At 42.4% G+C, this 286,143-nt stretch overlaps 3 protein-coding genes across 20 annotated transcripts; 2 read left to right on the top strand and 1 right to left on the bottom strand.

Annotated features, from left to right (window-relative positions):
* The first annotated feature begins 3,407 nt into the window (after positions 1–3,407).
* Positions 3,408–110,171, top strand: stk17a (serine/threonine kinase 17a). Of its 2 annotated transcripts, none has more exons than XM_041184985.1 (7): positions 3,408–3,689; positions 39,751–39,963; positions 73,780–73,924; positions 94,724–94,850; positions 98,979–99,027; positions 99,116–99,295; positions 107,956–110,171. In XM_041184985.1, the coding sequence occupies exons 1-7, from the start codon at positions 3,589–3,591 to the stop codon at positions 108,251–108,253; spliced, it is 1,113 nt and encodes a 370-aa protein (XP_041040919.1). In that variant the 5' UTR covers positions 3,408–3,588; the 3' UTR covers positions 108,254–110,171. The 2 variants fall into 2 exon arrangements, with proteins under 2 accessions (XP_041040919.1, XP_041040920.1); XM_041184986.1 differs by lacking the exon at positions 3,408–3,689 and adding an exon at positions 25,720–25,741.
* Positions 110,172–119,991: 9,820 nt separating this feature from the next.
* LOC121275890 (cytochrome c oxidase assembly factor 1 homolog) lies at positions 119,992–194,803 on the bottom strand. 13 transcript variants are annotated; one of them, XM_041183697.1, is made up of 8 exons: positions 194,679–194,802; positions 182,716–182,807; positions 169,918–170,068; positions 131,952–132,038; positions 124,815–124,927; positions 123,293–123,444; positions 122,887–122,963; positions 119,992–120,165 (listed from the first exon to the last, which is right to left on the bottom strand). In XM_041183697.1, the coding sequence occupies exons 5-8, from the start codon at positions 124,906–124,908 to the stop codon at positions 120,075–120,077; spliced, it is 414 nt and encodes a 137-aa protein (XP_041039631.1). In that variant the 5' UTR covers positions 124,909–124,927; positions 131,952–132,038; positions 169,918–170,068; positions 182,716–182,807; positions 194,679–194,802; the 3' UTR covers positions 119,992–120,074. The 13 variants fall into 13 exon arrangements, with proteins under 13 accessions (XP_041039631.1, XP_041039622.1, XP_041039624.1 ...); XM_041183688.1 differs by lacking the exons at positions 169,918–170,068; positions 194,679–194,802 and adding exons at positions 183,055–183,170; positions 193,470–193,592; XM_041183690.1 differs by lacking the exons at positions 169,918–170,068; positions 194,679–194,802 and adding exons at positions 182,988–183,170; positions 193,470–193,592.
* On the top strand, positions 193,674–240,462 carry blvra (biliverdin reductase A). 5 transcript variants are annotated; one of them, XM_041183685.1, is made up of 7 exons: positions 193,674–193,808; positions 207,600–207,727; positions 220,069–220,188; positions 222,331–222,428; positions 227,731–227,838; positions 235,536–235,707; positions 240,152–240,462. In XM_041183685.1, the coding sequence occupies exons 2-7, from the start codon at positions 207,609–207,611 to the stop codon at positions 240,411–240,413; spliced, it is 879 nt and encodes a 292-aa protein (XP_041039619.1). In that variant the 5' UTR covers positions 193,674–193,808; positions 207,600–207,608; the 3' UTR covers positions 240,414–240,462. The 5 variants fall into 5 exon arrangements, with proteins under 5 accessions (XP_041039619.1, XP_041039617.1, XP_041039618.1 ...); XM_041183683.1 differs by lacking the exon at positions 193,674–193,808 and adding an exon at positions 194,886–195,010; XM_041183684.1 differs by lacking the exon at positions 193,674–193,808 and adding an exon at positions 194,902–195,010 and having other exon boundaries at positions 207,605–207,727.
* Positions 240,463–286,143: the final 45,681 nt, after the last annotated feature.

Genomic DNA, 286,143 nt, shown 5'->3' on the forward strand with positions numbered 1-286,143 from the left:
CCTTCAAGGAACTCCATCATAGTGCTGTAGTGTTAGGGTAAGGCAGGAGACTCCCCCTTTCTCCAGCACTAACTGCCGTATGGTAAGTTCAAATGTCCAGTGCAAATGTTAGTTAATGTGTGAAAGGATGGCTGGGTGAGTGGGTAAATGAGTGAATGGGTAGGGAAGTAGGGTGTGCAGGTGGATGAGATAGGGTGGGTGAGGTAAGTGGGTAAGGTGGCAAGTAGGTAGGGTGGCAAATGGGTGAAGTGGTAGGTAGGTAGGGTGGCATGTGGGTGATGTGGGTAAGATGGGTAGGTCGGTGAATGGCTAGGTAGGTTGGGGGGTAGTTGGGTCAGGAGGGGTAGTCAGGTTAAGGGTTAGTCAGGTCGGGTCAGGAATGTAGTCAGAGTGTTGAGGGGGGGTCAAGGGGAGTCAGGAAGGTCATTGCGAGTGACTGGGGGTCAGTTCTGTAGTTATCCAGGAGTTAGATTAGGTTTTTCAGTCTAACATTTCACAGAATCATAGAATCTCACAGTACAGCAGAGGCCCTTTGGCCCATCGAGTCTGCACTGACATGTGAGAAACACCTGACCTACCTACCTAATCCCATTTACCAGCACTTGGCCCATAGCCTTGAATGTTATGACATGCCAAGTGTTCATCCAGGTACTTTTTAAAGGATGTGAGGCAACTCGCCTCCACCACCCTCCCAGGCAGCACATTCCAGACCATCACCACCCTCTGGGTAAAAAAGTTTTTCCTCACATCCCCCTAAACCTCCTGCCCCTCGTCTTGAACTTATGTCCCCTCATGACTGACCCTTCAAATAAGGGAAACAGCTGCTCCCTATCCATCCTGTCCATGCCCCTCATAATCTTGTACATCTCAATCAGGTTGCCCCTCAGTCTTCTCTGCTCCAACAAAAACAACCCAAGTCTATCCAACCTCTCTTCATAACTTAAATGTTTCATCCCAGGCAACATCCTGGTGAATCTCCTCTGCACCCCCTCCAGTGCAACCATATCCTTCCTATAATGTGGCAACCAGAATTGCACACAGTACGCCAGCTGTGTATAGGTTCTATACAACTCCAACATGACCTCCCTACTTTTGCAATCAAATTGACTGGGTAACTATTCAGTAAAGTACCATGGAACTATCCGAAGACTCCAGTTCTAGCTCAGGGAAGGAGAATTTTGCAGAGGGTCCTGAGAGGGCAGGGGAATTTCCTGTTGGAAGTTCAGACTTCCCAATTCACAAGGAGGTCAGGACACTGGGACTTCCACGGGGTCCTGACGTGCATCTTGGGTAATACTTTTGAACTACAACAATCCAGAAGATGTCTAACATTAGGTGGGATTTTACGATTGGACAGCAATTGCTGAAGAATCCTGAGCATGTTCACAATTACACTAATAACCAATTTAAGATCATCAGTCAGGCTTGCAATGTGGCTCACTTATGCTTGCTAGAAACTACTTATATTCATACACAGGGACCTGTCCTCTAAAGGCAAAAGAAACATGTCCAGGCATTGCAATTTTTTGAATTAAACAAAAACATGAGAGGACAATAGTTCAATGGGGCATTCTCCATGGCAAGGTCTCAGCCAATCAGAGTCAACTTGCCAACCAATCAGTACCCTTTTCTCATGCAGTATAAATTGTTGCTCCCTTTGAAATTTGACATTCTTGTGTTTGCCCTGATGAAAAGCTTTGACAGCACGAACTTAAATTTTGCTAACAAGAATATTTTGTGTTACTTCATCAAATGCCTTTTGAAAGTTTATAGGTACAACATCAGAAACAATTTGGAATAAAATCTCTGTCTTTAAGTTGTTACCTTGGGAGTTTCGTCTCCAACAATGCCACATTAGATGATGAAATCGCACATCACCTGGCAGAAGCAAGCTCAATATTTGGTAGGCCTACCCATAGGCTTTGGAGAGACCATGATGTTTGTCTCAGATCAAAATCTACCACGCAGTGGTTCTCACGTCACTTCTTTATGGCTGTGAGGAATGTACAACCTATTGGCATCACATAAAACAACTAGATGAATTCCACCTTCACTGCTTAAGATCTATGTGCAACATCAAGTGGCAGGAGAAAATCCCTAACACCAAAGTTCTTGCAAAATGCCACATACCTGGTATTGAGAGCATGCTCATCAGAGCTCAATTTCACTGGGTTGGCATGGAGCATTCCCACAAATCAAACAAGGTATTCTATAACCAGCTGAGCATGGGAACCCACACTGTAAGATGTCCCAACCTCAGATACAAAGACATTCTGCAAGCCAATTTCAGAGCCTTAGAGTTGGAGCACACTGCATGAGGAAACACATCCAAATGGAGACATCTATCATCAAGCAATCTCAGCATCCAAGGAGAATAGAATTAGGTTCTTACAGGACAAGCAAGCACTGTGCAAAGCCACTGCCTTCGCCCACCCCTCCAACAGTGGCTGCAAATGTAGCATTTGCAACTGGATCTGCAAGTCAAGATTGGGGTAACATCACATATGAGAGGACCCCAACCTAAACAGTGAGCAATTGGTCTCCTTGCTGAACACACATGAAGCTTCAGGAGAGTCCATTATACACAAGTTCAACTGCACTATTCTCCTCAGCCCTCTCTCCATTTCTTTATCAAAGAACTCAAAAACGTTAGTTAAACACAATTTGCCTTTAACAGATTAATGCTGGCTTTCATTTATTAGGCCATAGTTTTCCAACTACAAACTAATACTGCTCTGGATGAATGCCTCTGTAAGTTTTCCCACCGCTGAGGTTAGGCTGGCGATTCTGTGATTGCTATATTTATGCCTCTGTGCACTGAGCCCCAGGTTCACTGCGCCACTGTGGATCTTTCATGTCGGGGACTGACGTCGGACATCCAGACCAACAGTCATCATCGACAACTGCTACACACTCGTGGGCAAAAAGCCTGGAATCGAGAGAGATGCAACTGTTGAAGGGGGCAGTGTGAGAGCCACAGCCAGGGGGAGGCTGTCAGGTACTGCGAGGGGCACAGAGGCGTGGCTGTTGTACGTGGTAACAGAGTGACGGACAAACACCATCACCTTCCTTTTTCCAGAGAAATGAACCCTAGTCTATTCAGTCTATCCTGATAAGTCTAAACTCTCTGTTCCAGTGTTATCCTTGTAAATATGTTTTGCACCTTGTCCAGCACTGTACTTCGACATATTTTTCATGTATTCACGTCTAGGCAGGACACTGCAATTTTTTAATTAATGTAAAATAAAAATAAGAACTATATCCAAGGAGTTGGTGAAACTTATAAAGGGACAGGTAATCCGAGTGAAATGACCATCTGTGATGCCCTTGTGTTGTCTTTTTTAATGATATTCTGCCATTGCCTTTTTAAATGGACTTCCCTTCCCCCAGCTGTCAATCAGCTGGCTGTCTCCATGGTGACGATGTGGTGGGGCTGGTGTTGTGAATGAGCCAAGCGGAGTTTGATAGTGAGAGCCGCCAGTGCAGGAACTCAGCCCGTACTTCAGCACCGTGTCCGCCGCTCCGAAGCGCTTCCTTCTACCGGACCGGTCCGGAGCAGAGAGGCGAACTCCGGTCCCTGCATCCACCATGAGCCAGCCACGGAGCGGACTGTTGTCCGACATCCAGACCAGAGTCTGCACCGACAGCTTCAGCAACTGCTACACATTGGTGGGCAAAGAGCTCGGCAGGTAATACAGAGAGAGACTAACAGATACTAGGAGGGAGTCATAGAGACACGGGAGGGAGAGAGACGAGAGAAAGACTGACAGGCAGGAGAGGGAGAGACAGGATCGAGCCTTCCATAGAAATGGACTGAGCTATATAAACGCATGTTGATGGCAATAGTGCGAGAAACAGGCAGGGACAAGCGTGAGATGAAGACACCCACACACAGTATGACTAACTGACACACACGAAGTAATTGCGGGTGACCCCCATATCGTGAGACAGTTTCCCCCAACCACAGAACTGAGAGAGATTCTCAGAATTGTGAAGTAAGGAAGAGATTCTGTTGTATTTTTGAAGGGGACAGTCGTTAAGAATGACCTGCACAGATGAGGGCAGAGACGCTAAGTGACTGAAGGAGACTAAAAGGCTGACCTGTGATACGGCAACCCGAACAGTGACTGAGGGAGACAACTAGTCAATGGGGGAGACTGTGACTGAGGCAGATATTCCTGAGAGGCTTGTTCTGCATGTTCTGAGTAATCTGTTGCTATTTTGAGAGTATCATTGTTCACTGTTTTATTCCACAAGAGGAAATAAAAGTTATGGGCTGCTGTTTATTTGTAAATTATTGACAAATCATGATTTTGGAGTTCAGATGAAATGTGATTGCTGCGATACTTTATAGATAAAGTTTTTTTTATATATGTGTGTGTGTGTGTTCAGGGCATTGGCACTTTGTATATCTTCTGTGATTATCATCTAAAAAGTTAAATATACCCCTGGTAAAGTATTTTGTGTACTGTTTTTACCACTTGGCTTTTCATATAAATGAAATGTGGTAATTTATTAAAGGCTTTAATGAAAGTTTGTACATTTCATGAGGTGCTGGTAATATTTTACACACACCTTATAAAACTTTCACTGGTGAAAATGCAACAGATTGTGAGTTACAGTAAATTCTGTGATGTAGTACTTCTTTACCAACTTCTACTGTATTTAAGACTTGGTGGGTGTGAAGTAATTCTAGTTGTACACAATTAATTTATAAGTAACTATTGGATGCCCTGGCTCCTCTATTGCATAATGCAAGCTTAAAAAAACTAAAGTAAGGAGTTCGTTACTTCCATCTATATTTAAATGCAGTCTTTGTTAAATAAAAATGGGAAGCCTGTAAATTGTCTGAAATTGACACATTCTGCTATGAAAAGTTGGAGTTTCTGACATGAACATTTTTGTAGTTTCCAAGTCTGTCTACTTTTAGTCGGTGAAGTAACTATTTTATATAAACTAAATTCACATGGAACAAGAGAAAATAACCAAAAAATCCAAAATATAATATCTTAATCTAATTACAACCATTAATTATTTCTGAAACTGGCCCAATATTTATTTTTTGAAAAAGTGAAGTAGTTTTGCAATATATTTAATATGACTATTATGAAATTAAATGTTCCTTCCATTCAAAGATTAGGGAAACTATCATTTTAATTTGGGGGAAAAAATCACCTTGCTCCTGGGCTGTATCCCCTTACAAGTAAATTTCCAGTTTTTAGTATATTTACTGCATGTTAGTGTGCTGCAGCATTACTTAGCAAGTCCACTTGAGGCAGCAAAATTACTGTCTGATACAAACAGCCCATTAACCATGAAATAAGTGTGCATTGCCACAGTACTTTATGTGCACTGCAGAGTGGCTGTTAACAAGATTTAAAAGTTGTCAAGGAGCCATACAAGGTCCTTCACATTTAACCTTCAGTATAGGCAAACATATTGTTTGGTTTGATTTCATCAAGTAATGGCTCTTCAAAATCAAGTTGAAAGTTCATCAAATAATGTTTGTTCAAGAATTGATGTTTAACCAGCGAAGCCTAGTGTTAATGTGCAACTCCACTGGCAACTTCTCAAAACTATAGAGGCGACATGTCATTTTCTGCTATGGGTATTTCATCCCGATGATTCTTACAATCTTACAAGTTTAATCATTTTCTCCTGTGGTCAGTTAGTAATGTGTTTGCTGGTTCCCTGCTCTAGGCAAAGTTCTGTGAGGGGGATGGGAGCAGATTCTCTCTAGTTGTGTGGAAATTTTGTTTCAGCCGTAGCTGAGCATTTGATAAATCATCTTTCTACTCCTACCTCTTATTTCTGGGAGGCTTACGTATGGAGATTTCCCGAGAGCTCTGCATGTTAGTCAGGTGGCTACTTATTTCTGTGTGCTTCATTCATGTGGTCTGTGTACCAGAAATAAGTTGGTCTGTTGAGTCTGTGGCGGCTGCTAGCTTTGCCAGACTTCTGTTTCTCATCCAGGTGCAGGCCAAGTCCTCATGCTGGCCACGAACTTACTTAAGCACAGACCTGTGTACTGCTGCAAGGTCTTTGAATCCCTCACACATGGTTCACTGGAGATCTTTTGTCGCGTGCTGTAGGTTTTTGGATTCAGAGTGGGAGCATTCCTGGGAGATGCTCCAACTGTTCTCACTGCCTGCATGCCTAAGGTCTTCCCTGCCAATCCCCTGGTGCATTCCACTAAATGCCAGTCTATACATAAGAAAGCCTGTGCTATCTGTCATGGTCCAGTTAGGTATTAAGTGTAGTAAACTCCTGTTACATCATTCTCTGAAGGAGGAAAGTGATTTTGATGTTGCTAAAGTACCCCCCATTTCATGGCTGGTCAAGTGAGATATGAATCATGGAAAAGCTCAACACAAGTGATGCTTGTTCTGCCCTTCTTTAACCTTTGCCCCTTTTGCATCTGTATGCCCCCTGTGCTGTTCCCTCCTCTTCAAATGTCAGCTTGACTTAGTTGTTAACAATATTACCCAGAAGGCCATTGATTCAAGCAATTAAGCAGATAAACTGTATTTCCCACGGTTGTATTTGAAGAAGAGCTGGGAGTTCTTATGGTATTCTGCTGAACATTTTTCCATCAACCATTCAAAGACGGATTAAATTAAGCATTCATCTCATTGCTGTTTGAGAGACTTTGCTGGGTACAATTTGGTTGCAGTGCTTACCCATGTAACTGACTGCATTTCACTGTCATGAGTATTTGGAACCCTCTTCCTTAAAAGACAGTGGAAGCAGAGTCTTTGAATATTTTTAAAGCAGTAGTAGGTAGATTCTTGATAAGCAAGGGGGTGAATGGTTATCGGGAGTAGGTAGGAATGTGGAGCTGAGGTTACAATCAGATCAACCACGATCTTCTTGAATGGTGGAGCAGACTCGAGAGGCCAAATGGCCTCTCCTACTCCAAATTTGTATGTTCGCATGTTCATTTCAAAAACATAAAGTGGTTGTCACAAATGTCCCAAGAATTATCAATGCAAGTCTTTTCTTTAAACTTGTGAAATCCCAAAGTGTGTGCCTCTGGACAAAGTGCTTGCTAAGGAGTTATGCTGCTGGATGATTGTGGTGAAACTTTTGCTAGTCCTGAGGTTCTAGCACATGTGTAACAAGAAGAAAACATGTGTGGATGTATATTTGGACATCCTGTGGCTTCTCAGATAATACACCCTGCATTTTGCAGTCCAGTACAATTTCTATTTCACATCGACTGAAATGTAATTGCATAGGCACAGAATGCAATTTTAATTGTCAAGCAGGAATACATAAACTTTTTTCCAATGTACGTGTCACCTACAATGTGCACTAGCTCCCAGCTATTTTCTTCCATTATTGCTTCTTCAAGGAGGTGACCTACCGAGTTCCTCTGCCTGGCTGCATTTCTTGCCTTTTGTAACATGCTGCTTTTTCTCTCTGTCCGAAAGGTTAAAAGAGCATGGCTTGGAGCAAAATTTTTGTATTGCAGATTTTAAATTGCATCATCATTTCAAGCTTTATGAATAGCTTACCTGATCATAAAAATGATCGTAAAACAGCATGTTTAATCAAAATTGATCCTGAAACCTGTTGTAATTATAACAGAAAGGGAAGATAATAAAGATGTGCTTTTTTACAGTTTTTGAGAGCTGACTTTATCCATTGTAATTATCAACTGTATATGTTTTAATTATAGTCGATCTTTTATTTTTTATTCTGTGCATCTTTGAAGGTGAATTTTCTTTGGCCTGTTGTACTTGTGCATCTTTATTACCTGCTCTTTGTGTTACAATTACAGCAGGTTTCTGGATCAATTTTGATTAAACATGCTAAGGTACTGCAGCGAACTTGATTGACATTTGTAACTCAGTTTAGGATCAGTACTCCATATGTATGTTTATTGTACACGAATTATCTTTCATTTAGTCGAGGTGAAAGCAAAATATTGGTTTTAATTTCATTATGTTCCAAACTTTAAAAAGAAATCTCACTGCACATTATGGAATGTTCAAAACCCCAGTTAGCTACCTTCTCGACCCAACTTCACAGTAATCATTTAAAACAAAATATGAAAACACTTTTCATAAACCTACTAAATGTAAACATAAGATAAAAAGCAGGAAGCAAGCAGGCAATTGTCAGTGTTAGAGTCCGCAGTGCAAAGTACTATTAAAAAAAATAGACCAGCATGAATCAGCAAAAAGACAAATGAATCGTAAATTCTCAACCCTGCTCGTGGTACAAAGAAATCAAGATACATTCAAAGTGTCTCAGCCAAGCCTCCAAAATAATCAGCAGCAGTCATGCAATTTGTTGTAAATCACAGGAAGAGTGACAGCGTCACAAAAGCATGAGGTTTCTGAGATTGCCAGCCAATGCAGCTTTCCTTTTTTCCCAGTCACCCTGATGCATGATGATGGTGATTTGCTGCTTTGTTTTCTCCTCCTACCTGACGACTTTTCTTTTGAAGCTGGCATTCTGCTTGGGTAAAACTTGTAAAATAAGGCCAGTTTCATCTGCATTTAAAGATGCCTTTGTCCTGAGATTGGGTCCTTCTATCTTGGACTCTAGGCCAGGGACTTGGCTCTGAGACTGTAGACATACCCTTGTACACACTTAATACTTGTTTATTAGTACTATATCTAAACATGTTACCGAGTAGGTATGTAGCTCTTAGGCATAATTCCAACCTCTCTCTTAAGAGTCTAACACATGACTGGCTAGTGTCAGTGGTACATTATCATTTACCTCATACATTAGCTTATCCCATCTGTTAACCCTTTATACTACACCACCCCCCAAGTATGCTATCTTACTTTTTAACACAACATGAACTATGTCTTTAACTATTTACATTACATTCCTGTAACTCCCTTTTTACAGCTACAGACTCCACTCAACTCCAACTCCTACTCTTCCCCTCCCCAAGTCACAACTCCGGGGGCTTCAATCTCCCACAGTATTCTCAGCCCTTAGGGAAGAAGGCTTGGAGACATGAGAGCTTTCTTCTGCATCTGGTAGAACATCATCATCTACAGAACAGGGCAACACTTCATCAGAATTGCTGGCAGCATAGCTGGGAAGCTGAGTGTAGGATTCAGCAATGCTGAACTGCAAGGACAATAAAGACTTTTCAACAAAAGACTGATCCAAAGGAGAAAACTGAAGAAAACTGACCTTTGGACCCTCTGGGACTACAAGCGAAGAACTCAGGACATTTTGAGGAACATGTTGCTCCCTTGAAGGACTGTGGGAAGAAGCTTCAGAAGAGGAACGATCTTCAACCATTGGGAAGACTCTCATAGCTGCTTCACCCACTGCTATATCAATGACTGAAAAGGCATTGATCTAAAATTTCAATGAACTTGGACAACTTCCTGTAAGACTATCAAGAAAAGAAGAAGAGATGATTTTCAAGTGATTTTGCGGGAAGACCATTTATTTTCAGTGGGCAGTGGTAAGAGACCCGCACTTTTCTCTGTGTGAGGTAGCTCCACTATGGGCAATGGTGCAACTATGGAGACAAGACAGCCTCATCTTCTGTAATTAGATGGATTTCCTCTAGACAATTAACTCTGAGACAAGATTGATGTAGAGGATTCTGCAGTTCCAGAAGTGCTAAAGATCCTGCCGCAGCTTCTGTGCTGACCTCCAGCTCTGAAGGGAAGAAAATCAGCTGGGAATGAAGTATGGTGCCAATTGACATTCACCTGGGAAGGTACCAGCTCCTCAGCAGTGTGATCCTCTATGGACTCTAACTGGATTCAGGTAAAGCATCCTCTGTGGAAGACTCTTCATGGACAAGAGGAGATAAAGTAGGCAATACAACAATAGATTCAGTGAAACTAAGATCTGAATGCTGCTAAGCTACTAAAAGCACAGCTGATTCTTCTAAGAAGAAAACAGAGATTTCATAAGGTACAGCCATCAACGGGAAAGATGAATCATTCTCTAGGATCTCAACCTCCAAGGGTCACTCAGTACTGCAAGGGACTCTTCCTCATCAAGAGCCAGTTCAGGTCCAACAAAGAACTTGCATTTCTATAGCACCTTTCATGATCTTGATATGTTCCATAGTCTGTAGAGTACTTGTTGAATATAATCACTGTCATAATGCAGGGAATTGAGCAATAAGTTGACAATTAATTTAGGAACTTTGTCTCTGATAATGATGCTGGTGTTAAAGGACACTGGTATAAATTAGCTTTAAAATGTATATTATTCCTTAGAGTTGATTAATTCCACCTGAGCAATTCCAGTACATTGAAGCATAGCCTAAAGTAAAAAAAAAACCTAGATCACACAAAATTTCAGTATATTCAATTTATAAATATTCCTGAATCATATCCTCTCCTAACAAAATGATCCTTCCCTCATGTGACTTAAACGGGCCTCTAAAATATTCCCCATTGTATGTTTATAATCAAATAAGGACATAATTGGTCTTAATTTGAAGTTTCTTAATTTGAATTCTGTTAATTCAATGATGCAAAAACATCTCCTTTTGAACAACAGTTGCTTAATTTGAACTTCATAATTCAAAATATTTGTCCAATTTGAATTTAAATTCTCACCATAAATGGATCCTGACCTAGTCAAATCTACTGCTCAAATTCAGATTCAGCTTGGTCTAAGCAGCCCAGAGCAATTAATCTTTCTGACATATCTGATCTTTACTTGTTGGAAAGGCAAATTGATTTACCAAAGAAATTAGAATTGATCCTGTTCCTGCATCATGGATCAAAATATTCAAAAGCCATTGTGTAATCAAGTCCTAGACCACAAAATGTGTAGCTAACTGGGCATAATAAAAATTATTATATTTTGTTTCATTATTAGCCTGAAGATTGTAGTGTAAAGGGTTACAGATGGGACATGCTAATGTATGATGTAGTACCATTAACACTAGCAGCTGTGCGTTAGACTCTTGGGGGGTTGGAATCATGCCTAAGAGCTGCATGATTCTAAACTTGATTGTTTAATCATTCACCACAGCTTCCTTACCTCTGTGTTTTAGGACTGTATCTCATAAATGTTTCTTCTTCGCGAACGTTGTAGTAGGAGAGACAAAAGTACTGTCACGTAATTTATTTTTGGTGGGTCTTCTTATTTGAAAGTACTACCTGAATTTTTGATATGCTGCTGGTAACTTTTATATTTATAAATTAACACCAGAAAGTACTTGGGTGAAGGAATGGAGAGCCATATATCCAGGTGTTCCAACAGCTAAGTTAGGTGGCACAATAAGTACTATAGATAGGAGCGGGAACTTGCAAAGGAACATTGATAGGCTAAGCGAATGGGTGAAACTGTGATGGATGAAGTTCAATTTGGGGAAGTGTAAGGTTACTTTGGATCGAAGAAAGGCACAACTGAATATCTTCTAAATGGAAGGAAGATTTAAGGGCCCATCTATGGAAATCACCAAAAGGTAGTGGGCAGGTGGTAATAGCTTTTATTTCAAGGTGAAAGTTGTATAAAACTCTGGATAGAACTTGTCTGGAGAACTGTGTTCAGTTCTAGGCACTGCATTTCAGAAAAGCTATATTGGCCTTAGGGTTTGGGGTGCGGTATTGGGGAAGACCATGCAGATTCACCAAAATGATACCATGGCGAAAAGGGTTAAATTAAGAGGACAGGTTGCATAGGCTTGTATTCCTTTTGAATATAGAAGATTAAGGAGTGATATCGTTGTGTTTATGATGATAAAATGATTTGATAAGACTGGTAGAAAGTATTTATTACTGGTAGAGTCCAAAATAAGGGAACATAACCTTAAAATTAAAGCTTCACACAGTCAGATTTGATGTCAGGAAGCACGTCTTCACACAAACAGTAGTGAAATCTGGAACTCTTTCCCTCAAAAAATGAGTTCAGGATAACTGAAAAACTTTCAAAACTGAGTTTGGTAGATTTTGATTTGATAAGGGATATGGAGTAAAGGCAGATTTAAGGAGTTGAGGTACAAATCAGCCATCTGTAGGGACTGCTCAGGGATCAAGAGCGAACTCTAATTGTGGAAGATGAAGCTACAATAGACAGATTATTTGTAAACGCTAAAACAATATATTTAATGGTAGAAGTGAGAACATAAGTTTCAAAGATCATAAACAGGAGCAGGAGTAGGCCATTCAAGCCCTCAAGCCTGCTCTGCCAGGGTGACCAACTGCCCCAGATTTTTCAGACCGTCACGTAATTTGTCCTTTCCACTAGTGACCCTGGCCAGGCCTTCCTGGGATATGTTTTATAGGATTTGCCCCCATGCCAAATTGTCCTTTTTGCCAGGAGTTGGTCAGCCTGGCTCCGCCATTCAATCAGATCAGTGCTGATCTGATTGTGGCCTTAACTCTGCTTTCCTGCCTGCCTCCCATAACCCTCAACTCCTCTTGTCAATCAAAAATCTAACGCAGGCTTGAATATTTTAAATGACCCAGCCTCCACAGCTCTCTGGGGAAGAGAATTCCTAAGTCAACAACCTTCTGAGAGAAATGAATTCCTCCTCATCTCCATCTAAACAGGGAGACCCCCTTTTTTTAAACTATGTCCCCTAGTTATATACTCTTCCACAAGGGCAAATCCTCTCAGATTCCACCCTGTCAAATCCCCTCAGAATCTTGTATGTTTCTCACTCTTCTAAACTCCAATGACTATAAGCCTAATCTGTTCAACCCTTCCTCATAAGACAGTCCTTTCAACCCAGCCAAGTGAACCTTCCCTGCACTGCTTCCAACGGAATTCTATCCTTTAAGTAAGGAGATCACAACTGTACAAAATACTCCAGGTGCAGTCTTAGCAATGCCCGGACAGTTGTACCAAGACTTCCTTATTTTTATACTCTATTCCTCTTGCAATTGAAGCCAACCTTTTATTTGCCTTCTCAATCACGTGCTGTACCTGCATGCTAACTTTTGTGATTCATGTACCAGGGCACCCAAATCCCTGTGTACCACAGATTTCTCTCTCTATTTTGCCAAAATGGGCAAGCTCACATTTTCCCACATTATTCTCCATCTGTGAAATGTTTGCCCATTCACTTATCCTATCTATGTCCTTTGCGGACTCTTTGTGTCCTCTTCACAACTTGCTTTCCTACCTATCTTTGTGCCATCAGCAAATTTAGCCCCTTCATCCAAGTCATTGATATAGATTGTAAATAGTTGAAGCCCAGCACTGATCCCTGTGGCACTCCACTATTTACAGTTTACCAACCCAAAAATACCCCTTTATCCAAAATCTCTGGTTCCTGTTAGCTAACCAACCCACTATCCATGCTAATATGTTACCCACCAATACCTTGAGCTCTTGTTTTTTTAATGAGGCACCTTTTGAATGCTTTTTGGAAATCCATATACATCACATCTGGTTCCCAATTATTTGCCCTGCTTGTTACTTCCTCAAAGAGCTGTAATAAATCAGTCAAACACAATTCCTTTCAATAAACCATGCTGACTCTGTCCAATTGTATTATAAATTTTGAAATTTCCTGTTATTACCTCCTTAATAATGGATTCAAACATTTTCCCTATGACAGGTGTTAGATTTACGGGCCTCTAGCTTCCTGCTTTCTGTCTCCTTCCTTTCTTGAATAGAGGTGTTACATTTGTGTTTTTCAATTGGCTGGGACTTTTCCAGAATCCAGGGAATTTTGGAAGATCAGAACCAATACATCCACTTTCTCTGCAGCCAAATCTTTTAAGATCCTAGGATGCAGGCCACCAGGTCCAGGGAACTTGTCAGCCTTTAGTCCCAATAGTTTTCCCAGTACCTGTTTTCCCTAGTGTTCATTTTAAGTTCTTCCCTCCCTTTCCCCTCTTTTCAACTATTCTTGGGATGTTTTTTGTGCCTTCTACAGATAAGACAGATGCAAAATACATGTTCAAGCTGCAATCGTTTCCTTGTTTCTTATAATTAATTCCCCAGTATCATCCTTTTTTGTGCGACAGGGCATTTTCTTTTTCTCCAAGATAACTGTAAGAAATGTTTAAACCAGATTACTCTTGGCCAATTAGTCTAATGTCAATTGTGAGTAAAATCTTGGAGGTTATATTTTGGGATTGTACCAGTGATTATTCAGGAACATAAACATTGCTAAGACATAAACAAAAACAGAATTACCTGGAAAAACTCAGCAGGTCTGGCAACATCGGCGGAGAAGAAAAGAGTTGACATTTCGAGTCCTCATGACCCTTTAACAGAACTGATTGTTCTGAACTGAACTGAAGAAGGGTTGCATGTGAGGGTGGGGAACCAATTTTGTACTGCTATGTTTAATTTTTAATATTTTATAAATAGTGAAGCATGAATGGGTTCACTGCTGAGATGGACCAGGCAAATGCAGGAACAGTCTATCCTTCCAATATGATTTTTCAGTTAATTGGTTTAGTGAGCAGTGGTTTAGGCATGCATAGCATTGGACTGAAAAACATAATGTGAATGGTTTTCACCATTAACAAAATCAGTGGGCAGCAGAACTGAATTTGATTGTTTGTAGATGAGACAAACTTCAGATTATAATTGTAGAGCTCTCCAGGTACATAGGATTACACAGAACATATGGCACAAAAATAGGCTATTTGGTCCAACCAGTACATATATTCTAATATATTCTAGTTCAGGGCCACAAGAAATTAGTGAGAGTGATAACTCGCGAGGTTGAAGCAGGCAAGTGTGCAGCTACATAGGCATTCCACTGCAGCAGTATTATGTGCTAATTAAAAATCACGTGCATTACTCCACATGATTGAATCTGATTGAAAAGAGTACACAACACACTTTACAAAATTGCCTTTGTTTGGGTTGTGGGATGCTGGTAATACTAAATTTTATGCCCCTTCATGGAGGTCCTGTGAAGATCCTGATAGGCTTTCTCCTTGTGTCACTGCAGTTCTTGTAGTGGTCATATTCATTTTTTTTTTATTCATTTATGGGATGTAGGCATCACTGGCTGGGCCAGCATTTATGGCCCATCCCTAATTGCCCTTGTTCAGAGGGTATTTGAGGGTCAACCACATTGCTGTGGGTCTGGAGTCACATGTAGGGCCAGACCAGGTAAGGACAATAGATTTTGTTCCCCAAAGAACATTAATGAACCAGATGGGTTTTTACAACAATAGACAATGATTTTGTGGTCATCATCAGACTTTTGATACTGGATTTTTTCATTGAATTCAAATTTCACCATATGCCATGGTGCGAATTGAACCTGGGTCCCCAGAGCATTACCCTGGGTCTCTGAATTACTAGTCCAGTGACGACAACACTATGCCACCACCTCCTCCCAAAACTGATGCAGAGGTATGTGGCCAGGTTGGGGTAGGATGCAACTTTGAACTGGTATTTTTCTATTCATTCACTAGGATGTGGGTGTCTTTTATTGGCCGTCCTTAATTCTCCTTGGGAAGGTGGTGTTGAGCCATATTCTTGAATACAACTGAGTGGCTTAGTAAAATAAAAGCAAAATACTGTGGATGCTGGAAATCTGAAATAAAAGCAGAAAATACTAGAAAAACTAAGCAGGTCTGGCAGCATCCATGTCGAGAGAAACAGCTAGCAATTCGAGTCCAATATGCCTCTTCTTTGGAACCTTGTGAGTGGCTTACTGGATAGACCATTTCGGAGGGCAGAGTTTTATCTGGTCCCCTTCTTCGATTCAGTTTTGCTTGTGCTCATTTCTGCTGTACCAGGTTGAATGCTGCCTTGATGTTAAGGGCGTTTCTCCTCTAGTATTCCACATTGTGAGGAGATGATGGTTTAATGATAATGTTATCAGACCAATGATCCAGAGGCCATGGGTCAAATCCCACTGTGGCAGCTGGTAGAATTTAAATTCAACTCATAAATCTGGATGGTCTCAGTGATGGTGATGATTAAGCTATCATCAGTTGTTGCAAAAATTCATCTGATTCATCAGTTCCCTTTGGGGAAGGAAATCTCCTGTCCTTACCTGCCCTGGCCTGCCCTGGCCTACACATAACTCCAGACACATAGCAAAGTGGTTGATTCTTAATGGTTCTCTGAAATAGTCTAGCAAGCCACTCAGTTCAAGGGAAATTAGGGATGGGCAACAAATAGTGTGTCTTTGCCAGCAATGTCCACGTCCTATGAAAGAATAAAAATAAACTTGTGCCCATGTCAAGGCTTGGAGCTAAGTGGTTCTACCAGAATCTGAACTGAGCATTAGTGAGCACCTTAATGGCAAGTAGCAATCATTTGATAACACTACTGATGGCTCATTCCAGTATTAGGTGAATGCTACAATAAACTTTATTGTATGGAATTTTTTGCTTTTGACCTTCACACAATATTCTTAGCCGTAGAGAATTGGCAAGTAATCTAATCCCAGGTTTCTTCTTATTTTTCCCTATCTAACCATCTGCACAAGAGTAGCTGGAAGTAATTCATTCCAGTTTTCCACTTTGCAGGAAGCACTTGGCCTCTACTTTAAGCTTCGCCAGGATGATATGACTGGCTGTTGGGACCTACATGGTTCAGTGGGGCGTAGACCCAGCCTAGGTTGGCCCCTTGAATTGGGAAAGGGAGCACAGGCATTAAGATGAACAGAAGCAATAAAAATCCAGCAGACCTCTGTAAAGTGCAACTATACATATACTTACAAGTGTGCAACAGCAATTTACAATTGTACACTCGTGCTGCCAGAGTGAACTCAGAAGTTTTTAAATTTACATGTCCTACCACTGTGTCTAGGTGCTCCTCTGACATCCACAGCATGGGTGGAGGCAGTCTGCTGACCACTGTGCCCCATTGCCTTTGATGACCTTGGCCACCAAATCTGGAGCCTCGAGGCCTGGAGGGCCCCGGCTTTCTTTGGATCTCCTGCTTGGGGAAGGCACACCCTCTGTGGCCCCAGAGGCTGGAGCTGATGGAATCACAGACAGGGAAGACTCAGGACACCCTTGGAGAGTGTCCAAGGTGTCTGCCTGATACATCTCCTCCCTTTGGGTGCCTGAAAGCCCCTCTCTGACTCCTTGAGGGCAAGGACCTCCAGGAGGGAGGTCAAGGTGGTCCGCGCACCCCCCCCTCATGTAGTCACTGCAAAAACTCACCATGGCTACAGCAATGGAGTGCAGGTCTATGCGCATCTCCAACATCCCCAGCAGAAACTAGGTTTTCTGCTGGACCAGGTTCTCCATGGCGTCTGCCATCCTCCCCATGGAGATCTTGATGTGTGCACATGTTGGAGCCACTACATCAGAGAGCAGGCAAATGGACTCCTCTGCCTGAAGTGCCACTCTGTTGAGTCCTGAAACAACTTTGCCTCTTGCTGCATCTCCAGCATCTTGCCCGGGACCCCTGCCCCCCCCCAGAGGCTCATCGTCAGACTTGGACTTAGCATAGGCCTCTTCCCTAGCCGTCCTCCAAGCACCGGTACCTTGGCTGCCCCTGCCTCCTGTTGTAGTCATGTGTCTGTGAGGTGACCACCAGAGTGTAAGCCTGAGCTTAAACTAAATCCAACGTGTGATGTGAGTAGCTGTCCTTTAAAACATGGTGCCCGAATATAACAGCAGGGCACGTGACTTCCTACCTATTCTGCCCTGCAATTCCCCAGGAAACCCCCGGCTGTATAATTAATCAGCACAGCATCATGCGATTCAGCGGGTTTTCCTGCTAGGTTCTGCAGCAGGAGTCCCTCTGACTTCCCGGCCCCTTCATGGGACCGAGGTCCAGAGCGATAAATTCCAGCCTATGTTCTATGGTTCTCAAAGTTAATATGGCTCCAGGTTGACTTCCCGCTATTGTTAATTCTTCATTTGTGGCAAGTTCTTAAAGAGGATCTTTGTTACACACTGCTGGGATATGCATAAGGACATATGTATGACCAATAGATAAAAACAAAAAAACTGCGGATGCTGGAAATCCAAAACAAAAACAGAATTACCTGGAAAAACTCAGCAGGTCTGGCAGCATCGGTGGAGAAGAAGAGTTGACGTTTCGAGTCCTCATGACCCTTCAACAGAAGGGTCATGAGGACTCGAAACGTCAACTCTTTTCTTCTCCGCCGATGCTGCCAGACCTGCTGAGTTTTTCCAGGTAATTCTGTTTTTGTTTTGTATAACCAATAGGATGATTGGTTTGCTGATAAAGACATTGTTTGCATATGATCTAAACTGGTGATTTCCAGGAGCTAGGAATAAAGCTGAAAAAGTAAACATTACTAAATTCTGACATTTCATAACAGTATAATATACTATTGAACATATGTGTGCAGACCTCTTTGGTCTGTTTTTCAACTTTGAATGTAATGAATAAACCCTTAAAACATTGAATAATGAAAGCCATCATGGTCTCATTTAGTATTAATTGACCTGGTTTTGGATGAAAGACCTTCGGCAGCTTATTGTGTTGCATCAGGACACAGCCACAGGGAACCATTGGACTCTCTTGCCTTGTCAGCATTTATCAGATCAGCCTTTCAATGTCCTTAAAACTCATATTTTACCTCAAACGCTACATTGCTTAATTATAAAGTGTAATATTTCCAGATCACTGCCTGTGACTTACTGGAAGCTACCAATAAAAGAGAAGATAGAATGGAGTTTCTAGATCACAGATCAGCAATTCATGACCCATGGCCATGCATTTAACTGTAGTGCATTTGCAAGAGTTCACAAGCCATCAGCTATTTTTTTTCCATTATCTTCCCTATTCTAATTACAGCCAGTGTTGTAGCAAATTGAGTGCACAGACAAAGAAATCAATCAATAACTAAAAATATAAATTTAAGTGCAGATTGGTCATTTGAATTTTATGGCATATGGACTTTTTTAAAAATATGTTTTTTCTAGCATTGGAATAATCATTTTGGCCTCGCCAATCTCCCATGGTTCTCCACTTGAGGAGTCACCATGAGGTCTTTAGGATGAAATAAGTGAGGGATAATTGAACAAAGTGTGCAAATGTAATTCTGTCCCCATTTTAAAATTGTAGTTTGTCCTTGTTTCTTCTGTAAGACTTTTGGTTTTATTTCATTTGATTTATATTATTGTTAGTAAAAATTATGCTAATTGAGGAAGCAGAGTTGGTGGGAACCTAAACAAAAACAAAAATAAAAATACCTGGAAAAACTCAGCAGGTCTGATAGCATCTGCGGAGAGAAATACAGTTAATGTTTTGAGTCCGTTTGACTATTCAACAAGAGTCATACCGACTTGAAATGTTAACTGTGTTCCTCTCTGCAGATGCTGTCAGACCTGCTGAGATTTTCCAGGTATTTTTATTTTTGTTTTTGTTTTGGATTTCCAGCATCCTCAGTTTTTTGCTTTTATCTTGGTGGGAACCTAGACATTTATCTGTAATGTGAGTTAAGGAGCATGGGGATGCAATGCTGAGGCACTCGTTTCCCCTTGCAATCCACTGCATCTCCTCCTCCTGCCAACCCCTCGCCCTCATCTGCTGTTTCCACCAACCCCCCCCCCCCCTCAGCATAAATAAACTGACAATACTCTTTTGCACTAGACATTCAATTTCTAAACTGCCAACAGACTTTTCAGTTGGTGCTGGTGTATGTTCCAAGAGCCATTGCAATCCAAAAACAGCATAGTTATTGACTCATTTTGTTTGAGTCCTGTTGTCTTAGTGGAATTAAGTTGCCAGGTGTGTCCTAGTTTGGAGTAATCCCCTGCAATGCTAGATAGAAATTTGTCAGGCCCATGTCAGTCTATAGCTAGTTTACAACTTTAACACATGTCAAATTAGCATGCAGGGAGCCGTAGTGGTTTGCAAGTATGCTGCCATATACTTTGACTTGTAATTTTAAAATGCACTTGTTAAGCATCAGTCATAGAACTTGTTAATCAAATGAAGCACATGAACAGCACTGTCTTCTCTGGCCACTGCCAGCAAAATAACTGGTCAAAGATAGAATAAACTGAACAGTGTAATTGTCGCAAGTCATTTTGTAGCAACGGAGCGACGGCGATTGAGGTACGTCTTGATAGAAGTTTACAAAATTATGAGTGGCATGGACAGAGTAGATAGTCAGAAGCTTTTTCCCAGGATGGAAGAGTCAATTACTAGGGGACATAGATTTAAGGTGAGAGGAGAAAACTATAAAGGTGATGTGCGGGGCAAGTTTTTTATGCAGAGGGTAGTGAGTGTCTGGAATTCGCTGCCAGAGGAGGTGGTGGAAGCAGGTACGATGGTGGTGTTTAAGAGGCAGCTTGATAAATACATGAATAGGATGGGAATAGAGGGCTACGGACCCCAGAAGTGCAAAATGTTTTAGTTGATGGGCAATATGACCATCGCAGGCTTGGAGGGCCGAAGGGCCTGTTCCTGTGCTGTACTTCTCTTTGTTCTTTGTTCTTCTTTTTTCTTTGTACTTCCAGTGGAGGCTGGTGTGTCTGTATGCAAGATATGGAGGAGGACCAGCTGTACGGAGTTATTCAAAACTCTCAACTGTGATTGAAGTCTTCTCCATCCTTTGTTGGAGGAAGGACTGTATATGTTACCAGTATTATAACATTACTTGATGTTCCATTTGGCGATAGCCTGGCCAAAGCTTGGCCACAAATTGCCCATCAACTAAAACTAGTGGCAAGTGCCACTACCAGCACCAGTTCATGTTTGCCTCTTCTGTCAGATCCCAGCACTGCAAGGGGACTAAAAACAGAAAACGCTGGAAAAATTCAGCAGGTCTGGCAGCATCCGTGGAGAGAGAAACAGAGTTAAAGTTTCGAGTTGGTATGACTCTTCCTCAGAGCTAAAGAGAAGTAGAAATAGGACAAAATTTATATTGTTTAAGGGGGTGGGGGTGGGCGGTTGAGTAGGTGGAGCTGGATAGAAGGCCAGTATAATTGGGGGCTAAGGAGAGATTGACAAAGATGTCATGAACAAAAAGACAAAGGGAGTGTTAATGATAGTGGTAAGGGCTAAAGAAGGCACTGATCATGGGCATAAAGGTAAGAAAGCAGAATGTGTTAATAGCAGAACAAGGGTCAGCCCTCTGTGAGAGAACAACATGGATCAAGTAACAGGTGGTCCTTTTGGGAGTTGTGTGGGGGGAGGGGCAGTGGTTGGGGAAAAAAGTGATTTAAAAAGGGGGGATAAAGAGGATAAAGCAATGAATAAATGAATAAAAATAAAAATAAATAAATACATTAAAAAATAAAAAATAAATTTTAAAAAGGAATTAAAAAAAGGGTCAGAATAGGGGAGAGGGAGTTCATGGTCTTAAGTTGTTGAACTTAATGTTAAGTCTGGAAAGCTGTAAAGTGACTAATCGTAAGATGAGGTGTTGTTCCTCTAGCTTGCGTTTGACTTCACTGGAACATTGCAGCAGGCCAAGGATGGCTACGCAGGCATGACAGTGGGATGGTGTGTTGAAATAGCAAGCGACAGGGAGGTCTGGGTCATGCTTGCGGACAGACCGAAGGTGTTCCGCAAAGCGATCATCCAGTCTGCGTTTGGTCTCCCCAATGTAGAGGAGACCGCATTGGGAGCAGCGAATGCCGTAGACCAAATTGAAGGAGATGCAAGTGAAGTGCTGCTTCACCTGAAAGGAGTGTTTGGGCCCTTGGATGGTGAGGAGGAAGGAGGTAAAGAGACAGGTGTTGCACCTTCTGTGATTGCATGGAAAGGTGTGGTGGGGAGGGGATGAGGTGTTGGGGGTGATGGAGAAGTGGACCAGGGTGCCCTGGAAGAAACAGTCCCTATGGAATGCTGACAGGGGTGGGGTGAGGGGAATACGTTTGGTGGTGGCATCATGCTGGAGTTGGCAGAAATGGCGAAGGATGATCCTTTGAATGCGGAGGCTGGTGGGGTGAAAAGTGAGGACTAGGGGGACTCTATCAAGTTCTAGGAGGGAGGGGAAGGTGTGAGGGTCATGGTCCACGGGGAGGTAGGAGGAAGTGTCTGAGAGTTGGTGCTCGGCCTCTGCAAGGTAGAGGTCAGTATGCCAGACAACAACAGCACCACCCTTGTCGACAGGTTTGATAACAAAGTCAGGATTGGACATAAGAGAACAAAGTGCAGCAAGTTCAGAAGGAGACAGGCTAGACTGGGTAAGAGGAGTAGAGAAATTGAGATGGCCAATGTCACGTTGACAGTTCTCATTGAAAAGACCAAGAACAGGTAAGAGGCCAGAGGGAAGGGTCCAGGTGAAGGGAGGTGGGTGAAAGGATCCATTGAATGGGAGGAGGACTCCTGCCCAAAGGAGCACGGAAACGAATGAGGTGGAAGAAGTCAGCATTGTGCTGAGCTGGAATTCATTGAGATGAGGACGTAAAGGTATGAAACTAAGTCTTTTGCTGAGTACAGAATGTGCAGCATCAGAGAGGGGAAGGGCAGGGAATACACGGCAAGGGCCGTGTGTTAGAAAATGGGATGGGGTCAGAGGGACGGGAAGGGGTGGAGGTACCCGATGGGCATTGGTATCAATAAGTTGTTGGAGCTTGCGTTCCTTAGCACCTGAAAGGAAGAGAAAAAGTTTCTTGTTAAGGCATTGGATGAGACGAAGAATAAAATGAAACTGGGGACAAGGACAGCTTTGAGATAGGGTGAGTTGGTGCTGCTGGAGGGAGAAGTCGAATGTGTTCATATGATGGTGCATGGCACTGAGTGTGGATCTCAGGATGTGGTGAGAACAGCAGTCTGAGGAATGTTGTATGTCCTGGAGATACCTGTAATCCTGGGTGTATTCGAAACATAAGGGATGGAACTTCAGTTGGAATCCATGTGGGGTAAGTCGGAGATGGTGACAGTCATTGAGGAAGTAAATATGGCTGTGAAAGTGAGTTTTGGTAAACGCCTTGCCAAATACCGGGAGGAAATTGGAAAGCAATGAAGGTGAACAGGGTGAAAGAGACAAACGGAAATCCCATGGAGAGAAGAGCAGTACTTCTTCAAGGTAAGCATTCCTGGAAGAGAAGTGGCAGTGAATTAAACACTAAGATAAAAGCAAAATACTGCAGATGCTGGAAATCTGAAACAAAAACAGAAAACACTGGAAAGACTCAGCAGGTCTGACAGCATCTGTGAAGATAGAAACAGAGTTACCGTTTCAAGTCCGTATGACCCTTCTTCAGAGCTGAAGAGAAGTAGAAATAGAACTACTTTGTTCACATTACCAATCTGCTGTTGGAATGATACCTGCAGTCTTCAGCATTAGCAACGTATCATAAACACAGTAGATAAATAACCATAAATAAGGAGTGATTTAAAGACTGTAATGTCAGATGCAGGCCATGCTCTGTGTATAATGTCACCTGAAGACTTTCAGATTAGTTTTCTTTCTTTTGTAGCTATCTCTGGCTATCAATTCTTGTGGACCATGTTTTCTAGCTGCCTTGTCAGTCTGGTTTCCTTAAAAAAGATGTAATTGGCATTTTCTCAAATTTTTCAGTAATGGGAGGATGGTAGTGAGGATATTTCACATTCATTTAATCTCTTGAAAGTTTTGGATAAATACTTCCTGATCAAGAATGGTCTATCAAAATTCCATAATATCCATTTTCACAGCTGATCCCATACTCTTGCCCAACCCTAGCATCACCATTCCCTATAGTGTGTCTTATTCTGTAATTATCCCTATAATCTTCAAGTCTGTTTCTAGCCAGATATTTATCCAGTTGTTTTTTTATAGAATCTGTTAACATACATAGCGGCAAACTTGCTCATAGCCTGCTCCTATTTTTTATTTCTTTGAGAGCCATGGGAGCAAAAGCTTCCACTTTGGAAAAAAAGGCTTGTTTATTTTAAATCTGAATCCTCTAGTGCTGCACGCAGTCCAAATCAAATAACCTGCCCACATCTACATCCTACCTGCCTCTCAGCATTTCAAAAGCTTGGATCGTGTTCCCAAATTTTTTTTCTAACTTAGAGTCCTAGGTTCTAGAATCATCTTTGTTACACTCCTCCTGAATCTTTTCCAATACATTACAATTGTTTTAAAGGAGGATGCTTAAAATGCAGACAAGATAAATTTTGCAATACTCTTTACCTTCCTGCAAAGCCTGGTATGTAAATATTGTATAATGGAAAACTTTACAGTGCAAGCTGCCTGTGAATAATCACTTAAGCCCTGGCTGTGGGCAAGGTCCCAGCAACAGTGCAAAGTCTGGTAAAATAGATCATTACCCACTGTATACAGACTAACTAGTCTATGTAAGGTTAGAATAACTTGTTTTGATTTTGAGCTACATCCAAGTATTTGTTTGCATAGTAATGCCATTTTTTAGTTATCATGCACACACTTCATATTTCCTCTTCCAATGAACAATATCTTACATTCACCTATTTTTAAAATCCACCTGTTCAATTATTTCAGATTTTTCTGATTGCTTTCAATCTGTTATATATTTGTCACTTGTCATACATTTTGTAATTTCTGCAAAGTTTATATGAAAAGTACCATTTTTAATATTACTGGTTAATAGTGTGAGCTACAGACCAATATCTCTGAAATTCCAGAAACATTTTTAATTTACCACTGTCTTCTGCTCCCTGTTGCAAGGCAATTTTGAATCCAGTTAGCTAAATTGAGATCAAATCCTTGAAATGTGAATTTCTTTAAGACCCACTTGTGATATCTCATTACCTGCCTTCTGAGAATCCAAGCAGTTTCTACTCTGAGGTTATCTACCAAATACTCTTCTAGTTGCCTCTTCAAAAAATAATTTCAGTAGATTAGTGAGGCATGATTGATTATTTTCTCAATCCTTATTAATTACTTCTTGTCACATTATACATTCTCTTAAGTGAGCGGTTTAATGGATACAACACAGTGGCAACCAAGCGTGGAACTTTACTCTCTTATGTGATGAGAGATTGAACAAGACCATCCTTATAGGTGTATTTGTTTTTGTAATTTATTTTAGGTCATCAATTAGCTTGGCCATGAAGTTTGTGAAACGAACTCAGCATCCTGTGCTCATCCTCATTTTCAAGTGAAGGAAGACTATCAAATGTAGTGATCTTGGTTGTTAAGTGCAGCTCTTAGGCAAGAAAACTAAAAATGCAGCAGTAAGTTGTTAATCTCTCTATCAAAGGAGGAGGATTAAGGTGGATTTATAATGAGGTAGCGCCAGTGGTCCTATGCGGCAGCCACAATCTAGGACTCATTAAGAATAGTAGCCTGAAAGATCCACAGAAAATGGGTCCACCTGGAGGTTTAACATTTGCCTTGCAGGTTGTGGCGCAAGACACACGCTTTGGAATCTCATCGGCAGCTATGCGCTGACTTATAAAGTGTTTATAACCCTAGCCGATAGTACAAGGATTAGGCGACACAGATTTAATATTTTGGTAAGAGATGTGGGGGGAGTGTGAGGGAGAACTTTGATTTTTTACACAGCGAGTGGTAATGACCTGAATTCACTGCCCATGAGGGCGCTGGAAGCGGAAACAATCAATAACTTCAAAGGGAAATTGGATGGACACTTGAAGAAAATAATTTTGCAGGGATATGGGGATCAAACGGGAGGACTGCGACTGACTGGATTGCTTTGCGGGAAGCCAGCATGGACTCGATGGGCTGAATGGCTTCCTCCTCTGCCATTAATGACTCTAACTATTTGGCACTGCAATATATAATGTGCCTTTAGTGGTTGAATGAATGAATGAATGAATTAAAGCTTGAAAATGTGTATTTTTTATGTGAACCTTCTCTTGCATATTGGAAATTTTGTAGTCTCCATTTTGATGACAGATTGATTCGTATGCAAATCAACAGAACCATCTGGCCTTAGCCAGCAGTCTTTGCAGACTTCTGAATGAGAGAATCAGTCTAGTCACGTCAAAGGTAGGAATCCCTTCCTTTCAGGAGTGTTCAATTCCCGTGATGTGCATGTTATATTGGTTGTGACTTTCTGCTTCCTGCTGCATGTTGGCATTCACTCAGCTTTTTCATGGAATGAAATCGCTTGTAAATCTAGACCACTTCACAGGACCATTTATGTTTTTCTTGAAACGCTGATTGTTTACATTCCTGCTTAATATCCCGTGTGGAAGAACTCCAGTGTGGAGGGAGAATGTTAATGCCGCCTTTTTATATTGTGGGACTTCTGCGAACAGCGATCCCATCTGATACAATGTGGCTATGTCAAGTGAGGTAGTATCGCTGTGACCAGATGAGCCAAAAGCAACTGCTGCAAGGTTCCTTTGGAGGTAGTTGTGGCAAATTAGAAAGCAGTGCTGACTGAATGCTCAGTTTCCTACTTACTTCTATATGACCCCCAGTCATCAAGCCAGCTATGTGGCAGACAATCTTTAAAAAGCAGTTGTGCTTTTTACATAGCTGCACATTTAGCTTGTTACAGTTAATTGTTGGTAATCAAGACAGAGTCCGCAGCAGAGAGCCCAGCACATTACAGCACTTCATCCTTGTGTTTGGCTCATTGCTCTTGCCATTTTTTTCCTTATCCCTATTGGTCCAAGCTCCAGTATAAACTATAGAGTCCTTCTTGGGGGAGGAGTAAAGCAAAAGGGGGCTTGGTGGAAAAATTGGATGAAGCATTTGAGCAGGAACTAAAGGAAGTATTCATATTTCTCCCTATGTAGTCTTGTTATTACTCTTTATGCATTTTAATCACATGTTTGACAGTTAAAGGTCTTAATCTATATAAAAACAAAAAAACTGCAGATGCTGGAAATCCAAAACAAAAACAGAATTACCTGGAAAAACTCAGCAGGTCTGGCAGCATCGGCGGAGAAGAAAAGAGTTGACGTTTCGAGTTCTATCGAAGGGTCATGAGGACTCGAAACGTCAACTCTTTTCTTCTCCGCCGATAGGTCTTAATCTGTCCATTGACAGGTTTCATTAGTCACAGGACATGCAACTCCTCTTGTAATCTTTTCCTCAATTTTATTTTGTACTTGGTTCTTTTGTTGCAAAGATTATGATCATGATTTTTCTGGGGCTTTCTTTTTCACTGGTACTGAATTGTCTTTGCAGAATTAACACATATTTTGCATTTGTTTGTGATTTGTGGTTAGAGTTTGCATTTGTTGCAGATGGAATCTGCTTTTCTTCCTACTGTTGGAGAGTTGGTATATGCTTTAACACATTTGAGTTGTTGTATTACAGTCCTGTATAATTAAGTTGATGTTGTATTGACACTATTTTAGTTCAGAATTTAGAACAAGTAGCCAGCATTTTACAGCAAAATTTGATACCTTTATTCTAATAGCAGATTCAACAGTCCTACTGTTGAAGTGAAGGGAAGTGAAGGCTTGTTCGCTCTACCTATTTTTAACTACAGCTTTTAATTCGATGTGAAAACAAATTAAGTACATACAACTATGTATGCTGTTTATTGTCATATGGGACAAAGTAACCTGTTCAAAGAAACCTGAATATTTCCAAAGGGAATTTTTATACTTCCCCTTTTTAGACATAAATGATAAATAAACTTTGTTTTTTGTCACTGCATGTTTTTCAAACTCTCTTGTGACCATGTGTATATGTTCAGATAATGGTTCACTGTATTTGGAAGGGGAGAGGGAGAAAGAGGAGTGCAGTGTGAGAATGACTTCATCTGTTAGCAATGTGGTCACACAAAAGAATTGATTTAGTTTTATTTAGGAGGGCATTTGTTAAAATTTAGATTGAGGGCAGCGGCACGTTACCACATCCAGCTGGTGGTCTCAAGTTCAAGTCAGGGCAGGAAATAATTTGCCTTCGCACCAGGAAACTCTATGAGCATTTGGATTGTATTCTGTCTCTTCTAAATGAAATGTAACCAATTCTGTCGACTGACATTTGATGCTGTTAAGCAAACCTCTGCTGTCGATTTTGCTGTGGAATAAATGGCTTGACAACAGGGTTCAATTGAATACAATCCATCTCAGCAGATTGTGTAATGCCCGGTACTGTTATTAAGCTTATGTAGTAAAGCAAAAGAGACTCAGCGGAAAAAGTGGAAGAAGCGTTTGCCCTCTACGGAAGTCCACCTATTGTTGCCTTGTTGTAAAATGTAATTAGCAGCCAACCTTTTCCCCCTGTGTGGCAGTTCCGTTGTTTTTGGGTGTAACATTGGAACATAGAACTGAGGAGCAGAGGTACGCCATTCAACTCTTCGAGCCTGTTCCACCATTCAGTAAGATCATGGCCAATCTGGTTGTGATCTTAACTCCGCTTTGCTCTCTGCCCCCCATAACTCTAGACTCCCTTGTCTATCAAAAATCTGTCCAACTCTACCTCGGATAAATTCAATTTTCAGTCTTCGCTGTTTCCTGGGGAAGAGAATTCCACATACTAATCACCCTTTGAGAGAATTTCTCCCCATCTCCATTTTAAACGGTAAACCTCCTATTCTTAAACTGTTCCCCAGTTCTAGTCTCCCTCACAAATGGAAACATTCTCCCATTATCCACCCTACCAAACCCTCTCAGGATCTTATATGTTTCAATAAGATCATCTCTCATTCTTCTAAATTCCAATAGGTACAGGCTCCACCTGTACAACCTTTCTTCATAAGATAAGCCCCTCATCCTAGGAATGAATCAAGTGAACCTTCTCTGACTGCTTCTAATGCAATTATATCTGTTTTCAAAAAAGGAGACCAAAATTGTACACAGTACTCCAGATGTGATCTCACTAAAGCCCTGTACATCTGTAGCAAAACATCTTTACTTTTATATTCCATTCCCCTTTTTAGTGAACACCGACATTCCGTTTGCCTTCCTAATCACTTGCTGTGCCTGCATGCTAACCTTTGTGATTCATGTACCAGAACACCCAGATCCCTCTGCAATCTGTCTGCAATGTGTCTCCATTTAAACAATATGCTGCTTTTCTATTCTTCCTGCCAAAGTCGACAAGTTGACATTTTCCCACATTATAGTCCATCTGCCAAATATTTTCCCACTCACTTAACCTGTCTGTTTCCCTTTGCAGGCTCTCTGTTTCTGTGACATAGAACACCTCTTGGCTTCTGTGTTCCCCTCCAATTTGGGTTGTTCCTAGCAGTTGTTTCTCAGTTCCACTATATGCTGGCAGCATGGCATTGCTCGCTTTCAGAGCACCTTTTTTTGGGTACCCATTTTCTTTAAAATTTTCAGGAAAGGTCTTCTGGGATCATCTAAATGGAATGATGTCACTCGGTGCTCCGGTATCAAGCCTCAGCTTCAGATTTATGGTTCTGAGCTTATTTCTCACCTTCTTCCTGATCTGAATAGCAATGTGAATTTCTTTTCTCTGGGAACTGTCGCATTCAGACATTTCAAGCAATTGTGTGGTTCCTATGTCAATTGTATCCTCAAACTCATTGTCATGTTCCAGTGTATGGGCGTTTTGGTTTCTTTTCCTTCACATTCGCCCCTTGGTAATTCCTTTACCCTCCTTTTTCTTTGCTCTGAACATCTTTTCCCAATGATTGGGCTTTCCACAAGTTCTGCAGTTTGATCCATATGCAGGAAATTTCCTTCTGTCTGTTAAATCATCCACAGCTCTTACATATCTTTCTCTGTCTCGTGTGCATTCTTTTGTTGCCATTTCACTGCATCAACCCTGCTGCCTTTCCCCTGCTTTAACTGAAGGCTAGCCTTTTGGGTGGTCAGTATCTTCATCTATCTTCATCTGTCTACTTCTGGCTTTATGTCCTCTGGTGTCTCCAGCCTGCGATGTTGTGAACTTGTTCTGTCCAATCAGAGATTTTTCGATTTCAGAGTGTGCAGAGTCCCAAATGAGCTGATCTACCAGCCCTTCATCCAATTTTCTTCACTCTTGCTGGCTTATTCTCAATCCTATTAAGAAATTGTCAACAGACTAACTTGGTTCCTGCCTCAGGCTTTGAAATTCACATTGGTGGATCTGATGGTTTGACTTTGGCTGGAGATGTGTGCTGAATTTTTCAAAAATTTTGGCTGGGTTGTTCCCCTCATCCTCACTCTTCTCCCAGCTATTAAACAAATCTAAACTTTTCCCTTCTGCCAACAAATGGATGTAGTTGATCCTCTCCTCTTCAGTAGTGCCTTTTAGAAAACTACTGAATGTCAATCTATGCACTTGTTTAAACTTCTCAAATGCCTCCACAACATTATCAACCTCCCAACTCATCCTGAGCTGGCAGTGTGTGTTCATTGCTACGGCAGTGGTGATTGCATCTTTGTGCAATTCACTCAGATTTGTTTCTCTCAGATATTAATTCTAGTTGATTGTTCTCAATCTAATTCAGCAGTAATCCATTTAAAATGTTTGGGTTTTACTCACAGACACCTGCTGCCACCATGTTCAAAGGAGCATTTTGAAACACTCTCAACGTTTTTAACTGAAGTGATCCTGGGCTTTTGGCAGCACTGGGAAATGACCCTGGAGCCCAGCAAAACCCGGACAAAGGCCTTGGAGTTTGATAGTATTGCAGTGGGGCTACAGCAGTTTAACATGGGGAGATCCTTTAATCTGGAATTACTGGGAAGGTGGAATCAACAATTTAGCAAAATGTGGAAGATGAACCATGTATTTGTGATGTGTGGCTCCCTGGTGAATTCCTATTGTCAATCAGTGGAGAGGTGAGCAGCAAGGAATAGGTCTGTTGGTACTGGCTGGGGAACGATGTGGAATCGCCTGTCTGCCAGCACTGGTAACTTTTTTCAAGGATCTCTGTAATCTCCCTGCTATAAGAAAATGTAAATATCTTGATTGCTAACTTTAAGTAACCGGCATGATAATAGAGCTTTCAAAATAAAATTCATTTGTACTTAGTGTTACATTGTTATATTCTTCCAACATGATTTAGGAACCACATGCCCATAAACATACATGCAGTTTGCCTCATGATTTTGTCAAAGGAAATTGGGCAATGCTGAAGGCTAAACCAACTGCCCCTCACTCAGGCTTGTATCTTAGTTTCATATTAGCATCAGTTTGTTTAGTTCATTATAATTGCTCCATTTGAGGTCTGAAAATTATTGAAGGCTGGTACGACTATTGGTTTAGTTCTAACTAGCACCTTCATTTTAAAAACACCATTAACCTTTGCAGTTATGGTTGCCAGCGCTCTTGGATTGAGCAGGCACCTCCTTGTAGCCCTGGAGAACTTTGCCCTTTAAATCGGCGGGTGTGAGACTCAGTATTTCCTGCAGAGCTAGGACTCGCAGCAACATGACAAGCGGGAGAGCCACCGAGAGAGGGGCAGCCAATGAAAGCAGGAATGAAACCTGTGGAATTTACTCTGGGCATCTCATGAAACATTGTTATCACATGGAAACAAGGGAATGGAGAGTGAGGATTCTCCCTGAATAAAACAAGAGGGGGCAAGGGGGAATGATTTTTTGTGTGCTTTAAGTTATGAAACCACAGGACACATCACCAGGAGTGCCTATAAGGCAGCTACCTGAATGTCAATTAAAAATAAATGGGATAAGCAATTTTTTAAAATTAATTTTATGAGATGTGGGCATCGCTGGCTGGGCCAGCATTTATTGCCCATCCCTAATGGCCCTTGAGAAGGTGGTGATGATCTGCCTTCTTGAACAGCTACAGTCACTGTAGGTACACCCACAGTGCTGTTAGGGAGGGAATTCCAGGATTTTGACCCAGCGACTGTAAAGGAACAGCGATATATTTCCAAATCAGGACGGTGAGTGATTTGGAAGGGAACTTCCAGGTGGTGGTGTTCCCATTTACCTGCTGCCCTTGTCCTTCTAGATGTTAGTGGTCGTGGGTTTTGAAGGTGCTGTCTAAGGAACCTTGGTGAGTTCCTGCATTACATCTTGTAGATGGTACACACTGCTGCTACTGTGCGTCCGTGGTGGAGGGAATGAATGTTCGTAGATATGGTATCAATCAAGCTGCTTTGTCCTGGATGGTGTCAAGCTTCTTGAATGTTTTTGGAGCTGCACTCATCCAGGCAAGCAGAGAGTATTCCATCACGCTCTTGACTTGTGCTTTGTAGTTGATGGACAGGCTTTGGGAAGTCAGGAGGTGAGTTACTCATTGCAGGATTCCTAGCCTCTGACCTGCTCTTGTAGCCACGGTATTTATATGGCTAGTTCAGCTCAGTTTCTGGTGAATGGTAATCCCCCAGGATGCTGATAGTGGGGGCCCATATTTTGCCTTTATCTTTATGTTGTGTTAATAGTGGTGGGATTCAGTGATGGTAATGCCATTAAATCTGAAGGGGCAATGGTTAGATTCTTTCTTGTTGGAGATGGTCATTGCCTGGCACTTGTGTAGTACAAATGTTACTTGCCACTTGTCAGCCCAAGCCTGGACATTGTCTAAGTCTTGTTGCATTTGGACATGGACTGCTTCAGTTTCTGAGCAGTCGCGAATAATGCTGGATATTGTGCAATCATCAGTGAACACCCCCACTTCTGACCTGAGGATGGAAGGAAGGTTATTAATGAAGCAGCTGAAGATTTTTGGGCCTAGGACACTACCCTGAGGAACTCCTGCAGTGATGTCCTGGAACTGAGATGATTGACCTCCAACAACCACAACCAACGTCCTTTGTGTTAGGTAAGACTCCAATCAGTGGAGAGTTTTCCCCCTGATTCCCATTGACTCCAGTTTTGCTAGGGCTCCTTAATGCCACACTCTGTCAAATGCTGTCTTTGTGTCAAGGGCAGTAATTCTCACCTCACCACGGGAGTTCAGCTCTTTTGTTCATGTATGAACCAATGCTGCAATGAGGTCAGGAGCTGAGTGGCCCTGGCGGAACCCAAACTGAGCGTCAGTGAGCAGGTTGTTGCTAAGCAAGTGCCATTTGATAGCACTGTTGATGACCCTTTCCATTGCCTTACTAATGATTTTGGGCAGACTGATAGGGCAAATCCAACCTGGCTAATTATTGCCCTGCTTTTTGTGTACAGGGTACTGGGCAATTTTCCACATAGCTGGGTAGATGCCAGTGTTGTAACTGTACTAGAATAGCTTGCCTAGGGCTGCGGCAAGTTCTGGAGCACAAGTCTTCAGTATTATTGACGGAATATTGTCAGGGCCCATAGCCTCTGCAGTTTTTTGATATCGGGTGGAGTGAATTGAATTGGCTGAAGACTGGCATCTATGATGCTGGGGACCTTCGGAAGAGGCCATGGTGGATCATCTACTTGGCACTTCTGGCTGAAGAATGTTGCGAATGCTTCAGCCTTATCTTTTGCACTGATTTTGTTGGGCTCCTCTATTATGGAGGATAGGGATACTTATGGAGCCTCCTCCTCCAGTGAGTTGTCTAATTGTCCATTACCATTCATGACTGGATCTAATCCATTGGTTGGAATCGCTTAGCTCTGTCTATCACTTGCTGCTTATTCTGTTTGGCAAGCAAGTAGTCCTCCATTATAACTTCACCAGGTTGACACCTCATTTTTAGATATGCCTGGTGCTGCTCCTGTGATGCTGTCCTGCAGTCTTCATTGAACCAGAGTTGGTCCCTTGGCTTGGTGGCAATGGTAGAGTGGGGGATATGCCAGGCCATGAGGTTACAGATTGTGTTTGAGTACAATTCTGCTGCTGCTGATGGCCCACAGTACCTCATGTTTGCCCAGTCTTGAGTTGCTAGATTTGTTCACAATCTATTTCCGTTTAGCACGGTGGTAGTGCCACACAACATGATGGAGGGCATCCTCAATATGAAGATGGGACTTTGCCTCCACAAGGACTGTGCGGTGGTCTCTCCTACCAATATTGTCATGGACAGATGCAATGTGCGGCAGGCAGGTTGGTGAGGATGAGATCAAGTATGTTGTTCCCTCACCCCCTGCCGCAGACCCAGTCTAGCAGCTGTGTTCTATGGGACCCAGTCAACTGGGTCTGTAGTGGTGCTACATTGAAGTCTCCAGCCTAGAGTATATTCTGCGCCCTTGCCACCCTCAGTGCTTCCTCCAAATGTGTTCAACATAGAGGAATACTGATTCATCAGCTGAGGAGGGGACAGTACATGGTAATCAGCAGGAGGTTTCCTTGCCCATGTTTGACCTAATAACATAAGACTTCATGGGGTCCAGAATCAATGTTGAAGACTTCCACGGCAACTTCCTCCCAATTGTATATCACTGTGCCACCTCCTCTGCTGGGTCTGTCCTTCCGGTGGGGCAAGACATACCTAGGGATGGTGATGGTGGTGTCTGGGACATTATCTGTAAGGTATGATTCCATGAATATGACTATGTCAGGCTGTTGCTTGACTGGTCAGCTCTCCAAACTTTGACACAAGTCCCCAGATATTAGTAAGGAGGACTTTGCAGGGTCATTTCTGGTGCCTAGGTCAATGCCATGTGGTCCATCCGGTTTCATTACTTTTCGACTTTTTAGCAGTTTGATTCAACTGAGTGGCTTGTTAGGCCATTTCACATTGCTATGCACCTAGAGTCACATGTAGGCAGACCTGTAAGGATGGCAGATTATCTTTCTGAAAGAGCATTAGTGAACCAGATGGCCCTATTCTGTACTACAATTTGTATCATTGCATGAAAACTCTCCGTTTGTGAGTCCAAGAGAGCAGTTTAGAAATGTAGATGTTGAGCTGAATTTAGGACAATGCGCCTTGTGAGAAATGTGCCAAACAGCAACCCTTTTGTCCTGTGTACAATCTCTAGGTTTGGTCCAGGTCAGCCAAGGCCAGTCAGGTTTGATGTGAAGCCCAAGCATAGGTTGGGTGTGAGTGAGGTTTCCCAGGTCTGTGGTGGCAACTTCACAAACAGCCGGGACCCAAACCAAGTCCACAGAGACGGGGAGTGAGGTGAAGTCTGTTAAAAGTGACATCAGCTGTGGAACCTGATCACATCTCGTACAATGTAAGTCAACAGAAGACAGATTTGGAAGTTTGAGCATATGCAGTATGTGTAGTTTCCCAGCAATAATGCAATAACATAATACAAAGAGCAAAAATATTTCTCTAGTCTCAACGCTGCACAGTTGTTTTTCAAAATTATCTGAAGAAAAGCTAGTGGATGGATTTAAAAACCTTTATTTAATTTGCATAGTTTTACTTTTAAAGCATAAGCTGTTTGTGTGAATGTTGCGCATGTGCTACTGAAAAATGGACACCAAGTAGAATGGACTATACTGACAGATATTTCTTGTTGCAGATGTTATGTGGCTATGCATAGCAGTATTTCAGTTTATATTTTTGAAGTTAATATAAATTGGGCAATGAATTTGAGTAAATTTTCTGAAAATGTTTAATTTGCTGGCGAAATGCATAGGATGTTGGAAGTAAACCCCTATCCCCATCATGAAAGTTCCAAGGAATGCAAAAATTACTGAGTGGAATATAAAAATAACATTTTATTAAAGTAGCCCTGTGTTTAGTCTTCGAGTGAAGCAGGGTTACAGATCAGTGGAAAATTAAACTGGAGTGTGCCTATAAAGTCATTCATTCTATCCCTATTTTTACTTTCCTGTTTTGACTTTTAGTACCACCATTGGCTGGATAATTTAGTTACATTGTGATGTTATCAGAGGCAGTTTCCATTATAAATATGAACATAGAAATTTAATGAGAAAAGTTAGCAGAAAGCACATTCATATCTAATACATAATAGTCTTGTATATCAAAATAAAATGGTATTTTTCCAGAAGCCATTTAAAAACAACTTGTATTTAAATAGCATCGTAAACATAAAATATACCAAGGTGCTACATAGAAGCATTATAAAACAAAATATAACAGCAAGCCACATAAGGAGATATTAGGTTGGATTTCCGAAAGCAGGGTCAAAGAGATAAGTTTTAAGGAGTGTCTTAAAAGAGGAGAGTGAGGCGGAGAGGTACAAGGAAGGAATTCCAGAGCCTAGAGCCTAGGCAGCTGAAGGCATAGACACCACTGATGGAGCAATTAAAATTAAGGATGTTCAGGAAGCCAGAATTAGAGGAGAGCAGTCATTTCAGGGGGTTGTGGAACTGCAGGAAATAATTTTAAAATCAAGACATTGCTTGACCAGAAGTCAACGTAGGTCAGCAAGCACATATGAACATACGAACTAGGACCAGGATTAGGCCAGACACAGCTCTTCAAGTCTGCTCCGTTATTCATTGAGATCATGGCTGATCTGACTGTAACCTCCTGCTTACTCCCGATAACCTTTTACCCTCTTGTCAATCAAGAATCAGAGGAGATTTACAGCGGCTCAGAGGAGGTTTATTAGGTTGATACCTGGAATGAGTGGGTTCTTTTATGAGGAAATGTTGGACAGACTAAGCTTATTTCCACAGGAGTTTAGAAGAGTGAGGGGTGATTTGATTGAAGTATACAAGATCCTGAATGGCCTTGACATGGTGGATGTTGAAAGGATGTTTCCTCTTGTGAGTGAGTCCAGAACTAGGAGGCACTGTTTTAAAATTAGGGCTTGCCTTTTTTGGATAGAGATGAGGAGAAATTTTTTTTCTGAGGATTGTGTAACTTTGGAATTCTCTGCCTCAGAAGGCAGTGGAGGCTGAGTCATTGAATATTTTTAAGGCAGAGGTAGATAGATTCTTGTTAGGCAAGGGAATCAAAGATTGTTGGAAGTAGATGGGAATGTGGAAATCGAAACACAAAAAGATCAGCCATGATCTTATCGAATGGTGGAGCAGTCTCGAGGGGCCGAATGGTCTACTGTTCCTATTTCTTATGTTCTTATGTTCTCATGTTCTAACCTATCTAGCTCTGCCTTAAAAATATTCAAAGACACTGCTTCTATTGCCTTTTGAGAAAGAGAGTTCCAAAGGAGTGATGGGGAAGAGGACTTGCTGCAAGTTAAGATATAGGTTGCAGAGTTTTGGATGGCCTCAAGTTTACAGAGGGTAGAATGTGGGAGATCAGCCAGGAGTGCTGCAGGAGTGGAATAGTTGAGTCTAGAGGTAACAAAGACACAATCATCAGCAGATGAGCTGAGATGGGTATTGTTCTGGAGGTGCAAATATGCCAGGGAGAGGGATGAAATCAGTAGCTAGGGAACAGAGTTTGGAATGGGGACCAAAAATGAGTCAATTAAAACAATTCCACATTTGCAAAACACTTTGGAATGTACAAACTAATTGCCCCCAAAGCCACCCCTCCCAATGTTGTCAGCTTGTTGTCTTTCCTCCTCCCATACCTGAGCAGACCCCAAGTAGCCGTGAGTGAACCAAATCTCCCATTCCAAAGCCAGTCTGCCAAACCTCCGGTTCCCTTTGAACTGTGCGGACAAATCTCAGGAAAACATTCCAGCCAATTAATCTGAAGCTCCAGTAACCCGTCCATTTTCCTTGTCTTCCACCAAAGGCTAGCATTGGAGAAGAGGAACTTCAGTCACTAGAGAAGCTGGCATTGTTCTCCTTGTAGAAGTAGTTTAGGGGAGATTTGATAGAGGTATCCAAAATAATGAAGAGTTTTGATGAAGTAAATAAAGATAAATTATTTCCAGTGGCAGAAGAGTCAGTAAGCATGGAACACAATTTAAGGTCACTGCAAAAGAATCAAAGGTGCAGAGGAAACATTTTATACAATGAGCTGTCATGGTTTGGAATGCATGGCTTGAAAGGATGGTGGAAGCACATTTAGTAATTTTTAAAAGGGAGTTGGAAAAATACTAGAAGGGGAAAATGTAGCAGTGTAACGTGGAAAGAGTGGGGGAGCGGGGCTAATTAGATAGCTTTTTCAAGGAGCCAGCAAAGGCACAATGGGTTGAATGGCCCTTTTTGTGATTGGAATTCTAAGATTACAGTGCTACTAAGCTTTATGATCCAACTCTTCCATGTACCTCTAAGGAAAAAAGATACAGGATAAAAAGCCACCTGTCTATCAACATAAACTCACTCAGCAGCCTTTGAATATTCACAAAAAATGTGTATTTTTGGAAATCATTCTTCAAAAATTTAATGAAATAGCAAAATACCATGGACAAAAACAGAATTTGACTAATTCAGCCAATCTCCATTGGTGACCATGATAAAATGTGGAACTTCACATGGCATAATACCCCTATGTAAGGTAAACATATTCACAACTCACTGTAAGCAATGTTACAGAGACCTGTGCATGCACATCTGATGCATGTTATATTAAATATACTTAGCATTTTCAATGAAAATGTTCACCTTCAAAGGATCATTTGAGCCAGTCTGGGCTGAAAGAATTATTCAGTCCCTAGGTTTCTGTCAGCACATGGTGTCTGCCAACAATAATATCACAGTTGTGAAAAGACCATTGTTGCACTTTTTTAAGTTCTCTGGTCTCAAGGCCATTTGGTTACAGTCCTTGTGATTGACAGTGGAAAATGACATTGCACTTGGACTGGTATCTAAAAACAAGCCTAGTCCGCATTGTCGATGCTGTTCTCAGCCTGGTAGTCCATTTCCTTACAATAATGTGCCAAGGTAGGAAATTACCTCATAATTGAGAAGCAAAACACCATCCTGGCGTGACATAAGTCCTAATGATTGAGTCCCTTACTCCACCTCTCATGAGACTACATTAGGAAAGTACAGAAATGTAATAAACACATGGGAAATGAAAATTTGGAAAATGCATTCACGTATCAAACTTCTTTTTTCCTTTCCACTGCTTGTGATAGAAACCAAGCGATTTCCCCCATAAGTGAGACAAAAAATATTCATCTAACTACGTATTCAAATGTGGTCAGAAATTATTTCGCAAAAATGGAGTCTCAGTGGCAGAAAATCACAGCTAAATTGTTTGCAGCTGTATTTAGCTATGCCAGAATAAATCTTGGCCCATCCTCGAAGACCAAGAAAGTTCAGCCTTTTGAATTGCCCTTGTTCAATTAAACTGTGGACCATAGCAGAAGTTTACTTTTAAATTTGCTAGTTGCACCCCCACAGATAGTTAGGGATGTGGAACAAAATTGTGATGTTTAGCTGCTCACTTAGTCACGGCCTTAAGGCTATTGCTCAAGTACTTCCTGTGGGGAAGTGGTCGAAACAGGAAAATCCAAACGCTTGTGGCTTTTTGTAAATTGTCAATCTGAGCAATTGCAACTGCATGTAAATTTTGCGTTCCAAATCAGAAAAGTGCATCATAAAATAGTGTTCTCGACACTGATTAATGAATGTGCTTGTTTTTAACTACTTCTTGAATTGACAATTTTTAGAAGGATGGTATTGTAACAAGCTGATCAATGGCTTCAGTGTTAACCTGAAATACCTCCTAGATTCGTATTTTTGGTGCCCCATTTGCTACCTGGCGATGCTATTGTTTATTAAATTATGGATTTCCCAGGTCATATTCTATGCTGGCTTTGCAGTTTTTTGATACGGGGGATATATACATTGACATTTTCGCACATATTTTAAACTAGACCTAAGGTACCATAATACAGAATGGTGTTTATTAAATTTAAGTTGAATCTAAATTGTAGAATTCTCTTCTCTTTAACTGTAGTTTTTCACAATTCTAAATCTATACCTTCTTAATTTTATGTATAGTTTGCTTAAATTTATTTTAGGGTAGAAAACGTTTATCGTCCACATTACATTACCAGATCATTGTTGTGTTTATACACCTTCTGTGCTGGCCACTGAGAAAGGTACATTTTTTTATCGTTAATTTTATGCTCTGCTATAACTTGCAAAGCTATGGCTGTTAAATATTAAGCAGGCCTTACTTTGATGTTTTGAACCCATGAACTCTGGAAATTAAATAAAGGGCAACAAAAGAGCCCCACTAGCTGGTTACGTGCCCATCTTTTTCTGATGGCTGGTTTGGAACCCAGGTTTTAAGTGATCTAAAGTATTATTTCTGCAACTTTGCTAACCACTGATATTTCCAATTGCTGCTTTGGATTAGAATTAAGTGATCATTAACTATTTAAAGTCTCTACTCATGTGGTGAAGTTTTGCATTATGATTGTCTATTAAAATATGAAACATCTCTCTTGTTTGCACAGAGGTAAATTTGCAGTCGTTAAAAAATGTACCGAGAAGGCTACAAGGAAGGAATATGCTGCCAAATTTATGAGGAAAAGAAGGAAGGGTCAAGACTGCAGAATGGAGATTATTCATGAGATTGCAGTCCTAGAATTGGCTAAATCCAATCCTTGGGTCATTAACCTGTATGAGGTATATGAGACGGCATCAGAAATGATTTTAGTTTTGGAATAGTAAGTCCCATCTTTTCTCCTGACTTTTGTTTTAATTATAGCATGTTAAGCATTTGAAATTGGTTACTGTATTTACTGATTTTTAGCTGTCTCAATCTGAATTGTGTAATTGTGAGTTGGTTTTAGGTTAACACTGCTGTTTCGTAAAATTGAAAAATTCTTATTTCATCATTCCTCGAGTATTATACTTGCATCTGTTGTAACTTTTGGGACTTTCCCAGTGTAAAATGTTGTCCAGTTATACACATGGTCTAAATAAAAATCATCTTAATGAATAATTTGAATATGACATTTCCACCCCTTGCGGGAGAAATCTCTAAATCATCTTGATTATGTTATAAGTTGTTAACAGTCCCACATTCTACATCTGAATATTCTCTTTGAAAGAGACTGTCAAAAATGCCTCATCTTATTTCACTTGAAGGGCAGGTTTTGAACTGCTGCAGTATTGGCTTTGTTTCACTGTTATAGTTGTGGTCTAACCAAATGCAACTCCAGATATATCCTCCAAATGAAAGGTGTGGCTGTGGGTACTCACATGGGCCCCAGTTATGGCCTGTCTCTTTATGGGGTATGTGGAACATTCCTTGTTCTAGTCCTACTCAGGCCCCCTCCCACAACTCTTTCCTCGGTACATTGATGACTGTTTTGGTGCTGCTTCGTGCTCTTATCTGGACCTGGAAAAATGTGTCAATTTTGCTTCCAATTTCCACCCCTCCATCACCTTCACATTGTCCATCTCTGACACTTCCCTTCCCTTCCTTGACCTCTCTGTCTCCATTTCTGGTGATAGACTGTCCACCAATATTCATTACAAGCCTACCGACTCCCAGAGCTACATCAACTACAGCTCCTCACAACCCGCTTCCTATAAGGACTCCATCCCATTCTCTCAGTTCCTTCACCTCCTCGCATCTGTTCCAAAATGACATGTCTGACATGTCTTCCTTCATCCTTAACCGAGGTTTCCCATTCACTGTGGCTGACAGGGGCCTCAACCATGTCCGACCCATCTCCCGCACCACTGCCCTCACACCTTCCTCTCACTCACAGAACTATGATAGGATCCCCCTTGTCCTCAATTATCACCTCACCAACCTCCGCATTCAAATGATCATCCACCGCCATTTCTGCCAACTCCAGCATGATGCCACCACCAAGCACATCTTCCCCTCAACCACCCCCCACCCCCAGTTGGTATTCCATAGGGACCATTCCCTTCGGGACACCTTCTGCACTTCACTTGCACCTCCTTCAATTTGGTCTGCTGCATTCACTACTCCCAATGCAGTTCCCTCTACATTGGAGAGACCAAACGCAGTTTGGATGACGGCTTTGCGGAACACCTTCGATCTGTCCACAAGCATGACCTAGACCTTCCTGTCACTTGCTGTTTCAACACACCATCCTGGTCTCATGCCCACATGTCCATCCTTGGCCTGCTGCACTGTTCCAGTGAAGTTCAATGCAAACTGGAGGAACAGCACCTCATCTTCCGTTTAGGCAATTTACAGCCTTCCGGACTTAACATTGAGTTCAGCAACTTCAGACCATGATCTCTAGCCTCTATCCTCACCCCTTTTTTACCCTCTTCTTTCAATATTAATTTTTTTTTTTATTTTTATTTTCTATCCTCTTATTTTTATTTTCATTTTTATTCATTTATTCATTGTTTTATCCCCACCTTTTATCCTATTTTTGAACTTTTTTCCCCACTGCTGTCCCCTTCCCCACCCCACCCTCACAAGGGTCATCTTGCTCATGTTGTTCTTTTCAGAGTGCTTGCCCTTGTCCTGCTATTATCACATTCTGCTTTCTTACCTGAATGCCACTATCAGCACCTCCTTTAGCCCTTACCAGTACCATTAACACCCACTTTGTCCATTTGTTCATGATATCTTTGTCAATCTCTCCTTTGACCCCACCTGGCCTTCTATTGAGCTTCACCTGCTCCACCCCCCCTTAAACTGTATAATTTTCATCACATTTCTACTTCTCTGGAGAAGAGTCATGCAGACTTGAAAGGTTAACTCTGTTTTTCTCTCCATATATGTTGTTAGACCTGCTGAATTTTTCCAGCATTTTCTGTCACTGTTTCAGATTTCCAGCATCTGCAGTATTTTGCTTTTATCTAGATTTCTTAAACCCAGTTAAAACCAGCTAATTGTTTAAAAAGTTTTGGAATTAATTAATTTTGTACAATTTGTAAACATTAAAAAGTGTTGTGAGAGATAAGAATAAGTTGTTTTAACGGTCGTCTGTATAAAACATTATTTTAAGACATTGAGGGCTGCCGAATTTAACAGATTGGAAGGGCCAGTGTTAGGGAGTTGCGGAGATCAGAATGGCCTGTGGTGGGGGAAAGATTGACAGGAATGTGTTGGGGAGTGGAGTGTAGAGAAGTAAGAAATTGAGAAGGGCCAGTGTGGTGGAGATCAGAAGCACTGGTGCTGAGGGGGTGGGGTGGATTGGGGGGGAGCATGCAGAGTGAAAAGGGCCAGTCTCAGGTTTGGGGGAGAGAAGACAGGATGGTTGGAAGAGCTGGTAATGGGGGAAGCTTGGGAAGGCCCGTGTTTGGAGGAATGGGGTGTGGGATGAGATTTGAATGGCTATTGTCAGGATGTGGGAAGATTGGAAAGGAAAGTGGTGTGTTGGGGGACTGGTGCTGGAGGGTGAAATTAGAACGGCCTGTATCAGGTTGGGGGAGAGATGGCAAGGGCTGGTGCCGGTGGTTGGGGATGGGGTAAGAGATCAAAAGGACCAGTGTTGGGCGGAGGAGGGTGGCAGGTGGCACAGTGTCTAATCCGAATGGGTGGGTGAAGCAGGTAAAATGGACCCAGAAGTTAATTGGGAAGGGAATACCTCTTGGATCCAGCAACCCTCACCTCCAATTAGCTGACTGGCTCCCCAAGGCCTAGGAGACTCAACTAGTCAGGTTAAATTTAAAATAGTGTTAATCCTGAGGTATGTAACCTCATTACAATATTTAAATGACCAACACCCCACCTGCAAGCAATTTGATTGCTTGCCTGCATTAAAAATGGAACTGAGCAATTTGGTGGAGGGTTTCGAATTTTTTACATGCCACCTAGCCCAAACCCACCTCTCTTTGGAGGTTACAACTTCCCCCGCCCCAATGAATAGCAGAGGACAAGTAAAGAGTGAAACTCTTTTGGTTTCCCTCACTCTGAATAGTGTATCCCATATCGTACTGACAGAAATGTTTGAGCTCTTGCCAAGCTTCCCCCAGTTGCTTTATGATAGTGTGAATCTTGTCTAGGCTCTGGAACCTATCTGTACAAAACAGGGTCTATGAAAATAGACTGCTTTGGCAATTCAGTATGTGCACCATAACAGAACTAGGTTCTAGGAACTACTGAATTAAAAATTGTCTCCATTCCAGCAAAAATACTGACAGAGAACCTCTCCTCCTAGCAATCATGCAAACACATTTGTCTGGCTGTTTCTCACACTGGTATGATATGGTTATCAGCTCAGTATAGTTGCAGGCTACTACACCGAAGCTATGCCCTTTAGCAAAGTAGAGTGTACTCACTGGTGGTGACTGTGGAAGTGAGTATGTTCCTTTGACAGCCTGTTCTCTCCTTTCTTCTCATCCTCTACCATTGATTGACCTGAAGTGGAGAAAAACTGGGAGTGGAAAGAAAAAGTGGGACCAATCTGTGTGTACTAATTGACCATAATGTTTGATGTTTTCTGGAGATTGCACAAACAGCAGGTAAATTGCACTGGTGTTTTGCTGTAAGAAAAAGAGCATACATTCACAACCTGAGATCCTCAAACCTTAAAGAACCTGAGAGCGCTTTCTGGTTGTGAGAGGGTTGGGGAAGAAGGTCATCATGTTTCTGTATTTTTGCACATTTGCCAGCAAATATTTGTGAGCTGCAGACAGAAAAAATGTTTCTGCAATCGCACGGTTTATCTGTAGGTGACAGTGTTTTGGAAGTTTGAACAGCAATTCCTCGTAGCCTGTTCTGGAAAAGCACTTGGAAACCACAAGGTTAAATAATCATAGGCAATTCACCAAAATTGAAAACCAGGTTATCTAAATAGATTTGAATCCAATCTTTAACATTCTCCCTATCTATTCTTTTTGTACATCTTAAAACAACAATTTCAACCCAGGTCATCTCCTGGTGGAGCATTCTGCATTACAGAAAGGATTTTTTTTCACTTATCGAATGGTTTCTTATGTCTGTAAGACATCATTGACAGAGCATGGAGCAGATTATATACTTTTCTGGCCAGGGAAAGTTAAAGATGAACAATGGCCCTCGGGTGTTGGATTTATGATTAAGAACTTAATTGCTAGAAGCCTTCAGAACCTCCCCATTGGTTTTTCTGATTGGCTCAAATCCCTACAACTACAAATTCCACAATCATTATCAGAATATATGCTTCTACCATACAAGCTAATATATTAACCAAAGAAGGCTTATGCTTTCTGCACAATTTTTTGCTGAAGGTTGACTCCAAGGATAGGCGCATACATATTTTGGGGTTTCAGTGCAAGAGTTGGGCATGACCAAGAACTCTTGGGTAGACATGGAATTGGCAACTGTAATGGAAATGGAGTACATCAGGATCATGGAGCCTTGTGAACTAGCTGTATACCTCGTGGCGTATAGAAAGCGAAGACGACGGAGAAGACAGCAACTGAGGTGCCTAGCTATGTAGAGGGAGGGGTGGCTGGGGCTCCCACAAAAGCTGCTGAGAAGCCACAGCAAACCGATGCTGGTCAGCACCTAATGACACCCAGGGTCTATAGACCACCTTTCATTCCTGCAGATGACCGAGAACCAGTGTCACCAGAGTCTGCACATGTCTAGGGAACTGGTCAGTCATATCTGCCAGCTGCTGCAGGATTTGGCTCCATGGGGACTTGGAGGGCATCCACTACCAGTGGCCATGAAAGTGACAGCAGCACTCAATTTCTATGCCAGCGGCTCCTTTTTAGGGTTCCACAAGTGACCTCTGAGGGGTATTACAGGCGTCCACCCACCAATGCATCCATGAGGTCATAGATGCCATCTTTGCAAGGGCACATAACTTTGTGCATCTCGCCCAGGGCCAAGAGAGCCAGGAAGCAAGAGTGATTGGATTTGTCCAGTTCACGGGTTTCACACAGGTGCAGGTTGCCATCGACTACACTCATGTGGTGCTCAGATCTCCATCACAACAAGCGGTGAACTATGTCAACCTCAAGGGATTCCATTCGCTGAATGTGCAGCTGATGTGTGACCACCACAAATACGTCCTGCAGGTCTGCGCATGGTTTCCAGGGAGTGTGCACGACTTCGCCATTCTCAGTCAGATCCCTGATGTCTTTCAGGGTCCACAGAAGCTGCAGGGTTGGTTCCTTGGGGACAAGTGCTACCCGCAGACGCCATGGCTGATGACACCCGTGTGGCGGTCTCAGACTGCAGCAGAGTGACATTATAATGAGGCTCATGCAGCAGCTCGCAACTTGGTGGAGAAAACCATCGGGATACTGAAAGTGAGGTTCCAGTGCCTGGACTGGTCTGGTGGAGCCCTTCAATACAGTCCACAGAGGGCGTCATGCATCATCGTCACCTGCTGCATCCTTTACAACCTGGCACTGCAATGGGGAGAGGAGCTGTCTGAGGAGGAGATGGAGGAGCTGCACATCTCTTCCGATGAGGAGAACGTCGACGGGGATGAGGGTGATGAGGTCCTCGAAGGCGATGATGATGGTGATAAGGCCCTCGCACTAGCCAGACGAGGCAGGTGCACACAGGAAGCCTTCATTGCTGCTAGATTTGAGGAGAATGATGATGACATGCAGTGAGGTGACATCATAAAATCCTCATATTGCATCTGTGAATGTTTGACTCCAGTCTGGCTTTTGGCAGTGCGCATACCCTCTGTGGTAAGGCTCCTGTCACGAGGACACAGTGGAGATCCTAATAGTCGTTCGATTGCAGGTGGATGATGACAACATGCAGTGAGGATACTATATAGATCTTCACATAGCCTCTGAGAATGTCTCACTCCTGTCTGACCAAGGGCAGCTCGCTTATGCTCTTTGATCAGGATCTCATCACAGAGATGCAGCCATAAAACTTTAAAAGCATCTGATCCTTTGTCCACCTTCAATATCTGACCCTTTCAGGAGCACAGCTTCACTGGTCATAGATATTGAAAAGATGTGGGCCAGCCCCACATTAAAGGTGCTGAGAGCACACACAGAGAATGAGGGAACTCTGTGACACCTGCCCATAACATTCTGGCAGCAATGACCAGCACCGTGGAGGTGCAGGAATCAGCAATGTGTCCAGGGAGCGTGAGGCCAGACTATCACTTTGATCTGAAAGCTGCACAGAGCACAGGGAAGAGGCCCTGGACTGAGACACCTGCCTTTATCTTGTGCAGAAAGGTTTCACATCTGAGTGACAAGAACACTGCTCATCAGAACAAAGAGCAAAAAGCAGGGAGTCATTCTTGGGAGTTTACTGACAATAGTGAACATTATGTACAAGTGATTAACACCCTTACCCAGGCTGTGCAATTACATCTTCTTAATCTTCCTAACGCTGCTGCTACATCTTGGTGCTCCCCGGACATCCACAGCAGAGGTGGAGGCAGTCTGCTGACTGCAGTGCCCTGTCGGTGATGACCTTGACAGGTGTCCTCTGAGGGGCTGAGACCTGGTGTCCTGCTTTTGGGGTCCTGCTGTGTGGCAGTGGCACCCTCCTCAAGCTGTCGAGCTGGAGCTGCTGGGGTCAAAGGAAGACAGGATTCACATGGGCCAGACAATCCGGGAGTCACTTCGATGAGTGGCTCCGGGGGGTGCACCTGCTGATCTTCCTCCCTATGGGTGCCCAAGGGCCCCTGGCTGATTCCTTGAGGAGAAGGGGTAGCTGGAGTGAGATCAAGCTGCCCAGCAGCCCTCTTGTGTACACACCATTGGAGGCCAACTAAGGGGTCAGCGATGGAGTTCAGCCCATGCAACAGTGCAGGACCAATATCCTGGACCAAGGTCTCCATGGCGATACCATTCTACCAGTGTTGACCTCAGTGCGTTGGCATGCCAGCGTTTTCACCTCAGCCTGAAGGCGGACAGACCCCTCCATTGTGCCTTGCAATCTGAGGAGTGTAGTGGACTTCCCTTCCTGATGTTCCTGAGCTTGCCTTTGCAGCTCTAGCAACTGTGACATGACTGAGTCCAGAAGCTTGTTATCTGACTTGAACTCAGCAAATTTCTGGCCTCCAGCAGTCCTCCGAGTGCCGGACACCTGGGAAATCCCTGTCTCCACCTGCTGTGGATCAGACAGTGCAATGTGCTCACCAGATTGTGATCCTGAGGCTACTCTAAAGCTAGGTCCCACCGAGGTGTGTGTCTCTGTGCTGTTGGAGGGTGTGGGTGAGTGCTGTGATGGCTTGATTGGTGGCCTTAGGTTGTGGACTGTGTTGGCTGGTTCCCAGATGTGCCTACGAAAGCAAGGAGAGATAATTAGTGCTTGGTAGGGGACTGCGGAACAGGGAAAGTGACTCACAGCATGGTTGTCTGATGGATGTTGCCCTACTGGATCCTCATTTGGTAGAGCAGCACCGGCCTTACCATCAGCACAGGAATGGCCCAGATCTTCACCAGACAGCTGGATGACTCTGCTTTTCAAGATCCGTGAGGACCTGGATTTCTGGCATTCCTCCACCAGTAAGTGACCTCTCCCTCTTGTTGTGTGCCAGCTTGTCCTGCATAAATAGAGATGGAGAGTGTGTAAGCTTGACACCTGCCAGGCCAGATGATCAGTATGCCTAACGTGTGGGTGGTGAGTGGTTCCATGGACAGGATGAGGACAATGATGGCGAGTGTGAGAGAGTGAATGGTGATGTCCCTTGAACTGGCAGTGAGTGAGGGCCCTGTAGCTGTGTGATGGGTTTGTGGGTGTGAGAGTTGGGAGTGATGAGAAGATTGACTTACCCTGACAGAACGGAGGAGATCATTCATCCTCTTGTGGCACTGGGTGGCCATCCTCTTTTGAAGGGCCTTGGCACTGACCACTGCTGCCACCACCTCCCAAACTGGATTAGTGAGGTTGCTGCCCACTAGAGAGGGGGTAGAGGATATCTCGGCGGGCCTCCACTGCATTCAAAAGGTTCTCAAGGGGCACGTCATTGAACCTGGGGCCTGCAGTCTTTTTGCTTTTGGGGGCCATGTCTTATTTGCAGCAGTTGTGAGCTGGAAGCACTGAGAGGTGTGCTCACAGCTGCACTACAAATATGGCGCCTGGCGTGATAAAGCAGCGAGTTGATGGCGTGGTGGGCAAATAAGAGCCCACATGCCATGGAAACAGCGTGTTTCCCGGGAATGCATAATTAATGAGGCCGACAGGTAAAACATCGTTTTAACCACCCACTTAGTGCAAATCTGAGACCATTTCGCCCAATGTGCTTGAATTCATATTTAAGCCCACATCTTTCTGATTGAGATAGTAGAGTGCTACCAAGATGAGATTGGGAACAGTACAAGTTTGGCACGTTGTTTGATGGAAGACCACTTGAGACACTTTCCTATCTTAATGGCAACATATAAATGCAACTCTGCCTGACAATAAAGTATGCAAGTTTAGATTGGAAATTATTTTGTTCCCTATCTGTCACCTTTAAACTAGAATGTGAGCTAAGTCAAAAACACACCAACATATTAAATAGGATGGTAATAGAGAAAAGTTGAAACACAGTCTGTGCAGAATACGCTGCATTCAATTTTGGGCAAATTGTTGTTCATTAATATTTATATCTTTCTTTCCTGAAGACTCTCCATCTGTTTGTTTATCTGAAATATTAAAAAACACAATTTATGTTTATAATAAATGAAATTTTTCAATTGTTTTCTTTCAAAGCCTCAATCATCTTGCAATTTGGTCTGATGCAACAGTAGCAAAAATCATGGGTATTTTCCAAGCAAAGTTTACAAAAGTAGATACTTTGATGCTAACAATTGTCTCTGATATTTCACCGCTGAAATAAAAGATGTTAGAACCTTACTTGCAAATACTCAGTATTATGCATTTTTAACAGTCTTGTGGATTTCCGTCTTTACTACCTAAATGTTGAGCATTGCTGATTCACAATTTAAGTGCTGTGAAATCTCCAAAGTTGTATCTACGAGGCACTCTGTGCAGGTAACATGATGAGCACACATTAGCAATAGCTACGCATTATAGGAACGATATAAAAGAAATGGAAAATGTTCAGTGTGGATTCACTCAAGTTATTGCCAGAAATGGAGAGACTTGAGTAATATGTTTTTTTTCTACTAGCATTGAGAAGGCTAACTGGAAACTTGACTCATGCCTTCAAGATAATGAAAGGTTATGAATGGTAATTAATGATTTATTTTTACTGGCTGGTGACACAGTAATGTAAGGGCACAAGTTTAAGAGCATCAACAATAACTAATGGGGACGTTAGAGGAAAATCTTTATGTCAAAGGTGGGTAAAATGTGGAATTCTCTTCCACAAACTGTTGTTTCAGTTAATATTCATAAATACTATTAAAATAGAATTAAAAGTTAGAGGAGGGCTACTAAAGTGTGGGAGTGAGCCGGTGAGTGGGATGAAATGAGAGACTTGGAGAAATACACTGATACCAACTTGGTGGGCTGAATGGCCTATTTTTGTTCTGTGACATTCTGTAATTCCATCATTAAGTCTTCCAGCACAATAGCTTCATAGCTGAATACTGGCAGGCAGTTGATATGTATTATCATCCATCCTTTGATACAATAAGCAAATAGGAAGTGAAATGTTATATTGACCTTTGTTGCAAGGGCATTGGAGTACAAGAATAAGGAAGTCTTGCTACAATTTCATAGGACTTTGGTGAGACCACACCTGGAATACTGTGTGCATTTTTGGTCTCAATATTTAAGGAAGTACAATCAAGGTTCCTTAAAATGGTTCTTGAGATAAGAAGATTGTCCTATCATGTGAGGCTGAATAAGTTGGGCCTACATTCTCTGGAGTTCTGTAGAGTGAGAAGTGATCTCATTGAAACGTACAAAATTTTGAAGGGAATTGACAGGGTAGACACATAGGTTGTTTCCCCTAGCTGAGGAATCTAGAACACCAGGGCATCACCTCAAGATAAGGAATTGATCATTTAGACTGAGATGAGGAGAAATTTCTTTGCTCAAAGAATTGTGAATGTTTGGAATTCTCTACCCCAGAGGATTGTGGATATCCATCGTTGAATACAAGACTGAGATAGAAACATTTTTGGTCTCAGGGTATTGAGGGATATGGGGAATGGAAAGTAAAGTGGAGTTGGGAGGCAGAAGATTGTGTTGAATACTGGAGCAAGCTCGATGGGCCATATGGTCTACTCATTTTCCTATTTACATTCTTATGATCTGTTGGCGATGGATTTGTCAAAACCTTTTCTGTTTTGATGCAATTTCCCTAAAATTTGGTTGTCATGCCAGACAATCCAGCTAATCCGCTGCCCTTTTTACACCAAGTCAATGGAAATTAAACTGAGCAGGGTGCAAAACAGGTGATTGGCTTAACCGGGGTCGGTTTGGTTAAAGTTACCCCTTGAGTAGATCTTTTTCACACCCATGTAATCTTTTCAACATTCAGTGACAACCGAGTATCTCCAGATGAAATGGTCCCAAAATACAACTTTGAGAGCAGGTATACAGTTTGTCCCAATAAGAATTATAGCGTGATAGAACGTTATATTCTTTCAGATCCAATAAGTAATGTTTTCAGCATTAAAAGTCTTTTTATTTGATTTTCTTGCCAACACAAAAGAAAAATCCGAACAGGTTAACAGTTATCTTATATGTCTAGGGAGCTTAGCGTAACTAAAATACCATATGTACACCGTGTAAGAGTTGATCTCTCAAAAATTGAACCATGATTTTCGGCTTAAAAAAATCATTTTCCACACGCTTGAAGTAAAAGTTGACCTTAGTCTTTCAAGGATCAAAAGCCAAAAATTTCAGAACTAAAGTATAATCTCTACAATCGCATTAAAAACCTCCATTCATTATTCATTAAAAGAAGTTGCCTCACTGTATTTCCTTACTTTCCTACTTGTCAAACAAGACAGGAAGAATGAAGATTAATTTAGATTTTTTGGAGGGAAAAAATGATGGATCAAAGAAGAGGAATTAACAGTGCCCATGGAAACAAGATGCGGGGCCAACTTCCAGAATGAACATTAAATAAATGAATCCCTGGGCCTTGTGTCCTCAATCATCTACTTCAGCCTTGCTGGAGAGAGGAGGGAAGGCTCTGGCCTTGCCATTCGGGCCCTTGCAAATGCTGACTCAATGCAACCCCTCTGTACCAAGGCCTAATTTAAGGGCTGGGGGCCATCAGAATGACATTTTCTAATGGCGCAGCCCTTTCTTTCCCTTCCCTTCACTCCCTCAGCCCCTAAGCAGCAATGAAGTTGCAGGCCCAGCTGACACTGCCAATTCCTCTCCCAGAGTATGGGTGGTAGGGGGTAGGCGGAATCAGGGGAGGCACGGTTCAGTGCAGACCCAGAAGGTTGCCACCACCATACCTCATTTTCCACCCACCCCCCACCCCACCCATTCCACTCTACAATGGATATAACCGCACCCCACCCCCCCAAAAAAAATACCCTGTGCCTGGTCTGGGGCTAGGATTAGGTTCAGGCACCGCAGGACCTTTCCAACCTTGCAGCAAATGAAGGCCGGGCCAGGGCTGGGGGGTGGCTCTTTAATAAAAACAGAGAGAGAGAATGAGAGAGAAATGACTGATGTATGTGTTGTTTCCCAACTACCTTGTGGATTCTTTTGTTGTTAGGTGTGCTGGGAAAGTGTATTTCAGTTGAAAGTAAGCCCCTCAAACATTACCTGTGTAAAAGTTGACCCCTTATTGTTTTGCCTGAAATATTGGTCTCAAAACTTTGCCTCTTACATGGGTATATACAGTATTTGTCCCATTGGAATGGTAAAGTGCATAAGCCAAAAGTACGTGTACAGTCTACTCACAATTTGAAGACATTTTTTCAAACTGACCAAGTTGAGTTATTTGACCACTTGAATTCGGCAATGTATGCAACAGCAAAGTAGGAAATGAGGAAAAAGGGGAATTACAGAGATTACTTGAACACAGCAATGTTGTGCCCAGCTAACAAAAATAATACAATTTTGGAGAAGCTTAAGGGTGTGAGGGGAATTCGTAATAATACTCAAGCAAACACTTCCTGATGTACTGAACAAAATTTAATTGCACGAGCAAGTCTCGAGTTTTCTCCAAGTGTTTTCAACATAACTGTGAGGCATCTATTTGAAAATATGTTTTAGTCATAATATGGTCGCATAAGTTGTTTTCTGCTGTGTTGTTTGTGCTTACTGATGTGTATTGTAGGAATTCCTTTCACAGTTTATTACCCCATCTCCATGGAAATTAAATTGATCAATGCTCAAAGCGTTCATTGTTTGAGCACTGTGGCCAGGGCTCGATTTCTTTGCTTTCTCACATATGTTGGAGCAGCAGTTGTACAGCCGATTTGCTTTGAGAGGACGGTGGGCAAGAAAGGGGTTAATTTCATTCTTCATTTACATGGAGGCGCAGCTAACCAGTTTGTTTGCATAAGCCTCTGTTCACATCCTTTTACGATTGAGGAAGCCTTGTCAGAATTTTTCCGGCAGAGAAACAAAAGGCACAAATCATGTCTTTTCATTAACAGGCTTTTTAGTCAGACTCAAGTGTAATAAATGTAAAGTGTAGAATTCAGTTAATCTTATATTTTTCGACATTTGCTATAAATAAGGCATCTTTTGTGTTTTCAGCACCCTGCATAGAATTATAGTGGAAACCATGGAAAATCTCTCTTCCATTTTAAGCCATTGAGTGTACTTGACTAGTATTGGATTTTATAGAGAAATTAGACAGCACAGTCATGTATTTTAATGGTTGTTTGGAGATCAAAAGTAGCATTACATCTGGCACATAAACTTGGCCTCATTGCTTACTGGTTTCCTGCTGTGAATTCATTTATGTCACTGTGCTTTCAGCTGCACGTGACAGTCCACGTTCATGGTCTAAAGCTGCTTTGACTAAAAAGAGCCCTCAGTTACCAGGGGTTCACTGTTTAGTTAGGACAGGATGCTATTCATAACAAAACTTTCACTTGAGTGCAAATTGTTTTCCTAAGGGGAAGTTAGATTTTATTTTTCCAGAATGGGTTTGTGAGGGCTATTTTTTTATAGGATTAGAATTCAGTTCTTACTTCATGCCAAAATGAGCAAACCTTTTTGTTCTGTATGCATGATCAATGATTCTGGATTACCCAATTTGTGATTGAAGGGCCACTTTTTAAAGTGCAGGCAATAAAGCCCTTGGAATTAATCTTAATCGTTTTGTGTATTCTCTTTTGATATTGAAACATGTTTCATGTTGAAGAATGTTTTTGTAAATTTGATCAAGGCAAACACAAACCCAACTGCAGATAAGTAATGGGGCCTTCCTGGGGTTTAAATTGCAAATTTATGGATAAAATTTATTTTTTAACTCTACACTGACAGCATTATGGGGAGCTAAAGTGAGTCATGGGTTGAAACAGTTTCTTGTTCTAGTGTGCATGGAGCTTTCCTCAATTGGGCTGACATGCAGTAATCAATATTAAACCACTCAGATTGCTTTATTTTCTAATGTTATGATCCGTTACATTTCTGGTTTAATTTGGGGTGAGTGCAGGTTGTTATCCACCACCTTATAAAACAGATAACTTTCACTAACAATTCAATCCTAATTTTCGTCAGTGGCTGAGCAATCATGCATGACGTCAACAGTCTATTCACATAATTTGCTTCAATTGTGTGGTTAACAGGAATATAGTTGATCAGAAAGGATAGAATCCAATGTGTTTGAGAGCAATTATGGCAGAAGTTCAAATGAAACAAATGTGTGGGAATGGTGCTGTTTGAGATTTTCTTTTGTCTTTTTGTTTTAGAATTTGAATCCACTGTGTGTACCTCTGACTTCAACCTCTCTGCCTGGATTTCCTTGAGAAATTGTAATGTGGGAATCGAGACCATGACTTGTGTTACGCATAGCCTTAATTAGTAACCTGCCCATGATGTTTTACCCTCTTTTCAATTTTCTGACCATTCTTCATACAGGTTTAAGATTTTGCAAAGACTTTTGTTAAAATCCTCTTGACTGCCAATGGTCAGTAAGTGTGACTCTTGATAATTTTGCTTTTAAGAAAATTAAAGTTTATCAGGGAGAACACAAGCTAATGTTCTTGGAAATCATTTGTTGATCAGGTGCTTCCTACTATTCTATCAGCTGGAATGGCCCTGGACAGCATGTTAGCATTCTACTGAGTATGGCATCAAGGATCCCAAAAAAAATCAAACTCAATGGGAGCCAAAGGGAAAATTGTCCAGTGGCTGGAGAGATGGTTGTGTTTGTTGGAGATTCATAATTATAGGCCCAGGGCATCACTGCAGACGTTTTCCATGAAAATTAGGCAAGGGCATTAAAGGTTATAGAACCAGGGCACGTAGATGGTGTTAGGATTCAGATCAGCCATGATCTGACTGAATAATGGAATAGGCTTGAGATGCATGGTGAACTCCTGTTCTTATGTTCTTAAGGGTCATCAATCCAAACATATTCAGCATTCAGTGACACTCCCACCATCGTAATACCAGATATAGGGCTGACATTGATGTTGCACAGTGATCAGTTTTATTCAAAACTCCTCCAGTAATGAAGCAGGCAATGTCAACCTATAGAAATACCTTGATAACATCCACGTTTGGGCTCACAAGTGACAGGTAACATCAGCACCCTATAATGATCAGCTTGATAAGAGCAAACCCAGCCATCCCACCTGAACTTCCAATTGCACCACCATTGCTGGGTCTTCTGCCATTCGTGGGTCATCATTGACCAGAAGTTGACCTGGATTGACCATAACAGCACTGTGGCTTCAAGATCAATGCAGAAACGGTGCATTCACATACTCACTCCTCAAAAGCCCTCCATAAACTACAGCACTGCAGTCAGGAGTGATGGTGAATTACTCACCGCTCATCTGGCATACAACCATACAAAAGCTTGACTCCATCCAGGACAGACCAATTTGATTGGCCTCTGCCACTGTGGCTATGGTATGTATCATCTCCAAGGTGCACTACAGCAATTCACCAAGTTTATGCTGAGAGCAGTTCTCTTCTCTATCACCAAGAAGAAAATCCCTGTAAATTTCTAAAAATAAAAGCAGCAATTTTGTTGGAATGCCATCAGCTCCAATATTCCCTCCAGGTTCTACAAAATTCAGAGATTAAAAACAAAAAAACTGCAGATGCTGGAAATCCAAAACAAAAACAGAATTACCTGGAAAAACTCAGCAGGTCTGGCAGCATCGGCGGAGAAGAAAAGAGTTGACGTTTCGAGTCCTCATGACCCTCGAAGGGTCATGAGGACTCGAAACGTCAACTCTTTTCTTCTCCGCCGATGCTGCCAGACCTGCTGAGTTTTTCCAGTTAATTCTGTTTTTGTTCTACAAAATTCCACTTTGGCCAAATATTGTTGTTCTTTCATTGTTTGTATCACAATCCTGGAATTTCCTATTTATCATCAGTACAAGGACAGCAGCAGTTCAAGGAGATGGCCCACTACCTCAATGAAACTAAAGATGGACAATGAATGCGTTCTTCTCAGCATAGCTCATGTCAGAACATTATCTTTTAAGAAGCTGGCTTGATATAATGTTGAAAGAAATTGTTCTATACAAACTAGTCTAATCTTCATTTGGTAGTACAGATCTTGAATATTTCTGAAAAGAGAGACATGTTGTTGAAGTTTTTCATCTTACACTCATCAGGACAAATACAAGAATGCCAAATTTCAAACTATACCAACAATTTATATTGCAGGAGAAAAGAGCATTGCTTGGTTGGCAAGTTGACTCTGATCGGCCAAGGTATTGCCATGGAGAAGGTAATGGGCTACTGTAGGCTCTCCAAGTTCCTGGGTAATTCAAAAATAGTACAAGACTTGAATGTATTCCTTTTGTTTGCAGAGAATGGGCCCTTGCATATAAATGTCATTTCTACCAAGTGTAAATGAGCCATATTATGAGCTTGACTGATTAACTTAAATTGGTTGTTAGTGTAGCTATTAGCACACTCAGGATTGTTCAGCAAGTGCTGCCCAATTGCAGAATCACATCTAACAGTAGACATTTTGGGTTTTGCAAGCATGGGCTGGTTAAGTTTGGTCTGTACTCTGCTTATTATGAACAATCAGAAGAACATGATGTTTTATTTGATCAGCCAATCATTGGGCCATATGGCCTACATATCTGACATCACATCGGCACTGAAAGGCATACACGACATTGCTCGACATTGGTAGGAAGAAGGTCTTTTTCGACTGAACCTAACATCCTGTTCGTGAAATTATCACCCACAAAGCCACTGCATAGTAGCAGCATGAAACAGCTTGCTTAATCTATTATTCAGATTTTTTAGATACTTTGCCTTTCCATGGTAATAGAGGTAGACCAGGCACTTCTCACATCTGAAGGTGGTGGCCTTTGGCCTGTTAGTGAGTTTGTGTGATAGACAGGACAGGCATTGTCCCACAGGATAGCTTTGTGCTCCATTTTTGCAGCAAGCTTGCAAGGTGAGAAAATAATTAGAGCCCTATTTAAAAAATTGCTGATAAAGCCAATCTTATGGCATGTGGAGTTGTACAAATCCCAACATGTATATTGACTCAGCAAAGGAAACTGCACAGACTAAAATTCCATGTCCCATCGGCTTCAGTTCAGTTCAGAGCAAATTTAGCATCAATGTTCTATTCCAAGCGCTAACCCCTACCCCTCTCCTTCCCCAGCTACTCCTAGTTCTCTTAGTGACATGGCACATGCATGCTCCTTCCTCCTTTTTAGAAAAGGAGGTTCCTGGCAACTTCAGAGTTTTAGTTGTGCAGAAAGTATGGGGATAATTGTAACCAAACATGCTAGACACGTTCGTATTGGATGCCTGTTTTACCCTTTGTTGACTTCTATGCGGAGGAATGTCAGACAGGGTGTAAAAATGGATGGCCAATTCAAACCACAGGGCAGGCAAGGTTCCCACCCCTCTGTGTTTTTGTTCTAGAACAGGTTAGTTGGATTTTCAATTTTTCAAGGTGTGTTTGAATATGGCACACTCTGAACTCATCCAACTGCTATCCCACAAAGATAAAACATCCTTTGTATTCATTACTGAACATTCTGGTGGCAGATATGCTTGTGGTTTTATAGACTTCCTATACTTGCTGCAATGGATCTACCTACCGAAATTCAAAACTAGGCACATGCTTGAAATTGTTAAAGCATTTTCATATGAATAACTAAATGTGTTGTAATTTAATCCTAGTGTTGCACTAGAACTAAAATTGCAACACAGTGGAAGAGTTTTAACCCCCAAGGGTGGATGGGAAGGTAAAAATTTAAAGCTTTCCAAACCTGACCCCAACCCGCCCACTTGCAGTTTTAGTGGAAGTTGGTTGAGCGGTCGCTTTGACCTCAAGGTAGTTTTGGTCTCTGAAAATCTTTTAAAAGGCTCTGTGCCTCCATCCTAACAGCATTTTTGTTTTTTAACATGGAGGGTGGGATTCTTAGGCCTCAGCAAGTTAAAAAAGAAGAGGCAGGTGGATCCTTGAGGTCGAAGTACTTTTACTATACTGCCGGGACCAGGAGGAGCAGAAGTGTTTTCCTCCAGTCCCAACTAATTTACCTCCATGCGATCATATCCCAGCAATTGACTGACCCACACCTTACCCCCACGTGATTTCTCATTCCTCTCTGCTGCGATGTCAGACATACCCTGCTTCCTGGCTGCTCTCCCACCTGACAGACAGTCAGCCTGTCAACCTAGTTGGTTGTTGGGCAGGAAACTTCTCAAGTAATTTTCAGAGATCTTGCAGTTAATTTCTGCAGGTGACCCAGGAAACCCTTACTTCTGAGTTTCTCATCCGAAAATCTCCCCCCACTCCCACTTTCTTCCTGGCTTCGAGTAAATATCAGGACCAGTGACTTTGCTGTCTCCTTTCTTTCCATTCTCCTTCCTTCCTCCCATTCCCTGGGTGCTAAACACAATCTGCTTCTCCATGTATGTCAAAGCAGTTGAGAGGCCAACTCCACCTGTATCTTAAAGAAGCCCTGGAAATCCTGGGGCATCTAAAATGGGCAGAGGCTCGGTGTCATTTCATACTCCCCTGACGTATGCATCCAGGGAATGGGTGTTCCTGGAGGCACATTGGAAAATTGTCTCAGATTGGATTAACAAAGGACAGTAATACTGATCCCCAACATAAAGTAAGATGAGGTAAGAGGAAAGATTAGAGGAGCTTAGGTTTTAAAGTCTGCAAAGAAGACAGTTGGCAGGAAGGCTCTTTGACATGTATAAACTGTTTTAAAAGGTTCAGATAACATGAACTCAGATTATTATTTCAAACTATACCAGGAAATAGAAGAGACAGAAAAATTTAGAGAGAGCTTTTATAAATATATCGATCAGAAAAATGCCGTAACTTATTCATAATACTTTGGGGAAAGTTCCCCAAGTGAAACAATGAAAGTAATGCTAGCAATTATAACAAGTTGTGTTGTTGTCTGTACGTCTGAGTGCCACACAATGAATCAGGCATGATAATGGAGGTGGGAACATTGGACATGTTCAAAATACAATTCAAAGCTATGACAGGAGAGTTAAAGTAATAGGTGAACCTCGAAAGAGCAAAATGACCTTTCTCAGTCCTTATTTAATTGTTATAATGTCTAGGAGAGGTTTTTTTGGTTATTTTTCCTGTTGGAATTAAATTACAGGAAACTTGTTTCTTAATTAACTTCATCAATTTATTCTGCAACAAAACTCCTCACCTGGAAGCTTTGACTCCTTGCTGGATACAATTCTATGGACACCCTTCGAAGCTCTGCATAAATAACCATTATTCACATGTGACCCTCAATGGCGGATGGTGATTCACTTAGTTAGGATGTTCCCACTGTTGATTAGCCTGGGGTCCAGCCTCGTGCTAATCCAATATCTACACGTACATACTTTCAACAGAGTCAAGATTGAAAACCATGGACTTTTCTTGCGAGCAGCCCCTTTGTTTCCTCCCCTGCTCATATGTGGCACTTCAGTTGCTACCTTGCCTAAGATGAAACTCAGCAGTAGCCAGAGGTCATACCTGGAACTTTCCTGGTCAGTAAGACTCAGCTACTCAGTGTTGCATAGAGCTAAGCCTTTTTGGGAGCAAAAGAATAACCTAACTTAAAGAGTTCAGATCATCAGTTTATAAAAAAAAACATAGCTTTTACAAAGAATATATCTAAGCGGTGCTAAATTGCATACAGCTCTGTTTATCATGTGGTTAAGTATCTTGTGTGTTTCCAATGTGAACAATTGTGAGGTTTGTGCAATATTTTACAGTGGGTTTGAAAAAATACAGAAAATTTAAATTCTGAAGGAAATAGTTATCATTGCAAATTAGTTTTAGCATTTCATTGTAACTTACTGTGAGTTGACAGTTTGCTGTCAATATACATTGCATAGTTCATGGGTTGCACGCATTGCTTAGAGGGCATAGTAAAGTGGGGAGGAAAGATACTAGCAGAAAGTGTGAGAGAGTTGACCTTTGTAGCTGCTTTTTGAAACCTGTCATGTGTCCTGTTTGTACCCTACATTGCATGACAAGGGGAGACGGTGGCATTGTGGTAATGTCACTGGACTAGTAATCCAGAGACCCATGACTAATGCTGTGATGACATGGGTTCAAATTCCATCACAGGATTTGAATTCAATTAATTAATAATAAATCTGGAATTGAAAGCTAGTCTATGTCCTTTAGAAAAGGAAATCTGCCATCCTTACACCTACATGTGACTCCAGATTCCAGACCCACAGCAATGTGGTTAACTCTTAACTGCCCTCTGAAATGGCCTAGCAAGCCACTCAGCTCAAGGGCAATTTGGGATGGGCAACAAATACTGGCTTTGCCCACAACCCATGAAAGAACAACTTAAAAATAAAATAACCTTTGTGAAAGTTTATTGTGTGTTCTGTTACAGTTGATGTACTGATGGTGACTGATTGACAGTTTGTTCAATGTTAAGAGAAACATAGCACAGAGAATTATGAAAAGAGCAGACAGTATATTTTTAAAGCTTCAAGAAATAACTGGCTTAAAAAATTCATGTAAGGGAGAAAAGTTTAAAAGACAACTAATATCGGATGTGCATGTGCATACATCATGTAATAGGTGGATCCTTAGTCATCAAAAAATACAGATTTCAATAGGAAACCTGTTCTTAAACAATCAGGTCTGAGGTGTAAAGTAACACATGAAGATGTTCAGAAGGTCTGATACATAAAATAATGCATTGAGATGTTCAGATGATGTGATAAACATTCAATTCACAGAGCCAGGCTTATTCTGTCTTTGGAGCCTTACAAAGCAATGGATAGCAGAATTGTGGAGACTTTACCATGTAACCTGTCCTACAGTGATTCTAGTTTTATCTCATTTAAGGTTAAAGGACGGTATAGTCATGTAATCATGCACCTTTCACATCGTCAGGATGTCCCAAAGCACTAAATCAATTTATTACTTTTAAATTGTAGTCACTGTTGATATGTAGACAAAGACAGTAGGTACCTACAATCAGCAGTGATATAACTGTCTAATTTATCTATTTCAGTAGTGTCACTTAGGGATAGATATTGACAGGGGCACTGAAAAATCTTCCCCGCTCCTCAAAGTGCCATGGATCCCTTTAATGTTCACCTGAAAAAAGCAGACCTCAGTTTAATGTTTCACCCAAAAGGTGGGCTGCATGGCATTAGTTTTTCATTGCTGTAGTATTTTGGACAAAAAATTGCAATGCAGTAAATTTTGAAGTGACCAATGTAATGAGAATATGGAATCTTCTATGATGTCATACTTTGAAGAGGTACAGTTTACACAGGGGATTTTTTGGGTATTATTAACATGCTTTAAAAAATTACAATGCATCACAATCTACAGTTCACAAATAAATCACATGGCTAATACAAAGCTATTACTAAAGAGGAATCCGGTGCAAGCCATTTAACAGTTAAGTAACAGATTATTCAGCCAAGATAATATGCTGTGTAATTCATGCACCCTAGTTTGTGAGAGTGTTTGTTTGTTGTGCAGCATTTGTAGGTTTTGAAACACACTAGAGATTAATTCAATATTCCTTTTGTCATCTTGCTTATGGTGAGACATTAAGCTGGATCACTATTTGCCTGCCCAGATGGACAAAAGACCACGTGACAATATTTGAAAAAGAGTAGGGTCTTTTCCTTGTGTAGCGAGGTAGCTGGTGGCAATGGTGGGGGAGAGCACTGAGCAGGGAAACTGATCAACCCCTGTGGGCCTCTCTCTGCATGAAGCAGTGTCTTTGGCAAGCTGAGGGGTGGAGTCAGATGCCATGAGGTGGGGGAGAAAGCAGCAAGGACAAGTCCAGCACTTGAATTGCATTGTGGTGGGAGACGAGGCCAGGAATAGGGCAGCTTGAAGCCCCTGATGGTGGCTAGAGCCAGGTAAGGGGATTGGAGACCTCGTCAGACTGACTGGCAGCACCTCCAAGTTTAAGAAGTCTCGTAGAGAGAGAGAGAGAGCAGGGCAGCAGCAAGGATCTGGAGCATTAGCCATGAATTTTCACCGTAAATAGCTTGTTCCTTTTAAATTGTGCTTTCCCTTGAGAGTTTACATTGCTTTAGTGTTGGTGGAATAAATGAACCTTGCTTTTTTAACCTTTATGCAGTCTGTGTGCTTAAATCCCACGTTACAATTTGGTGTCAGAAATGGGATTCCTCAACACAGATGTCAAATCATGATGGACAAAATGGAAAGGCAACTGGCCGAGATGGAGCAGAAGATGAAAAAAATGACACTGCCCCTAGCAGCAAGGGAGGTGGAAGTAGCTGCAGCTCTGGCAGAGGCGCAGGCTTCACAGAATTAAGTTGAAAGTTGAAGTAGTGATAAGAAAGCAGCTTCCAGTTTTCCTGCTTTAAAGTAGCAAGGGAAGGACAGAATATCCCATCTCAGATAGCCTTCCTGCTGACTGGTAGGAAGCTGGACGGATTTGGGGGACTGATCGGAGACGTCCAACAGCATAGCAGCCAAGGAGTGGATCGAGGATTGGGGTGTGAATGCTGCCATTTACTTGAAGCATGAGCATGGCATCAGCTGTAATTCTCTCTCAGCTGGCACCCTCACCCTCCTGGTTCAGGGCCTCAGCGTTTCCTTTGCCGGACCTGTATATTCTCTGTTGAGAGACAAGGAATGGCAGTGTGCTAGACTGGATCACTGTGCCTGATATCTGTGGTGTATTTGGTTGTTGAGAGCAGTCTGGTTGGAAGTGCCCAACCCCTGTGACAATCCTGGCACCTCTTTGGAGTATCCCTTGGGCGTGCTCAGTCACAAGGCTTACTATAGAGATAGGACAGCCAGCTTTGGATTTGTGGCCATAGTCATGGCATCCAGGGGCCTCACTGAGAGGGAGCAGGTAGTGTTCGTGATGAAGCATCTGGTGCAGGAAAGCTCACTGGGAAATACTGGGGAGAGGTGCAGATGTTTTTAGAAGTCCACAGTGGACCTTCGAGGTCCTGTCATGGGTGTTTGGAGGCAGTACGAGCCTGCCGCAGCTGCAACAGAGGTTTCATAAGTACAAGCAAGTTGAAGGAGAGTACCTGGTCTCCATACCCCTGGAGCTGGTGAAGTTTTTCAACTGCATCATCCTCCTGGATCCCTCCTTCAAATCAAACAGGGACATGCAGCTGAAAAATCACCTAGCTAAAGTGGTGAGGGATGAAGGATACCAGTAGGAGTTGAGGAGACTTAACAGTGACAAACCCCAACTGTCCTCCTTTGATGCATGCGATTACATCACCCGGGTCATTGGGAAAGACTGGACTCCAAAGACAAGGGGAGAGGCCACCATCAGGGGTGTTGGCATGGACAGGGGTGTAGCCCTCAGGTTGAAGAGGCAGGTGGAACCAATTGTCGCACAGCAAGCACAAATCCAATCCTTGCGGTCCTAGCTCTACATAAGCCTTGGGTTACAAAGAGGTGCCGGAATTCTCACAGGCTGGGTGCTTCCAATGTGACTGCCCACAACAACCACATTTTCTTTTATAATCATTCATGGGATGTGGGCATCCCTGGCTATTGTTATTGCCCATCCCCTAATTGCCTCTTGTTCAGAGGGCATTTTAAGAGTCAAGAGTCATGTAAAAGTCAACCACAGTCCTGTGGGTCTGGAATCACATGTAGGCCAGATCAGGTAAGGACAGCAGAATTACTTCCCTAAAGGGCATTAGTGAGCAGATGGGTTTTACAATCATGGTCGTCATCAGACTTTTAATTCCAGATTTTTATTGAATTCAAATTTCACCATCTGCCGAGGTGGGATTCGAACCCCGGTCCCCAGAGCATTACCCTGGGTCTCTGAATTACTAGTCCAGTGATTATGCCACTGCTCCCCTGTATACCACAGGTGTCAGGCATGATGACCCTGTCCAGCGCACTCCATTCCTTGTCCCTCAACAGAGAAGATACAGATCCAGCAAAGGAAATGGAAATGCTGAGGCCCTCAGTCAGAAGACTGAACATGGAAGGCAACCCATTTTGCCAGCTTAGATGCCATGCTCATGCCTCAAACAAACAGCAGCATTCACACCCCAATCTTCTGCGGGATCCGGGCAGGGAGTCATCAAAGTATCACTGATGTGCTTATGAGGGAGATCCAAACCCAATCCAGAAAGGTGGAGCCATGTACACTTTCGCCTTCGCCTTCACCATCCATTTCAAAAGAGAACCTCAGGCAGCATCAACCAGTCAATGAAGATGTCAGTAGATTTCATTTCTACTGGAAGACTTACTGTCCACCGGCCCAATGCTGTCTAAGGAACAAGTTCAAGTGGGCACATAAACTACTGAGGTGCTGGGAGAGAAGCAGGTTGGAGGGTGGAGTTCTCTATTGGCTGCTTCATGACAGCGGGAGAGAGATGAAGCAACGCATCCTGCGTCAAGTGTTGATCGCAATTCATGATCAGGTGGGACAGCGAGTGTCCTGCACTAACAAGACTAGCCAGTGTAACTAGCCAGGGATGGCTGCCGATAATGCCAACTACTGCTGGAACTGCGAGAGGTGTACTGTGGCCAAAGCAGGGAAGCGGCTCGTCACCAGTGGTCACCCATTACGCTGAACCTTTCACTGGAGGACAACCTCGTAAGATCATTCTCAGGGGAATTACTTGATGTCAAAAGTATGGTGGATGATGTGGGGGAAAGCAGCCCACTTAACAGCACAGTGGAACCTGAAGCAGCAGTCAGTTGTGGCCCGAGTGAAGAGGAGTCAGATAGTGATGGTAAATCTGGAATGTGTGTGTCAAGGATCCAGGAGGTTCATCCAGTGGGAGGAGGCCAACTCCAGTGCCGGAAGGAGATGCCTGACAGGAAGGCTGCAAATAGAGAAACTAGTGTTGCTGATAATGCGGACCGATTATAGACCCCTGCATGGCTGAGCCATCACAAAGGCTGGATCCCATTGCAAGTACCAGTTTGGAGGATGGTTTGGGAAGTTTATCTCAAGCAAATGCTGGATATCAGCCCAGCCCATACCATTTGGCCAGATTTGGGATGCACAAAGGGAAGGCTACCACCAATGTGGACTCAAATATGCTAGCTATCTTATCTCAATCAACCCTGCTGATCGAGATTGCTCAGTAAACAGTCAATGTGTGATGTGTCGAGTTGCTGGGATGGCAACTCTCAAGCAGGGAAGTGCATAGGCACCTCCGGCAGCAGGTGATGACAATGGGGGAGAGCACCAAGCAGGGGAGCTGGTCAACAGCTGTGGGGCGTCTCCCTGTGGGGAGCAAATTCTTTGGCAAGCTGAGGGGTGCAGCCAGATACCATGAGGTTGGTGGGTAGGTGGGAAGCAGCAAGGACAAGTCCAGGACTTGACGTGTTGCAATGTGGTGGGAGATGAGGACAGGAATAGGGCAGCTTGAAACCACTGGTGGCTAGATTCAGGAAGGGGAATTGGAGACCTAGTCAGACTGACTGGCAGCACACCAAGTCTGAGAAGCCTCATGGAAAGAGAGAGAGCAGGCAGCAGCGAGAATCTGGAGCATTGGCTGTGAATATTCATTATAAATAGCTTGTTCCTTTAAGTTAAGCTCTCTCTTGAGTGTTTATACAGCTTTGCTGGTGGAATAATGGAACCTTGTATTTTTTAACCTTCTTGCATTTAATGTGTGCTTAAATTCCACTTTACACTTAAGTCTGAGTCAAAATCCCTTCCTCAACAAAAGCCACCAAAGCAGATTTAACATCGTTTATCTCATTTGCAGTTTGTAAGACCTGAGAAATTGAATTTGTCTACATTCTAAATATGCCACAGGCTGTGAAGCACTTTTAGACGTACTGAAGATGTGTGAGGTGGTGTATAAATATGCTTGAAAGGTTATGGAACACAACTTGTTCAGTCATCCACCATCAGATCTGGCCGGGTCACAAAGCACGATTGGGCCCTGCCCTCATCTGCTAAAACTGCTCACTATTCCAGGAACATCCTGGAAAGCAAAGATAAGCCCCAGCTTCTTTTCTGTATTGCAAACTGGCATCCCCCGACTCCTCCAACCTTATCTCCAACAATAAGTGGGAGGAACTCATGGACTTTTTTGTGGCCAAGATTAGACCATCTGATCAGCTGCCTTCACATTGCCCTCCCTTCGACTACCCTACTGGACCAAACTTCCTCTAAAGCTTCCCTCACCCTAGTCCCGAACATGCATCTCTCTCTCCTATCTTCCCTCATACCCTCTCTGATTATATCTTGTTCATAAGACCTAGCACCTACTATTTCAACCCTATTCCCACTAAACTGCTGACCACCAAAACTTCCCTCCTGGTCCCCACATTATTAACGGTTCCCTTTCAAGTGTTGATCCCGTACCCTTTAAATCTGCTGTCATTACCTCTCTCCTCAAAAGACATACCCATGACCACACCCCCATTCATGCAACCCACCACCCCACATTCAATATTCCTTAACTCTCCGAAGTCCGGGAACTTATTGCCTCTCAAATCCATCCCCACCTTTTCCAGAAGTCCATGTTTGATTTTGCTCCAGTTAGGTTTCCACCACTGCCTTAGAACTGAAAGGGCTCTTATTAAAGTCAAAAATTATATCCTGTATAATTGTGCCAAAAGTAAATTATCCCTTTTTGTCCTCTGCGACTGTCTGCAGCCTTTAATTCAATTGATACCTTTGATACCTCTAGACTTGACCATTCCAGTGCACTCCTGGCTGGTCTCCTGCACGCGCCTGGATTTTTCATATGGCGGGCTGGACAGGACCGGGTGGGGGCGGCGCTGAGCCGATCGTCGCCTGCAATTGGCTGCGTGCCGCCATTTTACATGGGAGGGTCAATTAAGGCCTGCCCAGTGTAATGCACAACCGGTAGCACTCAGCGCTACCTGTGCAAGCAGGGGGTGGAAGGAGAGTCAGGTCTTGTGCTTTTTTGAGCATGCGCACAGAGGAGCACAACAATCTCCCTGAGGCATGGAGCTGCCTCGGGAGATTGAATGGATATGAAAAAAATTAAATAACCGATTTAAAATTTATTCAACCATGTCCCCTCATGTAGCTGTGTCACGTGAGTTGGGACACATTTGTAAAGGTGAGAAAGTTTATTTATTTTATAAAAGCTTCAGGAAACCTCATCCCGCCCATGGATGAGGTTTCCTGAAAAACACGAAGACTGCTTGGGCTTTTCACCTGTCTGCCAACCTTAAGGTTGGATGAGCAGTGTTCTTATGTACTTTAATTAATCCCTTAATGGCCTTAGTAGGCCCTTAACATTTCGGCGGGTGTGCAGCCAACTCCAGCGCATGCCCGCTGAACGGAATATCGTGATGGTGCACGATGACATCAGGATGCACGCCCAACGTCATCGTGCGTCATTGTACACGTCGATGTGTCGGGCCTGCACCCGCGCGCCAACCGGAAGATTTTGCTCATGAAGTCATCCAAAACTCCATTGCTCTTGTCCTAATTAGCACAAAGTGCCATTTACATATCACACACAAGGCCCTGTCCTTTGCAGAGAGAAGGAGCATGTTATGTGTTACACCTTTTTCAAGTAAACAAAAGCTTAGGGGACAGCCATTCCCTGGTTCATTTCCCATGGCAATCCCTTGACCAGTCAGGGTTCACCTGCCTGGTTTGAATTTTAACTAAAGCTTGGCAATTAACTGTTCCTGGTGCATTCTCCATGGCAATGCCTATACCAATCAGAGTCCACTTGCCAACCAATCAACACACTCTTCTCATGAAGTATAAATTGTTGTTCCCTTTACCATTGGCATTCTTGCAAACTGTCATGATGAGTGCAAGACGGAAAGCTTCGACAGCATGTCTCTTATTTCAGCAATACTCAAGTTCTGTACTACCAAACAACTATCTCCTTATGTGTGTTGTATTTTGTTTCATAATGTGGCTGTGAAGCACTTTGGGCCAGTTTATTACGAAAAAGGTACTATATAAATATAATAAAAGCAAAATACTGCAGATGCTGGAGACCTGAAAAAAAAACAAAGCTGGAAAAACTCAGCAGGTCTGGCAGCATCTGTGGAGAGAGAAACAGAGTTAACATTTCAAGTCCAATATGTTCTTTGGAACAACATATATATAAATATGAGTTGTGTTGCTTCTGCTTTAAATGTAATGGATCTTTGTAAATTGCAAGTATGATTTCTGTTTTACATCACAGTGGCAATCTTGTCCTGTGCATCACCTTGGACCATTCAGCACATCAACAGAACAAAGATACGATTAAGTCATCTTATAGCTCTTTTTTAAGTTTTTCAAACTCATTTTTGAATATCAATGTAAGACAGAAAATTATTACTACATACTCTGCAGCATTGGCTTGTTAAAGCATCCCCTGCTGCAGCATAGTTTCAAAAACCAGTGGTTCCATAATGATTAAAAATCATTTACTGTAACTGTGCCTTGTCCCATTGAGATAACAATGTCATGACTTTTACCCTTTCTTTACTTGGGAGCACTACCAGAAAAGAGAGACTACAGTTCTTCAACCTCTTTCACTTATCACACATGTATATTTAAATCTGAGATACCCCAGCTAAGTGGTCAGTTCACTGTACAATTTTGGATCCACCATAGCAATCTCTATTAACACTTTTTGAGGGTTGCAATATTTGTTGTCGTAAGATATTAAAATGCTCAGTGGTTTAGCAAACTTGGGCTTTAACTGTAGAACCACAAAATGGAGTCTTGCAGTGGTGTAGTGCTGCCGGAGTGCACTGGAGCACCGTTCCAGCACCACCTGAGCATCACTGGATGGTAAATTCTCTTTCACTGATTGGCCATCCACTCTGCTGTTCCATATCCAGTTGTGATGGTGGTGGTGGTTGGGCTGGTGTGGCCGGAGGTCTGGCTGGCTCTGTCTGAGTGGTGGTGAGAGCTGGTGCTGTGGGGTCTGGAGATGGAAGAGCGGGTCTGGGAGGGCGGGCTGGACCCCGGGTTGTACCACTTGTTGCTGCTCAATCACCTGGAGCTGGGGCAGGCCTGTGGCAGCTGCCTGAGGCCTGAGCTGTGTGGCCTGAGCCAGCCCCAAAGACTGGTGCTCAAGTCAAACTGCCTGGCTGGCCTCCCCGCCGAGCTGGGCCACCTGCAGGCCCTGCAGACCCTTGATATGTCCGGGAATGAGCTTGGCTCCCTGTCTGACAGCCTGGGCCTCCTGGAGCAGCTCAGCAGCCTGAATGTGAACCGCCTGAGCCAGCCCCCCACCATACAGTCCCCCTCCGGCCTCAGCTACTGCTTCTGCCTCAGCAACCTCCAATGTGTCTTGTGAACCAGTTGCAAACCCTGCCTGGGAACATCTTCCAGCCTGACCTCTCCCTCCTGAATTCCATCACCGCCTCCAATAACCTGATCAAGGAGCGACCGCCTAGATTCAGTCACCTAACAACCCTGAGGGTGGGCGTCAGCTCACTATAATCAGTCTTTAATCACCTTTCTATAGTGATCGAGATTATTCCTTTATAATTATGTATAATGTTAATTATCTTTGCATTGTATGGCAGCCAAAACTGTGATCTATCCTCTCAATGTGGCCCACAGTGCTTTCTTAAAGTTTAATAACTTTAATAACTTTTATGTAGTTTCATACATAATTGTACATAATCACATATAATATTTAATAACCTTTCTACAATATAACAACTAAAACCTATTCATCTCAATGTGGCCTCACATTGATAGAGTTCTTTACTCTTTCATGGGTTGTGGGCTTTGTTGGCAAGGCCAGCATTTATCCCACAAAAGAGTTATATTGGACTTGAAACATTAACACTGTTTCTCTCTCCACAGGTGCTGCCACGCCTGCTGAGTTTTTCCAGCACTTTGTTTTTATTCCAGCATTTATTGCCCTAATTGCCCTGCAAGCCAACCTCTTAGCATCTGAGTGTTAGGGTTAGGGTGAATGTTCACTTGCCTATTTCAAAGTGTAGATGCTGGTAGGATGTTTCTTTCATGGAGCAATGTAGAATTAGGGGGCACAGTTTAAAGATGGGGCTTTCCCATTTGAGATGGAGAGAGGAGGAATTTCTTCTGAGGGTCGTTGGAATTTAGAATTCTCTTTCACAGAGAGCAGTGGAGGCTGGGTCATTGAGTATGTTCAAGGCTGAGTTTGACAGATTTTTGATCGACAAGGGAGTCGAGGGTTATGCAGGGTTGAGGGGACAAGAAGGCATGAGTTAAGGCCACAATCAGATCAGCTTCTTGAATGGCAGAGCAGGCTTGATGGGCCGAATGGCCTACTCCTACTTCTTATGATCTTATACACCCACTTGATTTTTCTTTCCACTGATGTCAATGGAACCCACTCTATTAATTGTCCGACTGGATTTTAATCCTCCAATATTGAAGTTACTTGTTTCTGGGAGTAACACGTGCAGGGGGATTTGTCTCATTGACAGTAACAATCAGAACGGGAGGGAAATCCTCTTGCAACCGTGTGGGGCTTTGTGACTTGTGACACAGAGGCGGCCACCACAGGGACAATGTTGAGTGATTTCTACCTGCATTATTTTGTGGGGCACAAGGGCAAGTTTGGCCATGAGTTCCTGGAGTTTGAGTTCAGGCCAGAAAGTAAGAGTTGACAAGAATGTCCGGGGCTTGCAGTGTGGCTGTGAATCCAGAGCCCAGGGAGATTAAGAGGTGGTGGATCAAAGGCCACAGACACTGTCCAGAGCCTCAAGCTGCTGCTACTGAATGTCCTTAAGTCAATGTGCAGCAGCAGCAACAGCAGCAACCGTCCTGTGCAGCTCCTTGACTATAAGACTAAAAGAAAAACACAGACCTTACAATACCCTGCACATAGCTTTCTCATAAACAGATATTCCAGGGTCTTTGAAGCTCAAGGTTCCCAGGATCTAAAGCAGCATCAATACCCCCAACACCCTGCTGTGTTTGCCTACTGAACATTAATTCCTTGGCTGTGATGGCCTGAGAATATGAAACGCTGTATAGTGTTTGTATTCCCTGCTGGCAGCTTTACATGGAATTTATAGCATAGAAACAGGCCATTGGCCCACCTCATCTATGTTGGTGTTAATGTTCCAGATGAGACTCCCCCCACTTTTTTTGATCACACTGTCAGGGTAACCTTCAGCTTCTTTCATCCTTGGCACAATTCTAATAAATGTTTCTGCACCCTTTCTAAAACTTTCACATCCTTCCCATTGAGGCTGAACCAGTATTGAATAAAGGTTCATAACTTACTTGCTTCTGTGCCCCTTTATAAAACCTAGGATTTAGTATAATTTATGAACTGCTTTCTCAACCTGCCTTGCCACCTTCAATGATCTATGCACATATACACCCAGGTCTCTCTGCTCCTGCATTTCCTTTAGAACTATACCCTTTATTTTATGTAATCTCTCCTCATTCTCCTCACCAAAATGTACCATTTCCCACAGTTCTACATTAAATTTCATCTGCCTTGTGTCTGCCCATTCCACCAGCCTGCCTATATCCTCTTGAAGTCCATCATTATCCTCCTCATAGTTCACAATACTTCCAAATCTTGCATCATCTTCAAATTTTGAAATTGTGCCCTGTACACCCAGGTCAAGGTGACTAATATAAATCAAGAAAAGCAGTGGTCCCTCTATATACCATCCCCCAGTCAGAAGTAAGCAAAGTTTCCTGTAATTCATGTTTTTAATAGACTTGAATTAAATAATTAAACTGCTGCATAATGAAATTCTAGCTATGCTAAAGACTAATGATTCAAAATACTACATGGTTGGAAATAAAATGTCTACCAGCACTAATATTTTTCACTTAAAAAGCAAAGTTTTACTTATGGTTGGGGACTCAAATGATTAATACGTAGGAAAACAACATAATAATAGATTTAGAAATGATATGGCCAACACATTTTCTTAGAGTTCCTGCATCTCAGTTTGGCACTACACCTCTGGAGCCTTGCTATATAGTTCTCTCCTGTTCTTCTGAATTTGTGATCTCTACTCAGCAACATCTTACAAGGGGTAGGTAGAAACTGTTGTGGTGGGGTTGGGGGTGGGCAGTGTAAGAGGGTAGAAATCTCTTAACTGGTTACTATTGTGTGTCACCCTGCAGCTGCATAAAGGGTAGCAGGGATTAGAAGCAGTAAAGTCTGCTGAAGAGCAAAGAAGTTGCAGAAAGAGCTTAGACAATGGTCACAAGTGAGTAGAACTAGGCCAGGTGAAACTCAGTAGAGGTAAGTAAAAGATCTTATGCACTGGAAAGAAAAAGGGGGCATACTTGTTGGGAGTCCTATGTGCAGTTTTAGGTTCTGCATTATAGGAAAGGTGTTACGGCAACAAGGATTACAGCCCAGATTCAGTAGGATGTTGCTGATGAGGAAATATAAATATGAAGGGAGAGAGACGTGGAAAATTGGGGACTTTTTTGTTGGAACTGAGGGAATTGTGAGATGATTTGATAAAGTGTTTAAAATTACGATGGGGCAGAACAGAATGGATAGAAATACACTGTTTCCAGTGGATGAGGGGTTTAGCGCAAGTAAACATAAATAGAAGACTAAATGTAAGAGATTTAGAACTGAGAAGAGGTGTGTTTTTTTAACATAGAAAGCTGTGAGGCTGTTGAATGCACTACCAGAATTAGTGACTGAAATGGAGAGCACCTCCACATTTAACAATAAGTTAGGTTATTGAAGGGAATAAAAGGATATGAAAAGAGAGCAGGAACATTAGATTAAGACTGCTGCTCATATGACAGAAAACACCAGCAGAGACTGGCTGGACTGAGTGTCCCGTTTTCCTATTGTAATCTCCATGTAGCATTGGGAATAATTTGAATTTTGCATTTATCTTAATTGTGAATATGTATTTGAATATAATTTTGAATTTGAATAGTCAGCACTGTTGCATTCCTCTTAACTTCTGGCAGAATTTCCAGCAAGACTTAATTCTTAAATAAGCCAGTTTGTGTTTTCTTTCTTTAAGGTAATAGGCACATGATTGGGCCTCTGAAAAGTTAATTGCTAACCCACAAATAAAACTGTTGTGTGCAGCTATTCTAAAAATGTAAATAGGATGTTAGTCCAGTTTTTGTTTAAATTATGGATTCAGTCATTTGCAATATAAATGATAACCTCACTGACAGCCACATCAAACTGCAGAAATTAAAATCACTATTTGAATTTAACATCTATGCAGTGCATTTAAACTTGTAGGGTAAAACGTCCTTTCCCCATTCCCCCAGTTTTCCCTTTGACAGAATCACTGATGTAGTCAGTAGCCTAAATCTTTTTATTTATGTCATTGCTTATTGTTAATGCCAATGTATCACGGTAGACAAAATACTAAAGGAGAAATCAATTTTCATTTCCTGTTCAATTCCACAAAGCAACCTTTATTCCTCCCTCATTGTGGATAATGGAAAGGTTCTGTTAGCTTCTTTGCCTCTATTTGTCAGTTGAAGTATTTTAAGTTCAGTGTATATTTTTTTCATTGGAAGCACATTGTATGATGGAGCCAAGTATTTGCTGAAAATCTTCAGTAGCCTAGTGCCACATTGCACTGGGCATAATGCAGAGATGTAATTTAAAGAAACACCGTCACCATAAAAAAGGGATTTGAAAACCTTTTTGCATTGTGCAAGAAGAGCAATGTGTAATTTTTTGCTGAGATATCCCACTCAAATGATGCAATTATCTATTTTTAGTACAGCTCATGGCATTGTATTGCTTTCAAATGATAAAAGTGCAACTAACTTGAAACTTTTTCCAGCAGACAATGCAAATTACTGTATTTTGTTTCTAGACTTGGCTTAATATTTCTTTAAGGGTATATAAGTGGTAAGTTTCCACAATAGTCCTATCCTTGTGTTTCTGCAGATTATATATGTGCACCATAGAAAACTTTAATGTGTCTTTTTAGGTGGGAATAGAGAAGTGTCCATGGTGTGCCTAATCATTACATGATCATTTTCCTTAACGTAAAGAAAAATGGCAATTTGTGGAAAAATATTCCAAGATCATGGTGAGGCTTCATGCTGGAGTAGATCTTTCATGGTTCAGCAAAAAAAGTGTGGAGCAACTTTTGGACCCGTTCAGTGTTTTTGGTTTATTTCAGCAGTTCATTATTAATATAAACAAACCGTGTTACTTTTAATTTCCACGCTTCCTTCCACAGTGCTGCTGGTGGTGAGATTTTCAACCAATGTGTAGCCGAGAGGGAAGAGGCCTTCAAAGAAAAAGATGTCAAACGGCTTATGAAACAGATATTGGAGGGTGTGGCTTTCTTGCACAGAAACAACATCGTCCACCTTGATTTAAAAGTAAGTGTCATGTGTTCTTGTTTTAAAGTTGTATATGTTATAGAGTTGATTTTCCAGGTAACTTTCCTTGGTGGAAACAATGAACTTTATTTACAAGACAGCAGCAGCAGCTACAGGCATGCATCAAACTCCATAACTAAAGAAGAACCCTCTCCTAGAGGTTCCCCGTGCTGCTAACTCATTGGTTTGCACAGATCATGTGATCTTCAACACAGGATTATTCTTAAAGTTACATCTTACATTTATCAGGACTATGATTACTACAGTATAATACCCTTTAAATTTTAACACTTATTACATAAGGATGTTACCTGGCAGCCGAAAATGGTGCAGTATATTCACATTAAAAGTCAATGGTCATTTTTGTGAATGAGCAATTTTCCTCTTTAGTGGGATTTTGGTAGCCTTGGAGTGTGAAGCTCAATGTGTACATATTAGACCCAGTAAGTTTAGATCTGAACTTTGTGGATTTGCTGGAATAATCAGGGTAGCCCTTTGGAGAGGCAAGATAGCCCTTTGGATCTGATCCAGGGCCACCTTTGAGGGAGGGAGTGGGGGGGGGGGTGTTGGTGGTGGGGGAATTGTTGAAAGCAGGCATAACTGTGTATAAAAAGTGCATAAACACATTACTGTCAAGCTCATTAGAACTGTCAAAACTTTCAGAAGCACCTGTCAAAGGGAGCTGTCAGAGAGAGCTGTCAAGGCATTTAAAAATACTGTCATTTTAATTTTTGAAAAAAAAAATTCTGGAATGTTTTTCAAAAAATGATTGCTATTTTACTTTGTTGCATAAGCTTGAGCACTTTCATTATTGGATTACTGCTGTGTGTCTGAATTCACAACCATCTATTATCACAGTAGGGTGCTTGCTAATTACAGTTTGATTGACATCTACAGGTGGTTGTGGACTCTTTGTGCAACTATGAATTCCCATGCTTGTAGTTATAAGCATTTGTGTACTTGAATAGAATGTTTGTTATAAGGCTGTATTAAGTTGAAGGGATGTAAATGTCATAAATGGGTTTTTATGAATGAGTATTTTTTTCAATATAGTGATGTCTGCAATAGACACTTAGGACTTTATTTTATAGAACTTTATTTTATCTCATCTCTGCATGGGTTCTGGGGTTTGCCTATGGTGGATACTAGATGAGTTGCTATGGTAGGTGTAAGGGAAAGGGAAAAGGATAAGGGGCATGGGTTGGCATGAGTTAGCACTGAGTTAGTACAAGGGCTATAAAGGGCCACAGGGGGTGGTTAGAGAGGCATAGGTTGGCATGGAGGGTATGAGAGACCATGGGGACATTGGTTGATATGGGGGCATGAGGGGTCATAGGGGTCGTTTGAAGAGACATCCTTTGGTGTGGGTAGGCACGGTTGGGACATGGTGTGTGTGAGGTTGAGGAGCAAGATCTGGAGGGATATTTCATGTTTTATTGTTTAAATTAAACTTTGACCACAGTTCTGGATCTCCGAGACAGGCCTTCTGCCTGGCCCGCCTCTGCAGCTGGCAGCCTCCTCAGTTACTCCAGGGGCCATGTCCCCACCGCTGCCACCGCCCCTGCCTTCCCCCCCATGAGTACCTGACTCGGGAGCAAAAACCTGGGCCCTAGAATCCACAATGCAGGATGAAACTTGTTAACACTTAGGTGAAGATTAATCATGAACACTCTACATAGATTTGTAAGGACTGGGCTATGCTTGACAAATTCCGTAGAATTGAAAAAATTGAGAAAATTGTCTAGATAAATGGAATACAGTGTTTATAGACATGGACTTTCAGGAGACACTGGATAACTTGCTATCTAAGAAGCTTGTTATGAAAATTGAGGCATACATAAGGTATCACAGGAATTTGGGTAGATGGTTGGTTAGATGGCAGGAAGCAAGGAGTAGGGGGTGAATTTTCAGGTGGGCAAAATATGAGCATTAGTGTACTCTGAAGATTTGCACTATGACTCTTTTGTTTTCCATTTATATCAATGATTTGGACATCACAAGAGGAATAATTTTGAAGTTTGTTGATACAAAATGTTGGGCATGGCAAGCTGAGAAGGATTGCAAGTGAACACAGACAGGTTAATAGATTATAAGCATACAAAATAGGAGCAGAAGTAGGCCATTCAGCCCCTTGAGCCTGCTCCACCATTCAATAAGATTATGGCTGATCCGTTTGTGTTTCAAATTCCACACCTACTCCTGATAACTTCTGATTCCCTTGCCTAACAAGAATCTGTCTACCTCTGCCTTAAAAGTATTCAATGACCCCACTTCCACCATCTTCTGAGGCAGAGTGTTCCAAAGTTGCACAACACTCTGAGAGAGAAAAATTCTCCTCATCTCTGTCCTAAAAGGGCAACCTCTAATTTTAAAACAGTGCCTCCTAGTTCTGGACTCACCCACAAGAGGAAACATCCTTTCCACATCCACCTTGTCAAGGCCGTTCAGGATCTTGTATACTTCAATCAAGTCATCCCTCACTCTTCTAAACTCCAGTGGAAACAAGCTTAGCCTGTCCAACCTATCTTCATAAGACAACCTGCTCATTCCACACATCAACCTAGTAAACCTCCTCTGAACCACCTCAAGCATTTACATCCTTCTTTAAATAAGGAGACCGAAACTGCACACAGTATTTGAGATGTGGTCTCACCAATGCCCTGTATAACTGGCGCATAACACCCTTACATTTGTGTTCAATTCCTCTCGTAATAAAGGATAGCATTCCATTAACCTTCTTCATTATGTGCTGTACTGTATACTAACCTTTTGTGACTCATGCACTAGAACACCTAGATCTCTCTGCACCTTGGAATTCTGCAGTCATTCTCTGTGGGTAGCAGATAACAAAAATGCAAAGCAGTAAATTTTGGAGTAAAGAACAGTGAAAGGAAATGTACTCTAAATATCCTATTCTGAACAATGGGGGAATGGATATCTTTAAGGGGCACACAGGTAGAAGAGACCATAAAATGACACTGGGCATTCCATGTTTTATACATTTTAATAGCAAGGAAGTGATGTTGAATTTACAGCAGATATAGGTGAATTCTTCCCATTGGTATTATTACATGCAATTTTGAACCCTCCATTATAGTAGGGTTGTTGAATTCACAGAAAAGGTAAAGCAAAGATTCAGCCGCATGAACTTAGGACTGATGACTTCAAAAAGTTAGGGCTTCTATTGGTAGAACATAGAAGGTTAAGGAGATGCTAATAGTTTTTCAAAATTAAATCGTTTGTGAGGATAAACAATGTAATGATTTTGGCAAGCAATTAGGAGAAGCAGGCATGGTTACAAAGGTGGATGAAAGCAATCTTTGTACTGGATACAATGTAGGGTTGGATGATCAGCTTGGGGTCACATAGGATGCTGAAGTTGCAAATGGTGTGATTCAACCTTAGATAGGTAGGACATGGGAATGGAATCGTTGGTGAGGATATGGGGTTTGTTACAGGGTCGAAGACAATGATTACAATCTTTCCAATGTTTAACTGGAGGTCTTCGTGGATGATCCGTGGCTGGATATCAAATAAACAGTCTGGCAGCACAGAGAGGGTGGAAGGAGAGCTGGATGTCATCAGTGCACATATGTATGAGAATGGTCCCAGGTATGAGTTACGTAGACAGGTTGGAGAAGTTGGGACTGTCTTCCTTGGAGGAGAAGGTTGAGAGGAGATTTGATAGAGGTTTTCAAAATCATGACAGGACTGGTTAGAGTAGATGGGGAAAAACTGTTCTGACTGGTGGAAGGATCGAGAACGAGAGGGCACAGATTTAAAGTAATTGACAAGAGCAATGGAAATATGAGAAATTTTTTCATGCGGTGAGTGGTTAAGCTGTGGAATGTGCTACCTGAAAGTGCGGTGGAGGCAGATTCAATTGAGGCATTCAAAAACAAATTGAATTATTATCTGAAAAGGAAGAATGTGCAGGGCTACAAATAGAAGGCAGTGGAGTGGCACTAGATAACTTGTTCCTACTGAGATAGGGTGCAGGCTTGATGGGCTAAATGGCCTCCTCCTGTGCTGTAATAATTCTGTGAAGCTGACCCCATGCCTTTGGATAATGCTGCCAGGGGGCAAATGAAGGCCCTGCACACTCACCATTTCCTTTTTGAATGACTCCCACTGCTCCGATGTAGATTTTCCTACAAGTAGCTGCTCCCAGTCCACTTTGGCCAGAACCTGTCTTATCATATTGAAATCGGCCTTCCCCCATTCCAAACCTTTATTTCCGGTCCATCTTTGTCCTTTTCCATAATGACCTTAAATCTTACTGATTTACAGTCACTGTCACCAAGATGCTCCCCCATTGAAACTTCTACCACTTGCCCAGCTTTGTTCGCTAAAACTAGCTCCAGCACCAACCCGTCTCTTGTAGGACTTTCTACGTGTTGGCTTAAAAGGCACTCCTGGATACATTTTAAGAATTCCGTCCCCTCTAAGCTTTTCACACTTTGTCTATCCCAGTTAATATTGGGGAAGTTGAAATCCCCTGCTATTATTATTCATCATGTTCACAAGCCTCTGAGATTTACTTACATATCCACCCTTCTATCTCTCCCTGACTGTTGGGGGTCCATAGTACATGCCAAGCAATGTGATTGCCCCCTTTTTGTTTTTAAGTTCTACCCATATGGCCTCATTTGAGGAACCTTCTGAGATATCATCCCTCCCTATTGCAATAATTGACTCCTTGATCAATATTGCGACATCACCTACTCTTTTAAGCCAACCCCCCACCTGTCCCCGCCTGCCATCTCGTCTGAAGATTCTATACCCCAGAATACTGTGCTGCCAGTCCTGCTCCTCCCTCAAACATGTCTCCATGATAGCACTGATATCATATTCCCATGTGTTAATCAACACTCTCAACTCATCTGTCTTACTTGCAAGAATCCTTGCATTAAAATACATGCCATCCAGCCTTGCCATGCTCTCTTGCGCCTTAACTTGACTATCAATGCTCTGCCTTCCAGGCTGACTTGGTTTTTTCTTCTATACTTTTCTGTACATCACCCCCTGCTATACCTCCACTCTGTATCCTATCCTCCTGCCAAATTAGTCTAAACCACCACCAACAGCACCAGCAAACCCGCCCGCAATAATGTTGGTCCTATTCCTGTTCAGGTGCAACCTGTCGGACTTGCACTGGTCCCAACTTCCCCAGAAACAGACCCAGTGATCCAGGAATCTAAAGCCCTTCCTCTCGCACCAACTCTTCAGCCACGCATTCATCTGTTCTACGTGCCTATTCCTGTACTCTCTAGCACATGGCACTGGGAGTAATCCAGAGATTGCAACATTTTGAAGTTGCAGGGAAACAATTCATCAACAATGAGCTAGTCTTTTTCAGTAACTAAAGTCAAAATCCTTCAGATTTTTCTCAAACCCACATAATCCAGAGTATGTGGAGAGCCTCTTGAAGCAGCCGCAAATGTCATAGCTGGAGAACTGCAAAACTGGACCTCATACACCCTTTAACCTTGAGCTTGCCCTGAACAATCTATCACATCACCTTGACCCTCCAATTTGACTTCCAACCTTCCTATTCCCATACCTCTAAAATAATTAAGTCCTTGCTGTCATTTTAGACAGTAATAAGACAGTCCACAGGTGATAACTTAATTAACCGCACCTCCACCAAGAACGCACCTAATCTGTCGAGAAGTCTCCCCCTTATAAGGAGGAAATATTAAATTTGTGCAAGACCGTTAATGTTAGTCGTGGCTCAGTGGTAGCACTCTCACCTTTGAATCAGAAGGTTATGTGTTCTATTCCAGAGGCATGAGCACAAATTCCAGGCTGGCGCTTCATTGCAATACTGAGAGGGTGCTGCATTGTTGGATGTACCACCTTTCAGTTGTGATGTTAAATCAAGGCTCACATGCTCTCAGGTGCTTATGGCTGATCCCATGGCACTGCCTGAAGAAGAGGAGTTCTCCCTGGTGTCCAACCCAATATTTATCCTTAATGAACATCGCTAAAATATTCCGATAATTAAACTCATTGCTGTTTGTGGGAGCATGACGTGCACAGATTGGCTGCTGTGTTTCCTACATTACAATAGGGACCACACTTCGAAAAGTACTCAATGGGCTGTTTGTGAGGTTGTGAAAGGCACTATAATAAATACAAGTTCTTTCTTAGTTATGCCACAGTCAAAGTACTTTGTATAGAGACTGTGTGTATCCCATAATTTTGTTATTCATTTATGAGATGTGGGAATTGCTGGTAGGCCAGCAGTTATTGCCCATCCCTAATTGCCCTTAAGAAGGTGGTGGTGAGCTGCCTACTTGAACAGGTACAATCCATGTAGTGTAGGTACACCCACAGTGCTGTTAGAGAGGGAGTTCCAGGATTTCGATCAAGCGACAGTGAAGGAATGATGAAGAATTTCCAAGTCAGGATGGTGAATGACTTGGAGGGGAACTTCTAGGTGGTGGTGTTCCCATCTATCTGCTGCCCTTGTCCTTCTAGATAATATTGGTCATGGGTTTGGAAGGTGCTATGTAAGGAGCCTTGGTGAGTTCCTGCAGTGCATCTTGTAGATGGTACACACTGCTGCCACTGTTCGTTGGTGGTGGAGGGAGTGAATGTTTGTGGATGGGGTGCCGATCAAGTGGGCTGCTTTGTCCTGGATGGTGTCAAGCTTCTTGAGTTTTGTTGGAGCTGCACTCATCTTAGCAAGTGGAGATTATTCCATCACACTCCTGACTTGTACCTTGTAGATGGATGGGTTTTGGGGAGTCAGGAGTTGAGTTACTCACCGCACAATTCCTAACTGCTGACCTGTAGCCACAGTATTTATATGGCTAGTCCAGTTCAGTTTCTGGACATTGGTAACCCCTAGAATGTTGATACGGGGGATTTGGTGATGATAATGCCATTGAATGTCAAGGAGTGATGGTTACATTCTCTCTTGTTGGAGATCGTCATTTCCTGGCGCTTGTGTGGCGCAAATGTCAGCCCAAGCCTGGGTATTGTCCAGATCTTGCTGCATTTGGACATGGACTGCATCAGTATCTCAGGAGTTGTGAATGGTGCTGAACATTGTGCAATCATCAGCAACCATCTGCATTTTTGACCTTATAATGGAAGGAAGGTCCTTGATGAAGCAGCTGAAGATAGTTGGGCCTAATACACTACCCTGAGGAACACCTGCAGTGATGTCCTGGAACTGAGATGACTAACCTCCAACAATCACAACCATCTTCCTTTGTACTAGTATGACTGCAACCACTGGAGAGTTTTCCCTCTGATTCCCATAGACTTCAGTTTTGCTAGGGCTCCTTGATACCACACTCGATCAAATGCAGCCTTGATGTCAAGGGCAGTCACTCTCACCTCACCTCAGGAATTCAGCTCTTTTGTCCATGTTTGAATGAAGGCTGTAATGAGGTCAGAGCTGATTGGCCCTGTTGGAACCCAAACTGAGCGTCATTAAGCAGGTTATTGCTAAGCAAGTGCTGTTTGATAGCACTCTTGATGACCCTTTCCATCACTTTACTGATGATCGAGAGTAGACTGTTGGGCAGTAACTGGCCGGGTTGGATTTGTCCTGCTTCTTGTGTACAGGACATATTTAGATATGCAAGGAAATAATATCATAACATCATAGGAAATAACATACAAAAACAAAAACAGAATTACCTGGAAAAACTCAGCAGGTCTGGCAGCATCGGCGGAGAAGAAAAGAGTTGATGTTTCGAGTCCTCATGACCCTTCGACAGAACTTGTCCAGCCTAGTCCAGCCTCACCTACCCAACTCCTCCACTCTCTTCTTGAATCCTAATCCTTCATCTGGCACAAAAAATTAATTTTCCATCATCTAAGGGTAAATCTTCTGAGTTGAAAACTATTTCTACAAAATGGAGAAATTAACTTTCATATTTATCCTTGTATTTATGTTGCATTCTGCAGAGTAAAACCAATTGTTAACTTGAAGCATTTAATTTCAATATTGCTGATTATAAAGTTCTTAATAGAAGCATAAGATAGAAAATGATACAAACATACAAAATAGGAGGAGAAGTAGGCCATTCGGTCCCTCAAGCCTACTCCGCCATTCAATAAGAGCTTGTGTTTCGAGTTCCACCTTCCCAATTATCCCCAATAACCTTAGATTATTGTTAGACAAGGGAATCACTCTCCCTTTGCCTTAAAAATATTCAGTAACCCTACCTCCACCACCTTCTGAGGCAGAGTGTTTCAAAGTCACACAACTCTGAGAAAAAAAAATTCTCCACATCTCTGCCCTGTAAGGGCGACCCCTAATTTTAAAACAGTGCCCCCTCATTCTGGACTCGCCCACAAGAGGAAATGTTCTTTTCACATCCATCCTGTCAAGACCATTGAGGATCTTTTATACTTCAGTCAAGTCACCCCTCACTCTTCTAAACTCCAGTGGAAACAAACCCAGCCTGTCCAACCTATCCTCATAAAACAGCCTGCTCATTCCAGGAATCAATCTAGTAAACCTCCTGTGACACACTTACATCCTTCCTTAAATAATGAAACTGCACACAGTTTTCGAGATGTGGTCTCACTGACGCCCTGTATAACTGAAGCATAACATCCTTACTTTTATGTTCAATTCCTCTCATAGTAAAGGATAGCACTCCATTAGCCTTCTTAATTACTTGCTGTATCTGCATACTAACTTTTTGTTACTCATGCACAGGAACACCTAGATCCCTCTGTATCTTGGAATTCTGCAGTCATTCTCCACTTAAATAATACCCTGCTTTTTTTATTCTCCCTGCCAAAGTGAACAGCTTCACATTTTCCCACATTACGCTCCAACTGCCAGATTTTTGCCCATTCCCTCAACTTAGCTATATCCGTCTGCAAACTCCTTATGTCTTCTTCACAACATACTTTCCTACCTATCTCTGTGTTGTCTGCAAATTTAGGCACCATTCCTTCACTCCCCTCATCTAGGTCATTGATGTAAATTGTAAAAAGTTGAGGTTCCAGCACAAACGCCTGTGGGCCTCCACTCATCACATCCTGCCAATCAGACAAAGACCTATTTATGCACACTCCTTTTTCTGCCAGCCAACCAATCTTCTATCCATGTTAATATGTTACCCCCTATACCATGAGCTTTTATTTTCCGCAATAACCTTTGATGTGGCGCGTTATCAAATGTTTTCTGGAAATACAAGTTCAGTACGTCTATAGGCTCCCCTCTATCCACCACACATGTTATTCCTTCAAAGAACTCTAATAAATTGGTTAAACATGATTTCCCTTTCATAAAACCATGCTGACTCTTCCCGATTTCCTTGAACTTTTCTAAGTGCTCAGTTATAACCTCTTTAATGATCAACTCTAACACCTTCCCCACAGCAGTCATGAAGCTAACTAGCCTGTTGTTCCCTGGTTTCTGCATCCCTCCCTTCTTGAATAGAAGGGTTATATGTGCTACTTTCCAGTCTGATGGAACCTTTCCAGAATCTAGAGAATTTTGGAAAATTAAAACCAACGTATCTACTACCTCATTAGCCACCTCTTTTAAGATCTTAGGATGAAGTCCATCAGACACGGAAACTTTTCAGCCCACAGCTCCATCAATTTGCTCAGTACCATTTCCTTAGTGATTGTAATTTTACCAAGTTCCCCTCTCCCCTCCACCTCCCGATTTACAGCTATCACTGGGATGTTTTTTGTATCCTTTATAGTGAAGGCAGGGGCAAAATATTATTTTAATTTCATCCACCATATCCTTATTATCTACTATTAACACTCACTTTACCTACTCTTTTCCTGCTTAAATACCTGTAGAAACTCTTGCTGTCCATTTTTGAAGTATATAGATTTTTCTGCTTGTTCTAGAAAATTGTTAAGCATTCAGGTCAAATTCAATATTAGCACATATTTTTTAAACTTTATATTTGGAAGATGCATTTTGTGATAACAATTTGGAATTAAAAGAATATACATACCATAGAAACATTCTGTATTTTTTTTCGTATTCCACCTGCTCAACTATTATAGAGGTGGGAGTTAGCAGGGAGGGGGAAAGAGAATTTTCATTATAATTTTTATGTTGTGCGTGTGGCAGAAAAAGAGCAAAGGCTAAGATTAAAGATATGACAGCACAGGGGTGGATGGTGAGTGCTTCCTCTTAACTAATTCTGCTACAACTGCTGTGTAATGGTGCATTGGAACAGGAGTAGAATAATCAGCTCCATGAGCCTGTTTTGCCATTCCATGAGTCATGACTGATGATCACCTGCCTTGGCTCCATATCCCTTAAAAATATTGGCAGAAAAATAACTCAGATTGAAAATTAATTGAGTTAACACCTTCTATTTTTTGTGGGAGTTCAACACCTCTACCACCCATGTAGGTTCCTTGAAGAAGTGTTTCTTAACTTCTCTCCTGTATGGCCTGGTTCTGATTTTTGACCTTAGCCGAAAATCTTTGTCTATCCACCACATAAAATCCTTAGAGGCTGTTTAACCTGGCTGGAGAGTCTAGAATTGGTGGCCATAGTCTCAAGAAAAGGGGTCAGCCATTTAGTACTGGTAAGAGGAGAAATGTCTTCACTGAGAGGGTTAGAATTCTCTACCCCAGAGGGCTGTGGATGCTTAGTTGTTGAGTATGTTCAAAACTCTGATTGGTAGATTCTTGGATATGAGCATGGTGGGAAAATGGAGTTGTTTTAGAAGTTCAGCCATAAACTTATTGAATGCCAAAGCAGGTTCAAGAAAATGTATGGCGTACTCCTGCACTTTTTTAAAAAGGTTTTTACACAGGCTAATATTCCATTAACACTTTTAATATTTTTAACCTAACTACTAAGTTTAGAGATTTAAACTTATCTCAAAAAGTTGTATATATATATCTACAAAAGCCCATAACCAAATTTTCCAGCCCCTCACACTGGCGGGATCTTCCAGTCCTGCCAATGTGAACGGAGATTTCAATAGCTCACCGGCCCAGCTGCAGGGAAATCCGACAGGAAGGGTTTAGGGGTGAGGGGCTGGAAAATTCCTGCCCACAAATTTGCAAGGAAGAAAGTTTGGCCTCCCAAACTTGGACACTGCTGTGTGATGGAGCAAATCATAGTTTATTCTGTGGTTTCGTCACAAACTCTGACTAACTGCTGAGATGCAGCTACATCTAGTTTTCCATTTGTCCAATAGCCTACCTAATTCAGACAAGAAAGATGGACAGGGGTCTAAGAGCAGCTCCTAGTGCTAGTAGCCTCATTAGTAAGGTAGATCATTTCACTCACTGGTGCATTTGTGAACCGCTGGCAATAATGCCATGAGAGATTTCATGGGAGTGGGAAGAAGCATATTGCAAGGGCTATGGCTCAAAGCATGTACTGCTACACTTGTCACGCCTCCATATTTAAAACTGATGAACTCATAAATTGCAAAGTCTACAAATGCCTTTTGTTTTCTCCCATCCCATACTGACTGTTGTGCTTAACAGAAGGATAAGGCACTTGCATGAGAGATACATGAATACAGCTTATCCTGCAAGAACAAAAGTGATTTACCCCCTGCTTCTTCCCTTTAACAGCCCGTTCACATCCCCAGTCCCGGCATCCTTGTCCAAAAACAAAATCTCAATTATTATTCAGGCACCTTATGTGTCAATCTGAATTAACTAACCCAGTCCTGAACAATTAATTCAACACCTTTCTATGTGACCCTGATCTTCAAACTTGCAACTCCCCACCTCCCTGTAGAATCACTGTCATAGGGCAGGATTTTCCCCCTATCGGGGACACAGTTGAAGGGCGGACTTCTGATCGGCACCCTCGATTGGGGGCGTGGCACCATTTTACATGGGTGGGCCAATTAAGCGTGATGTCCGCAAGGAAGCGCTTTGCACTCCCTGTGCGGGCGGGAGGGAATCCCAAAATCAAGAGTGTGCTCTTTCACGTATGCGCACAAAAGAGCGTACTTATCTCCCAGAGGCTAAGTGCTGCCTCAGGGAAATCAGCTCTAAATGTAAAAAAGCTAAAAGTAGAAAATTAAAATTTTCATAACATGTCCCCTCATGTGACGCTGTCACATGAGTTGGGACATGTCCATAATTTTTACAAAAAGTTTATTAAAACTTTTTAAAACCTACATGAAACCTCATCCTGCCGGTGGATGAGGTTTCATGCTTTTTCTAATTCCCACCAGGGCTCCCAGACTGCCCACCAACCTTAAGGCTGGATGGGCAGGTCCACTAATTATCTTAATTGCTCTGTCAATGACCTCAATTGGCCATTGACAGGTCGGCGGGCGCACAGCTGGTTTTGCTGCGCCCCTGCCTACTGGAAAATTTAATTGGGGTGTGGTGACATCGGGAGTTCCGCCATACATCACCATGCGTCATTTTACGCGTCGGCGAGCGGGCCCCGCCCCCTGCTCGCCGACAGGAAAATCCTGCCCATCATCCATGTGCTGTATGTGCATGTGCCACCCAACTATTTGGACAGCTCCAAGGGTAGCTTTCATGTTGGCTGTTAACCAAATGGTGAGTTATTAGCACCACCTGACCATTAGTGCCATTTAATCATTTTGGTGACATTATTTTCATTTATAGAGCATGGGTGACCTCACACACCATATAAGGCTTGGATCACTGGAATGGACGGGAACTTGTGGAAGTCAGCCCTTAAGGGTTTCTTACGGGAGGTGATGAGTAAACATAAAGGGATACAGCTCCTTAAAATAAATCAGGATAAAATGTCAATAACCTTTGCAAGTAGTTGAATATCTGTACTAACCTGTGCAAATATCCCAGCAAAATCAAATATGAAGGCAGAAAATGGAGTCTGTGGCCAAATGCTCCAAACTAATATTTGATGGCTGGAATGGAGGAGTGGTGGAAGTTGAGGTGGTAGCTAGATGGTGGACACACTTGCCAATCTAGGGCATCTTTGTTCCTGCCGCATGACTGGAAGGAAGCAAAAGAAGACTGCATGAGGCCAATCTTACTTTTAATGTTTCTGGCAATGCCAGCCCTATGCTGCAGCCCAGTTTGGGATACTGTAAGCCCAAAGATGATCATGAGGATCCTAGGTGAAACAAGTTTGAGAACTCTCACTCTAGTTCTTGTTCAGTTAAGTATACAGTACGAAATTGCTCTTAATTTTGCGCAACTGGGAATTCATGCAAAGAGGTTATTGCAAGTAGAAAAATTTGCATTGATGCAACTGGGCTTGTCTGTGTGTGTGTCTGTGTGTGTGTGTATGTGTGTGTGAGTGACTGTTGACAGTCTCCTGAATGAAAAGTCATCCACTCTTACAAGACATAATATTTATTGCAACCAAAGGACTAGATGAGAAATCCTTTTATGCATGAAATTATTTAATTGCCTGGTGTTTCTTAATACGTAATGTTTACTGGCAAACATATATTGTCTTTTATTGATGGGAATGGGAAATTACCATTGCATATGGGGGGCGGGTGTGGGGTTGTTATTTGTTCCATATGTCAGGTTTCATTTCTTTTGAGGGTCATGTCAAAGAATCTTGGTGTGGTACAATCTTAATACCTGCTCTAACATGGTGACTTGGCATAACACTCAATATTATTATTATATATAAACACAGAAAATGCTGCAACTACTCAGGTCAGACAGCCTCTGTTGAGAGAGAAACAGAGGTAACGTTTCAGGGCAATGACCTTTCATCAGAACTGAGAAAAGTTAGAAATGTAATAGGTTTTGAGTCGGTAAGGTGGGAGGTCGGGGGCGTGGTGGTAGATGTGAGAAGAACAAAAGGGAAGATCTGTGATAGAATGGAGGGTGGTAGAGATTAAATGACAGAAGGATTCATTTGGAAATGAAGAATGAGGTGCGAATGGCAGGATAGCAGCCATCCAAATGCAAAGTAAAAGAATTTTTAAAAAACGAAGAAAAAGCAAATTAGCAAAAAGAGAAACAAAATGGGGGCAGAGGTTATGATATAAAATTGTTAACTGACATTTCCTTTAAACACGTGTTTTGTTTCTTTACTTGCCCATTACCAGTCTCTCTTCACCCTGAAACCCCTTGTCATTTAATCTCTCCTGCCCTCCATCCTGTCACAGATCCTCCCTTATGTTGTTCTTCACTCCTGCCCCCATTTCTCTTGCTCAAATCCTATTATATTTCTAACTTTTCTCAGTTCTAGCGAAAGGTCTTTTAAAAAAAAAAAATTCTGCATCCCCTTTGTTTTCCTATCAGTCCCTAAGGACTACTGGGTTGCATTTTATTATCCAGCACCTGTCATGATGTATTCTCTGTGATTCAGAAATTAAACACTGCAAGCACATGACATTTATTTAAATTAACTGACTTTGCATTATATCACAAGGTCAGCTGTTTGCCCTGCAGTTGTAACTAGCAATCTCAGCCCTTTGCAACTGGCACCTTGTTATTGATCCATGTCTCCAAGAGAATCCAGACTCACTTCACCTATCACTGAGAGAAAGACAAAACAAGCTTTCATCCATGAATAAGGGCCTGATTCAATCCCTGGTTTTGGTTTTTCGGTTATTGAGTGCAAGGTTATTTTGAGGTGTGTTTCTGTGCTCAGGCCATAACAAACCTGATCCTCGTTCTTTCTCTGTCTGTTGTACTGCTTTAAAAAGGCTCAATGTTATCAATCCCTAGGATCTGATAGAATACAGTAGTTTGTCAGCATGTCGCATCATGCACATCACAACAAAACCATATCGTATACTATACTGCTTGATCTAGCAATGCCATTCCAGAAAGTGCTGGCAAAGTAAGGTCCAAATAGCAATCATTCCCTGGGATGAATCTTGCTGAGGACTTGTATAATGAGTATGCATGAAAACCTATATTGGGTTGAGTACAATGTTGACTGTCTGATGTGTTGGGTCTGAGGTGCTTGTATATACCATAAGATTATATAATTTGGAGAATCCTATCGGGTTGAATGCTGAGTGGAGAGTAGAGACTTTGCTGTTCAATGAGATTTTCTCTAGCCTACTTCTGCACATTTTTGAGCTACCCCTTCAAAAGCCGCTAGCAGTGATTCAGATACTAAGCACTGTCTGTGGAATTTATTTAAATTAACTGCCTTTGCCTTGTCTAAGTTCAATTGTTAAAGATACACTTCGTCATGGCATATAAGAGGGATGAAAAAGAGGTTATCAGTTTAAGACCCTTTACATATCTATCCCCATTCCCTCCCTTAGCCATCTTCTCATTCCTTCTCCTCACCCCCAACATACACTACAGACCGGTTGAGATTTGGGTATAATTTTCTGAATATACATTGATGTCGAGCAAGGTTCTCCAAAACCTGCACACATTTGGAGAATTAAGTCCATGTTCCCTTAAATAGCAGTTGAACTTCAGCCTTCCAACATGATTGCTGACTGCTTGTATCTTTTGTGTATAAATAGGTGCTTCTTTGTATACTTTTAAGCCTGCAGAACCCAACAAAATCGAATTGCTAAGCTCTAGTTTTAAAATACATTTTTGACAATATTCTTATCTTATTTGATAGCACTAAAATACATGCAGAAAGTAAATGTCGTGTTCCAAGTGAAGCTAGCTTGGTTGCTATTGGCACTTGTCAGTCACTGTCACTTCTGTGTTTCTATTTGAAGCTAAGTTCAAGAACGGGAAAAAAATAATGTTCTGTGTGGATACATTGAGTCAGTGGTGCAATTTATTTGGGATGACATAGTGGAAATTAGTACAGTACTTTCTTTGTCATGTTCTCAAAGCAAAGTAATTATTTAAAAAATAAACTATATATAAAGTAGATATTCTTTTCCAAAGAAATGTCTGCTAGTATCTAGTGTCAGCACTGGAAGAAGTTCCTAAGCTGTATTAAAAACCTAGGTAGATGCCATAGTTGCTGTGTAGTGTGCTTTAACACACCTACACAAATGTACAATGTATAGACCTAAAGCACAGTAGTTTCCTTCGGTCAAATAAATTCATAATGGTTTCATTAGACTAACCTGTTTACATTGGCTTGTAGTAGAGCCAATTAATATCCAGAACTTTACAATTTAAAGAGGTTTGGCAGAGATGAGAATGAACTATATCGCAAATGCATTTTGGGGAAAAATAAAGATCGAGATTTTTAATTTGACTTTGGTGACAAGGAGCATTTAGACAATAAGCTTCCAAATTCTCCTGATAAGACAAACAGTGCATAAGGTAACACCATTCTCTATTGATATGAAAGCCATCTATAGCTGAGCCTTTCAAGCCTGTGTTTCACAAAAAATGAGACAGCTGATATTTCTTAACTTTGTAGCATCACCCCAATTTAAATTTGCTTTCAGCTTCCAGTTAATTTTGGCTTAGCCAAGCATTTTGTTATGCTGCCGTCTCTGCTGCCCTCACTGCTGTGGGGGATGGTGTGGTAACTAAAGTTATTCAACAAAGGCTGCCTGCAACTGAGCATGTGCTAGTCTCACTCGGTGCAATACAGAAAGATGGCAAAGAGGATGGGATGGAATTTTCATTTACATTTAATTTGAGAAATTAAGGATTGAGAAACTTTGTGATACTCTTCTTGGAACTTCTAAAGTTGATTTTGAAGAAGTTTGAGCAGTTTGCAAGATTGCTCTGTCTGTGAGCATCATGTTCAGGTACAGCTGCAAGGTACCATAAATGTTTTCCTGGAGATTCCTGGGTCTTTCTACATTATTTGGCAAGCAAAAAGACTCATTATCCAAGTGGATGATGCTTGACTGTCAGCCAGACAGCCATTTTCCACCCCCCATTTTCAATATTTTTATATCTGATAAAGAGAAATGTTTAAAGAATCTTTAGTTCAAAACAATCATTTTTATTGTTCCTCGGATTTTTCTACAGGATTGAACACAACAGTGTCCAGGAGATTGGTCTTCAATTCCTGGAGACTCCAAGCCAATGCTAGAGGGTTGGCAACCCCATACGTAATTGAAAAATGGCACTGGAGGCATATTTAGGGACAATGGGGGTATTCAACCCTTATAAAGAAGACCATTGTAATTATGAACAAAGGTTACACATTTGGCTGAAAGTGAGTAAAATAGGGGCTGAGGATAAAGTAAATGTTTTCCTCTACCATGATAGGGCCAGATGATTTTGAGGTAGTGGCTAACCAGTACCATGAAATATTATGAAATTATTAAGATTCTGGACTTACATTATGGCATGATAAGAATGAGATTTCACTGATGTGCATTCAGTGAAATGAAGCAGTTGCCAAGTGAGACTGTTGCAGATTACATTCTTGAATTAAAGAAATTCTCTCATCACTGTGGCACCTAATTGACCTCAGAGATATGTTGAAAGGAGGCTTACAGAACAATACATTCCAGGCCAAACTTTTGAGCAAAGGCAATAAGCAGACATGGAAGGAGGCCTGTAATGTGGCCACAGCCATGGAAACGGCAGAAAGAGCTGGCTGCAAATTGCAAAGAAGTACTTTTCCTGAGGCAACAAGGAAGATCCATCAGATTTCAGCAAGATCCAGGCCATGGCAACCAAGTTCATTGTCTCAGAATCTAAAATTCAGATTGCTACCAACCATTTAAATGCCCCATTTCCAGTCATAGTGCTATGCTTGTGGGAAGGTCGGTTATATCCAGACGGTAAGCAGGAGTAGAGAAAATAGTAAAGCTCCAGGTCGCAGCCATGCACCAGGTTGAGGCCGTGGTAGATCTAAAGCTTGTTCAGGAGTCCGGAAATCCTTGAATGTGCATATGATGGATATGGAAGCAGAAGTTGATGTTATCGAGCAGGAAGGTCAAGAGTTGTCCTCAGTCAGAGCGCAAGGACAACAGCAAGTGGAAGCTGAGAGCAAAGGGGCTGAAGATAAAATTTCAGCACTCAGTAGAAATGAAAGTTAGAGATTCACAACTTTCATCATTGATACAGCTGCAACCATGTCTGTTTTCTCAGAGACTACAAGAAAATTCTAAGTCACATTCCCTTATGTAAAACTCATGTGAAACTGACTTGTTTTTCCAATAACAGTATTCCAGTAAAAGATTGATTTCTAAGTTCACGCCACAGTAATGAGAGAATTTCTTTAATTCAAGAACGTAATCTGCAGCTGTCTCATTTGCAACTGCTTAATGTTAATGTTAGAGTCGCATATGATGATACATCCTGTTACTTTATATTGGTAGTGGTGGGGAACAATGTCCTGAAATTTTCCCGCATCAGGCGGGCTCGGCGGGAGCGGTCGGGGAGCGCTTTCACCAATTAAGGCCCGCCCTGTGTGGATCACGAGCAGTCAGTGCTACCTGTGTGGGCAGGGGGAGGAGAGAGAGTCGGGTCTAATGCGCAGTTCATGCATGTGTGCTAAAGAGCGCTTCAATCTCCCTGAGGCTCGGAACTGCCTCAGGGAGATTGAAGCGCTTTTTAAAAAAATAAATAAAGACATCAAAAATTTAATGAAACATGTCCCCTCATGTGACTGCGTCACTTGAGATGGGACATGTTTTTATTTTCAAAATAAAGGTTTTATTTAATTCGTATTAACTTTAGGAAACCTCATCCTGCTCGTGGATGAGGTTTCCTAAAGAGTGTAAAGGCCACTTGGCCTTTTCACCTGGGACAGTGTAAATTTCAAGTTAATTAGGTCCTTAATGGCCTTAATAGGCTTTCAATTATCAGTGAACGCACAGTCAGCTCCGGCACGTGCCCACCAAATGAAATATCGCGCAAGCGCACGGTGATGTCGGTACACAAGTCCGACATCATCATGCATCATATTACGTTCCGGCATGTCAGGCGCATGCCCATACGCCAAAGGTAAAATTCTGGCCAGTGTCTCCCTGGTGGGAAGGAATTGACATAAGAGACGGTTAAACTGGGCCAAGTTGTGTACTTTAAGGACCAGTAAGAGCATGTTTTACGTTGAGAAAGTGCTAAGAGAGCACAAAGTGGTCTTTGAGTGCAGAGGACCAAATAATAAAATTAAACATCAGTACGAGATTAAATATTTTAAGTCAGCACATCATGCAAATGCGAACATTATTTCGAAATTTCCTGTGAAGACTGAATCACCGCTGACTCCCCTGTGAATTACATTACATACATAAATGGCATGCCAGTATCTGCAAGAGAAATTGGTGAAGATACTCCCAACGATGTGTTGCTCAATGAAGTGCTTAATCGTGTCATGAATAGCTGGACTAAAGAGTATGATGATGAGAAATTGTAGGAATATCTCACACGTAGAAATGAACCGAGTGTACATCAAGACTGTCTCCTTTGGGGTCTTTACTCCAATAAGAATTAGAAAGAGATTATTAGAGGAAGTTCATCAAGAGCAAACAGGGATAGTCCATATGAAAGCAATGGCAAGAAGCAATTTTTGATATTCAAAGGTAGATAGAGATATTGGGGAGTTGGCGAAAAGTTGTGAAGGGTGTCTCAGAATGAGAATAACCCAAACAAGGTTTCTTTAATTGCATGGTCAAACACAAATAAACTGTGGGAATGAGTAGATACCGATTTCTTTGAAGTGGAAAGTAAAGAGTACCTTGTTTTGGTCGAGAACCATAGCAAGTGGATAAATGTTGAGTCTGCCCAATTCCAAAAGTGCCAAAACCATTGAGGTTGTGAGGAGTTGGTTTATATTTATAGCTTGCCAGAGTGTAGGTGTCAGCTAATGTCCCACAGTTTATATCACGAGTTTGAAATATTTCTGAGTAAGAATTGGGTCAAACACAATATAGTACCACCATATCATCCAGCATCGAATGGCATTGCAGAAAGAAGTATACAGACTGTGGAAAGGTCATTGCAGTAGTAATTGCTAGGTAACAAGCTGGGCAGTAATTTCCATGTTTCTCATCGACACAGGCTAGATAATTTTCTATTCTCTTGCAGAATAATCCCACAGTCAACAACAGGTTACTCACCTTATGAGTTAGTGTTTAAACCGAAACTCTGTCAGTGTCATGTAGATCATTTACTTGAAAAAGGAAATCTGATAAATCCTATAGTCAAAATTCCTCTTCCAGTCCCAAGTGAAAGTCACAAAGAAACTGAAAGTCACGAAGAAACTGAAAGTTTGCTGGTATCACAGAATCCACCAGTAGAGCAGAGTGAGCCAGAGTTTTTGATTAAGACAAATCAATCAATGTCACAGTCCAAACCATTAAGTCGATTGGTCGTCAAAGTTAAAGTTCATTTTGACACAGTCAGTGATGTTGAGACAGCAGAGTCAAGCTCATGGAAATGGAAAAAGATACTCGAATAGAAAGAGAACAAAGCCATGGGTTAATTGAAAGTATGTAGAAAGGAAAAATAAAATTGTTCTTTTCACTCTTTCTTGTCAAATAATATTTTTGTTAAACACATGGGTGTAAAGGAAAAACAGTTTTTTCTGTAAATATAAAATACTCTGGAAATGTTGGTAATATATATTTTACTTGTGATTACAGTAACAAATTTGCAACCAACCTGTTAAACTTTCAGGTATTGTTGATGTTGGTTAGGTCATATTGTATTCTGGGTGATTGTAAGCATGTTATATTTTGTATTTTAATACATACGTTTCTTTTTCAGGTGGGAATGGTGTGTGTCACATTGTAATAGCCAAGCATTTTGTTATACTGTCCTCTCTGCGTATGTGAAAATAAAAGTTAGTCAATAATGGCTGCCTGCAGTTGAGCATTTGTTAGTCTCACTCAGTGCAATACAAAATAGCTTATGCTATAGAAAACTATATTAAACTATCTTTAAATATTTAAAATGCATTTGTACAATGAAGTTACTATTTATTATTATGTCTTTGTTAGTACAGACATCAGTCTTATGACCACTGTCTAATGGTTCTGTATTTTGTTTCCACCCCAGCCACAAAATATCCTTCTGACAAGTGAATCACCTCTGGGAGAAATTAAGATAGTTGATTTTGGCCTTTCTAGAAGAGTCAATAATAATGAAGAGCTAAGAGAAATTATGGGGACACCTGAATATGTGGGTAGGTATTCCTAAGTTTCACTCATAACTGAATGTGTTCAGTTTTACAGCAGCATAAAGCAGAGGGGAATTTGTGAACCTTGGAAAAATCTCTCAGTGGACACCACTGGGCACCATTTCCATTTCCTACAACGTACTCTTTAAATGAATGAATTCACAAAATAACATGCTTTTTAAAAAAAAATCCAAATCCGATAGGATGTCCCTCTCCAAAGAAGAGTCATATTGGACTTGAAAAGTCAACCCTCTTTCTCTCTCCACCAATGCTGTCAGAGCTGCTGAGTTTTGCCAGCGCTTTATTTTACTTTATTTCAGATCTCCAGCATTGGCAGTATTTTGCATTTATATTAGGATATCTCTCCCCATGTTAATGTTGATGTCTTTTGGAAGTTTCTGTGACTTTAAGCTATTGTAATTCATAAGATCTGAATAGCCCCATTTTTGTTCACTATATAGTTCACTGTAGCATTATTCAATATTTACATTTTTCTCTCTCTGTGATTCTGTGATAGATAATGATACAGCACAGAAGAAGGTCTTTCAGCCTATTGTGTCTGTGCTGGCTCTTTGGTAGAGCTATCCCATTAATCCTACTCCCTGCTCTTGCCCCTCAGCCCTATAAATTTTCCCATCAAGTGAAAGTCAGTATTAAATCTGCTTACACCACATTTTCAGGCAGTGCATTCCAGATCACAACAAATTACTGTGTTTAAAAAAAATTCCTCTGGTTCTTTTACCACCATCTGTGTTCTCCAGTCACCGCCCCTTGTGCCATTGGAAACAGTTTCTCTTTTTTTCACTCTTATCAAGGCCATTCATGATATTGAGCAGCTCTATCAAATCTGTTAAGTTTCTTTGCTCTGAAGAACAACCCAATGTTCTGCAGTGTCTCCAATGTAATTAAGGTCACTCATCTTTGGAATCATTCTAGTAATTCTCTTCCACACCCTCTCCGAAGACCTTGACAGGATTGGCCATTATACTTCAGCAGAGGCCTTACCAGTGTTTTTATGATAAGTTAGCATAACTTGTTTGATTTTGTATGCTCTGCTTCTATTAATAAAACCAAGGATTCCATGTATTTTTTTTAAACAGCCTTTTCAGCTGTCCTGCTGCCTAAAAGATTTGTGTGCATGCAGGTGTCTCTGCTCTTGCACCCCCTTTAAAGTTGTACCATTTAGCTTGCATTGCCTCTTCTCATTCTGCTTCCGAAAACATATCACTTCACACTTTCCTGCATTAAATTTCAACAGCCACATAGAAATATATAAACTAGGAGCAGGAGTAGGCCATTTGGCCCTTCGAGCCTGCTCTGCCATTCATTATGATCATGGCTGATCATCCAACTCAATAGTCTGCTCCCGCTTTCTCCCCATACCATTTGATCCCTTTCATCCCAAGGGCTATATCTAACTCCTCCTTGAAAACATACAATGTTTTGGTCTCACCTACTTTCTATGGTAATGAATTCCACAGGCTGACCACTCTCTGGGTGAAGAAACTTCTCCTCATCTCAGTCCTAAATGGTCTACCCCATATCCTCAGATTGTGACCCCTGGTTCTGGACTCCGCCACCATCGGGAATATCCTTCCTGCATCTACACTATCGAGTCCTGTTAGATTTTTATAGATTTCTATAAAATCCCCCCTCATTCTTCTGAACTCCAGCGAATATAATCCTGATCGACTCAATCTCTCCTCATATGTCAGTCCTGCCATCCCAGGAATCAGTCGGGTAAACCTTCGCTGCACTCCCTCTATAGCAAGTACATCCTTCCTAAGATAAGGAGACCAAAACTGCAGACAATATTCCAGATATGGTCTCACCTAGGCCCTGTCCAATTGCAACAAGACATCCCTGTTCCTGTATTCAATTCCTCTGGCTATGAAGGCCAACATACCATTTGCCTTCTTTACCGCCTGCTGTACCCGCATGCTTACCTTCAGCGACTGGTGTACAAGGACACCCAGGTCTCGTTGCACATTCCCCTCTCTCAATTTATAGCCATTCAGACGTGTCTGCCCATTTCACCAGTCTATGTCCTCCTGAAGTATGCACTCTCCTTCTCGTTGTTCATTAAATTGTAGAGTTTGTCCCCTCTTATGGTCTGAGCTGAGAAATTTTCTCCACTGTTTGCAGTGCTGCTTGATGACCAGTGACAGAGCTATGCTTTCCAGGCTAGAACTGATTCTAATATTCAGCTTGGTGAATAAAAAATTTGGATGTTAGTCAAAGCTAAGATTCAAATCCTCAAAATCATCATGTTTAAATTTAATGACAACTGCCAAATTGCCTGTATGCTGAATTTGACTTGCCCTGGCATGCTTAGCAATGTAATTGAGCTTCAAGAAACCCATTATTTACACAAACATTGTTTTTATTGAGTTAGCAGCACTACTTTGAGTAACCTTCCATATGTTTAACTCATTATTTATATACTTAATTGTCACTGGAATAAAGGACCAATATATTTAAGCAGGACTGATTCTACTTTCAGTATACCAGAATTATGAATATTGTGGTTTACTAATTACTACTAGTTGATGATTTCTGCGTGTTCCTTGCTACTCTCCTAAATTTTCCTTCAAACCAGTAATTGCTGCAGTTATACCACCAACTCTCAACAGTGGTGGCCTGAGCCACACACTCCCTATGAGCAATCTGGTTTAGTTTCAGGGAGATCTTTCCAATGTGATCAGACTGAAGTCACACCCTTAACACTGTACCTGACTTAGAGGCATAGTCTAGTTATCCAGAATATATCAATTTTAAAAAATACTATGGAAAGATAACAACAGGTTTAACATTCAAGAGATTTAGTAACATCATATCGGGCTGAATTTTAACTAAGGAAATAAAAAATAGGTGGGTTTGGGTCAGGTAGGGGGTTAAAGTCTCAGAAATCTGTCTCCCGACTCAAACCCACCTCTTAACCAACCGTTCCCAGCTTCAACTGAGGCTGGAAATTGGGCAGGCAACCAATCTGATCCAAGGGGGTGGTGGGATACAACTTTCAATATGATAATGAGGCTACAAGCCTGATTGTTATTCTGCTTTTGAACTCTCACTCTTGTCAGCCTGGTTTACTGAGCTTCAGTAACCTGGCAGCTTCCTCAAGGTGACAACTAGGTGGATTCCAAGATGAGCAGCTTCCCGCTTAGCTCTTGTATCCATGTGCCTACCTGAGGAATGTCCGTGACTGAGGCCCTCCCCAGTGCTCTCTTCCCCCGAAGCTTCTGACCTCCACCTGTCCTACTCTTTCCCCTCACTCTTAGGGCTCTCAGCCCTCCAGGATTGACCTGGAGTCTCCAGGAATTGAAGCTCAATCTCCAGGACACTGCTTTGTGCATTCCTGGAGAAAAATCCAAGGGACATTAAAAGAATTATTATTTTTTTCATTTTCTTTGAGCATTTCATTTCTCCCTACCAGGCGTAAAATATTGAAAATGGGGGGAGGGGGGGGTGGAGGGGGGGTGGGGGGGTGGGGTGATGGAGGGGGTGTTGGTGGGGGGGTGTGGAGAAAGGCTGTTTGGCTGAAAGTTAAGCATCATCAAATTGGGTAGTGAGTCTTTTTGCTTTCCAGTTGGCACAGGAAGGCAGTGTGTCACAAGGATGGATGTGTTGGCCACAAATGGCTGGGGCATGGGGGCAAGTCATGTAATGAAATCTCCAGGAGTACATTTAATCACAGTTGGCAACTCTATCTACTCCACACCTGCGATCGTACCTCAATCTTCTCTCCTCAGGATCATCAGCCCCTCCGTTGTCACCCTTTTGATTGCCCACCATTCCTCCAGTTGACCCCCATCCCCAGGACAGACTCGCCTGCTCCTGGGGGTGTCAGTGGGATATCTACCCAACTGAATGCCCAGCTGTCAATCAGGCTGCGCCTGCTGAAAGCTCCACAGCATATGAGGGAATACAGAACTGTGGGATGCCCCTGCTTTCTGACCAACCTGCTCCCTGTGGGTCAGACCAGTAAAAATTCTTCCCAATGCTTCTCTATGACTACTATAGGTTTCTTTCAAATATTTAAAGAAGTTCATTGATGAGTGCAGTGTACCCTGGCTATTTGTGAAGTCCAATAAATTTGCCTCTAAATGTACATTTATTTTGTCCTTTTTTCAGCTCCTGAAATTTTAAATTATGAGCCAATCAGTACAGCAACAGATATGTGGTGAGTTAATCTAGATGTGACCTTTTAAAATGAGCATTGCAATTAAATTGGTTGGAACTTCTTCTCAGAATGACTTTCCTCTGTTTAGGAGTATAGGTGTCCTTGCGTATGTTATGCTGACAGGGATATCTCCTTTCCTGGGAGATGACAAGCAAGAAACGTTCCTCAACATTTCTCAGATAAATCTCAGCTTCACAGAAGAAGATTTTGACAACATCTCCAAAGAGGCCATAGATTTCATTAAGACACTCCTTGTTAAGGAGCCTGAGTAAGTTTCTGATTTCATCTTGTTTCCCATTAATTTATTCAGCTCATTGAAAAATTGGAGGCCATTCTAGTCTTTGGCAAATTTCCATACTTATTTCGCATCTCCAAGTCAGTGATAATAGGGTTGATTGGTATCACTATTACCTGGTGAAATGTTGCTGGGTAAAAAAACTGAGCCAGCAAGTTGAAAAAGTTTTAAACACCTTAGAAACATTTAAAGATAGAAACAGGAGTAGGTCATTCGGCCCTTCGAGCCTGATCCTCCATTCAAATGATCATAGCTGATCCTCTATCTCAACACCATGCTCCCGCTCTCTCCCCATGCCCCTTGATGCCTTTAGAGTCTGGAAATCTATTTCCTTCTTAAATATATTAAGTGACTTGGCCTCCACAGCCCTCTGTGGTAGAGAATTCCACAGGTTCACCACCCTCTGAGTGAAGAAGTTTCTCCTCATGTCAGTCCTAAATGGCCTATCCCGTATCCTGAGTTTGTGACCCCTTGTTCTAGACCCCCAAATATCATCCCTGCATCTGGTCTTTCCAGCCTAGGCAACTGAAAGTACTGCCATCAATTGTGGAACAATTATAATTGGAAATGCATAGGATTCCAGAATTAGAGGAGCACAGATATCTTGAAGGGTCATGGAGCTGGAGAAGATTATAAAGATAGGGAGACAAGTCCGAGAGGAATTTGAAAACAAGAACAAGAATTTTAAAGCCAGCACATTGCTTGACCAGTCAATAAGTACAGAGGTAATGGGGGAAGCAGGACTTGCTGTGAGTTAAGACATGCACAGCACAGTTTTGGAAGAGCCCAAGTTTACGTAGAATGTGGGAGACTTAAAATAGATGAATATAGAGGTAATAAAGGCATGAATGAGGGTTTCAGCAGCCAATGAGCTGAGACAGTGATGAAGTTGAACAACGTTACAGAGGTGGTCTTGGTGATAGCACAAACCTGAGGTCGGAAGTTCATCTCCGGATCAAATGTGACACCAAGGTTGCAAACAGACTGGCTGAATCTCAGGCTGTTGTTCAGAAGAGGGATGGAGTCTGTAGTTAGGGAAGGGTGTTTGCAGCAATGAAAACAGTGGCTTCAGTCTTCCCAATATTTAATTGAAGGAAATTTCTGCTCATCCAGTATTGAATGTTGTACAAGCAGTCTGAAAATTTAGGAACAGTCAAGAGAGGTGGTGGTGAGGTAGAGTTGGGTGTAGTCAATGTGTACGTGAAAACTATTGCCATGGCTTCAAATGATGTCACAGAGGGGCAGCATGTAATGAGGGGGCCAAGGATGGACACTTGGGGGTTGCCAGAGGTAACAGTGCAGGAACAGGAAGCGAAGTCATTGCAAGTGATTCTTTGGCAATGATTAGATAGGTAAGAATGGAAAGCAATCCCACAAGCTGGACGACAGAGGAGATGCATTGGAGGAGGATGTTATCAATCGAGTCAAAGGCTGCAGACAGGTTGAGAAGAACAAGGAAGGAAAGTTTAACTTTGTCACAGTCATACAGGATGTTATTTGTACTTTGATAAGAGGCATTTCGGTACTATGGCAGGGCCGGAACCTGATTGGAGGAATTCAAACAGGAACTTCCAGGAAAGATGTAAACAGCATGTTCAAGGATTTTGGAGAGGAAAGGGAGGTTGGAATTGGGATGGCAGTTTGCAAGGATGTTGGTGTCAAGGGTTTGTTTTTTGAAGTGTGATCATGGCAGATTTTAAAGGAAAGAGGGACAAGACCTGAAGAGAGAACTCTTTACAATATCAGCTAACATGGGGCCAGGAGGGGAAGTTGGATGATCAACAGTTTGTGGGAATAGGATTGAGGGAACAGGAGGTGGGTCTCATGGTCAAGGTGAGCTCCAAGAGGGCATGAGGCGATTGCAGTGATTCAAGAAGAGGGCTCACCACCACTTTCTCAAGGGCAATTAGGGATGGGCAATAAATGCTGGCCTGAATGAATTTAAAAAATCAAAGTATGGTGCAAACAGCTGGGCCTGGAATATTTTTTGATACATATTGAATGGCTGAATTGAGGAAACTTTAGGATAAAAGGGGTTTATGTAGGGAGTGGGGGTACAAGAGGAGAGACATTAATTCATTACTAGCATATGTGTCTTTTTATTATTCAAAAGGAATTGTTTAGGCTGAGATTTTAATAAAATTACAATGCTTCAGCATTCATTTATACAGGATGTTTAAAGATTCCAACTTAGTGGAGCTGATATTACTGAAGTAGTGGGGAGGAGGAAACACCTATAAGCAGGAGCTGTCCATCTGTATGCATGGGAATGGTACCTTAGTGATAATGTTGCTCAACTAGTAGTCCAGAGGCCTGGACAAATGCTCCAGAGACATGACTTCAAATCTCACCATTGTAGCTGTTGGAATTTAAATTCAATTAATTCATGAATGTGGAATAAACAGCTAGTCTCAGTAATCACTGGGTTGTCTTTAAAAACCCATCTGGTTCACAAATTCCCTTTAGTGAATCTGTTGTCCTTATCCAGTCTGGACTATATGTGACTCCAGACCCACAGCTTTGTGGTTGATTCTTAACTGCCCTCTGAAATTGTCTAACATTCAGTTGTATTAAACTGCTATGGAAATGTCAAAAAATAAATAAAATGGGATGGACCACCCGGCATTGACCTAGGCACCGGAAGGGACAATGGCAAACCCAGCCCAGTCGACACCGCAAAGTCCTCCTCACTAACCTCTTGGGACATGGGCAAAAATTGAGAGAGCTGTTCCACAGGCTAGTCAGGCAACAGCCTGACATAGTCATACTCACCAAACCTTACAGCCAATTTCCCAAACACCACCAACACCATGTAACCGTAGCACAGTGTTATGTAGTTAGGAGGGATTGAGTCTTCAGTATGACTCTGGAACCTTATGGCAGCAGGTTAAATATTGAGGTAAGGAAACCTACCGTTTACCACCTACCATCTATCTTCAGCTGATGAATCAGTATTTCTCCATGTTCAGCAATGCTTGGAAGAAGCACTGAGGGTAGCAAAGACACAAGGACTTCAGAGCAGCAGGTGGTAAGAGAACCAATACAAGGGCAAAGTCTACTTGACCTCATCCTCATCAATCTATTTGTCACAGATGCATCTGTCCAATTCTGTATTGGTAGGAGTGACCACCACTGTGGAGACAATGTCCCATCTTCACAATGAGGATACCCTCCATTGTGCTAAATGGGACAGATTCAGAACAGATCTAACAGCTCAAAACTGGGCATCCATGAGGCGCAGTGGGTCATCAGCAACAGCTAAATTGTAATTTATAATCTCATGGTCCGGCATATCCCTCACTCTACCATTACCATCAAACCAAGCGATCAATCTGGAGAAGTGTAGGAGAGCATGCCAGGAATAGCACTACCACATACCTAAAAATGGTATGCCAATCTACTGAAGCTACAAGGTATGCTAAACTAAACAATCAACATGTTACAGACAATCCCACAACCAATGGAGTAGGTCAAAACTCTGCAGTCCTGCCACATGCAGTTGTAAATGGTGGTGGAAAATTAAACAAATAACGGGAAATGGAGGCTTCACATACATGCTAAAGCAGAGTCCAGCATATTAGTACAAAAGAAATATTTGCTACCATCTTCAGTCTGAAGTACTGAGTGAATAATCCATGTATGCCTCCTTCTGAGGTCCCAGTCTTCACCCAGTTCAATTCACTGCATGAGGTATTGAGAAATAGTTGAAGACATTGGCTAGAGTAAAGGCTACGGGCTCTAACAACATCCCAGCTGTAGTACGAAAAACCTGTCCTCCAGAACTAGCCATGCCCCTAGTCAAGCTGTTCCAGCACAACTATAATACTGGCATCTACCCCGCAATGTGGAAAATTGCCTAAGTAGATCCTGTCCACAGAAAGCAGGACAAATCCAATCCAGTCAATTACCATCCCATTACTCTACTTTTGATCAGCAAAGTGATGGAAGGGTCATTCTTAAAACTTTGTTCCAAAAATGGACAAAAGAGCAGAAATAAGGAGGTGGGGTGAGAGTGACTTCCATTGACATCAAGGCAGTATTTGATCAAGTTTGGCATAAAAGAGCCCTAGCAAAATTGAAGTCAATGGGATCAGGGGAAAATCTTTCCACTGGTTCGAGTAATACTTAACTCAAAGTAAGATGCTTCTGGTTGTTGGAAGCTATTTGTCTCAGCCCCACGATGCCACAGTTCTTAGGGTAGTGTTCTAGCCCAAATATCTTCAGCCGCTTCATTGATGAACTTCTGTCCATTGATACGATCCCGGATGAGACCTGCAATTTTATTACGATCTGGTTGGGGACCAGTAACTCTTGTTGTAAAGTAGACAAAATCTGAAATCCCAGTTACTTAGTAAGAGAATAAAGCCACAAGATTCCATGGTTTTAAACACAACAGAAGAACTTTTACTGTATAAAAGTCAGCAAAGCGAACAGTCAGCACTATCTATCTTATTCTCTAACATCCAGAATTAATGAGTTAATTATGAATTAACAAGTGATAAAACACATCACAAACTGCACTTTAAATGGCAGGCACAGTCAAGACAGATCCCCGAATATCCCAGCAACCCACCCAGACATCGAGGAATTTCAGCTCCTCTCCTTTCAAAGAGCTAGTCTGATCCCCAGCTGACAGCAGCTCTCCCCCAACTGAGTTTCACAGGTACAATCCTCACCAAAACACACACTATTCCACATCTCTCAGATCTGCTCCCAGGTCCAGTCTTCTTAGTCTTCATTGCCAGCTGAGCCAATGTACTTCTGAAACTGCATCCCACTGTGTTGGCTAGGCTACACTTCAGCTTCTAAACACAAGCACAGTCCTGACTCTTCAGCCATGCTGCTGCCAACAACTTCTGTTCACCTCCCAGATCTCTAGCATACAACCACTCCTGGGCTTCTCGGAGCCCAAACACCCAAGCTGAGCTGCCACAAACAATTGGTAGCCTTAGTGAATTGATTCTCCTCCAGCTTTATGGAGCAGATAACCACATCAGCTTCACTGAGCTGACACTGCTCCCTGCTTTCTGTGCCCAACTCTCAGTGGAGCTGTTGCCAACAACTGCTGCTTGAACTGAACTGAGTCCGGTTAAATCTTACAACAGAGGTCAGCCTCTGTTCTGAGGCAGAGTCTAATGTATCAAGCCTTAGTACATTCTATACCTTAAATGTTACAATCCCCAGTCAACAAAAGATCACTCTCACAGATGCTAACTTACAATGGCTCACCATCCAAAAGCGCACAGACAAAAATCCAAAAACTGTTGATTCCCTCACACCATCATAAGATAGGGATGTTGACTGATGGATGTTTACTGATGATTGCAGAATGTTCATTACAATTTGCAACACTTCAGATACTGAAGCAGTCCATGCCAATATGCATCAAGACCTGGTCAACATTCAGGCTTGGGTGTAGGGGTTCCCCTTTTCCATCAGAGACCCTCCCCACACTTAAGTTCGTGACACCAGATTCACAAGTGTATGACTTCAACAGAATGACCAGCAAGACAAGTTTCTTCTGATAATTCACAATTGCTTTATTGAATCACCCACAACCCCACAATATTAAACCCAACATTTAAAACAACCAATTCCCAGCACCTGACATACAGTCAGCACGACTCAAACTTACAAAAACACAGACAAAACACCACACCCTATCCTGAAACCTGAAGAAAATAAAAACTCCTCAGACCAATATCACCAAGATATGGCTGAAACAAGTTACAAGGTACCGGCAAAAAAAACCAAGTTTTCACCCCAAACCTTCATAAAACCCTCAAACCAATATCACAATGTTTTGGCTGAAACTTACAATCCCCAACATAGCTGGTCTATCCGGTGTTGACTGTAGAACTGAGTCAAGGTGACCAAACACGACCCTTCCAATTGCAGCCCAACACCTTAGATTTGCTCTTATTTTATAATAATTTAACTCAGACATGTCAAAACATATTTCCTGTTGTTCCAATGTCCATTTAGTTGATTCCACACAAAGTTCAGAAAAATGTCATCAACTCCTGCTGGTTGAAACAATACACGGTTTTCCATGGAAGATATATCCAGCCGAATATTATCAGTTCTCATTGTATAAGCAATTATCTTGTTGTTTGAGGTAGCACAGTAACAGCACAATAACAGCACCTGGCTCCAAAGTTAATGAGGGTTTGAATGACCCTATTCCAGCACTATTGTCTGTGGAGGTTGAATAATTCCTTGAGTGTATTGTATTGATATGTCCTTTTGCCATTGTATTGGGTAATGATACTTCTTGATTATGTTAGTCAATGTCCAAACCTTTTTGCTAAGTAAGTGTTTTCACTAAATGTCCGAATTAACTCCTTGCTGCCCAGCCCTGTACTGTTGACTGCAGCTTACCATTTTGAAATTTATAGTTCCAATAATGAGGTCAAAACATGTGTCTGGGTTTGAAATTATGTTCCATAAATTTCGCAGCTGGAGGGGATTTCGATCCTACATGGGCTAGTAAGCGGCAATTAACATTGTCATGCTACGCAAGTGCTAGGCAATGACGATCTCTAACAAGAGAGAATCTGACCATCTTCTTTTGACATTCAGTGGCAGTGGCATCACTGAACGCTCCTCCATCAACATCCTGGGGTTTACCATTGACCAGAACCTGAACTGGACTAGCCATATAAATACTTGGCTACAAGAGCAGATCAGAGGCTAGGAATTCTGCAGCAATTAACTTACCTCCTGACTCCACAGAGCCTGTCCAATATCTACAAGACACAAATCAGGAGTGCAATGGAATACTCTCCACTTGCCTGGATGAGTGCAGCTCCAACAACACTCAAAGCTTGGCACCATCCAGGACAAAACAGCCTGCTTGATTGGCACCCCATCCACCACTTCATTCCACTCCCTCCACCAGTGAAGCAGACTGACATCAGTGTGTACCATAGAAACATAGAAAATAGGAGCAAGGGTAGGCCATTCGGTCCTTCGAGCCTGCTCTGCTGTTCGTTATGATCATGGCTGATCATCTAACTCAATAGCCTGCTCCCGCTTTCTCCCCATATCCTTTGATCCCTTTCGCCCCAAGAGCTATATCTAACTACTTCTTGAAAGCATACAATGTTTTGGCCTCAACTACTTTCTGTGGTAGCGAATTGCACAGGCTCACCACTCTCTGGGTGAAGAAATTTCTGCTCACCTCAGTCCTAAATGGTCTACCCCTTATCCTCAGACTGTGACCCCTGGTCCTGGACTCCCCCACCATCGGGAACATCCTTCCTCAATCTACCCTGTCTAGTCTTGTTAGAATTTTATAGGTTTCTATGAGATCCCCCCTCATTCTTCTGAGCTCCAGCGAATATAATCCTAAAATATAATCCATCTACAGGATGCTCTATAGCAACTCGCAAGCCTCCTTCAAACACACCTTCCAAACCATGACCACTACCATCTAAAAGGACAAGGGCAATGGAATTATGGGAACACCACCCACAAGTTCCCCTCCAAGCCACACACCATCCTGACTTTGAACTATATCTCTGTTCCTTCACTGTCACTGGCTGGGGGTTGATTAGCTCAGTTGGCTAGATGATTAGAGTTTAGTACAGAATAACGCCAATGGTATGGGTTCAATCTCTGTGTGGCAATGGTAGTCTGCCTCCTTGCCTTGCCCCATCCTTGATGCTGAGCACTGTCCATCAATCTATATTTAACTACTTGTCTCTCCCTAAGAGAGATAAATGCCTGTGATCTCTCATGTGCTATGGCTAATTACCTCACTGTCCCTTGGTTTAAAACCTTCCTAACAGCACTGTGTGTGTACCTACACCACATGGTCTATAGTGGTTTAAGAAGGTGGCACATGATCACTTTCCAAAGGGCAACTAGGAAATGGCAACAAATACTAGCCCCGCCAGCAAAGTTCACCCCAGGAATGAATCTTTAAAAAAAACATAAATTCAGTCTTCACTTGACCTTTTCTGCTCCAATGGAAATAATCCCAATATTTTACTTCAATCCTCATTAGTGTTTTCCCATGCTTAACCTAATCCAGATGAATTTATGCTGTAATCTCTCAAAAGCTTTAATATTCTTTCTATAAAGAAAGTGCCCTAAAATTGTACTCTCTTCTTCCTGCGACTGATTGTGGTTTTATCTAGCTGCTTTTACACTTTAAGGGGATTATGCATTTGAACTGATTTATCTCTGTAAATCCACACCTTTCCATGGAGTTTATTCTCTCATTCCATACTTTTCTCCCCAAAATATATTACTCCTCATATATCCACATTAAAGTACATTTGTTACTCATCTTCCCATTCTGTTAACCTGTCCTTGTCTTCTAAAATCTTCCTGTTTGCCAAACCTCTTCCTTTTGTGACATTAGCAAATTTCAAGATTGTGCTCCCTTTGCTCAAATCCAAATAATCTCAATCCTTGCGATACTTCATTCCCAACCCATTTCTACTCTAAGCAACCAGAATGTGACCCCCAACATTGTGTCCATCAATTGATGTTGTATCATGCTGCTACATTTTCTCATAGCATGAGCCTAGATTCACACACCCAATGCCTGTAGCGTGGTTTGATTTTAAATGATTTTTGCCTTTTCCACAATTGTTTAGTGTGTTATCTGCTTTCTTTGGCAGAGAACGAGCTTTAGCTGAGGAGTGTCTGAGGCACCCATGGTTGGTACATGAATGCGATGAAACAGAATTTGTCACTGAAACCTCTACCAACACCCTTGAATCTACAATTTCAGAAGAATCAGAAAAGCAAAGCCAAGAAACAGAGGAGCTGATTGTCATGGCATCATACACACTGGGACAGTGCAGACAGTCTGAGAAAGAAAACCTAAAAACTGACCAAAAAGCCATCTCCAAACGCTTCAAATTTGAAAAGCCCTTTAACACCTTACAGGAAATTTCAGGAGAGTTTATCTATTGAATTGTGGGATGGAAACACTCTACATTTTAGAGAGTTTTTTTTTTAATAATGGACTCTGACAAAACAGTTGTTTTGTGAGCATCTATTTCCTCTACAGATATTCAAATAGAAACAGATTATTGTCTGAATGCCAAGGACTGTTGTGCCACGCTTCAGGATTCAATGTGTGAAGAATGCTCAAAGTAAAGAGAGCCATAAGGGTTGTTGATATTTGAAGTACTTTCCTTCAATACACAGTACACAGTTCAGAGCTATACTTGTTTCACAAAAGGCTGAGCATTATTGGGGAATATCAGTTTTATTTGCACAATGGGTGGGTGGGAATCTATTTAGTTCTGGATTGATCCTTTAAGCTATTGTACTATCAGTAACAAAATTAAAATGTACAGTATTTGTGAATAATGCACTTTGACATTTTAGTTTAAATTCTAAAAAATACTTGTTCCCTAACAAATTATGACAAGCTATATTCACAAGTAATGCACATTTAAGTTTGTTGTTGTTATCTGGAATTATTTGCAACATTCCTCTTTTTAAGCATGTATGAATTATACAAGTCAAAAGTTGATTTTCTTGATTTATTTCACTATTTTTGAATAATTATATTGTATTTGTATATGTCTTTTTGTGTTGTTTGTGTGAGTATTTTTGTGATCAGAAACAACTGCTTAAGATTCCCAGAATGAGGGTTAACCTGTTCAGTAAAATTGCTGCACAATGGACAGTGATAGATGTTACTCTATTGGTGCCTTACAGATTAGAAATTTATATAGTATTCATTATGCAAAGGACTGCAAAATTAATTTAGTTTAATGTACAGATTTTTTTAATATTGGTAATCTGGTTAACTTTTTGTAACAGTAAACAATTTGTTAGCTTTCTGACTGGTTACAAAGCTACGATAAAATTACATCTTTGTAAATACATTTATAAAACTTTTTAAAAATTGAATGCTGGGGACAGCTAAACACACTGCAGTGTGCACTTGGCAGTATAGAGGACTGTATTTTATATGCAGCAGTCACTTGTCTCAAGGGATTAGAACTAAAGTTTTATAATTGAAGAACAGAACTGAGTTCTGGACAGCAGCTTATGTTAATGCCACGTTGTTACATTCAGTATTTACATCAATTTGTATTTCTACAGCACAAAAGTGTAATTTTTTTGCAAGACAAAATCTCCTTTTTTTTAAAAATTAACTCAGGGATCCCTGATATTGCCATATATATTTTAATTATAGTTGTTTTTACTAAGGAAAGTTTTCTTTTAAAGTAATCTTAGTCTTGTTTATTAAATTTATCCTGCACACAGAATTCTTTGATTTCTACCCCCTCCCCAAAAAGTTACTGCACAATATTATGCAAATGTTAACCTGTTGAAAGGAAACTCCATCCAGTCAACACAAATATAAGTAGCCTTCTAAGGCTTAATGGGGGTTATTAAATGAAAGTTATGCTTAAAGTTGTTTCTAGGCTTTGAAGCGGGTTATCGGGAGTACGTTGTTTCTTCACCCAATATGCAGGATACACCTGCAAATGGTGCTAAGTGGAATACAATCTCAGCTAGAAGAACAGTCTGTATTTACTAGAGATATTTTTTCTCTTTTTTTCTTGTTTCTGTATTTAAAAAGTTAGCCAGTGTTCTTGATGTAAATGTCCCTCTGGTGAGTTTGAGGTAGCCATGTTTTCATAATTATTTGGTAAAATCTACTTTTTCTCAAAATGATCTTAAACTGAACATTTTGACAGTGTTGCCTTTGTTTTCAGGCGTCTACTGTAAAGTTAACAACTGCTATCTAGTGCTTTTACCTGCAATACTGTGCATACCTTATTCCACGAGGGGGGAAAAGGCAGTTTTTGTATCTTTATCATAAAAGATGTACATACTCCTATAATAAACATATCTGGTTGCTTGCTTATTGATTTTGTACTTAAGTGTAATTGCTGAGTAAATGATCAGTCTTCAACATTGAGGGACTGGGATCGTCAGGCGCATATTGCATTAAACATTCCTACAAACTAGAAGGTGTGACTTGTACCTTAGAACCATGGATAATTAGCAATTGGATACCTATGCTTCATAAGTTGTAATCAATGGTGTTTACTAAGTAGAGATAATATGTAATTCTTTAAAAGAAATTCTATTGAATTCCCTGCGCCTGATAATGCACAATTATTGTTTCCTCCTTTCGCTCAATTTCACATTTAAATGGGTGAGTGTTATCCTATGAAGAAAACACTGGAGCACTGATCTTTTTCAAACACTTTGGCTTGCATAAGGGTGTTTCTTAATTTTGACACTGAAGTGTTGTGTGGAAGCTCCATTCCTCCTGTTTTGCCCCAATTCAAGTCAATGAAATGAAAATTGAAAATGATTATAACAGGTGGCTAAACCAATCTTGGCCATTTTACACTCACCCAAAGTCAAATCTGAGCCTCCTTTCAGCATTCTATCAAGGTTTCCACCCTGGATTTTATGTTAACTAGTTTGGTATAGGTCAATGCTGGCATGATGCCACCAGATATGTTTCAAATGTGACCAGTCTCCACTGATCACCACAGTCCACAATTTCCAGCCCTGTAAACCTTGTAAAGTTGCAAAGTATAAAAACACAATTTGCCTCAACAAAAAAAGCCATGAGCAGCAAATTTAGTTCCAGATCAGAAAGTGCATCAGTTTCAGGTTGATATTCATTCTCAGAAGTGATACTCAGAGGATTAACCTTTTCACAGAGTTCAGGTGTGAAGAGAAGCAACACCAGAATCTTCTGCATTACCAACACTTGAACATGTACTGCTAATGGCACAGATAGCTGCAAGTATGAGTGCACTCGACACTTAAGTGGGCAATCTGATCAGAGCTTAACTATATTATAGCAAGAGACCCCAGCTCAGGAGCTAGCTTGTCCACCCTCCTTAGACAGAATTTACTGCCCTTCTCCACCAACCCCCTCCCCCTACCCAGGAGCAGGCTGGGAGGCAGAGCGGTCTCATAATCAGGTGGGAAGGTGCAGTGTGGAGAGCCTGTCACCTTGCCGACTCCCACACCCCCACCCTCAATTAAGTCAGGGGTGGGGAAAGTTGAGGACAGCCTTGCTGCCCCTAGGACAATTCAGGCCCATATGTTGCCAATTAAGGGCTACTTAACAACCTCATCCTGCTGCTGCTGGTATTCTACCAGCAATGGGGGTGGGGCCCCACACAATGGGCAGAAATTTCCCGTCAGTAAGCTGGGGGCGGGGCCTGCTCGCTGACACGGGATGACGTCGGGGGGAACCCTTGACGTCATCCACCCCATTTAAATATTCAGGAAGGTGGGGTGACAGTGCGATCAGCTGTCCGTCCTCCGACCCGTCAATGGCCAATTGAGGCCATTGACAGGATAGTTAAATCAATTAAAGACCATCCCCGTCCAAACTTAAGGCTGGCGGGCAGGCCAGGAGCCCCAGCGGGCTTCTGAAAAAGCATGAAACCTCATCCACTTGCGGGATGAGGTTTCTTGTCGGTTTTAAAAAACTTTAATAAAGTTTTTCTGATACTTATTAACATATCCCATCTCGTGTGACATTGTCACATGAGAGGGACATGTTAATTTTTTTATTTTTCTATTTTTAAAGTTTCAAACACTGTCAGCGCTCTCTCTGAAGCAGCACTTCGTTTCAGGGCGATTGCACTCTTTTGCTCGCATGCGCAATAGATTGCATTCTGACAGTTGGGGAATCCCTCCCCCCTCACACAGGAAGTGCATAGCGCTTCCCATTGGGTGTCACGCTGCGCAGGCCTTAATTGGCCCGTCCACTTAAAATGGTGGTGGGCCCGTTTCAGCGGTGGCGATCGGCTGCCCGCTTGCCGTCAAGCCAGTGGGGCCCGCCTGCCCATCAAGGGCAAAATTCTGCCCAATGTATCGAGACCAGTGGGAATACTCTGTCTGGGTTTAGGTTGGGGAACCCTTCTTATTGGGCAACCTGTACCCACAGAGGGATCTACCCACAGCAAGCCCACCACCACTGCAAAGCCCCCACCTCCCTCTTTATGATCTGCCTGTCACTACAAAGCCCACCCAACTCGCTTCTGTGCCAGGCCTCCATCGCTAGCTGCTGGTCCAGGGCATCCTGCAGTCCCAGCTGTGGCCACTGCTCCTGGTGGCACAACTAGGACTGAAGAGCTTCCAGCCTCTGATTAACCGGCAGCTCTTGGAGGCGCACTCCTTCCAACAACAGGCAAACTGCCTGTTTATCAAGGGCTCCTGAAATGGCCACAGCAGGGTTGACATTTCTGGCCAGTGGACAGGACCACTGCTGTAGTCATTAGATTCAGCCCCTTGTTTTCAGAACTATAGCTATGTCACTGTCAACTAGGCAATTCTATAAATTAGCTTTACTGATGAAAGTAACTTCAACTCTTCAAAAGCATTATCATTTGTTCCTGGTAGGGTGTCAGTACATGGTTCGGTGGCACAAGACAAGATCTATCCTTACATCAAACTGACTTGAAAACATAGTCTTCACATGATTCTTTTATTGAAATTATTGGGTGAACACATTTTTTATGCAATCACTTGAGCTTAACTTCCACCAATCTACTTTTTTGATTGAAATGAAAACAAAAAAATGCTGGAAAAATCTCTGCAAATTAGGCAGCATCTATGTGGAGAGAGAAACAAAAGTAACATTTCAGACCTGTGGCCTTTCATCAGAACTGGGAAAAGTTAGAGATGCAATAGATTGTGAGCAAGAGGTGGGAGGAACAAGGATAAAAGTCTTTGATAGGGTGAAAGTCTCGAGAGATTGAATGACAACATAAAATTGGGATTGGGATAGTATATTTGAATGGACTGAGAATTGGTTAGCTGGCAGGAAACAGGGGGTTGGAATAAATGGTCTTTTTCAGAATGGCAGGCAGTGACTAGAGGGGTACAGCAGGGATCAGTGCTTTGGCCCCAGCTATTCACAATATATTTCAATGATTTGGATGAGGGAACCAAATGTAATATTTCCAAGTTTGCTGACGACACAAAACTAGGTGGGAATGTAAGTGGTGAGGAGGATGTTAAGAGGCTTCAAGGCGATTTAGACAATTTGAGTGTGTGGGCAAATGGCAAATACATGGTAGATGCAGTGTAAGTAGATAAGAGTGAAGTTATCCACTTTGGTAGAAAAAACAGAATGGCAGGGTATTATTTAAATGGGGATAGATTGGGAAATATTGCCCTACAAAGGGACCTGGTTGTCCTTGTACACCAATCACTGAAAGCAAGCAGGCAGATGCAGCAAGCAGTTAAGAAAACAAATGGTCTGCTGGCCTTCATTGCGAGAGGACTTGAGTACAGGAGCAAGGATGTCTTACTGCAGCTCTACAGGGCCTTGGTGAGACCACACCTGGTGTATCGTGTGCAGTTTTGGACTCCTTACCTAAGCAAGGATATACTTGTGAAAGAGGAGTGCAGCGAAGATTCACCAGACTGATTCCTGGGATGGCAGGATTGTCGTATGAGAAGAGATTGGGCCGACTTGGTCTGTATTCACGGGAGGTTAGAAGAATGAGAGATCTCACTGAAATATATAAAATTCTGTCAGGGATGGACAGACCGGATGCAGGGATAATGTTTCCTCTGGGTGGGGGGTGGGGGGGTGTCTAGAATGAGGGTCTCAATCTCAGGATACAGGGTAGGCCATTTTTTTATTCATTTACAGAATTGGGCTTTGCTGGTGGCATCAGCATTTATTGTCCATCCCTAGTTGCCCTTGAGAAGGTGCTGATGAACTGCTGCTTTCTTGAGCTACTGCAGTCCATGTAGTGTAGGTGCACCCACAATGCTGTTAAGAAGGGAATTCTAGGATTTTGACCCAGCAACACGGAGGGAAGGGCGATATATTTTCAAGTCGGGATGGTGAGTGACTGAGAGGGGAAATTCCAGGTGGTGGTGTTCCCATCTGCCTGCTGCCCTTGTCCTTCTAGATGGTAGTGGTCGTGGGTTTGGGAGGTGCTAAGGAGCCTTGGTGAATTCCTGCAGTGTATCTTGTAGATACTTCTGCTACTGTGCGTCGGTGGTGGAGGGAGTGAATGATTGTGGATGTGGTGCCAATCAAGCAGGCTGCTTTGTCCTGGGCGGTGTCAAGCTTTTTAAGTGTTGTGGGAGCTGCATCCATCCAGGCAAGTGGGAGTATTCCATCACACTCTTGAGTTGTGCCTTGTAGATGGTGGATAGGTTTTGGGGAGACAGGAGGTAAGTTACTTGCTGCAGAATTCTTAGCCTCTGATCTGCTCCAGTAGCCACAGTATTTATAGGACTTCAGTTTCTGGACATTGGTAACCCCCCCAGGATGTTGCTAGTGAGGGATTCAGTGACAGTAATGCCATTGCTCATCAAGGGCCAATGGTTGGATTCTCTCTTGTTGGACATGATCATTGCCTGGCAATTGTATGGCACGAATGCCGTTTGTCAGCCCAAGCCTGGATATTGTCCAGATCTTGCTGCATTTAGACATGGACTGCTTCAGTTCTGAGCAGTTGCGAATGGGGCTGAACATTGTATGAGCATCAATGAACATCCCCACTTCTGACCTTATGATGGAAGGAAGGTCATTGATGAAGCAGTTAAAGATGGTTGGGTCCAGAACACTGCCCTGAGGAACTCCTGCAGTGATGCCCTGGAGCTGAGATGACAGACCTCCAACAACAACCATCTTCCTTTGTGCTAGTTATGACTCCGACCAATGAAGAGTTTTCCCCCTATTTTCCACTGATTCCAGTTTTGCTAGGGCTCCTTGACGCCACACTCAGTCAAATGCAGCTTTGATGTCAAGGGCAGTCATTCTCACCTCACGTCGGGAGTCCAGCTCTTTTGTCCATGTTTGAACCAAGGCTGTAATGAGGTCAGGAGCTGAATGACCCTGGTGGAACCCAAACTGAGCATCAGTGAGCAGGTTATTGCTAAGCAAGAGCTGCTTGATAGAACTGTTGATGACCACTTCCATTACTTTATTGATGATTGAAAGTAGACTGATGGGGTAGTAATTGGCTGAGTTAGAGACGTCCTGCTTTTTGTGTACAGGACATCCCTGGATAATTTTTCACATAGCCAGTTAGATGCCAGTGTTGTATCTGTACTGGAACAGCTTGGCTAGGGATGCAGAAAGTTATGGAGCACAAGTTTTCAGTACTATTGCCGGAATATTATCAGGGTCCATAGCCTTTGCACAATCCAGTGCCTTCAGCCATTTCTTGATATCATGTGGAGTGAATTGAATTGGCTGAAAGCTGGCATCTATGATGCTGGTGACCTCCAGAGGAGGCCAAGATTCATCATCCACTCGGCACTTCTGGCCGAAAATTGTAGTGAAATCTTCAGCCTTATTTTTTGCACTGATGTGCTGGGCTCCCCCATCATTGAGGATGGGGATATTTATGGCTCGCCCTCCTCCAGTGAATTGTTTAATTGTCCACCACCATTCACAACTGGATGTGGCAGGACTGCAGAGCTTAGATCCGATCCATTGGTGGCGGGATCGCTTAGCTCTCTCTATCATTGCTGCTTATGCTGTTTGGCATGCAAGTAATCCTGAGTTGTAGCTTCACCAGGTTGACACCTCATTTTTAGGTATGCCTCATGCTGCTCCTGGCCTGCCCTCCTGTACTCTTCATTAAACCAGGGTTGCTCTCCTGGCTTGATGGTAATGGTAGAATGGTGGGTATGACAGGTCATGAGATTACAGATTGTGCTTGAGTACAATTCTGCTGCTGATGATGGCCCACAGCGCCTCATGAATGCCCAATCTTGCATTGCTAGATCTGTTCGAAATCTATCCCATTTACCATGGTGGTAGTGCCACACAACACAATGGAGGAATCATCAATGTGAAGGCAGGACTTTGTCTCCACAATGACTGTGCGGTGGTCACTGCTACCAATACTGTCATGGACAGATGCAGCTGCAGCAGGCAGGTTGGTGAGGGTGAGTATGTTTTTCCCTCTTGTTGGTTTCCTCACCACCTGCCACAGACCCAGTCTACCAGCTATGTCATTTAGGACTTGGCCAGCTCGGTCAGTAGTGAGTGCTACCGAGTCACTCTTGATAATGGACATCAAAGTCCCAGAGTACATTCTGCGCCCTTGCCACCCTCAGTGCTTCCTCCAAGTGGTGTTCAATTGAGGGAGGGCGGTACGTGGGAATCAGCAGGGGGTTTGGAGATTTCCTTGCTCATGTTTGGCCTGACACCAGGAGACTTCATGGGGTCTGGAGTCAATGCTGAGGATTCTCAGGGCAACTGTATACCATTGTGTTGCCACCTCTCCTGGGTCTGTCCTGCCAGTGGGATATAACATACCCAGAGATAGTGATGGTGAAGTCTGGGACATTAGCTGTAAGATATGATTCCGTGAGAATAACTATGTCAGGCTGTTGCTTCACTAGTCTGTGAGACAGCTCTCCCAATTTTGGCACCGGACCCCAGACGTTAGTAAGGAGGACTGTGCAGAGTCTTCTATTATTGTTTCCAGTTGATCCGTCTGGTTTCATTCCTTTTTTGATGTAACCGAGGGCATTTAAGAGTCAGCCACATTGCTGTGGGGTTGGAGTCACATGTAGCCTAGAGTGGGTAAGGACGACAGATTTCTTAGATGGGTTTTTACAATAATGGTTTTATGGTTATCATTAGACTTTTAATTCCAGATTTTTATTTAATTCAAATTCCACCATCTGCCATGGCGGGATTCAAACCCTGGTGCCCAGAGCATTACCTATTGGTAATCCATGTTCACTACACCATTTAGGACTGAGATGAGGAGAAACTTCTTCACTCAGAGGGTGGTGAACCTGTGGAATTCTCTACTACAGAAGGCTGTGGAGGTCAAGTGACTGAATATATTTAAGAAGGAAATAGATTTCTAGACTCTATAGGCATCAAAGTGCATGGGGAGAATGCAGGAGTATGGTGGGGAGATGGAGGATCAGCCATGATCATATTGAATTGCGGAGCAGGCTCGAAGGGCTGAATGACCTACACTCTTGCTTCTATTTTTCTACGTTTCTATGACAGAAAAGTTAGTCTTCAAGAGCCAAAAGGAATGGTGAGAAGGCAAGAAGATAAACAAAGAAATAAAGCACCTGCCTACAGCAGGTGCTGCTGCTGACTGAAAGAAAAGAAAAGAAATGAAACCGGCAAAGGAAATTAAACAAAGCGGGGACAGAATTTACAGTCTGAAATAGTTGAATGCGATGTTGAGTCCAGAAGTCTGTCAAGTGCCTAATGAAAAGACAAAGTGCTGTTCCTCAAGCTTATGTTGAGCTTCACAGCACAGTGCAGTAGGCCAAGGACAGAGATGTCTGTATGATAGCAAGGTTGAGAATTAAAATGACAGGCCCACCGGAAGGTCAGGATCATGATTGCGGACTGAGTGAAGGTGTTCCACAGAATAGTCATCCAATCTGCATTTGGTCTCCCCAGTGTAGAGGAAACCACATTGTGAGCAGCGAATACAGTAGATTAGTTTGAAAGGAGGACAAGTAAATCACTGTTTCACTTGGAAGGAGTGTTTGGGAGCTTTGGATGGTGACGAGAGATGAAGTAAAAGGGCAGGTGTTACATCTCCTGCGTTTGCATGGAAAGGTGCTGTGGGGAGGGAAGGGGTATTGGGGGTGACTGAGGAGTTGTTCAGGATACCATGGAGGGAACGGTGCCTTTGGAATGCTGAAGGGGATAGTGGGGCAGGGAAAATGTGTTTGGTGGTGGCGGCATAAAGTTGAAGGTGGCGTAAATGGCAGAAAATGATCCGTTCAATATGGAGGCTTGCAGGATTGAAGGTGAGGACAAGAAAAACCCCACCATGGGTCGGGAGAGAGAGGAAGGGACGGGCCCTATCAACTATGGTCATTGGGAGGGGAGGGGGTGGTAGAGACACTCCTTGGTTGAGGAAAAAAGTTATCTCAGAAGCTCATCTCACTGTTGTGGAGGGTTACATGATCAGAACAGATACAATGGAAGTGGAGGAACTGGGACAATGAAACGGAGTCCTTAGCGTGTAGATTGTAAGTAAGTGTAGACGAGGTAGCTGTGGGAGTCAGTGGCCTTATAATCAATATTAACTGATACCCTTTTGCCAGATTTGAAGATAGAGAAGTCAAGGAAGGCAAGAGAAGAGTTGGTGATGAACCATGTGAAGGTGAGAGATGGGTGGAAATTGGGATCAAAGTTTCTGCACTTTTTGTCATTTTCTATCATTCAATCTCTCCTGTCTTCCACCCTATCATGGGCCTTTTTGTTCTTGTTGCACTCACTCCTTGCTCAAAATTATTACATCTTTAACTGTTCCCAGTTCTGCTGAAAGGTCACAGGATTGAAACATTAACTTTGTTTCTCTTTCCACATAGATTCTGTCTAAGCTACTGAGCTATTATCCAGAAATTTTCCATTTTTATTTCAGATTTCCATCAACCATAGTGTTAGGAACTAGAGATAGTTTTAAGTAAGTTATATAAGTTTTTGTGTGTGTTAAGAATAAGCTATAGGTTTAATTTTAATTTATTATTTTTATTTGTGTGGATCTTAGTTTTGCTGTAGAGTGGGGCCAGCAGGTCTGGAGCTTTGTTACCTGCATTTTAATGAGGTTTTATGACCCTTGAAGTGGAGAGTTGTATTACGAAAGGGTTAGTGGTTTATGGAAGTTAAAACAAAGTAGAAAAAAACTGTGCTGTTGCTTAGCAACAGGGGACCTACAGAGACACAGGGTGAAACAGGAAAGCAGTCTGAGTTCAGCTGGAAGAGGTCCAGGAGAAGTAGGACACAGGAAGGGGAACTGCAGGGAGCAGATTCCAAAGAACAAAGAAGAAAGTCCCAAAACAAGGGAGTGGCACAAAAAAGGTCCCAAGAGCACAGTTAAGTCAAAGGACAAGGACAGGAATCTGGAACAGCACCTGTTCCGTGAAGCTAAAGTAAAGAGCAGAGGAATGGGCTCCGAATTAAAGACAGAAAGCTGCAGGGAACAGAATGAAGGCAAAGTGGGCTTGCGAGAAGCCAGAAGATCTGAGGAGACAGCCAAATGTGGGTGACTCCTTACTATAGACCTGTGAAGCAGTGGTGTCCTGCTTAGGACAGCCGAATACCTGAGAGTGTGTGTGGATAGTGAAGCCTGAATGTATGTAGAGATCCAGAGGAGAAGAACATCTGTAGGAGAGTTCAAACCATGGAGCTGGATCCTTGTTGAAGATGTCCAAGTGAAAGCATCCTTTGGGAGAAGATTCCAAAACAAGTACTTCAAGCATTGAGATTGGAAACCCTCAGGAGAAAGATGAAGTTCAGTGAGACTGAATGGCTCACAGTGTGACAAGTGCCTGGGGGGAGCTGATAAGAACTCCATAGCATCTGCTTTGGCTGGCATCTGTCATTTGGTTTCAGAGTGTGGGGTGTCCGACCACAGGTCGGCTATTGGTTTACATCAATTGTATACTTATTGTGAACATTAGAGTATAACATAGATTTTGTAACTTGGGTTATCCTTACGAACCTCTATTTTTTTGTAAAGGTATAGTTGTGGGTGAAGGAGTAGTGTAATATCGTTCATCTGTTCTTGCTTAATAAATGTTTTATTCTTTTGTTAAAAATTCATCAGCAGACTCTGTTCAGTAGCTACCCTCCATGTTTAAAATAAAGTTAGAATACATCAAGCCAGGTTCTATCCTGGGACCTTTCTAGTCCAGTAGCAACATCAACTGGGATCATAACAATGCAACTCTGCTTTTCATTCACTTTTTTAATTGGCTGTGTTTATTTTTAAAATAGCATCAGAAATTGAATGGCATCTTGAAGAATAGTTTTGCACGTGTATTAACATTGACGGTCTTCATCCTTGGTCGAGGGGTAAACTGAAACTTGTTGGCCATCCAGCAACTGCAACACAGCTTCTTGTAGAAACCATCTTAACAAAAAACAAGAAAGTTATTAATTGACAATTCTTCAACAAAATTCCTAAAATTTTAACTTCTCATAAGCATGAGTTTTGTTCGGTCACAGAACCAGTGATGCTGCCCATCCTCAGGTACCTCATCCAAATGGCTATTCTTTATGCATGAGTGAATGTGCTTCATGAGGTCACTCATCCAAGGAGGGCAATCACAGCCAAGCTCAACCCTGTGCTCACCCGACATCACACATGCATATTTTCCAATGAGAGTCATTGAATAGAGATAAGGAGTAGGTATCTGATTAACTTTTCCCTTCCCTATCCAGGACCTCTGAATTTAAAACTGCCTTGGCTGAAATCAGCTAACGCAGTAGACAAGGGATCAAATCTCAGATCTCTAACTTAGTGTCACACAATGCAGTGTTGAGAAAAATAGTCATTGACTGAAACTAAATGCTACTTTAAAATAATGTTTTGAAAAAAAATCTTTGCAAGACTAGAATTAAAATATGGATAAGAAAAACAAAATGTTTGCATACATTTTTTTTCCAAGGCATGTCAAGGTGCAGATAACATCCAACAGGCCAGCAACACAATCCCTAAAGCCCTTCATATGTGTGGTCAAAAATAATTTGCTTTGCACACAGGATTTTTAAAAATATTCAGATGAAATAGCAAGCCATTTAGTCATTTACACACATTTACATACTTTAGCCAGTATAAAAAAAATTCTGATAGTTTGTACAACATCTAGTTTAATTAAGCCATCTATATAACAATGAATACAAAAATTTGACCAGAAATGATTTAGACATTTGACAATGAAATCTAAAGCACATTTTGTGTTTTAAAACACATGCTGTGTTTTATTCTTCTCAACAGCATTTTATTTCTCAACCTACTTTGAAATCTCAGTCAAATCTCATTTAACCAAATCTCTATGGCACCTAAATTAATCCCAACTATATATGAACATATGAATCAGGAGCAGGAGGAGGCCACTCACCCCCTTGAGCTTGCTCCACCATTCACCATTCATGGCTGATCTGATTGTAATCTCTCGCCCAACCCTGATAACCTTTCACCCTCTTGTTTATCAAGAATCTACCTAGCTCTGCCTTAAAAACTTTCAAAGACTCTACTTCCACCACCTTTTGAGGAAGAGTTGCAAAGACTCACAGCCCTCAGAGAAAAGAATTTTTCCTCATCTGTCTTAAATGGGCAACCCCTTATTTTTAAACAGTGACCCCTAGTTCTAGATTCCCCAAAAGAGGAAACATCCTCTTCACATCCACATTGTCAAAACCCCTCAGGATCGTAAAAATTTCAATCAAGTTGCTTCTAACTCTTCTAATCTCCAGTGGATACAAGCCTAGCCTGTCCAACCTTTCTTCAGAAGACAACACACTCATTCCTGGTATTAGTTAAGCAAACCTTCTCTGAATGGCTTCTAATGCATTTATATCCTTCCTTAAATAAGGAGACCAATACTGTACACAGTACTCCAGATGTGGTCTCAACAATGCCCTGTACAACTGAAGCATAACCTCCCTACTTTTGTATTCAATTCCCCACACAATATATAACATTCTAGTAGCTTTCCTAATTACTTGCTGTACCTGCATACTAGCCTTTTGAAATTCTTGCACGAGGACACCCAGATCCTTCTGAATCTCAGAGCTCTGCAATCTTTCACCATTTAGATAATATGCTTAATTTTTATTCTTCCTGCCAAAATGAGCTATTTCACACTTTCCCACATTATACACAATTTGCCAGGTCTTTACCCGCTCACTTAACCCATCTACATCCCTTTGTAGCCTCCTTATGCCCTCTTCATAATTTACTTTCCTACCTATCTTTGTGTCATCAGCAAATTTAGCAACCATTCCTTCAGTTCCTTCATCCAAGTCATTTATATAAATTGTACAAAGTTGAGGCCCCAGCACTGATCCCTGTGGTACGCCACTCGTTACATCCTGCCAATCAGAAAATGACCATTTATACTGAATACTTCTAATGACTGGTATTTATTATAAGCAACATGTTTTCTTTTCCTCAATCTATCATATCACAGGATTCCACAATTATTTAGTGCCTCTCACACACTGGGTTGTTACCCTGCTGTGATTGTTTTTGATACAGAAGTCAGATTTACTACAATCTTCCAGTGATTTTATTCTAATACCAACAATGGCTGTTTAAAATTATGCTGCCTTCTCTTGATGCCTTTCAAGCTGTTTCGCTACTTCCTTAAAAATTTTCAAGCATAAGGAAACAAAATAGCATAGGAGGCAACATAAATCACAGCCCATAGTTACACAGAGATATACTTCTGCAGAGCTCCATCAACCATTCTCTCACCATGGCAGTGTAAAGAAAAAGTTTAACTCAGGTTCTCCACTCACAATGTGCCAAGCGGAGTAGAACAGTGTCCTAAATTCCTTATCATTAAGATTAAATAATTCTATTAACTGACACACTTCTTGGCTATAGTCAGTATCTTCCTTCCCTGAAATCAAGCACTTATGTCTTCTAGGGCAATTTAAGATAGCCTAGATAACTCAATATGTACAAATACGGGTTGAAGCAGATGTCTAAAGTGTTCTTCTCCTGATCTGTGCATATATCATAACTCTTGTAAATAGAACAAAAATGAATGCATATTTGTAACATCAAAGTGATTTTCAAAAGATGTTCAGCATTCAATTAGTTGGTTACAAGCAATTAGGTTACCTCTGTTGTACACTGTCTCTAACAGAATAGGTGTGGAGATATCCAGCTGATTTCGTTCCACATACTGGGATTTTGATCTGCAAACCAATAGTACAGAATTATTTAGTAGATTAAGCTTATCTGGATTCAAGAGACTGGCACACATTTATTCTAATTATATGCCTCCAATTATACATCCACTCACATCCCCATACATGATTTAAAGGGTATGTGTATCCCCTAAGGTAACATCATCACACGGAAACTCCAAGTAAGGTGAAAGTTTAAAATCAAGGTATATGAAAACTACAGATTACGCATGGAAGCAAAAATATTGCCTCATGGAATTTCTGCTTCACATATAAAGAATCTATAATTCAAGTGCAAAAACAGAGCTTAGGAAAGAAATAATAACTGAATACTGTACCCTTGCACTTATTCTATCCACACGATTGTTCCTGTCTGTGAGTTTGATATTTCGGACCTGCAGTGGTGGAGCTCCCAGGGCTTCTAGAGCTGTGTCATTTTTGTTGAGCTCTTCAATTGCCAACTTGTAGTATTCTGACTTGGCAAAATTTTCTATAAAACCAATTATTCACAAGAGAGATCTGCACCAAATCCACAATCTAGTTCAGTATTAGACTGTATATAGGCCTAGTCAAGCAACATAATCTTTCTGGAAATCAAATCTACTCAGATACTGACATTAAGAGATGATGGTGAATTTTGAGGAAAGTGGGCAAGGGGAGAGTTGAAATTACCAAATTTCATGATTCAGTCCATGAAATAAAGGAAGGAAGGGTTTCTTGGAGAAGAACTCAGGTACTTGGGTGAAGTAGACAAGAAGGAAAACTAAGAAGGGAAAAAAAAAGCATGGCACTCTAAACAGGTGTTGGAGGTATAGGGAAAAAGGCGAAGGGGTGAGTTGCTGATAAGGAACAACCACTGCCATGATTTAAATGGCCATTCAATAAAAAAGAAAGCATAGCAATCTTTGAGCCAAGTAAATGCCAGAATATCAATATACTCATCTACAAGAAGTGCTATCTGATCAGAAGTAGGCCGTTCAAACCCTTCAGCCTGTTCCACTATTCAATTAAATCATTGCTAACCTTTATCTCAATTCTAATCACCCACTATTGTTCCATATCTCCAGTGATTCCCTTACCTAACAAATAGCTACCGATTTCAGTCTTGAAAATTCCTATTGACCCAGCATCCACAGTCTTTTGTTGGAGTTTCAGATTTCCAGTACCCTTTGTGTGAAGAAGTGATTCTTAACTTTATGCCTGAATCCCTAGCTCTGATTTTAATATTGTACTGGATTGCCCCACCAGTTTGCAAGTGACAGCCATTTTGGAGTAGAATGCAGAGTGCAGGATGAGTTTTGAACTGTTGACAGAGGCTAGGATGAGCGACGAGGGAAGGAAATTGGTGAGTTTAGTTCCAATAGTACTACCACATTCCATCATTTAGAAGTCCGATATGGTGTTGTATCGTCCAGTAACATGACGACACAACTGAGGGCTGTATTTGATTATCTGGGAAAATTATGAATCTGAACCTGCATTCTATCACTCTGCAATACACCATCATGCACTCAAACATGTGGTGTGACTTGAAACAATTCAGTAAAACAGTAAAAATTCTGGGCTTTAACCAGGAAATATCTGTTCTCAGTGACACAACAAATACAAGTGTTCGCAGAGAGGACATTACTACAACCATAGCATCACAACAGGCTGAAAAAAATAAGTTTGGTTTCTAACCAGTTTAAGAATTTCCCTTCTTTACAAACTATTTTTGAAAGTGGCTTCAAGTGATTCAGTCTACTGATAGTGCATGCGGAGTGTGTAATATTTGTATACGGAATGCCTACAGCACGTCAGTGGGGAAAAATATCTTGGAAGCAGAAAAAGCTTTACCAGGTTGTGTTTGTGTGTACTCACGCTGCATAAGGTAATACATAACCGCGCATCCTCCTCCAGACACTATTCCCAAGTATATAGCCATCTGTTGTAAAGCACGTGTTGAAACTGGCATCCTCCAAAAGTTGCAAAGCCTAATAATAAGAGAATAATATTCAAATAAACTACAGTTTCAGATATCTTTGTAATCTCATATTTGTGCTAATATAAAGAAATCCTGGATATCGGAAATAATAATAGAAAGTTCTGGAAATAACAACAGGGACTTCAGTAAAAGAAAGAAAAACAACAGGTTAATCTTTCAGGTCTGCATCCTACATCAAAATCAGAACTCTGCAGAAGAATCATATGCATTTATTTTTCTTTATGAGTTGCTGACAAACACACATTGTGATTTCAGCATTTTTTGTTTTTATTTTCAGCTTGCTAAAGGTCCTTCCAGTAGCGTCCTGACCTTAGATTTAATAATATGGTGGTTCCTCCATGCATAAGCATGACTTTGGAATAAATTTGTTGACATTATCCTGGATATCTTTATATCCAAAATTCTGTTACAGATCTTGTGGCAAAATCCTGGGACATGAACAGTTCAAACATTAAAACTGGTACTTGATGGAAAGGAAGGAGGACCTAACATATGGACACACATACGTATAAAGGTTTTTAATTTAAACAAAACATATATTTTAGAAACCAGTAAAGTGTCTGCCACATCAACAAAACAGGTCAATTTGAATAAGCTGTAAATGCATGTGTCATATTAAAATGTGACTGTGCCCCGTTCTGAATGAACACTACTTTTAAAAGGGTGCTCCCTTCACTAGAAGTGCTTGGCAAATCTGTACTTAGTCTGGCTCAGCTATCCACTGTTTAAAGTCAATGAGCCATTTCCACCTATTTCCATTATATAAAATAAAAAAAAAACCCACTAGAGCTATACCTTGAGTGCCCTACCATCCATTCTTAATTAGCACATTCGTTTAGATAATATCACCAACTTTAACTTTAACACCTATGTGTTCTATTGTACTATTGTTGTTGACATCTTTTGATGATCTGCTTCTATCACTGCTTGTTTGTCGCTACAACCACACCAACCCCCTCCACCTCTCTGTCTCTCTATCTCTCCGCCCCCCACACACACACCTTAAACCAGCTTATATTTCAGCTCTTTCCTGGACTCGAACTCAAGTTCTGTCGAAGGGTCATGAGGACTCGAAACGTCAACTCTTTTCTTCTCCGCCGATGCTGCCAGACCTGCTGAGTTTTTCCAGGTAATTCTGTTTTTGTTTTAGCCATTTTATATCTTTCAGACATAAAAGTATAAATTTCCCTCCAGTTAGCAGTAGAATAAGACTAATGCCTAGGCTACATCGACGTCCCATCTGCACTATAAGGTGGACAGAAAAGGTCCCGTGACATTAATCGAAGAACAGCAGCGGGTTTCTGAAGTGTCATGGCCAACATCGTGCCTGTGTGTGACAAGCAGCTACTTCTAAACCAAGTCGTGCCTCAAGGTGTCCTGGTGACATCGAGATCATGCCATTGGCACCAGCTATATCTCACCATATCATCCTCAAAAGTGTCCTCATCACTTGTAGCTATTACAGTGCTGACTGTAACACCGAACATTCCCTGGTGCGTAGCAAGGTCAGGCTTCAGCCAAGGAAATTATACCACTCCAAGAAGAAGGCTGTCCTCAGATCAACATCCTTTCCTGACATGGAGGAGCTGGGTGCGAACCTACCAGAGTAGAGCTCAAGAAGGCCACTTGACCATCTTGCTAGTGGAAAAGCCCTAGGAAATGATGACATTCCACCTCAAATCACCAAAAGTGGAAAGACAGAACTGCTCCAGCATGTCCATGAACTTTAATCTGTCTGCTGGAAGGAAATACTTGTGTGCTGAGGCATACATGATGCAAACATTGTCACCTTGTACAAAAACAAAGGGGGTCGCAGGGACAGCAGCAATTAACAAGGCATCTCCTTGTTAAGTGTCACGGGGAAGCTCTTCGTTTGGTGTTGCTCTGACCAGTTTGCAGGCCCTGGCTTCACACATCTACCCTGAGTCTCAGTAAGCATCAGAGCTGGCAAATCGACATTTGACATGATTTTCTCACTTTGGCAGTTACAGGAGAAGTGACACGAACAGCGCAGATCACTCTACGTTTCTTTCATAGACCTCACCAAAGTCTTTGATCTCATCAGCAGAGATGGACTCTTTAAACTGCTGCAGAAAATAGGCTGCCTGCCTGGATTCCTGGACATCATTTCTTCTTTCCATAAGAACATGTACAGTTCTGTCAGTTACAATCGTGTGACATCAGATGCTTTTAAGATCAGCAGCAGGGTAAAGCAGGGCTGCATCCTGGCACCAACTCACTTTGGAATATTTTTCTCCTTGCTATTATTGTACACTTTTGGTGACTCAAATGAGGGTGTCTACCCACATGCCAGAGTTGATGGCAAGCTGTTCAACTTGGCAAGGCTGTGTGCCAAGATCAAAGTGTGTAGTGTCCTAGTCCATGAGTTGCTGTTTGCTGATGACACTGTGTTGGCATCCCATACTGAAGCATGCTTGCAGCGGCTTGCAGATAAATTCTCATGGACCAACAATCAGGATCAGGAACAGCAAAGTCATGGGCAGGAGATGAAGACTCCACCTTCCATCAACATCTACAACCTCACTCTGGAGGTCATCGACAATTTCACAAAACTTGGATTAACAATGGCCAGCAACCTGTCCCTTGATGCTGAAATCAGCACCAGGATTACCAAAGACCACAGCTGTCATGTCAAAATTTAGAGCTTGAGTGTAGACCAACAGCAAACTAACTGAAAACACAAAGCTCCGTGTGTACCAGGCTTGTGTTCTCTGTACTCTCCTTTAGAGTAGCGAAGCTTGGACAATTTATTTAAGCCTCCACTGCTTCAGACAAATATTGGGCATCTCCTGGCAGGACAGAGTGCTGAATATGGAAGTGCACCAGCATGCAGGGATCCCCAGTATGTTTGCCTTCACGAGTCAGTGGTGACTCCGTAGGCTGGGACATGTGAACCGAATGGATTACAGCTACATCCCCAAAGACATGCTCTACGGCACAAGACCGACAGGTTGCCCACATCTGTGATATACTGATGTCTGCAAGTGAGACTTTAAGTTGACTGGGATCAAAGTCGATGCATGGGAAGTCCTTACTGGTGTCTGGAGTTTATGGAGACAAGCATTCAAGAAGGGCATGGAAAAAGCAGAGGACAAAAGAAATGACCAGATGGCAGAAGAGAAAGTCCACCGGAAGGAAATAATATCAGTTTACTTCAGGCCAACACTATTAATTTGTGCCAGCTGCTGAAAGGACTGCTGCTTATGAATTGGCCTCGACAGCCACAACAGATGATGTTCACTCCTGAAGTGACAAACACCCAGGTGCAATCCAACATCTCCCAAGGCAGACAGATGCCTAACTGTAACTTTTGAAGTGAGATGAGCTGCCTTGGTATCGAGGCAGCATTTGACCAAATGTGGCCTAGAAAATTGAAGTCAATGGGAATCAGGGGGAAAACTCTCAACTGGTCGGAGTCATACCTAGGCGCAAAGAAGATGGTTGTAGATGTTGGAGTCCAATCATCACAGCCCCAGGACATCACTGAAGGAGTTCCTCAGGGTAGTGCCCAAGGTCCAACTATCTTCTGCTGCTTCATCAATGGCCTTCCCATCATAAGGTCAGAAGGGGGGATGATCACTGATGATTGCAGTGTTTAGTACCATTTGCAACTCCTCAAATAATGAAGCAGTCCGTGCCCACATGTAGCAAAACCTGGGAAACATTCTGATGGGCTGATAGTAAAAGGTAACATTCCTGCCAAACAAGTGCCAGGCAATAACCTTCTCCAATGAGAGAGAATTTAACCACATCTTTTAGACGCCCAATGATATAACCATTGCAGAATCCCCCACTATCAACATCCTGGGGATTACCATTGACCAGAATCTTAACTGGACCAGCCATATAAATACTGTGGCTACTTGAGCAGGTCAGAAGCTGAGAATTCTGAGGTGAGTGTCTCACCTCCTGACTCCCCAAAGCTTGTCCACCATCAGCCTTGCACAAGTCAGTAATGTGATGTAATATTCTCCACTTGCTCGGATGAGTGCAGCTCCAACAACACTCAAAATGCTTGACACCATTCAGGACAAAGCAACTTGCTTGATGGGCACCACCTTAAATGTTCAGTCCTACCACCACCTGCGCACAGTGGTAGCAGTGTGTACCATCTACAAGATGCACTGCAACAACTCATCAAGGCTCCTTTGAAAGCCGTGACCTCTACCACCTAGAAGGACAAGGGCTGCCGATGCCTGGGAGAACCACCACATGCAAGTTCCTCTCCAAGCCACACGCCATCCTGACTTGGAAATATGTTGCTGTTTCTTCACTGTCACTGTGTCAAAATCCTGGAGCTCCCTTCCTAACAGCACTGTGGGTATTCCTGCACCAGATGGACTGCTGCGGTTCAAGAAAATGGCTCACCACCACCTTCTAAAGGGCAACCTAGGTGGACAACAAATGTTGGCCTCACCAGCAATGCCCACATCCCATGAAAAAAAAAATGCAGTCACTATTGTAATGTAGGAAACACAGCAGCCAAGGTTCCACAAACAGCAAAATGACAATGACCAAATAATGTGTTTTAATCAGTCACCGATACTGTCTTGCAAAGTCAGAAGAGGTACATGATGGGGTGAAGTCATACAAACATACGAATTAGGAGCAGGAGTAGGCCACTTGTCCTCTCGAGCCTGCTCCACCATTCAATAAGATCATGGCTGATCTGATTGTAACCTAACCCCACATTCCTGCCTACCCCCGATAACCTTTCATCCACTTGTTACCTTTGTCTTAAAAATATTTTAAAACTCTGCTTCCACAGCCTTTTGAGGGAGAGAGTTCCAAAGACTCTCTACCCTTTGAGAGAAAAAATTTCTCATCTCTGTCCTAAATGGACGACCCCTTATTTTTAAACAGTGACCCCCCATTCTAGATTCTAACACAAGAGGAAACGTGCTTTTCACAACCACCCTGTCAAGAGCCCTCAGGATCTTAAAAGGTTTCAATCAAATCACCTCTTAGTCACTTTCAAGTCAGCACAGTGAAGGATGTTTGAAACACTGCCAATTTGTAGAAGCAGATGTTGGACCTATCAGAATTTCATATTGCATCTATGCTGAGATTGCCCCACAATGCGCCTCTTCTAATGATTCGAAACTCTATCAGTAGCTCTCCTACTTGATATCTTAGGGCAGCCCACCCTTCTCCTGTCCTGCCACCACTCCCTCACCCATCATCCTTGGTAGCCTCTTGCTCCAATCCAGTTTGGGATCTTCTGAACTGACAGGATATTGTGCTGAGATCCTCACCTGCAAATCAGGAGGTTTTTAGATTCATTCCCACTCCAGGAATTGAGTACATAATCTAGGCTGACACACCACTGCTGCAAGGTCAGAGACACTGTCTTTCAAATTAGATCTTAAACTAAGGTTCCAAATGTCTGTTCAGACAATTGCTGCACTTTTGAGTAAGAACAAGGAATTCTCTGTCCTGTCCAACATTTCTCCCTCAACCAACATCACCAATTAAGATTATCTGATCAGTTATCTCATTTGCTGATTGTGGAATCTTACTTTGCACAAATTGGCCGTCAGATTTGTCACCACAACAAAGTTACCCACACAGCGAAAAGTAACTCATTCACAAATTATTTCTTGTTTCCTTTTTGATCTGTGATAAAGACAGAAGTCTTCACCAAAACTAGATTCCCCACAATTAACTCCATTGTTCTTTCCTGAAGGAGGTGGCCCCTGCTTTAATATGGTTCAGTGGGATTAGCAGTTTACCAATACCTCGCACAGGTAGGCATTCTTCTGAGAAGGGCCCAGCTAGTGATTGTGACTGAAGGGAACAAAGTTATTCTGATTCTGTTCACACAATTGTCCATTTCAAAGAACTGCAACCTTTATAGCATCAATATGGCATCATTCTCTATACGTGTTATACTGCAGACATGTTACAATATTAGTGAAATCTGTCTTTTGACATTATTAACTACAGTAGTTAACTATACTCATTTTTTTTAAAGGTATGTACCTTGTTACTTTTATAACATAACCAACATTACCAGTATTACTAAACTATTTTTAAGAACTGTCCAGTTACTTTTTTTATTCACGCCCCCTAACAAAGACTTAACTAAATAAAGTAGCTGCATAAAATAAGCATCTTCCACAGCTCACTCCCACTAATATAAAGCAATTTTAGAGTATCTTATTTACTTTTTTAGTGCAACTCATATTATGTTATGGCAATAAAATAATCTGAATTAGTTTTAAACAGCCTGTCCCAGGCAGTTTTTGATAACACCTAATTACTGTCACAAATTGGTACAGGATGGGTATCTGTCACAACTTACTCCCACCAATGTGATGAGGCTTTAAGTTATTTTAATAGCTTTTTTTCTCCCTTTGCCACAATCTCACTGCATTCTCTCTAGAAACCAGAAGCTGCAGTCTTGTGATTTTCAGCTCCCTGTATCCTTTAGAACTGGTACAATCCTAGAGAGCTAACTTTAGTTCTCTCCAAGCACTCTGGAAGAATGGCACTCTCAACACAAGTAAACATGTAGGACATTTGCACAAACCACATGGTTATTTATAATTGTAGCAGTAAATGACAATTCTTCTTCTGACAGTAGTGAATGTTAATCTTTCTATCACCATAATGTAACACACACCAGGCCCAATTCGCAATTTTGTTCATCTCAGAGCCACCATCGTTTCCATATTCAGATTGTTAATTCTATATAAATTGGGTATTAATTGTATTCATGTGGTTAGTATTAATTGCAGACTTAACTGTGCATTTCTAGCATTCATGCATTTATGTATGAATGGTGTTTAGGACAATCCTAACAATGATGAAAGGTCTGAAACTTAAATTCTGTTTCTCTATCCATAGATGTTGTCAGACCTGTTGAGCATTTCTAGCATTTTCTAGTGTTCCTAACAGAGTACTTCTTGTTTGTCTCTGTACAAATTTGGGTGTGTCCCAATCCAGGTGCCAGCCATGCAAATAAATCCATGTTGTTTCAAGAGACTGACCTTAAAACTTTGTTGCAGTGATGATGATTATTTTCAAATACTAAGTACGGATCTATCTCAGCCACATTACAAGTTTCTTTTCAAAATCTGTAAATTGAGACAGAAAATAGAGGGTTATGCTGCTAAATTAGATGAGGAGGAATGGGCAGTATGTAAACGTTAACATGCAATGGTTGGGCCAAATGGCCTGTTTCTGTGCAGTATATTCGAGGTAATTCTCTGAGTAAAATTAAATCAAACTCACCTGGCTCCAGCTTCTAATAAAGACTCTTTATGAGCTAATATCAGAATGTCCCATTACCATTACACTGTCATAAAGGTTGTGCTTTAGATCTTTTTATATACATAGTAATGCCACAATAACCAGTCATCTGTGCAAGGTCCATATAGAATAAATTTTTAGATCAATACTTTGACAAGTTCAAAGAACAGGACTACTTGAAAATTGGACCAACTTTTCAAAAGGTAGTGATTTTTTACACCTTTGCTCACATATACTAAGTTCCTTCCTCACACAGTGGCATGATGACTCATGTTCATTGTAACTATAACAATAATTTGCATTTATATAGCAACTATAACACAGTAAAATGTCCCAAGGTACTTCACAGGGAATATCAAGTAAAATCTGAAACCAAGTCACATAAGGGGAAGGCAGGAGACCAAAAGTTTGGTCAAAGAGGTAGTTGTTCAGGAACATCTTAAAGGAGAGGGGCAGAGTGGTTGGGGAGGGATTACTAGAGTTTAGGGTCTCAACAGCTTAAGGCATGGCTGCAAAGATGGAACAATTAAAATCGGGGATACTCAAGGGGCCAGACTTGGAGGAGTGTGCAGATCCCAGAAGGTTGAAGGAAATAATAGAGATAGGGAAGGACAAGGTCATGGAGGGACTTTAAAGCAAGGGTGAGAATCTTAAAATCAAGGCATTCTCTCTCAAAGTAACTGGCGTGGGAATCTCACATAGAATACTAATGTCTTTTCTACAAAATGTCAGTGCTAGGGTCTTCCTCAGTTACAGAGTTTCTCCCTCTCTGTTTCTCAGGCCCCCCTCTCTCTCAGTGCTAGAGTTCTTTGCATGCGTTGCTTTCTCACCCAGTACTCCCCAGAATCGTCTCTCCACCATAGTGTCGGTTAATACAGTATCAGGGTCTGCCTCAATCTGTACCAGTGCTCATCTGCACAATGCCAGTGGCAGTGTCTCTCTGGCTCTTGGTATAAAAACACTTCCCTGGCACATTTGCAATTGACTTACCTTACAAGTATAAAATAACAGAAAATTATACCACATAAAAACAGAAAAGCAAACCCACTAAATCACTCAAAATACATTGTGAAATTATTTTTCCTCATCAGATTCACAACTAACATAATAAAAACATTTTAAAGTGATATTATTTTACATACTGTGACTAGACTTGTGTCTTTGCAGCGACACCTTCCAGTCGGGTGTGCGTCCCGTCATCCTGTGTCATTTAGATTTTCAGTTCGGCGGGCACGCAGTCACTGTCAGCGGCCTAATTAACCTCGTTGATGGACCTGCCTGTCCAACCTTAATGTTGGCGGGCAGGCCGGGAGCCCAGGCGGGCCTCGGAAAAAGCATGAAACCTCATCCACAGGCAGGATGAGGTTTCATGAGGGTATGTAAACTTTCATTAAAGGTTTCAATAAAAGTTTTGGACATGTCCCAACTCGTGTGACAGTGTCACATGAGAGGATATGGCAGGGAAATTTTTAAAATACCTTTATTTCAAGTTTTAAATCGGAGACGATCTCCCTGAGGCAGCACTTTGCCTCAGGGAGATCTGTGCGCTCTTTCGCACGCACGCACAAAAGAGCACACTCCCGGCTGAGGGAATCCCCCTCTGCCCGCACAGGGAGCGCATAGCGCTTCCTGGTGGATGTCACACTGGGTGGGCCTTAATTGGGAGGCGCAGATCAGAAGGCCGCCAGCCCGCGGCCACTCCCGCACTTCCCCCCTCCCCCCAATGGGGGGAAAATGTTGCCCTTTGAGCACCTTCGTTAATGTCTCCAGTTGAAGGTCAGAGTGTGAAGCTGATATTCCCCCACGTCCCCTCCACCTCAGTATCACTTTAGTCAGCTGAAAGGAACTCCCGAATACACATGCACCTGTAATTTCCAGGATGCCACAGCTTGAGCATATATAGTGTGGAATTTTTTGCAAGATGCATTAGCATGGTTCTTCAAGCTATAGAAAGGATTTTGAATATATATCTACAATGCTTCATAAATGGCATTTAATCCTTCTCAACATTAACCTTAATTTCTGAGTGACTTTTTTTGAGCAACACTTATGTTCACATTTATAACAGGAAAACCTTATGTTATTTAACATTTTGTAAAGGTAAAGTCTAAGACAATATTTTATAATGAGAAAGGTCTATGTCAATATTGCCTGTCACGCAGTAATTCTAGGCCTCCCCCAATTAGTGAAGACAAATGTAGGTCCCTTACAGTCAGAAACAGGGGAATTTATAATGGGGAACAAAGAAATGGCTGACCAACTAAATACATACTTAGAACCAAAGGAGGACATAAATAACATACCAGAAATGTTGGCGAACACAGGGTTTAGTGAGAGGGAGGAACTGAAAGAAATCAGTATTAGTAGGGAAATGGTGTTGGGGAAATTGATGGGATTGAAGGCCGATAAATCCCCGGAGCCTGATAATCTGCATCCCAGGGTACTTAAGGAAGTGGCCCTAGAAATAGTGGATGCATTGGTTGTCATCTTCCGAGATTCTATAGATTCTGAAACAATTCCTACAGATTGGGGGGTAGCTAATGTAACCCCACTATTTAAAAAGGGAGGCAGAGAGAAAACGGAATTATAGACCAGTCAGCCTAATGTCGGTGGTGGGGAAAATTCTAGAGTCCATTATAAAAGATTTAATAGCTAAGCACGTGGGAAACAGTGGCAGAATCGGACAGAGTTAGCATGGATTTATGAAAGGGAAATCGTGCTTGACAAACCTACTGGAATTTTTCGAGGATGTAACCAGTAGAGTTGATGAGTGGGAGTCAGTGGATGTGGTTTATTTGGACTTTCAGAAGGCTTTTGACAAAGTCCCACATAAAATTAAAGCGCATGGGACTGGGAGTAATGTATTGAGATTGATAGAAAACTGGTTGGCAGCCAGGAAACAAAGAGTAGGAATAAATGGGTGTTTTCCCCAATGGCAGGCAGTGACTAGTGGGGTACTGCAGGGATCGGTGCTGGCATCCCAGTTATTCACAATATATATTAATAATTTATATGAGGGAATTAAACGTAATATCTCCAAATTTGCAGATGACACAAAGCTGGGTGGGAGGGTGAGCTGTGAGGAGGATGCAGAGATGCTTCAGTGTGATTTGGACAAACTGAGTGAGTGGGCAAATGCATGGCAGATGCAGTATAATGTGGATAAATGTGAGGTTATCCATTTTGGTAGCAAAAACAGGAAGGCAGATTATTAACTGAATGGCTATAAATTGAGAGAGGGGAATGTGCAATGAGACCTGGGTGTCCTTGTACACCAGTCACTGAAGGTAAGCATGCAGGTGCAGCAGGCGGTAAAGAAGGCAAATGGTATGCTGGCCTCCATAGCCCAAGGATTCGAGTACAGGATCAGGGATGTCTTGTTGCAATTGTACAGGGCCTTGGTGAGACCATATCTGGAATAGTGTGTGCAGTTTTGGTCTCCCTATCTGAGGAAGGACGTACTTGCTATAGAGGGAGTGCAGTGAAGGTTTACCCGACTGATTCCTGGGATGGCGAGATGACATATGAGGAGAGATTGAGTCGATCAGGATTATATTCACTGGAATTCTGAAGAATGAGGGGAGATCTCATAGAAACCTATAAAATTATAACAGGACTAGACAGGGTGGATGCAGGAAGGATGTTCCAGATGGTGGGGGAATCCAGAACCAGGGGTCACAGCCTGAGGATCTGGGGTAGACCATTTAGGACTGAGATGAGGAGAAATTTCTTCACCCAGAGAGTGGTGAGCCTGTGGAATTCGCTACCACAGAAAGTAGTTGAGACCAAAACACTGTATGCTTTCAAGAAGGAGTTAGATATAGCTCTTGGGGCGAAAGGGATCAAAGGATATGGGGAGAAAGCAGGAGCAGGCTACTGAATTGGATGATCAGCCATGATCATAATGAATGGTGGAGCAGGCTCGAAGGGCCGAATGGCCTACTCCTGCTCCTAGTTTCTATGTTTCTAATTAGGAGACACTGTTGTAGAGGTGATCCAGATCTTTCCATCATTTTGCTTTTTACAACTAATTTTCAGGGTTTTCTTTAACCAATTTCACCACCATTTTGACCAATTTAGGGGTTTTCACATAATTTTCAGTGCAGCCTGGTTCACAAAACCTATTGTTTTCAGCTGTCTGATTTCTGGTCTTGAACCATAGCCTACCCTGTTCCCCACTGCCTTTCTTTTCCTCCACAGTCGTGGGCTTGCCTCAAGTTTAGCACTATCTGCTTGATCCATTCCCTGCGACTAGATCACCTTTGGGGCAGTGGCGAGTTTATAGTTAGTGAAGCCCTGTGCTTACCTACATTTTTGGCCCCAGCCCCCACTCTGCAACCCCCCAGGGACTTCTCCCATTCCAGACACAGCCCAAAGCTAAGGGGCATTGGTTATTTCATCGGCTGTATTCGTCTTCCAATACAATTGCTTTCTTTAGAAAAATCCTCAAGAGTCTCCCTTCTTTGAAACCAATTAAGAATTGAAATGGTTCAATCTTCTCTTCAAAAAGAATTATTACATTTTTACCTTTATTTTGTTCAGATAAATTATTGAGATCTGAAAGCTAGAGTTTATTTGGAGTCTATTCCCCTCGGGGACAACCAAAAGCAGGTTTGGACAGCAATGGAAACGTTGGGCCGGGTAAGATCCACTCCCTTTCTGTTTATATCAGATGTAGTTTCGTTCATATTAAGGCTGGTATCAAAACAAATACCGAATTGTATTATGACATGACGGGACTTTTTAGGGTATGAACTGTACATTTAAAAAATCCTTGCAAACTTGTAAAAATTTCACTTGCCGTTTACAAGGGGAGATAAACAATTCCTCAAACTTTGAATGGAAGTTTGATGACAAGAACACTTCAGCCTTAACGAAACTGTACAAGCCCAACATAACCAGATTAATTCATTAATTAAAGAATCTGAAATAAAATCAGAAAATGTACATCAGGCCCACCAGCAGCTGAAGTGGAAAAATATGCACAGTCCCACCATATTCCCTTGGGTACAAGTCCCATTGCAAAGACTTGAACGTGCACATGAAAAGAAAATTCAAGGCTGACACTCCTGGTACAGTACTGAGGAAGTGCTGCACTGTTGGACATGCCATCTTTCTTCTAACTTAAACTGAAAGAGGCAGAGAGGTCTCTGCTTAACTTAAGATCTTGGCCAATGCCTTCTAATGTTGCTTCCTTCAGAGATAGAATCACAGAATCACAATGCAGAAGAGGCCCTACAGCCCATCGAGTCTGCACCGACACGTGAGAAACACCTGACCTACCTACCTAGTCCCATTTAACAGCACTTGGCCCATAGCCGTGAATGTTATGATGTGCCAAGTGCTCATCCAGGTACTTTTTAAAGGATGTGAGGCAACCTGCCTCCACCACCCTCCCAGGCAGTGCATTCTAGACCGTCACCACCCTCTGGTTAAAAAGTTTTTCCTTACATCCCCCTGAAACCTCCTGCCCCTCACCTTGAACTTATGCCCCCTTGTGACTGACCCTTCAACTAAAGGGAGCAGCTGCTCCCTATCCACCCTGTCCATGCCCCTCATAATCTTGTACACCTCGATCAGGTCCTCCCTCAGTCTTCTCTGCTCCAACGAAAACAACCTAAGTCTATCCAACCTCTCTTCATAACTTAAATGTTTCATCCCAGGCAACATCCTGGTGAATCTCCTCTGCACCCCCTCCAGTGCAATCACATCCTTCCTATAATGTGGCAACCAGAACTGCACACAGTATTCCAGCTGTGGCCTCACCAAGCTGCTATACAACTCCAGCATGACCTCCCTACTTTTGAAGGTTTACTAGATTGAAACCTGGAATGAGTGGGCTGTCTTATTAGGAAAGGTTGGACAGACTGGGCTTGTTTCCACAGGAGTGAGGGGTGATTTGGTTGAAGTGTATAAGATCCTGAACGGTCTTGAAAAGGTGGACATGGAAAGGATGTTTCCTCTTGTGGGTGAGTCCAGAACTAGGGGACACTGTTTTAAAATTAGGGGTCACCCTTTTAGGACAGAGATGAGGAGTAATTTTTTCTCTCAGAGGGTTGTGTGACTTTGGAATTCTCTGCCTCATAAGGAGGTGGAGGCAGGGTCACTGAATATTTTTAAGGCAGAGGTAGATAGATTCTTGTTAGACAAAGGAATCAAAGATTATTGGAGTTAGATGGGAATGTGGAAATCAAAACACAAGAAGATTGGCCATGATCTTATTGAATGGTGCAGTAGGCTCAAGGGGCCAAATGGTCTACTCCTGTTCCTATTTCTTATGTTCTTATATCGGCATTAGCTGAACACGCCGCCATGGTACGCACACTATGACTGTGCCTTGGCTTCACAAGCTCTGACTCAGTCCAATCCCAGGGCTCCTCCTTTAGGCTGTCCCAATGTGTCTTACATTCAATAAAGTCTGTTTGAAGTGTAGCCACTGTTGTAATTTGGGAAGTGCAACGGTTAATTTGTGCAAATTGACTGGAAGCAACGATACAGGAATCTACTACTAATGGGTTAAAAGATTCTTTATACAGTATCTCCTGTGTCACAATTTTTCAATCACATTTTTACCATCGTGCTACAGTGATCAACACTTTCACCATTACACACTACTGAATGGCTCAAAGTAAACTAGCAATGAATCAACAGCAAAGTTAGTGATGAGAAAACCGGCAATTAGAAAGTACTAAAGACGTAGGAAAACTGCCAATGGTTTACATAAGCAGTCAGGAGAACTGGCAAGGCGGAAAAGAAGTGGTGAACCAGCATCACACACACCAGGTAATTCTGTTTTTGTTTTTGTTTCACACAAAACACCTTTATTACTCGTGTTTCTAATGTTCGACTAATATTTTCAACAAAGTAAAACATTTAATTTTTCAGAATAAATTTACCCAGTGACAACAGGAAGAGTAGAGAGGAAGGGGAGTACCTAATGGCACAAAAAGGCTGTGGCAGGGTCAGCAGAGAGGTGGGAATGGAGGGATGGGTGTTGCCTAAATGCCTGAAAAGAGGTTTGGGTTATATTCTCCTGTGACCACCACCCCCACAAGATTGAGAGATTACTGGATTGTGACCACCTCCTGCCCCAAATGCTGTCAGATCCCAGCCACCTCCTAGTACTGTTAGACTCTTGCTCTCCCAGTACTCTTCCTCAGTCTTCCTGGGCTTCTGGACCCTGGCTCATTTGCTCTCAAATGCCGGAACTTCCTATTAGAGCTCACAAATGCTTAGGTCACACTCCCAGTACTCCTAGATGTCAATACTGTTAGCTATGCTTCCAGATGCCAACATCTCCATCCAGAATCTAACACTCTTATCACTGTGATCCCACAATCTGTGGCAGTGTGTGCATCATCCTTCTTTTGCATCATCCTTGTTTGCAATATTCCTAAATCCAGGGATCCCGTATCCTTGGACTACAAAGCCCAGAGAACCTTTCCAGTACTGCCTAGCCACATGACCCCTTCCCAATGCAGTTTGTTTTAAATAAGAGACTGATCACAATTTTTGGTTTTAGATCATATCAGTTAAATCATAGATTTTTTTTTAAAAATCCATCCATGGGATGTGGCCGTCACTGGCTAGGCCAGCATTTAGAGGGCATTTTTAAGAGTCAACCACATTTGCAGTCACATGTAGGCCAGACCAGGACAGCAGATTCTCTTCCTTAAAGGACATTAGATGGGTTTTTACAACAATTGACAATGGTTTCATGGTCACCATTAGACTTTTGATTCCGGCTTTTTCATGAATTCAAATTCCACCATCAGCCATGGAATTTGAACCCGGGTACCCAGAGCATTAACCTGGGTCTCTGGATCACTAGTCCAGCGACAATAACACTGCACGATTGCCTCCTCATTGATATATTGTGCTGATCGTAGTTTAAATTTCCACACCGCTTAGAGGCACACAAAAATAGTAAACTGGTATGGAGAGAGAGAGAGCCAAAACAAATCAGCAAGGAAAAAAAGCGACAAAGGAAGTGGTTATCAATCATTTGCAGCATATAGTTATGTAAGTCACATGAGAAGAATACAAAGCAATACATTGAGGGCACAAGCAAACTATGAATTATATAATAATAGTTAACTAGTTATTTCATTCATTACTGTACCCTGACTATATCAGGCCTCAGGCTGTATCCCAACTAAAAGCAGCCTATTCTTTGACTGTGATCCTTACTGCTTTAATTATGACTTTATAGACAGAGTTCAGCTATAGCTACTCTTAAAGGCACAGCGACATCACAAAAAAGTGTTCAATAAATCTTTCTTCATTTGATTACAAGCACGTAACAAAATAGGATAAAATATGGCAAAATGTTATCACATCGCTGACATAAGGTCACTACAATAAAAATAAAGAGGCCTCTTATACCGGCAAAAATATTTACATTTTTTGATGAAAAAAAAATGCTGATTTGTGAGCTAAGAAGGCAGAGGTCTGTAAATAGTACTCTCTCACTCTCACACACACACACACACACACACACACACACACACACACACACACACACACACACACACACACACAGAGCACTGGCAGGATTCCAAGTGAAAAGAAAAGCTGACCACAGCTTTCTCTGCTCATTAATAATTTGAAGGTGATGCAATGAATTTATTTATAGAAAAACAAATAAGCAACCGGGATGTTTATTTTGCAGCTTTTGAAAATCTGCTTTCTTCAGGTAGACTTACGACCAGCACAAAATTGCTGATTTCCACTAAAGGAGGACCATAGCACTGTAAATTTGACATACTGTAACGCAAAAGATGTCACCAATTCCAAATGTGTAGTAGATATGGCATCAGCCACGCTAGCAGCTAGCTAACCCTTTTCTCGTGAAACAGGCTAAAGATTTTCAAAGAAAAAGATTGAAGCGATCCGGACTGTAACCCTCAAGTTTCAATATGACTAATTTCTGTGGATCAATAAAATACTGTTGGTCGAATGCTAAATGCACAACTGCAAATGACCACCAGTATGGCCCAAATGAGCTGCAATTTATCGTACATTAAAAAAATACTTGACTGGATGAATTAGAAAATTGAAAACTTTAAAGTAACATAAAGTATATGCCGTTTATCTTCCTGTGGTTTTCCTTATGCTGAATTACATTTGTAGCAGTCATTCACAGAAACAATGTGGCACAGTTTCACAAATCTTTAATTACTGATTCAGTTTCAGAATTATGTAACTACCCCTCCTGACTGTCCCTTACCAATGTTCAAAGTGATAAATATTGAGGAATACGACGTTTTGATAAACATTTGTTTCCTATCAGAGCTTTCTTCATGAATGTCACTGCTTTGCGTAAATGCTGGTGCAGAGCACTGTTAATTCACTCATTTAATGCTGAAAACCATAATTGTAAGTAGTGTCTTACTTGAGGGCCACTTCCAGGCACACTTCATCTTGATGTGCTATGTAGTGTTGGGATGCCTGGAAGTTTGATTCCCAATTTCAGTCATGCTACACAGCACCAATGGTTAACATTGTTGAAAAAGTAATTTGCTGTTCCCATGTATAAGTTTTAAAATAAGGCCGGAATTTTCCAGCCCTGTTGGCGTCGGGCATCATGGCGGGCCGAGGGGGACAATATGGTGAGAATGCCAAAAATAGGTTTCATGCTGGCGTGAAAGCACAGCGGAATCATCCAATAGTGTCTGCCATGGCAGAATGCTAATCCTACTGGAGGCCAGCGTGAGCCCGCTTCGCATCCCATTAATGGCCCGAATGGAATCGTCCCATCACACCAGATTTACTGTTACGCCAGCGGGAAAACACGCCAGCTCAGAACACGTCTGGACAAGTGTGATGTGCAGAAGTCGGGACTTACAGTTAGGACCTTGCTCACATCACGGACATCGTAGGTGATGATGATACTGGAGCCCTATACCTACCGGACCCTGGAGAAACACGTGCAATGCCCATTGGGTGAATTCTCATGGACATGGCTTCACCGCGAAGCAGCTCACGGGAAGTGGAAAGTGTCCAATGATGTCTGAGGTTTGCTTTGGGGCTTCAGAGTCTAGGCCATGGACTGTTAAGGATGATCGGTGGGGAGGGGGGTGGAAGTGGAAGTTATAGGTTTGACTGGGAGAGGTGTAGCATTTGTCGGGGTGGGGGTTGGTGAGGTTGGGAGGGGGGATGAAGATGTCGGGTGCCAGCTGAGGTTGTGTGGGGGGGAACCAAGTGATGAGGTTGGGAAGGGGAGGAGGAAGTACAGTGGGAGGAGGGATAAAGGGGAGAATGCGGCAAGTGGGGAAGTAGGTGAAAGGGGGAGGAAGGTGTAAGGGAAGAAGTTCGGAGAGGGGAAGGGGTCCGGGGAAGGAAGGTGTCCGGTGAGGCAAGGAAGGTGTCTGAGGGGAGGAAGGAGTTCAGAGGGGGGAAGGTGGGCGGGGGGGGAGAGAAAGGAGTAAAGGTGGTGGAAGGGGTGACGGTGGAGGAGAGGTGTCCAGGGGAAGGTTCTGTACAGTCAATACCTCCTGGGGAGCGAATTGAGATGGGGGTGCTAGGAGGGAATGGTGAGTATGTGAGTGGGCAGAGTGAGCCAGAAGGGTGGGAGAGTGAGGGTGTGTTGGTAGTGGTAAAAGGGACGGTGAGGTGGTTGGTGGGGGCTTGGAGGCAGACACGGGCCCTGGGAGTGAGAAGGGGAGAGTTGGGGAGGCCAATGTGGATGGGAGTGGGATTGTCAGGAAGGTACGGAACATGTGCGTTCATCTGGACATCCTGGAGAAAAAAGCGTTCGGGTTGGTAGGTGACGGTAGCGAGGTGGTATGTGATGCCACGGGAGTCATCAGTGACGGGGAAAAGGACATGGGTGACTGGGGGGAGGAGAGAGGACAGGGGAGCTGATGAGGAACTTAATGATTACCATGGGCTGTCGAAATTGAAAGTGGGCGGAACCTCGTGATGGACGGGCACAGGTGCTGCATGGGAGTGTGATCAGTGGGTGGGCGGAGACGCAGGTCAGTCAGATGGACAACTGAAAGAGAACATCAGCAGGCAGCGTTGAAAATGCTCAGGACATTGGGATGAGTGTGATGGATGAAGACTCCACCTGCGTAGGAGTGTGATTGCATGAGGCTCTGAAAGGCCCTGCACATGTACTCCTCCCTCCAGAATCACTCATGCTCTGGCTGCATGCAACTGAACTGCTAGTGTGGGGAGCTGCAGGGGAAGGATTCGTGAAGCCTGTCGATGAAACTGAAAGAGACCATTACACATTATTCAGTGAAAGTGAATATAGTTTCAGATTATAAAGTGAGCAAATGTCTTCACCCATGCAACCACTTGTGATCAGAATTTCTTAACTTTTCTAGGCCTACTACTTCTTCTGCAGCAGGGGTGGAGACAGCCTGCTCAATGGTTGGCCCTATTGCCACTGATGACGTTGGCATGCATCCTCTGGAGAACCGAGGCCTTGAGGGCCTTAGCTTGCTTCGGCTGCCCTCCTGTCACCAGCTGCTCCCTCTGCGATGACACAGGACGAAGTTGAGGGGCTCACAGGCAAAGGGGACTCAGAGGGAGAGGACGGCCTCTGAGGTTCTTGAGTGGATGACCCAAGGGTGTCCAGCTGCTGCTCCTCCTCCCTTCGGGCACCCAAGGCCTCTGGGCCTGACTCCTTGAGGGGAAGGAGCACCTGGGAGGGACATCGCATTGCCACTGCAGGAACTCACCCATGGCTACCGTGATGGAGTGCAGGTCTGCACACTTCTCCATGTTCCGCTGGACCAGGGTCTCCATGATGACGCCATTCTTCCCAGGGAGACCTCCATGCATGGACATATGGGCGCCACTTCATCAGAGAGCAGACGGATGCACTCCCCCAACTCAGCTCTGCATGATGTTAACCCACCTACTGCTGACTCTCCATGATGAGTTGGAAGGCCGAATCCAGAGGCTCCTTATCTGACTTGGACCTCACAGATGCCTCTTCCCCAGCAGTCCTCCGAGTGCCAGGGAGCTCGGCCAAACCTGCCTCCTGCTGCTGCTGACATGTGTCCATGCAGTGACCCGAGCCTGCTCTAGATCTAAGTCCCAACGAGGTGTGTCTCTGTACTGGTGGAGGGTGTGGGTAAGCACTGTGATGGGTCTTCCGGTCTGCTTATTTCCAGTTCTTCAATGCAGGAGTTGGCATCTTGGTTGAAGGTGTGGACATGGATGAAGCTGAGGGACAGGCTAGCTGAAGGTGTCAGTCACTTGGCAGAGCTCCCTGTGAACCAAAGTCAAAGTAATTAGTGCATGGCAGCAGAGTCAAAAGCAGGAGAGAGCGAGCACTCACAGTTGTGCTGAGAGAAGGATGATGTGGTGCAAGATTCTCACGTGGCTTCACCGTTGCCACAGGCATGGTCCACTTCCTCACCAGTCAGCATGATAGCACGCCCCTCAAAGTGAGTTAGGAGCCCAATGTGGGCCACCGCCTCCTAAGCCAGATTGGTGACTCTGGCGGACCACTTGCAGCCAGAGCGGGGGTAAAGGACATTGCCTCGGCCTTCCACTGCATCCAGCAGGCACTCCAGAGAAGTGTCACTAAATTTGGGGCTGACATCTTCTTTGTTTTCAGAGCCATCTGTCACCTGAGGCAGTCGTGCTCTGTAGGCACGCACTCTAGTGCTCTTTAAATATGGCGCCCAGAGCAAGGAAGCTCTGAAGTCATGGCATGTTGGGCAAATCTGAGCCCGTCCGCCAGCCATCTGGCGTGTTTTCCATGAATGCATCATTAATGAGGCAGGACGTGCTGAGAATAGGACAATACAACGCGAAAACTCGCCACTGAGGTTGGGGGGTATGTAAAACACCCTTTTTCCTGCCCGCTACCACACTTTGTGCAAATCTGGGATGATTCTGCCCTAAGTGTTCATTTTTGAATTCAGTTGCATTGTGCAAGTGGGAAGAGAGGTGGTGTGTCTGTACGGAGGACCACTTCAAGGAGATAAGTAACCACGGTTTGGATTGAGTACTTTAAATGCATTGAAACTCAGCAGATATCTGTCTGTTCTTGTAATCTTTCACTCCCAGCAATAGGATGGGCGTCTTTGTGGTTAAAGTGTAAGCTTGTACTAACAACCAGCTGGACAACTGGTTACACTAGAACAGACACATGTCTTCCATGTTGATCAGGGTTCTCCATTAATATTGCCACATCTACACAGCGTATTAAAGCCTCTGGAATCACGTTTTTATTGCACTGTATGTACTGGGCTTTGCAATGAAACCCTCATTATTCTCCCTTTTTAAATATGGCTAAAATGTTGGCAAATAAGTAACTTGTATTAACAAAAGACATCTATGGAGCAAATTGAAGCGATCCCTGCCACAGACAGTAAACAGAGAGTAAACATTATTTTATCCACATGCATCATATGAGCAGCCTTGTTCAAACTTGCATCTTTTCATTTTACAAATTTATGCACAACAACAAAAAATGGCCTTTCGATCTATCGTTGACCCCTCGAGGTGGGGGGGGGGGGGTTTAAATGCAATAGCCCCCAAAACATGGCTTGTGGATTGTAATGTGCAATTAATCTGAGCCTGTTGACTCCAATGCTGCCAGGGTACCAGGCATTAACCTGATTAACCTGCATGGTTTTCCGTCTCTGCTCACACGCCAGCTGGTTGTTGAGGGGGTGGTATCCTAATTGGTTTCAGTATCGGATAGAATTGATATGCAGCAATGACAGAGCAATGTATGTTGTTAAGATCCCCAGCTGAGGTTACCACTGGACAAGCCTGATCCTAGGCTGGAGCTCAGCTTGATAGGTCCTAACTTTTATTTGTTTTTTTAGATATGTGGAGAGAGGGCTACTGAACAGTCAACGGAGTCAGCTAATGAACTTTTAACAAAAGCATAAAACATTTATTAAACAAGACAACTATATTACAGTACTCCTTTACCCACAACTATACCTTCACAGATATATACAGATTTGTAAGGATACACAAGTTATAAAAGTTATCTTATACTGTAATGTTCACAGTAAGTACACAGTCCATCTACCAATAGGCAACCTGTGGTCAGACACACCACACACTGAAACCAAATGACAGATGTCACCCCGAACAGATATTATAGATCTCTCCTCAACTCCTCCCAGGTGCTTGTCACACCGCAAACCAACCAGTCTCACTGAATTCCGTCTTTCACACGAGGGTTTCCAATCTCCATTCTCCAAGAATTTGTCTTGGAACGTTCTCCCAAACTGACGCTTTCTCTCAGGCACCTTAAACAGAGGTCCAACTCCGAAGTTTTGAACTCTCCTTCTGATCTCCTCTCCGTGGGTCACCAAAATCAAACTTAAACATTAAAGCTAAAACTCATTCCTAACACCCACAAGTACAAATATAACTAATTTAAACTATCTTCATTTCCTAGTAATGTGTAGTCAATGGTGCCCTGCACCATGGGGAAGACTGCAAACCTAGTGAAGTAGCATACTCATTCTGCCGACTTCTCTCTGGCAAGGGAGAATGAAACTTGATTGGACCCCAATGTATAAAGAGCCTCAGTGGCCTCTGACATGCAACAGTGGACAGCAAAATGTGAGATGTTGCAAACATCTCCAGCTCCAGTCTGGAAGGAGCCAGAGGAAAGACATTCACAGCTACTGTTGCCTACATAGCCTTTGCCAATGTGGCCCAATCCTTGCTCTGATGTTGCAGCTGTGGTGCAGATGTCACACACATTGTTCCTCGCAGAGGTCCAGGTAGCAGAATTGTTCCCTGAACACCTGGGATGTATACAACATTCTGCTGAGAGCCCTTCTCCTCCTCCTTCCTCCAGTAGCTTATCCCACTCTGCTTGACCTCTGTTCATTCTCCAAGTCATATTGCATTCCAAGGGAAATAGCTACTAGTGCATCCATGTCTGGAGCAACCAGTTTGTGCAATAAGCTTAAAGTCCTTCAGCGCCTGCCACACCACTCCTTGTTGACTTTGGCAACTTTAAACAACTATAGAAAGCACTAAACATTTGTAGGATTGAAGCAACAGAAAGAATAAATTAACCAGCAACTATCCATAAGTAGTTGATGATCCATTTAACTAGTGCTGGGTGAGGGTTCTTTCTTGTTGCTGAACATGTATTCAGCTGTGTGAGGTTAACAGACAGCATGAGCTGGAGCACTGAAATCAAAAGTGGCTGGTGTCAAATCATCGTTTGTGCCATGAACTATCTGTTCTGCTTACTTCCGGTAGGCGCTCATCAATATAGCACCCAAAGCAACTCACCCAAAAAACATGTACGCACATCATGGACATAATTTTAGGCACCAAATAACAGCAGTATCACCCAAACAAGGGGCACTACCAGTTCAGGTTTCACGTCAAGCTACTCTTCACCTATAGCAACATCATCTGAAGATATGAGGTCAGCATCTGCACACACACTGACAACTATTGCTCTGCATTTCCCCAACCTCTCCACTACACTGGCAGACTACTTGTCTGATGTGTGCTGGCCTTGGCTCAGTGGTAGCATGCTGGTCGTTATGTCAGAAGGTTGTGGATTTAAGCTGCATCCAAAGACCTGAGAGCGCATGAGGAAACATTGTACTGTCAGAGGGGTCATCTTCCATATATGGCTTTAATCTAAGGTAAAGGCAAAATACTGCGGATGCTGGAAATCTGACACAAAAACAAAAAATGCTGGGAAAAACTCAGCAGGTCTGACAGCATCTGTGGAGAGACAGACAGAGTTAACGTTTCGAGTCCGTATGACTCTTCTTCAGAGCTAGAGACCATATGACGTTTCTGCAGAGCTTAATCTAAGGCTCTGCCTTCCCTCTCAGGCAGAAGTTAAATGGCCCACAGCAACTATCTGAAGAACAGCAAAATTCTGTTGGTGTCCTGGCCAACATAGATTGGAGAAGAGAATATTAAGAGGAGGTTTAATAGAGCTGTACAACATCATGGTGCATCAGGACAGAGTAAATAGGGGAGGAAATGTTCCCGCTGTGGGAGGAGTCAAGAAGTGGAGGACACCGATTTAAGGTGATTGACAAAAGAAGCAATGATGACACCGCCAAAAATTTTTAACACAGCAAGTGGTTAGGATCTGGAATGCAATTCCTGAGATGGAGGTAGATTCAATTGAGGCCTTCAAAGGAGAATTGGACAATTGCCTAAAGAGAAACAAATTGCAGGACTATGAGGAAAAGGCAGGGTGGGACTAGGTGAGTTGCTGCTGCAGAGAGCCCGTACAGGCACGATGGGCTGAATGGCCTTCTCCGTGCTGCAGCCATTTCATGATTCCATAAATTCATCTGCTAACAAATACCTTAAACAGATGATCTGGTCATTTATTTCATTGCTATTTGTGGGATTTTGCTGTATGCAAATTATTTCCACTGGCTACACTTCAAAAATAATTAATTGGCTCTGAAGTTTGGATGTCCCATGTTAAGTGTAAATTATTTTTTCTTGTCTGACATCCAATGTTGGGTGACCAGTAATTCCCTCTGGTTCACATTGGGAAACTGAAACCATTGTCTTTGGCCCTCACGACAAACGCTGTACCCTTATTGCTTGGCCACTATCTCAGGTTCAGCCAAGCTGTTTGCAATCTTGCATCGTACATGACTCCAGATTCCAAGCTCTATAACATCACCCCTGCCTCAGCCCATTTGCTGCTGAGTCACTCTTCCTTTGCTTTGTCACTTCTTGACTCAATTACTTCATTGTGCTCCTGCCCAGCCTATCATCTTCTATACTCTACAAACATTGGTCTCTTAAAGAGTACTGGATTTCTTTTAAGTTTCATTTTTACAGTCTATGAGAATTAGAAGGTTGTAGGTACAAGTCTCACTCCAGGAATTCAGCACAGAATCTAGGAAGACACTTCAGTGCAGAGGTGAGGGAACACTGCATTCTTGGAGGTAGCACCTTTCAGATGAGATAAAATAATTTGTCATTCTGGCATAGTTCAGCATGTACAGTACTGTGTGATAACCATCAAGATTGACAATCTGACTGAAATATTCCATAATTTATTTTTATTTATTCTTGAGATGTGGAAAATGCTGGCAATTGTTTGTGCAGTTGAGAGGCTTGCTAGGCCACTTCAGCAGCTTTCAAGAGTTAGGCCATAGTCACATGTAGGATAGAACAGGTAGGAGAGATATCTTCATTAGCAAACCAGCTAGATTTTTATGACAATCTCACAGTTCTTATAGTGACAATTTCATGAAATCTGCAAAAAAATTTCAATTTCACACCTTGACATGGTGGGATTTGAATGTAAAAGGGAAATTTTAATCATCCAGGAGTTAGGGCTAGGTGGGGGATCATTTTCTTAAAAATGGGACAGCCAAACCAATCCACCATGATCGTGTCTGCTTCTGGTTTAATTGCGGTGGGTTGGGGTCAGGCAAGTAAGGTTCATTAATTTATTTGTTAATGAGCCTGCCTGCCTCAAATTGAAGCAGCCATTTGGCTTTAAGGGCGGTGGGTCTAGTTTTCCAGGGCTCGAGAAACCCAGCATGAGAAGAAAAGCAAGAACTGTCAGTGCCAGTAGGGAAGTGCTTTTCCAGCATTGCTTGTGGAATGGTGATGAGCAGCAGGGCTTCTCTCCCATTCTTCCAACTAATCTACTTCCCGTCCAGTGATCAGTCAACCTTCCCTTCATCTCCAGGCACCCTTACCTGCCATCTAGACACCCCATCCACCCATCCCTGCTGCTCTTTGTTTTTTTGTTTATCTTCACACACACATTTTTCACCTTGGGGAATAGCGGGGAGCTGGTAGAAGGATTCCCAGGCTGATTATCAGCACATTGAACTGCACCATGAATACTCCTCCCATGGCTAACAAGTCCTGGCCTGGGACTTGAACCCAGAGATAGAGGCACTACTGTGCCTCACTGTGCCACAAGACCTCCAACTCTCGCTGCAATCTAATGTCTCTCCCCACACCAAGATCCCAGGCCACGCTGTGATCTCCCCCTCCTCTCTGGTCCTCGACTGCGTTCTTGTATAGTAGACTTCCCCTCACATTAATCAGCCAGCCAGCCTCTTGATCTGACCAGCTACCATGTGTGAAATTGAGTACAAATATTCAAATGAGGTGCTGCTTAGCTTGGTTTTCTGGTTTTCCAGCCGTTGACAGTTGTTCTCACTCCCTCCATGGATACCCATAAATATTAAGCCAATATGTCTGGGTTGTTATTCCAGTATCATAACCACAACACTACTAAATTCAAATTAATTATTACCGCAGCACAATTTTGACAATGAGACTTTAAAATAGTATTATGATAGAGATTTGCCTGAGTCACTTTGCAACAAAAACCACTGATACAGACAAAGAGTGTAACACATATATTCAAGTTAACAAAGTTCTGTCCAAGAGATTACTAACTAAAATTGAGGCATATGGAGATTGAAAAATTGTTGCACAAATAGGAAACTGTTTGTAAAATAGAAGGCAGAAACTTGGGATGAAAGGGACATTCTTTAATTGGTTACAAACAGTGACAAGTGGGGTCCCTAAGCATAAAGACTCCTGATTTTGTTGTGTGTGTATATAGCCTCAGTACATTGAAAATTATCATTAACTCTGTAATTGTAAGAACCTCTATTCTGGTTCCATAGCCTTTTAGTATGACATAATAAAGGTAGCTAAGACCTGGATTTGGGAATTGAGGGAAGTACACCAGGGGCAGGATCTTAAGGTCGGTGAGCAGGGGTGGTGCCTGCTCACCGACGCGTAAAATGACGCGGGATGATGTCAGGCGGAACTCCCGACGTCACCCCACCTGAGGGGCCATTGACAAAGTACTTAACTTAATTAATGGACCTGCCCATCCAACCTTAAGGTTGACGGGCAGGCCGGGAGCCCTGGCGGGCTTAAGAAAAAGCATGAAACCTCATCCATGGGCGGGATGAGGTTTCATGAGGGTTTTTAAATTTTTAATAAAAGTGATGGACATGTCCCAACTCATGTGACAGTGTAAGGGAAATTTTGTATTTGTCTCTTTTTTAAGTTTTAAATTTGGAACCGATCTCCCTGAGGCAGCACTTAGCCTCAGGGAGATCAGTGCGCTTCCTGGCAGATGTCATGCTAGGCGGGCCTTAAATGGCCCGCCCATGTAAAATGGCCTGCCTGCACCCGCTCCTACACTTCCCCCCCCCACAACCAGGGTTGGGGGGGGTAGAATTCTTCCCCAGGTTTGCAAATAGTTTAGGAGGTGCAGTGATTTGTGAAGCAAGGACCGTACAATGCAAACAGAGATAGATTAAGTGAGCGGGCAAAACAATGACAGATGCAGGTTAGAATATCAAAGTGTGGTAAAAATGGCAGATGGAAGTAAAATCTGAAGTTAGACACACTAAAGGATAAATGAAACTGAAATTTAAAGGTACAGATATACAAGTCATTAAAGCAAGTTCCTAGATGTGAAAACGCAATCAAAAAGGCAAATGGATGCCAGGTACCATCATAATTATACAGTTCTTGTTTGGAACATTCTTATCAGGTTTGGGAAGGATATATTGGCCTTGGGAAAAGCCCAGTGACCACATACAGCAAGATACCTGGAATAGAGGTTATGATAAGTGACTGGGTAAACTTGCGGTATACTCTTTAGAGATGAGCAAGTTTAGGGGTGTTAAAATTTTAAAATAAAGATTTGACAGGGCACCATTATTTTTTTCTTGTAATGAAGGCGACATTATTTTAGGATTTCAGCTAATTTGGTTCAAAGTAAATCAAGGGAAAATTTCTTCACACAAAGACAACACCCCATAAAGTCATAGGTACATTAGTGGTCTTTTTAATCTAATCTGTTTGACAGGAGTGGGGCGGGTTCAATTTGGATACCTGTTTAATGCCCCATTGATTGAACAATTTAGTATTTGGGGGAAGCGTAACATAGTGGTATTGCCACCAATCGAGTAATCCAGAGTCCTAGGGTAATGCTCTGCTGACCTGGGTTTGAATCCCATCATGGCAGATGATGAAAATTGAATCCAATAAAAAAATCTGTAATTAAAAAGTATAATGATGATCATAAAGCCATCTTAGCTTGCCCCTTACCTGACTCCAGACCCATAGCAATGTCCTCTGGAATGGCCTAGTAAGCCACTTGGTTATCAAGGGCAATTAGGGATGGATAGCTTGATTCTGTTAAGTTAAAGTTACCCTCAAACCTAACTGAGATATTTAAAAGGTATATTATATCAATATAATGAAAGCAGCCGAGATAGGAGATGCTAATTCTTCAAAGAATTATATTTGCAATTGAGCAGACAGATGGCAAAAAAATTAATGCTTTAATGCTAAAAATTTTATTTAATTGTCTCACATTGTCATTTAGGTTTGCAGTAATAATCCAGAGAAAACAGATTTAGTTTTAAACTTCTAAAGCCGATATCAGTAAAGTGAAAGCTTTCAGAGATTACAAAATGCAACAGGTTCACTGACATCCTTTAGGGAAGGAAACTTGCTGTCCTTACTGGCCTGTATGTGACTGCACTCTCACAGCAATTGAAGCACCTCAGCAAACCACTCAGATGTATCAAACCACATACGGTTCAAGAAGTTGGCCCAATACCTTCTCAGAGCAACTAGGAAGAGGCAATAAACACCAGCTTTGCCAGTGATGCCTACATTCTGATGAAAAGGTCAGTGACAGCTTAACTGGAAAAGTGCAGCCTCTTCACGCAGTGATCCATATAAAGGTTGATTCTGTGGGCTGTATAAGTCCTTTTACAAGCATTCCCCCTTCACCTGCTTCCAGTAACAGGCCTAACTGCTGCTACTCTTAGTTGTTCAACTTGTTGCTGCTCCTCTACCCTCATTCAAAGCATAGCAGCAAGAATGTCACGCATCATAAGCTCAAGTCTACTTGCTCACAGTGAGCAAGGCAAAATAAAAATCATAATCAATCAATTTCCAAGCTCAAAGATCACTTGGAACTCCCAAACATGCAACAACCCAGAGACCCCTATGCTCTGAATGTCTGCAGGTGAGAGCCTTTTTAAATAGTGCTTCCTGTGGTCCTCTGAAACCATTCCTACTTGCTGTTCCTCACTGGCGCCAGGCAGTAATTCCACTATTTTGTGTTAATATTGCTCTAATGACATTTCAGGACATGTGTTTGTGAGGCACCCACATGCTTCCAGCAGGAGCCCAGATGCTTATTTAAAAAAAGATTTAATGGTTTCATAAGTGGGCCACAGGTTTGACAAGGCCAACTCTCGTGCAAATTAGTCCGAAGAACTGAACAGCAGAGTTGGGGATCAAGTTGTCTTTTAAGTTTAATCTACAGGACTTGATCTTGAATCCAGTTTCAGCTGATAAGGCAAAAACTTCCTTTGCTGTTGATGCTTCTAGGCACTTGGGCACTGTCAGCCCAGGCACTGGGAGTTAAAGATCAAGAGAATAAAGTGAGAGAAATTTGGAAAAGTTGGCAAATCTAAATCACAGAAGCTATGGGGACCTCTGCTGTGAAGAATGAAAATGTCACAGAGTACAGGAAAGGTGCCCTTCTGATTTTAGGATGGAGTTTGTTGTGATAGTATGTAGAATCATAACTCTGTCTCTGTTACGTGCTGTACCTGATTTCAGAGTAATCATTTCAGATCATGGACAACAAATGCTTATTCATCAGCATTGATATCGCTCAACTTGTGGGCACAAAATATTTGCTCCATAGTCTTTTTGAAAGAGTATTTGGCTACCTTTACTTAAGACAAAAGAGATGTGCATAATTTTCAATGTTAAAGGCACGTAATCTAATAATGTTTTGAACAAAATATATCTCAGGGCATTGTGTGTTTATTAGAAAAAAAAGCCTTGTTGATGAACATTAGCAGGGCAGTAAACTATTGGCCACTCATTTCTGTCCTGAAAAATGGTAAAGGCTGAGGAATATCAGATTGGATTCTTGTACAGCCATTTTCAGGCAGGCCTTTAACTGGGATTCTATTTAAATATGCAAATTGAAGTCTTATGTGGGTTGTAGGTTGCGATTAGAATTTTCATGGAGCAATAGCTGGATCAAGCAAAGTGAATGCTTCAAAAAATTGGGCATTAAGAGGCTGACCTAGTAAGCCTTAAAGGTAATACTGGACGACACTGGGAAATGCTACCATTTTCTTAGCATTTTTTGGGACCCAGGGTTAGCATTTATTCAAAATCTTTCTGCCTGCTCCCAGCCCATTGATTTTTTATTCCCCTGGGATCTGGTGCCCTTTAGCTTTATACAGAACCTGGCCGATTTTCTACAACCCGACCCTGAAAATGGTTAGTTTAGCACTAATTGAATGTGTCTTGTACCTCTGCTATTTTCCAGTTAGAGTTTTTCACTTGATTATCGGTACAGAAGAATCAATTGTACCAGCCAGCTTCAACTGAACTGCCAGTAAAAGCTATTTTTGTTACCATACATGAAATTAAAATCAATAGCTGAGTCTTCCAATTTGCTGAAAAACTTAGGAGCAGATTGAGGCAATTAATGGTATTAACATGAGAGACTCTAATACAGTGCAACTCCTTGGCAATTGTCTTGGGTGCGGTATTTAATTGACATGGCACAGCTTCTACTGTAAGATGGCTGACAAAATGGAGCCAGCAGTTAAAGGTTTAATGCCTATAACAGCAACACTGTATGCTACACCGCTATCCTTCACACCCAAACTCCTAATTATTCATGGTTTACCCTATTATTAGGCCAAAAAGTTATGTAACATTATGAACAAATCTATCAGAAAAAATGCATCTGTGAATCTTTCATAATAGACAGGTATTATGCCCCATGACCAGAAACCCAGGGTGTGAAGGGAGGTCCAATTAGGGACCAATAACATTTTATTTAAAGTAGATGAAGGTTGAGATTCAAGACAACTGCTTTTGGGATAAAACCACAAGATTCTACGCGTTTTAAACAAAAACACAATTTACTGCACAGGTTCAGAGAGATAAAACAATTTACAATGTCTATCTTATATCTTAACATTCAGGGTAACTAGAAGGTACATGTGAATTAACAGACAAACTGTGGTTCAACACACTACTGTACAGAGTAAATGACAGATGCAACCAAGATAAAGTCTTTGGAATTCTCAAGAAATCACCCAGACATTAATCTCACTGTGAGTCAATTCTAATCTCACTGAAACTTCGTCTTTTTCACAATGGTTTCCAAGATCCACCTTTGAAGATCCTGCCTTGGAATTCTCTCTAAACGTTGCTCTCACTTGGACGGCTTTAAAGATGGCCCACCTCACAGGGTTTAAATCTCGCCTTCCGAGATTCCTTCTCCCTGGATTCCCAAGCAACTTAAACACTAGCTCACAAGCACACTTCCAGATCTATGGCCATGCCAAGCAGAACACCAATGTCCCAATGGCCACAGTACGAAGTCAGTGTACTAACTGCAGCTGTTTCTTTAACTCGGAGCCTATTCCTGTCCCTGCGACACTTGCAGACTGATTTTCCAAAACTGACTCATCCTTATTACAAGGCAGGAACCAATGTAACCAGCATTGGAACATCCTGTACCTTTGAATGTTACTATCTCACAGATCAATGGGTTTCATGACATAGGAACATAGGACAGTCTCATCATGTGTCAGTTTTATTAAAATACTGGGTGGCTCGGTGTTTCAGCTTTAAATGTGTATATGGAAAAAATATAAATTATGTTAAAGCTTTTCATCTTGCAAAAAAGATATTAACATAAATGTAAAGGGCTAGCAGAGAGGTTGAATATTTATTGGAATTACTGCTCCAAGGGAGACAGTAGCGTAGTGATAATGTTACTGAGATAGAAATCCAGAGGTCTGGGCTAATGCTCTGCAGACATTTCTCGGATGGCGGACTTTCCTGCCCCACCTTCCGAAGAATTGGCAGGGAACACGTCCCTGCCAAAATTGGCTTCCCCGGATCCATTTAATGCTCAATGGAGTGTTACTTGGCTGGACAAGACTTCTATTTCTCACTCGGGTAGAAGTCCTGCCTCAGAGAGCTGCTGGCCAGTTTGATTGGTTAGCAGATCTGTAGTCCCAGCATCACCAGTGGCAGCAGTGGTCAGAACTGGGACTACAAGCAGTCCCAAGATCCTAAGTGCCAGAGCCCAGGGCCAGATAAGTGCAGGTGTCTCATGGTGGGAAGGGGTGGTGAGGACAGGAGGAAGTGGTTGAGGGAGGGGGTGGGGTGGGGGGGGGGGTGTGGTTAAGGCTCTTGATAGAGAGATCGAGGGGAGGGAGCACCCACAATGGGCAGACATTAGGGGAGGGGGCCCCCAATGTGGAAAAGGGGCTCTTTGAGGACCCCTCCCACCTGGAGCCCAAGCACAGTGACTTGCTGGGCTTCCCCCACCCCTGAACTCTTCCCGCCAGTCTCAACATTAGAAGTAGTCATTAAGTGGCTAATATTTGGCTACTTAAGGGCCTCAATTGTGTTGAGATAGGAAGGGCCTCATCCACCCCACCCTCATCCCCCATAAAGTTGCAGGCAGGTCAGGAGTTAAGCGGGAGAGTGGCAGGAAGGCCATCCAAGAAATTTTTATGGGCCACTCTTCTACCTGCAAACGTGCCAGCGGCTCGTAAAATTCAGCCCGAGTTCAAATCCCACGACGACAGCTGGGGGAATTTAAATTAATAAATCTAGAATAAAATGTTGGTCTCATTAATAATGATCATATAACTATCGGCTTGTCGTAAAAGCCCATCTAGTTCACTAATGTCCTTTAAGGGAAGAAATCCGCCATCCATGGGATAGACTGGTCTGGCCTAAACATGACTTCGTAACTGTCCTCTGAAATAGCCTAGCAAACCACTCCCTTGTATCAAACCATTGTGGGTGTATAACATCACATAGACTGCAGCAGCTCACTACCACCTTCTCAAGGGCAATTATCGGGAGGGGAGCCTGACAGCTTCCTGCCACTACAGGATATTGTCCATAGCAGGAATGGCAGCAGCATGGCTGCTCACCAACCAGAAGAGGGTGCCCAATTAATTGGCCAATTAAAGGCAACTTCCCACTCCACCATTTTACCAGCATCAGAACTGGTCCCCACCACATGGCGAATCATCAGATGAAGCATGGCAGCTCCCCAGCAGGTTACTGGAGTGGGGGGCCTTCCTTTCTGGCCATTCCATGTACCACAGTGGGGTTCCCCCACCCCCACTGCTGGTGCTGGAGTCACCTCGCCCATTAAAATAAAACTTACCTGGATGTTGAGGACACCTCAAAATGAAGACACCCTCTCCTTTGCCCTGCAGCTCAGTAGCTCCACCTCTCTCTGCGGAGTTGCCAATTTGCAGGCCCTCTGATTGGGCCAACAGCTCTGAGAGATGGGCCATCATCCTCCTCAATTGAACGTCAGCCCTTTCATTGGACACTAGCGGTAAAATCCTCCCCAACCCCTTACTCGAGGGTCCCACAGAGGCTCAGGGCCTGCTTTTGGTCTCCACAGTGGGATTACCTTTTGGAAAAATCCAACCTCATGCTTTTCTGCAAGGACTTTGGACACTAAATATTTTTGTTCTTTGGGATCCTGAATTCCTCTGGCTACCCTCATTGGTTTAGAATGCACAAAAGAAATGCAAATCCTCTTGATGATAATGTTAACCAAAAAAAAAATCAGCCAAAATACAAAACTTACTTCATCCCCATGTGCTTGAAATTGGAACGATTAGGTCCAATCCGCAACTATTAAATCTAATGTAGTTTCTTCAAACCCTGATTTATTGCAAGCTTTACTTTTGTCCAACAGATGTGGTAATTTATCAAATGGACTAACATTCAGAGTGGCTGAATTGCGTGATGTTATGCTTTTGATGTAAGGCCTCCTGCAGGCCTCAATTAAAGCTCAGCTTCTGCGGCTGCAACAGGTGGTCAAGTTTAAAGCAATTTCTGACAGTCAGCTATTTAAACCATGACTAGCACTTACTCCCATTTTTGGAAAATCATAGCCTTAAATTTGGCAGATGCTTACTTCTAATCTCCCACAGCCTGTAACTACTGGAAAGGAATTATACTGTAGCTGATTGCCTGATCAACTGTATGTGCCATTTAGTGAAGCATATACCCTGTAGTTACAGCAACTTCAAACAGATTCACAACCTTAAAATTACCCTTGTCTTTGACACTGCTTCCTCACTTACACTCCACCCTCATTATACCACACCCCTCAGGAGCAATACATGTTACGTGTTACAACAAGGTGTGTGATAAAGTGAATGCCCTCATAATACAGCATGAAGTGGAACAGAAAGAAGTGCTTAGCTATGGCTTTGTAACTAAGCTGTTGATACACTAAGAGCTTTATAATAAGAGCAAAGTATAAGTGTTTGATACTTTAAACAAAAGAAAACTGACTTCAAACAAGTTGCCCTTGTAACAATTAACTCAATATCTCAAACACCTTTCAGAAGTGAAATAATACAGCATGGATTCATCTAACTTTCAATAACATTACGCAAATTAAAGATGAAAAAAGTGTGTATTTATATAGTACCTTTAATAACCACCAAATGTTGCAAAGAATGAAACAATTTTTTTATTATTCATGGATGTGGGCTTCGCTCGCTGGGCCAGCATTTATTGCCCATCCCTAGTTGCCCTTGAGAAGGTAGTGATGAGCTGCCTTCTTGAACTGCTGCAGTCCATGTGGTGCAGGTACACCCACAGTGCTGTTAGGAAGGGAGTTCTAGGATTTTGACCCAGTGACAGTGAAGGAACAGTGATATATTTCCAAATCAGGATGGTGAGTGACTTGGAGGGGAACTTGCAGGTGCTGGCACTCCCAGCAGATGATGTGTGCCAGGCGGATCAAACCCATGAGGGAAACTTGATCGCACTATCACAACGGTTTTGCAATTTGTATTTATTTTGAGATGTGTGCACTGAATTCAGAAGTAATAAGTCCACCAAGACTTTTACAGATTTTTAAAAGATTTTTTAAAAAACTAAATTAAAATATTTATTAACAAAAGAAAATATTTCAAGCACATACGTAAGACTACAAATTACTACTATAACTCCTAAAATTCCTAATTAACCTGACTTCTGGTTACACCCCTTTTAAGGCAACAGTCCAAAAAAGACTTTAGATTTTAAACAGATCCATCAAGTCAACACAATACCCTGGACAATGGAATTCTAAATGGCTTTCTCCTCCAGCTTCAGTTTCGCTTGACAGCAGGCTCATGCACAAATACTGGAGGCTTCATTAAGGTTATTTCACACACTTTTGTTAGATCTCACAATGCCTTCCCCTGACACATGGCCTCAATCTCCTTTATATATGTTTCTCTCTTTTTTAACATTAAATTCGAATGTTTCAGATGTCTTTGAAACTCTATCTTCCTCACAGTATAAAACATTCATATTACTACTATTTATTGTCAGCAACCTTTGGGAAAAATAAACACATTCCCTAGCCTTACTTGTCTGGCTATTTCTAAACTACCTAAAATCCCTTTGAAACCCAAATCCCCCTTCATCTATCTAAAAATGCAAATTCCCTTCGCACCTTATATGCTAAGCCAGCATCCATGTCTAATCATTAACATGTCAAGCATCTAGCTTCTTTCGATGAGTCAAAGCTTGCAATCTACCTGACTTCAAGGACTGAATTTTTCAGTCGACGGGTGGGTTCATGGAGCAGAACACACCCTGCAACCGGCTCTGCACCACCATTTTACACGGGCGGGCCAATTCCGGCCTGCCCAGCACAAGACGTGAGCTGTGGCGCTCAGCGTGAACTGTGCGGATGGAGGGAGGAGAATTGGGGCCAGTACTCTTTTGCGCACATGCGCGTAAAAGAGTGCTTCAATCTCCGAGGCACAGAGCTGGGACATGTTTTTATACTTTGGAAATTTTTTTATTTAACTAATAAACGCTTTAGGAAACCTCATCCCACTCATGGCTTTACTGCAAGAAATGTGGCTTAGAATAGAGTGCTGGGAGTTGGGTAATTAAGGGAGTTACAGAACGAAGAGAAAAAGGTGCTCTTTTGCTTTCTGCTTTTGAACTTTCTCAGCTTTCAGAAAGTGGTTGTGCTCTGCTACAGGAGAAGAAGCTAGTTATTTGTTGAGTATCTGGTAAGTGACTAAGGCTTATTCCATTCCCAAGGTTCAAAATAGTCTAGCAACTGGTGGTAAGGTTAATAAAATATATAAAAAGTAAATTAGATAATTGAATAAAATAATTTAACAGTTAATTAGAACACATTAAGGATGTCAGGACAGATGATGTGTCACAGCTGCAGCATGTGGAAGCTCCTGGATGCCAGTTTGATCCAGGCCAAAAACATCTGTAGTAAGTGTTGGAAGTTTGAGCAGCTTCAGCTCAGAGTTTATGAACTGGAGGCTGAACTAAACACTGCAACGCAGTTATATGCATTCCTTGTACCAGGGAGCAGTCACACCTCTTAGGACAGGGTCTTATGATTCAGTAAGTGGTCAGGGACAGGAGAATGTGACTGCAGGTGAGGCAGGAAAGGGGAGTCAGGGGGCAGGAGCGCAGGAGCCCCAGCCTTTACAATTGTCCAGCAGTTTTGAGGTTTTTTCAGCTTGTTTGGATGAACTAACTGGGCCCTGTGGTACAGGAAGCCATTCAAATGGTGGGAGCAAAAAGGAATGTAGTGGTAGTAGGGGATAGTATAGTCAGAGAGATGGCCATCATTCTCTGCAGCAAAGTGAATCCAGACAGCTGTATATGCCTGGTGCCAAGGTGTGGGACATCTGCTCGGGGCTGGAGAAGAACTTGCATGGGAGGAGGAGGACCCAGTCGTTGTGGTCCATATAGGTAGCAATGACTTAGGCAGGACAAAGGAGGAGGTTCTGCAGAGTCAGCAATAGGACCTAGGCACCAAATTAAGAAGCAGAACCTCAAAGATCATAATCTCTGGATTATTACCTGAGCAATACGTAAATTGGCATAGGAAAAATCAGATTAGGGAGATGAATGTGTGGCTCAAAGACTGGTGAGGGAGAAGTGGGTTCAGGATCATGGGGCACTGGCACCAGTACCGAGGAAAATGAGATCTGTACCGTTGGGACGGTCTACACCTGAACCGCGCTGGGACAGTGTTCTTGCGAGCAGGACAGCTAGGGAAGTAGTGACGGTTTTAAACTAAATAGTGAGGGCAAGGGATCAAATTTGGGAAGATGCGGTAAATCAAAGAACAGAGACAAGACAAAGAAAAAAGTATTACAGGAAATAATAAACAGACCATGAAAGGAAGGGATAGACTGTACAAATCTAACAGTAAATCAACTGATGAAACTAGAGGTTATATAAAGAATAAAAATATAATACTAAAAGCTGTGTATCTGAATGCAGGTAGCATTCGAAACAAAACAGATGAATTGAGAGTGCACATAGAAATAAATAATTACAATTTGATAGCCATTATGGAGACATGGCTGCAGGAGAACATGGATTGGGACCTGAATATTGAAGAGTATAGGATACTTAGGAAGGAAAGGAAGTGAGGGAAAGGTTGGCTAACAATTGGCTCTGTTAGTTAATGATGGTATTAGCACAATAGAGAGGGATGACCTAAGTTCAGGAAATTAGGATGTGGAAACGGTTTGGGTAGAGATGAGAAATGGTAAAGGCAATAAATCACTTGTGGGAGTTGTGTACAGGCCCTCTACCAGTAACCACATAGTAGGGTTGAGCATAAAGGAAGAAACAACTGGAGCTTTTCAGAAAGGCACAGTGATAATCATGGGAGATTTTAATCTATATACAGCTTGGAAAAGTCAGATGGGCAAAGATAGCCTAGATGAGAAGTGTATTGAGTGTTTCCAAGAACAGCATATACTGGAGCCATCCAGAGAGCCGGCTATACTAGACCTAGTATTGTGCAATGAGACGGGAGTAATTAATGATCTCATAGTGCAGGCACCCCTAGGTAGCAGCGACCATAATATGATTGAATTTTACCTTCAGTTTGAGGGAGAAAGGAGTGGGTTGAAACTTAAAGAAGGGCAATTATATGAGGCCATGAAAGCTGAGCTGGCGAAAGTGAATTGGCAAATTAGGTTAAGGGATAGGTCAATAGAGATGCAGTGGCTAATACTTAAGGAGTATTTCAAAATGCACAGAATAGATACATTCCAACAAGTAAGAAAAAGCCCAAGGGATGGACACATCATCCGTGGTTAACTAGAAAGGCTGAAAATAGTATCAAACTTGAAGAAAAAGCATATAATTGCGCCAAGGCAGGTGGCAGATCAGAAGATTGGACAGAATAAAATTAACTGCAAAGAATGACTAAAAGACTAATAAGGGAGGAAATATTAGAGTATGAGAGAAAGCTAGCCAGGAATATAAAAACAGATAGTAAGAGTTTTTATAAATATTTAAAAAGGAAACAAATTAACAAAGTGAGGGTTGGTCCTATAGAGAGAGTCTGGAGAGTTGATAATGGAAAACAAGGAGATGAGAGATGAATTGAACAGGTATTTTCCATCAATTTTCACTATAAAGGGTACAAGTGACATCCCAGAAGCAGCTATAAATCAGGAAATGGAAGTAGGGAAGGAAGTCAGGAAAATTACACTCACCAGAGAAGTGGTACTGAGTAAATTGCTGGAGCTGCGGGCTGACAAGAGCCTGGGCCCTGATGGAACTTCATTCTAGGATCTTAAAATAAGTATCTAGTAAGCCAGTTGATGCATTGGTTTTAATTTTCCAAAACTCCCTAGATTCAGGGAAGATCCCATTAGATTGGAAGATAGCAAGTGTAACTCCATTATTCAAAAAGGGAGATGAGACAAAAAGCAGGAAACTACAGACCAGTTAGCTTAATATCTGTCATAGGGAAAATGTTAGAAGCTGTTATAGCAGGGCACTTGGATAAGCTAAAGGTCATCAGGCAGACTCAACATGGTTTTGTGAAAGGGAAATCGTGTTTAACCAATTCATTATTGGAGTTCTTTGAGGAAGCAACATATGCTGTGGATAAAGAGGAACCGGTGGGCGTACTGTACTTAAATTTCCAGAAGGCATTTGATAACGTGCCACATAAAAGGTTATTGCAGAAAATAAAAGCTCATGGTATAGGGGGTAACATATGGGCATGGATGCAAGATTGGCTGGTTAACAGGAAGCAGAGAGTAGACATAAATGGGTCTTCTTCAGGTTAGCAAGATGTAATGATTGGTGTGCCACAGGGATCAGTGCAGGAATCTCAACTGTTTACAATTTATATAAATGACTTGGATGAAGCAATTGAAGGGATGATTGCCAAATTTGCAGATGACACAAAGATAAGTAGGAAAGTAAGCTGTGAAGAGGACATGAAGAGGCTACAAAAAGATATAGATAAGTTAAAGTGAGTGGGCAAAGATCTAGCAAATTGAGTATAATGTGGGAAAATGTGAAATTGTCCATTTTGGCAGGAAGAATAAAAGAGAAGCATATTATCTAAATGGTGAGAGATTGCAGAGCTCTGAGGTGCAGAGAGGTCTGGGTGTCCTAGTGCATGAATCACAAAAGGTTAGTATGCAGGTACAGCAAGTAATCAGGAAAGCTAATGGAATGTTATCATTTATTGCGAGGGGAATTGAATACAAAAGTAGGGAGGTCATGCTCCAGTTGTACAGGGTACCAGTGAGACAACAATTGGAGTACTGTGTACAGTATTAGTCACCTTATTTAAGAAAGGATGTAAATGCGTTGGAAACAGTTCAGAGAAGGTTTACCAGACCAATACCTGGGATGGGTGGGTTGCATTAAAAGGGAAGGTTGGACAGTCTAGGCTTGCATCAGCTGGAGTTTAGAAGAGTAAGAGGTCACTTAATTGAAAAATAAGATCCTGAGGGATCTAGACAGGGTAGATGTGGAGAGAAGGTTAACTCTTGTGGAAAGCTCTAAAACTAGGATTCACTGTTTAAAAATAAGGGGTTGCCCATTTAAAACACAGAGATGAGGCAAAATATTTTTCACTCACAGGGTCGTGAGTCTTTGGAACTCTCTTCTTGAAAAGGTGGTGGAAGCAGAGTCTTTGAATATTTTTAAGGCAAAGGTGGATAAATTCTTGGTAAGCAAGTGGGTGATAGGTTATCAGGGGTAGGTAGGATGCAGATTTCGGGTTACTATCAGATCAACCATGATCTTATTAAATGGCAGAGCAGGCTTGAGGGGCTGAATGGCCTACTCCTGCTCCTTGTTCGTATTTTCGTATGTACCCCTTTTGAACATCATCTCCAGAAAACATTAAATTGCACAAAAAGGGGATAAATATGAGAGAATCACAAAAACCTTAACTGGGAACTCACTCGAGAGAGAAAGTCCCAGCAGTGGGTTAGTAGCTGATTCTTTCACCACAGATCTGCATTCAGGTCCAGGCCAGACTGATATTTCAGATAGTGTGCCAATCCAGACTGCTGTCATATATTTCCCAGTTGAAGTGGCTCAAAAGGAAGAGGCAACGCAACAATTGCCATCGCCCTCTTGCTTGTTAACTTTATTTCTACAAATTTGAGATCAGTGAAAATTTTCTCCCGATGGTGACCTAATGCAAACAGCAGAGTTTGGGGTGGGGGAGGGGCAGGAATTCCCTAATGGGGTTAAGGATAGGAACCACAAAACGATGAACACACTTCATAAGGCATCACTAAACAATTAATCTACATCCAGGAAAAGTGCAATCAAAAGCTTGTGCAAACAGCTGCCAAGCTCTAATCTGAATTAGTCAAAACATTTCAGACAATTCAATACTGTCAATCCACATTATGAAAGGCGAGTCCAATGAAATGGTAGCACATATTTTAATCAGCACCATTCCATCACAAAGCTTAATGTTGTGACATTAATAGCACACAAATTGCTGAGTAAAGAAACTTCCAGAACGTTCCGAGAACAAAATACAGAGTCAAATCCACTGATGCCAAAGCTGCATCTTTAATGCTTGTTATCTGCATCCTTAATAAATGATCCTTTGTCATGAACATAGGCGGGAGCAGTGCACAAGCCAAACTGACAGCCAAGCCTTTTCCTGCTATAAAATACCGGTTAGGCTGCAACACATCCGAGAGCCAGGAAACAACAAGGGTGCTATTGGGAATAGTCATAATCTATCATATTCCGGTAAAGAGTAAAAAGGAAAATTGATACTGTCTGTTTAAAACTGGCGATCCATTCCCCTCCTGACACACCTTGTGAAGGGTCAATCAAGAAGTGCCACTAACGGAAGCATCTGTTCACGTCCCCACAGGCTACAACTCCCCAGCCTCCCAGCGGGGTGGGATGCACTTGGAAGTTACGGAGTAAGGGAAAGGATGGAATCAAATTGCAGTAAAAGACAAGTTAAGTGAAAGGCAACCGATGTCAATTCCATTCAAAAGACAACAAACTTGCATTTGTATAGCACCTTTAGCATAATAAAACATCCCAAGGCACTTCACAGGAGCGTTATAAAGCAAAGTTTAGCAGAGAGCCATGTAAGGAAATATGAGGGCAAATGACCAAAAAGAGGTAGATTTTAAAAGGCCATCCAATGGGAGGAAAGGGAAGTAATGAGGCAGGGAAGTTGAGGGAGTGAATGCAAGAGCTTAGGGCCTAGGCAGCTGAAAACATGGCCACCAATGGTGGAATGATTAAAATTGGGGAAGCGCAAGAGACCAGAGTACGAGGAGTGCAGAGTTCTGAGGGTTGTGCGGCTGGAGGAGATTATAGAGACGTGAAGGCGCAAGGCCTTGGTGGAATTTGAAAACAAGGATAAAAATTTTAAAATTGAGGCATTGCTTAACCGGGAGCCAATAAACATCAGTGAGTACAGGGGTGGTTAATGGGACTTTGTGCATAGGCAGGGGAGCTTTGAATGGCCTTAAGCTTATGGAGTGTAGAACATGGGAGGCCAGCCAGGAGCGGGTTCGAATATTCAAACCTAGAGATAATAAAGGCATGGATGAGGGTCTCAGCAGCAGATTGTCTGAGGTGGGTGATGTTATGGAGATGGAAAATAGGCACCTATAGCAATATGGGCGCTCAGCCTGGAGTCAAGTAAAACACCAAGGTTGTGATCAGACTGGTTCCAGCCTCAGGCAGTTGCCAAGAAGAGGGATGGAGTCCAAAGCTAGGGGGAATGAGGTTTGGAGCAGGAACCAAAGACAGTGAATTCAATCTTCCCAATATTCAATCAGGGGAAATTTCTGCTCATTCAGTATTGCATGTTGGAGGAGTCTTATAATTTAAAGACAGTGGAGAAGTCGCGAGAGGGTGGTGGTAAGGGTGTTATCAGCATGCAAGTGGAAGCTTTTATTTTTATTCATTTACAGGGTGTGGGAGTCGCGGCTGGGCCAGCATTTATTGCCCATCCCTAATTGCCCATGAGAAGGTGGTGGTGAGCTGCCTTCTTGAACCGCTGCAGTCCCTGTGGCATAGGTACATCCACAGTGCTGTTAGGGAGGGAATTCCAGTATTTTGACCCAGTGACAGTCAGGATGGTGAGTGACTTGGAGAGGAACCTCCAGGTGGTGGTGTTTTCATGTATCTACTGCCCTTGTCCTTCTAGATGGTAGCAGTCGTGGATTTGCAAGGTGCTGCCTAAGGAACCTTGGTGAGTTCATGGAATGCATCTTGTAGGTGGTACACACTGCTGCTACTGTGCGTTGGTGGTGGAGGGAGTGAATGTTTGTGGAATGGGTGCCAATCAAGTGGGCTGCTTTGTCCTGCATGGTGTCAAGCTTCTTGAGTGTTGTTGGAGCTGCACTCATCCAGACAAGTGGAGAGTATTCCATCACACTCCCGACTTGTGCCTTGTAGATGGTGGACAGGCTTTAGGGAGTCAGGAGGTGAGATACTTGCCGCAGGATTCCTAGCCTCTGACCTGCTCTTGTAGCCACATTATTTATATTAATATGTTTATTTTGGGGGATTCAGTGATGGTAATGCCATTGAATGTCATGGGGCAATGGTTAGATTCTCTCTTGTTGGAGATGGGCATTGACTGGCACTTATGTGGCACGAATGTTACTTGCCACGTGTAGCCCAAGCCTGGATATTTTCCAGGTCCTGCTGCATTTTGGACATGGACTCTTCAGTATCTGAGAAGTCGCAAATGGTGCTGAGTATTGTGCAATCATCAGCGAACATTCACACTTCTGGCCTTATGATGGAAGGAAGGTCATTGATGAAGCAGTTGAAGATGGTTGGGCCTAGGAACTCCTGCAGTGAAGTGCTGGAATTGAGCTGACTGACCTCCAACTACAACCATTTTCCTTTGTGCTAGGTATGACTCCAACCAGTAGAGTTTTCCTGATTCCCCATTGACTCCAGTTTTGCTGGGTTCCTTGATGCCACACTCAGTCAAATGTTGCCTTGATGTCAAGGGCAGTCACTCTCACTCATCTCTGGAGTTGAGCTCTTTTCTCCATGTTTGAACCAAGGCTGTAACGAGGTCAGAAGCTAAGTGACCCTGGCGGAACCCAAGCTGAGCATCAGTGAACACGTTATTGCTAAGCAAGTGCCAATTGATAGCTTTGTTGATGACCCCTTCCATCACTGTACTGATGATTGAGAGTAGACTGATGGGGCGGTAATTAGCCAGTTTGGACTTGTCCTACTTCTTGTGCACACCTGGTTAATTTTCCACATAGCCGGGTAGACTTCAGTGTTGTAGCTGTACTGGAACAGCTTGGCTAAGGATGTGAGAAGTTCTGGAGCACAAGCCTTCAGTACTGCTGCTGGAATAATGTCAGGGCCCATAGCCTTTGCAGTACCCAGTGCTTTCAGCCATTTCTTGGTGTCACGTGGAATGAATTGAACTGGCTGAAGACTGGCATCTGTGATGCTGGGGACCTCTGGGAGAGGCAGAGATGGATCATCCACTTGGTATTTCTGGCTGAAGATTGTAGCAAATGCTTCAGCTTTATCTATTCCACTGATGTTCTGGTCTCCTTATCATTGAGGAAGGGTATATTTGTGGAGCCTTCACCGCCAGTGAGTTGTTTGATTGCCCATCACTATTCATCCCTTGATGTGGCAGGATTGCAGAGCTTAGATCTGATCCGTTGGTTGTGGAACCGCTTAGTTCTGTCTATAACTTGCTGCTTATGCTGTTTGGCAGAGAAGTAATGTTATAGCTTCACCAGGTTGACACCTCATTTTTAGGTATGCCTGGTGCTGCTCTTGGCATGATCTCCTACAATCTTCAATGAACCAGGGTTGATCCCTGGCTTGTTGGTAATGGTAGAGTGTGGGATGTGCCAGGCCATGAGGTTACAAATTGTGCTCGAGTACAATTCTGCTGCTCATGGATGCCCAGTCTTGAGTTGCTAGATCTGTTCAAAATCTATCCCATTTAGCATGGTGATAGTGCCACACACACGATGGAGGGTATCTTCAATGTGAAGGTGGGACTTTGTCTCCACAAGGCTGTGCAGTGGTCAGTCCTACCGATACGGTCACGGACAGATGCATCCGCAGCAGGCAGGTTGGTGAGGATGAGGTCAAGTATGTTTTTCCCTCGTTGGTGCACTCACCACCTGCCACAGACCCAGTCTAACAGTTATGTCCTTTAGGACTTGGCCAGCTCGGTCTCTGGTGGTGCTGCCGAGCCACTCTTAGTGATGGGCATTGAAGTCCCTCACCCAGAGTGCATTGTGTGCCATTGCCCCCCTCAGTGCTTCTTCCAAGTGGTGTTCAACATGGAGGAGCACTGATTCATCAGCTGAGGGGTTGGGGGGGGGGGGGGGGGGGGGGGGGTGGTACGTGGTAATCAGCAGGAGGTTTTCTTGTCCCTGTTTGACCTGATGCCATGAGACTACATGGGGACCAGAGTTGATGTTGAGGACTCCCAGGCCAGCTCCTTCCCAACTGTATATCACTGTGCCACCACTTCTGCTGGGTCTGTCCAGCCGTTGGGACGGGACATACCCAGGGATGGTGATGGTGGTGTCTGGGACATGATCTGTAAGGCATGATTACTTAAGTATAACTATGTCAGGCTGTTCATTGACTAGTCTGTGAGACAGCTCTCCCAAATTTGGCACTAACCCCCAGAAGTTAATAAGGAGGACTTTGCAGGGTCAACAGGGCTGGGTTTGCAGTTGTCATTTCCGATGCCTAGATCAATGTCAGGTGGTCCATCTGGTTTCATTCCCTTTTATTGACTTTTTAGCGGTTTTATATATCTGAGTGGCTCGCTAGGCCACTTCAGACAGCATTAAGAGTCAACCACATCACTGTGGGTTTGGAGTCACATGTGGGCCAGACCAGGTGAGGACAACAGATTTCCTTCCCTAAAGGACATCAGTGAACTAGATGGGTTTTAATGACAATCGACAAAGGTTTCATGACCATCATCAGGCTTCTAATTCCAGATTTCTATCAAATTCAAATTCCACCATCTGTCACGGAGGAGACAGGATGCAGAGGATTACCCTGGGTCTGTGGATTATTGTCTCTGACAATAACACTACGCCACCATGTTTTTCGATGGTGCCAAGGGGCAGCATATAGATGAGAAATCAGAGATGGTGGGGGATGGGATGTGTGTGGAGAGCAAGTATAGATCTTTGGAAGACACCAGAAATAACAGTGCGGAGCAGAAACAGAAGCCACTGGAAGTGATTCTCTAGCCATGATTCGATAGATAAGAATGGGATGAAGTGCTTGCAACCCACCCAGCTAGGCAACAGTGGAGATACATTGGAGAGGTATGGTGGGGTCAACCGTGTCAAAGGCTGCAGACAGGCCAAGATGAATAATGAGGGAAAAATTTACCTCTGTCCTGGTCACATAGGATGTAATTTGTGACTATGATACAAGTTGTTTTGACAGTGGCAGAAACCTGACTGGAGGAATTCAAACATGGAGTTTTGGGAAAGATGGCCACGGATTTGGCAAAAGCAAAAAAACTGCAGATGCTGAATATCTGAAATAAAAACAAAGAACACTGGAAATAAGCAGCAGGTCAGGAAGCTTCTGTGACGAGAAACAGCTAATGTTTCAGGTCAATGACTTTTCATCAGAATGAGATCAAGGACTTCGGAAAGGAAAGGGAATTGGAGATGGGAAGTAGTTTGTTAGGACAGAGGAGACAAAGGTTTATTTACTTGAGGAGAGGGCTGATGACAATACATATGAAGGAGAGGGCTCAGTACTTGGACAAGATGAGTGCAGAGAGAGCATTTGGAGAGATAGGTGAGAAACTAGAGAAAGATGTGCGTTCAGGTCAAGGGCAGAAAGCAGTGCAATATAAAGTTTGGCCAAGTGGGCTAGTGGAATGGAAGGAAGTGACAGAGGAAACTGATTGAATGGTCTCAATCTTAGTGAAAAAAGTCCATGAGCTCCTCACATTGGTTGTTGGAGGTGAGGGTGGGGGACACAGGAGAGAGGAGTTTAAGAAAACAGGTTGCAGTGGAAAAAAGAAGCCAGGGGTGGTGGGCAGGGAATTATCTTTGTAATCCAGGATGATCTGGAAATAGTGAGCAGTATTCTATTAAAATAGTACCTCTCTAGAAAGAATTTATCCTATTAAAAGAGCCAGTAACAATGCCAAGAGCAGTTAGACTCCTAGGACAGGCCCACCTCAATTTGAAGCTCAAACTGTAACAGGTGTTCTCCCTCCTGCATCACAAACTATTATATTATTCCTTTGCTGTAACCTTCAATAAAAAAACAAAATTGATGGGCAAGTCTCATCACTGCGCACACCCTGTTTCTATTGAGCAGTTGATTGAAGAGGGATCAGAATTCAGGTGGGAGGTGAAATTAAATACTTCCAAAAGTTATTGTGCTCATAAATGTGAGAACTCAAATGAAGCATTCCAACCTGTTGAGTTAAATCCTAAATATGCGGTCGGGGGCAGCATTCCAATGATCTGCCATATCACGTCAACCAAATAGAAGACAGCTGCATCTGTCAGCACGTAGCTTTATTTTAACCAGCTTCCTTCCCATTCAGGATACTCATCCACTTGTTCCAACATTATCATAAATACAGTATATAATTCCTATGCTTGCAAAGCAGTATGATAGCACTCGGTCATATACAATGTCTGATCGTTGCAATTTGTGTCATGTGACCAGGTCTCGTCCTGCCTTCCAAAATTCTGGTTTCTGATCACTATCCAGTGACCCCTCTGGGTGGAAGTGAACTTCAGGTGAGTAATTTGGCCTGGCTCTTGAGGCTTCTCTGATCGAATTGCCAGGAGGCCCCCACTGTATAATCTCACAGAAGCTTATTCATGAAGAAAGTGTGAACTTTGTTTGACAGTCTAGAGCCCAACGCAACAATCACTGGTTTTAGGAGAGAGGGGGTTAAGAAAAATAGGTAAACCTACACACAATTATAAGGCATTTGCTGCAGAGATTAGTGGTTAACAAGAGAACAATGTGTTACTTATAAACTCACTGAGGATCTTTGAACAGCACCTTCTAAACCCATGACCCGTACCACCTAGAAGGACAAGGTTCTTCACCACCACCACTTACAAGTTCACCTCCAAGCCACTTGCCGCCCTGACTTGGAAACTATATCTTTGTTCCTTCACTGTTGCTGGGTCAAAATCCTGGAACTCCGTCTCTAATAATACTGTGGGTGTACCTACACCACATGAACTACAGCGGTTCAAGGTGGCGCTCGCCACTACCTTCTCAGGGCAATTAGGTGTGAGCAATTAATGCTGGCCTAGCCTGCAACACCCAAATCCTGGGAAAGAATAAATAGGAAAAAAATTTGTCATTTTAATGTAACACAGTTTTGTGGTGATTTTAACCCTATATTTCCTTCTCAAACCATGTCTACCTTTAATTTAGTGTCTGCTTTCCTGTTCATAGCTGCTATGTTCTAAGTGTGGCAGGGAAGGCCTGTTGAGAGAATTTCTTACTAATTTTGAACAGTCTCCCAGTGATGTTGTCACTCTAGTTCTCAGTCAAGCAATGCCCTCTGCAGATGATGTCTGGTAGCAACCAGTGTAACAACAACTACTTAAATTTATACACTACCTTTAATGCAATGAAACATCCCAAGGCACTTCACAGGAACATTATAAAACAAAATAAGGCACCTAGTACATAAGGAGAAATTAGGTCATGCTTTGGGAACCCGGGTTCAAATCCCGCCACAACAGATGGTGCAATTTGAATTCAATAAAAATCTAGAATTAAAGGTCTGATGATGATCATGAAACCATTGTCAATTGTTGTAAAAACCCATCTGATTCACTAATGCCCTTTAGGGAAGAAATCTGTCATCTTTACTTGGTCTGGCCTACATGTGACTCCAGAGAGCAATGTGGTTGACTCTTAAATGCCCTCTGAACGAGGGTAATTAGAGATGGGCAATAAATGCTGGCCTAGCCAGTGACACCCACATCCCATGAATGAATACAACTCTTCAGAGAATTCAGAAGTGGCCATCAGAGTCTGTATCTCTGGTAAAGGGTAAACCATTTCAAGTGTGACCAGAAAGCTTCAAAACTCTGCTCTGATTCCACCCAGAGTTCTGATGAAAGGCCATGGACCTGAAACATTAGCTCTGTTTCTTGTTCTACAGATGCCGCCTGAACTGCTCAGTGTTTCCAGCACTTTTTTTATAAATAGAATGACACCCTAAATAATTAGGTGTTGCAATGGCATTGCTTTGTGACAATGGACCAACATACGGTTAGATTGTAAATAGTGGCCTCCTTTGAAGTGATTAATATCTCAAATGACTAATGTGCGAACAAAATGAACTTGTTTCTTGAAAAACATCTAATAAACAAACAGAGTAGTTCAGGTTTACCAAAGGATACTTGATAAAGCACCACATAATAAACATGTTGATAAAACCGAAGCCCATGACAGTGGATGCATGGATATAAAATTGGGAAAGGGCCAGAAAGCAGGGAGTAATGGTAAACAACTGTATTTTAAGTCTGACGCAAGAAAACAGTGGTGCTCCCTAGAGGTTGGTATTAGGGCTGCCCTTTTTGATATGACCTCTGCTTGGGTATACTGAGCATAATTTCAAAGGTTGCACTAACTTGGCAATGTAGTGAATGATGACGCAGATAGTAACAAACGGCAGGAGGACATAAACAGACTGTAAAACGGACAGATGCAAGGCAGAGAAAATTTAACGCAAAGAAGGGTGAAGTGATTCTTTTTGGTAGGAACACTGAGAAGCAGCAATATAGATTAAATGATACAATTGTAAAGGAGATGCTGGAACAGGATGCCCCAGGGGCGTACATACATAAATCTTTGAAGGTATCGGACAAGTTGAGAAGGATGCTAAAAAAGACATTGGGGATCTTTGGCTTTGTAAAGAAATACATACTTTACAAATGCAAGAAAGTTGTGCTAAATATTTATAATGCCTTGAAGAAGAGGCTTACTAGAATGGTACCAGGGATGTGGGACTTAGGTTATGAGGAGAGACTAGAGAAACTGTGAATATTCTCCTTAGACAGCCAGAAGATTGGACAGAATATAAGCAACAGCAAAGAACGACTAAAAGGCTAATAAGGAGGGAAAGATGAGAGAAAGCTAGCCAGAAATATAAAACCAGGCTTCTCACATATCCTTGCACAATTATTTGCTTTTTCTTCAAGTTTGATGCTATCTTTAAGCTTTCTAGTTAACCACGGATGGTGTGTCCGTCCCTTGGACTTTTTCTTACTTGTTGGAATGTATCTGTTCTGTTCATTCAGACATATCTCATTAAATATTAGCCACTGCATCTCTATTGACCTATCCCTTAACCTAATTTGAGTAAGAGTTTTTATAAATACTTAAATAAGAAAAGAGTTAAAGTGTGCATTGGTCCTACAGAAAATGAATCTGGAGATAGTAGGTGAATTGAACAGGTATTTTGCATCAGTTTTCACTATAGAGGATATAAATAACACCCCAGGCTATTAACCAGGCAATGGAAGTGGGGAAGGAAGTCACAAAAATAAGTTACCAGAGAAGAGGTACTGAGTAAATTGTTGGAGCTGCGGGCTGACGAACTTCATCCAAGGGTCTTAAAAGAATGTCTAGTAAGATAGTTGATGCATTGGTTTTAATTTTCCAAAACACCCTAGATTTGGGTAAGGTCCCATTAGATTGGATGATGACAAATGTAATTCCATTATTCATAAAGGAAGGGAGACAGAAAGCGGGAAACTATAGGCCAGTTAGCTTAACATCTGTCATAGGGAAAATGTTAGAAGCTGTTATTAAAGAAGTTATAGCAGGGCACTTGGATAAGCTCAATGTCATCAGGCAGACTCAACATGGTTTTGTGAAAAGGAAATCATGTTTAACCAACTTATTGGAGTTCTTTGAGGAAGTAACATGTGTTGTGGATAAAAGGGATCTGGTAGATGTACTGTACTTAGATTTCTAGAAGGCATTTGATGAAGTGTGGAAAAGAAAAGCTCTTGGTATATGGGGTTACATATTGGCATGGATAGAAGGTTGGCTGGCTAACAAGAAGCAGAGAGTAGGCATAAATGGGTCTTTTTCAGGCCGGCAAGGTGTAACGAGTGGCATGCCACAGGGATCAATGGTGGAACCTCAACTGTATACAATTTATATAAATGACTTGGATGAAGGGATGGTTGTCAAATTTGTTGATGACACAAAGCTGGGTGCGAAAGTAAGTTGTAAAGAGGACATAAGGAGGCTACAAACAGATATAGATAGGTTAAGTGAGTGGGCAAAGATCTGGCAGATGGAGTTTAATGTGGGAAAATGTGAAATTGTCCATCTTGGCAGGAAGAATAAAAGAGAAGTATATTATCTAAATGGTGAGAGATTGCAGAGCTCTGGTGGTGCAGATGGATCTGGGTGTCCTCGTGTACGAATCACAAAAAGCTAGTATGCACAGCAAATAATTAGGAAAGCTAATAAAATGTTATCAGTTATTGAGAGGGGAATTGTACAGGGCACTAGTGAGACCACATCTGGAGTACTGTGTACAGTATTGGTCACCTTATTTAAGGAAGGATGTAAATGCGCTGGAAGCAGTTCAGAGAAGGTTTACCAGACTAATGCCTGGAATGGGTGGGTTGTATTATGAGGAAAGGTTGGACAGAACTAGGCTTGCATCCAGTAGAATTTAGAAGAGTAAGAGGTGACTTATTTGAAATATGTAGGACCCTGAGGGTGGATGTGGAGAGGATGTTTCCTCTTGTGGGAAAATCTAGAACTAGAGGTCACTGTTTAAAAATAAGGGGCTGCCCATTTAAGACAAAGAAGAGGCATAATTTTTTTCTCTCAGAGGGTTGTGAGTCTTTGGAATTCTCTTCCTGAAAAGGTGGTGGAAGCAGAGTCTTCAAATATTTTTAAGGCCAAGGCGGATAGCTTCTTGGTAAGGGGGTGATAGGTTATCGGCAGTAGTTGGATGCAGATTTCAGGTTACTATCAGATCAACCATGATCTATTAAATTGCGGGGCAGCGGTGCAGGCTCGAGGGGCTGAATGGCCTACACCTACTCCTTGTTCATACGTTCGTATATAAGAACTTAGAATGATAAGAAATCATCATTGGGAACAAACTGCAGATGTAAAAGTTGAGAACAATCTAAGCAATTTTGTGAAGATTAAAAGCTGGGTCAATGGGGTTGGGGGCGGGGGGGGTTTCTCCTCAAATTTATTCAATTTGTACAGTGAAAATATTCTTAGAGGGATTGAAGACCTTCTGGATTATTATTTGGAGGTTACAACTTTAATAATATAAGATACACCAATGATACCGTTTTTATTGCTGACTCTGAAGAGAAACTACAAAAGATTTTGGATTGAGTAGTGAGTAAAAGTGAGAAGAAAGGGCTGAGCATAAATTGTAAGAAAATAAAATATCTAGTAGTGTCCAAAACAAAAATCATACCAGAATGTAAGTTCACAGTGAAGAATGAAAAGATCAAACAGGTAGAGAAATTTTGATACCTAGGGAATATGTTAACATTGGACAGAAAGTACGACCAAGAAATAAGACAATGGATTGGAATGGCCAAAGATGCAGATCAAAAAATGAAAAAGATTATGATCAACTCAAAATTGAAAACAAAGCTCAGAATCCTGGAATGCTACATCACACCAGTTTTGACAAATGGAAGCTAATGTTGGATGATCAGTGAAGCAATGCAGAGGAGAATTGAGGCTGAAAAGTTGGGGGTTTTGAGACAAATAATGAAAATATCTTGGATAAGTCACACTACCAATGAAGAGGTGCTAGTAAAATCTAAGACCAAAAGAACTCTGTTAACCAAGATCCGGAAGACAGTTGGAATTTCTTGGGCACATAATAAGGAATCATGATTTAGAACGCCTGATGCTGATGGGAAAGATTGATGGTAAAAGAGGTTGAGGTAGACAAAGCATTATTGCAAATTAGATGAATGTATCATCAACAAAGATGATCCACACCTCTAGAGCAATATTAACATGAAGGTCTATGGTCTCTGAGGGCATGGTACCTGAAAAGAGAGAGAGAGAAGGGATAAAAGGAGACAGGAGAATTTTATTTTATGCAGCAAGTTATAATGATCTAGAACTTATTGCCTAAAAGGGTTGTGGAAGTAAATTCAGTGGTAACTTTCAAAGGAAATTATACTTTCACCTTCCGGTAAAAACACACACCCTCTTCGTCCCTGGAAATAATTCTGTTCTCCAATTCCAAAGTCTCGGGAAATCATGGGTAGAAAAATGAAAGATTGTGGTGCACCATATGCACGAGGGTCGAGAAAAATAAAACTTTGAGGTACTTATATACAAACTGAGTTCCCCTGACAGTGAACCAAATTGAGGAATTGTTTGCCATCAAGTAAAGTGCTGAACTGAAGCCTAAGGCTTAAATTCAGAACAAGCAGAATATCGTAGCTGCTTTCATAGGTAAAATCTAACTTTATAGACCCAAAGGTATCTTTTCAACTGCTGAAACAAGCTGAGCAACTGCAATCACTGTAAACAGCATCATCATGGTCAAAGAGTGGGCTTTTCACTGCCTGTTCATTCCTCACCCTCAACTTTTGCCTTTATTCTAAGAATCAAAGAATGGTTACAGCAAGGAAGGTGGCCATTCTGCCTATCAAGTCCACTCCAGCTCTCTGCAAGAACAACTCAGGTAGTCCCAATTACCCACCCTTTCCCTATAACCCTGCAAATGTACTGCCTTCAGGTGCTTATCCAAATACTCTTTTGAAAGCCACGATTGAATCTGTCTTCACTACACTCTCAAGCAGTGTCTTTCAGATCCCAGCTATTCACTGTGGAAGAGAATATTTTCTCATGTCACGTTTGTTCTTTTGCCAATCACCTTAAATCTGTCTCCTCTGGTTCTCTACACCTCCTCCAATGGCAACAGTTTCTATCTATTTTGTCTGGAGCCCTCATGATTTTGAACAGTTCTATCGAATCTCCTTCAAACCTTCTATTCTCTAAAGGAGGGCAACCCAGCTTCTTCAATAAATCCAAAAGCAAAATACTAAAATTGCTTAAAATCGGAAATCAGAACAGAAAAAGCTGTTAATACTCAGCAGTTCTGGCAACATCTGCGTAGAGAGAAATGTTTCAAATCTGTGACCTTTCATCAGAAGTTGGACTAATTTACAGGAATTTGGGGAAAAAGCTGGGATATGGGACCAAATTGGACAACTCTTTCAAAAAACCAGCACAGATATGAATGAGGCAAAAGAGTCCTCCTTCTGTGGTGGTAGGGTCCATGGAGGATAAACTGGATTATGCAATGCCATTTTTTAGGCCGTTCATCTTCCTCAGGCTTTCGACCCAGTGACAGTGAAGGTATGGCGATATATTTCCAAGTCAGAATGGTGTGTGGCTTAGAAGAGACTTGCAGGTGCTGGTGGTTTCATGCATCTGCAGCCCTTGTATGTCAAGGTGGTAAAGGTCGTGAGTTTGGAAGGTGCTGTCGAAGGAGACTTGGTGATTTGCTGCAATGCATCTTGCAGGTGGTAAACACTGTTGCCACCGTGTGTCGGTGATTGAGGGAATGAATGTTTAAGGTGGCGGATAGGGTACGAATCAAGTGGGCTGCTTTGTCCTGGATGGTGTCCAGCTATTTGAGTATTGTTGTCGCTGCACTCATCCAGGCAAATGTAGATTATTACATCACACTCCTGACTTCTGCCTTGTAGATGGTGGACAGGGTTTGAGGAGTCAGGTGGTGAGTTACTTGCCACAGAATTCCCAGCCTCTCACCAGCTCGTATCCAGGCACAGTATTTATATGGCCGGTCCAGTTCAATTTCTGGCCAGTTATAACAACCTCCAGGATATTGATAGTGGGGGATTCAGCAATGGTAGTGCCATTGAGTGTCAAGGGGAGGCGGTTTGATTCTCACTTGTTGAAAATGGTCATTGCCTGACACTTGGAGTGGTGCAAATGTCACTTGCCACTTATCAGCCCAAGCCTGAATGTTGTCAAGGTCTTGCTGCATATGGAGAAAGACTACTTCAGTATCTGAGAAGTTGCGAATGGTGCAGAACATTGTGTAATCATCAGCAAATATCCCCACTTCTGACCTTATAATGGAAGGCAGGCATCGATGAAGCATCTGAAGTTGGCTAGGTCTAGGACACTACCCTGAGGAACTCCTGCCTGGAACCAAGACAAATGGCCTCCATCAACCACAACTTTAATCCTTTGTGCTAGGTATGACCCTCACCAGCGGGGAGTTTTCCTTCTGATTCCCATTGACTCCAGTAGGGCTCCTTGATGCCACACTCGGTCAAATGCAGCCTTGATGTCAAGGGGAGTCACTGTCCCTTCATTTCTGGAATTCAGCTTTGTCCATGTTTGGAACAAGGCTCCAATGAGGTCAGGTACTGAGTGGCCCTGGCAAAACCCAAACTGAGCATCAGTGAGTTTAATGCTAAGTAAGTGCTGCTTGATAGCACTGTCAACAGCACATTCCATCACATTGCTGATGATTGAGAGTAGACTGATGGGGTGGTAATTAACTGGAATGAATTTGTCCTTTTTATGGACAGGACATAGCTGGACAATTTTCCATTTGCTGGGTAAATGTCAGTGTTGTAATTGTACTGGAACAGCTTGGCTGAGGGCTTGGCTAGTTCTGGAGCATAAGTCTTCAGTACCATTGCCTGAATCTCGTCAGGGCCCATAACCTTTGCAGTATTCAGTGCCTTCAGCCATTTCTTGGTATCAGGTGGAGTGAATCGAATTAGCTGAAGACTGGCACTTGTGGATGCTGGGGACCTCCGGAGGAGACTGAGATGGATCATCCACTCAGTCCTTTTAGCTGAAAATAGGTGCAAGTGCTTCAGCCTTTTCTTTTGCACTGATGTGTTGGGCTCTCCCATCATTGAGGATGGGGATATTTGTGGAGCCTCCTCCCTCAGTGAGTTATTTAATTGTCTACCACCATTCATGACTACATGTGGCAGGACTGCAGAGCTTAGATCTCATTTGTTGGTTGTGGGATCACTTAGCTCTGTCTATCGCATGCTGCATTTGTAGTTTGGCATGCAAGTAGTCCTGTGTTGTAGCTTCACCACACTGACACCTCATTTTTAGGTATATCTGATGTTGCTCTTGGCCCACCCTCCTGGCCCAGGGTTGATCACTTGGCTTGAAAGTAATGATAGAGTGAGGGATATGCCAGGCCATGAGGTTACAGATTGTGGTTGCATACAATTTTGCTGCTGCTGATGGCCCACATCACCTCAGGGACACCCAGTTTTGAGCTGCTAGATCTGTTCGAAGTCTATCCAATTTAGCACAGCAGTAGTGCCACACAACATGATGGAGGATATGCTCAGAGTGAAAACAGGACTTTGACTGTACTATGGTCACTTCTATCAATGCAGTCATGGACAGATGCAATTGCAACAGGTAGATTGGTGAGAGTGAGGTCAAGTAGGTTTTTCCCTCGGTGATTCCCTCACCATCTGCCGCAGACCCAGTCTGGCAGCTATGTTCTTTTAGGGCTCAACTAGCTTGGTCAGTAGTGGTGCTACTGAGCCACTCTTGGTGATGAACATGAAAATCTACTCAGAGTACATTCTGTGCCCTTGCCATCCTAGGTGCTTCTTGCGATTCATCAGCTAAGCAAGGGAAGAAGGTGATAACCAGAAGGAGGCATGCCTTGCTCATGTTTGACCTAATGCCATGAGGATTCATGGGGTCCAGAGTCAATGTTGAGGAATCCTAGGGTAACACCCTCCTGTGTACACACCACTGTGCCGCTGCCTCTGACCTGCCGGTGGGACAGGGCATAACCAGGGATGGTGATAGTGGTGTCTGGGACACAGTAAGGTATGGTTCTGTGAGTATGACTATGTCAGGCTTTTGCATGACTAGTCTATGAGACAGATCGCCCAATTTTGGCAAAAGCCCCCAGACATTAATAAGGAGGATTTTGCAAGGTCAACAGGGCAGAATGTGCCGTTGTCATTTCCGGTGCCTAAGTTGATAGTAGGTGGTTCGTCCAGTTTTATTTCTTTTCGACCTTTCTGTAGCAGTTTGGTAAAGCTGAGAGGTTTGCTACATCCTTTTACCTCACCTCCCAGCTGACTGTAACAAGATGTATTTTTGAGGAGGAGTGTTTTAATGCTTTTCAATGCTGTAACATTAAACAGGCTTTTTTATAAGTTTAAATCAAAAGGAATTATAAACCTTTATTTTCACAACACCTGAAATAAAACCCACTCCTCAAACATGCAGACACACATACACACAAGGAAAAATTATTTCTCAAGATGTAACATGAACTTAGATTACTAACAGTGCAACAAGAAATAAGTCATTTACTTTTAGCCAGCCCTTTAAGATGGAGGTTGAAAACTGTTGGAGACCTAAAGGATTCTCTCTCTTGATTGTGTGAAGACAAATGGAGGTTGGAAGTTTCTGGCTTTTTTAGATGAAATTATGGCCAAGTTCCTGTAGAGAAGAAACGTAATCTTGGAAGTAAAACTAATTAACTCCTTTTCACTGCCTGAGTTGATTGTTTGTTTTCGGCAGGGTTCTTTTCTTCTGGCTGGGTGTGATCCCTTTGTGCTGCTGGCCCCAAACTGCCTTGCTGGGCTCCCCTGTGGACAAATAAGGTGTTGCCCACCACCCCCACCCCCCTCCAGCTGGATTCGGTCATGTGATGACAGTAATGAGGTATCCCATTGTTCACACAATGGATTCGAGCAATGAAATTGAAACACAATGGGGGATAACTGATATCCCAGCAAAATTACAGTCATAATCATCCTCACTGAATGGTTTTATTTGAAGTCGCACCTTCATAGGGCCAAAAGGGCTAGTAGCCATCATCCTTTAAATCTCTTCTATTGAAATGGTGAGGGGTAGTCAATTTGCACCTGAGAAAGTCATTTACATTTTTAAGCAATTTGCCAGACATATTGTCTCTATCTGTCCAGAAAATACAACAGAAGTCACCTGGCTTTCTGGAATCCATTTTGTAAGGGTACAGCGTCCATTATTCTATGCTGCTTTCTTTTTAAAAGTACAGTGTCCACTGTCCAATTATCTTTGTGGGCATGAGGTGACCATGATACTGGGTAAAGGATGGCAGATTTCCTTCCCTATAGGGCATTAGTGAACTAGATAGGTTTTATGACAAGAGTTTCATGGTCACCATTATTGGGACTAGCTTTCAATTCCAGATTTTTAAATAATTAATTGAATTCATTAATTAATTCAATTTAAATTCCACCAGTTGCCTTGTTGAAATTTGAACTCGTGACCCCAGGAAGGATTTTGCAGAGTTAAACAGGAATGGGTGTGCCAGTCTCTAGGTGAATGCCAAATAATCTGTCAGGTTTTATTCTTATCCAACTTTTCTGCAGCAATTAATACAACTGAGCAGCTTGCTGGGCCATTACATTAATTAAGAGTCAATCTCTGAGTTCTACAGCAGCATTCATGCCTTTGATGAATGCTGCTTGTGTTGTGACGGAAGCAGAGACATAAAATGCTGAATCATGGTTGGGCTCACTGATGTGCTGATGGAGTTGAGAAGCTCTTCCATGTTGAAAAGGATGATCTCCAAGCTTTGCACAAAGCCCCGAGCTAATTTGGTGTTAGATTTGTCTATGCTCCTTAACACTGAGCGCAGGCTTTCCGGCAGACTTCACAGTGTGCCACGAATTTGGTTATGAATGCCCATCTGCCTTCTTCTGTAGCTTGGCCCATTGAAGTCCTGATCTGAGTGTGCTGCAGCATAACAAGTAGGATCAAAGTATAATACAGCACAGATGGAAGAGCATTCCATTTTGTCTCACTCCTCCACTTGCCTTAATTTTTTTATCCTCCAAGTATTTATCAATTTTTCCTTAGAAAGCTACAATTGAAACTGTTTCCTGTTACCCTGTCAGCCAGTGCATTCCAAATCCTAACCACTCCTCTTATGAAAAAGTTTTTCCTCCTGTCACCTCTGGTTCTTTTGCCAATCACATTAAGTCTGTGCCGTCTGGTTTTTGACCCTTCAGGTATTGGAAACAGTTTATCTAAACCCTTTGTGATTTTAATTATTGCTTTGCCAGAACCTGAATGCCATGGACTCTCCTAAATCCTACTTTCTCCTATTATCTAAAGACCAACAGCCAAGCTTACCTTATTTCCTTTCCACTCTTTTCAATCTTGGGGTGTCTTACACTGCGACCTCAGTTTCTCAGTCAGATCAATGGAATGATGTTTTACTTACTCTGTAAAAGAAATTTAGATGTTAAATAGGACAGCTATCACTGCAAATTATACACTTGTACTTATCTCAAATTGTACATAATGAGGACGGAGCTGTGCATTTATTTCTTCTCCTGCCAAAGCCAATCAATTGCTTTAGTTTAAGAAAAACAAATTGAGAACAAGTATCAGTGAGCTGACACCTGCACTTTCATTGACTCCTGCACACTCGTGCCTGGTATCTCACAACATGCAGATCCCTCTTCCAACCTCGACTCTAAGTGATGCAGAATGCCAGTGTCTGAGCAGGTAGCTGCAAGATCACATCATGTTCCCTTCATCTTCACTGTCTTTTTCTTCCAATGATTGGACAGATTCCAGTTATTCTGAAATGAGAAAGGGACAAGGGTTGGACTGTGGTGAGGAATAAGAAGTGTCTGCTTACACCACCTGCACCTTGTAAATCAGAAGAGGTTGAAGGATGAGGGAGAAGTGGCATGGGAAAGGAGAATTAGGTATGAGGGTACCCTCATCATCACTCGCTCCAATATCATCAGTGGTCATGGCCTCAGTGATGCCACTTCCAACGATGACTGACACTGTCTCCTACCTGCCTGCAGGTGCACTTGCACGCCACCCCCATCCCTCCAATTCTTTCATGCCTTTATACACCACCTTCTCCTGTACAAAGGGAAGTGTGTCAGTGAGTGTCATGCAATATGTTTTGGTGACACAGCTGTACAACTGAATAGCTGCCAATGCGTGCGAGCTGTGAGTAGTGAGGCTGAGAATGGCAGCAGTGCTAAGTGTGAGAGGTAAATATGTGAATTTTAAGGTTGAGTACCTATTAATAGGTCATTGGTAGATGGGTGATGCAGGTGTAAAGTTGAGCAGCTGATGAGGCTAGTGGTGCAGTTGGTAGGATCTGCTATTTGAAGATGAACTCACTCACCTTGACAACTTGTACAAGATCATTAAACTTCTTCCTGCAGTGCATCTATATTCTTGGAGCAATATTCCCAGCATCGAACTCCACAACTACTGCCTCCTAGATATCACCTGTCACACCCTGCCTCCCTGAAGATAAAGACCTTCAGTGAGTTGACTGAAAACCTTGCTGATTACACTCTTGCATATTAAATCATTGTATCATAGTCCAGATTGACTTTTGGAAATCTTCCATTAATACAGCCACAATACACCTCCCCTTTAAGGAGTGCAGGCTGACTTTAAGTAGCTCCAGCCATTCACAATCTCAGGTTCCTCCTGATGCATGCAGCCAATGAACATACAAACATATGAATTAGGAGCAAGAGAAGGCCATTTATCCTCTCGAGCCTGCGCCACCATTTGATAAGATCATGGCTGATTGTGGCCTCTACTTTCCTGTCCACCTCTTAAACCCTTTGATTCCCTTGTTAATGAAGAATCTATTTGATTTGGCCTTAAAAATATTCAATGACGCTGCCTCCACTGCTATCTGGGAAGAGAATTCCACAGACTAACAACCCTCAGAGAAAAAATTTCTCCTCATCGCCATCTTAAATGGAGACCCCTTAATTTTAAACTGTTGCCCCCTAGTTCTAGTACCTCTCATAAGGGGGAACATCCTTTCAGCATCCATCCTGTCAAGTCCCCTTGAGAGCTTTTATGTTTCAATCAGATCACCTTTCATTCTTCTAAATTCCAATGGATACAGGCCCAACCTTTCCTTTTCATCCCAGGAATCAGTTGAATGAACCTTCTCTGCACTGCTTCTAACACAATTATATCCTTTCTTAAACAAGGAGACTAAAACAGTACACAATATTCCAGATGTGGTCTCACCAACACCCTACACAACCGTAGAAAGATTTTTGTTTATTTATATTTCATTCCCCTTGCAATAAATGACAATTCCACTTGCGTTCCTAATCACATGCTGTACCTGCATACTAACTTTTGGTGATTCATGTGCCAGGGTACCTAGATCCCTCTGTAACTCAAAGTTCTGTGATCTCTCTCCATTTAAACAATATGCTGCTTTTTCATTCTTCCTACCAAAGTGAATAAGTTCACATTTTCCCATATTATACTCTATCTGCAAAGTTTTGCCCACTCACATAACCTATGTCCCTTTTGCAGATTCCTTATGTCCTCTTCACAATTGCTCTAACTATCACTGTGTCATCAGCAAATTTAATAACCATACATTCGGTCGCTTCATCCAAGTCATTGATTACAGAGTGAACGGTGTGGGTGGCATTGGCTGATTGCAGAATGTATGTAAAAGAGCAGATAGCACTACCTTTACATGCTGCAAGCAACACACTGAACAAGGTTAATCACATACCTCAATTCTCCACATTTGCCCCCTCAGATGCTTTACTGTAAATTTCACCAAGTTGAGGTCTACAAATAATTTTGTGTATGGACCTTGTCAAATGCCTTATGAAAGCCCAATTATTGTTGTTGTAAAGTGAGTAAGTAAATCGCATTCTTTCTCCATTCAATGATTTTACATTGTTTTATCAAAACTTTTTAATAGCTCATCTATTGAAAAACCTCAGACTGGTAAGATATCATGCAAGAACAGTAAAACACAATCCAGCGTGGAATCAGGACTTTTGTTTAAATACAAAGGAGCCATTAACTAGAAGATAATAATAGCCAATTGGTGTAATTAAATGTTAAGATATAAAGCAGGCTTCCAAGAAGAAACACAATTTTTTTAAAATTAATTAAAGTGTGAACTCTTTAAATCACAATATTTACAAACCAAATTTCACAAAATTTGCATTTTCTGAATAGAAAATGATGCTTTTGAAAGCTAGTGTTATCATCTTTGGAAATGACATGGCAAAATAAGATATGGTGCTATTTCCTGTCCTAAAAATCCTGTGAAGTCGAACTCAGATAAAATGGCTTTTGAGTAATTCAACTAAAATGTAAGTACTTCCCTGAAGGGAAAGGAAAATATTTTTCTAAAGTACTTCTCAATTCTTTATGTAAAAATAGATAATAGATTTAAAAACGATATGACTTATTATAAAAATCCTTGATATATTAACAGCATTCCGACTCCAGAGCAATTCTCAGGAGCTATTTAATGTCCCTCACAGCAATATCCACTCTGCACTCTGCAGGGAATGAGATCTGGCCTGTGTTAGTTAAGGAAGTTTACTTCAAGAAAACTTCAAGTATATAAAGCTTTACAGCTCTCATTTCAGACAGCGCACTTCAACTGAACAATATTAGAAGTAAAAATGTAACAGAGTCAATCATTTCCTGCTTGGTTGTGTAATCTATTCTTCTGTCTAGGAGTAAAAGCTGGGGATTTACAAGCAGCTGCTGATCTACATAAACTTCTCTTGGAAATTAGTCTCTGATAAATCTCAGGATGTACCTATTCAGAACACTTCTCCGCATGCAGGGCCCTTCCTCTTGAAGAGACAGGCCAAATTACACACAATTAAACAACATAAACACCATCCTGAGCCCAGACAGTCATTGTAGTACACCATAGAAGATTAGCTAATGTACAAGTTTAGCGTGGAGACTGTATACATTATCCACCAGATGGCACTCTATTACAGATGCAAAACAATCTTTTGAAAAGGCAATCATTCATGTGGAACCTGAGATTTACAAATTATAATCCACACTGCCAAATAAATACAAGAAAAAGCTGACTAACAGCATCAGAAAACCTGGCGCTTAACCTAAAAGTCTGCTTGTGTGAGAATGGTCATGATATGTGAAGACAAATCATTACATGTAATCTAATTTATGTTGTCACACAACATTCCTTCATTTACACTGGAGAGAAAAAAATAAAAGCACATGAAAACCTGAAGGGAAAATCCAAAAAACTGAAAACATCAAGCTGAATGCTGCGCTTTTAAGGTGAAGGTGGTGGTGGTGGTGGTGGGGTGGGGGGTGCTCAGCAAGAAATCTTCTAAAAGTTTATATCACAAATAATAATAAAACATTTTAAACACTTCTACACTTCAGTTTTTTCCCCAATTTAACCATTTTGATTTTTAACAAACTAACCCCAGACCCGCCCAAAGATAATCTGTCTTTACTCTGCTACATCTACTACCTTCATCTCAGTTCAGAGACATTCTACCACTTAGGACCCATTTCAGAGACACTGCATCCATCCAATTTTCATAGACAGGCTCTTTACCATAACTCTGCCAGTTCAGTTCATTGAAGAACAATTTAATTTGCATCGCCCCCATGTTCAACCTATTTAAGCTGTTGCTCTTCTCCCACACTGCCCAGTTGAAACTGACACTGCTCCCACTCCATCAGTTAATGCTTGCTCCCTCCTCCCCAACTCCAAAGTATCATCCTCAGTTTCTCCTCTCACCCTAAACCTGTCCCCATTATTGCTCCCAGCTCCTCGCAGTAAAACACCAGTCCCAGCTCCTGCTCCTTTTCTCCTCCTCTTCATTAATTTCCCCATTCCCTCTATTGCCTTTGATTTATTCTCCTTTTCATTGTTAGCAATTCCCTCTCATTTGTCCTATTTCTCCTCTCCTTCACTGTCATTCATTCCCCTCTTTCACTGCCATCCATTACTTCCCCATTTCTCCATGAACATAAAAATCTGTTTTGAGCTTTATACATACTGCCACAGTCTAATCACTGAAGTATATCTGCCAACATTTCCTGTTTGAGTTTCTGTTGTTGGCAGGGGGAACAAAGGAGTGGCTGACCTTGTCTCCTAACACATTCCAATTCACCTCTTCTGCACATACATAAAATTTCAGTGCATGAACGGAGAAGGAACAATGCATTTTGTGATGATTATAAGCACCAAAAGCAACTGAGGTTTGAACCTTACACCAACAGCCTGACCAGCAGCTAGAAAGATAGAATATCCACGCAAGATGCCTCCACTGATCTGAGCAGTTCAGAGGTAGTTACAATTACCTGGATTAACTTTCTTAAAGGAACAAAGCAACTTAGCATCTAAACATCACAACATGATTCCTGGCCTGAGACCACCCATGAGAAACAGCGTGAATATTTTTTTTAGATCATGCACTATTGGGGGAAGTACTTAGTTCTCATCTTAAGCGTTCTTGCACCTTTAAAAAAAGATTTCACAAATAAGTAGCTATTAATTTTAAGGTAGACAATGCCCAAACGTAGTTTAATTTAAAAAGAAAAGACGTAAAATTCCAACTGCCATTCCTTATCTCATCCATGTCATTGTTTACATCACCCCACCTAGTAACCTGATGATACAGTTTAGTGACAGCAGAGACTTAGAAAAGGCACAGTTGTGTGCACAGATCACAAACATCACACTCTGATCATAACATCAGACCAAAAGTAGACCACTTATCCCCTCCTGCCTGTTCCACAATTCAATGAGATCATGGTTGACCTGTGACCAAACTCATTATGATACAATTTGTTCCATATCCCTCAATATCTACGCTGAACAAAAATCTATCAATCTCAGTTTATAATTTAACAATTGATCTGGCATTAATTGTCATTTGTGCAACAGAGTTCAAAACTTTTAACACCTTATGTGTGTAGAAGTGTTTCTAACTTAATACCTGAAAGGTCTGGCTCTAATTTATAGATGACGTCTCCTGGTCCTGGACTCTCCAACCAGAGGAAATAGTTTCTCTCTATTAACCCCTATCTGTTCCCATTAGCAGCTTGAAAACTTCAATCAAATTACCCCTTAACCTTTTATATTTCATGGAATACAACCCAGTTTGAGTACCTCTCTCCATAATTACAGTCCAGGCATATTTCTGGTAAATATACATTGCACTCCCTACAAGGTCAATGCATCCTTCCCAAGCTGTGGCATCCAGAACAGCTCACAGAGCTCCAGGTGTTGTCTAATTAGGGCTTTGTATAGCTTAAGCATGACTTTGGCCCCCTTCTATTCTGGTCCTCCAGATATAAAGGCCAGCATTCCATCATGCCTTTTGATTAGTTCTGAAGCTGTCCATGCTATTATAAGAAGCTATGTGCCTGGATCCCTAAGCCTCTTTGGACCTCCACTGTTTCTAGCTTTTTTCATAATTTAACAAGTACTTTGTTCTATCCTTTTTAGACCACATTTACCGACACTGAAATCCATTTACCATTCACTTAATCAATCAATATCTCTTCGTAATGTTACACTTCAATCTACATTGCTATTATTGTGCCATCAGCAAATTTGCATATGTTGCTTTCTATCCCATCATGTAAGTATGGTGAATAATTGAGGCCGCAATACAGTACCTTGCAGGATGCCACTAGAGTACCTGCCCATTATACCTACTCTCCATCTCCAGCCACACAGCCAATTTCCAGACCTACACAATAATTTGTGTTCAATTCCATGAACTTCAACATAAGTCTTTTGAGGGATCTTATCAAATGTCTTCTGGAAATCCATATAAGCAACATCCATAAACATTCCTCTTTCCACTACTTTAGTAAACCTCTTCAAATAATTCACAGAGGTTTATCCAAGACATTTACAAATCCAGTGCTGGTTCTCTCTGATCAGCTAGAAATTTTCAAGGTGTTCAGTCACCCAATCCTTAAATACAGACTCTAATAGCCTAACAGCTGTTGCTGAGAAGTTAACTGGTCCATTATTCTCTGGATTCCCTCTCTCACCTTTCTGAAATAGCAGAGTGAAATTCTGTTTTCCAATCTCAATGAATGTTTCCCAAAATCAAGAGAACTTTGCAAGATTATAGTCAGAGCATTTGCAATGTTCTCACCTACTAACTGGGGATAGAAACCATATGGTCCTGGGGATTTATCACTCTTTAGAGCAACTATTTTCTTCATTACTATTATATTGCTTTCTTTAATTTTGATGAGTCCCATCCCTGATTCAATATTAGTTTTCTTGGGATATCTGGCATGCCATCCTCTTCCTCTGCTGTAAATACTGATGCAAATTATTCAACATGTCCATCAATTCTGTATTTTCACTGACAAATAACATAAGAACTAGGAGTAGGCAATGGCCTGCCCTGCCATGCAATACAATCATGGATGATCTCATTTTGGCATCAATTCCAATTTCCTGCCCTCTCCCCATAACCTTTCAACTCGTTACTAATTAAAAATCTGTCTATCTCCTTCTTAAATTTATTCAGGATCCCAGCATCCACTGCTCTCTAAGTTAGTGAATTCCATAGATTCACGACCCTTTGAGAATATTAATTCCTCCTCATCTCTGATTTAAATCTACCACCCCTTAGCCTAAAACCATGACCTCTCGTTCTAGAATGACCGACAAGGGGAAACATCCGCTCCACATCTACTTTGTCTATCCCCTTTAACATCTTATATACCTCAAAATCTCCTCTAAACACTAGAGAGTATAGGCCTAAACTGCTCAATCTCTCCTAAGACAAGCCCCACATCTCTGGAATCAATCTAGTGAACTTCCTCTGAACCGCTCCAATGCAACTACATCCTTCCTCAAGTAAGGGGACCAAAACTGTGCACAGTACTCCAGGTGCAGTCTCACCAATGCCTTATACAGCTGCAACAACACTTCCCTATTTTTATACTCTATTCCTTTAGCAATAAATGCCAAAATTCCATTTGCCTTCCTTATTACCTGCTGTACTTGTATACTAACTTTCAGCAATTCATGCACGAGGACACCCAGGTCCCTCTGCATTGCAGTATTCTGAAATTTCTCTTCATTTAAATAATAAATCACCTTTTTATTCTTTCGGCCAAAATGGATGACCTCACACTTATCCATGTTAATCTCCATCTGCTAAATTTTGGCCCATTCACCCAACCTGTCCATATCCATTTGTAAGTTTATTTCTTCATTGCAACTTACTTTCCCACCTATTTTGGTGTCATCTGCAAATTAAGCTATAGTACCTTCTATCCCTGAATCCAAGTCATTCACATAGATTGTAAATAGTTGGGGACCAAGGACCGAACCTTGTGACACCCCACTAGTTACAGCTTGCCATCCAGAAAAAGACCCATTTATCACGACTCTCTGCTTTCTGTTGGTTAGCCAATCCTCTATCCAAGCTAATATATTACCCCTAACTCTGTGTGATCTTATCTTGTGTATTAATCTTTTGTGCAGCACCTTATCAAAGGCTTTCTAAAAGTCCAGATATACAACATCTACAGGGTCCTCATTATCCACTTTGCTTGTTACATCTTCAAAGAACTCTACTAAATTAGTCAAACATGAGTTACTCTTCATAAAACTAAGCTGACTCTGATGGATTGCATTTTGACTTTCCAAATGCCCATTACTACTTCCTTTAAAATGAATTCCAACAACTTCCCAATGACAGATGTTAAACTAACTGATCTATAGTTTCCTACTTTCTGCCACCCCGCCCACCCCCACCCCCCCCACCCCTCACACCCCACCCCCACCCCCACCCCTCACCCACCCCCACCCCCACCCCCACCCCCACCCCTCACCCACCCCCACCCCCACCCCCACCCCCCATCCTTTTTGAATAAGGGCATTATATTAGCATTTTTCCAATCCACTGGAACCTTTCCAGAATCCAGGGAATTTTGAAATATTATTACCAATACATCCACTATCTCCGCTGCCACTTCCTTTTAGACCCTGGGATGTAGGCCATCAGGTCCTGGGGACTTGTCACCCTTTAATCCCAATAGTTTGCTCAGTACTTTTTCTCTAGTGATCGTGATTGTTCTAAGTTCCTCCTTCTCTATACCCTCTGTTCTACCTGTTACTATTGGGGCAGTACTAGTGTCCTCCACCTCGAAAACTGAGGCAAAATATTGATTAAGCATCTCTGCCATTTCTGCACTCCCCTCTATTAACTCCCAGTCTCATCCTCCAAGGGACCAACATTCACTTTAGCTACTCTCTTTCCTTTCATATACTTGTAGAAGCTTTTGCTATCAGTTTTTACATTTTGCGCTAGTTTTCTTTCATAATTTATCTTTGCTCTTTTTATTATCTTTTTAGTAACCCTTTGTTGATCTTTAAAAGTTTCCCAATCTTCCAGCCTGCCACTGACCTTTGCAATTTGGTATGCCTTAGTTTTTGCCTTTGTTATCTTTAACTTCCTTGCTTAGCCATGAATGCTTTTTTCCCCTCTTATCATCTTTCTTCCTCTTTGGAATATATTTTACTTGGGAGGAATTGAATATCTCCTTAAATGTCTGCCACTGTTCATCAACTGTCCTACCTTGTAGTCTTCCTGCCCAGTCCATGAGGGACAAATCTGCCCTCATGCCTTATGTAGTTACCTTTAACTCCAGAACACTAATGTGGGACTCAAGTTTCTCACTCTCAAACTGAACTTGAAATTCTAGCATGCTATGATCACTCTTCCCTAGAGGATCCTTTACTCTGAGATCATTAATTAATCCCATCTCATTACACAAAATCAAATCCAGATTAGTCTGCTCGTTGGTTGGTTCCACAACATATTGCTCCAAAAAACAATCTCTAATACACTCTATGAACTCTCCCTTGAGGCTACCTATGCCAATTTGATTAGTCTAATCTATATGCATATTTAAATCACCCATAATTATTGCTGTGCCTTTTCTACCTGCTCCCAGTATTTCCTGGTTTATACTGTGCCCTACTGCTGAACTACTGTTTGGGAACCTATAGATTACTCCCACCAGGAACTTCTTTCCCTTGCTATTTCTTATTTCTACCCAGACTGACTCTACGTCTTGCTCTTCAGTGCCTTTATCATTCCTCACTATAGCACTGCTATTAGTTTTGGATGGTCCCACACTGCTCCTAACCACCTGTCTTTTTCCCAATAACTGTTAAATGTGTTAATTTTGATGCACATTTCTTTTCATGCTCCCTTTTTGTTGTTCTTATTGCTCAGTCCCAGGGTTGCCAAAGTCTGTGCTTTTCTTTTGGCATTTTTGTATGCTTTAGATCTTTTCATTAATGTTGTCCATCACAGCTTTAGTCATCTACAGATTCTTTTAAACTTTTTTTGAACAAGAGTATAAACTGGTTATCACGTTAATTTTTTTGAACACCTCCCACTCATGATCAGTCGTTTTACTTATTTGCCCAATTTGCAATCGCATTCTGATCACAGTCACCCAAGGCCGAGGCACCATGAGTGGTCAAGGTGGCAGGAGCTCAATCTCTCTCTTTGCTTCTCTCAGCGAGGAGTGGGTGAATTTGAAATATTAAAGGAGAATTTCACGCGCTTTTCCTGAAGGTCGCCGGGTTTCCTCGCGTTCAGGAAATGTGAAATAGGGATAGGACATGAACCACTAAAGAGGAAACCGCAGAAAGAAACGCTGGAGATCACCAGTCAGTCTAATTGCTCATTTCAACAAAACGGCCAAAGTGAAAAATTGCAATTGGATTAAACAAAAAAAAGTTCCAGCAAATGTATAATTCAAATGTGAAAATACTAGAAACACTCAGCAGGACAGTGATAAAAACAGAGATAAAAACAAAAACTCTTCTCCGCCGATGCTGCCAGACCTGCTGAGTTTTTCCAGGTAATTCTGTTTTTGTTTTTGTCTCAGCAGGACAGTGTCTGGCGCGCTTTTGTTGAAGATTAAAACATAATTATTTCGGTTCCAGTTATTGCGGAGAAATTTATTCACATTTAGATTAACTCCTGTCTCCTTGTCGCTGATGTTGTTTCATTTCTAAATTAGAACAACAATAAAAACCCCTCATGTCGCTCACATTAACTCACCCGGAACTTTAATAGGTGGAAAGCGCCATTTTGTCACAGTCACAAGAACTTCATGAACAGTCTCGCGATGTTGGATAAAACTACAAAGGCAGCAAAATACCGCCCGAAACTTTAATTTAAAAAACAAGTGTTTTTTTTTTAAATGAAAACAGTCTGATCGACTTCTGAAACGACTTCAAGATGTTTAATCAACGCATATCATCCGATACAGCAATGCAGCCAATTATTCCGAATGAGTTTAAAATAAGAAATAGATAAACTTCCTGTCGCATTCGCCCAGTCCGAGTTGCACAGGGATGGCTTTTCCTGATCCTGTCTGAGTGTGCAGCAGCCACAAAGGTACTGTTGGTATGTGGATGCAAGATATCCCAATTGGTTTCTATGCTACGTATACGAGGGCTGTTCTGGTACAAGATGCGGAAGCAAAATAATCATCAATTCCCCTGTTTCCCGCTCTCACCTTTCTGAAAGAGAAGTGATTATTATATGATTTTCCAGCCTAAAGGAACGTTTCCCAAATCGAGAAAACTTTGCAAGATTTGGAGTCAGGGCATCTGCAATGTTCTCACTGACTGGGACAGTCTTGGGGATTTATCACACTTTAGAATATAAGAACTAGAAGCAGGAGTAGGCAATTCAGCCCCTCGAGGCTGCCCCGCCATTCAATACAATCATGGCTGATCTCATTTCAGTCTCAACTCCAATTTCCTGCCCTTTCCCCATAACCTTTCAATCCGTTACTAATTAAAAATCTGTCTATCTCCTCCATAAATTTATTTTGCATACCGGCATCCACTGCACTCTGAGGTAGTGAATTCCACAGATTTATGACCCTTTGAGAAAAATAATTCTTCCTCATCTCTGATTTAAATCTACCGCCCCTTAGCCTAAAACTATGGCCTCTTGTTCTAGAATGAATGCCCCATAAGGAGAAACATCCACTCCACGTCTACTTTGTCTATCCCCTTTAGCATCTTATATACCTCAATTAGATTTCCTCTCATCCTTCTAAACTCTAGCAAGTATAGGTCTAAACTGCTCAATCTCTTCTCGTAAGACAAGTCCCACATCTCTGGAATTAATCTAGTGAACCTCCTCTGAACCACCTCCATTGCAACTATATCCTTCCTCAAGTAAAGGGACCAAAACTGTGCACAGTACTCCAGGTGCAGTCTCACCAATACCTTGTACAGTTGCAACAACACTTACCTATTTTTATACTCTGTTTAATAGTGATGTATTCTTCATTACTATTATTTTGATAAGTCCCCATCCCTGATTCAATATTGATTTCCTTGGGATGTCTGGCATGTCATCCCCATCCTCTACTGTAAACACTGATACAAAGTAATTATTCATTTTTTTGGGTTGGGGGTGTGGTGTTGGTGGTGAAGATGGAAAAATGGCGACCGGGAGACCTGGGTCCTGACGTCACTGGAAAACGGCCTATCGCTAGGGTCACGTGCTTCGAAGCGCTTGCGCAGTAGCCTGATGGAGCGGAGCCTTATGTAAGGAGAAGCTGCGCATCGCGGAGAGTCTGAGTGAGTGAATGGGTGCTCCATTGATTATTATAATTTAAAATAGCCAGGGAACCGGAGTCAGGATATCACTGTTAAAACATTTACATTTTAGTTATGTTTATTGAAGCTGAATTTTTTTTTACTGGTACTCATGCACTTTGATTTGTAACTTGTAAACTAGATGTTCGCCGCCAAATTAATGTTTTAGGTTTAAATGGCATCGTGCAATCCTTCAAATGGCCCAGTGCCTCTTAGTAACGTTGGAACTCTGCAAAATAAATATTGGAATTTAAACAAGGGATCAACTAGCAGAAGATACATTTTAGAACTCGTGTCAGGAAATGCATTCCACAGCCAACATATTAAATGGACTTCCATAAAGTGCTACAGATGCTGAACCCTGGGACCTTATGATTCCGGGGGGGGGGGGGGGGCGGGGGGGGGCGGGGGAACTGAGCTAGTCTGAATGACGTTCCTCATCCTTAACTATTTTTTGATGCTGATTTAGTCAATATGGAGCTGTCAACACCAGAGGGGAGATTTCTTATCAAGGTGCTAACATGGGCCTTGATGACATGCAATCTGGATTGCACATTGTATAGAAATAATCTTTGGTTAAGCAAGTTGTACCAAATGATGTTCACGAAGAGAGTTGGGGAGAATTGGTCAAATGTAGACCAGTGGCAGAGACAGTTTGGCTAATCTCACATGCCTCAAGAAGCCACAATACAGGATAAAAATCATACCACTTAAAGAAGGTCTTGCATTAATATAATGCCTTTCATGATCTAAAGAAGGCCTCTAAACTTCATTGACTGTTTTACAGCCAATGAAGCATTTCTGGATTGTAGTCACTGTTATGTAGGAAACATGGCACACAGCGGGGTCTCACAACCAGCAATGTGATAATGACCAGATTATATTTTTAGTAATATTGATCAGGACACCAGAAAGATCAAATTAATGAGTGTAAGAGGAGAGTTTTGCCTAACAAATTTAACAAGGAAATAATGTGATGTACCAATTTTTAAAAATGGACAGAACCTTGTGTATCTGGATTTGTAAAAGCTGTTTGATAAAATCTGTGTAGAAGTCTTGCTGAAAAAAAGGATGCACAATGCTAAAGGGAGTGTGGCAGCAGGAATGCAAAGTTTGCTGAAGGATCTTTCTTGAGAGTCGAGAGATGTAAACAGTGGTGCCCATCAGGGGTCAGTCTTAGGACTGTTACATTTCTTAATATATAAATGGAGGGGCAAAATATCAAAATTTACGGCAGCACCAAAATAGGGAGTGCAAAGAGGACAGTAAAATAGTCCAGGAGGACATAAACAAGATGAGCAGGTAGATATTGAAAAATGGGAGGAAGAATAAGGAGAGGGTACAGAGGAGATTTATGAGAATGTTGCCAGGACTGCAAAATTAAGCAATGAGGAAATATTGGATAAACTGGGGTTGTTCTTCATGGGAACAGAGCAGGCTGAGGGATAATTTGATTCAGATGTACAAAATTGTGAAGGGCCTGGATAGAGTGGATGGACAGCACCTAGAGGGTATAGCAAATTGATTGGTAGAAGAATTAGAGGGGAGATGAGAAAAAAAAATTCTCTCAGCTGGTAGCAGTTTGGAACTCATGGTTGAAAGGGTGATAGAGGCAAAAAACATTATCTCATTTAAAAGGTGTTTTAATGTACTGTAACTTGGAGGGCTACAGATCAAATGCTGGAACATGGGATTAGGCTGGGTGGCTTGTTTTTTCGGCCTGTGCAAACACAATGGGCCAAGTGACCTCTTTCTTGATCTGTTCTGTTGGTGTTACTGTAATGTGTACTATTTGGACACCATGAAACAGTCTTGTTAAAGTTACAAAGAAGTCTTTATTAACATTACTGAACTATGTACATATCTACAGTAGAGGGTAAAGATATGGAGAGGACTGCATACTAGGTCCTTACATGTTGCCACCTATATCTAAATTGGGTTTCACTCTAGGTCATGTGCCTACTTACATCACTGTGTGGACGGTATTGTACTCCCATGTTAACCCTTTAGGTGTCAGATCTTTCTACTACACTCCATATTGTAAACTTTCTATGTTTCTATAAGAAGAAATATATATTAACTGGTAAACATGTATTAAAAGGATTGGAGAGCAAAGGGATTTAGTGATTCAGATTGACAAATCTTTAAAAATGGAAAGACTAGGTTGAAAAACTATTTTTGTGATTTGAGGTTTCATAAATGAGGGTATCAAGTGCAGAAGTAGAGATAATACTAAAGCTATTGTAGTCATCGATTAGGCCACAGTTAGAATATTGCATCCAATTTTGAATGCCATATTTCAGGAAGAAGGCCAACATTATAGACAGGATAAAGAGGAGATTCAATAAAATTATTCTAGGAGTGAGAGACTCTAGAGAAATTTAAGTCTTCACTGAAAGAAAGAGGGGTAAGAGGAGAGCTAATGGAAATGTGGAGATGTTATGAGGGCTTTTGATGAAGTAAATAGAGAAAAACAATTTCCACTGTCTGCTGAATCAGTAAATAAAATATATAAATATAAGATCATCACCAAAAGAACAAAGGGAGGCATTTGGAACATATTTGTCAAGCAGAGGATTGTTAATATGTGAATGACCTACCAGAAACAATGGTGCAAGCAGAATCCATAATAGCTTTAAAAAGGGAAGTAGATAAATATTTGGAAAACAAGGAAACTTGGGAGGAAAGGATAAGGAAATGGGACTAAGTGGATAGCTCTTGCTAAATGGATAACCAAAGCGGGAAAATGGAATTAAGACACAGATCAAGCATGAACTAACTGAATGGCTGAAGAGGCTTGAGGGGTTGAATGGCTTACTCCTGTCCTATGTTCTTTCAGAGAGCTGAGAGAAGTACAATAGTTTGAATGGCTTACTTCTGCAATGTAAAGTTCTATGAAATGAGAGAAGCTCACTATATATTGAAGGTTGTCGCGCTGCTGGGGACAGGAAATTGTTTTGATGCCCTGAATACCATGATGCATAACACAGAGCTAGTTTGCAGAATTTAATATATTACATAACACATTAATTTTATTTATATGAGTTGACAATAGATTTAATTTGAATCTATATTAAGCAGGTGCCCAGTGGGACAGTTACTGCTAATATACTTTCACACAGGATCAGAACATAATGCCTAGTTTATAGATTTTTTAGAAATGTATTAATTAGATCTACAATGTGTTGGGAGTTATGATCCTGTATGAAAGTATATAGCAGTAACTGTCCCCCACTGGGCACCTGCTTAATATAGATTTAATTTAAATCCACTGTCAAGTCATGTCAATAAAATTACCGTGTTACGTAATATATTAAATTCCACAAATGCTTGGATAATACAATAGTAACTAAAGGGATGTCATGAAATGGTTGAATAATTGAGAGTGAGGGCCTTTCTTATCAAGCTGTGACACAGTACAGTGAACCATCTGCACACTGTGAATCTTGCTCCTTTAGCTTCCCTTCGTATCTTTTCACCAGCCTGTGTAAAGATGAGGCATCTGCTGGTGCTAGATACAGCAGTTTCAGCAGCACTCATGTGGTGATTGGGCATTTTAAACAAAGACAAGTTGTTCCAGGAACCCACAGTTAAGAAAGTGCCTATTCATGATAAGTAGCACAGCTGGGGATGGAAATCCATGGCCCTACCGACACATTTCCACCATGAACCAGGCAGGAAGGCAACAGAAGGGCTGGAAATTTAAGCCAGGCTCATATAAGTCCAACCTTTTTAAATTATTCATCCATGAAGCATGGACATCACTGGTAAGGCCAGCATTTATTACCCATTCCTATTTGCCCTTGAAAAGATGCTGAGCCACCTTCTGGGACCACAATCCATATGTTATGGGTCCATCCACGGTACTGTTAGGGAGGGAATTCCAGGATATTGATGTAGCAATAATGAAGAAACAGTGATATAGTTCCAAGTCAGGATAGCATGTGACCTTATGGGGAAGTGGCAGGAGGTGGGTTTGGTGAGACCACATCTGGGATACTATGTGCAGTTCGGTCGCCACAATTAAGAAAGGATATACTTGCATTATTTTGTTCACTAGATTGGTTCCTGGGATGAGAGGGTTGTCCTATGATGGGAAGCTGAGTAAACTGTGACTATACTCTCTGAAGTTTAGAAGAATGAGGTGAAACATACAATGTTCTGAAGGGGCTGGACAGGGTAGATACTGAGAGGTTGTTTCCTGGCAAGGGAAGCTAGAACACAGGGACACATCCTCAGGATAAGAGGATGATCATTTAGGACTGAATTAAAAGAAATTTCTTTACTCAAAGCGTGGTGAGTCATTGGAATTCTATACCACAGAGGGTTGCGGATGTTCCATCATTGAATACATTGAAGGCTGAGATAGACAGATTCTTGTTCTTTCAGGGAATCAAGGGTTTTGGGGAGCAGGCCGGAAAGTGGAGTTGAGGCAGAAGATCAGCCATGATCGTATTGAATGGCGGAGCAGGCTCAAAGGGTCATATGGTATACTGTTCTGCTGTAATAGATTTTTGTTGAACTGCCCATGTGTTAGGTGAAACATTTCATACTAGTTCTGTGACACACCCAACCTAGCAATCTGACACTTGGTTGGTTGGAGGCTCTTGGAGCTGAAGAGCTGATGTCAGCGACTTACTCTGTGGGAACATCCACACTGATTCAGCAAGATGCTGATTCTTGTCCCTGAGGACAGATCACAAAGTGTCTACGAAATAATATTATACAATAGAGTTGTCCAAATTGAGGATCATAGTCCACATGCTACCCTGGAGCCCTGGCAGTCTGGCTTTTAAAGCTGAAGCAACTCAGCCCTATTCCTGCTTCTATTATTTGCTCATTTATCCTATTTGAATTTTGTGTGTGTAGTATTTTTTAAAAATTAATTTTGGTATTATAAATTAGTCAGCATTGTAATATATTCCATTTCTGAGCATTTTGTTATACTGCCTCTCTGTTGGGGAGGTGTGAATGAAAGTAATTCAATAATGGCTGCCTGCTGTGGGTCCAAAAGCTTACCTTCCACAGTGCAATGCAGAGCAGAAAGATGGTGATGGGGCTGGGATAGAATTTTCTTTCACATTTCATTTGAGAAATTAAAGACTGAAGAACATTGTGACATATTTTTGGAATTCCTGAAGTTGATTTTGAAAAGTTGAAGCAATTTGAAAGACTGTTGTGTGCACGCCATGTTCAGGCCTCAATTTCTGTAAATAATGCAAAAGGCTACTCGCAGGGCTAACACATGCTTGTGGTCAATGTTGTTAATCTTGGTGAATCAGCATGGTATGTAACTGAAAAAATGGCACTGAATACTTGTTTAGGGACAATGGGGGAAATTCAAGCCTAACAAAGAAGACTGGTATAATTATGAATGAAGTTTTCATATTTGGCTGAAAGCCAATAAAATAGGAGCTGAGAATAAAGTAAATGTTTTCTTCACCATAATGTGGCTAGATGCTTTTGATCTAGTTGTTGTCCCAGAGACCCAGTTGCAATGTTGCCTGGGGGACCCCAGTTCGATGGAATACCTTGAAATAAATGAAATTCTGGACTCATATTAAGGCATGACTAAGAATGAGATTGCATTGAAAGTTGCATTCAGTGAAAGGAAACAGCTGCCAAGTGAGACTGTTGCAGATTACATTCTCGAGTTAAAGAAACTCTCTTGTCACTGTGGGTATGGTGTGAACTTAGAAACCGACCTTAGAGGCATGTTCGTAGGAGGCTTAAAGAACAATAAAATCCAGGCCAAGCTTTTGAGCAAAGGCAATAATCTGACATGGAATGGGGCCTGTAATGAGGCCACAACCATGGAAATGGCAGAAAGAGATGGTTGCAAATTGCAAGAGAGTTTTTTCCTGAGTCGGTAGGGGAGGTCTACATAATCAATGAGATCCAGGCCATAGCAGCCAAGTTCATAGTCTCAGAATCATAAATTTAGATGCTACCTTTGCTGTGATAGCCACCAACTATTTATAAATGCCCCCATTTCCAGTCATAGTGCTATTCCTGTGGGAAACTTGATCATATCATGGTCCAGCACAAGGTTGAGATCATGGTAGATCTAAAACTAGTTTAGGGGTCTGGATATCCTTGGATATGCAAATGATAGGTATGGAAGCAGAAGCTGATGTTATCAAGCAGGAAGATCAAGAGTTGTACTAAGTCATAGAGCAAAAAAAAAGCACATGAAAGATGAAACTAAAAAGGCTGAAGATATAATTCCCGTGCCAACAGTAGAAACAAATATCAGCTTCTCAAACAAAAACAAGAATAACTGGAAAAACGCAGCAGGTCTGACAGCATCTGCGGAGAGGAACACAGTTAACGTTTCGAGTCCGAATGACTCTTCATCAGAACTCAACTTACTTTCAGCATCGATGCAGTTGCAACAACGTCTGTTATCTCGGAAGGAGAGGACAAGAAATCCCTAACTTGTATCCTCACACAAAACTGATATGAAACTGACTTTATTTCATCAACAGTTTTCCAGAGCTAGATCAGGTTAGTCTTAGGGTGGAATATGATGACTCTCTGTTTCCTATCCCTCAGCCAATTTTGTATCTATGTTGCTATTGTCCCTTATTTTGAGATTTCCAGTGAAGACTTATTCATTTCTAGCCACTGAGTTGCCTGTGAACTACTTTACATTTCAAGTGACATGCCAGTGTCTGTCAGTGAAATTGATGAAGAAACTTGCAAGGGGGTGCTCAGTAAAGTGCTCAATTATGTCATGAATAGCTGGCCTAAAGAGTGAGATAAGAAATTGAAGCAGTATTTCACAAGTAGAAATGAACTGAGTGTATAAAAGTGTCAGGGAGCTAAGACCTCACTCTATATTTTTATAAATATATATATATCATCTAGGCTAACCTATAAAATTATTTTTTAAAAAGCTGGACAAAGGCTTTAAAATAACTGAAGCCAGAACTGGCAATGCCTTACACAAAATTTCTGGCCTTCAGAAACAGCAGTAATCTCATTAGCTCTAAAGAGGCGCTAATGCCCCTTGTGACTGCCAAGATCAAGTTCCAAGGAGGTGTACAGACCATTTCTAAGGCCAGGCTCTGGCCAACAGAGACAATCCATTTGCAAGGACAAGAGACCCTGAACCCTCTGTTGAACTTATTACTGGTTTAAACATTAACAATCTTGCAGACCAGGAATACACATTCATTGTCCAAACCAAGGGGAAGAAGTAGTAGTTATAACACATGATACCCCCTCCCTAAGCTACTTGAACCTGTAATGTTGCCTTGTGGAGCTTAAAGAGGCAGTCTGCCATCTCACATCAACCAGAGCTCTGTCCAGTTTAAAATTGTCTGGCCCTCATCTATACTGTTTCTACGAGAACTTCTGAACTTCTGTACCAATGCCTACAAGATCAATTCAAAAAATTGCTTCTTGCTGCTGCTTTCATCTGGACTATCCCTGTGTTCTCTTGATGAACTTACTCTAACAATCTCTCTCTAAACCTTAGCGGAATAAAGACTCTGAAACCCCATAGGAGACAGCCTTGTTTTACAGACAGGAGGGAGATTAAATGGCCCTGATTTCTCCTCTCACCACCTGTCCATAAATAGAAAAGTGTTTTTGATTTTTGATTTCCACCTTATAGTGGCGGCGTATTTCCCCCAACCGTTCAGTTTAGGAGTGATCCAATCCTCTATTAATAACCCCACGGCAAGCTCAAGAGAAGAAAAAATCAGAGGGTTAGTTTATTTTACACACACTCAAAACACAGAGAGGGGATGTTGCTGCGTAACCCCCGATATATTCATACAGTGAAAGATACAAGGTACAGGGCAAAAACCTTGCACAAAATAAGAGTTACTGTTTCATGAGAATCCAAAATCAAAGTCCAATGGTGTATTTTTCAGAGTGAGCTGGTTGAAGACTGATGCTGGATAATTCACTTTTCCAGTAGAGACTGCTTCCATCGTGAGATGGGCCCGTAGGAATGAATTAATGAAGCAAGTCTCAGAATGAGAAATGATCCAACCAAGGTTCCATTCATTCCACGGTCAAACGCTAGACAACTGTGGAAATGAGTACATCAACTTGTTTGAAGTGGAATGGAGGGAGTACCCTGTTTTAGTCAATAGCTTTGGAAGTGGTAAAATGTTGAGTCTATATCCAATACCGCAAGTGCGAAAATTATTCTGAGAAAGTTGGTTTGTATGTTATTGGTTGCCGGAGGTGTTGGTGTCAGATAATGGTCCACAGTTTATGTCAGAAGAGTTTGGAATATTTCTGAGTAAGAATGGAGTCAAACATACTATGGCACCATCATATCACCCAGCATCGAATGGTGCTGCAGAAAGAAGTGTGTAGATTGTGGAAAGGTCATTGTAGAGGTACTTGCTAAATAACAAGCAAGGCAGTAAGTTCCATGTTTCTCTCCAACACAGGCTAGATAATTTTCAGTTCTCTTACAGAATAATCCCACAGTCAACAACAGCTTATGAGTTAGTGTTTAAACACATTACTAGGAGAAGATTTAGTTAGCTTAAACTTGACATCAATAGCAAAGTAAGAGAAAAGCAAGACAAAGTGAAAATGAATCATGATATACGAGGCACGAAACTTGGAGAGTTCAGTGCTGGTCAGGAGGTCATAGTGAAAAACCACCAAGGTGATAAAGGAAAGTACGTGATTGGAGTTGCTGTAAAGAGACAAGGTGCATTCACATATCAAGATGGGAGAGAGACTCAGTCAGTGTCACATAGATCATTTGCTGGAAAGAGGAAATCTGACAAAGGGAGAGCATGGTAAACTTGCTCTGAAGAAGAGTCATACGGATTTGAAACGTTAACTCTGTTTCTCTCTCCACAGATGCTGTCAGACCTGCTGAAAAAGGATAGAAAGTGGGATAGAAGGGGGATAAAAAGGGGATAAAACCATGGATAAATGAATAAAAATAAGTTGATAAAAAATAAAAATTAATCTAGAAAAAAAGGGATTTAAAAAAGTGAGTGAGGATGGAGGAGAGAGTTTATGGTCTGAAGTTTGTGAACTCAATATTAAGTCCAGAAGGCACCAAAATACATTGCCCTCCTTTAAGAACACTTTAGCAGCTATAGTAAAGTTCAGACATCTATAAAACCCAGTAAATTTTTAAAATTTTTGAACAAAGTCCCTGTATTCCCAATTTCCCAGCAGCAAGTTACCCATCGTTCTGGCACTCCAAATATTCTACGTCAATCTGACTTATTTATTGATACAAAAGACAAAATACTGTGGATGCTGCAAATCTGAAACATAAACAGAAAATGCTGAAAATAACTCATTTGCTGGTCATTTTGACAGAAAGTGCCTCCAGTGTTACAGAATGCTGATTTCAGTTCACAAGTGCTTCCCTGATGACAAGGCTCTAAAACCACTGATTTTATCTTGAAGCACTGAGCACTGGCATGAATTAGTAATGCACTGTTATTTTTCAACATGGTCCTAATAGGTTTCCAATTATTTGCTAGATTAATTGACGTCTGTAGTTTTGTTGGGGAAAGCACATTTGTGAAATAATTTCATATTACTGTGGAGGCTATTCTCCCTGTGCTTAACATTTACATTTTTTTCAAACTTTAATTGCATTTTCACCGTATTCCAGGCAGCTTAAGCAGCAGGTAACAATCAAGTAAACTAATACAAGATATAACTTAGCTGAAAAGCACGTAGAGCAGTAGGAAGCTAGCTTTTCTGGCTTCATATGTTTTTTTATTCCTGTGTCTCATAAAACTATGTAGAATATAAGTGCAGAAACAGGCCACTCAACCCAACCAGTCCATGCTGGTTTTTGTGTGCTCCTCGAGCTGCCTCCTAATTTCCTTTTAAAATATTCTGGTAAATTCAGAGTGAGTTCTTTCTAGTTTTATTGCCAGTTGGTAACAAACAAGAGGAGATTTCAGCCACTTTCAGCTAATCACACATCCATCATTCAGAACCATCAAGCCAAGGAGAACAGTCCAAGAATTGCCTGCGCTTCACTTATGGATACAAAGTTATATTGATATAATGGGCTGGAAGATTAGAAATGGCTGCTCTTAATATTGCCCCATTGATGGGCATGGACTATCAGAGCACTTAAATATATGTAAATTAGTGGAATTTTTAAAAAATTATTTCATGGGACATGGGCATCGCTGGCTAGGCCAACATTTATATTGCCCATCCCTAATTGCCCTTGAGAAGGTGGTGGTGAGCTGCCTTCTTGAGCAGCTGCAGTCCATGTGGTGTAAGTACACCCACAGTGCTGTTAGGGAGAAAGTTCCAGGATTTTGACCCAGCAACAGTGAAGGAATGGCAAAAAGGTAGTTAATGTAACCCCACTATTTAAAAAGGAAGGTAGAGAGAAAACAAGGAATTATAGACCAGTCAGCCTGACTGTCGGTAGTGGGGAAAATTCTAGAGTCCATTATAAAAGATTTAATAGCCGAACACTTGGAAAACAGTGGCAGAATCGGACAGAGTCAGCATGGATTTACAAAAGGGAAATCATAATTGACAAATCCACTGGAATTTTTCGAGGAGGTAACTAGCAGAGTTAATAAGGGGGAGCCAGTGGATATGGTTTGTATGGACTTTCAGAAGGCTTTCGACAAAGTCCCACATAAGAGACTAGCGTGTAAAATTAAAGCGCATGGGATTGAGATGGATAGAAAACTGGTTGGCAGACAGGAAACAAAGAGTAGGAATAAATGGGTCTTTTTCTGAATGGCAGGCCGTAACTAGTGGTATACATTAACGATTTAGATGAGGAAACTAAATGTAATGTCTCTAAATTTGCAGATGACACAAAGCTGGGTGGGAGGGTGAGTTGTGCGGAGGATGCAGAAATGCTTCAGTGTAATTTGGACAAGCTGAGTGAGTGGGCAAATGCATGGCAGATGCAGTATAATGTGGATAAATGTGAGGTTATCCACTTGGGTAGCAAAAACCGGAAAGCAGATTATTATCTGAATGGCTATAAACTGAGAGAGGGGAATGTGCAACAAGACCGGGGTGTCCTTGTACACCAGTCGCTGAAGGTAAGCATGCAGGTACAGCAGGCGGTAAAGAAGGCAAATGGTATGTTGGCCTTCATAGCGAGAGGATTCAAGTACAGAATCAGGGATGTCTTGCTGTAATTGTACAGGGCCTTGGTGAGACCACACCTGGAATATTGTGTGCAGTTTTGGTCTCCTTATCTGAGGAACGATGTTCTTGCTATAGAGGGAGTGCAGTGAAGGTTTACCAGACTGATTCCTGGGATGGCGGGATTGGCATATGAGGAGAGATTGAGTCGGTTAGGATTATATTCACTGGAGTTCAGAAGAATGAGTGGGGGGTGGGATCTCATAGAAACCTATAAAATTCTAACAGGACTAGACAGGGTGGATGCAGGAAGGATGTTCCCGATGGTTGAGGAGTCCAGAACCAGGGGTCACAATCTGAGGATATGGGGCAGACCATTTAGGAATGAGATGAGGAGAAATTTCTTCACCCAGAGAGTGGTGAGCCTGTGGAATGCTACCACAGAAAGTAGTTGAAGCCAAAACATTGTATGTTTTCAAGAAGGAGTTAGATATAGCTTTTGGGGCGAAAGGGATTAAAGGATATGGGGAGAAAGCGGGAGCAGGCTATTGAGTTGCTTGATCAGCCATGATCATAATGAATGGCAGAGCAGGCTCGAAGGGCTGAATGGCCTACTCCTGCTCCTATTTTCTATGTTTCTATAGTTCCAAGACAGGATGGTAAGTGGCTTGGAGGGGAACTTGCAGGTGGTGGGTGTTCCCATGTGTCTGCAACCCTTGTCCTCCTGACAAGTGGACGTTGGGGAAGGTTCTTTCAATATAGCATTGAAGTTTATACTTAACCCCTGGGACTCCATTGTATCATTCATGTAGCCCACAAAGAGAGAACATCTTAACTATCATGGATAGATACATGGGAGTTTCATCTATTTTGAATAGTTCAAATGCAAATTAGAACAGCTGAATTTATCAATGGCAAAAATATCCCTGTAATGAACCTTTCTTCAGTGTGCTACATAAATCATATTTGCCGGCATTAAGATTATTTGGGAAAAGATCACATGGTCTACAACATGGTCTTCATGTGTAGCTATACCATGGATCCTCTGCAGCCTCAGCTTAGCACTGTGTCATTGCATGGTACGGTGGATTGCAACAGTGAAATGCTGTGCCAGCTAATTTTAATAAGAGACCTCTCAAATTGGAGAATATGGAATGGGAGGAATGGCGCAACTGTAAAAGTGATTTAGGTAGAAGTTCCTATAGAGTGCTTCTTTTTCCAACTCTAAGGATCTTTGCATGACTCTTCAATCCAAATTGATAAAGAAATATAAGATGTCTAGCTTCATTTAAATATATAACAATTGATAGTACAATTGTACTTTACATAATTATATGTACTCGTTAATATAATTTGCATATATTTGTAATATATTACTGTTAAACAAATGACATATATTGCAAGTTTTAAATTTTCTTGACAGAAAAACACTTGGGGTAAAGAGAACACAAATTGAATCTTAATGCACTGATTACATTTTTGTGCTTATTTGCAGAGCAGTAAAATGTTGGGCGTGATTGTCGTTGGGATTGGTATTGCTGGCAGAGTTCGCATCCGTGACCTGCTGAATCCACTGCCAAACAGTGCTATAGAGAAACTTAAACTCATTGGCTTTGTCTCCAGGTAAGAAAGGTTTACATTGTGCACAGAAACAATCACCAGCTCATGACAGAACTGTGACATATTTGGTTAAATTGGAACGATATTTGTCAGTCTCAGTTTCACTGCAAGTGATGTGATTTGACTAAATGCTTTGGGGTCAAAATTCCTCAGAATACTGCCAGTCCCCTGCTACAATTATGGCAGCAGAATGGTGGAACCCCTCTGCCCTGCCCTCCCCACCACCCCCTGCATGAAAACAGCAGGCACCTGGCTGCAGAAGATCTGGGAGCTCCTGTAGAGGTCATTAAGGGGTGGAACCCCTGTTCAGCTCTTACATCAGCACCTGCAAGAGATAGGACAGGACAATGGGCATGGAATCCCAGTGCTGAGAAGCCTTGTGCCTATTGCCTACAAGAGACGCAGCATAAATTCAGGGGCTAATGCGTCAAGGGAGAAGAGGCATCCACTCAAATGCAAGTCGTGACCATTGGGGATCCAGGTGGAGATTGGTCTGGGCTCCTTAAAATTAGGGTTATGTTTTTGAAAGTAAAAACCACCTCATTTCAAAGAAGGTCATGGCTCCTCATATTTATCTATATTGAATTGCAAATGATATCTATTTAGCTATTCTGCTAACCTAGCAATGTTTATTTTTTGCAAATTCTGTGCTTCTTTTACCTAAGCACCAAACATCTATAAATATAGATCCTGCAAAAACTCCCTGGGATACACCAAACCTTCTCCAGTCAGAACAACACCTATCCACCCTAACTCTTTAATTCCTGCCCATCAAACAACATTTTATCTACATTGCTAGATTTCCTCTTATATTAAGCCTTAATGTTCCTGACAAGCCTCTTGTGAAACATATTATTTAATGGCTTCTGAAAATACGCATGATTCACATTCTCTTTCCCTGCATTCCCTTTATCTGTCCAGTCACTTCTTCAAAATATTTACTTAAATTTGTCGAACCTACTGTACCTTCACTTAATCCATGCTGTTGGCTATTGTTAACCTATGCAATTCTAGATCCTCCTTCCTGCAGCCTGGGCCTGGAAACAATACAGTGATGCAACCTAGACCCCTTTGTAAGGCTGTCATATTTAATTGAAGGGACCACCCTTAACCTTGCAAACCTTAACTGAGTCAGCGGCAGAGGTCCCAGGGTAGACACACTTGAGTGGGGGATGCACCCCTGCTGCAAATTTTCATGCGTCTTTATCTACAGCAAAGGAGTACTGCCTGCTGCCTAATTGTCATTTTCTACAAACTCTGTTATATGGCAAAGCAATAAACCATCATTTGTTGGTAGGACATCAGTCTGCTCAGCTTTTATACTGGATCGTGACATTGACAAAGATTCACTACAGTCATTTTAAACGTAACCTCCTTACGAATTTCCTTGGATAGAGATGATGTCTTTGTAATGACAGCAGTAAATCTTTATTTGGTGAATATCAGGCAGAATAAATTGACAGAACACATTTCCTCTATGACAACCCAGTTCAAATGACAGTTTAAACCATTTGTTTTCAACTGCATTATTTATTGTAAACAATGAGTGCTCTTTTTGCAGCATCCTCGTGATGATTATGCTTTTTCTGTGGGTTTTTTTTTTTGCTTTTATGATCAATTTTCTCTACTTGTTTATCCTGCCCTCTGTTCTGAAAGGTTGACTTGGGATATCTGTTGGGGTATGGTTTGACAGATGAAAGACACCCTCTTGGATCTTACCCAAATCTCTACATTGATGATTGAACCCTATCTGTGAGCATTGATAGGCAATTATGACTTGGGGAGGGAGGGATATCATAGCTGAAGACAATTGTAGCTTTCTCTTGCCACCCTAGCTGAGATGTGTTATCTCAGAACAGGCCAAGAATTAAGCCTAGGACCTACCTGACCTGCATAACTTATTGCCTGAATGAGCATTCACGAGAATCTTTTTCCCTGTTATTCTCAACCTCAATGCCCAGAACTAGTGGGAATTCCAAATGAAATCCATGATGAGACAGAACAATTGAAGAGTAAAAAGAGAAATGAATAATGGTGAATAAAATATCCATAAAAGGAAAGTGCTGAACCAGTAGATTCAAAAACATTGGAAATAAGAAAAAGAGACTTGCATTTCTACACTGCTCTTTATGGCCACCGGATGTCTCAAAGCGCTTTACACCCAATGAAGTATTTTTTGAAGTGTAGTCACTTTTATAATGTAGGAAATCTGGCAGCTAATTTGCACTCAACACACTCACATAAACAGCAATGTCATAATGACCAGATAATCTGTTTTTTATGATGTTGATTGAAGGATAAATATTGGCCAGGACCTCTCCTGTTCTTCTTCAAAATAGTGCCATGGAATCTTCTCCATTCCCCAAGCTAGCAGATGGGGCTTCAGCTTGACATCTCATCCGAAGATCAGCACCTCCAAAAATGTAATGCTCCCTCAGTACTGCACTGGAGTGCCAGTCTTGATTTTTGTGCTCTAGCCCTGGATTGGCGAATGTGCAACTAACTGGGCCACAGCTGAAAAGACAAAAAGGGCATTTTTAAAAAAGTATCAAAAATAAGAAAGCAGGCTTCTTTCCATTTTATGTTATTGATAGAAAGATCAGACTTTTGATTCTGCATCATAAGAATGCAGAATATTGCATTTGTCTCATCGAGCATGTTTTTGCCACAGACCATATAAATTATTTTATTGAATCACTGCCCTGCCCACTGTTAATGTGTAAACCCAGTGAGGATCAGTGCTTGCAGCTAAGAAGTCACAGCTCTACAGTGCCTGAATTTCTGTTCCTTCAAATTAATGGATGGAAAATCAAGCACTGTGGTCCCAACTAGCACTCCCTCCTCATGAGGAGTGTCCAGTTGAGGAATCAGTACCAAAGTATTGGTCATCTTTTTGGCTGTTCATAGTTGAACCCGATCCTGTTCTCACATTTTTCAACAGTAATCACTAGACACGTTAGATGATTTCTTTCCTAATGCCAGTTATAGCACCCCGACTGCCACCTTAACTTTATTTTCTTTTACACATCTTGTTTTTTTCTGTCCATTCGCCTCCTTCTTATCTCATCTCATCTCTTACTTTATTTCTCTTGACTCATTTTTCTGTTCTATAATTTTTACACCTGATCCAAATCTCTATATTGATGATTAAGCCTTAACACAGAGTTTTTTGGCTGAGTGGGAGTTTGGACTAGGGAAGTGGGTTTGCAGCGATACCTGCAATTTCCAGTACCGCCATACAATGCTGCATGCTCAAAAGTAGAAATTTAGTACTTTCATAGATTGCTGGCGGAAGCTAACCTGGACCATTGCAGACCTTGCTTATCATCTCTCTGAGAGACTTAGAAATAAACAGTGAGAGAAGTAGAGAGCTACTTTGCTTAGGTCAAAATATCGGTTTATTGCTCCTTACCTTAACACTTTGTGTGTGTGTGTGTGTGTGTGTGTGTTATGATAAGGAAACCATTAAAAATGCAAGTACCCTGATTTTTATCACTCCTTTCAACTCTTTGTGCTTTCACACAATTACTTGCATTTATAAGACAAATTTAATATAACTCAAACAATGCACTTCACAAATAGAAATAGAAAAAGAATAGACCCCAAAATATTTTGAGTCTTTCAAAATGTTAAAAAGTCAATGGATGGAGTGAGCAGATAGCAAATGGTGTGGGAAAACTAGAATATAATGTCAGTTTGAGGAGGGGACAAACTTTGAAGCTCTCAAAAGATAAATTTAGGACTGATGTTTACAAGTTCTTAGTTCTTAGTAGTTAGGGTTACCAACTTTGGTTGGGGGCATTCATAGAGGTTTGATCTTATGACATTCTAACCACACAACACGTTACCATGTGAAGCCTGGTCACATGACATCTGATCATTTGACATCTGTTCACATGACGTTTACAAATGTTATTAAATTTTCTGCCCTTTATAATGATAGATCCCTTTATAGCTGAGTATTTTTGCTTGTGGTTTCGCACCACAGCTGTTGTATGACAAGTTCCAAAAATCAGGAGGTCACCTGTGAGTAGGCAAAACCAAGGATGGGGAAGAGGGAAAACTGAGGACCCCCCCATTAATTCAGAAATCCCCCCATATTTCAAAGACCCCTATTTCAGCAACCACACCCCAAATTTCAAGATCTCCTGATTTCAGAGCCCCATCAAGCTGAAACCTGCAATCCCCAAGCATTCCTGACTCTCCAATCTCCTCTACACAGTTACAGTTCTCTGTAGGCGATGTCACCATGTCAGAGGTACAAGGTCCAAATTCGAGAAATAAACGATCATAAAATTCCACAGGAGCTTGTGTGTGTGGTTTGGTTGCTATTCTTCAATATACAGATCCCAGGTGTGGCGAAACCTTTGTTTTAAAACTGTTTTGAGTCATAGTTTATTGACCATTGAACCCTTCAAAGCCACCTGCTCTGAAGAAGAGTCATACAGACTCGAAACGTTAACTCTGTTTCTCCCGTCACAGATGTTGCCAGACCTGCTGAGTTTTTCCAACATTTTCTGTTTTTATTTCAGATTTCCAGCATCCGCAGTATTTTGTTTTTATTATTATTAAAGCCACCATCTCTCTCTTTTGTGGTGTGTTTTATGACCCAATACGTCATTATTCCATAGACCTTCACAAACCTTCCATTAAAAGTAAATGATGGCCTTTCTTAGCCTATGGGACAAACAGAGCTGATTGTTTATTCAGTTCATTTTTTGAAAATATAAGATTCCTATTGGCTTCAAATTTGATTAAGCGTATCAGGCACTATTAACTACTCCCTCCTGGGATGCTCTAGTATGTGATGGATTGTAATCCAAAACCTGTTAAACAATCTGTCCCCTCAGCTGTCCTCTGCAGCATTTGCACACTTACTAGCATTTTCTAGTTGCAAGATATATTTTATATGGCTGAGGAAGCAGTTATAGTTCGATGTCCAGGTTAACAATCCATTAAATGGTGATGTGGTGTGAATGGTTGTGGATGCCACCAAGAATGGATTTTTCAGGGCTGGATCACTTGCTCAACGTGCATTAAGTAATGATATGACTTCTTTCAATATAATGTAGATCTTTCTCTGCTCCTAATAATCACCAGAGTCCAAAAGGAAATTGCCAGACACCTATCCTTGTTCCTGTTGTCTCTGGCTGCACGCTATTATGTCATTGAATAAATAAAAGGAAAAAATAAACTTGCAGTTATATAGTGCATGACCTCAGAATGTCCCAAAACAGCTTATAGTCAATGGATTCATTTGGAAGTGCATAATCACTGTTTTGCAGAGAGCGCAATAATCAACTTGCACACAGCAAAAGTGAGATAAATGAGCATTTCATCTATTTTTGATGGTACTGGTTGTGGGATAACTGTAGGCTAGAATATCAAGAACCACCTCCCCCCGCCCCCTGCCACCGCTGCTCTTCTGTACAATGTGAGCTTTTGTGCCCACCTAAAGGGGCAAATGGAGCCTTGCTTTATTAACTCATCTTAAAGAAAACAGCACTCTCTTAGTATTGTCCCTCAACTGCTGGGATGAGGTTTGAGTCTACAACCTCTGATTCACAGGTGAGAGTGCTACCAATGAACCAAGCTGACACAAGGATAAAGTGCTGCCACTGACAGTAAGTTTCTTGTTTCTTCCACACATTCTTTGGGGATATCTCATTACAGCTATAGTCTAGAGTGCTGTCAAAGGTGAGACAAGAAGCTAATGATACAGTGCACTAAATGTTCCTGAAATGGAACACTTACACACTTACTCACAGAAATCTGACTTCCTGTTGCAGATTGATGGTATCTGAGAAAAATAGTCACTGCAGTGAGTAAAGTTGGTTGAATTTTCATTAAGATATAAAATAAAATTTTGCCTACAAGTAGAAAATCCGTTCAGAATAAATTACATCACAGACCCGCACAAAATAATAAAACCACCGGCATTAAGCTTTTTGTGGAATTATATTTTGAACCCAGAGGTAATAATGTAAATTTATGAGTTCTGTTTTTGCTGACTGTAAATCATCAAATACCTTGGGAAAGATTACGCTTGCTTTGGTTTCAACTGCTCCATTAAATTAGGACAAAAAAGTGTACTGCTAAGCACAGTGAATTAGTAGATGAGTGTTCTATTAATAAATGGATGTTTAATTTACAAAGTGAAGTGCTGTTTTTATAAGCTACGCTTATAACTGAAGGGTTTACTTCTCAATTATCATGCTCATCTAAGGTGGCCAACCTTTTGCTAAGTTCTAGATCAAACAAGGGTGGCTGGGAAGATGAGATCAAAGCTTGAGTTCCAAGTTTTCTTCTTCTGACAATAGAACTAATCAAAATCCTTAATAGCTACAATAATTGACATCGCTGCCGCATCATAAAGCATAGAAGTGGAAACATTCCTTGGTAAAAATAAAATAAATTTTGGGTGTCCCGTTTACATCTTAGAAATTTCCAAACAGCCCTCAAAAACCATATAGATAGAAAAGAATATTATGTCCAAAATAGATTTCTTTTTTTGCAAGTGGTGACTAAAATCTTATTGTACTATGCCACTTGTGTTGTAACAGCACATGGTTTGGCAAAGTGAGAAGTAAACAGAAAACAGGCACTTCTTCCAGGTTCATTAAGCCAGGTGTATCAGACATTGTGTAATTTAAAATAAAAGTAGAAAATGCTGGAAATACTCAGTAACTCAGAGAGAAACATAATTAACATTTCAGGTCCATAACCTTTCCTCAGGACTGGAAAATGTTAGCGAAATAACAGGCTTTAAGCAAGGACAGAGGCAGGAAAAGGGGGAAGGGAGGGAAAAAAACAAATGGAAAGCTCTGACAGGGTAGAAGGCAGGAGAGATAAAAGGGAGGATGGTGCAAGGCAAAAGGGATTGGTAATGGAACAAGTAAGTAAATAAATAAATGATAGATCTAGAGGAGCTGTCAATGGCTCTGATTCTAACCTCGCTGTCCCTGACCTCTAGCAGACCTACACTGAAGCTCAATAAAAGCTCAAGGAACAACACCTCATCTTTTGATTAAGCACTTAACAGCCTTCTAACCTCAACAATAGATTAAATAATTTCAAGTCATAACTGCTGCCTCCATTTTTTCAGACAACATAGTTGGCAATCATTCTACTATTAGATCATACATTTTTCATTTGTATTGTATAATTTAACATTGCCCACATTCATGCAGCTTTCTTGCGCATTTGCTCAATAACTTCCAGTTATCCCTGCCTATGTCACCAGTGCTCATTATTTCTGCTTTAGACAAGATTTCTGCTTTGAGTAGGAAAGTAAGTTGTGAAGGGGACATAAGGAGGCTACACAGGGATATAGATAGGCTAGGTGAGTGGGCAAAGTTCTGGCAAATGGAGCATAATGTGGAGAAATGTGAAATTGTTTATTTTGGCAGGAAGAATAAAGAAGCTTATTATCTAAATGGTGAGAGATTGCAGAGCTCTGGGATTCAGAGGGATCTGGGTGTCCTAGTGCATGAATCACAAAAGGTTAGTATGCAGGTACAGCAAGTAATTAAGAAAGCTACTAGAATGTTATCATTTATTGCGAGGGGAATTGAATACAAAAATAGGTTATGCTAGGGCATTGCTGTGGCCACATCTGGAGGACTGTGTACAGTACTTTTCTCTTTATTTTGGAAGGATGTAAATGAGTTGGAAGCAGTTCAGAGAAGGCTTACTAGACTAATATCAAGAATAGGCTTATAAGGAAAGGTTGAACAAGCTAGGCTTAAATCCGTTGAAATTTAGAAGAGTAAGAGGCAACTTGATTGAAACATATGAGATCCTAAAACAGGGTAGATGTGGAGACGATGTTTCCTCTCCTGGGAGAACCTAGAACCAGGGGCCACTGTTTAAAAATAAGAGGTTGCCCATTTAAGACAGAGATGAGAAGAATGTTTTTCTCTCAGAGGGCCATGAGTCTTTGGAACTCTTCCTCAAAAGGCATTGGAAGTAGAGTCTTTGAATATTTTTAAGGCAGAACTGGATAGATCCTTGATAAGCAAGGGGGTGAAAGGTTATTGGAAGTAGCTGGAAATGTGGAGTTGAGGTTAAAATCCAACCAGCCATGATCTTATTGATTGGCAGAGCAAGCATGAGGGGCCGAGTGGCCTCCTCCTACTCCTAATTCGTATGTTTATATGTCTCAAACAAACGGAATGTACATGTCTTTCTTTACAATGTTTCTTACTGTTAGAAGGACATTCGTGTTGAAATTCAATTTTAAAGGAATTGAACTCTTTCAACTCTCTCTCTTGTACTGAAAAGCCTAATTAAAATGCATTCCATGAATCATCCTAAGCTCTTTCAAATTCTTGAGCAAAGGCAGCCTATAAGCTAGAAATGCTATAGGTTTCGAATCAAGAAGAATGAAAAAAGTGTTGAAGTTGTCATCAACAGTGCTATCAAGTGGCACCTTCTCAGCAACAACCTGCTCACTGGCACTCAGTTTGGGTTCTGCCAAGGCCATTCACCTCCTGCCCTCATTACAGCCTTGGTTTAAACATGGACAAAGAGCTGAATTCAGGAGGAGAGATGGGAGTGACTGCCCTTGACATCAAGACAGCATTTGACCGAGTGTGGCATCAAGGAGTCCTTGCAAAACTGGAGTCAATGGGAATCAGGGGGAAAACCCTACATGGGTTGAAGTCATACCTAACATGAAGGAAGATGGCTGTGGCTGTTGGAAGTCAATAATTTCAGTACCAGGATATTACTGCAGAAGTTCCTCAGGGTAGTGACCTTGGCCCAACCATCTTCAGCTGCTTCATCAATGACCTTCCTTCCATTATAAGGTCAGAAGTGGGGATGTTCGCTGATGAATGCACAATGTTTAGCATCATTCACAACTCGTCAGATACTGAAACAGTCCATGTCCAAATGCAGCAAGAACTGGACAATATCCGGGCTTGGGCTGACAAGTGGCAAATAACATTTGTGCCACACAAGTGCCAGACAATGACCATCTCCAACAAGAGAGAATGTAAACATCATCCCTTGACGTTCAATGGCAGTACCATCACTGAATCCCCCACTACAGGCATCTTGGGGTTACCGCTGACGAGAAACTGAACTGGACTAGCCATATAAATACTATGGCTACAAGAGCAGGTCAAAGGAATCGTGCGACAAGTAACTCACCTCCTGATTCCCCAAAGCCTGTCCAACATCTACACGGTACAAGTCAGGAGTGTAGTGGAATAATCTCCACTTGCCTGGATAAGTGCAGCTCCAATAACACTCGAAGCTTAACATGATCAGGACAAAGCTTCCCACTTGATTGGCACCCTGTCCATCACCAACTGGGGAGGTGATGGCGTAGTGGAATTGTCACTCGACTAATAATCCAGAGACCTGGGTTTGAATTCCACCACGGCAGATGGTGGAATTTGAAAGTAAAAGTCTAATGATGACCATGAAACCATCGTCAATTGTTGTAAAAACCCATCTGGTTCACTAATGTCCTTACCTGGTCTGGCCTATATGTGACTCCAGATCTACAGCAATATGGTTGGCTTTTAAATGCCTTCTGAACAAGGGCAATAAGGGATGAGCAATAAATGCTGGCCCACCCTGTGACGCCCACATGCCATGAATAAAATAAAAAAAAACATCCATTCCCTCCACCATTGACGCACAGTGGCAGCTGTGTGTACCATCTACAAGATGCATTGCAGAAACTCACCATCCTGTTGAAGGATCCTTCAACAGCACCTTCCAAACCCGTGACCCCTACCATCTAGAAAGACAAGGGCAGCAGATGCTTGGGAACACCAGCAGCTGCAAGTTCCCCTCCAAGTCACTCACCATCCTGTATCGCCATTCCTTCACTGTCACTGGGTTAAAAAGTCCATGAACACCTTCCCTGTCAGCACTGTGTTTGTACCTACACCACATGGGCTGCAGCGGTTCAAGAAGGCATTTTACCATCACCTTCTCAAGGACAATAAATGCTGGCCCAGCCAGCAACATCCAGGTCCCATGAAGGACTAAATAATAAAGATTTAACTGAAAGTAAAATAGTTCAGACTTATCCAAGTTTGGTCATCAGTGAAAAATATTGCCCAACGCTAGAGAGGAAATAAAGCTTCATGGGCTGGAAATCAAAAGCTTTAGTTATTCTGATTTAATCCAAGTTGTTTCATAGATGTATCTGGATGATTGCACCTTTTTGTTCATGGGATGTGGGCATCATTGGCAAGGCCAGAATTTGTTGCCTATCCCTAATTGCCTATGAACTGAGATGCTTGTTGGGCCATTTCAGAGGGCAGTTAAGAGTCAACCAAATTGCTGTGGTTCTAGAGTCACATGTAGGCCAGACCGTGTAAGGATGGCAGATTTCCTTCACTAAAGGACATTAATGAACGAGATGGGTTTTAATGACAATCGGTGATAGTTTTATGGTACCATTACTGAGATTAGCTTTCAATTCCAGGCATTTTTCCTTTTTCATTAAATTTCATTGGCTGCCGTGGTGGGATTTGAACCCATGTCCTCTCGGGCCAGTACTGTAGATTACTAATCCAGTTTCAGAACAATGCAATGGACTGTACATTGTGCAAGGCTCTTTTACCAATGTTTGGTGGAAAGGATGCAATCAGATTTCTCCATCTCATTCCACTGTTTAAATGTGAATGACCACCATCAATGAGATCATGAATTATTTGCTATGTTCCAAATAATATAGAAAAAGCACCTATGATTTCCTCACTCCACCATTGCAGCCATAAAGAATAGTCAGCATGGATTTCAAAGGGGAAAATCTTGCTTGACCAATCTCGTTGAATTTTTGAAGAGGTAACAGAAAAATTGGACAAGGGTAATGTAGTCAATGTAATATATTTAGATTTTCAAAAAGCCTTTGATAAAGTGTCCCATAATAGACTAATCAATAAGGTCAGAGAATATGGGATCAGTGGCAAGTGGCAGAATGGATAGCTAGCTGGCTTTAAAACAAAGTAGAGAGAGTAGGAGGAGAGAGTAGTTATTCAAAGTGACAAAAGGTGGCATATGGTATTATACAAGGATAAATGGTGGGATCACTGTGCATTATTTATATTAACAATTTAAACTTTGGAATTAAAAAAATCTAAATTTGTAGATGACATTAAATTGATGGGGTTGGGGGGAATATTCAAAACTGAAGAGGACTGCAACAGATTACAGATGATATTAATATTTACAGAAAGGATCTATAATTGTCAAATGAATTACATCATTGTAAATGTGGGGAATTACATTACATTTATCTACATTGAAATCCACTTGGTGCAGATTTTCCCATTCACTTAACCCTTTTATCATTTTATGCTTCTGTCTACACTTCTAACAGTGCCACCTATCTTTGTGTCATTGGCAAAGTTAAATATGAGGCTTTTTATCCCATCATCTAACAATAGTCAAGGGCCCAGCGTAGATGCTTCTGGGACATACCAGCCACATCCTGCCAATTAGAATACCAACCCATTATTCCTACTCTTTCTCTCCTGCTACTGAATCAGTTTCCTAAGCAGGTCAATAATTTGCCTTCAATTCCATCAGCTTCAACTTTAATTAACAATTTGTTATGAGGGACTTTATCAAATGCCTTCTGGAAGTCAATATAAAAAATACATCCATAGATAGTTCCAAAGAAGGGTTAAATTTGACTCAAAATGTGAACTCTGTCCTTTTCTCCACAGATACAGCCAGACCTTCTGAGTTCTTCCAGGACTTGATGTTTTTATTTCAGATTTCCAGCATCTGCAGTATTTTGCTTTTATTATCTGAAGACATTCTGCTATCCACTATTTCAGTCAGCTCTTCATTCAGTCAGGGTCATCAGGCATAAACAACCATTTACAAATCCATGCAGTTTCTCTCTGATCAGCTGAAAATGTTCAAGGTCGCCCTCTCCTTAATTATAGACTCTAGTCATTTTCTGATAACAGATGTGAGGCTAACTGGTCTATAATTCCATGATTTCCCTCTCTCACCTTCTTTAAATATGTGAGCACACTTGAGTTTTCTAATTAACACCCAATTGATATACAATTAACACATAGGGACCTCATCATTTTGAACATTTAATTCTACAACAGCTGTTGGGCATTGCCACCTTAATCTTTTTCTCTTAGACAGAAATGAGAACTTTAAATTGTAATGCTGTATCCTGGGAAAGGGCAAAGACTGAAATATGCTTTTTATTGACAGCTCTATGATTCTGCCTTAGTGTTCACCCCTAACAATCTAATGAGCCATAAAGTCAGTGCGATGATGAAGTACTCCTTCATAATGCTGCTGTTTTATCAGCATTTTTAAACATGTCGCTGTGCTCTTCAAATTTGCAGGCGGACATTAGGCAACATAGAGCTGCTGAAACAGATCATGCTGGAGGAAGCCCTACGAAGTGATGAAATACACGCTGCCATCATCAGTTTGGAGAACCAGTTTCATGAGGAGTATGTGAGGTATCAAGAACAATGCAGCTCTTGAACATGCATATCAGTCATGAGCCAATTGTGCAAGCATGCATTTCAGTGGCCTGCACAAGTTTGAACAGGAAGATAAGAATGTATAGGATTGGAAAAGTTAATCTGGCTAATCCCAAAAACTAAAACCTTTCAATCACTTGTTCTTTCAAATATCGATTCAGTTCTTCATTAGATCTTTCCAGACCCTCTGATTCTACACATTCATCAACTTCTACTTGGAGTGGCTAAATCAAAAACAACCAGAATTAAACCTACTAATCAGCTTTTCCATAAAAACAGGAAATGTATAGCAGGTGATTCAATATCTGAAAGAGAAGGAAAGGTTAATATTTCAGGTGGTATTTCCCATCATAACTGGCACAGTTACAAAGGGCTGGGAAAGACTTGTATAATAAAGCTGAGGTAGAGGGACAAGGTAGAGGTCAAGAGTTCATTTGTAGTAATTTCACAAAATAACAGCCATTGTCCCTAAGACTTCTTGGGTGGAGTGATAGCGGTGGTGGTGATGGTGGGTTGTGGGGCATGTTTCTTCTTCACTAGGACAAATGCAATACAAACATTGCCCACTTTAACCCATACGAAGGCTCTATCCCAAATCCCTGGGTCATTTTCTTGGTTGGGGCAAACCTATCATTTGCACCTATCTCAAACAGACAGCTGAAATATCAGCGTAGTGCTATTGCTATTCTGAAGGGGAGACAGAGCCCAGTGAAGCTTTGGATGAGCTCTTGTTGTTCAGCTTCTCTGCTTTCAAATGTCACAAGTCTTTTTAAGGCCCTCAATAGGAATCATCCAGCTCTCTTCTGCATCAGGTGTGAGTTCTGGGGACTTTGGAGGATGTAAATGGTAGAGTTCCTGCAGTTGCTGACCTGGTATGCTCCTGGGAGATCCATCCACAGCCCCTCCACTGGAATTTAATGAGCCATATGAATTGAGATGGATTTCTGGCATAACCAGCTTCCACCACAAATTCTTAGTCCCTTATGCACCTCCATTTTTAAAATTAGTCTTTTCACCTGATATCCTCATTGCTAATATTTTAGAGCTCTGCCAGTTATGGTGAACTCTCTCTCAGATAATGATTGACTGTGCTTTACCATCACTTACTGTTTTCATTTAACTTTTCTGATTCCGGCAGATTTATTTTTATCTCAGGTTATTGTTTTATTTTGTAGTATTTTGCTGGTAAGATTTCTATAAACATGCTTTAATGGAGTAATGTTCAATGATAAAATGTGGCTTTGCTGCCAACATGTGGTTCATTCCCAATCACAGGCATCTGGGAATTACCATTTGGAGGACAAACAATGGAGGAAAACTGAAGGGTAATCCTTCCCAGCCTACTTTTCCGGATTTCCTATTGGACAGGGATGGTATAGTATTAGCATTGTCACTAAGTTGGTTCCTGGCATAGGAAGTCAACAAGGCAAAGGGTGAAAATTATGACCTTTAAAAAGGCATCTGTTTATGCTTATGGTGCACTGAATAATTGGGCACAGTGAAGGTGTAAGTGTTACAATGAGATGGAAGAGGTGATCCTGAAGTCCCACTTCACTCTCCTCTCTTGGTATGCGTAGTCATCCAAATGGAATGGGTACCTGTAGCAATACAGCTGCCTGGCTTCTGCATGGGTGCTCTGTGAGTGCAAGGTCTGTGAGGGGTCCTGGGGCACTCAGAAGATAGAAGATGTCAATGGGTATTTTAATCTCTCTACCATTCCCTCCAACCCCTCAAACCTGAGCTTCCAGAGATTGTCAATCATCGATATCTCAAGAGCTCTTTAATGAGCCTCAGCAGCTTATCACCTCCCAAATTGCAGCCACTGTAGATCTCCTAGTATGTATAAAAGAGCATTATGAGCACAAGAGTGACAAAAGGTAGATGATCCTAAACTGCTGGAGGTCCTCAGTTTCTTCAGTATCCTCCCTGTTGTTCTCATTCTGTCTTCCAGTGGTAGCTCCATGCTAATTGATTTATGGACTAGAAAGAATAGAAAGAGGAAGAAGGGGGAAAATAATATCATTCTTATGCAAAGAAGTGCATTTTCTGAGCTAGGTTCAGTTTGTTCCCAAAATAATCATGGAATTTTGTTCGTCTTCTGTTTTCTTGTTTCAAAAGGAAGTTTCTGGATGCAGGGAAGCATGTCTGTGTGGAATATCCAATGGCACTCTCAGTGGCTGCAGCCCGTGAACTATGGGATCTTGCTGATTCCAAAGGTAATTAGATGAAATAGTTGTAGTAAAACAGTACTTGACAATGACTAGATTAAGTGCTGAAAATGTGTCAGCGCTAATGATTGAAAATTGTGAGTTTGCGATCTAAATCAGGGTCATTCATGCACCTGCCGTACCAATGGATCCTTTGAGTATAGATCTTTATAAATTCCTTAAGAACTATAATGTGATGTTTGTATTGGTACCATTTAAACAGTATGTCAGGGAATAAATATTTCTCTTTGCTCCTCTGTTTTTATTTCATTTCTGTGAACATCTTTTTCTTTTCATTTGTTTCAAAATAAAATTGGAAACAGCAGAGGGAATAGTTTATTGCTAAGGATTTCCTTCCATTTCCATGTTACCCCCAGTTGTACACAGTAGCTCTGTGTGAGAATTTCAAGAATACCATCTTTATTCATCCTGACCAAAGACTTTTTTGGTGTCATTGATTACTGATGAGCTCTAATTGATTATTCAAAAGTTATATCAGAGTTTACTGACAAGTAACACAAACAAGGGGAATTGTCTACATTGCAATTATAAAAATGTCTTTTAGTAGGACATTTTCCTTGTATTTTTGTTTATTCGTTCATGGATGTGGGCATCACTGGCTAGGCCAGCACTTACTGCCCATCCCTAATTGCCCTTGAGAAGGTGTTGGTGGGCCAGCTTCTTGAACTGCTGCAGTCCATATGGCGTCGGTACACCCACTGCTGTTAGGAAGGCAGTTCAGGGATTTTCAACCAGCAACAGTGAAGGAACACTGATATAGGTCCAAGTCAGGATGATGAGTGACTTGGATGGGAACTTACTGGTGGTGGTGTTCCCATGCATCTGCTGCCCTTGTCGTTCTAGGTGGTAGAGGTCATGGGTTTGGTATACTTTATTGTTAATTTGATGGATGTAGATTTAGTTAAGATTCATTAAGCCTAAATCCAAGGATTAAAAATATGCTTTAAAATTTAACTGAATATATTTGGGTTTTTTCCATTTGAAAATGTCAATCTTTCACCATAATTTAAATGTTGCCTCATGGAGCTCAGTAATTTTGCAGTTGCTCAGTCAAACAGTAGACTAATGTAACAAACTCCAATATTTCTTGAGTTCATGAGTCGCAGTTCGGGGGAGCTACAGTTCCCGCAGGCCTCGGGAATTCTGCGCATGTGCTGGCCGGCACAGAACACCACTGTTCCAAAGGTGTAAGGGCAAAGTTAATGGGGAACCAAGAAATGACAGAGGAACTGAATAGGTGGAAGACACAAGGAACATCCCCAAACTTCAAGAGAGTCGAGAGGCAGAGTTGAGTATGGTGACCATTACCAAGGAGAAGGTGCTAGGAACACTGAAAGGTCTGAAAGTGGATAAATCACCTGGACTAGATGGATTACACCCCAGAGTTCTGAAGGAGATAGCTGAAGAGATAGTGGAGGCATTAGTGGTGATTTTTCAGGAATCACTGGAGTCAGGGAGGGCCCCAGAGGACTGGAAAATCGCTAATGTAACCCCCGTTTAAGAAGGGAGTGAGGCAAAAGACGGGAAGTTACAGGCCAATTAGCCTGAACTCGGTCGTTGGTAAGATTTTAGAGTCCGTTATTAAAGATGAGATTTCAGAATACTTGCAAGTGCATGATAAAATAGGGCAAAGTCAGCATGGTTTCATCAAGGGGAGGTCATGCCTGACAAATCTGTTAGAATTCTTTGAGGAGGTAACGAGTAGGTTAGACAAAGGAGAGCCAATGGATGTTATCTACTTGGACTTCCAGAAGGCCTTTGACAAGGTGTCGCACAGGAGGCTGCTCGGTAAGATAAAAGCCCTTGGTGTTAGAGGCAAGGTACTAGCAAGGATAGAAGATTGGCCATCTGGCAGGAGGCAGAGAGTGGGGATAAGGAGGTCCTTCTCAGGATGGCAGCCGGTGACTAGTGGAGTTCTGCAGGGGTCAGTGTTGGGACCACAACTTTTCACTTTATACATTAATGATCTAGATGAAGGAACTGAGGGCATCCTGGCTAAGTTTGCAGATAATACAAAGATAGATGGGGGGACAGGTAGTATTGAGGAGGCAGGGAGGCTGCAGAAGGATTTGGACAGGTTAGGAGAATGGGCAAAGAAGTGGCAGATGGACTACAACGTGGGGAAGTGTGAAGTCGTGCACTTTGGTGGGAAGAATAGAGGCATAGATTATTTTCTAAATGGGGAGAGAATTCAGAAATATGGAGTGCACAGGGACTTGGGAGTCCTAGTCCAGGATTCTCTTAAGGTTAACTTGCAGGTTGAGTTGGTAGTTAGGAAGGCAAATGCAATGTTGGTATTTATTTTGAGAGGACTAGAATATAAAAGCAGAGATGTGCTGCTGAAGTTTTATAAGGCTCTGGTCAGACCACATTTAGAATATTGTGAGTAATTTTGGGCCCCGTATCTCAGGAAGGATGTGCTGGCCCTGGAGAGGTTCCAGGGGAGGCTCACGAGAACGATCCCAGGAATGAAAGGCTTAACATATGAGGACCATCTGAGGACTCTGGGTCTATACTCGATGGAGTTTAAAAGGATGAGGGGAGGATCTGATTGAAACTTATAGAATACTGAAAGGCCTGGATAGTGTGGACATGGGGAAGATGTTTCCATTAGTAGGAGAGATTAGGACCCGAGGGCACAGCCTCAGAGTAAAGGGAAGACCTTTTAGAACAGAGATGAGGAGAAACTTCTTTAGCCAGAGAGTGGTGAATCTATGGAATTCATTGCCACAGAAGGCTGTGGAGGCCAGGTCATTGAGTGTATTTATGAACGAGATAGATAGGTTCTTGATTGGTAAGGAGATCAAATGTTATGGGGAGAAGGCGGGAGAATGGGGTTGAGAAACTTATCAGCCATGATTGAGTGGCAGAGCTGACTCAGTGGGCCGAATGGCCTAATTTCTGCTCCTATGTCTTATGGTCTTATGGAACCAAGGCTGTAATGAGGTCAGGAGCTAAGTGGCCCTTGCAGAACCCAAACTGGACGTCAGTGAGCAGGTTGTTGCTAAGCAAGTGCCTCTTAATAGCACTATTGATGACCTCTTCAAGCAAGAGTAGACTGATGGGCAGTAATTGGCTGGGTTGGATTTGTCCTGCTTTTTGTGGACAGGACATACCTGGGCAAGTTTCCACATAGCCAAGTAGATGCCAGTGTTGTAGCTGTACTGGAACAGCTTGGCTATGGAGGCAGCAAGTTCTGGAGCACATGTCATCAGTACAATTGCCGGAATATTGTCAGGGTCTTTAGCCTTTGCAGTATCCGGTGCCTTCAGCCATTTCTTGATATCACGTGGAATGAATTGAATTGGCTGAAGACTGGCATCTGTGATGCTGGGGACCTCTGCAGGAGGCCGAGATGGATCATCCACTCGGCACTTCTGGCTGAAGATTGTAGCAAATGCTTCAGCCTTATCTTCTGTACTGATGTTGAGGATGGATATGTTTGTGGACCCTCCTCCTCCAGTGAGTTGTTTAATTGTCCACCACCATTCACGACTGGATTTGGCAGGACTGCAGAGCTAAGACCTGATCCGTTTGTTAGCTCTGTCTATCACTTGCTACTTATGCTGTTTGATACACACATAGTCCTGTGTTATAGCTTCACCAGGTTGACACTTCATTTTTAGGTATGCTTGGTGCTGCTCCTGGCATGCCCTCCTGCATTCTTCATTGAAGCAGCGTTGATCCCCTGGCTTAATGGTAATAGTGTGGGATATGCTGAGCTTTGAGGTTACAGATTGTATTTGAGTACAGTTCTGCTGCTGCTGATGGTGCACAGCCACTCATGGATGCCCAGTCTTGAGTTGCTAGATCTGTTTGAAATCTATCCCATTTAGCACGGTGGTAGTGCCACACAACACAGTGGAGGGTTTCCTCAATGTGAAGACGGGACTTTGTCTCCACAACTGCTGTGCGGTGGTCACTCCTACCAATACTGTCATGGACAGATGCATCTGCGGCAGGCAGGTTTGTGAGGATGAGGTCAAGTATGTTTTTCTCTCTCGTTGGTTCTCCCACCACCTGCCGCAGACCCAGTCTACCAGCTATGTCATTTAGGACTCAGCCAGCTCGGTCAGTACCGAGCCACTCTTGATGATGTACCTTGAAGTCCCCCACCCAGAATACATTCTGTGCCTCTGCCACCCTCAGTGTTTCCTCCAGGTGGTGTTCAACATGGAGGAGCACTGATTCATCAGCTGAGGGAGGGTGGTATGTGGTAATCAGCGAAGGTTTCCTTGCCCATTTTTGACCTAATGCCATGAGATTTCATGGGGTTCGGAATTGATGTTGAGGACTCCCAGGGCAACTCCGTCCAAATGTATACCACTGTGCCACTTCCTCTGTTGTGTCTGTTCTGCCGGTAGGACAAGACGTACCCAGGGGTGGTCATGGTGGTATCTGGGACATTATCTGTTAGATATGATTCCATGAGGATGACCATGTTGGGCTGTTGCTTGACTAGTCTTTGAGACAGCTCTCCCAATTTTGATAATAGCCCCTAGATGTTAGTAAGGGGGACTTTGCAGGGTCGACAGGGCTAAGTTTGTCTTTATCATTTTCAGTGCCTAGTTCTGTCCAGTTTCTTTCCTTTCTTGAGACTTTGTAGCGGTTTGATACAACAGAGTGGCTTGCTAGGCCATTTCAAAGGTAATTTAAGAGTATGTAGGCCAGACCAAGTAAGGACAACAGATTTCTTTTCCTAAATTTTTACGTCAATTGACAATGGCTTCATGGTCATCATTAGACTTTTAATTCCAAACGTTCATTGAACTGATATCACAGCATCTGCCTTGACGGGATACGAACCCTGGTCCCCAGAGCATTAGCCTGGGTCTCTAGATTACTATTCCAACGACAATACCACAATGCCAATGCATTTAATAATATGGGGATTAACTAGTTATCGCTACAGTTAAATAGTAAAACACACAAAACGTAGTGAATGTAGAAAAGTTCAAGTTAGTTGAAAGCAATAAGAGTTTCTTTGCAATTAAGGGTAAGAACCCATGAAGCATAAACTGAGGCACTACAGCGCCACCAGTGGCAAAAGGATATAAATATACTGTGGTAAGTGTCATGAAGTGGTCATTATGAATGTGGACGTAGGGATATTTATAGTGGAAAAAATTGTCAGCAAGTGCAAACAGAATTAATATTTTTAATACATTATAGAATGTAACATTGTATTTTGTTTATACGTTCATATAGCCTGTGCTGTTTATATATGTAGTGTAAGTTGCATATATGGTAATATAATATATGCTGTGTATATATTTTTTCTAAAATGCAGGAAAAATTCTGCATGTGGAACACATAGAACTACTGTCAGCAGAATACAAACAGTTGAAACGGCAAGTGAGCGGAAAAGAACTGATGGAGGGCACTCTGCATTTCACAGGTAGTCATATAACAAAACACCTGAAGCTGAAATACAGAATAAATGAACAGAATAGTATTTAAAAGTGAAAACTCATTCCATACCCCTTGTATATTATTCAGTGGTCAATATAACAATAGATAGAGATTGGGGGCAGAATTTAATGCCATCCCTGAGGTGAGTTATGTAACGGGGTTGACATTTAATCGGCCAGGGAAGCTCATGAACAGCCTTCCCACCTTGCTGCCCATTCAGACCATGAAGGGCCACATCGCACCACCGCTGGTATTCCCATGAGGGAAACCTGAAAAGCAAACCTTGTCAGGGTTGCTCGTGGGCTTCAATGGGGATCACACATTAAAAGGCACTCAGTGTCTGACCAAGGGACCCGGTATCGGAAAGGGAGTCTTACTGAGCCGCTCCCTGCGCTTGCTCCTGACCCTCCCTTTCCCTTTCACTTGAAGCTGCTCATTTCCTACCTATTCTATATCCTGACCTTGTAGTTTTCTTTTGCTTGTTTGTCTGGCCGAGGAGGGCAAGAAAATAGCAGAGTACTATTGATGCTGGACCCCACCCAGTCTTCATAATATCAGTGAAAGCTCCCAAAATCAAAGGCTGCACCAGTTAATGTGAATTCCTACATTGCAAAGTGACTACACTTCAAAAAGTAATTAATTGGCCGTAAAACGCTTTAGGATGGCCAAGCCAAGTTTTTCTTTTTAAATAGATGGTCCCCTGGAAGATAAGTTGCCACTTAACTGAATTTTGAAAGGAGCCTTACTCGACAGGAGAATAGCTTGGTTGTGGAGCTCAGCATTCCCAACTGGCAGTGCTCCCAACTTACTAATGATTATCCTGTTTGTTTTGGTGTGAGACTATGGTGGTATTGTCCAGTCCTGTTGGTGGTGGGCATCATAGTAGGTGGGGCAGGAGAATTCGGCATGAAGGGCAGAAATCGGATTCCTGCTTCCATGAAATCACAGCAGGATCATCCGATGGTATCCGCCAGGGCGGATCACAAATCCTGCTGGAAGCTGGCCTGAACCCGATTTGAATCCTGCTAATGGGATACAAAGTAGGGCCCAATCGGAATTGTCCCCCCATGCCTGATTTACTGTAACACTGGTGGGAAAACACTGCAGCCCAGAACACATCTGGACAAGTCTGATGTGCAGAAGTCAGGACTTACTTAGGGCCTTGCTCAGATCGTGGACACCCGAGGAGAAGAAGATGCTGGAGCCCTACAGCTACCAGACCTTGGAGTAACACGTGCATTGCATGCTAGGTGGATTCTCATGGACATGGCTCTGCGCGAAGCAGCTCTCAGATAGGAAGCAATGGTGACTGTGAGAGGGGGCATGGGGGAGCCCGTAAGGTGGGAGGGTGAGGGAGTGTTGGTAACGGTAGAAGGGGCAGCAAGCTTGCTTAGCGAGAACAGGGAGGCAAACACGGACCCTGGGTGTGGGAAGGTGGTGGTTGGGGAAGCCAATATGTATGGGGGTAGGCATTCTCCAGGAGGTAGGGAATGTGCACATTCACCTGGACATCCTGGAATGATAAGATTTCTTTTTGGAAGGTGATGATGGGGAGGTGGAAGGTGATGCTAGGGGCGTCCACAGTGATGGGGGAAAGGACATGGGTGACTGGGAGAGGGGAAAAGATAGGGGAGCTAATTAAGAACCTCATCACAACCATGATGTGCAAATCAAAAGTGGGCAGAGCCTCGTGTTGGACGGGCACAGGTGCTGCATGGGAGTGTGCTCAGTGGGTGGGTGGAGATGCCGGTCAGCTCAGATGGACAACTGAAAGAGAACCCCAGCAGGCAGCATTGAAAATGCTGGGGACAATCAGATGAGTGTGATGGTGAAGGCTCTGCATGGGACAGTGCTTCCACGAAAAGCCTCCGAAAGGCCCTGCTGCACACAACCCTCCCTTCAGAATCATTCATGGTCTGGCTACATGTAGCTGAACAGCTAGTGGGGTGGCGGGGGGAGGTGGGGGTGGGGGTGGAAGCAGGGAGAAGAATCGTGACGCCTATCAGTGAATCTGAAAGACTACATTACACATTATTCAGTGCGAGTGAATATATTTTCATATAAAGTCACAAAATGTGCTCACCCATGAGCTCACATGTGATCAGAATTTTTTTACCTTTTCCAGGCCTCCCACTTCTTCTAGGTGCTGCCCTGACATCCGCAGCAGGGGTGGAGACAGCCTGTGCAATGGTTGACCTTGTTGCCTCTGATGACTTTGGCATGGATCCTTTGAAGAACCAAGACTTTTAGGGTCCCTGCTTGCTTTGGCTGTCCTCCTGTGGGCCTGCAGCTCCCTCAGACAGAGGATGAGGTTGAGGGGGTCACAGGCAAAGGAGACTCAGAGGGAGCGGACAGTCTCTGAGATTCCTGAGTGGATGACCCAGGGATGTCCAGCTGCCGCTGCTCCTCCCTTCAATTGTCTGAGGGTCCCAGCCTGACTCCATGAGGAGAAGAAGCACCTCAGAGGACGTCGAGGTGCCCCATTTCCCCCTCGCATTGCCACTACAGGAACTCACCCAAGGCTACGGATTGGAGTGCATGTCTGTATGCATCTCCACGTTCTGCTAGACCAAGGTCTCCATGGTGTCCGCCATCCTTCCCATGGAGACCTCCGTGTGCACGCATGTGGACATCACTTTGTCAGAGAGCAGGCAGATGCACTCCTCCGACTCGCATGCAACTGTGTCCAACAGCTCTGTGTGATGTTCCTCCGCCTTCTGCTGATTCTCCAGGATGAGTTGGAAGGCCAAATCTAGAGGCTCCTCATCTGACTCGGACCTCACAGAGGCCTCTCCGAGTGCCTGGGAGCTCGGCTGAACCTGCCTCCTGCTGCAGACGTGTCCGTGCGGTGACCACAGATTCTGAACCCGAGCCTGCTCTAGATCTAGGTCCCATCAAGGGTTGTATCTCTGCGTTGATGGAGGGTGTGGGTAAGCGCTGTGACAGGTCTTCCAGGCTGCTTATTTCCAGCTCTTCAACGAGGAGGTGTCCTCTTGGCTGAAGGTGAGGACATGGATGGAGTTGAGGGACTGCCTGGCTGAGCGTGTCGGTCGCTTGGCAGAACTCCCTGTGAAGCAAAGTAGAGATGATTAGTGCATGGCAGCAGAGTCAAAAGCAGGAGAGAGAGCACACACAATTATGTTGAGAGAGGGATGATGTGGTGCAGGATCCTCATGTAGGTGTTCGCCGCTGACCTCAGCATCGCCATGGACACGCCAGTCCTCACCAGTCAAAACGATGGCATGCTCCTCAGAGCAAATGAGGGGCCTCATGTCGGCCACTCCACTCCTGATCTGGGACCTCTCCTGCTTGTTGTGAGTCAGCTTCTCCTGCATGAAAGCAGATGGAGAGTGTGAGCAGGACACATGGCACTGTGTGGAATGTTTGTGTGGTGAGCAGAGCCGTGGAAAGGATGAGGACTTGGGCTCCAGAGGATGTGAGCCTGATGGAGATGTGATGGTGTTTGTAAGAGTTATAGGCATTGTCCCTTGAGGTGTGTCGATGTGTGATGGGTTTGGGAATGTGTCTTGAGAGTAATGAGGTGGTTGACTTACCCTGGCGGAATGGATGAGGGCATCCATCCTCTTCCTGCACTGGATGGCTGACCTCCTCTGTGCTCCAGTGGTGCTTGCCACCACTGCCACTGCCTTCCAGGCTGGGCTTTGGGTGATTTTGGTGGACCTCCAATGGCCAGAGCGGGGGCAGAGGACATCGCTGAGGTCACGACGTGGCAGGCAAAACTGAGCCTGCCCACCAGCGATTCGGCGTGTTTCCTGTGAAGGCATTATTAATGAGGCGGGATGCACCAGCAAGGAGTGATATGGTGCAAAAACCTCCCATTGCTGCCAGTGGGTAAAACATCTTTTTCACACCTGCTTCTGCATTTAGCGCAGAATTGTCCCAGATTTGCACAATGTTTCAAGTGTGCAGCAGACTGACGACCTAGATTTTGTCCAAAGTTGACTGTTCTGCATTTCAGTGAACTGCAGCATTATCAAAGCCCTGCTTCAAAATGGCGGGAGAAAGTTTGGTAGCAGCAGGAAGAGAACTAAAAGAAGAATCTTCTAATTTAAATTTTAAAAGTATTTTCAAAATTCTAAATGATTTTTGCAAATGTGAAAGTGAGCAATGAAATGTTAAATTGTGTTGAATTACTGGAGGGGGCTGGTTCACTCATTAGGCTAGATGGCTAGCATCTGGTTCAGAATAACTCCAACAGTGCGAGGTAAACTTGCCATCTGCCTCCTCGGCCTGCCCTGGGGAGTGCAAGGCAATGCAAACTGCCACTGACAAAAACTGCCAAGAAAATGGCACAGGATAAAACATCAGCAGACGGTGAGCCAAGGACTTGACTTCAGGCAGAGCACACATTCCATACCATACCATACCATTTTGAAAGGAGTATATTCTTCAATCAAATGCTTAAAACCTGCAAAATGTCCCATTTTCTTCTATTTTATAAGTGGCGATATTGAAGAGCACCAGAACAGGATACTTGGTCCATCCTGTGAAATAAATCTCTAATACTCTCTCTCATGAGACAATTTTCGCACCAGTCATTGCAAGTGATAACAGTCTCTCTGTCTTCTGTCATATATATGTGACTGTAAATAAAGCTTTACTTCATCATTGGAAAGGACTGAACATCCCTCTTCACATTCACTGTGCTTTGCACGACTCAAATTCAAACTATAAGAAAAGTATTTGCATTCATCAAGCACCTTCCCAGTCCTCAGGATGCCCCAAAGCACTTCACAGCAAGGCCTGATGGCAAGCAGATCTGTTTAGTGGGGTAGATGTTGGCCAAAACATCTCCCCTGATTTTCTTCACATCACATCATGGGATTTCTACATCCACCTGAGCAGACAGACAGGTTCTTGGTTTAACCTTCTCAACTGTAAGATCCACCTCAATACTGCACTCAGCCATTGTAAAGCAAGATCATCCAATGGTATTCTGGTTTGTAAATCCTGAATATGGTTAGGTGATGCTTGCTTCACAATCACTTGTTGATAATTTTGACATTTGTGAAACCCTTACCCAAGTTTACACCAATTGTGGAAAAAGTAGTCTTCAAGTATCTTATTCCTGTTAACCCCAGAAGGACCAAATTCTACCTCTGGGATCAGATACTTCTGCTCTGTAAATTGTCAATTTAGTTATTCAAAAGGGTTCCAATGTGGTTCTTTCATTTGTTAGTCATAATTCTGAAAGTTAATAGTGTAGTATCACATTTTTAAAAAATTCATTCACAAGATATGGGTGTCTCTGGCAAGGCCAGCATTTATTGCCCATTGCTAATTGCCCTTGAGAAAGTGGTAGTGAACCATAGAACCAAAAAAAGTTACAGTGCAGAATGAGACCGTTCAGTCCATCGTGTCTGCGCCAGCCAAAAAATAGAAACTCATTGCTCATTTTTAATCCCACTTTCCAGCACCTAGTCCGTAGCCTTGCAGGTTACAGCTGTTCAGGTCCAGGTCCAGTACCTTTTAAATGAGTTGAGTGTTTCAGTCTCAACCATGAATTTAGGCAGTGAATTCCAGATGCCCACCATCCTTTGGGTGAAAATTTTTTCCGCATGACCCCTCTAATCCTTCTACTAATTACCTTAAATCTATGCCCCCGGGAAATTGACCCCTCAGCTAAGGGAAGCAGGCCTTTCCTCCTTGAGCCTGTACAGTCTGAGTGGTGAAGGTATGCCACAGTGCTGTTTGATAGAGAGTTTCAGGATTTTGACCCAGTGACAATGAAGGAACGGTGATATAGTTCCAAGTCAGATACTGTGAGACCTGGAGAAAAATGTACAATTGTTGGTGTTCCCATACATCTGCTGTCTTTATTTTTCTAGGTGGTAGAGATTGCAGATTGGGCAGATGCTGTCAAAGAAGCCTAAGCAAGTTGCTGCAGTGCTGCCATGGTGCGCCAGTGGCAGAGAGAGTGAATGTTTAAGGTGGTGAAAGCAGTGTCAATCAAGCGGGTTGTTTTGTGCTGGATGGTGTTGAGCTTCTTGACTGTTGTTGGTGCTGCAGTCATCCAAGCAAGTGGTTTGTGCCTTGTAGATGGTGAAAAGACTTTGAGGAGTCAGGAGATGAGTTGCTTGCTGCAGAATTACCAGCCTTTGACCTTCACTTGTAACCACAGCATTTATGTGACTGATCCAGTTAAGTTTCTGGTCAATGGTGCTTCGTAAGATGTTGATGATGGGGGCTTCAGTGATGGTAATCCCACTGAAAGTCAAGGCAAGCTGGTTAGACAGTCTCTTGTTGGAGATGGTCATTACCCGGCATTTGTATGGCATAATATCACTTATGACTTATCAGCCCAAGTGTCAATGTTGTTTGGGTCTTGCTACATGCAGTAATTATTATCTGAGGAATTGCGAATGGAACTGAACACTGTGCAATCATCTGCAAACATCCTCACTTCTGACCTTATGATATGGGGAAGGTCATTGATGAAGCAGCTGGAAATGGTTGCACCTAGGACATTGCCCTGAGGAATTCCTGCAGCAATGTCCTGGGGTTAAGATGATTGGCCTCCAGCAACCACAGCCATCTTGCTTTGTGCTAGGATGTCTCTAACTTGTGGCAAGTTTTCCCCTAATTCCCATTGACATGAATTTTACTTAGGCTCCTTATGCCACACTCATGATGTCAAACACAATAACGCTCATGTCACGTCTGAAATTTAGCTCTTTTGTCCATGTTTGGTCAAGGGTGTAATGAGTTCTGGAGCTAAGTGCACCTAGTGAACCCACACTGAGCATCAGTGAGCAACTTATTGCTTAGGAACTGCCACTTGACAGTATTGTGAACAACGCTTTCCATCACTTTGCTAATGATCTAATGATTGAGAGTAGACAGATGGGCAGTAAATGGCTGCATTGGATTTGTCCAGCTTTTGGTAGACAAGTTATACCTGGACAATTTGTCACATTGTTGAGTAGATGTCAGTGTTGTGGCTGTACTGAAACAGCTTAGCTAGGGGTGTGGTTAATTCTGGAGCACAAGTCTTCAACACTGCAGTTAAGGTACTGTTGGGGCCCGTAGCCTTTGGTGTATCCAGTGCACTCAGCTGTTTTTTGATACCACGTGGAATGAAGTGAATTGACTAATGACTGGCATCTGTGAGGTTAAGGACCTTAGGAGGCCGAGATGGATCATCTGCCTGGCACTTACGGTGAAGATGGTTGCAAACACTTCAACCTCATCTTTTGCCACTCAGGTGCTGGCCTCCACTATCATTCAGGAAGGGCATGGACATAGAGCTTCCTCCTCCCATTAGTTGTTTATCTGTTCACCACGATTTATGACTGGATGTGGCATGACTTTGTTCAAAGCAGAGCTTTGTTCTGATCTAAAGGTTGTGAAATTGCTTAACTCTATGTAGCATGTTGCTTCCGCTGTTTCTCAGGCTTGCAGTTCTGTTATATTATAGACAAATACTTCTCATCACAAACTTTTGCATTATTGATATTCCTATGAGTAACGCACACTGCTAGACAGCTGTCAATAGGATCAGCTTTGTGGATTGTAGGTAATTTAAGTACATTTGGTAATAGAGCAAGAGAACTTCAGAACACATCATGGCTTTCAAGGAGGAGTTTATCATGACAATGTCTGTACTTAACTTTCTCATATCAGTTTTGTTGTAACGAAGTGTATGTGTCTATTATTTTCTAGGTGGACCACTAGATCGACAACGCACTGGATTCCCCACCTTTAGTGGAGTGTCCCGTCTGTCATGGCTTGTGGATCTCTTTGGGGAGCTCACTTTCAAATCTGCTACATTGAAAGAACAACAAGAGCAGCAGTACTGGAAGTTGACAACGCTCTTCCACACTAAAAATAGCAGGTTAGTGATTTTGATACTAGCTTGTGACAGCCTTCAGTTCTACTAGTTCCAGACAAGAGATATCAAGATACATTTATAAAGTACAATTGAAACAGTGCCCACTTTCCTGAAGAGAGGGAAGCAAAAGAGGAACTAATAGGTCCGTGTTTTTGGCCCCCACTGGGGTTGGGATTAGAGACGGGTAGAATCTAAAAATAGCACCACCGGCTTGTATCCCAGTTCCCTGGCTCCATTCCGCCTCTGAACAGTTATTACAGAGGTGGGATCAGGTTGGGGGAGATAGTCAAACGCGGCGTATTAAGAGCTACCTAGGACCTATTATAGGAGGCTGACTGGGACTTTCCAGTCAGTCTCCAGGTTCCTGCAGGTGGCGGAGCCCAGTTTAGGTGTTTGGAGGCAGCCTACTGGTGACAGTCTATTAGGCCAGCGCTCCAGGCAAGCCTAAAGACCTTCCACTACAGCCACAGGCTGCACACTAGAGGGGTTCCCCACCTCCCCATTCCCCCTTCCCCTTATAGTGGCGGTCTGTGTGCAAGATCCATTTTTTAGTTTAGATTCTAAAAAGTTTGAAAGAAGGTGCCTCCATCTTGAAGAGCACTCTCCCTTTCTTACCCTGCTTCTTTTCAGCTGAAAGGCTTCTGATTGGCCCTCCAGCTTTGAGAGCCCAACTGTAGTCCTTATTGTATGGTGAGCCAATTAATTGGATGCCCCCTGAAAATCCCTGTTTTACCTTCCCATTCCCTGAGGGCAGGCTTGGGACCCAGATATAGCCCTAACATTTGTTTCCCACCTGCAGAGGGAAAATCCTGCCCAGAGTGTCTGTCAGAGTATGTTCTTGTCATTCGTTTGCTAAAGGTCAGTGGTAGCAATAACAGGAAGGCCCATAGCATGGATCGTAAGAGGGAGAGAGAATTTTGAAATTAAAATCTAGATTGTTGTGCTGTATCATGGATTGTAATGCTATCCTTTTACCATGGAGTCTTGACTTCAAAGATAGCCAAGAAAACTGGATAAGAATGCTGTCTTGGACTGTGGATAAAAGAAGATTAATGAGGACATTTGCACTAAATCAGATAATCTCATTCACATACCCAATTGGATTTTTGTAATCTAATTTAACAGAATGTTGAAATACCTTGTCCTTTTAAAAATGTGTCACAGGACAATTGCTTCCATACATTTCAGTCTTAGCCGGATTCTCAGTGGAAGGCTCAGAGCAGAGGAATGGTATCTCCTGATATGGAGAAAAGCTAGATTTGAATCAAATTTTGCCAAAACTAAAAGCAGTTATATCATTGTGCTGGGTGGATAATAGAGGCCTACTCTACAAAGTGGTAGAGGGAGATTTAATCTGCACCTCAACTGTGCTTTTTTCCGGCTTGACTGTTTGTTGTAGATAGTGTAGGCAAGAGTGAAAAAGTGTTTTATTCTGCAGTACTGACCTCATTCAGTTTGATACTGCAAAATAATCTGGGGTGGGCTGAAGTGAAGGGGAGAAAACTGTATAGAGGGAACAAAAAGCAAATGGTAAGTCAACTTCCACCATAGGATTTTAAAAAAAACTTCAGATCAATAGAGTTATACAGACATTACCCAAATTTCAAGAACATTTATGTATGCTCTATTAATTCATGACTCCCATACTGAGGGTTAAGGCCCTTGCAACAGCCAAAATTGGGTCAGTTTGAACTTAGCGCTCTGAGTTTAAATGGTCCTGTTGAGTTCGGGTTTCCCTCCTGGTGTGAGTCATGCATTGCCCCCTTTCTCATTCTGGCAAAAATTGGACCTGTTGGAAATGGGGGCTGGCCTTCTGCATCTGCATCCCACTCACCATTTTCAAAGATCCGCAGAGTCTTCCCGACTCCACAAAAATCCGGCTATGATGTTTGTGTTTAATGTTTATGCTTTTCTGCAAAAGGACGTTTTAATTAAAAAGAATTGTTATATAAAACCTGCCAGTAGAGTGTGCTAAGTCCCGGATGTATTGCCCTCTGGTGGAGAATAAGGAATAAAGGAACCTTCTGTCTTTCAAACAGGAAATTGGAGTTCAGAAGCAGATAGCTGTGTGTGTATTTTTAATTGTTAAGAAGTGACAAAACACTTCAAATGGCAACATAGGTGGGATCACCATTATTAGGGGCTTTGGAGGTTTTTGATCCAGCTACTATGGACTTTGTAGTTTATGTCGAGCAAGTGGAACAGTTTTTCATTGTGAATGAGATTGAAGAGGAAAAGCAGGCCTCAGTGTTTCTTACAGTCATCGAAATGAAAAATTTCACTTTACTGAGAAATCTCATTTCTCCTGACAAGCCAGCAGATGAAAGCTTTAAAGATATGTGGACATTTTGAAAAAGCACTTTGATCCCAGGCGAGCAATTATTGCCGAGAGATTCAAGTTTCACCAAAGAGAACAGCATGGGAGTGAGTTAGTCTCCCAGTTCCTGGCTGAGTTGAGAAAATTAGCAGAACATTGTGACTTTAAATGTTACCTGGAAGAAGCATTGCATGATCGCTTGGTTTGTAGACTAAGAAAGAATTCAGTGTAGATTGTTAGCGGAGCAAGAGTTGACACTGAAGAAAGCGTTCAAGATTGCGCAAAGCATAGAAATGGCAGAGAAACAAGCTGAAAATTTGGAAGCGCATTCTAACAATGCTGAAGTTAAAATAGTAAAGTCAGAGTATACTCGCTTTCAAACATGTTACCGCTATAATGGAATAGGGCATAATGCATAAGCCTATAAGTGGAAAACCACAGATTGTTGCTACTATAGAAAAAAAGGACACATAAAGTGTGCATCTAGATCAAAGGCTGATCACAATAAAGCAGTTCCACTCATGAGGAGCACACTGACAAGTCACTCTTGAAAATAAACAGGCAGTTTAAATAGATGCACTACTTGGAAACAAAATCCAAAAGTAATGCAAGTCCAGATGAGACAGAAAATGAAACTAACAGCAACAATGAGGAAGAGCAATTGTATTGCGTTCAATCTGATCTGAAACTAGATGAAGGACTAAAGTTTGGCATTGCCTTAAATGGTAAAATGGTTGAAATGGAGGTTGGCACTGGAGCATCTGTTTCTATTGCTTCAGAGGAGACATGGGAGAAAATTTTCAAGAAATGCCCTTGGAGAAAACCCTCCTCCAGCTTAGCACCTACACTGGTGAGCCTGTGAATATACTTGGAAAAATGTCTGTTCGAGCTAAAAATGGAGATCAAATAGCAAGGTTGCTATTCATCGTTGTGAAAGGGAATCATCCATTGCTTATGGGCAGGGACTGACTAAAAGAAATTTGGCTGGACTGGAATGAAATAAATAAAGTGCATTGCAACCCCATGTTGCAGTCCTTGTTAGGCAAGCATACTGATGTCTTCAAAGATGGTCTTGGAGTTATTAAAGACATTGAAGCCAAACTTGCTGTGAAGGCCTAAGCTTCTTCAAGGTTCTTTAAACCACGTTCAGTTCCCTACTCAATGTGACAAAAAATCGAGCAGGAACTAGAACGACTTGAAAACTTTCAGATAATTGAGAAAGTTGATTATGCAGAGTGAGCAGCTCCAATAGTCCCAGTAGTGAAGGATGCCGGGTCTATCAGAATATGTGGTAACTATAAAATCACCATTAATCCTTTCCTGGAAGAGCATCAGTACCCACTACTGAAAATTGAGGACCTGTTCACTTCTCTGAATGGAAGTGAATTATTCACAAAAGCTTGACCTATCACAAGCATTTTTGCAAGTGCAGCTAAGTGAAGATTCCAGGTAGTATACAACCATCAGCACACATTGAGGTCTATATCAGTACAAACGACTACCATTTGGAATTGCATCATCACCGGCCTTATTCCAGCAGGCCATGGGCAAAATACTGCAGCGCCTCCCTGGTGTAATCTGCTTCCAAGGTGACATGCTCATCACCGGGAAAAACCTCCTAACTCATTTAGAGAACCTAGGCAGGGTCCTGTATAGACTGGTAATGGATTGAGATTGAGTCATGAAACTGAGCAGTATCTGACTCACAAGTTCAGTGCTAGAGTCAATATGCCAACCCATTCATTAAAGATCACTTACCCCACCCCACCCAGGAAATTTCTTACATTATAATTGTGTTTAGCTTTATTTTAAGCATAAAATTTATATAACTAATCTAATATACTTCGTCAGTAGCATTTCAATGGTGATGGGAATATTATTCAAAATTATTTATTTGGATACATCTATTTCCTAGTGGCTTTAGTTGTGACATTTGTTTGCACTTTTCTAGTGATAGAATCCTGTCAAAAGTAATAGAGGCTGGGATTCATATTGAGCGAATGACAACTGATGCAAAGACATCAAGTTGTAACAGGATTAACAGTTCTGTCATTTTATCAAGGAGTTGTGTAATATGAAACATCAATTTACAATATCTAATTAAGTGTCTACTCTTTATTAATTGTTTAGACCCTTAATCTGGATTGAAGAAAGAGGACCAGGGTTGAAACGCAAAAAAAGTATCAATTTCCAGTTCAAATTGGACACTTTGGATCATATTCCAGAAGTGCCTAATAGTCATGTTGGACTATTCATGCAAGACCTCAATCTATTTGCCCAGAAGCTAGCAGGACAAACACTCACCGAGCCCTCTGAAAAGAATCGCATCTTGCACTGCCTGGGTCTGGCTGATGAGATAAGAGCTTTCTGTGAACAGATTCCACAAAATTAACACAATAATTACATTTCCTTTTGCAAATAAAATTAGTGTTTTGTTGGTTTGCTGGATTGCCCTTAGGGATTAATATGTATTGCTGAAAAAAGAGACATGTTGTCAAAGCTTTTCATCTTGCTTTCAACAGGACAGAATTCACCAGAATACCAATTGTAAAGAGAACAACAATTTATACTGTATGAGAAGAGAGTGCTGATTAATTGGCAAGTGGACTATGATTGGTAGAGGCATTGTCATGGAGAATGCACGAGGAAGCAGTTAACTGCCAAGCTTTTGTTTAAATTCAAACCAGGCAGGTCAACTCTGACTGTCAAAGCATTAAAGCCTTATGAACTCACTTAAGCAGAAGCAGTTTGGCAACACAATTAATGACACCGCCGAATATGTAGTAAACCTCACTGACCATGTACTCTTTGAAAGCAAGGAGTTTTTTTCCTGCACATGGCTTCAACTTTGGGGTGCTTTCATCCCATATCAAATGGGAAGAGATATTTGCTGAGTTTGAACTCCTCTACTCCCAGCTATCCCACTACAAACCAGTATCCAGTGAAGATGCTGAATTCTTGCAAGCACACCTAGCTCATCTAGCACATGTATATTCCGAGGTTCTAAACAATGGCTGAGTTTCATATGCAATGTGAATGCATGGTAATGCTGTGAGGCCTCAAGACCGACCCAGGCAGACATATCTTTAAACACGACAAAGGGACTGAAATGGTCATCCTTAACAAGTGTGACAAGATCAACAAAATTCACACTATTCTTAAGGATGGGCCCAAATTCATATCCGTTGGACCTGCCACTAAGCATGATCAGACAGCTGTGCTCAAAAGCAAGTTACAAAAATGCTTTTTGGACTTGTGCAAGAGTAATGAGCTGCTGAGTGATATATATGATAGGATTCGTCCTCATGGCTCACTGCGTCTGTGTATGTATGGGTTGCCCAAGACACACAGAAGTGATGTCCCTTTATGCCCTATATTATCTTTGACCGGTTCTGTACAACCTGAATTGGCCAAATGGTTGGGTGAGTTGCTACAAACAGTTCTGAGCAAGTTTTCCACATACACAGTGAAGGATTCCTTCACCTTCCTGTATGAAGACCGTACAGGACTTACATATCGATAGCAATGCCGTGTCCATGTGCTTGTTTGACATTGCTAGCCTTTTCACCTATGTACTATTCAAGGAAGCCTTAGACATTTGCATCACATCACTATATCATGGTGATCTAAATTCACTGCCATTGTCTGCATCTGTATTTATTGAACTTATGAACTCAGCAATTCGTGCAGTTGAATTCAGTTTTAACGATACCATGTTTGCCCAAATAGATGGTATTGTCATGGGATCCCCTCTAGGCCCAGCTCTTGCAAACATCTTTGTGGGTTTCCACAAGAACTGTGTCTTTGATGGAATGACACCCCTCTGACCCCTTGCATATGTCCGATATATAGATGATATGTTTGCTATATTCGAATCTCCAGTTACATGTAAGGATTTCCTTGCACAACTTAATGGGCTCCATGCTGTGCTCAAATTCACCTTTGAAATGGAGCAGTCAAATGAGCTCCATTTCCTCCTCGTGCCAGTTGAGAAATCTGCCAACGGTTTCTCTACTACTGTCTACCGCCTTATTGACAACCTTGTAAATAGGGTCTGAGCCATTTGCTCATCTTGCAATTGTGATGCTGAAATAGGGCACATAAAAATCATCCTGCAGGATAATGGCTACCCTGATCAGATCATTGCTTGCTGTGTATTGTGCAAACTTAAGAATTGGCCTATGGCTGCCACTTTTGGTACTGAAAAGTCCCCAGTTTATCTCAGATTATGTTGGAAGGGTAATGTATCTCAAAAATTTCTGCAATAGGTGAAGCTAGCTGTTCCGCGCTGCTGCTATGTGGTAGCAACATGAGTGGTGTTCTCCACTAACAGGATGTTGCCAAAAAGATGTTCTGTGGTATATGAATTCCAGTACCAGTGTGATGCCAGTTATGTAGGCCATACTTTCCAATGATTGGCGGATCGTATCTAACAGCCCGTCCCTTTGGCTGTTCACAACAGGCAAAATACTGGCCGTGCCCAACCAGTCCATGCTTGCAAACTCAAAACATAATGTCCAACATTAGATGTGGTCCCGTGATTGGACAACATTTGCTAAACAATCCTGACTGTGCTAAGGAACACACTGAAATTCAATGTAAGATTATCAGTTGGGCTCACAGTGTCGCTCACTTACACGTTAGAAGCTACATATGTGCACACACAGGGCCCTGTCCATTGCAGACAGAAGGAGCATGTCCACGCATTGCACCTTTTTCAAGTAAACAAAATCTTAGGGGACAGCCATTCCGTGGTTCATTCCCCAAGGCGATGCTTTGGGCAATTGGAGTCAATCTGCCTGGTTTGAATTTAAACAACAGCTTGACAATTAACTGCTTCCCGGCACATTATCCATGGCAATGCCTCTACCAATCATAGTCCACTTGCCAATCAGCACTCTCTTCTCATGCAGTATATTTTGCTGATCCCTTTTCAATTGGTATTCTTGTGAATTCTGTCCTGATGTGTGCAAGACAAAAAGCTTCAGCAGCATGTCTCTTTCTTTTAACAATACTCAAGTTCTGTACTACAAAATGATTAATATGTATGCCTGGTTTTTATAAATTCTGATTAATATAGTTGCCTGTTTCAGACCATTTCACCACTTACATTGATGATGGAAAGTAATATATATACTGGTCTTAAGAGGTATATACAGATCAAAAAGCAATCAGGACATCTCTGCCTGATTTCACTGGATGATGCTTTTTTATTTTCCTAACTTATGTTGTAAATTGTTGTAACTTGAGATGAATGAATGTAGATTTATTTTCTATTATGTACACAACCATTGTATTAAGCAATAACTGGGGAAAGAGTTACAAGAGGTCAAATTGCATAAATATTCTTTCTAATTAGTAAGACTCTGTAAACTTAATACTTGTGTGTTGATATTATTTGGTTCTTTCCATAGAAATATACAGTTATTAGTCAGGCTTATCACTGTACACTTATGTGGCCTTGCAAGCCATGGAGAATGCATGCTGGATTAACATTTGAAAATTGAATTTTTATTTAATGAAAAAGAATATTCCTTCCCGAAATGTTTGTTGGATCCATAGACTCTATGGTAATGTTAAAAATACATATTGACTCAGGTTTCAAAACGCTATGATGTAGCAAAATTTTAATAAAATTCTATGTGCTCCTCATCTTAATTTGTCCTCCCAACCATTTTGATTAATATAGTCCTGAGATAGCAACATTCTTGATATTGGGTTGTTTCCCTTGCTACAACACAGTTGTTTGATTCTTTAGTCAGGGTGTGACCATGTTCAGGAGAAAAAATGACCACACTTTAAAAAGTAATTCATTAGCTGTTATGTGCTTTGGCATGCTCTGAGGATGTGAAAGACACTAAATAATGTACCTCTTTTTTCTTATTGATTTTCTAGTCATGGAAAACAGTGTTGCAAAAATGTCACTGCATCATGATTGTGATTCTCTATGGTTTCCTTCATTCCTCAAAAATTATGTTATCATATTCCATTTCCTATGCCGACTGAAAAGGAAAATGTGCATTTACATAACAACTTTCATAACCTCAGGATGTCCTAAAGTGCCTTACAGCCCAATGTAGAGATTTTGAAACGGTAATAAGTTGGGAAATGTTGATGTACAAAGGGACCATGGTGTCCTTGTACACCAATCACTGAAAGCAGGCATGCAGGTGCAACAAGCAGTTAGGAAGGCAAATGGTATGTCGGCCTTCATTGCGAGAGAACTTGAGTACAAGAGCAAAGATGTCTTACATGGCCTTGGTGAGACCACAGTTGGAATACTGTGTGCAGTTTTGGTCTCCTTACCCAAGAAAGGATGTACTTGCCATAGAGGCAGTGCAGCAAAGGTTCATCAGTTTGATTCCTGGGATGACAGGATTGTCAGGTGAGGAGAGATTGGACCAACTAGGCCTGTATTCACTGGAGTTTAGAAGACAGAGAGGAGATCTCATTGAAACATAAAATTCTGACAGGGATGGACAGACTGGATGCAGGGGTGATATTTCCTCTGGCTGGGGTGCTCTAGAACAAGGGGGTCATGGTCTCAGGATATAGGACTACAATAAGGACCGAGATGAGACGAAACTTCTTCACTTTGAGGGTGGTGAACCTATGGTATCTCTACCACCGAAGGCTGTGGTGGCTAAGTCACTGAATATTTTTAAGAAGGGAATAGATTTCTGGACTCTAAAGACATTGAGGGGTATGGGGAGAGTGCAAGTTTATGGCATTGAGATAGAGGATCAACCATGGTCATATTGAATGGCAGAGCAGGCTGAAAGGGCTGAATGACCTACTCCTGTTCCTACTTTCCAAGTTTCTATGTTTTTGAAGTGCAGTCACTGCCTTATTGTAGGAAACACGACAGTCAAATTTAAATGAGTGTGAACATAAGAACCCAGCTAGAGGATCAGCATTCCATTAAATAAACATTTCTTGTTTATACTTTTAATGATATAAATAGTATATTTTATATTTAAAGGACTTTGAAAGTGACCTTCATAAATTCAGGAATTTCCTGGGTCAGATGAACAAGCACTTTCTTGGACAAAAATAAAAATACTTGGAAAACCTCAGCAGGTCTGACAGCATCTGCGGAGAGGAACACCGTTAACAGCTCGAGTCAGTATGACTCTTCAACAGAACTGTTATTGAAACCAGATACTTTATATATGAAAGAGAAAGATCATTTGAATGTCCTAAACATCTCCACAGCTAACAAATTACTGTTGAAATGCTGTTACATAGTCGTGTGCATACTTTTTTCATATCTGAGCCTTTCAGAATTGTACATTAAATCAAAATTGTTACATTGAATGAAATACTTATCAAAAGATGTGTTTGGATTTTATCTTACTCAATATTTAACTAAAACATCAGTCTTTGTAGCTATTGTAAAAACAGGATTACCTGGACAAACTCAGCAGGTCTGGCAGCATCGGCGGAAAAGAAAAGAGTTGATGTTTCGAGTCCTCATGACCCATCAACAGAACTGATCTTTCTTTACAAGGAGAGGGAAATATAAGCTGGTTTAAGGTGGGGGGGGTGGGTGTTAGGATAGGAGCAGATCATCAAAAGATGTCACAGACAAAAGAACACAGAGGTTTTGAAGTTGGTGATATTATCTAAACGAATGTGCTAATTAAGAATGGATGATAGGGCACTCCAGGTATAGCTCTAGTGGGGGTGGGGAAGCATAAAAGATTTAAAAATAATGGCAATAGGTGGGAAAAGAAAAATCTATATAAATTATTGGAGAGAGAAAAGCATCTCCTACCTCTCCCTGGACCATGACCCCACCACTGAACATTAGGCCATTGTTTCCAGGACTGTCACTGACCTCATCTCCTCTGGGGATCTTCCTCCCACAGCTTCCAACCTGATAGTCGCCCAACCTCGGACAGCCCGCTTCTACCTCCTACCCAAAATCCACAAACAGAACTGTCCTGGTAGACCGATCGTGTCAGCTTGCTCCTGCCCCACGGAACTTATTTCTTGTTATCTTGACTCCCTTCTCTCTCCCCTTGTCCAGTCGCTTCCCACCTGCATCCGTGATTCCTCTGACACCTTACGTCACATCAACAATTTCCAGTTCTCTGGCCCCAACTGCTTCCTCTTCACCATGGACGTCCAATCCCTCTACACCTCCATCCCCCACCAGGATGGTCTGAGGGCCCTTAGCTTCTTCCTTGAACAGAGGCCCGAACAATCCCCATCCACCACTACTCTCCTCCGTCTGGCTGAACTTGTTCTCACACTGAACAATTTCTCCTTCAACTCCTCTCACATCCTCCAAATAAAAGGTACGGCTATGGGTACCCGCATGGGCCCCAGCTATGCCTGTCTCTTTATGGGGTATGTGGAACATTCCTTGTTCCAGTCCTACTCCAGCCCCCTTCCACAACTCTTTCTCCGGTACATCGATGATTACTTCGGTGCTGCTTCATGCTCTCGTCGGGACTTGGAAAAATTTATTAATTTTGCTTCCAATCTCCACCCCTCCATCATTTTCATGTGGTCCATCTCTGACACTTCCCTTCCTTGACCTCTCTCTCTCAATCTCTGGTGATAAACTGTCCACCAATATCCATTACAAGCCTACCGACTCCCACAGCTACCTCGACTACAGCTCCTCACACCCCGCTTCCTGTAAGGAATCCATCCCGTTCTCTCAGTTCATTCGCCTCCGTCACATCTGTTCTGATGATGCTACCTTCAAAAACAGTTCCTCTGACATGTCCTCCTTCTTCCTTATCCAAGGTTTTCCACCCACGGTCGTTGACAGGGCCCTCAACCGTGTCCGGCCCATCTCCTGCACATCCGCCCTCATGCCTTCTTCTTCTCAGAAACGTGATAGGGTCCCCCTTGTCCTCACTTATCACCCCACCAGCCTCCGCATTCAAAGGATCATCCTCCGCCATTTCCGCCAACTCCAGCATGATGCCACCACCAAACACATTTTCCCTTCACCCCCCCGGCGGCATTCCATAGGGTTCATTCCCTCCGGGACACCCTGGTCCACTCCTCCATCACCCCCTACTCCTCAACCCCCACCTATGGCACCTCCCCATGCCCACGCAAAAGATGTAACACCTGCCCCTTCACTTCCTCTCTCCTCATCATCCAAGGGCCCAAACAGTCCTTTCAAGTGAAGCAGCATTTCACTTACATTTCCCCCAACTTAGTCTACTGTATTCGTTGCTCCCAATGCAGTCTCCCTACATTGGAGAGACCAAACGTAAACTGGGCAACCGCTTTGCAGAACACCTGCGGTCTGTCCGCAAGAATGACCCAAACCTCCCTGTCGCTTGCCATTTTAACACTCCACCCTGCTCTCTTGCCCACATGTCTGTCCTTGGCCTGCTGCATTGTTCCAGTGAAGCCCAATGCAAACTGGAGGAACAGCACCTCATCTTCCAACTAGGCACTTTACAGCCTTCCGGACTGACTATTGAATTCAACAACTTTAGGTCTTGAGCTCCCTCCTCCATCCCCACCCCCTTTCTGTTTCTTCCCCCTTCCTTTTGTTTTTTTCTCTCTCCAATAATTTATATAGATTTTTCTTTTCCCACCTATTTCCATTATTTTTAAATCTTTTATGCTTCCCCACCCCCACTAGAGCTATAGCTTGAGTGCCCTACTATCCATTCTTAATTAGCACATTCGTTTAGATAATATCACCAACTTCAACACCTCTGTGTTCTTTTGTCTGTGACATCTTTTGATGATCTGCTCCTATCCTAACACCTCCCCCACTCCACTTCTTCCCCCCCCCCACCCCCCACCACCTTAAACCAGCTTATATTTCCCTCTCCTTGTAAAGAAAGATCAGTTTTGTCGAAGGGTCATGAGGACTCGAAACGTCAACTCTTTTCTTCTCCGCCGATGCTGCCAGATCTGCTGAGTTTGTCCAGGTAATTCTGTTTTTGTTTTGGATTTCCAGCATCCGCAGTTTTTTGTTTTTATCTTTGTAACTATTATGTTTTTCCTGTATTGTTGTAAACCTGGCCTGGGTTAATATGCCTAAGATTTCCCACTTGCAAACTATATGCTTCCTCATTTAATTTCAGACAGTTAAAAGCACACATCCACACATGCAAACAGGAAACTCATGGAGAAGTCATTGGCCCAAATCTTAACTGCAGGTTACAGAGGAAATATTTTATTCAAGAAAGGTGTAAGGGATTTGAACAAAAAGGAAAGGATTTAACTTTGAAGAGGTAAAAACAAAACCACACCTGAAATTTTTCATCTTGGTTTGTAAAGACATTGTATATATGGAACTGAAACTGAATAGAAAACTGAAGCTGATGTGAGTTAAGTTACTGGTGAAGGCCTCAGTATACCTGAGTAAGAAAACTATCAGCCAGGCTTCCCATTACTGACCATTATTCAGGAACCTGTGTTGTAAAGTCAGGTGAGGACAGAATTGGATGTTATTGTGATGTCCACTAACACTCTTTGTCTAGGAACACATATTAAGAATGGCCATTTGAGTGAGGTACTAGAAAGTGCATAGATAATTGCACCCCAGTAAGAAGTTAATGCTAACAGGACTGCAAGGTGATAAAATTAGAGGAAGCAACAAAAAAAATCTTCGTGATCAGAGCATGGATGAAGATTTTGCTGTGACCTTTTTCTTTTAAGTTTAGGATTTATGTTTACTGTTTATTAAAACATACAGAAAAGGGACCGTAACAAAGTAGTGTACTACATGCCACTAATGTGATATGTACATATTACTAGTGAGAATGTTATCTCACCCAATTAGGACTCCATTGACTAGGGATCAATAATGCAAGGTCAGTTCATTTGCACAATTTTGTGGTAATTCAGGCAAATCTTGAATAACACATAAGGCACAATGTCAGACTTTAGGCTACTGACATGAAAAGCCTGCACTACAGCTTGACCTTTCTGGGAAGTGCTAAGGACAGCAACTTGCTGTTGAGGGCGAATTATGCTGATTGCAGAAAATGGCACAGTAGAGATATGGCAACACTTCTGAGACAGTTCAGGCGCAGCCACATTGATATGATTAGAGTTGGGCCTCTAGCTTCTCTGCCCATTCAAGCAACACAGAGGCATCAAAGTGCCACCAAGTGCTCCACAGCTTTTCACTCCCCGGGCACTGACTGCAAACTAATGAGCGTTTTAGCGGACTGTAGAACAGTTGGACAACTGAGCAGGTTGTACAATCTCCTTGCTAAAGCTGGCCATGGAGCAGTCACTGGTGGAGGTACTTACAGCCCCTTGCAACCTTATCATCCCGGTTTGGGCCAGTCTTCCCCATGGTTTATGCTAACAGTGCAGCCTTGCATTGTGGGTTAGGAGAATGCCTACACCTGAGCTGAGAGCAGAGCATGCAGTCCAATGGGCAAAACTGCCGTCAATCGGTTGAGTGGAGTGGAGCAGAGGTGGGTGGGGTTTCGGGCAGTCATGCAGCACATTCTGGCCATCCAGGTGGTGGCCAGCACTCTCCGGGATGCATTAAGGGGCTTTCAGACTTAACCAAGACGGGTTCTTAGTACACCCACGCTAACTCACGCATCTCTCTCTTTTATCCTGCAGGAGGAATACATCAGGATCATGGAACCTGGTGACCTAGCTGTATGCCTCGTGGCTTACAGAGAGTGAATATGATGTAGAAAAGAACGATTGAGGCGCCTGGCTCTGCAGAGGGAGAATCAACACACTCTGGAAGAAGGGGCAGCTGGGATACCCGCACACGCCGCCCAAGAGCCAGAGTGAGCCATTGGTGGTCGGCGCCTAGCTAGACCCAGGATCTATAGACGCTGCCTTTCATTCCTGCAGATGTTTGAAAACCAGGGTTGCCGAAGACTGCACGTGGTTAGGAAACTGGTCGGTCTCATCTGCCAACTACTGCAGGATTTAGTGCCACGGGGACATGGAGGGCAGCCATTGCCAATGGCCATGAAAGTGACAGCGGCGCTCAATTTCTACACCCGTGGCTCCTTTCAGGGCTCCACAGGTGACCTCTGTGGGATTTCACAAGGCTCCACCCACAAATGCATCAATGAGGTCACAGATGCCATCTTTGTGGGGGCATTCAACTTTGTGCATTTCACCCGGGACCAGGACACACAAGATGCAAGAGCGATTGGATTTGCCCAGATCTTTGGTTTCCCATAGGAGCAAGGTGCCATCGACTGCATGCACGTGGCACTCAGAACACATAACACGTGGTCAACTATGTGAACGTCAAGGAATTCCATTCGCTAAATGTGCAGCTGGTGAGCGACCACCACAAACGCATCCTACAGGTCTGCGCACAATTTCCAGGGAGTGTGCATGACTCCTACATTCTCAGTCATCACAGATCCCTGACATCTTCCAGGGCCCACAGAGGCTGCAGGGATGGCTCCTCGGGGACAAGGACTACCTGCAGAGGATGTGGCTGATGACACTTGTGCAGCGGCCTCAGGCTGCAGCAGAGCAATGTTATAATGAAGCTCATGCTGCAACTCGCAACTTGGTGGAGCAAACCATCAGGATGCTGAAAATGAGGTTCTGGTGCCTGGACTGGTCTGGTGGAGCCTTGCAACACAGTCCACAGAGGGTGTCACGCATCATCATCGCCTGCTGTGCCCTTTACAAACTGGCACTGCAACAGGGTAAGAAGCTGTCTGAGGAGGAGATGCAGGAGCTGGATGTCTCCTCCAATGAGGAGGATGCTGACAGGGATGAGGGTGAGGAGGTCCTCGAAGGCGATGATGCTGGGAATGAGGCCCTCGCACCGGCCAGACCGAGACAGGCGTGCTTGGGAGGTCCTCATAACTGCTAGATTTGTGGAGAATGATGACGACATGCAGAGAGGAGACACCATAGATCCTCACATTGCATTTGTAACTCCATCTGGCTTATGGCAGCACACATACCCTCTGTGATAATGTTCCTTAATAGAGACGCAGTGGAGGCCCTAATGGTCACTTGATTGCAGGAGGATGATGACAACATGCAGTGAGGACACTCCATAGATCTTCACATAGCCTCTGAGAATGTCTGACTACTGTCTGGTGAGGGCAGCTTGCATGGGTTCTTTGATCAGGGTCATATCTTAGAGACGCAGGCATGAAACTTTATAAGCATCTGATCCTTTGTCCGCCTTCAGCATCTGACCCTTTCAGGAGCACAGTGTCACTGGTCACAGATGCTGAAGAAATGGGGGCCAGCCCCACATTAAAGGTGCTGAGAGCACACAGAGAGAATGAGAGAACTCTGTGACACCTGCCCACAACATTCTGGCAGAAATGACAAGCACCGCTGAGGTACAGGCAAAACTAATGTGTCCAGGGAATGTGAGGCCAGACCATCACTTTGGTCTGAAGGCTGCACAAAGCACAGGGAAGAGGCCCTAGACTGAGACACCTGCCTTTATCTTGTTCAGAAAGGTTTCACATCTGAGTGACACGGACACTGCTCATCAAAACAAGGAGCCACAGGCAGGGAGACATTCTTGAGAGTTTATTGACAAGAGTGAACAGGATGTACAAGTGATTAACACCTGTGCCCAGGCTGTGCCATGCTATATCCTTAATCTTCCTAACCCTGCCACTACATTTTGGTGCTCCCGGACATCCACACCAGGGCAGAGGCAGCCTGGTGACTACTACGCCCTGTCTATGAAGACCTTGGCGGGCGTCCGCTGGAGGGCCGAGACATGGAGGGCCCCTGCCCACTTTTGGGGTCCTCCTCGGTCTGTGGAGCTGGAGCTGCTGAGGTCACAGGAAGGGGGGATTTGGATGGGCCAGACATTCCCAGAGTACCTGCATGGATGGCACCGCGGAGGACACCTGCTGATCCTCCTCCCCATGGGTGCTCGAGGGTCCCTGGCTGACTCCTTGAGGAGAAGGGGCAGCTGAAGTGAGATTGAGCTGCCCCACATCCCTCTTGAGTACACACTGTTGGAGTACACAACTATGATATTAGCAATGGAGTTGAGTATGCGCAGCAGTGCAGGAGCTACATCCTGGACCAAGATTTCCATTGCGGTCACCATCCCACCAGTGTTGATCTCAGTGCATTGGCATGCCGGCGCTATCACCTCAGCCTGAAGGTGGACAGACTCCTCCATCCTGCCTTGCAATCTGAGGAGTGCAGCAGACATCTCTTTCTGATGTTCCTGAGCTTGCCTTTGCAGCTCCAGTAACTTTGACATGACCGAGTCCAGAGGCTCATCATCTGACTCAGACTCCGCAATTTTTGGCCTCCAAGCAGTCCTATGAGTGCCGGGGACCTGGGAAGTCCCTGCCACCGTCTGTTGCAAATCAGAATGTGCGATGTGCTCTCCAGATTGTGATCCTGAGGTTAATGTAAAACTCAGTCCCACCGAGCTGTTTGTCTCTGCTCTGGTGGAGAGTGTGGGTGAGCACTGCGATGGGATTTCAAGGAGCGTGCCTTCAGATTCCTCTTCAGAGGTTTATTTGGGGCTTGATTGGAGGTCCTGGGTCATAGACTCTGTCGGCTGTTTCCCAGATGTGCCTGCGGAAACAAGGAGAGATAATTAGTGCATGGCCTGTGAAACAGGAAACATCACTCACGGCATGGTTGTCTGATGGATGTTGCACTGCTGGATCCTCACTTGGTAGAGCAGCGCCGACCTCAACATCAGCTCAGGAACGGTCCAGCTGGATGGCTCGGGTTTTCAAAGTCCGAGAGGACCTTGATTTCAGGCATTCCTCCATGGTCTGTGACCTCTCCCTGTTGTTGTGTGCCAGCTTGTCCTACATGAATAGAGATGGAGAAAGTGTAAGAAGGATGTCTGTCAGGCCAGATGATAACTATCCCTTCCCCTCACCCCACCCCCACTAGGGCCATCTGTACCTTGCTTGTCCTACTTTCTAACCTTTAATGTCACCATTAGCACAATTCTTAGCTAATATCACCACCATAAACACCTCTTTGTCCTTTTGTCCATGCCATCTTTTGACTATCTGGCCCTCTATCCAGCTCTACCTGTCCCACCGCCGCCCCCCTCCCCCTTAAACCAGCTTATATTTCAGCTCTTTTCTATTTTTCCTTAGTTCTGTTGAAGAGTCATACTCGAAACGTTAACTGTGTTCCTCTCTGCGGATGCTGTCAGACCTGCTGAGTTTTTCCAGGTATTTTTGTTTTTGTGTTGCAGATGATAACTATGCCTGGTATGTGTGGGCAGTGAGTGGTCCCATGGACAGGATGAGGACAATGACGTTGTGTGTGAGAGTGAATCGTGATGTCTTTTGAACCGGCAGTAAGTGAGGGCCCTGTGGATGTGGGTTGGGTTTGTGAGTGTGTGAGTTGAGAGTGATGAGAAGAGTGATTTACTCTGGCGGAACAGAGGAGATCAATCATCCTCTTGTGGCACTGGGTGGCTGTCGTCTTTTAAAGGGTGTTGACGCTGACCACCACTGCCACCGCCTCCCAAGCCAGCCTGGTGATGTTGGTGCCCATCTTGTGGCCAGAGCGGGGGTAGCGGACATCACAGTGGGCCTCCACTGCCTACAAAAGGTGATTGAGGGTCACGTCATTGAACCTGGGGGCTGTAGTCTTTTTGCCTTTCAGGGCCATGTCTTCTTTCCAGCAGTCATGGGCTGGAAGCACTGAGAGATGCGAGCGACTGGACTTTAAACTTGGCACCCGGCGTGATGAAACAGCAAGATGATGGCATGCTTCCCGGGAATGCATAATTAATGCAGCGGATTTGAGACAATATGGCGTGAAAGCCGCTATTGTGGCTGGTGGATAAAATGTTGTTTTACCTACCCACTACTGTACTGCCAATTGCAGACATTAATGATTCAAGGGGCAAGAAAATGAAGCCCAGAAGATGACACATTTGGAGACTGTAAGGGCCTGTAGTTTTTCCTGCCCTATTTGCATGGTGGCTGATGCCACCTTGTCCCTGAGACACTAGCACACACATCGAGTTGACCAAGATGACATCACAGATGTAACATCTTGAGCTCTGTGTGGGATGCTAAAGTTTCAGTGAGATGATTGATCCAGCCTAGCTCTGTGCTCTTAACTCTGATGTGGCATATTAATGACTAACCAGTTGCTCATTGTCAATGAGTGGATGCCCTTTGTCCCATTAAGAATGTCAAATCTGGTGAACACGTTACAGGCCTTCATCGATGGAATGCCACATATGATGTGCCTGTGCATCCTTCAGTATTGCCTGCATTCCCAAATTCTACTTTCTTATGTGTTACACTTGAGGTCCAGTGCCTGATGTGAAGCCACTAAGTTCTGAGAAGCCCTTTAACAGTGCTGATGAATCCATTGGCTTTAACTGGCTTTCATCAAAAGGTCTTCCTCCTTTCTTTCTCAGCAGGCTCCTGCTCACTACAGCGGCAAAAAGAGGCCAGAGGGTGACCCCATAAAGGCCCCCCTCGTGTTTGCCCTTCCCCTGACTGCCATTCCACCACCTTCCCTCCCGTTGATCCCTTTGTGTTTGTCAGCCTGACCTCTCACCTCACAGCTGACCCCTGGTTGAAGTGCTCATCTCTGCAAATGGAGGCCTGCATGAGTATCACATCACAGAGATGTTCCTTGGGACAAAGAAAGCAAAGGGAAGGAGCAGCCCCAGCAGAGTGGTGTTCATCACATCAAGACCGGCGCAGCACTATGGCAGATATGTTCCACTTACCTTGAAGTTACCAGTGAACTAGGTCCAACTTGTGCCATGCCACCCTTTTTCAAATGGGTTTGACGCCAATGTAATTTTCCGCTAGTGTGAAGGAAGATTGGAAGGCGTGGCAAGGTTCCTGCTATCAGTTGTTTTAAAGAGCATTCCTGACATGCTAATGAATGCAAGTGGCATTCGCGCAATTAGTTAGCAGGATAACTGACCCACCATGAAAACCCCAGTCGGGAGAATTTGCGACCTGTTTTTATGATGGCGGATTTCGATCTTTTGACTTCCGCTGCCACAAAACCCACTGCGGGTTGGGATGGGAGAATTCCGCTCATTGTGGCCTCCTCACAACATGCATTCCTATCTATCTTTGTGTCATCAGCAAATTTAGCTACCATACACTTGGTCTCTTTTTCCAAGTCATTAATATAGATTGTAATTAGTTGAGGCCCTAACACTGATCCCTGTGGCACTCCACTAGTTACAGTTTGCAAACAACCCATTTACCCCGACTCTCTGCTTCCTGTTAGCTAACTAATCCTCTATCCATGCTAATATGTTACCCCCCAGTACCATAAGCTCTTATCTTCTCAGTAGCTTTTATGTGGCACATTATTGAATGTCTTTTGGAAATCTAAATGCACCACATCTGCACTAGATGCACATGATTCTCCACCTCAATTGTTACTTCCTCAAAGAACTCTAATAAATTTGTCAAACACAATTTCCTTTTCACACAACCATGTTGGGTCTGCCTGGTTATATCATGATTTTCTAAATGTCCTGCTATCACCGCCTTAATAATGGATTCAAGCATTTTTCCTATGACAGCTACTAGGTTAACTAGCCTCCAGTTTCCTGCTTTCTGTCTCCCTCCTTTCTTGAATGGAGGTGTTACATTTGCAGTTTTCCAATCCACTGGGACCTTTCCAAAATCCAATGAATTTATGGAAGATTTCTACCAATGCTTCCATTATTTCTTCAGCCACTTCTTTTAAGATCCTAGAATGTAAGCCATTAGATCTAGGGGACTAATCGACTTTTAGTTCTAACAGTCTTACCAGTCGCTTTGCCCTAGTGATTGTTACTGTTTTAGGTTCATCCCTCCCTTTTCCTTCTTGATTTTCAATTATCTTGGGATGCTTTTTGTGTCTTCTACAGTGAAGACTGATAAAAAAAATAGATGTTCAATGCTTCTGCCATTCCTTTGTTTCCTGTTATTAATTCTCCATTCCTGCATCATGTGCCCTTATCCGTGTACAAGATGAAGCTAATTTTACTCAATGTCTCTCCTCATTGTTGAGATGCACTCATCCGCCTTATTCATTCAAGAGATCACTCAGCAGCCCAAACAGACATTGACCCCGAGGGACCTCCGTTAATCTCTGAGGAAGAGGAGGGGACCTCAGTAGATGCACTGATCTATCCTTGCTCCGGACCTAGCACCAGCTCAGATACAAGTGCCTCGATGAGTTTGCATGTTGCAGCCAGAACAGTTGCACATATCGGTTTAAGCTCTGCACAATTGCCGAAGCAGCTGCCGCAGGCTGTGACAGATCAAACCTCTGACTCTCAAGAGGAGTGTGGGAGGCCAGGAAGTTTGCCAACCCAGGCAAGTGATTAGCCCCAGGCAAGATGACGAGCCTCTGGAGTTGTCTGTGAGGCAGCGGATTTTGGATATCCAACATCCTGTGTGTGAAGATCTGGAGGAGATTTCAAAGGGTATATGCTCCCTGACACAACAGTGGAGGAGTCAACCAGGTCATGAGCACTGTGATCACCCTTTTCTGAATGCGTGGCTTCCTGAATTGAGAGATTGGTGACTTTCGTGGAGAGCCAGACCCAGCAGACCAATCAAGAATTTCTGGGTATGCATTGTCAATGACCTCAGCGAGGCATTACCATTGCTAGAGATGGGCAAAGTACTTGGTGTCCCAGTCAGGTTCTGGTTCATCTTGGAACCAGGGAGGTCTATTTAGACCTCACGTTGGTGGATAAGAAGCAGCTGTCTGCATCAGGCTGCTCCTGATGGTGACAGACTCTCTTCTACCCCTCTGCCAGTGGCACCAATGCCTCAGGATGCCAGGGCGAAAGAGGAGATTCCTGCCACCAGGCAGAGTTCCTCGCAATACCTGTGCCCTCACAGCCTCAGGAGGCCAGAGGACAACCGCCGAGGTCATCCAGGCCAATGGAGTATCAGAGTCAGCCACCTGCCTCCAGCATAGCTGATAGCAATGAGGAAGCACCACGTTTCAGCACTCGGGGGCTGGGGGGTGGTGGTGGGGGGGGGGGGGGGGGGGTGAGCAGGGAGCAGGGGGGGTGGAGAAAAAATATGGTTTAGACATACAAGGTCCATCAGGGGCTTAGATAGATGTGTAAATGGAGTGTGGTATTGTTCAACTGCTTTTTACTAAATTATTCATTCTCTCTATATGCACCCATGCCTGGCCCCCACTGTTTTGCTTCTGTTGTTTGCGATTGTGCATCATCTTCTCCTGCAAGAGTAAGAGAGAAGGGTGTCAATGCGGGTGTGCAATCTATTTGGGTAATGTGATTGTCATTGTTGAATAGCTGGAAATGTGTGCAAAAAGTGAGATGTGTGTGTGGTTGTGAGGCTTGCAGCAGTGCTAAATATGTCAAGCTATACATGTTAGTTATGTGACATGCTTGATAGAAATTGTTGGTACGAGGGTGATGGGATTGTTGTGCATTGAGCAATTGGTGGGGCTAATGGCTCTGGTGTAAAGAAAGAGGGCTGTCACTTTCAAGGTCCAGCGTGTCGTATTTGGGGGGGGGGTACCCTAAAGATGCACAGGGGAAGCCCCTCCCCACCGAAACCATCCCTGCACAGAAGTTCATGGTAAGGTTTGAACAGCAATTGCCTTCTGGGCAATTGCCCTGCACTGGGAACCATCTGAAAATGCCCCATCACAGCACCTCCCCACCCCCACAATTCTACTGGGTTACAGTAATAGTTACCCAGAAAAAGTCAGAAGAATTAAAGCCTCTTCTAACTTCCAGGTAATGATCGCACAGGCCCACACTGGCCACCCACAGGACTCCCCCCCAACCCCCGACTACCCTCTTCCACAGAACAACACCACACCCAACTCCCAGTGGACACCCCCCCCCCCCCCACCGATCGTACCCCTTCCCCACAGGAGGCACGAATCACACTACCCCACGGCCGCCACCCCAACCAATCCTACCCACTTACCTTATTCATTTACCTCGTCAAAAACGTTTAAACCTGGCTGGACCTTTAAACTTACCTGACAGCGCATCCTGTGAAAAGGGGGGCAGGGTTTATTTCCTTTCAACTCTACAGCCCTTTGACAATAGGCTCCTGGAGTGAGCTTCACCACCCAGATCTTGCCCAGCCTGAGTCAGAAGTTTGGGCAAGAGAAGATCACCTGCATTTTAAGGTAAGAACTTTCGAGCGGAGTGACAATTTGACTCAACTGCCCCTCCATTGGGAGTTACAGCCCACAGTACTTTAAGATTATTTCACTGATCTTGGACACTCATGAGGTCATTAAAATTCTTTTGACACTACATCCACGTCTTCAGAGCAACACTGTTCACAATGATTTCTGTGACCCTCAGCTCCCATTCTCTTTTAAGTGCTTGTCTGGATGGCCAGAGCCTCTTGAGGGAAGACGACATCTTTCTTCCTGTACAAGGGCCTCAGACGCTGCATTGAAAAATCTGGGAACCTGCTTTCTGCCATTCTGTGCCATCTTTTATTCCTCTGTGGGTCAGAGACTCTTCTCCAGCTACTTCCAGTACCTGCTGCAACTTTAAGAGGTGGAGTCTGACTTTAAGTAGTGTAGACTATCTTTTAAGTGGTGCTAGCCTCACATAAACCTGTGCCCTGTTCTGAGGCATGCAGCTGCTCAGCAGGGTAATTAGCATGGAGCTGCATGTCACAATCATTTATATGAGCAGGTGGCACAACATTTGCATACTGCTTGCATTACTTTGAATGGATTTGGGTTAATTGTGCATCACAGTCTCTGCACTGGTTCTGGAGGGTAACAAACTTTTCATCCACTGTATTGTATTCAAAATAAGAAATAAATGGTGTATTTTAAAAGACAAAAAAAACTTGTCAAGAGCAAGACATGGGCTGAGAATAGCTATAGAAACCACAGTAGATGCATTTCTTTTTATTTCTGGTTCTCCCCTCCTAAAGCCACTGATTCATGCTCTGATACAAATAGTTATCAGCCACAGTCTATACTTTGCCAAATAGAATTCTCTGCATATGAGCCTGGATAGGAATGTCACCAAATTACTCAACTCATGACAAATGGGAAAAGCATTCCACCTGAGCTGCATCCTGTCTTCACTTGGTATCTAGTCAGGAGCCACTAGATACCAATCAAAAACTAGAACTATGACTGATGTTTTTCTATTTCCCCAGCCCAGGGACAATGAAGCCAAATGCAGCACCCAATCATTACTGAGAACAACAAACAGAACGGGCAAGAGGTCAAACCTAAAGTTGGAATTTTCCATTCCGGGTCTAGGTCCCATGGTGGGGCGGGAATCGGGAGTGTTTCCTACCACAAAGGCCAGTGGGAATTCATGCAGCATTATGTGATGTTGTCCTCGTTAACCATGCAGTTGGGGGTTTCCCGACATTTTTCACGATGGGGCGGGCTGGATGGTGCGCGCCCTGCTGTCATATCCGGGTGCCATATTTAAAAGGCGCCCAGACATCTCACTTACCCACGATTGAAGTAGGAGATGGCCTGCCGATCGCAAGGAGATCTGGCCCCCAGACTCAGTGGCACATCCCTGGAAGTCCTACTCCATGCGGTGGAGGCCAGGAGGGGCGCTCTCTACCCAGAGGATCGAGGGAGGAGGCCGAGCCGTCAGACCAACCCTGCATGGGAGGAAGTCCCTAGGGAGGTCAGTGCCCAGGGCCTTCACCAGAGGACTGTCCTGCAGTACAGGAAACTGATGAATGACCCGATCCGTGCCGTCAGGGTAAGTGAACACCTTCAACTGCTCACACTCACCTCACTGAATAGCAGAGGGGACGTGAACCTCAGTGGCAATGGCACCAACCATGCGGCCCAAACATAAAAGAGCTGCTGAATTTGATAAGGTGATGCCTCATAGCCCCAGTGCAGTCCATCTGGTTTGCAGGTGGAGAGGCCACTGTGGGTCTCTGAAACTTCCACACAGAGAGCTCAGGTCTGGGAGGGTTAGGGGAAGGGGGTTAGGTGTTAAGGGCACCAGCAAGCACCATTAATGACATGCCTCCATGAGCCTTATCCTTCTATCTGCATGGGCTTACTGCTCTGGAGGGTGCTGCCCCAGAACCTTCTGGGCAACCTGCAGTGCATCAATCAGATGGCACACAATCTAGCGGGTTATTTGTAAGACTGGAAGCATGAGAAAGATACATGAAACCCAATTGCTCTCAACCTCATCTCTCTTTGCATTGGAAAAGTTGCAGCACAACAGGAGAGAGAGAGAGAAAAGATGGAAGAAGACCTCAAGAACCTCATTGACTTCAAAGAGCAGGCAGCCCAGCTGACTGGGGTTCAGGGGTGGGATCTAGACCGAGCCTACAGACAATCGACGTACAACCTCCATCCAATAAGGATCCATGCATGTCACATAGAAACCTAAGGGTCTTGCGTTCCTCCATGTTGGGGGCAGCTCATGCAGTCACTCGCTCGCTCCTCTGTCATTTACAGGTGCCAGCAGGAAGAGGGCAAGGGAAGAAGAGAAAACCATGTCCAGCAGTTCATCCAAGCCACAGAGGTCTGAGGACATGGGGAGGAGGAAGAAAGCGCACCTGCAGAGATGTCACAGCAGTCACCTGCACCCTCCACCAGCTCAGAGACACACTCACCTCGGTAGGTACTAGATATAGTTCAGGCAGGGTCTCACATTCTGGTGGTCACTGCAGCAGGAGGAGGTAGGGTCAGCCAAACTCACCAGCACTCGGAAGATTGCTGGGGAACAGACACCTGTGATATCCAAGTCGGATGATGAGTCTCCGGGATGGGCCCTGCACGAGATGCTAGGAAATCTGCAAGAAACGGAGGAACATCAGGCAGAGGTGTCAGAGGCCCTCAGCAGAGTGGCATGTGAGGCAGAGGAGTCTATCTGCCTGCTTTCTGATGAAGTGGTGCCGACATGTGAGTGTATCGATGTCTCCATGGGGAGGATGGCGGAAACCATGGAGAATCTAGTCCAACAGAACACCCAGTTGTTGCTGGGGGTGTGCGAAGACCTGCACTCCATTTCTGTAGCCATGGGTGAGTTTTTTTGTTGTGACTATGTGAGAGAGGGATGGGGTACCTTGACCTCCCTCCAGGTGCCCCTTCCCCTCAAGGAGTCAGGCAGAAGCCAATGGGCATCCAATGGGAGAAGGAGCACCCCTGGGATCTCAACTCAGGACTCTTCGGGGGTTTCCAGTCCTTCAGAATCCCCCTTGCCTGTGACCCCTTCACTTCCTCCCCTGTAACTGTAGAGAGAACAGCTGCTCCACAGCAGGACAGCCAAGGTAAGCTGGGGCTAAGTCAGGGCTCTCCAGGCCTCAGGTCTCTAGAGGGCTGCTACCGAGGTCATCCAAAACAACAGGGCAAACTGGTCAGCAGGCTGCCTCCACCCCTGCTGCAGATGTCAGGGGAGCACCTAGAAGCAGTGGTAAGGAACGCCAGATTAAAAGTTTTGATTTTATATGTGGTTGCACAGGTGCACTATGATTGTTAATGTTATGACACATTTGTGAATATAGCACACTTGCACTTTAATGAGGTCTGATGTGGTTTATTATCCTTAAGCCTGTGCATGCCCCCACATCCCAACATCTTCTGAGGGTCACCCCAGGCTGGTCTATGTCCCCAAGAATCATGCATATGCAGGAAGACACTTGCCAGGGCCCTTGCAGACCCATGTGCAAGAAGTTTCCCATGCACACTGAGCCTTTGCCCTTCACACACTCAGCTGTCCCAATGCCCTAATGCTGTAAGTACCAGATGCTGGGGTTCCCCTTCAGTTGTCCAGTTGAGATGACCTGCAATTCCGCCCACCCCTAAATCCTATGCAGCATCTCAAGATCTCCACCATGAGGCTCTGCATAGTTTCGAGCAGCCATGGTTGTCATTACCCTCCACGTGCAGTCAAATACCTTTACCCCTCCCCCTGTGATCCACCCCAATTACCATTGACACCCCAGGTGTAACATTTGACCTGCCCACAGTTAGTCTCCCCCATCACCCTTCGTCCCATGTAGGTGAATGTCGTGTCCCCTACCTTCCTGAGGAGTTCACCCCTGTGACAATAGATCTGAAATCCCCCCACCCTCATTCTGCAGACCTCCAGAACCTGCTTCTCCTTCTGTATCCTCTCCAATAATCCTCAGCGCCCTTCACCTGCCATCGCTGGACCCTCACCCTCCCACCTGACTGGCTCCCATGCCCTATTTAACCCTCAGCATTCCTTCCCATCAAATATTCCCTGAGTATGCCCCCCAAGGACTCATCAATTGACATCACAGACCGCTCCCTCTGAACCCCTTTCCCCTCTTGCCCTCATACCCATTCACACCTGCACACCCCATCATGCCCATTCACACCTCCTCAACCCCACCTCCAAAAACTGCACTCCAACACGGCTCTTCCTCTTCCCACCCTCTCACTCCATATCACCTCATCCATTCCATGACACCTGCAGTATCACTCTCTTTTCCCTAACACCCCCAACCTCCATCACCACCCCCCCCCCACTACGCCTTGACAGCCACTCCAACTCATCATCCCTCTCTCCCTGTCTAACACCCCCCACAACCGCACCCCCTTTCCTCACCCCCCCCGCACCCCCCCCCCCCCCCCCCCCCCCCCCCCCCACCCCCCAACCTCAGCACAGACCATCGCTGCCCAACAGTACATCCTGCAGCCATCCACCTACAGCTTGAAGATCCACCTCCTGGAAGCTGTTGCAGTTTGAAGATCCACATGGCTGATGCTCCACCCACCCACTGTTGCACATGGTGTTCTAGGGTCCACAGTTGCTGGAGGTCTCCATTCCAATCTCTTGTAGGCTGCCCCAGGTCTTCTTCAGCTAAGTCCTGACATGTACACGTCACATTGGTCCAGACATGTTCTGGACCGGCGTGATATCCTGCTGGTAGCGCAGGCGATTGGGCAGGTGGGGAAATTCCGGTCGGGCCTTCATCTGCATCCCCTTAACAGGATGCAAAATGGTTTCATGCTGGCCTCGAATGGGAATAGTGACCCGCCATGACGGGCGGGAGTGGACATTCCTGAAACCAATTTTTTGGGTCCTGCTGCATTGTCCTCCCCTGCCTGCCATTAAACCCGCCGTGGTGGGGACTGGAAAATTATGCCTTAAGATTTTGCCAGCCAGTGTGACTCAGTTTCGCACTGGCAGTGCAACTCCCAATTGAACCATTGTGAGTCCAAATCCTTACTTAAAAAAAAATATATTTGTTACATTAAAAGGAGTGTTCTTAATTGGGTGAGAATGGCTACTGTTATGATATGGCAGATGATAATTGCCAGGCTTCCCAAATCCCAAAGGGAAACTTGGTCAAGCTATCACAATGATTTTGCAATTTGTATTTAGTCCGAGAATGTATGTACACTGAAGTCAGAAGTAAAGAGTCCACTATCACCTTTGGAGATTTTAAAGATTAAATTAAAACATTTATTAACAAAAGAAAAGAAGTTAAACACACAAGATTACAGTTATACTGTTAAACTTAATCTTATAACAGTTCCCAAAAGATTCCTACTTAACTAGACCCCCAACTACACACCCCTTTCAGACAACAGTCTGTATAGATTCTTAATCTATAAAAACATCCAGCAATGTTACAACAAGCACCCACTGTTGCTGTAAGGGAGGTATTTCACAGCTTCTTTCTCCCTCTCACTCGACAATGGAACTCCAAGGCTTTAAACAAAACCTTGCACTCTGGACCAAACTAACATTTCTCTGGTAAAAACAAAAAACTGTGGATGCTGCCAGACCTGCTGAGTTTTTCCAGGTAATTCTGATTTTGTTTAACATTTCTCTGGGGTGACTAGAGGCTGCTTTTTCACAGGTCTATTTCACACAGTCCACCTCTCAAGATCTCACAGGGCCCCTCCCCATGCAGCTTTCCATCTTTCTTTGAATATATTTTCTCCCTTTTGATCTGTAATTCCCCTTGTTTCACCCTTGCTTTGGAAGTTACTTTTCCTAGAATATAAAAATCTTTCACGTTGTCCTTATGGCCAGCACATTCAGGAAAAATAAACTTAATAACTTTGCCTTATTTATCTTGTCAGTTGTAAAACATCTTAACATGTCCCTTTGAAAATCAAACAACTTCTCAACTTATCTGCAAATGCAAATTCCATTCACACTGTAACTACTGTGACTCCATCTTAGCTCACCCACCTCCATTTCAAAATGCCTGTTTTTTACACTTAACCCCTTTGATGATTCAAACCTTGTAGTCTGACCATCTTTTGGGGAACACAGGGTTTGGTGAGAGGGAGGAACTGAAAGAAATCAGTATTAGTAGGGAAATGGTGTTGGGGCAATTGATGGGATTGAAGGCCGATAAATCCCCAGGGCCTGATAATCTACATCCCAGAGTACTTAAGGAAGTGGCCCTCGAAATAGTGGATGCATAGGTGGTCATCTTCCAAAATTCTATAGACTCTGGAATGGTTCCTACCGATTGGACGGTAGCTAATGTAACCCCACTATTCAAAAAGGGAGGCAGAGAGAAAACAGGGAATTATAGACCAGTCAGTGTCGGTAGTGGGGAAAATTCTGGAGTCCATTATAAAAGATTTAATAGCTGAACACGTGGAAAACACAGGCAGAATCGGACAGAGTCAGCATGGATTTATGAAAGGGAAATCATGCTTGACAAATTAACTGGAATTTTTTGAGGATGTAATTAGTAGAGTTGATGAGGGGGAGCCAGTGGATGTGGTTTATTTGGACTTTCAGAAGGCTTTCGACAAAGTCCCACATAAGAGACTGGCGTGTAGAATTAAAGTGCATGGGATTGGGGGTAGTGTATTGAGATGAATAGAAAACTGGTTGGCAGACAGGAAACAAAGATTAGGAATAAACAGGTCTTTTTACAAATGGCAGGCAGTGACTAGTGGGTACCGCAGGGATCGGTGCTGTCACCCCAGTTATTCACAATATATATTAATGATTTAGATGAGGAAATTAAATGTAATATCTCCAAATTTGCAGATGACACAAAGCTGGGTGGGAGGGTGAGCTGTGAGGAGAATGCAGAGATGCTTCAGTGTGATTTGGACAAGCTGAGTGAGTGGGCAAATGTATGGCAGATGCAGTATAATGTGGATAAATGTGAGGTTATCCATTTTGGTAGCAAAAGCAGGAAGGCAGATTATTATTGAGAGAGGGGAATGTGCAACGAGACCTGGGTGTCCTTGTACACCAGTCGCTGAAGGTAAGCGTGCAGGTGCAGCAGGCGGTGAGGAAGGCAAATGGTATGTTGGCCTCCATAGCGAGAGGATTCGAGTACAGGAACAGGGAAATCTTGCTGCAATTATACAGGGCCTTGGTGAGACCACATTTGGAATATTGTGTGCAGTTTTGGTCTCCTTATCTGAGGAAGGATGTACTTGTTATAGAGGGAGTGCAGTGAAGGTTTACCCGACTGATTCCTGGGATGGTGGGACTGACATACGAGGAAAGATTGAGTTGATTAGGATTATATTTGCTGAAATTCAGAAGAATGTGGGGGGATCTCATAGAAACCTATAAAATTCTAACAGGACTAGACAGGGCAGATGCAGGAAGGTTGTTCCCAATGGTGGGGGAGTCCAGAGCCAGGGGTCACAATCTGAGGATATGGGGTAGACCATTTAGGACTGAGATGAGGAGAAATTTCTTCACCCAGAGAGTGGTGAGCCTGTGGAATTCGTTACCACAGAAAGTAGTTGAGACCAAAACATTGTATGTTTTCAAGAAGGAGTTAGATATAGCTCTTGGGGTGAAAGGGATCAAAGGATATGGGGAGAAAGCAGGAGCAGGCTATTGAGTTGAATGATCACTCATGATCATAATGAATGGTGGAGCAGGCTCGAAGGGCCAAATGGCCTACTCCTGCTCCCAGTTTCTATGTTTAGTTTAATTAAGTTAGTCATACACACAAACATATACACATAACACAGCCCCCACAAACCTGCTTTAAAATATCCAACAGTAATGTTAGGAAAAAATAAAATTTCCTTTACAATATAAATTCCACAATAGATTCACCGTTTTTACTGCATCACAGATTCTTTCACTTAGGATTCACAGAAAGCAGTAATTAATGTTCTTTTTTAAAATTACAGTCAAAATAGAGAGTCAAGATATTTGTGTTATTGAAAATTTGGGTGTAAGGGAGTTTATTATATAGGACTTTTCTTCTGAAGCTTAAATGGGTAGGATACAGTCCACAATAGGGTAGAATATACATAGTCTATGGAAGGCATTGTGACCAAAGAGCCTTTTTTTTCCAAGATCTCCACTTCTAAGAAACTCTACCCAGACTGTAATACCCAGAACATTTTTATTTCACTTTGCAGGTATCATGAATCAATGCTTAGCAGTTTTTCAGTTCTGTGAAATACTGTAGCCAGAGGAATAATAATAATGCTGGTAGCAGGTGCATCAGTTATGGTTTTCTAAGAGTTAAAGACAGGCTAATAGAAAACATCTTTATATACATTGGTAACTATGGAAACACAGGAAATGTTATTTTACACTTAGTGCTGCCTTAATTGATGCCACTAATATAGATTCATTGCATCATGGTACTGGGTGATTGGAATTATCCATTGACAATATATCTAAATATGTTTCCAGATTGTTTCTGCCTTATCATCTCTATTATCTAGAAGTACTGGGAACAACCACAGACCATCAATTTTATTTAGTCTGAAGTAAACTTTACAAATTTTTCAATCTTGTTCTTCCCACAGCACATACTAATTGCAGAGGGAAGGAGGTGGGGTGAGTAGTTGGAGCAGCTGGCCTTCCAATTTGGCACTCTTCCTGTATCCAATTAACACCACTATAACATGGCTGGGATTGTCATCATCTCAGCATTGCAGCAGATTGAACCTGTTCCCAAAACTTTGTTGTGCACTGAGGCATTTGCCACCAGCATTGTCATTATTCCTCTAGTTACAGTATTTCACAGAACTAAAAAACTGTTAAGCATTGATTCATGGTACATGGAAAGTGAGATAAAAATGTTCTAGGTATTACAGCCTGAGTAGAGTTTCTTAGAAGTGGAGATCTTGGAAAAACAAAGGCTATTTGGTCACAATGCCTTCCATAAACTACATATATTATACCCTATTGTGGACTCTATCCCACCCATTTAAGCTTCAGAGGAAAAGTCTGACATAACAAACTCCCTTATACCCAAATTATGAAATATCCTCACATCTTTGTCATTCAATCATTACCGAAAGCCCTCCACAGATAATATTCCCCTCCCCTATAACTGTTGTAGGCACATACCGGGTTAATGTGGGATTGAGTACAGTACCGTCCACACACTTTGATGTGAGGAGGCACATGACCAAGACCTAGGGTCAGCATGGTGTTGAGCAGAGATGGGTAAAGACCTAGACATGGAGACGGCCCTTTGCCTATATTCTTTACTGTATATATGTATATAGTTACAATTAGTTAATTAAAGACTTGTTGTTAATATACTGAAGATTACAAAGACTTCTTTACGAGATACCGTTCTACACCCTGCCAACAACTGTCTCCTTTGCAAATGTATTCATCTTGTCCAATGCATTTCTGTACCATTTTAAACCTCATTGCCAACCAGATATGTATCTAGCTCATTTTTAAAGGAATTGAGTGATACAGCCTCAACTGCATTTCCTGAGAACCACTTCCACATATTTGAAAACATAGTAATACTTAATAAACTGTATGCAAAGATATATGTGTGTGCAAAGAAATTTGTCAAATATGTACTGACTGTAAATTTTAAAATAATTTTAAAATTATAGGAGTCTACATTCTCCCTGGAGTGGGTCTCTGGAGTGGGTCTTGAATCTGGAATCTTATGACTCAGAAGTGAGACTGCTACCCACTGAATCCCAGGTAGGTTTTAAGGGTGAGAGTGAGAGGTTACAAACATAACATTGCTTAGGATATATGACACACAAACAGGCCATTTGGCTTAACCAGTCAATAATGTTGCTTATGTTGCATTTGACACTCCTCCCATCTTTCCTCATCTAAATCTATCAATGTACCCTCTACCCCTTCTCCCTCACATGCTTTGTCCAGTTTCCCCTTAAATGTATTTATATTATTCAACCACTCCCTGTGGTAGTGAGTTCCCTACTCTCACCACTCTTTGGGTGAAGAAGTTTCTTCTGCATTTCCAATTGATTTCTTGCATCTACATATTTTGAAAGAATTGAAGGAAGAGAGGATTTTTTTCCCCTTTCCATTGTATATTGAAGGCCTCTAATTAGTCTCTTCCCCACAAGAGGAAATTTTTTCTCTGTATTCACTCTATGAAAATCTTTCATAATTTTAAATACTTGATTTAGGTCACCACCCAGCCTTCTTTTTTCAAGTGAAAGAGACCTGGTCTATTGATCCTTTCCTGATATGTATGCCCACACATTTCCGGTATCCTTGTAAACCTTCTCTGCAACCTCTCCAGTACCTTTATACCTTTTTGTAATATGGTGACTTGGGCTTGGCTAGGGGCATGGCAAGTTCTGAAGCACAAGCCTTATGCACTATTGCTGGAATATTGTCAAGCCCATAGCCTTTGGAGTATCCAGTGCCTTCAGCCATTTCTTGATCTCACATGGAGTGAATCGAATTGGCTGAACATCCTGTAAAATTGATATTAAAAGCCGCAACGATATAGTGCAGCATTTGTTTGTGTATGCCCTAGAGGTGATCCTATCACGACTATTAAACAAACCAGAGAGCATAAATTTTACTTTAACACTATCATGCAATATTGTTAATTTGACAAGAAAATATGCCAATGGTTATTTATAACACTGTGTAGATAATTACACTGATTTCGGCGACTGCCTCATTAACATGTTCTGCAAATTGCACCATATGTATACAGTGAAATTAAATTCATATTTGGGGGGAAAGATTCAATGCATGCAACCCAGTTTGGAAGAAAATCTTTTACGTTTTGTTTTATATATTTGACTACATGTTCTGTATAGAAAAGAAAGATCATCTCCATGCTGCAACTTGCACTTTCATTGTTGGAGAGTTAAAGAAGGGAAAGAGAGAGGGAAGGAGGAAGGGTGCATGGTGACCAACAGGAAAAGCAGCAAATTACAAAAACTTTATTCAGGTAATGTTTGTATTAAATTTTTATCAAGTAAGAAATAGGCTGTTTGTGTGTGAGTGAGTGGAATCCATTTCAGACGTGATATGCTTACATTAGTTAGAAATTTTGTTCGTGTTCAAATTGTAAACAACCTATAAAGTTCAAATTAAGAGGAATGGAGGACCCAATTTTATCTTAACTCACCCAATAAAGACAGGCTTGGTTAGATGTTTGTTTTACACCTCTGCCGAATTTACTCTCCAATTATGTTATTTACCTCTGTAATCAATCCTGCTGACATCCAGGACCAGCTCTAACCTTTATAACGTATTTTTTCAGGCTGTTACTGACCTTTAGGCAGCTTCATGATTTTTCAGCAGGCTTTTAAAAAAATCGGAACCACGAAGCTGCCCAAAGGCCGGTAGCAGCAACACAGCAACCGTCAGTGAAACTAACCTGACAGTTCCAATTTTGTATTTAAAGCCAGTCTTTCAGGACTGAAGCTTTGGTTTCTCAACCTGAACAAAGAGAAGAACTGCATTTACAACATCAAGCTCAGGTTCCCCTAGCCCCTGGGCTCCGATGTTTTGTACCTTGCAGGTCCTCTCTCCTAGACCCTAATGCCTCTTTCCTCACTTTCAGTTGTTCCCTTATGTCTTTATTCATCCATCGAACCTCAGTAGTGTTCAGTTTGTTCTTTCCTTTTAGATGAAATTGTTCATTTAGGGAGGCAATAACAGAGGAATGAATGTTATGGGGCCTGCAGGAGCTGGATAGGAGATGGGCATGGCTGAAAAAAATAGGGAGAGTGGGTGGGGGGGTGGTGTGCCTGTCACCGTCCACCACTATGGCATTTTGCAAACTGTGGGGAAGATGGAGGACAATCTTCCAGCCCAGAGCCAATTGTGCCACTTAAGTGGCCAATTAAGAGCCTCTTTTTGCCACCGCTGGCATTTTATCAGCGGTGGATGGGCCTCTGTCACCTGCTGAATCCAAGCAACCACTCAGTGGGTTCAGGGTGTGGTCCCCTCCTAATCACACATACAGTAACCCACAGAGGGGATCCTGGTGACAATGGCCGCCTCCCGGCAACACTCTTTCCTGCCTGGAACAGCCACCCCATACATCCACCAAAAACTGCGTGACTGGCACCAACGACCCCTAACCCAACTTACCTTGTTGGGAAGCCAGCTTTCGTCACTGAGTCCCCTGGCTGGGTGCAAACCCAGCTGTGGCCACAACTCCCAGTAACACTCCTGAGACTGAGGAGATGCTGGCCCTCTGAGTGACTGTGGCTCTTGAAGACAGGTCTTATCCCTTAAAGGGACAGAAGCCTTGATGACAGCTCATTAGCAGCTAGACTGCCATAAAATCAGGCACCTCGCATGGTTTTCAATGGTTGGGTGAAGGGAGGGAGGATGTACAGAATAATTTTTGGCAAATTAATTTCAATATTGTTAAGTGTGAGGTAGTGCAATTTGGTGGGAGGAATAAGGAGTCTATATACTCTTTGTATAATAAGAGTGAGTGGGGTGGAGGAAAAGGATCTAGGGATACAGATTTGCAAATCATCAAAATTAGCAATGCAAATTAACAAGACCATGAAAAGTGCAAACAGCACACCCATATTTATTTCTGGTGGAGTAGAATTGAAAAGTAAAGAGGTTTTGCTAAATTTCTATAGGATTTTGTTCAGGTCCTAAGTTAGGAGAAACTTCTTTATCCAGAGAATGGTTAGAATGTGGATCTTGTAGAATGTGGAAGTAGCTTTCATCTCACAGTTTCAGCAATTTGCCATGCAAAATTTCATGGAAATTAATTGTGCAAGGACAAATCTAACTAACCACGAGAGCTGATTGTTGACAGGAATTTTTGTACCGTTTTAAGAAATAGCTATAATGTGCTATATACCATGCAGGAAACTTTAAGTGCCAATGAAAACGTAGGGTAATAGTCTGCTCTGTATGTCAAATAATTCAAATGACAGGCAGAAACCAGGGTATATCGAATGATTGTAAAATGCTGAAAGCTCATTTACTTTGTTCTTGGAAGCTACTTCTCCTAAACTGGACTGCAACATGTACAATTAAAACTTTTAACATTGAAATGTTAAAGGTTCATACCCTTGGGGAACAGGTTTCCAGATTTCTGGAGAACAGGTTTCCATAAGGCATTTATATTTCCACTTCAGTGTAAATGCAATGATTACAAATGGAAAGAATTACAGATCATCAACACACGAAAATGAGGTGGTGATATGCAGTTAAGCACCACCTATAGTCTCCAGACCAACAGCTTCACTGGGAACTCCAAAGTTCATACAGAAAGAAGCAATGCTGCAATATGCAGCAATACTGATTAATGGTTCTTTGCCTCCATTAGATGTATAGCCATGTACTGCACATACAGGTGACCATTGAGCTACAAGTATCTCTGGATGCTATCAAACTTACAACTTCACCCCTCAACAGCAATGTTATGTAAATAGTCATTTGGTCGTACAGAACTTGAGTATTGCTGAAAAAAGATATGTTGTCTAAGCTTTTCATCTTGCATGCATCAGGATAATTCACAAGAATAACAAAGTAAAGGGAACAACAGCTTCATGAGAAGAGAGTGCTGATTGGTTGGCAAATGGACTCATGGAGAATGCACCATTTAACTGATAACTGCCAAGCTTTGTTTAAATTCAAACTGGGCAGGTTGACTCTGATTGGTCAAGGCATTGCCCTGGGGAATGAACCACAGAATGGCTATCACCTATTTTGTTTAGTTGAAACAGGCTTAATGTGTGTACATATTCTTTTTGTCTGCAAAGAATAGGGCCCTGTGTATTAATATATGTAGCTTCTAGCACACGTAAGTGCGCCACTTTGCAAGCCCTACTGATAATCTTGAATTGATTGTCAGCATAATTCTTAGTATACTCGGGATTGGTTAGCAAATGTCCAATCATGGAATCACATCTAATGTTGAACAATGTGTTTTGAGTTTTAGAAGCATGTGCTGGTTGGGTACAGTCAGTACCATGCCTATTGCGAACAACTGAAGGGACATGCAGTTTGATACGATCTGCCAGTCATTGGGTCGTACTGCCTACATACCTGACACTACACTAGCACTGAAATTCATGTATCATATTACTCATTCGTGTGATAGGCAGAATGTCTTTTTGGCTTTTTGGCAGCATCCTGTTCATGGAGAATACCACTCATGTTGCTACCGCATAGTAGCAGCGTGAAACGGCTAGCTTCACCTGTTGTTCAAATTTTTGAGATACCTTACCCTTCCAGCATAATCTGAGATAAACTGGGCACTTTTCAGGACTGAACCTGGTGGCCTTAGGCCCATTCATGAGTTTGCACAATATACAGCGAGCAATGATGTGATCAGGGTAGCCATTGTCTTGCAGGATGGCTTTGATGTGCCTTATTTCAGCATCAAGCTTGCATGGTGATCAAATAGCTCAGGCCCTATTTACAGGGTTGCTGATAAGACCAATCTTATAGCACGTGGAACTGTAAACATATATTGACCAGTGAAAGTAGGCTTGCAGTGGACAGTAGTAGAGAACCCCCTGGTGGATTTCTCAACTAGCACAGCAGGAAAGGGAGTTCATTTGACTGCTCCATTTCAAAGGTGAATTTGAGTGCAGGATGGAGCCCATTAAGTGAGTTTACAGTGTGGGCATGTGTCAAATGAGTATTGTTTATGGTGTGGTCATCTATTGAGGCAATATAGTGAAATAAACGGATCAAACAATATTATGATCTGAGTTTTAGCAAGGTGAAAAGAACATCAACTAGCTATCATAAAAACAGAATTCCTGGAAAAACTCAGCAGGCAGGTCTGGCAGCATCAGTGGAGAAGAAAAGAGTTGACATTTCGAGTCCTTATGACCCTTCCACAGAACTGAGCGAATATAAGCTCTTTTCTTCTCCACCGATGCTGCCAGACCTGCCTGCTGAGTTTTTCCAGGTAATTCTGTTTTTGTTTTGTATTTCCATCATCTGCAGTTTTTTGTTTTTATCAACTAGCTATCACTGGCACAAATTAGACTGTAAGCATGAATGTGGCAGATTGGCCTGGAGCCAACAGACATCAGCATTGACTTTCACCCCACAGGTGCAGAACAACACAACATATTGTGACAATATAGGTGATAGCTTTTGGAAATCCAAACAATTTGCACAGTGGTTATTCTTTACTCCGGAATTGTTCTACTAGGTGCACCTTAAATATTGCCGGGCTTACATCCTTTTCCTCTTCATCTAAACAATAAAAATGACAAGATAATTGTGAATGAAGAAGGCCATTTGGTGTGGTTTGTATCATACTATGATCCCTCTTTGTGAAGAAGTATTTTCTAGTATCAGTCCTAAATTTGAATCAATACCTTATTTTCACGCATTACCGGATAGCTTTGAAATTCTTCTCTGCACTACCTCTAGCACTTGAACATTTCCCTCAAATTTTAGTGATCAGCACTGGACACTGTGGGCTGAATTTTTGTTCTGGATCAGGACCCCAATATCAAATGCTTTTCTGGGTCCTGACCCCATGTTGTGTCAGTACCTAGTGTTCAACATGATTTTGAAAAAATATATTTATTTTTTCAAGAATTGTAGGCATTGCTGGCAAAGTCAGCATTTGTTACCTGTTTCTATCACTCTTGAATTGAGTGGTTGCTAGGCCATTTCAGAGGGCAGTTAGGCATCAACCACATTGCTGTGGATCTGGAGTCACATGTAGGCCAGACCAGGTAAGGATGGCAGATTTCCTTCCCTAAACAACATTAATGAACCAGATGGGTTTTTACAATGATAGTTTCATGATCACCATTACTGAAACTAACTTTCAATTCCAGATTTTATTAATTGAATTTATATTCAATCAGCTGCTGTGGTAGGATTTGAACCCCAGAGTATTAGCCTGGGCCTCTGGATTACTAGTCCAATGATATCATCACTACACCACCATCTCCCCTTATTTCTTACTGAGTTTCATCGAGTGCTTTAGTTGTCAGAGTGTTTGCAAGGCGATGCATGTCAGCCTAATGCAATTTTTGATGAGCAGGCCAATTAGATGCCAGGTTGCATGCTTGCCTCCCAAATAAGGACACCTCTTAAGATGTTTTGTACATTTAAAAATTTTAAAAAAGGCCACAGCTGCCAGGCTGTCATTGTGGAGGTCAAAATTCTGGAACTCCCTTCCTAACAGCACTCTGTGTGTACCTACACCACATGGACTGCAGTGGTTCAAGAAGGCAACTCACCACCACCTTTCCAAGGGCAATTAGGGATAGGCAATAAACGCTGGCCTAGCCAGTGACACCCATGCCCCATGAATGAATAAAAAAAAAGCGGTCTGCAGCTCTGGCCATTTTGTAATCACGGCTGGGGATGGTGGGGAGATGCATGTACTAAAGGTGAAGTGCTGGCCCCCTGCTCTGCTGCCTCAAAACATTGATCAGGAATCAGCCTCAGAGCGGGGCCCGACTGCTGACTCCAGTCAGCGCATGCACTGTGACCTTAATAGGCCCATTAAGGTGTTTAATTGGTTACCCGCTGCTTGCCAGTGCAAACCAGTGTGCCAGCCGGTAATGGGAAATTGATGTCCTGCCTGCCTCCTCAGCCCTCTAAATTTCAGCTGAAAAAGCAAGGGGGTGGTAGGTTATTGGGGGTAGGTAGGAAGAGATTTCAGGTTACTATCAGATCAGCCATGATCTTATTAAATGGCAGAGCAGGCTCGAAGGGCTGAATGGCCTACTCCTGCTTCTTGTTTGTATAATTGTATTTTAGGTATAGCCTGATAAGAGGACTACAGTTTGATTGCAACTTCCTCTAGTTTGTGCCTATTGTGTGGTTCTCCAACTCCAGGGTACATTGCAGTATAATTCAAATATGACAGTTCAAATGTGCAATACAGAGCAATTTGGTTACATGCAATTCATGACACCCTTAAGGTGCCTCACTCCATTACATTGCATTTGCATTTATTTTACATTAAATATTCCCTGATACATACAGTTCAAGATGTTTTACACTGGTTCCAACCCCTTTGTGTATTATGCCAGTATAAGGCCCTACACAGTGGGCTTTTCACATTGAATCATTGCAACAGATACGCCAAAATTCAGAGCATCCCTCAGCATGTAATCCTGGATTTTGGAAAGTATTAGTCTGCAGCTCTCAGTTGTGGTCAAATCCTTGCTAAGTTAGCAAATAACAAAACACTACCAACTAATGTAGCACTTTCTGACCCAGTACCCTAAGCTGAGGTAGAATAGGACATTCTGCTTATACAGCATGTGATAAGTGTGCACAACATGGTGAAACAAAAAACATAGCTTGTTCTTCGTCCTGTTGTAGCTAAATGTATAAAAGGCTGCATACCCTATTAGGAAGTGCCTGAAACATTCAGAATATTAGCTACATATACCTGTACCTGTACACCAGTGGAGCTGAAGGCACCAGTGTTACCAGTTGAGACAGTGCCCAGAATTTTCCAATGCTGTGATTGCCATTCCAAATTTTCCCACCATTCCCTTAAATGCAGACAATCAAAGGCCGACATGAGCAGATGCCAAGAAATCCAGTTGTGGCTTTTGGGTAGCTGAATTACAATGGGTGGAATTGTCCCAAATTTGCATTAAGCACCAGTCGCAATGGTGGGTTTTCACGCCATATTGTCCCAAACCTGCCACATTATTTATGCATTCCCAGGAAACACGCTGTTTCCATGGTGGGCGGGCTCTCATTTACCCCTGCTCTGGCCTCAGGATGGGCAGCAGTGTGACCAACCAGGTTTGGGAGGCAGAGACATTGGTGCTAAGCGCCCTTCCAAAGAGGACAGCCACTCAGTGTTGTAAGAGGATGAATGATCTCCTCTGTTCTACCAGGATAAGTCACTCTTCTCATCACTCTCAACTCACATGCTCAGGAACCTATCACATATCCACAGGGCCCTCACTCACTGCCAGCTCAAGGGACGTCACCATTCACTCGCTCACATTCACAATCCTTGTCCTCATACCGTCCATGGGACCATTCACTACCCACACATGTGAGGCATACTTATCACTTGGCCTGGCAGGCATCCTGCTTACACTTTCTACATCTCTATTCATGCAGGACAAGCTGGCACACAACAACAGGGAGAGGTCACAGACTGGTGGAGGAATGCCTGAAATCAAGGTCCTCATGGACTTTGAAAACAGACATTAAGCTAGCTGGTGAGGATCTGGACCTGTCCTGTGCTGACAGTGAGGTTGTGGCGCTCTACCAAGTGTGAGTGCAGCAGTGCAACATCCATCAGATGGATGATCCAGCAGTTTGTGGGGGGGGGGGGGGGGGGGGGGGGGGGGGCGGCACGGTGGCAGCGGGCTGGCCTAATTATGATATGCAAATGTCTGATGATGGGGTTCCTGATGTCTGAAGGTGGGAAATGCAGGCTGAGCGGATGGTCGCAAACTGGTTTCACACTGTCTTGAAACCATTTGCACCAAACACGCCCGACACCGGTGGGCATGGAAAATCCCAGCCAATGATTCACCCAAGTATTGTTAATTCAAAAAAGGTGACTGGCTCTACCTGTGTCTTGTGAATACTGGCACACATACGTGGTCAATTTGTGTAACAGCAACCTGCAATCATTTTAAAATAAGTCACAGCATAACTGCACACACGCATGCCAGCTATAATGCCTATTGTTGATTCAGTCTAATTCCCATGGATTAGATGCCTAGCTGCCCACAGTGGAACACAATACTGCTTAAAGGACAAGTACTGGAAACTGGTGTATTTGGTAACTGCTACTTTGTGTTCTCAATTAATGTATTCAGAAGGAGTTAAACAGCTGCTTTAATCAGATAAATGCAGAAGGATATCTGAATGGAGCAAGTGAATGTAAATAGATTAGGCAGCTTATATGGAAAAAAATACTAACAAAGATTTAATGAGCTGAATGACCTATTTCTGTGTAATGATATTTTGTGCTCTCTCCCTCAGAATTGGCACATACTGCAGTGATTTTAGTGATTGCAGTGATTTGAGTCTTTGCTCAGCGAGAAAGGGGTTAAAATCATCTGACTCTCTTTACTGGTTTCAGATTGCACCATCCTACCCATTGACATTTAATCTTCTGGTTTAAGGTTGGGGGGTGGGGGGGGGGGGGGGGGGGGGGGGGCGGGGGGTGTGGGGGGTGGTGGTGGTGGGGGTGGTGGTGGGTGGGTTGGGGGGAGAGAAGTGGAGGGGGGTGGTGTGGTTATAGGGACAAGCAAGCAGTGATAGGAGCAGATAATCAAAAGATGTCACAGACAAAAGAACACAGAGGTGTTGAAGTTGGTGATATTATTTAAACGAATGTGCTAATTAAGAATGGATGGTAAGGCACTCAAGGTACAGCTCTAGTGGGGGTGCGGGGGGGGGCGCATAGAAGATTTAAAAATAATGGAAATAGGTGGGAAAAGAAAAATCTATATAAATTATTGGAAAAAACAAAAGGAAGGGGGAAGAAACAGAAAGGGGGTGGGGATGGAGGAGGGAGTTCAAGATCTAAAGTTGTTGAATTCAATATTCAGTCCGGAAGGCTGTAAAATGTCTAGTCGGAAGATGAGGTACTGTTCCTCCAGTTATATTTCACCCCTCTCCTTGGATTCACCCAGTTCTGTTGAAGGGTCATGAGGACTTGAAATGTCAACTCTTTTCTTCTCCGCCGATGCTGCCAGACCTGCTGAGTTTTTCCAGGTAATTCTGTTTTTGTTTTGGATTTCCAGCATCCGCAGATTTTTGTTTTTATGACATTTAATCTTCACCAATTTTGAAGTTGGCCGAGGTTCCCACTACAGGCAGGCCTGGGCTTAATGTAAATCGTAAACTCCAGTCTTAATTTTGTCATCAGTACCGAACAGCATTTTAATTTCCACATTTGGAAGACACCCCCATAGGGTCAAGCCTGCCATCTCAGCCATGGTAGAATTCCATGGAGCAGCCAGAGGAACCTAGGTATGTTTGGGAAAATAAGTTTTGCATGAAATCCCTGTGTAATAGAAGGGGCAGGAATGCTTCTCACGATCCTGCAAGGACAGCTTGGGCTTCGCCTGCCATGGCCTTCTCCCCACTCCACCCAAAACAGCGCTCATTCCTAGTTCCAACTCCACAGCAACCACCCCCTTCCTTACTTACCTTGCTAGGGATTGTCTGCACAGGTCCCTGGAAGCAGCCTGGTCCTCCATGACATTTTACCCTTGCACTGGTAGTGATGTCATTCCCGATAGCTTCAGGTGAGAGTCTGTTTCAGAGTATTTAAATGATGCCGCAAAGTCAAGATCTCCTGGGACTCATACCCTGAGCAGCCAGTGGGTCGCTGCCTGCATCTAGATTTCTATCCCAAGTTAAATTTGATACAACTGTCATTAAAGTTAGATTATTTTCATTGTTTTGGGATCCAAGACACTTACCCTGCAAGTCCACTTAGCACAATCAGTTAGCCATCTTTACTTTTTGACTGGACCATTAAATTGAGCTCTTGTCTTAGAGCAGTATAAGCTTTGTTTTGAGGAAAATGTAAAATAGATGCAGTCAACAGCAGAGGGATACTGAGAACAGTCATAAAGCACAATAATATAAAACAAAGGACAAAATCATGGGTCAATACGTGGGCCAGATCATTCCTGCATGGTGATGATCTCTTTCTCTGAGGAAATACAGAAAATAACAAACAGGAAATGTATTAAGAAAAATTTTTGCTTATCACTTGTTGAGCAAGCTGTTGGTAAAGCTGAGTTATCGAAAAAAAATCCCAGAGGGAAACTTTAAACAACTGTCATAACCTATAATTTTAAGTATTATGTTTGAGGTACAATTCTAAATTCAGGAATCATACCACCAGTTCTCAAGAGGTTTTATATTAAGCTAAATGAAACAGTTTATTAACTTACACAAGTCAAATATATACATATGGCTATAAATTACTACAATCATAACTTTTAACAAATTCCCAAGCTAATCTCTATTAAGACAACACCAACTCATAGGGCAGAATTTTCTGTCTGTTGGGTGGGCTGGCCTGACCCAATCTCCGGTGGGCGGGGAGATGATCCCCTCCAGAGAAGTGGGCCCCACCGCCATTTTACATGGACGGGCCAATTAAGCAATTAAGGCCCGTCCAGCGTGACGTCCAGCGGGAAGCACTATGTGCTTCCTGTGTGGGTGGGGTGGGGGGGGGGGGGGGGGGGGGGGGGGGGGGCGGTGGGGGGATTCCCCAAAAGCATGCACATAAAAGAGTGCATATCTCCCTGAGGCTAAGTGCTGCCTCAGGGAGATCGCTTCCATGTTGAAATCTATTAAAAATAGAAAAAAAAATTCCCTAACATGTCCCCCTTATGTGGCAATGTCACATGAGATGGGACACGTTCATAATTTACATAATAACTTTATTAAAATTTTTGAAACCCTGCATGAAACCTCATCCTGCCGGTGGATGAGATTTCATGTTTTCTCTAATTGCTGACGGGGCTCCTGGCCTGCCCGTCAACCTTAAGGTTGGATGGCAGGTCCTTTAATTGTATAAATGATCCTGTCAATTGGCCATTGACAGGTCGGCGGGCTCGCAGCTGATTTTGTTGCGGGCCCACCTTCCTGAAAATTTAAATGGGGCGGGATGACGTTGAGGGTTCCGCCCAACATAATCCCGCATAATTTTACAAGTCAGCGAGCAGGCCTCACCCCCAGCTCACCGACAGCAAAATTCTGCTCATAGTTTTAACCAGACACCAGGCAAAGCATTTTCACCTTACAAATATAAATGAGGTTCATTTCACTTTGGTTCCTGTGGAGACAGTTGGAGGCTTACAGCTGCTTTTGATCTCACGTTGCCTCTCCCACCACACACAAAACTGCTGAAGTTATACCTAGTACAGCCCATTGAATGTAAATTCTCATTGTATCACCAGCCTTTTTGAATTCCATCTTTTAACTATAAAACCCCTTTCATAGTACCAATTTTATTAGTAATATAAACATGTTGCTTGGTATCTGCTAGCTAGGTGGTAGTTTTCAACCCACTTCTTGAATGGTCTATTCCAAAAAATGCAAATGCTCTCTTCCACTCTGTTTTTATCTCAAAACTAGTGCACATCACAGCACTCAGACCAGCTGGCTTTAATTCAATTAAGACACACCCACAGACTAAACCTCTATTTTAAAAGAAAAATATTTTCCAATAACATTATATACATTAATAGCTTCATGACACACTACAGCACTGATAGTTTCCAATCCTTTATGAGTCCAGTGGTTGCTTGCAGTACAGTACATATCTGGATGTCTATTTTAATAATCCTGTTACTCACTTTGAGGGTCTCCAGTGAATTTAAACAATGTGACATATCCAACAGCACTTATTAGAGATTTGGAATAACATTTCTGTTTATGGTAAGTTTCTTAGTAATTAAGAAAATCCAAAGAGTAAGGGCTGTGCTAAATTGTTGATGGATTTTGTAGTTGGTTCTTTAAAATAGAACTGGAATTTCATGGAGTCAGGAAGACTCCATTTACCTTTAAAAATGGTGGACAGGAGCCAAATATGGAAGTCCCATTTGCGACAGATCCAAGTTTTGCCGATAGGGAAAGGGAATGGGGCATGACTCATACAGGAGTGAAAGCCGAACTCAGCAGGGCCATTTGAATTCAGTGCTGAGTTTAAACAGATTCAGTTTTGGCTGTTCCAAGGACCTTAACCTGTAGTGTGGGAGTTACAAATTAACGGAGTGGACGTAAACTCTCCTGAAGGGCAGATAAGGTCTGTATAACTGTCATGATCTGAAGCTTTTTAAATCCCCTGCTCTTTAAACATAAAAATCATAGGCTACAGCTATCACTGAAATTTAAAAAAAGGCCCTCTGCTGGACTGCTTTGATTGACAGGCCATCTGTTGCAGGTTAAAAAAAAACAGTAGCATCCAGTTGTGCAGTTTCATTAGAGTTCTTTGATGATTTTTCCTCAAGGGCTATTATTACATCATTATGAATGCTTGGCTGTGTTTCAAAAACTACTCAGACAATTGTCAGGGAGAGGGATGGAGTTTTATTTGTGGCGAGGTTGAAGTTAATGGCTTCAGTCTTCTCAATATTTGGTTTGAGGAAATCGCTGCACAACCAATACTGGATATCGAAAAAGGAGTTTGCCAATTTCAAAACAGTGGCGGAGTCAAGAGAGGTCATGTTGAAGCAATGCTCCCACTAAGTTGTGTAGCTGTGCAGTAACCCAAAAGTGGCCACACAGAAGTCAGCCCCTTTAAGTTATTGCATGTGTGGCTGTGCAATAAAACTTAAAGGGCCCTTGCACTTAAATTGCCCAAGCGGTTTTTTAAAAAGCAATTGGAAGGCTCATTGTGGTAAAAGAGTTGAGTGTCGTCACATGGAAACTCACGGGGCAGAATTTTATGGCAGCGGGATTTTATGTTCCCGCTGAAGTCAATGGGGGTCATAATGGCTCGCCGCATTTTATGGCCCGTCCCTGCCAAAACGGGGCCGTAAAATTCTACCCACGTTGTGCGTTGTAGATACAAAATAGGAGGGGGGCAGGGGTAGATCCTTGGCAGGCACCAGAGGTAACAGTGCAGGAGCAAGAACAGAAACTATTGCAAGCAATTCTCTGGCTGCTAGTGAATAGATAAGAATGGAGAAAAACAGAGTTAACGTTTCAGGTCAATGAGCTTGCTCTCAATGAGCATGCTCCCATGCTGACATTTCTGTCCATGGCCTGCTAGTGTTCCAGTGAAGCTCAATGCAAACTTGAGAAACAGCATCTTATCTTTGGACTCAGCACTTAATTGTCTTCTGGACTCAATATTGAATTCAAGAACTTTGGATCATAACCTCTGCCTCCATCTTATTCCATGTGTTTTTTTTTCCTTTTTTTTTTCATTTTGCTGGTTTGATCTTGTCTTGTTTCTTTCTTTATCCCTTCACCTTACATTCAGACGTTTTTTATATAGCTATTCATGCCTCATTTGGACTCAACATTTGTTTCTTTTCTATATCTATTACCACTCTCTTTGGCTGTTGGTATCATGAAATCTTTTGTAATTTAACCTCCCCTGACACAGACCTTATCCTTTGTTTTTAAATTAAATTTAAATGTAATTTATATTTAATAATTTAATTTTTAATTACTACATTAAAATTATAGAAAGTAATAATTTAACAAAAATGTATCATAATAATAATAAAAATAATACCTTTAAATTTAATTTAAAAACAGGTTGAGAGAGCAGTTAATAAAGCATAGGTTTTATTAGTAGGGACATAGAGTACAAGAACAAGGAGGTCATTTTGAACTTATATCAGGCACTAGTTCAGCCTCAGCTAGAGTATTGCACCCAGTTCTGGGCACTACACTTTAAGAAGAATGTAAAGGCATTGGAGAGAGTGCAGAAGAGGTTTACGAGAATGGTTCCAGGGATGAGGAACTTCAGTTACATAGATAGATTGGAGAAGTTGGGACTGTTTTCTTTGGAGAAGATTGAGAGGCGATCCGATAGAAATATTCAAATTCATGAGGGGTCTAGTCAGAGTAAATAGGGAAAAACTGTTCTCACTCATGAAAGGATTGAGGATGAGAAGGCACAGATTTAAAGTAATTGACAAAGGAAGCAAAAGTGACATGAGAAAAAACTTTTTTTCAAACTGCGAATGGTTAGGGTTTGGAATGTACTGCCTGAGAGATTGGTTGAGGCAGGTTCAATTGAGGCATTTAAAAAGGAATTAGATGGTTATTTGAAAAAGAACAATGTGCAGGGTTACGGGTAGAAGGCAGAAGCATGGCACTAAGTGAAATTTTCATTTGGAGAGCTGCTGCAGACATGATGGGCCAAATGGCCTCCTTCTGTGCTGTAACAATTCTGTGATTCTACAATTATCTCAGCAGGGGATTCAGAGTTCACAATTTGATTGACAGCTCAAAGAGGCTATTATAGGACTCGCTGTCTTTGATCTGGGGTCTGAATAGAAATTTGTTTTTATAAGAGATTAACCAGTTGGAGAAATTTAAAAGCTTTGAATGGATTCCATGAATGGGGATTTTCAAGTGAGTAGGGGTGAGAAGCATATTAGATTGTTAGAAGTTTTTTTAATCTCCTCATGGCTCCTGAGGACTGTCGATGGTGGACACTGGATGAGTGGCTATGAAGGTGGCATGGAGGGTATAAGTGGCCATGGGAGGAGGGTGGGGGGGATGTATCAGTTGATATGGAGGGTATGAAGAGCCATGGGAGAGCGGATAGGGCTGTGAGGGGTGAGATCTAGAGGCTCTAACAGTTTCTGAAACAGCTGGGATGAGTACCAGAGAACTGAGGCAGGCCTTCTAACCAGCCCCCCTCGGCACTTGCCCACCCCTTGGCCGCCTATGCTCAGCTTCCAGAGTTAAAATTCTCATCCTGTCATGCTACTAGGTGTAGGTCAATGCATTTTGGGAGGGCAATCATGGAAAGGGACACCCAATAAAATTTAGGATGCTGAGAAATGGAGAAGAACAGAGGGATGTTGGAGTGCATGAACACATATCACTGAAGATAACAGGTCAAATAGATAAGCGATTAAGAAGGTATATGGGATATTTTCCTTTATTAGCTGAGGCATAGTATAGAAGAACAGGGAGTTTATGCTAGAACACCATTTAGGCCACAGCTAGAGAATTGCACATAGTTTTGATCACCATATTACAGGAAGGATGTGATAGCATTAGAGAGGGTACAGAGATTTATGAGGGTAACAACAGGAGCGGAGAATTTTAGCTAAGAGGAAAGATTGAATAGGCTGGGGTTATTTTCTTTAGAACAGAGGGGGCTGAGAGATGATTTAATTGAGGTCTGAATTTGAGGAGCCTTGTCAAAGTGAATAGGAAGGACATCTTTCCCTTAACAGAGAGGTCAATATTCAAGCAGGTTAGATATAAAGTAATTAGCAGAAGGATTAGAATGGAATTGAGGATAACTTTTTTTTCATCCAGAGGGTGGTTGGAGTTTGGAACTCACTGCCTGAAATTGTGATGAAGGCAGAAACCCTCATCATGTTTAAAAACTATTTGGATACACCCTTGAAGTGCCATGACCGACAAAGCTACCAACCAACAGCTGACAAGTAAGGTTAGGTTGGGTTGCTCTTTTTCAACCAGCACAGGCACAATGGACTGAATGGCCTCTTTCTGTTTTTTTTTGACAAGTCTAGATGTCATCATTGATTGCTTTTGGAGCAATAATTTCATTACAATGAGTTACATGATTTCCTTGATCTCAACGACAGCTGGTGGAAGAGAGGAGAAAAGAGTCACTGAAAGCATATTTTTAATATTGAGGGTCTTTGCAATGCTCCACATATCTTTACATTTCTGGCAATGTCAGAGCTGGAGTGGCCAAATAAAGAAATTAAACTGATTGGGGTTTATATTGCATTATTAAAAAGGGCGAAGAGATGGAATTACTCAAGTGTGAATTAACAAGTGTAACAGCAACGAAGATTTCCAATTGTATTACCTTAGTTATTTGGAAAAGTTACTGTAGAGGAAAGCAGATGCTGGAAAGTGCAATGCTGAACCTGAATATCTTAAGTCTTTCAACTCCAGCTTCTGTGAACTGAGAATATTTATAATGCTGCTTTCACTTTTGTTTTGCTCTGCCTGGCTCATTATTTTCTGACTGAATGCTCTCTTGTTTGGTAGGTTGCTCCTCTGAGTGTTTTGAGAGTGTTTTTGCTTAATTACCATTTGTTAATTTTATTCACAATGATTGTTGACAATCTTATAAATACAAAATGATTTTCAATTGGGCAATAGTAATTTGAATATATAATTTATTTTTCCTGTTGTCTTCCAACACACCATAGCATTGAAGATTTATGGTACATTGTGGTATTAATTTCAAACTTTTCTGTGTGGGAGACCCCTGAAAATATTACCAGAATTTCTAGGGACTCCCTATCCCCACTTTCAAAGACCATTGTCAGCGAGCCGAAGAAAAATAGTGTCACGATTGCTGAAAGTGTAATTTCTTAGTTTGCAGCACCACAGTAATGAAATCTAATGATGGATGGAGAGAGACCAGATGAACGTGGGGAACTCACGAGACCCTCTTGTTTGTAGACTGAAGTTTGAAAACCAGTGAACTATGGCAAGAATAAAAGATATGTCTATTTACATTGCTCATCAATTTTGTTTTTGATCAATCAAAGCTGGCATAATTAATTATTTTGAAACCTAAGTCATTGAAGACTTTACAGGACATATTTCCCAGAGGATGTAAAGTTAGTGTTGGACCACTGGAGTTGCATTTGTTACGTTTTGATTTGTGAGATGGCAAGCTCTAAATCAGGTTCTAAATCATGTGTCATATGATGTTTAATTTTCTTTCCCTATTGATGCCAGACATCAGCCTTATGTTAAAGCAGTATTTTCAACATACTAATCAAATCATCACGACCCAAACAATGTCTCAAAAATCACTATCATATAGGCATTCTACTGCATCCTGACCCAATTGAGAGGACTCCTTATCCTTTCAGAAATACACTCTTCTCTAATCTTTCACAGGCAATGTTTTTATTCCTTTCATTTTGGTGGGGCACTGTTCTCTAACTCTAATCAAATGCAGCTAGTACTCTTCTTCCACTCCTAGTTCAGGTTGGCACTCTTTCCTGTTCTGGTTCAAGCACAGTGTCTCCCAGCCCACTTTGCCCCAGTTAATACTGACAATCTCCTCTGCCCACACCTCAATCCAGCACTCCAAAATTCACTCCTCTCACCCAAAATGTTGCAACCCAGCTTCTGTCACTTTGCACTCTCCTTCATTACCATATACTTCTTCCTTCATCCATTTCCCACCACACATTTTCCCATCACTTTCCCCTTTGTTGCTATCCATTTACCTGTTTGCCATCCACTTATTTCCTTCAATTGTCATTTATTATCCCAAGGAGATGACCTTCACCATCTTCCCAAGGTTTCTACGACAGCACCTTCCAAACCTATGACCTCTAGAAGGACAAGGGCAACAGATGAATTGGAAGTCTGCAAGTTCCCTTCCAAGTTACTCACCATACTGACTTGGAACTATATTGCCCTTCCCTCA

This window comes from Carcharodon carcharias, chromosome 3, assembly GCF_017639515.1.
Source record: "Carcharodon carcharias isolate sCarCar2 chromosome 3, sCarCar2.pri, whole genome shotgun sequence".
NCBI classification, from domain to species: domain Eukaryota; kingdom Metazoa; phylum Chordata; class Chondrichthyes; order Lamniformes; family Lamnidae; genus Carcharodon; species Carcharodon carcharias.

Excerpts from the sequence above, each read along its gene's own strand:
- LOC121275890 (XM_041183701.1), bottom strand. The coding sequence starts at position 124,908 with ATGCCAGTTTCAACACGTGCTTTACAACAGATGGCTATATACTTGGGA. Across the intron at positions 123,445-124,814 it reads TATGTATTACCTTATGCAGC|AAAATTTTGCCAAGTCAGAA; the intron begins GTGAGTACACAC and ends TTGGTTTTATAG. Across the intron at positions 122,964-123,292 it reads TGGATAGAATAAGTGCAAGG|ATCAAAATCCCAGTATGTGG; the intron begins GTACAGTATTCA and ends ATTGGTTTGCAG.
- stk17a (XM_041184985.1), top strand. The coding sequence starts at position 3,589 with ATGAGCCAGCCACGGAGCGGACTGTTGTCCGACATCCAGACCAGAGTC. Across the intron at positions 39,964-73,779 it reads ATGATTTTAGTTTTGGAATA|TGCTGCTGGTGGTGAGATTT; the intron begins GTAAGTCCCATC and ends TTCCTTCCACAG. Across the intron at positions 73,925-94,723 it reads TCGTCCACCTTGATTTAAAA|CCACAAAATATCCTTCTGAC; the intron begins GTAAGTGTCATG and ends TTTCCACCCCAG.
- blvra (XM_041183685.1), top strand. The coding sequence starts at position 207,609 with ATGTTGGGCGTGATTGTCGTTGGGATTGGTATTGCTGGCAGAGTTCGC. Across the intron at positions 222,429-227,730 it reads GGATCTTGCTGATTCCAAAG|GAAAAATTCTGCATGTGGAA; the intron begins GTAATTAGATGA and ends TCTAAAATGCAG. Across the intron at positions 235,708-240,151 it reads TTCCACACTAAAAATAGCAG|ACCCTTAATCTGGATTGAAG; the intron begins GTTAGTGATTTT and ends TTAATTGTTTAG.